At 43.0% G+C, this 279,894-nt stretch overlaps 22 protein-coding genes, 1 long non-coding RNA gene and 1 pseudogene across 61 annotated transcripts; 8 read left to right on the forward strand and 16 right to left on the reverse strand.

Annotated features, from left to right (window-relative positions):
• Nucleotides 1–31,553: 31,553 nt before the first annotated feature.
• LOC131452843 (junctophilin-1-like) lies at nt 31,554–69,921 on the reverse strand. The gene is made up of 7 exons (XM_058622426.1): nt 69,305–69,921; nt 48,647–49,406; nt 43,507–43,625; nt 40,823–41,092; nt 39,450–39,880; nt 33,122–33,218; nt 31,554–32,260 (listed from the first exon to the last, which is right to left on the reverse strand). Exons 1-6 carry the CDS (start codon nt 69,681–69,683, stop codon nt 33,138–33,140), a joined length of 2,040 nt encoding a protein of 679 aa, XP_058478409.1. The 5' UTR covers nt 69,684–69,921; the 3' UTR covers nt 31,554–32,260; nt 33,122–33,137.
• Nucleotides 69,922–72,094: 2,173 nt separating this feature from the next.
• Nucleotides 72,095–85,534, reverse strand: amph (amphiphysin). 2 transcript variants are annotated; one of them, XM_058642324.1, is made up of 21 exons: nt 85,431–85,534; nt 84,095–84,175; nt 83,950–84,004; nt 83,765–83,859; nt 83,302–83,397; nt 83,098–83,205; nt 82,932–83,017; nt 82,458–82,533; nt 82,286–82,368; nt 82,045–82,183; nt 80,529–80,651; nt 80,377–80,460; nt 80,117–80,143; nt 79,998–80,021; nt 78,885–79,091; nt 76,921–76,962; nt 76,585–76,779; nt 76,406–76,450; nt 75,930–76,079; nt 74,678–74,779; nt 72,095–72,702 (listed from the first exon to the last, which is right to left on the reverse strand). In XM_058642324.1, exons 1-21 carry the CDS (start codon nt 85,497–85,499, stop codon nt 72,598–72,600), a joined length of 1,992 nt encoding a protein of 663 aa, XP_058498307.1. In that variant the 5' UTR covers nt 85,500–85,534; the 3' UTR covers nt 72,095–72,597. The 2 variants fall into 2 exon arrangements, with proteins under 2 accessions (XP_058498307.1, XP_058498316.1); XM_058642333.1 differs by having other exon boundaries at nt 72,096–72,702; nt 80,529–80,642.
• A 2,418-nt stretch (nt 85,535–87,952) lies between these two features.
• On the reverse strand, nt 87,953–90,277 carry LOC131459500 (uncharacterized; annotated as a pseudogene).
• A 4,797-nt stretch (nt 90,278–95,074) lies between these two features.
• On the reverse strand, nt 95,075–97,248 carry c1h7orf25 (chromosome 1 C7orf25 homolog). The gene is made up of 2 exons (XM_058634499.1): nt 97,156–97,248; nt 95,075–96,389 (listed from the first exon to the last, which is right to left on the reverse strand). Exon 2 carries the CDS (start codon nt 96,374–96,376, stop codon nt 95,120–95,122), a length of 1,257 nt encoding a protein of 418 aa, XP_058490482.1. The 5' UTR covers nt 96,377–96,389; nt 97,156–97,248; the 3' UTR covers nt 95,075–95,119.
• A 1,188-nt stretch (nt 97,249–98,436) lies between these two features.
• On the reverse strand, nt 98,437–113,051 carry dnajc1 (DnaJ (Hsp40) homolog, subfamily C, member 1). Its single transcript, XM_058629572.1, has 13 exons — nt 111,871–113,051; nt 111,080–111,776; nt 102,906–103,007; nt 102,762–102,808; nt 102,374–102,539; nt 102,234–102,304; nt 102,074–102,167; nt 101,345–101,417; nt 101,072–101,235; nt 100,874–100,993; nt 100,729–100,777; nt 99,863–100,263; nt 98,437–98,807 (listed from the first exon to the last, which is right to left on the reverse strand). Exons 1-13 carry the CDS (start codon nt 113,049–113,051, stop codon nt 98,739–98,741), a joined length of 3,234 nt encoding a protein of 1,077 aa, XP_058485555.1. The 3' UTR covers nt 98,437–98,738.
• Nucleotides 113,052–114,747: 1,696 nt separating this feature from the next.
• Nucleotides 114,748–117,263, reverse strand: mplkip (M-phase specific PLK1 interacting protein). The gene is made up of 2 exons (XM_058636921.1): nt 116,856–117,263; nt 114,748–115,197 (listed from the first exon to the last, which is right to left on the reverse strand). Exons 1-2 carry the CDS (start codon nt 117,180–117,182, stop codon nt 115,057–115,059), a joined length of 468 nt encoding a protein of 155 aa, XP_058492904.1. The 5' UTR covers nt 117,183–117,263; the 3' UTR covers nt 114,748–115,056.
• Nucleotides 117,264–122,910: 5,647 nt separating this feature from the next.
• si:dkey-181m9.8 (E3 ubiquitin-protein ligase RNF31) lies at nt 122,911–139,451 on the forward strand. Of its 14 annotated transcripts, none has more exons than XR_009242545.1 (18): nt 122,911–123,066; nt 123,154–123,244; nt 123,339–123,404; nt 124,231–124,397; nt 124,528–124,673; nt 124,740–124,798; nt 126,024–126,161; nt 126,422–126,609; nt 126,684–126,866; nt 127,791–127,973; nt 128,262–128,360; nt 128,459–128,548; nt 129,134–129,230; nt 129,656–129,774; nt 129,866–129,979; nt 130,425–130,570; nt 130,655–131,143; nt 131,389–135,156. XR_009242545.1 is itself a non-coding variant. In XM_058654133.1 (18 exons), exons 1-18 carry the CDS (start codon nt 123,022–123,024, stop codon nt 139,118–139,120), a joined length of 2,115 nt encoding a protein of 704 aa, XP_058510116.1. In that variant the 5' UTR covers nt 122,911–123,021; the 3' UTR covers nt 139,121–139,451. The 14 variants fall into 14 exon arrangements, 11 of the variants coding, with proteins under 11 accessions (XP_058510116.1, XP_058510034.1, XP_058510258.1 ...); XR_009242543.1 differs by having other exon boundaries at nt 134,940–135,156; XM_058654133.1 differs by lacking the exon at nt 131,389–135,156 and adding an exon at nt 139,114–139,451 and having other exon boundaries at nt 130,655–130,831.
• LOC131477742 (inositol monophosphatase 1-like) lies at nt 139,452–149,868 on the reverse strand. 3 transcript variants are annotated; one of them, XM_058612299.1, is made up of 9 exons: nt 149,851–149,868; nt 146,822–146,916; nt 146,615–146,748; nt 146,369–146,473; nt 140,545–140,590; nt 140,255–140,363; nt 140,065–140,173; nt 139,786–139,937; nt 139,452–139,709 (listed from the first exon to the last, which is right to left on the reverse strand). In XM_058612299.1, the coding sequence occupies exons 2-9, from the start codon at nt 146,882–146,884 to the stop codon at nt 139,582–139,584; spliced, it is 846 nt and encodes a 281-aa protein (XP_058468282.1). In that variant the 5' UTR covers nt 146,885–146,916; nt 149,851–149,868; the 3' UTR covers nt 139,452–139,581. The 3 variants fall into 3 exon arrangements, with proteins under 3 accessions (XP_058468282.1, XP_058468276.1, XP_058510847.1); XM_058612293.1 differs by lacking the exon at nt 149,851–149,868 and adding an exon at nt 149,693–149,844 and having other exon boundaries at nt 146,822–146,912; XM_058654864.1 differs by lacking the exon at nt 149,851–149,868 and adding an exon at nt 149,693–149,844.
• A 5,027-nt stretch (nt 149,869–154,895) lies between these two features.
• LOC131440966 (inositol monophosphatase 1-like) lies at nt 154,896–159,908 on the reverse strand. Of its 3 annotated transcripts, none has more exons than XM_058612326.1 (9): nt 159,822–159,908; nt 158,321–158,665; nt 157,921–158,030; nt 156,108–156,212; nt 155,975–156,020; nt 155,595–155,703; nt 155,394–155,502; nt 155,120–155,271; nt 154,896–155,050 (listed from the first exon to the last, which is right to left on the reverse strand). In XM_058612326.1, exons 2-9 carry the CDS (start codon nt 158,378–158,380, stop codon nt 154,929–154,931), a joined length of 813 nt encoding a protein of 270 aa, XP_058468309.1. In that variant the 5' UTR covers nt 158,381–158,665; nt 159,822–159,908; the 3' UTR covers nt 154,896–154,928. The 3 variants fall into 3 exon arrangements, with proteins under 3 accessions (XP_058468309.1, XP_058468301.1, XP_058468292.1); XM_058612318.1 differs by having other exon boundaries at nt 157,921–158,033; XM_058612309.1 differs by having other exon boundaries at nt 157,921–158,054.
• Nucleotides 159,909–160,418: 510 nt separating this feature from the next.
• riok1 (RIO kinase 1 (yeast)) lies at nt 160,419–169,111 on the reverse strand. Of its 3 annotated transcripts, none has more exons than XM_058654809.1 (17): nt 168,940–169,111; nt 166,964–167,132; nt 166,720–166,804; nt 166,519–166,588; nt 164,859–164,901; nt 164,672–164,764; nt 163,609–163,721; nt 163,444–163,524; nt 162,874–162,960; nt 162,606–162,743; nt 162,308–162,411; nt 162,104–162,210; nt 161,954–162,019; nt 161,748–161,864; nt 161,042–161,095; nt 160,880–160,957; nt 160,419–160,655 (listed from the first exon to the last, which is right to left on the reverse strand). In XM_058654809.1, exons 1-17 carry the CDS (start codon nt 168,990–168,992, stop codon nt 160,545–160,547), a joined length of 1,569 nt encoding a protein of 522 aa, XP_058510792.1. In that variant the 5' UTR covers nt 168,993–169,111; the 3' UTR covers nt 160,419–160,544. The 3 variants fall into 3 exon arrangements, with proteins under 3 accessions (XP_058510792.1, XP_058510784.1, XP_058510802.1); XM_058654801.1 differs by having other exon boundaries at nt 160,835–160,957; XM_058654819.1 differs by lacking the exon at nt 168,940–169,111 and having other exon boundaries at nt 160,835–160,957; nt 167,011–167,136.
• Nucleotides 169,112–169,188: 77 nt separating this feature from the next.
• Nucleotides 169,189–175,268, forward strand: rpp40 (ribonuclease P/MRP 40 subunit). Its single transcript, XM_058654851.1, has 8 exons — nt 169,189–169,554; nt 173,447–173,591; nt 173,661–173,729; nt 173,815–173,904; nt 174,074–174,196; nt 174,271–174,439; nt 174,697–174,831; nt 174,922–175,268. Exons 1-8 carry the CDS (start codon nt 169,438–169,440, stop codon nt 175,118–175,120), a joined length of 1,047 nt encoding a protein of 348 aa, XP_058510834.1. The 5' UTR covers nt 169,189–169,437; the 3' UTR covers nt 175,121–175,268.
• Nucleotides 175,269–175,641: 373 nt separating this feature from the next.
• cdyl (chromodomain protein, Y-like) lies at nt 175,642–181,220 on the reverse strand. The gene is made up of 7 exons (XM_058654789.1): nt 181,004–181,220; nt 179,953–180,655; nt 178,210–178,451; nt 177,960–178,132; nt 177,660–177,870; nt 176,697–176,840; nt 175,642–176,334 (listed from the first exon to the last, which is right to left on the reverse strand). Exons 1-7 carry the CDS (start codon nt 181,025–181,027, stop codon nt 176,170–176,172), a joined length of 1,662 nt encoding a protein of 553 aa, XP_058510772.1. The 5' UTR covers nt 181,028–181,220; the 3' UTR covers nt 175,642–176,169.
• Nucleotides 181,221–181,791: 571 nt separating this feature from the next.
• LOC131477321 (protein disulfide-isomerase TMX3-like) lies at nt 181,792–198,852 on the reverse strand. 2 transcript variants are annotated; one of them, XM_058654831.1, is made up of 17 exons: nt 198,789–198,852; nt 198,072–198,690; nt 190,695–190,746; nt 190,532–190,574; nt 190,300–190,423; nt 190,169–190,214; nt 189,972–190,052; nt 187,652–187,751; nt 187,484–187,561; nt 187,197–187,263; nt 187,014–187,112; nt 186,795–186,852; nt 186,655–186,708; nt 186,361–186,417; nt 182,282–182,411; nt 182,104–182,172; nt 181,792–182,022 (listed from the first exon to the last, which is right to left on the reverse strand). In XM_058654831.1, exons 2-17 carry the CDS (start codon nt 198,100–198,102, stop codon nt 181,855–181,857), a joined length of 1,257 nt encoding a protein of 418 aa, XP_058510814.1. In that variant the 5' UTR covers nt 198,103–198,690; nt 198,789–198,852; the 3' UTR covers nt 181,792–181,854. The 2 variants fall into 2 exon arrangements, with proteins under 2 accessions (XP_058510814.1, XP_058510822.1); XM_058654839.1 differs by lacking the exon at nt 187,484–187,561.
• Nucleotides 198,748–215,885, reverse strand: si:dkey-154p10.3 (zinc finger protein 513). Of its 2 annotated transcripts, none has more exons than XM_058654774.1 (8): nt 215,476–215,885; nt 209,006–209,075; nt 204,034–205,026; nt 203,905–203,968; nt 202,527–202,694; nt 202,309–202,442; nt 200,124–200,247; nt 198,748–199,023 (listed from the first exon to the last, which is right to left on the reverse strand). In XM_058654774.1, the coding sequence occupies exons 1-8, from the start codon at nt 215,566–215,568 to the stop codon at nt 198,879–198,881; spliced, it is 1,791 nt and encodes a 596-aa protein (XP_058510757.1). In that variant the 5' UTR covers nt 215,569–215,885; the 3' UTR covers nt 198,748–198,878. The 2 variants fall into 2 exon arrangements, 1 of the variants encoding a protein (XP_058510757.1); XR_009243108.1 differs by having other exon boundaries at nt 199,013–199,023; nt 202,505–202,694.
• On the forward strand, nt 215,589–217,742 carry LOC131441331 (uncharacterized). The gene is made up of 3 exons (XR_009232048.1): nt 215,589–215,698; nt 216,719–216,774; nt 217,121–217,742. It is a non-coding gene; the product is annotated as an uncharacterized LOC131441331 (long non-coding RNA).
• Nucleotides 217,743–220,108: 2,366 nt separating this feature from the next.
• Nucleotides 220,109–224,071, forward strand: ccr9a (chemokine (C-C motif) receptor 9a). 2 transcript variants are annotated; one of them, XM_058626432.1, is made up of 3 exons: nt 220,109–220,177; nt 221,883–221,957; nt 222,283–224,071. In XM_058626432.1, exons 2-3 carry the CDS (start codon nt 221,919–221,921, stop codon nt 223,360–223,362), a joined length of 1,119 nt encoding a protein of 372 aa, XP_058482415.1. In that variant the 5' UTR covers nt 220,109–220,177; nt 221,883–221,918; the 3' UTR covers nt 223,363–224,071. The 2 variants fall into 2 exon arrangements, with proteins under 2 accessions (XP_058482415.1, XP_058482420.1); XM_058626437.1 differs by having other exon boundaries at nt 220,167–221,957.
• A 444-nt stretch (nt 224,072–224,515) lies between these two features.
• bfsp2 (beaded filament structural protein 2, phakinin) lies at nt 224,516–230,301 on the forward strand. The gene is made up of 6 exons (XM_058630450.1): nt 224,516–224,974; nt 226,162–226,244; nt 226,329–226,485; nt 226,820–226,981; nt 227,051–227,179; nt 227,266–230,301. Exons 1-6 carry the CDS (start codon nt 224,516–224,518, stop codon nt 227,503–227,505), a joined length of 1,230 nt encoding a protein of 409 aa, XP_058486433.1. The 3' UTR covers nt 227,506–230,301.
• Nucleotides 230,302–230,845: 544 nt separating this feature from the next.
• klhl18 (kelch-like family member 18) lies at nt 230,846–236,815 on the reverse strand. The gene is made up of 10 exons (XM_058626417.1): nt 236,667–236,815; nt 236,240–236,370; nt 234,487–234,627; nt 234,198–234,396; nt 233,792–233,952; nt 233,544–233,680; nt 233,249–233,471; nt 233,064–233,168; nt 231,985–232,096; nt 230,846–231,902 (listed from the first exon to the last, which is right to left on the reverse strand). The coding sequence occupies exons 1-10, from the start codon at nt 236,793–236,795 to the stop codon at nt 231,516–231,518; spliced, it is 1,725 nt and encodes a 574-aa protein (XP_058482400.1). The 5' UTR covers nt 236,796–236,815; the 3' UTR covers nt 230,846–231,515.
• Nucleotides 236,816–238,238: 1,423 nt separating this feature from the next.
• Nucleotides 238,239–251,093, reverse strand: puf60a (poly-U binding splicing factor a). 9 transcript variants are annotated; one of them, XM_058632564.1, is made up of 13 exons: nt 250,702–251,093; nt 250,121–250,171; nt 249,945–249,966; nt 249,763–249,858; nt 249,412–249,498; nt 243,517–243,567; nt 243,282–243,443; nt 243,100–243,192; nt 242,544–242,757; nt 241,674–241,840; nt 241,319–241,403; nt 239,985–240,220; nt 238,239–239,397 (listed from the first exon to the last, which is right to left on the reverse strand). In XM_058632564.1, exons 2-13 carry the CDS (start codon nt 250,147–250,149, stop codon nt 239,098–239,100), a joined length of 1,542 nt encoding a protein of 513 aa, XP_058488547.1. In that variant the 5' UTR covers nt 250,150–250,171; nt 250,702–251,093; the 3' UTR covers nt 238,239–239,097. The 9 variants fall into 9 exon arrangements, with proteins under 9 accessions (XP_058488547.1, XP_058488566.1, XP_058488516.1 ...); XM_058632583.1 differs by lacking the exon at nt 250,121–250,171; XM_058632533.1 differs by having other exon boundaries at nt 249,763–249,966.
• A 476-nt stretch (nt 251,094–251,569) lies between these two features.
• Nucleotides 251,570–258,543, reverse strand: afg3l2 (AFG3-like AAA ATPase 2). Of its 2 annotated transcripts, none has more exons than XM_058632476.1 (17): nt 258,348–258,543; nt 258,032–258,131; nt 257,882–257,953; nt 256,704–256,810; nt 256,231–256,383; nt 256,071–256,145; nt 255,867–255,988; nt 255,492–255,765; nt 255,257–255,394; nt 254,960–255,113; nt 254,768–254,875; nt 254,501–254,626; nt 254,261–254,371; nt 253,931–254,046; nt 253,159–253,359; nt 252,880–253,074; nt 251,570–252,312 (listed from the first exon to the last, which is right to left on the reverse strand). In XM_058632476.1, the coding sequence occupies exons 1-17, from the start codon at nt 258,429–258,431 to the stop codon at nt 252,073–252,075; spliced, it is 2,376 nt and encodes a 791-aa protein (XP_058488459.1). In that variant the 5' UTR covers nt 258,432–258,543; the 3' UTR covers nt 251,570–252,072. The 2 variants fall into 2 exon arrangements, with proteins under 2 accessions (XP_058488459.1, XP_058488452.1); XM_058632469.1 differs by having other exon boundaries at nt 256,704–256,816.
• A 275-nt stretch (nt 258,544–258,818) lies between these two features.
• On the forward strand, nt 258,819–268,828 carry fastk (Fas-activated serine/threonine kinase). 3 transcript variants are annotated; one of them, XM_058632439.1, is made up of 11 exons: nt 258,819–258,975; nt 259,590–260,433; nt 260,540–260,846; nt 262,556–262,743; nt 262,829–262,977; nt 263,049–263,265; nt 263,339–263,498; nt 266,314–266,405; nt 266,478–267,156; nt 267,232–267,346; nt 268,136–268,828. In XM_058632439.1, exons 2-11 carry the CDS (start codon nt 259,632–259,634, stop codon nt 268,220–268,222), a joined length of 2,796 nt encoding a protein of 931 aa, XP_058488422.1. In that variant the 5' UTR covers nt 258,819–258,975; nt 259,590–259,631; the 3' UTR covers nt 268,223–268,828. The 3 variants fall into 3 exon arrangements, with proteins under 3 accessions (XP_058488422.1, XP_058488440.1, XP_058488431.1); XM_058632457.1 differs by having other exon boundaries at nt 266,622–267,156; XM_058632448.1 differs by lacking the exon at nt 258,819–258,975 and adding an exon at nt 259,018–259,175.
• An 18-nt stretch (nt 268,829–268,846) lies between these two features.
• Nucleotides 268,847–276,711, reverse strand: ubtfl (upstream binding transcription factor, like). Of its 4 annotated transcripts, none has more exons than XM_058632509.1 (20): nt 276,182–276,711; nt 274,949–275,039; nt 274,647–274,822; nt 273,629–273,712; nt 273,399–273,554; nt 273,120–273,184; nt 272,874–272,994; nt 272,699–272,809; nt 272,486–272,613; nt 272,258–272,399; nt 271,506–271,547; nt 271,306–271,419; nt 270,856–271,020; nt 270,602–270,712; nt 270,303–270,382; nt 270,004–270,193; nt 269,877–269,924; nt 269,641–269,775; nt 269,406–269,501; nt 268,847–269,271 (listed from the first exon to the last, which is right to left on the reverse strand). In XM_058632509.1, the coding sequence occupies exons 2-20, from the start codon at nt 275,010–275,012 to the stop codon at nt 269,212–269,214; spliced, it is 2,088 nt and encodes a 695-aa protein (XP_058488492.1). In that variant the 5' UTR covers nt 275,013–275,039; nt 276,182–276,711; the 3' UTR covers nt 268,847–269,211. The 4 variants fall into 4 exon arrangements, with proteins under 4 accessions (XP_058488492.1, XP_058488483.1, XP_058488475.1 ...); XM_058632500.1 differs by having other exon boundaries at nt 268,847–269,274; nt 276,182–276,710; XM_058632492.1 differs by having other exon boundaries at nt 269,406–269,504; nt 276,182–276,710.
• Nucleotides 276,712–277,087: 376 nt separating this feature from the next.
• On the forward strand, nt 277,088–279,847 carry tmub1 (transmembrane and ubiquitin-like domain containing 1). 2 transcript variants are annotated; one of them, XM_058634647.1, is made up of 3 exons: nt 277,088–277,191; nt 278,621–279,136; nt 279,266–279,847. In XM_058634647.1, exons 2-3 carry the CDS (start codon nt 278,649–278,651, stop codon nt 279,624–279,626), a joined length of 849 nt encoding a protein of 282 aa, XP_058490630.1. In that variant the 5' UTR covers nt 277,088–277,191; nt 278,621–278,648; the 3' UTR covers nt 279,627–279,847. The 2 variants fall into 2 exon arrangements, with proteins under 2 accessions (XP_058490630.1, XP_058490622.1); XM_058634639.1 differs by lacking the exon at nt 277,088–277,191 and adding an exon at nt 277,217–277,418.
• On the forward strand, nt 277,588–278,614 carry LOC131460982 (dynein heavy chain; the record flags this gene model as incomplete). Its single annotated transcript, XM_058631970.1, is given in 2 exon segments — nt 277,588–278,141; nt 278,143–278,614. Coding segments are annotated over 2 exon segments (963 nt in total), but the record flags the coding sequence as incomplete, so codon positions are not given.
• Nucleotides 279,848–279,894: the final 47 nt, after the last annotated feature.

Genomic DNA, 279,894 nt, shown 5'->3' on the forward strand with positions numbered 1-279,894 from the left:
AACTTCATCATCTGACAGGATTTTGCACCCAAGACACACCTCTTTTTATTCAATTTTAATACTTCCCATATTTTTTAATATAAATATTAGCATTTTAGCTCAATAGCTTCCAGATCATGTGACCTAATGACTCCAAATGAGTGCAGGGCCATAGTGCTACACACACACACCTCTTTTTATTTCGTTTTAATACTTTACATGTTTTTTTTTTTTTCTTAATGTAAATTTTGGCATTTAAACGGTAACTTGTTGATGGTCCCTAAATGAAACCGCGGTAGTCAAGAGCGATGGGTCGGACTTTGAACAAGCCGTGATCGTGCAGCTATCCCTGGGTGCACAGGGCTGGAAATGTGGTGCAGGTGCACTATAACCACAAGAGGGCAGCGTTTACCACCGACTGAAGACGTCTTCAGTTTTATGGATGTTTGTTAAAGAAAATACTGGTTCATATTTAAGAGGGTAATTCATTTACCACAATATCGCAATTGCTGTTCCTGTTTTATAAGTAACAAGTGTAATGGTGAGCTCTGAGAGTTTAACTGTATAATTGGTTATATGTATTTAGCAATAACCTTTGTTTCCTTTGAAATGTGTCCAACGTTTAAAGTTACAGTATGTAGTATTTCTGGGGCTATATTAGCAAAAATGGAATTTACTGTCCATACAAAGGACACCTGTGTTGTATAATTGCTGTGTAATAACTATTGTATGAAAGTCCTTCACAATCGCCACACACCAGTGGCAGACTGGCAGATGACCATCGCGTCCCGGTGCTCCCGATGGTCCCGATGTAATAGTTTTTTGAGGTCACATTTTCCACATTCCTGAATAGTTACAGCACGAACATGAAAAAAAACCACAGCACGAAACCAGCTGCGAAAAACCTCCCGCTTACAACGGATAGGGACAACGAGCACGACTATTCAACGCCGATGGAGACAGCTAACGCGAACAGCAATAAACGGGACAGAATGGCGACAACCCCTGCAAATACTCTAAAGCTATCGACTCTCTTGGAAGACGCGTCGACGACCGCATGGAAGAATTAGCAAACAGATGCAACAACACAATACCATGCTAGCTGCTATCGCTAAATCAGTGCAGCTTAATTCAGAGGAGCCGAAAGAGTTTACAACGAAAATAAAACACCTGGAAAAACAGATTGAATCACCTACAAAAGATAATGATGACATCCAAGGTCGTTTATTATTATTGAATCAAGAAAGATACAAACGGCGATGGTGCCTTTGAATTGTTCCCGACCTGAAGACAAAGATGGACGAAGCGGTCGACGTTGTCCACAGAGTGGGGCGAGCGACAGAGAACAAGCATCGACAAATCATCATTCTGTTTGCGAGACGTACAATGAGAGATGACATCTGGAGACAGATGCAGGCTTCTCCTGTCTGTAAAGAAGAAGGGATCCGCTTTGCTGAAGACCTGACCCCAGAGGACTGGAGATCCAGACAGGCTAGGAAGGAAGGCAAGGCAGCGGGCTTCAGGGGCCCATTTGGGTTCATAGAAGGTAAACGTCTTCAGGTATGGGCTGATATCTGAATGTGAAATAGATACACAGTGGAACAGTTCGGAATATGGGACTTTTTCCTCAAGACTTTTCTACTCCACCTCCCTAAACCTCTTCTTTACTTTTGTTCATGTGTTCTGTGTTCCAGTTGAAAACTGACATTTCTTTTTTTCTTTTAATACAAGAGGACTTAAAGACTCAGTTTTTCTGTTCTGCAAGGGGCAACAAGCAAATTGCATCTTTCTCCAGGAAACTCATTCTGATGAGTCTGATGTTAAGTTTTGGTCACAACAATGGGGAGATAAAATCTTCTTCAGTCACAGTACAAACCGTTCGGCTGGAGCAGATGTCCTGGTAAGATTTTGTGTAACAAGGCTGAGAAAGATGTACATTGGTGTTTTGAATATCAACAATTTTCTGATTATTCTGATTAACATTTATGGGTACAACAATGATCAAAAAAATCAAATATCGACAGTTATAAGGGAATTTATTGCAAAATTCCCCACTGATCATATAGTAGTTGGAGGTGATTTCAATGTAACCCCTGATGAGTGGATGAATAGGTGGCCTTCAAAATTTTCAAGGGAATATAGAAATCCAATTATGGAAAATTTCACTAATAATAACAGATTAATAGATATTTGGAGAACCTTGTACAAAGATGTTAAACAATTTACTTGGCACAAACCTAATGGTCAAAGTAGATCACGTATTGATTATTGGTTGGTATCACATTCTATTTCACAATATGTTACAGAAACAACAATCTCTAATGGTCCTTTTAGTGATCATTGTCCGATTAATCTGAGACTAAAAAACAGAGACCAGAATAATACATTTAAAGATTATTGGAAATGTAATTCCCAGTTGCTAAGAAATGTGGAATATTGTAACTCTATTAAAACACTAATTTTGGATATCAAAAATGATGACGCCATTAGAAACTAAACAAGAAAAAGAGAGAAGAAGAAACAAATGTGGTTAAAGAACTTATGAATCGTTATAGCAAGTTGAATTGGACTGAGGAAGAAAAAGTAAGAATTGATAACCTCCAATCCAGACTGGATGTGATGTATTTGTATAAAGCCAAAGGTGCTTATGTGAGGTCCAGAGCCAAGTGGATAGAGGAGGGAGAAAAAAAATACAGCCTATTTTTGCAATTTAGAAAAACGCAGACAAGAATATAACTCAGTATTATCAATTATATAAGTATAATCAACGGTGATGAATGCACAGATTCTAAACGCATTTCAAAGGAAGTCTTTAATTTTTACAGTAACCTTTACAAATCCTCATACTCAAAACAAAATATCACATCCTTCTTTGACAAAAGTAATGGTCTGATTCCAGTAATTGATGATAACTTTAAAGAAATGTGTGATGAAGACTTAACAATGGAGGAGTTTGATTGCTCTATTAAAAACAGGAAATCTGACCGCTCACCTGGGCCAGATGGACTTTCTTTGGAATTTCTATAAACATTTTTGGGAAGATATAAATCCCCTATTGTTCCAAGCATTAATTGAATGTATAAATATTAAAGAGCTCATGGAAACAATGAAACAAGGGGTAATAAAATTGATTCCAAAACCTGGAAAAGATAAGAAACCTCTGAGCAACCTTAGACCTATTACACTTTTAAACACAGACTACAAGTTTTTACAAACGTCTTGGCAGCAAGATTAAAAACAGGCATCTCTGAAATAATTACCCCAACGCAATCAGGATTTCTTAAAGGAAGCTTGACATAATAATATCCGCCTGGTTCTGGATCTTATTGATTATAATCACCTCATTAAAGGCTATGGTTTTATGTTATTTCTGGACTTTTGTAAAGCATTTGATTCTATTGAACACGCTATTATTATTAACACATTTAAACGCTTTGGGTTTGGTAACGCATTTCTTAACAATCATTGCAATGTTATACACTGATATTAATAGTTGTGTTTCCCTCTCAGAAGGCACATGTTCCAGGTTCAGGGTTGAAAGAGGCATCAGGCAGGGTTGCAGCATTTCACCTCTTTTATTTATTGTAGCCACTGAATTGCTAGCTTTAACTGTTACTAACTCTAACATTAACGGTTTAGACATAAACAACCACAAATTAATTATAAGTCAGCTTGCTGATGACACAACAATATTTCTTAAAAATAAAGAACAAATTCCACTGGCCTTAGATGCCATAAAGCCTTTTTCTCAAGCCTCTGGTCTGTACCTGAATCTGGACAAATGTGAAATATAGCACAACTTGCTCTAATGAGGTCTATAAGAAAGTCTCACAGAATATCCCTTTAGTCCAATCGATAAAAAATTATGTTTTGAACACACCAACTCCAAAGTTACACAAAGTGAAGATAGATGATCTGGACCGTGTGAACGAAAAATTTAATAATAAGTTATAAAAGAAGTATAAAGAAGATCATTTTAAAACCATAAACAACATTTATCCATCAAATGAATTTATGAAAAGCAGATTTAAATTTATGGTGGAAAACTCCTATATTTGTAATACGAATTTGGAAACAACAGAGCACATGCTTTATGAATGTGAGACTGTCCAAAATTTGTGGAAATCTCTTCATGACTTAATATCGTCCAGTTCCAGAAACATTGACTTTTGGTCCTATCACAATATTCAAGTAAGAGTAATCCTCAGAAACATAGAAAATGAGATTTTAGTAAATAATCTAATTATCATCACAACATTTTACATACATAAATGTCGGTATGCCACATCCCCCCCTTCTTGGTCTGCTCTTAAGAATTATCTCTCCTTTTTATATAAAACCCTGAAACAAATAAATAGTCCCCTTGCAAAAAAAACTGTAGAAGAATTCAACCTTTCCTAAACCCCTTGTTTGGTTGTTTGTTGTATTATTTTTATTTTCTTTTATTTATTTTTCTATTTTGCACTTCTCATTCTTTCCTTCATTTTAAATGTGTTGTTTGTTTGTTTAAAATTGTGATATATATCATGGTTAGAATTCCTTCTTATTGGTTCTTATAGGAGGTGTGATTGATTTTGAAATGTGGAATGGTTTTGTTTTTTAGGTGAGTTTGTCATCATTCTTATGTTAATAAAGTAATATAATATTTAAATATTTAAATATATTTTTTTAGTGGACCGACTGGAGTTACCGGACGCCCGGGCCAATCAAATCAATGCATCTAGTTACCTGTCGGCGTCACACAACAATCAATTAGCTCCACTGTCTTCACTCTAGTAGTCGAGAGAAATGGAGGGACAGAAGAGAAGGAAAGGTGGAGCAGAGAGAGAGAGGGACAGAAAACGGAAAACCTTTGTTTGTTTGAACCTTTCGTTCAATCACCGTCACCACCGCAGACTGTGTGTCTCACAGAGGGTTAATTCCATCACCTCTTAAGCAACAATAGTGGAAGTCACATGCGCTGCCCCAGCCCCCTCCACACACACACACAGGCACACACACGGCCCGACAATCAATCCAGAATACCTAGAGATGAATGAAAAATATGATTTTGTTGCATAATGTTTGAGCTACTACAGGATAGTTTACACATGCTGAAATAATAAATCATAATTAAATACAGCTAGCTTTGTTGTTCACTCTTAATATATTAGGCTGCAGTTTTCTTTATTGTAATTCTGCACCATAAATGAAAGTTTGACTATCATTATAATATATACAAGCTCCATATAGTACGACTATAAACTTTATAGGCTGTGTTCACAGACACCTGTCTTTCTGGGTTGTTTGTGCAATCATTAATAATATAAAATCAATCAATGAATATAGTATATATGTATACACAGAGAAGTGTGTGTGTGTGTGGTGACCATTGAGCCAAATAATTACACACATTTCTTTTAACTATCAAATAGGGTTAGAATTAGTAAGATTTAACATTTAAATATAACATTTAGATTTAACATTTAGATTTAGATTTAACATTTAGATTTAACATTTAACATTTAGATTTCACATGTAGATGTAACATTTAGATTTAGATTTAACATTTAGATTTAGATTTAGATTTAGATTTAACATTTAGATTTAGATTTAACATTTAAATGTAACATTTAGATTTAGATTTAGATTTAACATTTAGATTTAGATTTAACATTTAGATTCATATTTAACATTTAAATGTAACATTTACATTTACATTTACATTTACATTCACATTCACATTTACATTTAGCATTTAGATTTAGATTTAACATTTAGATTTAGCATTTAGATTTAACGTTTAACATTTAATATTTGGATTTAGCTATTTAAAATATCTCTAAGTTGAAATATTGTTGTAAATGTGCAAAAAAGTGACCTTTAAAAATTCATACCAGTTTTTTAAACATTGTTTGAAGCTAAATGTGACAAAATGTTGCTGTTATTTTCAGCGTGAGCCGCTTTACAAACGGCTCCCCATAGAGCAGACCCTCCTGGCACTTTCAAAACTAGCTCAGAGTTTTGAAATATTCCTATTGTCTCTTACAGCTGTGAAAGAGGTCAAAGAGACACTGTCAAAGAGACAATGTCTTCATGTCCAGCACTGGTGCTTCAAATGGGACGGACAGGTAAGTTACTGGAGTTTTGCAGTTATGTATTATAAGAGAAGAAGCTGATTGTTCACAGGGTTTTATATGAAAGTTAATTGTTGCCTTTGTATTTCCATGTGTCACACACTATACCTTACAGAGATGAGTGTTTAAAGTTCATCAGAGAGGCATTAATGTCACAAGCATGTGTTGAAAGCTGTGTGTCATTTTGTCTTCTGTCCTGTTTACAGAAATGTTTGAAAAGATGACGGTTTACCTCATTTTCAAACCCAGATGATGAGAAGGGTGACAGTTCTGATGAGGACCGTCTTCTCCAGTCACAGTGTGAGGTCTGTAATCAGTCTGACTGTAAACTCTTTACAGTCACAGAGTAAGGTCAGTTATCAGTCAGACTGTAATCTCTTTACAGTCACAGAGTAAGGTCAGTTATCAGTCAGACTGTAATCTCTTTACAGTCACAGTGTAAGGTCAGTTATCAGTCAGACTGTAATCTCTTTACAGTCACATAGTAAAGTCAGTTATCAGTCAGACAGTAATCTCTTTACAGTCACAGTGTAGTGTAAGGTTTGTTATCAGTCGGACGATAATCTCTTTACAGTCACAGAGTAAGGTCGGTTATCAGTCAGACAGTAATCTCTTTACAGTCACAGTGTAGTCTAAGGTCTGTTATCAGTCAGACTGTAATCTCTTTACAGTCACAGAGTAAGGTCTGTTATCAGTCAGACTGTAATCTCTTTACAGTCACAGAGTAAGGTCAGTTATCAGTCAGACTGTAATCTCCTTACAGTCACAGTGTAGTGTAAGGTCAGTTATCAGTCAGACTGTAATCTCTTTACAGTCACAGTGTAAGGTCTGTTATCAGTCAGACTGTAATCTCTTTACAGTCACAGTGTAAGGTCAGTTATCAGTCAGACTGTAATCTCTTTACAGTCACAGAGTAAGGTCTGTTATCAGTCAGACTGTAATCTCTTTACAGTCACAGAGTAGGGTCAGTTATCAGTCAGACTGTAATCTATTTACAGTCACAGTGTAGGGTCAGTTATCAGTCAGACTGTAATCTCTTTACAGTCACAGTGTAAGGTCTGTTATCAGTCAGACTGTAATCTCTTTACAGTCACAGTGTAGGGTCAGTTATCAGTCAGACTGTAATCTCTTTACAGTCACAGTGTAAGGTCAGTTATCAGTCAGACTGTAATCTCTTTACAGTCACAGAGTAAGGTCTGTTATCAGTCAGACTGTAATCTCTTTACAGTCACAGAGTAAGGTCAGTTATCAGTCATACTGTAATCTCTTTACAGTCACATAGTAAAGTCAGTTATCAGTCAGACTGTAATCTCTTTACAGTCACGGTGTAGTGTAAGGTCTGTTATCAGTCAGACTATAATCTCTTTACAGTCACAGAGTAAGGTCTGTTATCAGTCAGACTGTAATCTCTTTACAGTCACAGTGTAGTGTAAGGTCTGTAATCAGTCAGACTGTAATCTCTTTACAGTCACAGAGTAAGGTCTGTTATCAGTCAGACTGTAATCTCTTTACAGTCACAGAGTAAGGTCAGTTATCAGTCAGACTGTAATCTCTTTACAGTCACATAGTAAAGTCAGTTATCAGTCAGACAGTAATCTCTTTACAGTCACAGTGTAGTGTAAGGTATGTTATCAGTCAGACTTTAATCTCTTTACAGTCACAGTGTAAGGTCTGTTATCAGTCAGACTGTAATCTCTTTACAGTCACGGTGTAGTGTAAGGTCAGTTATCAGTCAGACTGTAATCTCTTTACAGTCACAGTGTAAGGTCTGTTATCAGTTAGACTGTAATCTCTTTACAGTCACATAGTAAAGTCAGTTATCAGTCAGACAGTAATCTCTTTACAGTCACAGTGTAGTGTAAGGTCTGTTATCAGTCAGACTATAATCTCTTTACAGTCACAGAGTAAGGTCTGTTATCAGTCAGACTGTAATCTCTTTACAGTCACATAGTAAAGTCAGTTATCAGTCAGACTATAATCTCTTTACAGTCACAGAGTAAGGTCTGTTATCAGTCAGACTGTAATCTCTTTACAGTCACATAGTAAAGTCAGTTATCAGTCAGACAGTAATCTCTTTACAGTCACAGTGTAGTGTAAGGTCTGTTATCAGTCAGACTATAATCTCTTTACAGTCACAGAGTAAGGTCTGTTATCAGTTAGACTGTAATCTCTTTACAGTCACAGAGTAAGGTCTGTTATCAGTCAGACTATAATCTCTTTACAGTCACAGAGTAAGGTCTGTTATCAGTTAGACTGTAATCTCTTTACAGTCACAGTGTAGGGTCAGTTATCAGTCAGACTGTAATCTCTTTACAGTCAGTGTAAGGTCAGTTATCAGTCAGACTGTAATCTCTTTACAGTCACAGTGTAAGGTCTGTTATCAGTTAGACTGTAATCTCTTTACAGTCACATAGTAAAGTCAGTTATCAGTCAGACAGTAATCTATTTACAGTCACAGTGTAGTGTAAGGTATGTTATCAGTCAGACTTTAATCTCTTTACAGTCACAGTGTAAGGTCTGTTATCAGTCAGACTGTAATCTCTTTACAGTCACGGTGTAGTGTAAGGTCTGTTATCAGTCAGACTATAATCTCTTTACAGTCACGGTGTAGTGTAAGGTCTGTTATCAGTCAGACTGTAATCTCTTTACAGTCACAGAGTAAGGTCAGTTATCAGTCAGACTGTAATCTCTTTACAGTCACAGTGTAGTGTAAGGTCTGTTATCAGTCAGACTGTAATCTCTTTACAGTCACAGTGTAGTGTAAGGTCTGTTATCAGTCAGACTGTAATCTCTTTACAGTCACAGAGTAAGGTCTGTTATCAGTCGGACTGTAATCTCTTTACAGTCACAGAGTAAGGTCAGTTATCAGTCAGACTGTAATCTCTTTACAGTCACAGTGTAAGGTCTGTTATCAGTTAGACTGTAATCTCTTTACAGTCACATAGTAAAGTCAGTTATCAGTCAGACAGTAATCTCTTTACAGTCACAGTGTAGTGTAAGGTCTGTTATCAGTCAGACTTTAATCTCTTTACAGTCACAGTGTAAGGTCTGTTATCAGTCAGACTGTAATCTCTTTACAGTCACGGTGTAGTGTAAGGTCTGTTATCAGTCAGACTATAATCTCTTTACAGTCACAGAGTAAGGTCTGTTATCAGTCAGACTGTAATCTCTTTACAGTCACAGAGTAAGGTCAGTTATCAGTCAGACTGTAATCTCTTTACAGTCACAGTGTAGTGTAAGGTCTGCTATCAGTCAGACTGTAATCTCTTTACAGTCACAGTGTAGTGTAAGGTCTGTTATCAGTCAGACTGTAATCTCTTTACAGTCACAGTGTAAGGTCAGTTATCAGTCAGACTGTAATCTCTTTACAGTCACAGTGTAAGGTCTGTTATCAGTTAGACTGTAATCTCTTTACAGTCACATAGTAAAGTCAGTTATCAGTCAGACAGTAATCTCTTTACAGTCACAGTGTAGTGTAAGGTCTGTTATCAGTCAGACTTTAATCTCTTTACAGTCACAGTGTAAGGTCTGTTATCAGTCAGACTGTAATCTCTTTACAGTCACATAGTAAAGTCAGTTATCAGTCAGACTGTAATCTCTTTACAGTCACAGTGTAAGGTCAGTTATCAGTCAGACTGTAATCTCTTTACAGTCACAGTGTAAGGTCTGTTATCAGTTAGACTGTAATCTCTTTACAGTCACATAGTAAAGTCAGTTATCAGTCAGACAGTAATCTCTTTACAGTCACAGTGTAGTGTAAGGTCTGTTATCAGTCAGACTTTAATCTCTTTACAGTCACAGTGTAAGGTCTGTTATCAGTCAGACTGTAATCTCTTTACAGTCACATAGTAAAGTCAGTTATCAGTCAGACAGTAATCTCTTTACAGTCACAGTGTAGTGTAAGGTCTGTTATCAGTCAGACTTTAATCTCTTTACAGTCACAGTGTAAGGTCTGTTATCAGTCAGACTGTAATCTCTTTACAGTCACGGTGTAGTGTAAGGTCTGTTATCAGTCAGACTATAATCTCTTTACAGTCACAGAGTAAGGTCTGTTATCAGTCAGACTGTAATCTCTTTACAGTCACAGAGTAAGGTCAGTTATCAGTCAGACTGTAATCTCTTTACAGTCACAGTGTAGTGTAAGGTCTGTTATCAGTCAGACTGTAATCTCTTTACAGTCACAGTGTAGTGTAAGGTCAGTTATCAGTCAGACTGTAATCTCTTTACAGTCACAGAGTATGGTCAGTTATCAGTTAGACTTTAATCTCTTTACAGTCACAGTGTAAGGTCTGTTATCAGTTAGACTGTAATCTCTTTACAGTCACATAGTAAAGTCAGTTATCAGTCAGACAGAAATCTCTTTACAGTCACAGTGTAGTGTAAGGTCTGTTATCAGTCAGACTTTAATCTCTTTACAGTCACAGTGTAAGGTCTGTTATCAGTCAGACTGTAATCTCTTTACAGTCACAGAGTAAGGTCAGTTATCAGTCAGACTGTAATCTCTTTACAGTCACAGAGTAAGGTCTGTTATCAGTCAGACTGTAATCTCTTTACAGTCACATAGTAAAGTCAGTTATCAGTCAGACAGTAATCTCTTTACAGTCACAGTGTAGTGTAAGGTCTGTTATCAGTCAGACTATAATCTCTTTACAGTCACAGAGTAAGGTCTGTTATCAGTCAGACTGTAATCTCTTTACAGTCACGGTGTAGTGTAAGGTCAGTTATCAGTCAGACTGTAATCTCTTTACAGTCACAGAGTAAGGTCTGTTATCAGTTAGACTGTAATCTCTTTACAGTCACATAGTAAAGTCAGTTATCAGTCAGACAGTAATCTCTTTACAGTCACAGTGTAGTGTAAGGTCTGTTATCAGTCAGACTATAATCTCTTTACAGTCACAGAGTAAGGTCTGTTATCAGTCAGACTGTAATCTCTTTACAGTCACATAGTAAAGTCAGTTATCAGTCAGACTATAATCTCTTTACAGTCACAGAGTAAGGTCTGTTATCAGTCAGACTGTAATCTCTTTACAGTCACATAGTAAAGTCAGTTATCAGTCAGACAGTAATCTCTTTACAGTCACAGTGTAGTGTAAGGTCTGTTATCAGTCAGACTATAATCTCTTTACAGTCACAGAGTAAGGTCTGTTATCAGTTAGACTGTAATCTCTTTACAGTCACAGAGTAAGGTCTGTTATCAGTCAGACTATAATCTCTTTACAGTCACAGAGTAAGGTCTGTTATCAGTTAGACTGTAATCTCTTTACAGTCACAGTGTAGGGTCAGTTATCAGTCAGACTGTAATCTCTTTACAGTCAGTGTAAGGTCAGTTATCAGTCAGACTGTAATCTCTTTACAGTCACAGTGTAAGGTCTGTTATCAGTTAGACTGTAATCTCTTTACAGTCACATAGTAAAGTCAGTTATCAGTCAGACAGTAATCTATTTACAGTCACAGTGTAGTGTAAGGTATGTTATCAGTCAGACTTTAATCTCTTTACAGTCACAGTGTAAGGTCTGTTATCAGTCAGACTGTAATCTCTTTACAGTCACGGTGTAGTGTAAGGTCTGTTATCAGTCAGACTATAATCTCTTTACAGTCACGGTGTAGTGTAAGGTCTGTTATCAGTCAGACTGTAATCTCTTTACAGTCACAGAGTAAGGTCAGTTATCAGTCAGACTGTAATCTCTTTACAGTCACAGTGTAGTGTAAGGTCTGTTATCAGTCAGACTGTAATCTCTTTACAGTCACAGTGTAGTGTAAGGTCTGTTATCAGTCAGACTGTAATCTCTTTACAGTCACAGAGTAAGGTCTGTTATCAGTCGGACTGTAATCTCTTTACAGTCACAGAGTAAGGTCAGTTATCAGTCAGACTGTAATCTCTTTACAGTCACAGTGTAAGGTCTGTTATCAGTTAGACTGTAATCTCTTTACAGTCACATAGTAAAGTCAGTTATCAGTCAGACAGTAATCTCTTTACAGTCACAGTGTAGTGTAAGGTCTGTTATCAGTCAGACTTTAATCTCTTTACAGTCACAGTGTAAGGTCTGTTATCAGTCAGACTGTAATCTCTTTACAGTCACGGTGTAGTGTAAGGTCTGTTATCAGTCAGACTATAATCTCTTTACAGTCACAGAGTAAGGTCTGTTATCAGTCAGACTGTAATCTCTTTACAGTCACAGAGTAAGGTCAGTTATCAGTCAGACTGTAATCTCTTTACAGTCACAGTGTAGTGTAAGGTCTGCTATCAGTCAGACTGTAATCTCTTTACAGTCACAGTGTAGTGTAAGGTCTGTTATCAGTCAGACTGTAATCTCTTTACAGTCACAGTGTAAGGTCAGTTATCAGTCAGACTGTAATCTCTTTACAGTCACAGTGTAAGGTCTGTTATCAGTTAGACTGTAATCTCTTTACAGTCACATAGTAAAGTCAGTTATCAGTCAGACAGTAATCTCTTTACAGTCACAGTGTAGTGTAAGGTCTGTTATCAGTCAGACTTTAATCTCTTTACAGTCACAGTGTAAGGTCTGTTATCAGTCAGACTGTAATCTCTTTACAGTCACATAGTAAAGTCAGTTATCAGTCAGACTGTAATCTCTTTACAGTCACAGTGTAAGGTCAGTTATCAGTCAGACTGTAATCTCTTTACAGTCACAGTGTAAGGTCTGTTATCAGTTAGACTGTAATCTCTTTACAGTCACATAGTAAAGTCAGTTATCAGTCAGACAGTAATCTCTTTACAGTCACAGTGTAGTGTAAGGTCTGTTATCAGTCAGACTTTAATCTCTTTACAGTCACAGTGTAAGGTCTGTTATCAGTCAGACTGTAATCTCTTTACAGTCACATAGTAAAGTCAGTTATCAGTCAGACAGTAATCTCTTTACAGTCACAGTGTAGTGTAAGGTCTGTTATCAGTCAGACTTTAATCTCTTTACAGTCACAGTGTAAGGTCTGTTATCAGTCAGACTGTAATCTCTTTACAGTCACGGTGTAGTGTAAGGTCTGTTATCAGTCAGACTATAATCTCTTTACAGTCACAGAGTAAGGTCTGTTATCAGTCAGACTGTAATCTCTTTACAGTCACAGAGTAAGGTCAGTTATCAGTCAGACTGTAATCTCTTTACAGTCACAGTGTAGTGTAAGGTCTGTTATCAGTCAGACTGTAATCTCTTTACAGTCACAGTGTAGTGTAAGGTCAGTTATCAGTCAGACTGTAATCTCTTTACAGTCACAGAGTATGGTCAGTTATCAGTTAGACTTTAATCTCTTTACAGTCACAGTGTAAGGTCTGTTATCAGTTAGACTGTAATCTCTTTACAGTCACATAGTAAAGTCAGTTATCAGTCAGACAGAAATCTCTTTACAGTCACAGTGTAGTGTAAGGTCTGTTATCAGTCAGACTTTAATCTCTTTACAGTCACAGTGTAAGGTCTGTTATCAGTCAGACTGTAATCTCTTTACAGTCACAGAGTAAGGTCAGTTATCAGTCAGACTGTAATCTCTTTACAGTCACAGAGTAAGGTCTGTTATCAGTCAGACTGTAATCTCTTTACAGTCACATAGTAAAGTCAGTTATCAGTCAGACAGTAATCTCTTTACAGTCACAGTGTAGTGTAAGGTCTGTTATCAGTCAGACTATAATCTCTTTACAGTCACAGAGTAAGGTCTGTTATCAGTTAGACTGTAATCTCTTTACAGTCACAGTGTAGGGTCAGTTATCAGTCAGACTGTAATCTCTTTACAGTCACAGTATAAGGTCAGTTATCAGTCAGACTGTAATCTCTTTACAGTCACAGTGTAAGGTCTGTTATCAGTCAGACTGTAATCTCTTTACAGTCACAGTGTAGTGTAAGGTCTGTTATCAGTCAGACTGTAATCTCTTTACAGTCACAGTGTAGTGTAAGGTCTGTTATCAGTCAGACTGTAATCTCTTTACAGTCACAGAGTAAGGTCTGTTATCAGTCGGACTGTAATCTCTTTACAGTCACAGAGTAAGGTCAGTTATCAGTCAGACTTTAATCTCTTTACAGTCACAGTGTAAGGTCTGTTATCAGTCAGACTGTAATCTCTTTACAGTCACGGTGTAGTGTAAGGTCTGTTATCAGTCAGACTGTAATCTCTTTACAGTCACAGTGTAGTGTAAGGTCTGTTATCAGTCAGACTGTAATCTCTTTACAGTCACAGAGTAAGGTCTGTTATCAGTCGGACTGTAATCTCTTTACAGTCACAGAGTAAGGTCAGTTATCAGTCAGACTGTAATCTCTTTACAGTCACAGTGTAAGGTCTGTTATCAGTCAGACTGTAATCTCTTTACAGTCACAGTGTAGTGTAAGGTCTGTTATCAGTCAGACTGTAATCTCTTTACAGTCACAGTGTAGTGTAAGGTCTGTTATCAGTCAGACTGTAATCTCTTTACAGTCACAGAGTAAGGTCTGTTATCAGTCGGACTGTAATCTCTTTACAGTCACAGAGTAAGGTCAGTTATCAGTCAGACTGTAATCTCTTTACAGTCACAGTGTAAGGTCTGTTATCAGTCAGACTGTAATCTCTTTACAGTCACATAGTAAAGTCAGTTATCAGTCAGACAGTAATCTCTTTACAGTCACAGTGTAGTGTAAGGTCTGTTATCAGTCGGACTTTAATCTCTTTACAGTCACAGTGTAAGGTCTGTTATCAGTCAGACTGTAATCTCTTTACAGTCACGGTGTAGTGTAAGGTCTGTTATCAGTCAGACTATAATCTCTTTACAGTCACAGAGTAAGGTCTGTTATCAGTCAGACTGTAATCTCTTTACAGTCACAGAGTAAGGTCAGTTATCAGTCAGACTGTAATCTCTTTACAGTCACAGAGTATGGTCAGTTATCAGTTAGACTTTAATCTCTTTACAGTCACAGATTAAGGTCAGTTATCAGTCAGACTGTAATCTCTTTACAGTCACAGAGTATGGTCAGTTATCAGTTAGACTTTAATCTCTTTAAAGTCACAGAGTAAGGTCAGTTATCAGTCAGACTGTAATCTCCTTACAGTCACAGTGTAAGGTCAGTTATCAGTCAGACTGTAATCTCTTTACAGCCACAAAGTAAGGTCTGTTATCAGTCAGACTGTAATCTCTTTACAGTCACAGTGTAGTGTAAAGTCTGTTATCAGTCAGACTGTAATCTCTTTACAGTCACAGTGTAAGGTCAGTTATCAGTCAGACTGTAATCTCCTTACAGTCACAGTGTAAGGTCAGTTATCAGTCAGACTGTAATCTCTTTACAGTCACAAAGTAAGGTCTGTTATCAGTCAGACTGTAATCTCTTTACAGTCACAGTGTAGTGTAAAGTCTGTTATCAGTCAGACTGCAATTTCTTTACAGTCACAGTGTAAAGTCAGTTATCAGTCAGACTGTAATCTCTTTACAGTCACAGTGTAAGGTCAGTTATCAGTCAGACTGTAATCTCTTTACAGTCACAGTGTAAGGTCCCTTATCAATCAGACTGTAATCTCTTTACAGTCACAGAGTAAGGTCCTTTATCAGTCAGACTGTAATCTCTTTACAGTCACAGAGTAAGGTCCGTTATCAGTCAGACTGTAATCTATTTACAGTCACAGAGTAAGGTCTGTTATCAGTCAGACTGTAATCTCTTTACAGTCACAGTGTATGGTCAGTTATCAGTCAGACTGTAATCTCTTTACAGTCACAGAGTAAGGTCCGTTATCAGTCAGACTGTAAACTCTTTACAGTCACAGTGTAAGGTCTGTTATTAGTCAGACTGTAATCTCCTTACAGTCACAGTGTAAGGTCAGTTATCAGTCAGACTGTAATCTCTTTACAGTCACAAAGTAAGGTCTGTTATCAGTCAGACTGTAATCTCTTTACAGTCACAGTGTAGTGTAAAGTCAGTTATCAGTCAGACTGTAATCTCTTTACAGTCACAGTGTAGTGTAAGGTATGTTATCAGTCAGACTGTAATCTCTTTACAGTCACAGTGTAAAGTCAGTTATCAGTCAGACTGTAATCTCTTTACAGTCACAGTGTAGTGTAAGGTATGTTATCAGTCAGACTGTAATCTCTTTACAGTCACAAAGTAAGGTCAGTTATCAGTCAGACTGTAATCTCTTTACAGTCACAGTGTAGTGTAAGGTCTGTTATCAGTCAGACTGTAATCTCTTTACAGTCACAGTGTAAGGTCCCTTATCAGTCAGACTGTAATCTCTTTACAGTCACAGAGTAAGGTCCTTTATCAGTCAGACTGTAATCTCTTTACAGTCACAGAGTAAGGTCCGTTATCAGTCAGACTGTAATCTATTTACAGTCACAGAGTAAGGTCTGTTATCAGTCAGACTGTAATCTCTTTACAGTCACAGTGTATGGTCAGTTATCAGTCAGACTGTAATCTCTTTACAGTCACAGAGTAAGGTCCGTTATCAGTCAGACTGTAAACTCTTTACAGTCACAGTGTAAGGTCTGTTATTAGTCAGACTGTAATCTCTTTACAGTCACAGTGTAAGGTCTGTTATTAGTCAGACTGTAATCTCTTTACAGTCACATAGTAAAGTCAGTTATCAGTCAGACAGTAATCTATTTACAGTCACAGTGTAGTGTAAGGTATGTTATCAGTCAGACTTTAATCTCTTTACAGTCACAGTGTAAGGTCTGTTATCAGTCAGACTGTAATCTCTTTACAGTCACGGTGTAGTGTAAGGTCTGTTATCAGTCAGACTGTAATCTCTTTACAGTCACAGTGTAGTGTAAGGTCTGTTATCAGTCAGACTGTAATCTCTTTACAGTCACAGAGTAAGGTCTGTTATCAGTCGGACTGTAATCTCTTTACATTCACAGAGTAAGGTCAGTTATCAGTCAGACTGTAATCTCTTTACAGTCACAGTGTAAGGTCTGTTATCAGTCAGACTGTAATCTCTTTACAGTCACAGTGTAATGTAAGGTCTGTTATCAGTCAGACTGTAATCTCTTTACAGTCACAGTGTAGTGTAAGGTCTGTTATCAGTCAGACTGTAATCTCTTTACAGTCACAGAGTAAGGTCTGTTATCAGTCGGACTGTAATCTCTTTACAGTCACAGAGTAAGGTCAGTTATCAGTCAGACTGTAATCTCTTTACAGTCACAGTGTAAGGTCTGTTATCAGTCAGACTGTAATCTCTTTACAGTCACATAGTAAAGTCAGTTATCAGTCAGACAGTAATCTCTTTACAGTCACAGTGTAGTGTAAGGTCTGTTATCAGTCGGACTTTAATCTCTTTACAGTCACAGAGTAAGGTCTGTTATCAGTCAGACTGTAATCTCTTTACAGTCACAGAGTAAGGTCAGTTATCAGTCAGACTGTAATCTCTTTACAGTCACAGAGTATGGTCAGTTATCAGTTAGACTTTAATCTCTTTACAGTCACAGATTAAGGTCAGTTATCAGTCAGACTGTAATCTCTTTACAGTCACAGAGTATGGTCAGTTATCAGTTAGACTTTAATCTCTTTAAAGTCACAGAGTAAGGTCAGTTATCAGTCAGACTGTAATCTCCTTACAGTCACAGTGTAAGGTCAGTTATCAGTCAGACTGTAATCTCTTTACAGCCACAAAGTAAGGTCTGTTATCAGTCAGACTGTAATCTCTTTACAGTCACAGTGTAGTGTAAAGTCTGTTATCAGTCAGACTGCAATTTCTTTACAGTCACAGTGTAAAGTCAGTTATCAGTCAGACTGTAATCTCTTTACAGTCACAGTGTAAGGTCAGTTATCAGTCAGACTGTAATCTCCTTACAGTCACAGTGTAAGGTCAGTTATCAGTCAGACTGTAATCTCTTTACAGTCACAAAGTAAGGTCTGTTATCAGTCAGACTGTAATCTCTTTACAGTCACAGTGTAGTGTAAAGTCTGTTATCAGTCAGACTGCAATTTCTTTACAGTCACAGTGTAAAGTCAGTTATCAGTCAGACTGTAATCTCTTTACAGTCACAGTGTTTGGTCAGTTATCAGTCAGACTGTAATCTCTTTACAGTCACAGTGTAAGGTCCCTTATCAGTCAGACTGTAATCTCTTTACAGTCACAGAGTAAGGTCCTTTATCAGTCAGACTGTAATCTCTTTACAGTCACAGAGTAAGGTCCGTTATCAGTCAGACTGTAATCTATTTACAGTCACAGAGTAAGGTCTGTTATCAGTCAGACTGTAATCTCTTTACAGTCACAGTGTATGGTCAGTTATCAGTCGGACTGTAATCTCTTTACAGTCACAGAGTAAGGTCCGTTATCAGTCAGACTGTAAACTCTTTACAGTCACAGTGTAAGGTCTGTTATTAGTCAGACTGTAATCTCTTTACAGTCACAGTGTAAGGTCTGTTATTAGTCAGACTGTAATCTCTTTACAGTCACATAGTAAAGTCAGTTATCAGTCAGACAGTAATCTATTTACAGTCACAGTGTAGTGTAAGGTATGTTATCAGTCAGACTTTAATCTCTTTTCAGTCACAGTGTAAGGTCTGTTATCAGTCAGACTGTAATCTCTTTACAGTCACGGTGTAGTGTAAGGTCTGTTATCAGTCAGACTATAATCTCTTTACAGTCACGGTGTAGTGTAAGGTCTGTTATCAGTCAGACTGTAATCTCTTTACAGTCACAGAGTAAGGTCAGTTATCAGTCAGACTGTAATCTCTTTACAGTCACAGTGTAGTGTAAGGTCTGTTATCAGTCAGACTGTAATCTCTTTACAGTCACAGTGTAGTGTAAGGTCTGTTATCAGTCAGACTGTAATCTCTTTACAGTCACAGAGTAAGGTCTGTTATCAGTCGGACTGTAATCTCTTTACAGTCACAGAGTAAGGTCAGTTATCAGTCAGACAGTAATCTCTTTACAGTGTGGGAAATAACTGGTTTTCTTCTTGCGTCCTGTAATGTTCTAAAGACAACAACTAACAGTCAAGCTGTGAATGGAGGCTCGAGAAAGTGTATGATCAGGAAAGGTCAACTTAGGGTTTCAACAAATGGCATCTGTTATTCGTCGTAAACATTAGGTGACATCTCAGGGGGTCATAAACGTTGTTTCTTGTGTCTGTTGTTGTTTTACTTTGATGTTTCTGTATAAGTGGTGAAGCTTTTTGGAGGAAGGGGAGAGACCATTTTAGACCGTCCTTGGTGACAGTGTCTCTCCTCCATGCAAAAATCCATGCATGCAGTAAAGATATGATTTACTCAACACTGATGACTCAAGAATTTCTTTCACAACAGTCACAGTGTAGTGTCAGGTCTCTTATCAGTCAGACTATAATCTCTTTACAGTCACAGAGTAAGGTCAGTTATCAGTCAGACAGTAATCTCTTTACAGTCACAGTGTAGTGTAAGGTCTGTTATCAGTCAGACTGTAATCTCTTTACAGTCACAGTGTAAGGTCTGTTATCAGTTAGACTGTAATCTCTTTACAGTCACAGTGTAAGGTCTGTTATCAGTCAGACTTTAATCTCTTTACAGTCACAGTGTAAGGTCTGTTATCAGTCAGACTGTAATCTCTTTACAGTCACGGTGTAGTGTAAGGTCTGTTATCAGTCAGACTATAATCTCTTTACAGTCACAGAGTAAGGTCTGTTATCAGTCAGACTGTAATCTCTTTACAGTCACAGAGTAAGGTCAGTTATCAGTCAGACTGTAATCTCTTTACAGTCACAGTGTAGTGTAAGGTCTGTTATCAGTCAGACTGTAATCTCTTTACAGTCACAGTGTAGTGTAAGGTCTGTTATCAGTCAGACTGTAATCTCTTTACAGTCACAGAGTAAGGTCTGTTATCAGTCGGACTGTAATCTCTTTACAGTCACAGAGTAAGGTCAGTTATCAGTCAGACTGTAATCTCTTTACAGTCACAGTGTAAGGTCTGTTATCAGTTAGACTGTAATCTCTTTACAGTCACATAGTAAAGTCAGTTATCAGTCAGACAGTAATCTCTTTACAGTCACAGTGTAGTGTCAGGTCTCTTATCAGTCAGACTATAATCTCTTTACAGTCACAGAGTAAGGTCAGTTATCAGTCAGACAGTAATCTCTTTACAGTCACAGTGTAGTGTAAGGTCTGTTATCAGTCAGACTGTAATCTCTTTACAGTCACAGTGTAAGGTCTGTTATCAGTTAGACTGTAATCTCTTTACAGTCACATAGTAAAGTCAGTTATCAGTCAGACAGTAATCTCTTTACAGTCACAGTGTAGTGTAAGGTCTGTTATCAGTCAGACTTTAATCTCTTTACAGTCACAGTGTAAGGTCTGTTATCAGTCAGACTGTAATCTCTTTACAGTCACGGTGTAGTGTAAGGTCTGTTATCAGTCAGACTATAATCTCTTTACAGTCACAGAGTAAGGTCTGTTATCAGTCAGACTGTAATCTCTTTACAGTCACAGAGTAAGGTCAGTTATCAGTCAGACTGTAATCTCTTTACAGTCACAGTGTAGTGTAAGGTCTGTTATCAGTCAGACTGTAATCTCTTTACAGTCACAGTGTAGTGTAAGGTCAGTTATCAGTCAGACTGTAATCTCTTTACAGTCACAGAGTATGGTCAGTTATCAGTTAGACTTTAATCTCTTTACAGTCACAGTGTAAGGTCTGTTATCAGTTAGACTGTTATCTCTTTACAGTCACATAGTAAAGTCAGTTATCAGTCAGACAGAAATCTCTTTACAGTCACAGAGTAAGGTCAGTTATCAGTCAGACTGTAATCTCTTTACAGTCACAGAGTAAGGTCTGTTATCAGTCAGACTGTAATCTCTTTACAGTCACATAGTAAAGTCAGTTATCAGTCAGACAGTAATCTCTTTACAGTCACAGTGTAGTGTAAGGTCTGTTATCAGTCAGACTATAATCTCTTTACAGTCACAGAGTAAGGTCTGTTATCAGTTAGACTGTAATCTCTTTACAGTCACAGTGTAGGGTCAGTTATCAGTCAGACTGTAATCTCTTTACAGTCACAGTGTAAGGTCAGTTATCAGTCAGACTGTAATCTCTTTACAGTCACAGTGTAAGGTCTGTTATCAGTTAGACTGTAATCTCTTTACAGTCACATAGTAAAGTCAGTTATCAGTCAGACAGTAATCTCTTTACAGTCACAGTGTAGTGTAAGGTCTGTTATCAGTCAGACTTTAATCTCTTTACAGTCACAGTGTAAGGTCTGTTATCAGTCAGACTGTAATCTCTTTACAGTCACGGTGTAGTGTAAGGTCTGTTATCAGTCAGACTATAATCTCTTTACAGTCACAGAGTAAGGTCTGTTATCAGTCAGACTGTAATCTCTTTACAGTCACAGAGTAAGGTCAGTTATCAGTCAGACTGTAATCTCTTTACAGTCACAGTGTAGTGTAAGGTCTGTTATCAGTCAGACTGTAATCTCTTTACAGTCACAGTGTAGTGTAAGGTCTGTTATCAGTCAGACTGTAATCTCTTTACAGTCACAGAGTAAGGTCTGTTATCAGTCGGACTGTAATCTCTTTACAGTCACAGAGTAAGGTCAGTTATCAGTCAGACTGTAATCTCTTTACAGTCACAGTGTAAGGTCTGTTATCAGTCAGACTGTAATCTCTTTACAGTCACAGAGTAAGGTCAGTTATCAGTCAGACTGTAATCTCTTTACAGTCACAGTGTAAGGTCTGTTATCAGTCAGACTGTAATCTCTTTACAGTCACATAGTAAAGTCAGTTATCAGTCAGACAGTAATCTCTTTACAGTCACAGTGTAGTGTAAGGTCTGTTATCAGTCGGACTTTAATCTCTTTACAGTCACAGTGTAAGGTCTGTTATCAGTCAGACTGTAATCTCTTTACAGTCACGGTGTAGTGTAAGGTCTGTTATCAGTCAGACTATAATCTCTTTACAGTCACAGAGTAAGGTCTGTTATCAGTCAGACTGTAATCTCTTTACAGTCACAGAGTAAGGTCAGTTATCAGTCAGACTGTAATCTCTTTACAGTCACAGAGTATGGTCAGTTATTAGTTAGACTTTAATCTCTTTACAGTCACAGATTAAGGTCAGTTATCAGTCAGACTGTAATCTCTTTACAGTCACAGAGTATGGTCAGTTATCAGTTAGACTTTAATCTCTTTAAAGTCACAGAGTAAGGTCAGTTATCAGTCAGACTGTAATCTCCTTACAGTCACAGTGTAAGGTCAGTTATCAGTCAGACTGTAATCTCTTTACAGCCACAAAGTAAGGTCTGTTATCAGTCAGACTGTAATCTCTTTACAGTCACAGTGTAGTGTAAAGTCTGTTATCAGTCAGACTGCAATTTCTTTACAGTCACAGTGTAAAGTCAGTTATCAGTCAGACTGTAATCTCTTTACAGTCACAGTGTAAGGTCAGTTATCAGTCAGACTGTAATCTCCTTACAGTCACAGTGTAAGGTCAGTTATCAGTCAGACTGTAATCTCTTTACAGTCACAAAGTAAGGTCTGTTATCAGTCAGACTGTAATCTCTTTACAGTCACAGTGTAGTGTAAAGTCTGTTATCAGTCAGACTGCAATTTCTTTACAGTCACAGTGTAAAGTCAGTTATCAGTCAGACTGTTATCTCTTTACAGTCACAGTGTAAGGTCAGTTATCAGTCAGACTGTAATCTCTTTACAGTCACAGTGTAGTGTAAGGTATGTTATCAGTCAGACTGTAATCTCTTTACAGTCACAAAGTAAGGTCAGTTATCAGTCAGACTGTAATCTCTTTACAGTCACAGTGTAGTGTAAGGTCTGTTATCAGTCAGACTGTAATCTCTTTACAGTCACAGTGTAAGGTCTGTTATCAGCCAGACTGTAATTTCTTTACAGTCACAGTGTATGGTCAGTTATCAGTCAGACTGTAATCTCTTTACAGTCACAGTGTAAGGTCCGTTATCAGTCAGACTGTAATCTCTTTACAGTCACAGAGTAAGGTCCTTTATCAGTCAGACTGTAATCTCTTTACAGTCACAGAGTAAGGTCCGTTATCAGTCAGACTGTAATCTATTTACAGTTTACAGGTGACCACGGAGGGCCTGGTTTAGGTCCAGCCTTTGTCCAGCCCAATAACTAGTAATCCCTCAGTGGCATTTTTTAGCAGGTCTTTTTAAATTGCACAAGCATTAATTTATTATTCCTCTGTTTTGTGTTTTGGGGGTTTGACTTTAGTTGTTAGGATTTCTTTACTTTTGTAAATTAAATTTGTTTTAATTAAACTGAATCCGATATTTTTTTTTTTCATTTTCTGCCTGGTCTTTAACAATTACATGTTTATAGTAGTACACACACACACAAAGGACACACAAACATGTTGCGTGAAATGTAAACCCACATTTTAATTCCTCTCCATAGAAACAACAGTCAAAAACAAAACTGGAAAAAAAAAACCACCATCTTGTAATGAATGATGGCAGCCTGTGAACTGCATCACCAGCAACAGTTTCAGGGGAGTTGTGTTGAGAAATCAAGTCAGAAATTTAAAGCAACGTAAAAGAACAGTTTAAAAAATGAAAAACAATGCAATACACACTGATGTAGATATCGTACACAAAGGAAAAATAATTGTCGCCATCATTTCAGATAGGAGTCATTACAGCCTGAGTCCTGAGGTACATTATTGGCACATTGATTTATTGTTAAGCTCAAACTATGAAAAACGAAGAAAAGTGATGGAACTGATTCATACAGATTAACTATCGTTTATGTGTGTGTGTGTGTGTGTGTTTTGCTGGATGCTGAAACAGTGACCTTTCCACTAAAGACACATGTTGCTGTAACTGCTTAGTAGAACCTTCTCTCTTTGAGCTGCAATGAATCAAAGGCTCCTGTCAGGGGCCAGAGACTGTTTACACAGTTAAGAGGGAGTGCAGGAGTCTATTCTGTGTGTGAATGTAATTATAGGAGTATTGATCAATAACTGATCAATCAATCAATAATTGATCTATAACTGTAACCAATATGTCGCCTACCACAAAAACCACTGTCAACATGTTTTTTTTTTGTTTTTTTTTATCTACAATTACATTTTTGGTTTGTATTTTATACACTAATGCAATTTATTATTATTATTATTGATAATAATAATAACTTTAATGCATTTTAAACACTTTTATGCTTATACTTTTTTTTTTTTTTATGCTTTATACTTTTCTAGTCTTGGTGACCACCCAAACAGCTTTCAGTGGTTCAGTGTTGCCATTCACTCATTCACTCATTCACTTATTCACTCACACTCATACACATTTTTTCTATCACTCATCTTTCATACCCATTCACACTAGTGTCTTGCCTAAGGTCACATGTGGACTAGCAAAGCCGGGAATTGAACCCACAACACTGTACCACTGAGCTGCCGTTGCCCCCACAGCTCACCTCGTCCTCAGGGACGTGTCCTCTGCTTCCAACGTAACACTCCAGCAAAGAAAGTCAAAGTTCATGATAACTGTGAGGAGAGTGTGTGTGCCCACTAAAGGCTCAGCTACAGTGATCAAGGCAAAGGACTGCAGTCGTTCTCATACGTGAGCAGTAGGACTTAAAAAGCTGCTGCAATGGGAGGATCTTACCCAAATGAGATGCCAATGTATTGCTTTGCTTTATTATTTGGATATATTGTGTTTTAAGTCTGAACCATAACAGTTTTTCGGAGTCATTAATCATATTTATAGCACTCAGTTATTCTTTAAAGCTGTTGGGACACGACCTGAAACTCCACGCTCGTGAAGAAACAGCCCATTAAAAATCAACCAGCATATTTTCTGGTGGCAACAGGAAACGTTGTCACTTTGTAAAACAAGTCACTTTGGAGAGCGAGTTGTCGTTTGACTAGAAGGTTCTTGGTTCAAGTCCTGGCTCTACTAGTCTACTTTCCGATGTGTCTTTTGTGGCAAGACACTTAGGCTCACATTGCTCCTGATGACTGTACCAGCAGCGTGTGAATGGGTAAGAAAGCGATGTAATAGATGTGCTGTACTGCAATGGGTGAAAGGCAAAACTAATAAAAAGCTGATTTTAGTGGCTATCAACACTAGAAAGGGGCTATTTGGCTCTAAATATACATTTTGCAGTGTTTAAGTAAAAATAAAATACTTAAATCCCAATAGTCTCATTAAGACCAAAAAGACCCTGGAAATTTGACTGATATTTATTGTAAGTCGCTTTGGATAAAAGCGTCTGCTAAATGACATGTAATGTAATGTAATGTAATGTAATATTTTTTTAAATAAAGTTAAAATCACAAGAATATAGTTAAGAGTAACTGTAACACTACATGTGTTACACCATTCACTATTCAACAATATATTTGTGCCCAACTGGTATTTGACTCTTTTGTTACTTTTATACTAAAAGCAAACACTTAACGAGTGAAAAATATTTTTGGATGATTAGTAGTGCTGGTATTCAAAGGTAAAAAAAAGAAAAAGAAAAAAGAAAAGTAATTCTGAAATTCTTTTTTTTCCCAAAAAATAGAGTTTTTCCTCATTTTAAGACACATTATAGTGACTCATCAGCGGGTCCAGACCCAGTGTTTGGGAACCACTGCTCTAGAGACAAAGAAACAAGTTTCTTTACATGCTGAGCTATTTTTGTTGTATTGTTGTAAAATCCTTTTATGAAACTAAGGTGTTTCAGCACAAATATTATAACATATATTACCCTGGAACCATTAGCTCTGTATGTATGTGAAATATGGTGCACAATTATATATATCAGTTGTACATCTGTAGATAAATTGAAGTATTCTGCAGTAGTTTGTGTTGAATTTGTGCGTCGAATGACCCATTTGAATTTCTTTGCTGTTGTAGTTTAAAGCAGCTTTTCACACGTTTCACACATACACCTCAGCAGGTGAAAAATCAGATTCAATAACATCATGTTGACTCACCTCAGCTCAGCTATACTAGTAATCCAACCAATCACAAACACATCACTGTTCACTCTGCTCATCACTCACTACAGTGACAAGTAACACACCTGAAATGTGTCTGAAAAAGTTCATGTTCTGTAATCACAGAAAACACAAAAGAATAAAAATCAACACAACACCTAGATGTGGAGGGACAGCAATTATCCAGGGGCACTACTATACTCACACACGGAAAATCAGGGACCGGGTCTGGAGTCTCTATCATCTCTGGTGTGAGGAGCGCTAAGTTAGCTGGTGTGCTAACAAAAGACAACACCTGGGTGCAGGACGCCAAGGTGCAAATAAAAATACTCTAAACCGAGTTGCAAATAAAAATTCTCTAAACCGAGTTGCAAATAAAAATACTCCAAACCGAGGTGCAAATAAAACTACTCCAAACTGAGTTGCAAATAAAAGTACTCTAAACCGAGTTGCAAATAAAAATACTCTAAACCGAGTTGCAAATAAAAATACTCCAAACCGAGGTGCAAATAAAACTACTCCAAAGCGAGTTGCAAATAAAAATACTCTAAACCGAGTGGCAAATAAAAATACTCTAAACCGAGGTGCAAATAAAACTACTCCAAACCGAGTTGCAAATAAAAATACCCCAAACCGAAGTGCAAATAAAAATACTCTAAACCGAGTTGCAAATAAAACTACTCCAAACCGAGTTGCAAATAAAACTATTCCAAACCGAGTTGCAAATAAAAATACTCTAAACTAAGTTGCAAATAAAAAATACTCTAAACCGAGTTGCAAATAAAAATACTCTAAACCGAGTTGCAAATAAAAATACTCCAAACTGAGGTGCAAATAAAACTACTCCAAACCGAGGTAGAGTGAGGAGATAACACTGAGTCTGGTCTGGTGTGAGCGGAGAAGCAGAAAACGTTAGCTAACATGTTTATATGATTGTAAATGATGTTTGCTGAAACTCTGTATGCTCACACAGCGAGGACTGATTTGTACTCGTAACGTCACCACCATGACAAACTCGACGGCATTCAGCGTGAGGCTAATGTAACGCTGCACAGTGGAGACGCAGTTTAACGAGAGACTCTAACGTTACCGTGATAAAACAGCAGGACCACACACACACACACACAGTAGCTTGTTGCTGATGCTCAGTCACTCTTTCATGTCTGTCTGACATCACAGTATATTTAGCTCTTGCTACGCTAAAATATTTACTTCTGCAAACCATATTGTTGTTAAATTGTTAAATTGAATAAGACATTTTAGCAAATGCTCGGGAGGGAAAAGCATCATCGTTTCCTTGTCCATAATAGGGCTGCTAATAAATATTTGGTTGATTCGAAACAGTCGATCAGATGCTGTGACTGTTCATCCATCGTCTACCACTTTACCCCCCACGTGAAGTTTACCAGGGTCTGTGAATGCATCTTGTTAGCACAACACACTGTGAACGCTGAGTTTAGAGTGTTTGAATATTCGAATAGATCCCATTTGAATCCCTGACCCTAACACATGTGTTTTGTGCCTACACCCAAACAGAAAGAGTGAACTTACTCTCACAGTGACATGCACGTCTGTAAATGTCTGTGGATTTGTGACCTCACACAAATCTGTTTGAAGAAATGCACAGTGTGTCGACATAAGTCTCTGGAGACTGGGTTAGTCTAAGTCCGTCTAAAAACGTGGTCAGAGTGCAGCTCACTCATTGCTTTCTTTTTAGCATTTACGAAAAAATAAATACATTTACAGGCAAAAAAAATAAGGTTCATGTTAAATATAAACACAAAAGTTTCACACACTGACCGTTTTAACTGTTCAATCAATTCAAAACAGTCAAATTTCACTCTCATATTCAAAGTATCAACTCAAAACCAGCCAGTGTCTGCATGTTTCACGCTATAACACCACAATCACGTCGTCATCATCATCATCATCATTGTCATCGTCATGAAACAACATTACAAATAAGCCAAATCCAGAAACAGAGTTTAAGACCAAACTTTATCTTTTCTTGCTGTAAACGTCGTGACTTCACACTTTTTTACACACCAGCAAATCTGAATACATTCAAAGCATCTGAGATACATCCCTCCAACAAAAATATTAATAAAAGCAGCAAAGCCAGACAAAGTAAGATTTTTTTTTTTTACAGTGTATTTCTCAGATTATACCATTATGTCCTGACAAAGACACCCACAACTCTTTGTAATCCCACTTTAGGGCACTCCTCCTATATGTGTCACCTGGCTACAGAATAAAATCCTAATAATCTGAATTAAAACATATAAATAAATCTCAAAGGTTGAATAATGTATGTTACTGAATCAGCAATGGAAAAACATTTTTTTCATTATATTATTATAATTTATAAATTGTAATTCATTTTTCAAGCAAAAAAAACTATAAATGAAGTGAAAACAAACAAACACAAGGCCACGGTTACACGAAACAAATGAAAGCAATCAATATAATAAAATAAATGTATCTCTGTTAATATGAATCAAAATAAAGACTCAAATAACATGAAAATGCATGTTTCCACATCAAGAAAAAAGGATAAATAAATACCAAATAGGTCCTCTGTGACAACTATTGTATGTTTTCAAGCACTTCAGTTGAGTTGAGGATTGTCTGTGTTTTTAAAAACGACAACACTGTAATACTGCACGGTAACAAATATGAATTATCAGTCCATCAAAGAAAAGAAAACAATTAAAAACCCTTGAGTTCAAGTCAACGCTGAACTTATTTCAGTTGAGTGAAGAGGTCAGTCCTTGGGTTTCATCATCACACACACACACACACACACACACACACATATCAGAGTGTTTGCAGGTGTGGTTGTGAGAGGTTCTGAAACAGAGCTGTGAGCGCCCCCCTGTGGCAAGAACCAGCTGACATGGACCAAAACACATCCAAATCTGCACCTAATGAAGTTTATGATATCTTAATATGTGTCCCACTCAGAGCTGAAACAATTAATCGACAAATCGATTATTAATCGATTACTAGATGAATCGGCAACTATTTTGATAATTGATTTATCAGTTCAAAGCTTTTTTTCATGATTAAAACAAGATTTCTGACTGTTTAAGCTTCTTAAATGTGAGTTTTGTCTTCAATTCTTTGCTCTGGAGAACAAAGAAATCATTAAAAGTGAATCAATTTGGTTTGTGGACGAAACAAAACATTTAAGAACATCCTCATTTCCAGGTTTGACGAACACTGATCAACATTTTTTAAGGTTTTCTGATATTTTATTGACCAAACGATTCATCAATTCATCGAGAAAATAATCAACAGATTAATTGATTATGAAAATCATTGTTAGTTGCAGCTCTAGTGCCACTTTTTTTAAATGTATGTTGCTTTATGATCTTATGCTGGTGACTGTTACATCACAGCACACAGGACATGATCCACTGCTGCCTCCATCTCTGTCCAGCTGTTGGTCATTTGTGAGATTGGCATAAAAATCCTTCATTCAGATTATTGTGAATGACACAAACGAACTAACCAACTTCCACATGGTTTCCAGACACGGCTGCCAGTGAAGCTTGTTAATTAGATTGATTAACATAACCACAATCTTTTCCTCTTCCTCTTCCTATGTCTCTGCCTCTGTCTCTGTCACTGCCTCTTCCTCTGTCTCTGCCTCCGTCTCTTCCTCTTCCTCTGCCTCTGTCTCTGTCTCTGCCTCTTCCTCTGTCTCTTCCTCTGCCTCTGCCTCTGCCTCTTCCTCTGCCTCTGCCTCTGCCTCTGCCTCTTCCTCTGTCTCTTCCTCTGCCTCTGCCTCTGCCTCTGCCTCTGCCTCTGCCTCTTCCTCTTCCTCTTCCTCTGCCTCTGTCTCTGTCTCTGTCTCTTCCTCTGCCTCTGCCTCTGCCTCTTCCTCTTCCTCTGCCTCTGCCTCTGCCTCTGCCTCCCTACCATGATCATGTCCATGATGCTACAGCCGTTTTTTACTGACTTTCTTCATTTCCACATTGTATTTCTGTACAGGTCAGATGTTGGTTGGTGGTCGTCAGGGAAACACCATCAGTTTCTAAATTTGAATGTATCAAACTGGGCTCTCACACACACACACACACACACACACACAGAGCAGCACATACAGCTGTCACACACACACCACTCTGCCATAAACAGGATACATGAGCCAGGGTTATATTAAGCTCAGTGGGAATGAGTAGGACTATAGGAACACCAATGAAAACAGAGAAACGTGGAATCATGGCTGAGTGCAGGCAAACAGAAAACGTGATCATGTTGAAATCCACCTTTGATTCGTTCTGAAGAAGAAATGAAGATTTCTGTGTCACAATTCCGACGTCAAACAACAAAAACACCACGGAAGCTTTAAACCCTGCAAAGCCTTTCGAGTGGTTTTAGAACCAAACGTGTGATTGTCTCACATTCACCTGACGTGATGCAGGAAAGAGACCCAGATACAGACAGGTAAACCACACTCTGTCTGTCTCTCTGTCTGTCTCTCAGGACCCAGCAGAGGGAGAATGAGCCGGAAGCTTCTCGTTCCTGCCTGTAAAAACGGTCGGGCAGCTGTCGGCCTCCGTCAGCGCAGAGCGTCAGCATGTGCAAACATCTCCAGTCACAACACGCGCACATTCAAACAGGTTTGAGTAGATTTTCTTAGAAGTTTCTTTGAGGAACAACACATGTAATCACTCTCCATGTTTGACTGTTTTCTCTCCTTAAAAAAGCCACAATGAACTTTCATTCACAATCATTATCATATGAACATGTGACGCAGCCTGAGGCTGAAGCCAAACAACGAGAAGTCAGCCGTCCTGTTCTTCAACAACACACGCAGCACTGATCCATTCTGAAATACAGGGTTAGTGTGAGTGACCTGGTCAACAGCTGTTCAAGTGCACTACAGTGTGTACACACACACACACACACACACACACACAGTTTGTCATTGTGTTCACACTAACACTGGGTCACAGGAGTTTTTTGAAATCTTCCCAATAGTGAATCTATATTTGTGTGTTTTTCTTTTTAAATGACTGAATGTAAAACAATTAAGTTTTAATCAATTTACCAAACACTTCTTGGAAACGTTCCATTTATCAATTCAAATTGCTCATGTCACAACTTGTATAGTGATTTATAGAGACCAGTGTTTCATGACCGAGTACAAGTACTTAACTTTGAGTACTGCGTACTTAATCCTAGCATTACTGTGAACATCATACACCATTAGATACTGTTGCTGATGTTCAAACATTTACAGGAGCCTTCCTTTCTTTTATTTGCTATTATTTGACATCACATCAGCTTTTATTTCCTGAATGAGCTCAGTTTCTCCTTCTGTGGACAGTCGACTCTGCTTTTGTCCACATTGCTACAGTGTTTACAAACGGCTTACATTACATATTAAAGATACATATGTTGGTATCAGGTGTAGTCATTTTATGAACACTGCAAGTGCACAAGGGCAGCATCGGACTCCACACTGGTGTCGGTACATCCCTCGTCACTATGGTTTGCCCTCTTTGAAAAGATGGACCCCATATAGATAGAAAGTAGAGAATATTGTTTTTTAATAGAATAATAATGTGATTGGAGGTGATGACACTCTCAGCTCCTGTCATTAGAAAACACACAGCTCGACCAGGCACAATCCTTTTTTATTGCAGCATTTCAAAACTTCCAGATTTAGATGGATTTGGATGGAAATGGAGCTTGAGACAGACAAACGCACACATTACTAGAGTTTTAAAGGCAGTGTGGCTGCCGGGCCTCACACTCTCACACTCACACACACTCACACACACACACACACACACTCACACACTCACATACTCACACTCACACACACACTCACACACACACTCTCACACGCACACACTCACATACTCACACACACACACACACTCACACACTCTCACACTCACACACTCACACTCACACACTCACACACTCTCACACGCACACACTCACATACTCACACACACACACACACTCACACACTCACACACTCTCACACTCACACAATCTCACACTCACACACTCACCTTCCTCCAGGCTGAGGAAGGTGAGTGTGGGGCTCGGGGGCCGTTCTCCAACCGGCAGCTGCTTCCTTCAGCTTCACAAATCATCGCCAGTCCACTCAGGTTGGACTCGGGCGCCAAAGAAAGTCATTCAGTCCATCCAGAGAGGGGGGGCTGGGTGAGGTCTCATCTTTCTCTCCATCCTCCTTTTTTTGTTGTTTTTTGGCTCCTCCCTCACTAGTCTATGTTCAGTCCTCTCTTTTTTAAAAAAGGCCTCTTTGGCTGGTGGAGGGTTAGCAGCTCGGCTGACTAGTGTGGACGAGTTCTGTGGGCCAGAACACAGGGACAGAACAGCGTTATCGTTCACGTAAAACAAGAGAAACAACTGCTGAGATTATTGAACTCTTACTCATTTTACTTGCACAGGTAAAGATGGTCACATGCTCTGTTTACATCAGAGGTCTCAATGCTCTCAACTGATTTCATGTAGCCCACCACTTAACAGTTACAATCAGTTATTTCTGTATGTTTTTTTTAAAATGAACATATTCAATTCAAATCAGTTCATTAGTTTTTATTGTGAACTATCGCTGTTTGTCAATTTTTCATCTTATTTTTTTTGTACCTCCCAGCATGCACTGTGTTATGCAGGGGCAAAGTCAATTAAACGTAAAGGTGCAGTGTAGAAATTCTAGGAGTGTTATAACCCTAATAATAATAATAGTACATTCCATTATTAATTCTTTGTCACTGGACATTTCAGCTGTTTTCAGACATGAATTCTAGGAAAACCTGAGATTATTGGGTTTGAACACTACAGTGCCCATGCACACAGAGCTCACACATACTGTACCTGCCGACCGCTACACATTTTAACATTTAACTCGCGATTACAGTAGCTTTCACTTCATCTGTTTACAGGAATCAGTGTAGCTTTAGCAACTTTAGCCGCTGGGAAAAGACGACTTCGACCAATCATTGGGCTCGTTTCCATCCCAGCATCAAACACAAGTGGAGAGCCGGAGAGACGCCGATTTGCAAGTGACGAAATCGATTTTATCCCTCTCCAGTCCATTTTGATAGTCTCTCTAGTTTTCCATGGGAGGAGCGAGTGAGTGAACATGAAGCAGTGCAGACATGTTTTAAGTGAAGACCATCACAAGAAGCAGTTCATGTCAGTTCTTACCTGAGGTGATGTTTGGTCAGGTGAGGAAATGGACAAAAATGATTGCCAGACCAACGTTCAGCAGCATCACAAGGGCCACCAGGATGGAGTTAGGACCCTGTGGAGACAAAGGCTTATATTGTATTATTGTGGAAGAGGGGTGTGATCACACAGCTGGACAGAACCAGGTAATCAGTCTTGTAACCTGGTTCTGTTCTTCTTGTAGTATGCTGGGTCCAGAGAGAGGAGCAGGGACAGGCTGCAGGAACGTGGTTAATTCGACAGCGCGACGGCGGTGCTTGGGTTAGACTTGATTAGTTTAAGCCATGTTTTGACAGTAACTGGATTTCATTATACGATTATACGATATTTATTATATTTACTATATTATATTATGTTTATTATATTATTTTTATTATATTATATTATATTTATTATATTTTTTGTATTATGTTTATTATATTATATTATTTTTATTATATGATGTTATATTATATTATATTATAAGTCCTGTTACATCGGTTTTTACTACACAAGCACAATGCAGTGTGTAATGAAGTAAAAGTAATCATTCTGTACATAGTTGTATAGTATCATGTCCACCAGGGCCAATATGTATATGGGGTTTACATATAAAATGTACTTTTGTCTTTTCCACAGATCTAAAGAATCTTGGTATGCACACTGTGTAGGAATTCGGACAATCGTAGTTCTACAAACAGGGACCTTTTATGGCATTTCCATTTCATTCCATTTGTAGTCGGATCTCAGAATTTCCAAAGTCATGTCTTGCATAGGAGAGCTCCCTGAACTCGGATTTCTAACCTGGAAACTTGGACCAACCTCACCAACTGCACTGTTTGTGTGTTCAACATAGCACATAGAGCACTGTTATTATGAACTGCTATTTCTAACAATGTCCAGCTCGAGATACTTTTGCGTCTGCAGTTTTTCAATTTCTTACTAGAATGTGGTGAACTGGGGGGTGACGTCACTCCCACGGACGACTTCTGAGTTCCAAAGTCAATGGAACGTGGGGTTATTTACATAACCCCGGTTCTTTGAGTAATATGAGTGCGATGTAACATTAGTTTTTTAGATAACTGTCAAACCTTCTGGGGGAAACCTGGTCTCATGAGGAGAGACGGCGTCCATCCCACTTTGGATGGAGCAGCTCTCTTATCTAGCAGCTTAGGACATTTTATTAGAAACCCATGACAATCCAGAGTTGAGACCAGGACACAGAGTTGCAGTCTTTCATGCTTCTCCTGTGCTTCTTTTCGAGCAGTCACCAATTAAAAACCCCATAGAGACTGTGTCTGTCCCTCGACCTACTAAAGTAAAAACTAAAGTAAATAATGTAAATAAATCAATAAGAAAAAAAAGGTGCACAGTTAGACAGTTTCTCCCCTATAGAGCTCCATGAGTTAACATCATTAGTTTCATCATCTAAGCCATCAACCTGTCAGTTAGATCCTATCCCCACCAAACTGTTTACAGATGTGTTTCCTTTAATTAACAGCTCTATATTAAAGAGGCCATAACATGGTCCTATCTCACTTGTATGTGAGATATGGAGGTGTACTTACAAACATGAAGTCGTTTTTATGGTCAAAAACGTCCTTGTCGCTACAAACGAGCCGATGTAAATGTATCATCAATGATGCTCTCGTCAGCCGTGCTGTTTGAGACCAAAACCACACCCACAGAACACGGACTGTCTTGTGATTGGCCAGTTACCTGGAAGTGACGTCATTGGCACGTCAGCTCTCAGATCCGCAGCTCCCCCTCTGGAAAGGCAGATGCACCGCTAGCAATTATCAAAACATTGAGTAGCGCCGTAATCCCTTACGCATTTGATCCGGAGTCTGACCCAGAGTCAGAAGACACTGTGACAAGTGAAAGACTGCTGCAGGACACCTGGAGCTTGGATAACGTTGTGGTTACGGAGATGATAAACACACATGCAAATGAAACACGAGTTTAGCGTGTAGCTTAGCGTGTAGCTTAGCGTGTAGTCGGCTATCGCTAATGCTAAACGACAAAACAAGCACACAAAGACAGTTATATACGTATTGTTGGCACTGCTCCTTCCTTTAGGTGAAGTTTGGTGCTGTGTCCTGCTTTATATTGCTACTTTCAATCGTAGAAGAAGAAGAACTACTCTTGTTGTAGCTGCTGAGCTTATCAGTTGTACGGAGCTCAGCAGCTACAACGATTCGTAGCTGCTCGATACAACGTTCTTCTTCTTCCACGGTTGAAATTACGTCACCGGATGTGCCCGGACTCTAGTGCCCGGAGTGGTGAAATTCGCCAGTAACGTAACTAGTCAACGGAAGTGCCGTTCCCCTTCGTAGAGCTCAAGAAAACAATCAAACCCTGCGCTCTCAGCAGTGGCTGAACTGATTGTTATGGACTTTTAGGGCTTCATAAACGAGGTAATGACGCAGATACACACAAAAATGCAGCGTTAATTGGCACTTCCGGGCTATGGGATCTTTAACTCAAATTAATCCATCCTTATTAACTGGATATGTGCCCCAAATGTTTAAAATACCAGTTATTAAACCCCTTCTTAAGAAAGCGACCCTTGACCCAGATATTTTAGCTGATTACCGACCTATATCTAATCTTCCCTTTGTTTCTAAAATCTTAGAAAAGGCAGTTGCTTATCAATGATGTGAATATTTGTGCATTAATGGCCTGTTTGAAGATTTTCAGTCAGGTTTTAGATTAAACCATAGCACAGAAACAGCCCTAGTTAAAGTTAGTAACTCAGATAATGGTTTAGTCTCTTTACTTGTCCTGTTAGATCTTAGTGCTGCATTTGACACCATTGATCACAGGTGCTGCCCTCTGCTGGTTTTAATCATACTTATCTGATAGATTGCAGTTTGTTCATGTTAATGATAAAGCCTCACTACAAACAAAAGTTAATTGTGGAGTTCCACAAGGCTCAGTGCTTGGGCCTATACTTTTTTACTTTATATATGCTTCCTCTAGGGAACATTATTAGAAAGCACAACATACACTTGCATTGTTATGCAGATGACACACAGCTATATTTATCAATGAGGCCGGATGAAACAAATCAGGTTGTTCAACTCCAGGAATGTCTCAGAGACATTAAGTCCTGGATGACCTGTAACTTTCTACTTTTAAACTCTTTCTGATCACATTGTCACTTTAGATGACATCACCATGGCTTCCAGTTCCACTGTGAGGAACCTTGGAGTTATTTTTGATGAGGAAATGTCATTTGATTCACACATAAAACTCATTTCCAGAACAGCCTTCTTCCACCTGCGGAACATTATGAAAATTAGAAACATTCTGTCTTTACAGGATGCTGAAAAACTAGTTCATGCTTTTGTTACATCTAGATTAGATTACTGTAACTCCTTATTATCAGGATGTTCCAACAAGTCTGTTAGAACCCTTCAGTTAATTCAAAATGCTGCAGCACGAGTTCTGACAGGAACTAGAAAGAGAGACCACATAACTCCAGTGTTAGCTTCTCTACACTGGCTGTTTAGAATTCAATTTAAAATCCTCCTCCTCACGTACAAAGCACTTAATGGTCAGGTCCCTTCATACCTGAAAGACCTAGTCTTACCTTATCACCCTAACAGACCACTTAGGTCCCAAAATACAGGTTTACTTGTGGTTCCCAGAGTCTGTAAGAGCAGAATGGGAGGCAGAGCCTTCAGTTACCAGGTTCCTCTCCTGGAACCAGCTTCCAATGACAGTTCGGGAGGCGGAGCCTCTCTCAGTATATGAAGTTAGACTTAAAACTTTCCTTTTTGATAAAGCTTATAGTTTGAGCTGGTTCAGGGAAACCTGGACCATCTTTTAGTTATGCTGCTATAGACCTAGACTGCTGGTGGATTTTCCTGTGGTGCTGCACATTCACTCTCTCACACTCAGGGTATGAATATGAAATAAAATGAATAAAATTTGTGTCTTTCCTTCCTTCCCTCTCTCTCTCTGTATTCTCGTCTTGCAGGTTGCAGGATCCAGATCCAGTTTTCGAGGTTATCCATATCATACATATCATCACCATTATTATTGTGCTATAATTAAAAGTCGATATCATTGACTGTATAAACTTGTAATTTGATACAGTTGTTGTGTATCTGCTCCTGGTCTCTCTCTCTCTTCTGTCTCTACCTCATCTCCCTCTTGTCCTTTCTCTCCCCCCTTTCTGTCCCCCACCTCTCCTCTGTCCCCCATTTTCCTTTCACCCCAACCGGTCGAGGCAGATGACTGCACATCTCTGAGCCTGGTTCTGTCAGAGATTTCTTCTTCTGTTAAGAGGGAGTTTTTTCTCTCCACTGATGCCTAGTGTTTGCTCATTGTGTGAACTGTTGGGGTTCTCTGCTCTCCTTGATGTTGTCTTTGTACAGAGACCTGAGTTAATGTATTTTATGATTTGGCGCTATACAAATAAAACTGAATTGAATTGAATAGATTTCTCACTATGGGAAGAAAGCCCTGCTGCAACCTCAGAAGCTTTCATCTCATCACACCAATCCTGATTGGCTGGTGAACATGTCCATCCGCTCAGCCACCCGTGGTGCCATCTACTATGAAGAGCGTGTGTGGAGGGCACAAACTCTTCTCACCCACCCATGCAAGGAGGGCTCACTCATGTTACTCAAAGAACTGGGGTTATGTAAATAACCTCAAGTTGTTTCTCATAATATTTGTTTCGATGTCTCACTGTGGGATGTGGTAGCTCCTGAATTGCCAGGCAAGTTCCTCATCCAGCGACCGGGAAAAGAGACAATTACTCTGTTCCGTCATCAGACCCCAGACGCGCATGTGCCACACACAGGGCTGAGACATGACGGACAAACGTGAGAAAGTCGAGTCGAGCACGCACACAGACCCGCAGGAGGCTGCAACCCCTGACTCGTGTATGCCACCCCAACTGCCTCCACTATCTAACGGGTGAGGCACACAGGACATACAGCAACTGCTCGCCGTTCCCAGTGGAGGAGGCAAAAACAGTCGGGTTAATCAGAGAAAAAGAGCCAAGCGCCTGGGACACAAAGGCAGGGTTAGGCTTCAGTGACACCTAACATGTGTCCCCGGGGGCAAACTGAGCGCAAGAGGTTTGGCTGAGGCCAGAGCAACAGGAAAACTGTCTTAAGGGACAGATGCGTCAGGTCTGCTCCCTCCAGTGGTTCAAATAGAGGACCCTTTAATCCCTCCAGGGGCCTGGAGACGGGAAGAAGTCCCTTTGACACTTCCCTCTCCTTTTATAAAGCATCACACCAGCTGATGCTGACATGGCTGAGCATGCAGCATCCGATAAACCTCCGCCAACCAGTGCATCGCAGGCCAATGCGGAGCTATCACTCTGGACAGAGTGAGTGATCTGTAGCTCGTGTGGCCAGGCGTGCGCTAGTGCGTCTATGCCCAGAGGGAGAAAACCCCTGCACACGCTGTTGATTACCAAGACATGGTGACCCGTGAGCGACCGGATCAAATGTTTTAGAAGGAGAAACACAGCTGAGAGCCCCAGAAAGTTTATGTGAGAGCATTGGAGACGCTTTCCCCAGCAGCCCCACACATACCTTTGTGTATCTCCCCATCCAGACAGGCTTGCGTCTGTAGTGACTACTTTGCTGGACAGGACGCCACCTATATATATATATATATGTAAACAGTATATGTATATATGTATGTATGTGTATACAGTATATGTATATATGTATACAGTATATGTATTTATGTATATATGTATGTATGCATATATGTATGTATGTATGTATGTATATATATAAGACAGACAGACGACTTTATTAAACCCTTTGGGAGGTTCCCTCGGGGAAATTAACAGCTCCACCACATCCACACACAGCACTGTTAAAATTAGAGTCACACTTTACAGGAGACTGGAAAGAGAAACACCCCAGGTACCAAACACCATAAAATAAAGAATAAAATATAGAATAGAATAAAATAAGATAAAAATAAAAATATAAAAATGAAAGTGACCTATGCTATTTATATATATGTATGTATACACACATACACACAACACATATATATATATATATATATATACACACATACATATACATATAAATATGCATATACATACATACATACACACATATATACATATTATATACACACATACTGTACATACATACATACATATACATACACACACATAGGTACACACACACACCTACAGTTACCCCATATTGCCCAGGGTTTTATTGCACTATGTGTATATATTAATACATATATATGTATATATATATATATATATATACATATATATACATATATATATATATAGAGTCAAATATGGTAATAATTTAAACAAACTCACCGACTCCTCCTCTACAATTTCAGGAGCTATTTCCATGCTAGCTTTCTTGGTTTCTGCAAGGCTCTTTGGTTTCATTGTTTCCTGTCGTTTTGGTTTGGAAGGTTCCGGGGCTTTGTTGCTCTCTTTGAGGGGAACTGGTGAAGGACTTGGGGTTGACGTGGATTTTATTGCTGGTGTCTGAGACTTTTTGGCAGGTGGCGGCATCCGTGCAAGGCTCGATGGGTGAAAGTCATCCTCTAAGGCGGCTTGATCATCAGGTGGAAGTCTCTTGATGTCTGCTTTGACGTAGTAACCGTGGTACTGGGAGTGAATCTGCCCATTGCTGGGGTAAACACTGGCTGATGTGTCAACAGCTGGTTTGATGACAGCCGGAGCCTCGTTCTGCCTCACTTCCTGTTTGAGAGACACTTTTGATGCTGCTTTTGCTATGCCTGCGGAGTAGAAGAGAGGAAAAGAGGAGGTCGTTAACCAGAGAAGCAGTGCATGTGCTGTTGGGGTGAAGTCAATCCTCAGCGTTAGCTGCTCTCTATAATATATAAAGAGTTAGAAAAGTTAGTAAGTGAGCAAATGCCCAGATTCTCCTCTTCAGACATTATATCGTATGCATGTAGTATGAAAATAATAGCTGAGAACATGTGGAGTAAAGAATTATGAGGTGAGGACTAAAAATAGTTTCTCTCCAGTCTTCTGTTCAGGATTTTTTAAGGTGCATCTAAAAATAGGGCTGGATGACGCACCAGAGCCATAGTAGTATAACTCCTCCTCCTGCTCCTCCACTATGTCCCAATTGATACAAAAACACACACAAAAGCTTTGACACTTGACTCAAAATTCCTAAAGATGAGGAAATGAAGTAGAGAAGAAAAATGGACTCAGTGCCACTGATCGTTATAAGAATGGTACTTTTCATAGTTTTCCAGATTTAGAAGAGGAGTTTGAACTCCCACCTTCTCATCTTAATCTATAGTGTCCAGCGTTTCTTTTTTTACCCCCAGCTCAACCATTGGACAATGTATTTTGCTCCGATTCCACTTGTGTACAGGGTTCATTTTCCAAGGGCCCGTCTGTCACAAATTTATCGCACTGTTGCTGACATATGTGACAAATGTCGTGCTTCTCTCTGCAATCTTTCTGGTACAAGTTGTTCAATACCACCTCAAAAATAACTTAGATAACCTTATTTTGCCATATGTGGGTGTCCAGAGGATTATAATAGATACAACTCTATGCAATTAGATATTATCACTTTCACTGTTGGCAAGGTAACGTCTTGTTTTCCACTGGAAATCTACTACAGCTAGAATATGGTCCTTCTATTGCTCGTTTGTTTCTGATCATGTTCATGAGTATGAGATGAAAGCCAAGCTGTTTACCTGCTGTCAAAGACTCAGAGGTTGGGGTTCTGTTCTCTTTCTCAGCAGGCTTTGCAGCAGTGATGGTGGCTGGAGTTGTCGCGCTCTTATTCACAGCTTCAGGTGAAGGAGTGGGGCTGGGACCTGGGCTCTCAGATGGAGACTGTGTGGGCGTTGTTCCTTTGCGATAGAAGTGTGGGCTCCCAGACGGAGACTTTTCCTTTTGTTCCTCCACAGGAATCTCCTTCACCTCCACGGGCTCGTTGTACTTCTGTCGGATGTAGTCGGGGCCTGGAAGAAAGGCAAATGAAAGGATGAAAGCTGTGTCTGCGGTTCTATCACGGCTCTGAGCAAAAAAAACAAACATTGTAGTCTGCAGTGTGAACAAGGCGACATTGTTAAAGACTGAGATGAAAAAAAGTGTATTTTAAGGGGAAAATGCTTGAAATGTCAATAACAACAATGTGCACTGACACAAGCATTCTCACAAAAGGATCATTTGTATTTTATCAGCTGAGTGTCTGTGCTTGTGGTCGGAACGCTGAATATCTGAGGTCTCTCTGGATTTCCAGCTAAGAAACTCGGAGCAACCTCGAGAGACAGAGAGCCCATGAGAGATGATCGGGTCCAGTGTGTGACTGACATGATGTGTTGGGTTTTTCCACCAATTGAGTGAGACCAAATGAATTTAATAGGCATTTAAAGTCATTAGCCAGTTGGTTAGAGTGATACTGCAGTGACTTCGTTTTACACACACACACACGAGTGTAAATACACCAGACTCCTCTGTTAAATATTGAGATTACATTATGATAAAAAGATTGATTATGAATGACAGTACATTCCAGGATGTTACACCTTTAAAAGATTGTTTTTATTGATAGTTATTTTAGTTTTTTTTAGTTAATGGACTGCTTGAGTATTTTTTGTGCCACACACTGATTTATTGTTTGGCTCATGCTGAAACGTGTATCGATGATTTCACAGTGAAGGCATCTGTGTGACCTCAGTGGGGTTTCCATGACAGCCGGAAGCCTCTGCTTCAGAAACCAGTCAAAAGCTTTCAGGCATTCCCAGCATGCACAAGGTCAGCGGATGAGGCCTTAGAGGAGAACCTCCTCACAGTTAACACCAGCACGAGTGTGGGTTTGTCCACTTCAATCCCGAGCTCGTACGACATGGACATGGGCTAGTGATGCAGGTCCCATATGGTTTCAGTAACATGGGAGCCACGTTGTCAAACATGGATGGAAATCATGGACAAACCTTCTTGGGACCTATAGTGTCATCCCTGAAAATCACATGGACATGCTGACTGGGGACGGCTGGTTTAATATCTCTGTGATACAAGGCAGATGATCAGAGGCAGTGCAACATTTATTCTGAGGATTAATAGTGAGAGACGTGGGCAGCCCATGGCTGAGTGAAAAGGAAACTTGGCTTGTAAATGGAGGGTTGCTGGTTAGAGAAAGAACAATAAACTTTTCTCATAACACTGATAAATAACAAAGACTGTATTTATATGGCACTGTTCCAGTCTTGATGACTCACTCACATGCTGCCAGCACAGTTGCCAGGAGCAACCAGCGTGGGGTCAAGTGTCTTGCCCAAGGACAGATTAGCGGAGCCGGGAATCAAACCCACAACCTTCAAGTTGAAAGCTCCTGAGCGACTGTTTGATATGTTGCTGATTCGTTTCTTTTCTCTCTTTCCCGTGTTGTGTTGCCTCCGTGTTGAGTTCTGTACATTCAAAACACAACGTGTTTGTGGTTTTATGGCATCCATTATATTGCATTTTTTCTTTTTTCTTCACTGTTTTCAGCGTTGTGGGTTTATGGTAAGAATGTACCCAGTGATGACATCACATTTTCAAGAGATCCCAGGGAAAAACAGGCTAAATCACGTCTCTGTCTAAAACTCAATGGATTTGAACAACATTCGGTGTGTATGCAGGATACGTGTAGGGTTGCCAACTTTATCACTATGAGATAAGAGACAAAAGGTGACGAGTAGGGTTTTGTGTGAATACACAGTGTATTGTTTTAAGGCATTTGTCATAATGATAGCAGTTTTGCAGAGGAGTAAAATAGCAGTGACTCAGAATGTGCACCGTCTGTGTGGCCAACTGAAAATTCCCTCCGACATAAAGTGCAGAAGGCTTTTGTTGAGTCACCACTGACGTCTTTTTAACTTCCCATCATTTGTTGTAGCTGCACAGTCTCTTCTTGTTTGCAGGTTTATCCATTGTAGTTTAATTTGGAGGAATTTGTGTGTTTACTTAGAGATATACTGATCATGTGTGACTGATGCGGGACTCATCACACACACGCCTGTCATCATCACACTGTGATCGTCGATGATTCTCAAGTGTCGTAATCAGCACTGCTGCTGCTGCTGCTGCTGCTGCTGCTGCAGTGCTTCAGTGGTTAGATCAGCGTAGCAGTCAATAAACAGGACAAGAGAGGGCACGTATGGGACGTCCCGGCTAATACGGGACAGTTGGCAACCCTAGATACATGTGGGACACTCTCCCACCCAACTAATGCTGAATTTCTATCACGGCACGGTTCGGTTTGGTACAGTACAGTAAAGTCTGTAATGGTAAAGCCCAGTGTCAGGCTTGATGTTTGATGTTGCAGATATCAGTGGTGAATATCGTGTCTAAAGATGAAATGTTAAAAGTGCTTCCACTGCAGCTTCAGTACCTGGCTGATAGAAGCTCGGGGACAGTTCTCTGGCCACAGCTCTGGCGATCTCTGAATCTTGAGCGGCTGAGTGAGCGGCCTGATCTGCAGCCTCTGCTTTGGCCCGAGCATGAGATGTCCTGCACAAACACACACATACAACAATATGCATATGAGTCATCAAGTCAACAACTTATTTCACTATTTCATTGTCATTATTTCACTTCATTATTGATGTAGGGCTGGGGAAATATGCCAATATTATATCAACATCGTGACATGAGTCCAGATATGTCCATAGATTTTAGTTATCGTCATTTTATTGCCCAGCCTTACATAAATATTGATCTGATTTATCACCATATACATCATATTTGATTTGACTACAACCATGTAGAATGTACTTTACTATAACTGTATTTATTCAAATGTTTGTATTTATATAAGAATTTTATAGTGTTGGTGTCCACTCAAAGCACCTTATACCTTATACCTTATACACTCACGCACACATTTAAAACCTGAGTTACCTTCTGAGCCGCAGCCATGTGCTGACAGTGACCTAAACACAGTAACATCTGCAGTGTTAGTTAGAATCAGGTGACCACGTGTTCATAACTCAGTTCAGTGTTCTCCACAACACGAGCAGAACATCAGATCCAATCCACGACCGACTCATTGGCTGACAATCACAAGCACAACTCATTTCTGATTAACAGTTAGATGTGATCTTTGATTATGGTTAAGTGTTAACTGGTTATGATTGTGATTAGTGATAATGTTGGTTATGATTAGACTGTGCAGGTGAATTTAAGTTCATGCAGAGCCCAGGAATGTGTGTGTGTTCCAAGTAACCTGTCTTCCTTGTGGGGACACAAATCAAGTCCCAATAATGTAAATGATGACATTTTGAAGGTGAAGACATGTTGTATGGTTAGGTAATGGTTAGGGTTAGGACGGCAGTCTCCAGGAAATTAATGTAAGTCAATGTAATGTCCTGAAGTCAAGGAAACCAGACTCTGTGTATGTGTATGTGTGTGTGTTAGTGTGTGTTGCTGTGCGTCAGAAGTAAGTGCCTGTCTAAAAAAGGATGCTTATCAACAGCTGACAGGAATACAGTCTGACACACACACACACACACAGAGAGCGAGAGGTAAGACATGCTTGCACTCTCTCTCTCTCTCTCTCTCTCTCTCTCTCTCTCTCCCCCTCTCTCTCTCTCTCTCTCCTCACTTTGATCCCACTCCCTCTCTCCTTCCCTCCCTCACCACTTTGCCCAGTTGACGGGAAAAGTGATGGAAGCTGAAACCCGTCCACACGTTCCTGAGCTGTGACCAGTGTCTCCTGTTTCCTGCATTCTAGCAGCAGCTCTGGACTGTCTGAGCATGCAAACAAGGATAAGCACTGCCTGAGCTTGTGCGTAGTGTGAGAGAGACTGTGAGGGGTGAGCCCAGACGAGTCCATTTTAAAGTTTGCACAACATCTCTTTGGTGTGTTGAAGGTGATTTAGGTTTTCTTATTGGTCTGGTGCTCAGGTATGACGGAGTATTAGCGCCACACTGAAGAAAACCAGCTGCAACCTGTGACATGAGGAGCGTGGAGCATCTTGTGAAGATTTACGTTGGTTTGGTTCTTCATAAATTGTTTGGCACATTAGCATCACTATCTGGACTTTTTGTGAAAGATTGTGTAAGAAACTGCGTCTCCTCTGAAGAAAGAATGACACAGACTTGGGAGAAATGGCTGTTTCTGAACAGTTGAACGTCAATAAATGTTCATCAACTCTACACCTTGCTACTTCACTATATCACTCTCTTTCATTCATACACCTGCTGACCTTCATTCCTCTTCATTCCGACACATGTGTCCATCTCTCCAGCCAAACTCTTAGTTCACATCAGTGTCAGAGTCCATGGTGACTCACGCTCCTCCACTTGGTAACATGCATGCAGGGCTGGACCTCACAATATACTGTTTTACATCATTGACATAAATCAAATCCATATTTCTGTAATTGTTCACCAATGTCTTATGTTAAACAACACCGAAATACTTTTCCTGTGATTGGGTCACAGAGAGCTGTATTCTCATGTGACTGTCACTGATATCACAGTTACTGATAATTAGGTAAGAATGGCTCCACAGGTGGGCTAGGACATGAACTATGGCCATAACAAGCGTCCTGGATGCATGGCCACTTGTGATTGGCTCTCACAACATCTGGGTTGTATGCAAATAAATATGGATGTCATTTGTGTTTGCACAGCCAAAATTAAGTTTTTTACCAAACTGTACTTATGTGCAGTGTAAAATATTTTCAATGAGAGAAAAGAGTGAGAGAGAGAGAGAAAGAGAGAGAAGGAGAGAGAGAGAGAGCGAGAGAGAGGGAGGGAGGGGGAGAGAGAGAGAGTAAGGGAGAGAGAGAGAGGGTGGGAGAGAGAAAGAGAGAGACCACAGCTCTATTACTATTACTATCACTATCACTATTACTATCACTATTACCATTACTCTTACTATCACTATTACTATTACTATCACTATTACTATTAACATTGCCATTGCCATTGCCATTACTATCACTATCACTATCACTATTACCATTACATTTCTATTACCATTACTATTACTATTTTTATTATTATTATTATTATTATTATTATTACTATCACTATCACCATTACTATTACCATTACCATTACATTACTATTACTATTAATGTTCCTATTACTATTGCTATTACGATTACTATTGCTATTACCATTACCATTACCATTACTATTACTATCACTATTAGTATTACCACTACTCTTACTATCACTATCACTATCACTATTACTATTGCCGTTGCCATTACTATCACTATTACCATTTCATTACTATTACCATTACTATTACTATTATTATTATTACTATCACTATCACATTACATTACTATTACTATTACTATTAATGTTCCTATTACTATTACCATTACATTACATTACATTACATTACTGTTACTATTGCCATTACATTACTATTACCATTACTATTACCACTACTGTTAATGTTACTATTACCATTACTATTACTATTGCTATTGCTATTACTAATTACCATTACTATTAATGTTACTATTACTATTACCATTACCATTACTATTACTATTACAATTACTATTACATTACTATTACTATTACTATTAATGTTAATGTTAAAACGAGCCTCATCCTTCCTTCATCTACGGCTTGTACTTTTACACATGAGGAGCTGGAAAAAATCACAGATGGCGTTGGCACTGGGAGGCGTGTCCCACCCTGGACGAGATGATGAAGATGATAGTGTTGATCAATATTGTTATCAGTGATATCATTCTCAAATACAGCTGTCACACAACTGTTTCTTGTCTCTCTCTCTCCTCTATCTTCTCTCCTTCCCTTCCCCCTCCTTCCTCTCCTCTCTCCTACCTCAGCTTGTCAAGGCAGATGGTGGTGCTCTCTTAGTTTGGTTCTGTCAGTGAGTTCTTCCTGTTTTCTCTCCACTGTTGCCCAGGGCTTGCATGGATTGTGTTCCTGTTGTTGTTTTTTCTGTAATAATTGTGAGGCCTTGAGATCATGTATGTTATGCAAATAAGACTGAACTGAATTCAATTCAGAGCAAAAATGATTCTGCGGGATCTCGGATTTCTTCCCACAGTCCAAAATCATGCAGATTTGGTGATTAAGCAAATTGGACACTGTAAATTGAATTGTGTGTGAGTGTGTATGTGTCCCTGTGATGGACTGGTGTCCACGGTGTGACCCCACCTTTCGGCGCATGTCAGCTGGGATTGGCACCAGCACCTCCTCATGTGGAGGATAAAGAGTGAGAGTGAGTGTTTCTCCATCCTAGTGAAGCCTCATCAGTAACAGGTTGGGTAGTTTAAAGGTTTTAAATAGGGCTGAACCATTTTAAAATAATCATCTCATTGTGATTATTTTGACAGGAAGTACGATTGCGATATGATTCGTGATGTCAGAGGGAATGGAAGGATTAGTGTGTCACACGCAGCTCTGTGAGAAACGAAGACGTTCTCTTCAGTCTGCAGAATCAGACGTGTCGTAATCATTCATCTGAAATATGAAAGATATATGAAATATGAAAGATATTCTGACGCACATTTTGCAAATATTGCATCTCCTGCGATTTGACAATCGCAGTAAGCTGTGTTTTGTGTGTTGCGATTTCGATACAATTTGGATGAATTTTTCAGCCCTAGTTTTAAATAATTACAACTTGGGTTTTATTCTCCTAGTTTTGCTGACCACTAGGGCTACCACAAACGATTATTTTGATAGTCGACTAATCACCAATTGCTTTTTTTTTAGTCGATTAGACGACTAATCGGATCATACGTAAATTGAATTTATAACATACATACATTCAACTTTACTACACTGTTATAACGCTACAGAAAACACATGAAATATGTGTGCTAAGGCTAATGAATCAAATCGTCATCGCTAATGTCATATCTCATATCTCATATTGATAGCTGTAACGTTTACAGCTATCAATATGAGTAAGTAGTAAGTTAGCTCTTTGTTTACGCTAATGTTAGTAGCTAACTAGCCAGTTAGCTTAATGAGACGACGGTCCCTCTTCATCGTCGTTGTCAGCCACAACATGCATCCTTATCAGGTGCTCATGCAGCACACTTGTGCTGCCTTGAAAGGCAAGTTCTGTCTTGCAGATATTGCATTGCACACTTTTTTCTTTTGTTTTCTTAAAATGCTCCCACACTTTTGAGCTCCGTTGCCGCCGGGTAGCCATGATACCAGAGAGCCCGTCTGGTATAACTTCCGGTGACATCACGGCTGACCCAGATTACCACTACTGCGCATGTGTGTCAAGGACAGAAAGGCAGACAAGACAGTGGAAGGTGCCGCAGCAGTTTTGAGAGAGAAAACAAAGTTGTTGTTTTTTTAAAATGACGCGTCAACTATCAAATTAGACTAGTCGACTAATCGTGACAGCCCTACGGACCACAGATGTACAAATTATATTTCACAATCCAAAAGGACAAAGAAACATGTCGGACACCTTGGGTAATGTTTAAATCTGACAGTATGGGACATCTGAATGGACACCCAAATATAAAGGTGCACATAACATAGAAACAGTGATTTAGTTGTGGTTTTACCTCGAGATGGCAATCTCCACTTTGGTTCTGGCGATGGCTGCTGCTCTCAGTGCTCCCTCAACGGCTCGATCCACCTTCTGTTTGGTCTTGGTGCTCCTCAGCGGGATGAGGTGCTTCCTGAGACCTCTGGCCAGTGCGTTATTCTTGTACTTCCCTTCTTCTTTGGTGCCATCGGGAAAGATGGTGCAGCCGTAGCCATGGCGCTTATTGTTCAACCACTCGCCTTCGTACTTCATGCCGTTGGATCGCTCGGAGACGCCGAAGCCACTGCGCTTGTCGTTCTTCCACTCACCCATGTAGGACTCCGTGGTGGTGGCGTCCACGTTATCCTCCAGTGTCAGGTAGTCGTCGCTCGGCTCACCGTCTCCAAAGCTGATGGTGGAGTTGGCGTCGCTGGAACTGATGCGGCTCATGGTGGTGTCGCTGTGTGCTGAGCTGCGCTTGCTGGAAATCGAGGAGCGCGAGTCCGATTTGCGCAGTCGCTGGAGGCTGCCGAACAGGGAGCCACGGCGGAAAAGGCTCTTCTTCTTCTCTGAACCCTCTGCGTCTGAGTGGAAGTTGAGGACAAAGCCACCGCGTGTGCCTGCCGGGCCGTCGGACAGGCTGTCCCGCAGGACTGTACCGTTACTCTGCTCACTGCGCAGGGAGGCCAGCGAGGTGCGCAGAGGGGAGCGGATGACAGAGGCCATGCCGTACGGGACACTCTGACGTATGCCATAGCCATGACGCATCCCACCAGTCCACTGACCCTGGTACGTACCTGCAAGAACAGAGGCAGGGAGAGAGAAAGACTTACAGCACCATGTGGGAATACAGTGGTGGAGGCAGTAGACAAAAATTAGTGAGCACGGAGAATAGAAGCATAATTATACAAGAGTCGAGGCTTGTTTTACATACTGGCACCTGAAATGTTTACATTTAGATCCACTGGACCCAGAAGACTTTACCGGCTTATAGCAATGCATGACACAATTCATCCTGATGTGTAAAGATGGTGCTGAGATAGACACATATATTGAACCACGTTAAAGTTCCAAATCCATAATCTGATCTGAATGAGATGATAGTGATGAGCGTCTGATACACACAGCAAAGTTCATTGAAATCTTTGTGAGTTTTGACACACAAGTGCTGTGTGAGCGCACACACACACATACGATCCAACAGTCTTTCACTCGTGTATGAAATCGAAAGATTACTGTTCCAATGATATCTAGTGTCTTCTCACACTGACTTTAGTTACTTTTCATTGACAGTTGTTGGTTAACCTGTCAAAAAATCTCCAATTACAAGACAATGAATGACAGCGCAAGAGAGATCGCCATCGTTAAGTAACATATTAACATAACACAAGTAACATATTCACTGACTATACGGAAATGGGTGTTTGTATGCCTATTCACCTAAATGTGTTTCTGTGTGGACAGCCCCGGAGCCAACCTGACCATGTGGCCCTTTGCTCAAAGACAAAGAGGGCCATAAATCTCAGTCTCTTAAGGTCCCTTATCTTTCACACCTCAGTGGTCACTTTGTGACATGTGACCCCATGTGTCACCAACAATACAAATGCATCCAAGGGCCAGACATCAGCTCTTCAACTGAAGATCCTTCAGTTCGGAGCTAAACAAGGTCACAGCAGCAAGAGAACCCTCTCTGCTGATCTCCAATCAGGCCTGTTACCCTCCCATCAGAGGCAGTGACACCAGAGCCTGCTTAAGGATCAACCAAGGATCCAGAGCCAAGTCAGCTCCAACTAGCTAACCTGAGCAGCAGACACCAGAAACACAGTCTCTGGACCAACAGACACACTTGTTGCATCGTTCAAAGACTTGGTGTCAGGGCTCTTGAGCCTCACGTGTTGAGCACGACAGTCACAGCTTTTTGTTTTTTTGTCACACACTCCCGCCACACATTTGTGTTTTTCTCACACCGAAAAGAAATGATAACATAACTGCTATCGTTATGGAACCTGAGCAGTGCTCACTTTAGCAGATACTCCACCTTGTGGCCAAAATGAGAAAGCACACCTCTCTGTATGTGCGACTTCTCATCACAGAAACTATGTTGTGAGCTAAACTGCTGCACACAACAATACATATATATATATATATGTATATGTATATATATATATATATATATATATATATATATATATATATATATACATATATAATAATACATAAAAAACTGGACATTATAACCTTGTAACATTTGAAATGAAATAACCTGAAATATAGGAAGGGGGGTGTGGCTTATTCTGTCATCATTTCTTACACTCGTGCAGTCATATTTCCATCATCTGTTTTTGTTGTTGTTTCTTTTCTTTTTGAAATAACAGTTTGCAGTTGCAGTAAATACAGTTCCATCGTGGCATCGTTCATTTTAGTCAGGAGGCTACTTTTAGTTGTAATATTTAAATTTTAGATTTTATATCCTGGCCATGCAGACGTTAATCGTTACATTTGTCTGTTTCAAAGACCTCCGTCCTGAAGGCCTCAAAATCTGCCACCAACACAACACAACACACAATCATAGACCATCATCACCTCATCTCATTCCGCTCAGTGACACAGAGAAGGAAATAATCTACCTGGGTCATCATGGGAACCGAACATTGCACATACACGACCCAGAACGGAACTCTTACCTTCTAACACTTTTATTTCATTTTTCATTTTTGGTAACACTTTAGATTAGAGCAGTGGTTCTCAAAGTTTTTTCTGTTGGGCCCCCCTTTGGAGGAAGAAATTTCCCGGGGCGCCCTGACTCTCATGAAATTATAGCAATGTGTCAAGTATAACATTTATTGAATCAATATTAGAAGAAACTTTTCACTTTTCTTTCAATAATCTGTTGTGCAAATAACATTTTTGCTTTAGCAACACAAATAACCTCAATATTGCTTCATGAGAAAGCAATTTTCAAACAAAAATATGAAATGTGCAATTATAACTATAATAGTGTCATTTTTTAAACAATAAATATATTTGGATAACAAAGAATACTTTACCAATATCAATCATTTGCTGTGCAAATAAAAAAAACACAAATGCTGTCCCTGCTAATGTTTTGAGACACAACACACAGAAAGGTCTTTGGTGGCATTTTCTCGTCTTGGGTTTTGGTCGTTGTGAATCATTGTTGCGTTCGGCTGACGTTGGCTTGTTGTTAGTTTAGTTTTCTTTTTGCCCCTGTCAGAAACTTCTCTATTCTCCAAACCTTGTCACCAGTGTAGATGTTGTTGTGGTACGTCACTTTAATGAGTCACAGCGAGACCAAAAGTTCCACCTGCTAAACTTTAGTTAGGACAGAACTTGCGCCCCCCTTGGAAAGTCTCCACGCCCCCCAGGGGGGCCCGCCCCACAATTTGAAAAAGGCTGGAAAAAGTGGAATAACAAAACGACAGCAGCATTCCATAAACAGAAAATGATCCGCGATAATTACACAACACTTTTAAAGGAACTGGAATAGGGCTGAAACAACTGATTGATTATTCAATTATTAATTGATTAATAATTGAATCATTTATTAATCTTCAACTAAAAACAAGCTCCCTGATTCTTAAAGGTGAATATTTTCTGCTTTCTTTTCTCCAGAAAAAAAAAGAAATCATTCAAATATGTGGATAATTCAGTCTACTCTTCTAGTCATTTGTCATGTTGGGGGTCTCCTATAACATCTCAGTCTAAGATTGTCACAGTTATTTGAAAACTGAGACTCCTCCCACAAAACCTAGCTACAGGTCATATGCAGGAATTATGACTCATAAGTAAGTTTTTAAAATAGGCGCCCCTAGTGGTAGCATTTATAACAGCAGCCGGTGCCTTGGGTGAGGTTTCTACCAGCGGTTCACTTAGTGTTTAAAGTTACATTTTTATTAATCCCCTTAGGGAAAGTATTCCTCTGCATTTTGACCCATCCTAGAATTAGGATGGGTGGGCTGCCACACTGAGTAGCGCCCGGGGAGTATTGGGAGTTGGGTACCTTGCTCAGGGGTACCCCAGCCCTTTTTGGCCGGGTGGGGATTTGAACCGGCGACCTTCCGGTTACAAGTCATGATCCCTTTCCACTCCGCCACGGGCCAGGGCGTTGCCCGTTTCAAGTATTGTACTGTACTGTGGTGTGAGTGACGCTGTTCTTCTTCTTCTACTTTTGGCTTCTACCTTGAGGCCACAGCGGATCATCTGCCTGATAGATAATGTTCTTGTATAACAATAAAAATAAAAACTCATGAGAACGTCAAGTAGTGCACCCTGAGAAATGATTATAATAATAATAATAATGAATTGAACAGATAATGGATGGAACAGAATACCACCGTCTTGTGAGAAGTGCCGGTGTTTGAAACAGTCAAATTAAAAAGTCCTGGTACTGTGTCCTGCTCAGTCCAGCCCACTGGTTTATATTGAACTGTAAAGACAGTGATTTTAAAATGTGACACCATTTAAAACAGCACATTTCTAATTTCTGCATGAATTATTCAAGTTATATCAGTAATACAGTGAAAATGAGAGGAAATGTGAGTATTTGCTGTCGTGTGCGCCTCCACGTTTCAGGCTCCACTGTGAGTCTGGAGCGCTGTTGGTGCACACAAACAAACGCTCCCTCAGTCACACACAAATCCTGTTTTATCATTTTTGTTCCTGTTCATGAAGACCAAAGAGAGGCAATCACTAAAAGTTACACACTGCAGTGTTATTGATGCAAATAGAAAAAGTACACAACTATAATTAAAGTCACAAGGAAATGTCTTCTAGTGAAACACATACTGATGAAGCTGTCTTTAGATCTCATTCCCACACTGGCACAAGAATTCAATTCAACTTGACAGCTAGAAAAACCCTCAACAGTTTGTTACTGAGGTGGTGCAAGAGCATTTTTAACATGTAACATGAAGGCACAACCCACTCAGGTTAGGTTTTCTATTTCTGGTGTTACATTAAACTTGTTTCATTTCTGTTGCTTTATTTTACGTCTGTGTGATTTGTCCTCATGGATCTGTAAAGTTGTTTTGTTGTTAATATGGACCATGAACAATCCATTCAGAAATAATGCACCCTCGTTAAAAACTGGAGGGCGCTTCGGCAGCATATCTCTGTTCTGTTTCACAGCAGCCATAGCATCACAGCAGCTAAACTGTAGAGCTGCAACTAATGATTATTTTCATAATCGATGAATCTGGCGATTATTTTCTCAATTAATCGTTTGGTCCATAAAATATCAGAAAACCTTAGAAAATGTTGATCGGCATTCGTCAAACCTGGAAATGATGATGTTCTCAAATATCTTGTTTTGTCCATAAACCAAAATGATTCACTTTTAATGATTTCTTTGTTATCCAGAGCAAAGAAATGAAGACAATACTCACATTTAAGAAGCTTAAACAATCGGAAATCTTGTTTTAATCATTAAAAAAGCTTCAAACCGATTAATGGATTATCAAAATAGTTGTCGATTAATTTAGTAATGGATTAATAATGGATTCATCGATTAATTGTTTCAGCTCTACTAAACTGTATCATTGGTTACAACTAAAATCGTAAAAACATTTGTTGAGGTAAAGTGTTTATTTTTTGAATTCTTAAGCAGGACTTCTAATGTACAAACAACCCTGTTGTCAGACCAGGTACAGTAGCACATGCACAGTTACATGCAGTATTCAAGCTGTAACAAGGCTTTAATCTACCATTTAAATACTTTTTTTTAAATTGTCAGTTTGTTCTTATGAAATTTCGGTGTTTTTCATCTTTTCAATAAAACTGATACTTTTTGAATTTATATTAAATCCATCCTTTCAGAGAGGATGTGGCTGTGTGGGTACAGTGAGTGTGTGTGTGATGTGTGTGATTAAATAACAGCAGCAGCAGTGACTCAGAGGGCCGTGTGCTAAACGTTCAAAAATAAAGCACCTCTGTTCACACGAGAGTTGATCCAGACTTATCGTCGCTCAGTTACGAGCTCGGGATACGCCGAGGTGTATCGGCACCACAGAGGTTCCCAACTACAGAAACAGGAACACAAGCATTGACTTCTGATTGGCTAACACTGTGGCTCTGGCAGCAGCAGCAACACAACAAAAGAACAACAGTACTTTAGTTTGTTTAGCTTGTGTTTTCGACCCAGCTTATACAGTAGAACCAACTTCTCATTGTGTTCACACTTGATTTATGAGCCAAACGACAAGAAGACTCAAAGCTCTCTGCGCTACAGTTGTGCCATTCAGACACATTCACATTCACACACACGCACATTCACACACATTCACATTCACACACATTCACATTCACACCGTGTCTTTTCTATCACACATTATTTGTATTATTACAAATTCTGCATCAGTTCTCAGCAGCAATTCTGGGTTCAGTGTAGCCCTAATATTAAGATGGCCCTCCCTACTTTATTCAGTGCAGACATATGGTATCTCAGGAGATCATATGGCCGTGGATTCATTATTTTCATACCAGTTGCAAAAACAGCGAACAGAGTTGAATGAGACATTATGATCAAAGTGTCTCCTGCACTGTAAAACCAGAATGTCTCCCACTGACTTACAGGAGACCACCTGTCCATCTTGGTCTGACAAGTACGCATTCCAACAGGTTGAACTTAAAACAGTCGTGGTTCTAATAGCATCAGCAGCAGTGAGCGCCTTCCGTGGCCTCGTGTGGAGAGTTCAGGCTTCAGCTGGAGAATGTGAGAATGTGCTATTTTAAATGATGGAAGTAACTGGAGACACTGGGAAGTCTGTTGGGTGGCAGTGGCCAAACATAACTCCAGCCGCTATCTTGCTATGTGGTCTAAGGCTTCTCCACAGTGGCTCAGCTGAGACACGAGCCATGAGTCCACAGAAGACACTTCTTTACTTCTTTACTGTGGAAAACTGATTTCCACTGCTTTGATTTCACACTTTTACACTTTGAGCATTTTGGATCAATTTATGTATTTAGTGGAGTCCACACGGTTGGTGTAGTGGGGGGGGGGGAGTCAGTCCTGCCTTTGCAGCATACACAACCCAGTTGGAACAAGGATGGAGTTTGCATGTTCTCCCCGTGTGGGTGTGTTTTCTCCGGCTTCCTCACGCAGTCCAAAAACATGCAGTATGTGGATGAGGTCAATTGGACACTTTAAATTGACCGTAGGTGTGAGTGTGAGCGTGAACGGTTGTTTGTCTCAACCCTCATGTGGAGGACAAAGCGGTAGAAGACGGATGAGTGTTTGCTATAAATAGTAACATGCTGTCTATGACATGTTATGCCAGTCATCTTACACCTGAGCAGCCACTCAAGCCTCGTTTGAACAAGATTTTTCATGCAGCACCTGAGGTTTTATCCATCCTTGTCCTTGTTTTCTTATCTGTGCACAAGATTGTTGTCGGCCTTGAATATAAATATAAAAATATAATATAAAAATCTTTCTTCACACTTGCTCTCATGTTGCACACCTGTAGTAATTCCTTATGTCACAGACACATTAGAATTTGTCACAGTGGGATTTGTGGACTTTTTTGTCGATGTGCCAATAACTGATACAAACACTTTTTTCCTGAGCCCAACTGGTCAAAGGTCATTTAGTCTCTTTTATATTAAAAACATTTTCAATGCAATTATGCATTTTTTTTAAATGAATTTTAATGAACAATATATGATCTATTTAATATATTTATATATAAATCCTGTATTTAGATTTTTTTTGTTTTGAAAGTAATTTATAACATAAACACATCATAATTGCAACGTAAGACTTATCATACTAATCTACACACACACACACACGACACTAACTCAATATAGCACATTAAACACGACCTGATACATTTAATATTTTCAGCACCACTTCCTGATAAGGATAAGGCACCTTTTAATATGGTCTGTGAGCTTTAATCAATGGCTAACTTAATAATATTTGGGTTGCCTCCTTTCCATAAGAAAGTCCTTAATAAAGGATCACATGTTACACACAGTATGATAAGTGCAGCGCAAAAATGACTCATTGTAATTCTAAACTCACTAGGGTTCAATTTAACCACACTAAACCAGGCTGATGTTAATATACGTATGTCTGTAGAACTTTCGCCCTCGTGACACAGTTCAATTCGGCTTTCGATCAGGTTACTCCGGAGAGGAAATATACTGCCGTGGAGTCAGAAAGAGGCCACAAGAAGACAACTGGATCGAAAAACTTAATAGACTCAGAGAGGCTGTATATGCTTGGAAAGCTATTGGCCATACGTAAAAGAGAAATGGACACTCCTTTTGACATTGGAAGATAAAAAGGAGGTACTGATGGATGAGTGGGCATGCCCCCGGGATAACGAACGGGGAAATGGGCAGATCCGACCAGTAACCCGTGTTAATACCATCCCACCTGTTCACACCCACTCGGCTATTGTTTCTCCGCCTGAGTACTGCATGTGTTACCAGCCATCCTCCGCAGCCTCAACAACCTAACTGTAGACCTAATGTCAGTTTGCTCGACCCCCAACCCTCACTAGTATGCCAGGACTTCACACTACTCCCGTCCACTTCAGCATGGGACGAAGGAGCACTGTGCCCACCAGCAACTTCGGTACAGTCACGGGAGGAGACAGCACTCAGTGGGCCCAACCCAAAGCAAAGGTCACACCGATAAGCTTGCCTAAGTTCTCCGGGAACGAGAGGCTGAGAGTATCCAGGCGCAGGCGGGTCCCACAGAGTCCTTTGAAGTGGAGCAGAAGAAACTGAAGGGTCAAGTGACAGAGTTACAGGAAGTAACGGAAGTCAATGTCAAGAAGGTAGAGGAGCAGAGTAAACTGAGGGCCAAGATGCCTGAGTTCAGCAGGGAGCTGAGCTCTGAAAAGACCAGGAGACCTTGGTGCAAAGTCAGGAGAATCTCACTAAGCTTCAGTCTGACTTCTACCAGAAAGAGTCAGAAGAAGAAGAGTCTACTCTGCATCAAGACCTCAAGGCACCAGATAAAGACTGAGCTTAGCACAGGAGGACTTGGCTACCAACACCAGCCAACTCCTGCTAACCACACCACTGCTAACTCCAAACCAGACATGTTTGGAGGCTCAGACAAAGGAACTGAAGAGAAGCCACAGCTCATTGGAGCCAGAGCTCACTAAACAAGAGCAGAAGCACCTGGTGATACTGTCTTTTGAGAGCAGACTTTCTGAGAAAATGCTAACACAGTGGCTTGCGCATGTGAGCAGCCTCAAAAAATATGCCTTCCCGGGAAACCATTTCGAGAGGCTCTTATTGTTCCTGAAAGGCAGAGTAAAGCTTTTGAAGTTCAGCGAGCCAATCCCCATTTACACTTCTGAGAGACCCAGCTGCCATGAGAAGCCGGTCGATTGGAGGAGGATCCTAGAGGGAGTGGAGAAGATCCTGAAAGCAAGGGGCTTCTACCTCAAGCCCTGGGTCCGGTCTGGTCAAAGTGGGAGGAAGGACGAGGCAAAGCCTGACCAAATGACTCTCCTTACTGAAGGAGAAGTGGATGTAAAAGCACCAAACCCATTAACTCGTCGCGTCCTACTGAGCCAGAACACTGGATTGTACGACCCCATCGATCTAACAAAACATGTGAAGCAAAAAGGTGTGATTCTTGTGAGGAAGGCCTCCCAAGAAGCTGGCAAGCTCACTAAGGACACTTGGGATAAATCCCTCTCCGACGAGCTCCGAGGGAAAGCAATTGAGCTGTGGCAAAAGGGTCCCGAGTTCCTGTCTAGTCCAGTCGAAGATTGGCCAATGAAGTCTGCCACAAAAGTGGCAGCTGATGCTACAGAGACAGTGAGTAAACTCTAGAAGAAAGACTTTACAGCAGTTCTCACCAGAACCCAAGCACAGACGTTGTTAAATTCCGGTAGTGAAGGCCGGAATTTCACAGATAGGGTTAGCAGGTCTCTAGCAGGGCTCCAGTCGGCAGGATATGAGACAAAATCGATCCCTGTTGAGACCAAGAAAGATGAGACACTGTGGGGAGCCGCACTCATAGTCCAAGGGCGTCTGAAAAGGTACAGCCCTCTAGCTAAGCTCTGTGGAGGGGTCAGTTATGCCCGAAAGGCTGTAAAGAAGTGGTTTGCTCGTATAGGGAGAGCCCCTATTCCAGCAAAGTGGGAGGTAGTACTGACAGTGACCGAACTTGAAACTGCATTCCAAGATCCCCCTACGTCATCCCGCTACGTCATCAGAGACACTGTGAGATGAGGAATAAAGATGAAAGTCTGGGGCGTGGTGTTCAGTTGCATGGCTTCGAGAGCAAAGCATGCTGACATTGTGGAAGATCTGTCGACGGATGGATTCCTAAAGGCGTACCAGCGCTTCACAGCTCTCAGGGGTCACCCAAGAAAACTTTGGTCGGATCAAGGGACCAACTTCGTGGGCGCCAAGCCAGTTTTAAAGGAACTCTAGAATTCCTAAACAACATCAACAAGGATCAAGTCCAGAAGAAAGCAACCGCCGCTGGGACTGACTGGTCATGGGTGTTTCACCCAGCAGACTCTCCCCACCAAAACGGAGCAGCTGAAGCGGCGGTCCGTACACTCAAGAGAACATTGAGCAACATTGGGGTGGAAGGTAACCTGACAGCACTGGAGTTCCAGATTCTCCTCTGCCTGGCAGCTTATCTGTCAAACGAGAGACCAATCGGCGCGCGAGTCCAGGTACAAGACGAGACCATGGAGTCATCACTCCCAACTCACTTCTGCTTGGCCGTGCTGGACCTAGCGGGGACACTTGAGGGTTCGAGCACCTGACTTACCCCGTTGCGCGCCTGAGAGTGGTCCAGATCGAGGTCGACAAGTTCTGGAAGCGGTGGAGCCAGCTGGCGGGCCCGGGCCTCTTCGTTCGACAGAAGTGGCATGCACCCGTAAGGAATGTCGCAGTGGGAGACTTAGTGTGGTTGGCTGACCAGAATGCACTGAGAGGCCAGTTTAGGCTTGGTGGAGTTGTGGAGGCCCATCCTGATGTGAAAGGCGTAGTACGAGACGTGAAAGTGAGGACGTGCCAAAGTTGTCTAGTTTTCGGCGGACAGAGTAGGAAAGGCAAAGAGATGGAGAACTGCCCCTCCACCATCCTTCACAGAGATGTTAGGAGGCTGGTGGTTCTGTTACCAGTGGAGGAACAGAAATAGATTCCCCACCACATGATGGTTTCTGGATCCGTCCAGAAATCCCCATCACGTGGTGTGTTTCGGAAAAGGATCAAGACCCCCCCCTCCACCATCCTCCCTGAGTACGTCTGGAGGTTGGTGGTGTTTTGGTAAAGGATGCCACTGTGTTATCAAGGACAATGTGTTAATGGACAGTGAAACCTTTATTTGTCATTTTGTGTGTAACACGTTCGTACCCAGCGATGTAGCTTTATGTACCCATTTTGAAAGGTAACATTCTTAGTTGTTGTGGCCTAGGCCAAGTGGGAGGTGTAGAACTTTCTAGCAGGCAAAGCTGTTTATCTTTCATTCTATTTATCTGTTTATTGTTGTAATTGATATCAAAGCACCGTAGCCTTTAAAGTGCCTTAAAGGTGCATTGTCAAAGCCATTTTTTGTTATATATTAACCTTCGTATGTGCCTTTGTAAGTGGCTTTGTGAATCTATCTATCATCAGAACCTGTACGACTTATCGGTTTTACAACCTAATTAACTCTAGTTAGTAGCTAACTACTAACTGTCTAAACTAACTACTAACTGACTGCTGTCTAACTGCTATTTAACTGTGTATGTGGAATAAACCTTCAGAAAGACAGTCGAGTTGTGCCCGCCATACTTGTTCTGGTTACCCTTTCCAGAAGGGAGTATTGAGCTGAAAGGATCAGCCAGCAGAAATCTGGACAATGTCCCAGACAAAATAACAGCGATTAAAATGCTGTTTTACATGATCAGTGCAGTCTCACAAAGCCAAATAGATACAATTCTGATACACACACCCTGAAAACATCGCCACAAAGTAAGATGGATCAACTCCTGCCACAATAATGTGCAGAGGAGAGCTAAAGATAGAGTGAGTGGGAGACACAGTGAGGCAGAGAGAGAGCTCCACAAACCATTTAGATGGAAGAATATTACTGTCATATAGAGTATGATCAAACAGCTGAGGAACAATTATCAAGTTATCAAACATGTCATGTTGATAAATGCAAAAACGTTGTCTTGTAATTACACCAATTTGTTCTGCGCTGTATTTTATTTTATAGAATTAACAAATACAATGAAACGTATCATAAAAAAGTGCATTGTCTTTTATAAGAATAATGACTGCAAGCTATTTTTATCGCCAAGCTGTTACCACAAACAGTTCTGCTCAGAAAAGGTTTATAAGAGGCTCTTATTTTAAAAAATGCTTTCTGCAGGGATCCTCGGGGTACGCTAGCTTATACTACACAAACCAAGGATAACACAAAACAGTCATTTTATTAGGGATGCATGATGTTATCAGCATCACGTAAGCATCGTGCAAGTGGAGAGGGAACTTGGCTCGTAACTGGAGGGTTACAGGTTTGAGTCCCCACCAGGTCTGAAGGCTGGGGTAGGCTCCCTCAGCAAGGTGTCCAAAAAAAAACATTTGCTACCCGGGCGCTGCTCAGTGGCTGCTGCCCCCTGCTCCTAATTCTAGGAGGGATTCTAGTAGAGGATGGGTTAAATGCAGAGAAGGAATTTCCATAAGGGGACAAATAAAGTACAAATTATATACAAAGTATTGGCTTTAAAACCTGCCTAGATCTGCTGATATGACTAATAACTAAAATAGTAGGCTGAATAAGCTTCTACCTCCTTGACCTCTATGCCAGTGCCCCAGTTATCAGTTATAAAGTTATAAAGTTTTAAAGTTCAGTTATCAGTTATAAAGTTATAAAGTTCAGTTATCAGTTATAAAGTTCAGTTATCAGTTATCAGTTATCAGTTATAAAGTTATAAAGTTCAGTTATCAGTTATAAAGTTATAAAGTTATAAAGTTCAGTTATCAGTTATCAGTTATCAGTTATAAAGTTATAAAGTTATAAAGTTATAAAGTTATAAAGTTCAGTTATCAGTTATAAAGTTATAAAGTTCAGTTATCAGTTATCAGTTATCAGTTATCAGTTATAAAGTTATAAAGTTCAGTTATCAGTTATAAATTATAAAGTTCAGTTATCAGTTATAAAGTTATAAAGTTCAGTTATCAGTTACAAAGTTATAAAGTTCAGTTATCAGTTACAAAGTTATAAAGTTCAGTTATCAGTTATAAAGTTATAAAGTTTTAAAGTTCAGTTATCAGTTATAAAGTTATAAAGTTTTAAAGTTCAGTTATAAAGTTCAGTTATCAGTTATCAGTTATCAGTTATAAAGTTATAAAGTTCAGTTATCAGTTATAAAGTTCAGTTATCAGTTATAAAGTTATAAAGTTATAAAGTTCAGTTATCAGTTATCAGTTATCAGTTATCAGTTATAAAGTTATAAAGTTATAAAGTTATAAAGTACAGTTATCAGTTATAAAGTTATAAAGTTCAGTTATCAGTTATCAGTTATCAGTTATAAAGTTATAAAGTTCAGTTATCAGTTATCAGTTATCAGTTATAAAGTTATAAAGTTCAGTTATCAGTTATAAAGTTATAAAGTTCAGTTATCAGTTACAAAGTTATAAAGTTCAGTTATCAGTTACAAAGTTATAAAGTTTAGTTATCAGTTATCAGTTATCAGTTATAAAGTTATAAAGTTCAGTTATCAGTTATAAAGTTATAAAGTTATAAAGTTCAGTTATCAGTTATAAAGTTATAAAGTTCAGTTATCAGTTATAAAGTTATAAAGTTATAAAGTTCAGTTATCAGTTATAAAGTTCAGTTATCAGTTATAAAGTTATAAAGTTCAGTTATCAGTTATCAGTTATCAGTTATAAAGTTATAAAGTTATAAAGTTATAAAGTTATAAAGTTCAGTTATCAGTTATAAAGTTATAAAGTTATAAAGTTCAGTTATTAGTTATCAGTTATCAGTTATCAGTTATAAAGTTATAAAGTTCAGTTATCAGTTATAAAGTTATAAAGTTCAGTTATCAGTTATAAAGGTATAAAGTTCAGTTATCAGTTATAAAGTTATAAAGTTATAAAGTTATAAAGTTCAGTTATCAGTTATAAAGTTATAAAGTTATAAAGTTATAAAGTTCAGTTTTCAGTTATAAAGTTCAGTTATCAGTTATAAAGTTATAAAGTTATAAAGTTATAAAGTTCAGTTTTCAGTTATAAAGTTATAAAGTTCAGTTATCAGTTATAAAGTTATAAAGTTAAGTTATCAGTTATCAGTAATAAAGTTATAAAGTTCAGTTATAAAGTTATCAGTTATAAAGTTCAGTTATAAAGTTATCAGTTATAATGTTATAAAGTTCACGTATAAAGTTATAAAGTTCAGTTATAAAGTTATCAGTTATAATGTTATCAGTTATAATGTTCAGTTATAAAGTTATCAGTTATAATGTTATCAGTTATAATGTTCAGATATAAAGTTATCAGTTATAAAGTTATGAAGTTCAGTGCTTGATTCTACACTTCCCATGATGCAACTGGGTTGCATAATTTACCGGACCCTGGTCAAATCCTTGCTTAAATGTCAATGTGTGTCCATGTCGGTGTCACCTGCTCCTGAATATAATGGAATCTTGAGCTACATCTCAGTATGGAGTATAACTAAGCCATCACCACAACAACTGGGCAGACTGTGAAAGTGAAAACGAACATGTCAGATTATCTTTCTACTTGAGGTTGTGCACAGTGGAAATACTGTATCATTAAATGATAAATGCTATTTCTCACCACACATTGAAATCACAGGGTACCACACGATGTGATGTGATACACGATACATAGTCCACGATACCAATAATATCATGATACAGCGATTCTCTGATAATCAATATAATGCAAGACAATCATATAGTGATACACTGCGATATCTGTCTAACATCTGTTATTTATCACGATAAATTCATTTGTTATTTATTTGTAATGGATTGACAGCCCTAGTTTTTACACTTCTTACTGATTAAAAGTGCATGTTTGTAATTTGAGTTTTATTTTGAGACACAATGACGTCAATAAAATCACGATTGTTCTAACTTTAGTTAGGTATTAGGGATGGGTCAAAATATCGATTTGGTGACATATCATTGTCCTTCCTCGTGCAATACAGTAAGTGAAAGGCCAGGGCAAACATCATTATATCACTGACACAGAGGTTGATCATAATTCTCACGCCACACAGTCAATAACCACAGTGTCGCCGGGAAGCTGGGATGATCCTGCCGGTGTCGCGCCTCTCTGGGAGAACTATCGGTGGCAAATCTCAGAAGGCCGGCCTCGTGGGAACCAAACACAAATGTGCCAAAAAGTCAAGTGCAAGTGCTGAATGAGATCATATAATATTTATAACATTTGTAACATTTATAACAGCGTTTTTATAATTATTGTTTATTGAATTCTTGTACTGTCCTGTTTTTGACCTCTGACCTTTTAATTTCGGGGCAATAAAGTTTTAATTTATTAATTAGTTTAGAATTACAATGAACTTTCTATAATGTCTTCACATTTCACTCAGGAGCTGAAATCAACGTAAACCTAATCGTGACATTTTAAGCCATGTATTAACGAGCCATATGTTTAGTTATTATCACGGTGTCTTTCAACAAGAGAAAATAAAATAAAGAGCCGAGTTCAGAAACGTCTTCAGGGTAGAGTCGGTGATATTACCACAGCTTCTTATTTAGGCGTAAATGTGATGACAAAGCAGTGGTGACTAAACGGGTAAACTGAGCCTCCTCTGCTTCTAGAACATGGCCGAGCACCTGCTGCTGTCTGTCATCGCCACTTTAAAGCAACACTACGTGCCTTTCTGGACATTTAAAGCTCAAACAGACAAATGTGAGCGTCTTCAACTCCCAACAAGCTCAACAGTAATGCTGTTGTCCAGCAAAACTACATTAGGGCTACAACTGACTATTATATTAATAATCCATTATTTGTCAGAAAATATTGATCTGTGCTTTGCCAAACCTTGAAATGATGACCTTCTCAAAAGTCTTGTTTTGTCCACATAGCAAAAATATTCACTTTTAATGGTTTCTTTGTCAGATTGAGCAAAGAAAGCCACATATATACTATACATTTAAAACGTTATTAAATTATTACAAAACACTCAAACCGATTAACTGATTATCAAAACAGTTGCTCATTAATTTAGTAATTGATTAATAACCTATTAGTTGTTGCAATCAATGCCATTACAGTAGCCTGGCTAACGCTAGGCTGCAAATGAGATTGAGTCTGAAAAGGGTGTCGTCACCTCCTACCTCCAAGAGGCGTGGCCGCTGGATGGAGATAAGAAATGTCTGTGTATGCGACTCGATAAACTGACAACCAGTCAGACCAATCATCACGATGACGTATGCAGAGAGATAAAAAATCTGTCAACAAATGTGCTTGTTATAGTTTTTTAGTAATGGCGTCTAACGACTTCGAGCAAGTCACATAAAAGTCCCAAAATACATTAGTGATAGGTTCCCTTTTTTTCAGAGATTGTGGAGTTGGTTAAAATGGCGTCCACTGACCGAAACCACATTGCTGGCAGATTCAGTGATCGTACCAGTAAATGAAATGTCTGTAAAGCTTATCTGTAACATGAAACGCTCTGCTTCCTCTAAAACAGTGGTTCTCACACTTTAAGACCAAGAACCAGCTAAGAAAATATTGAACTCTCAAATGTATCATTATTATCATTATTGTTATTATTATTACTATTATCATTTTTATTGTTATTATTATTATTATTATTATCATTATTATTGTTTTGTTATTATTATCATTATTATTATTGTTATTATTATTATTATTATTATTATCATTATTATTCTTACTATTATCATTATTATTATTGTTATTATTCTTATTAATATTATCATTGTTATATTTGTTATTCTTATTATTATTATCATTATTATCATTATTATTACTATTATTACTATTATTATTATCATTATTATTACTATTAATATTAGCAAAGTCAGCTATGGACTTTTCCCAGGAGGCAGATTTTTCGCTCTGTCATCATCCTCCACTTCCTCACTCATGCTACACACTGGTATAATGAAATTAGATTAAGATGGAGCAACAGAAAGGTTTTAATTTATATAGATAATTGATTATTATTTTGTTATTTGTTTTTGTTTCTGTGCTCAGTCAAATCTCCTCAGCTCCACTCAACTGTATTTCTGATTTTCCTCCAAGTACTACCAAAGGAAGATGGTGTACCACTTGCCACAGTTTGAGAACCATAGCTCTAAAATGTCATAAGATAAATGGTCAGACATCTATTGTTGTATTTGCATTTCATTACTAAAAGTGATCATGTGACTAGTTTCAGAATCAGCTGTTTATCAGAGATCATGTGACGGGCATGAGAACCAGTGCAGGCTCAGCTTTAACTGATCTGTGAGACAGTTGCTGCAGGCAACGAGATTTTCTTGAGCTGTGAACTTTCTGGAAGACGTTTCATTCAAGAGGATTGAAGAAGCCTTTTGGATGACATGCACGAGGGCTGTAAAACCAAACCTAACATTGGTCTATAGATAGATGATGCATTGATTGGCTTGTGCCTGCACATAATGTCAATCTGTTAATGTCACTGTACGAATGACACGTCACACAAGTGGAGCTGCAACTAACGATTATTTTCATAATCAATGAATCTGTCGATTATTTTCTCGATGAATCGCTTGGTCCATAAAATCTCAGAAAAATTTAAAAAATGTTGATCAGTGTTCGTCAAACCTGGAAATGATGATGTTCTCAAATGTCTTGTTTTGTCCACAAACCAAAATGATTCACTTTTAATGATTTCTTTGTTCTCCAGAGCAAAGAAATGAAGAAAATATTCACATTTAAGAAGCTTAAACAATCAGAAATCTTGTTTTAATCATGAAAAAAGCTCCAACCGATGAATCAAAATAGTTGTTGATTAATTTAGTAATGGATTAATAAGCGATTCATTGTTTCATCTCTACACACAAGTGAAGGAAACAAAATGGATGAATGAATGAAAGTACAGCATGGATGTTTCGGCAGAGAATGGTGAATGGATGAGAAAATAAAATGTTGTCTGCTCACGGTAACACATGAATGCCCGTTTACGGCGACATTATTATCATTTATTTTTGTCAGCTGTATTGGATTCAAGGTTTTCAAGGTAACATATTAACAATCACACAGTGAAAATGAATCACAGTAACACAGACAGAAGATATTAGGGCCCAAACAACTCATTGATTATGAATATGAATTACAAAATAAATCTGCAACTACTTTGATAATCTTTTTTTAAATAACTATAACAAGTTCTCTGATTTTTCCGATTCTTAAATGTGAATATTTTCTGGTTTCTTTGCTCCATGTAACAAAGAATACGACTACAATCAGTGCTCATTGAAGCCATATATTGCTGGTTTTTGGCCCGTATGCTTACTGCTCCATCTGCTCGGAATCAGATACAAAAACACCTAAATCTCAATGAATCATTTGAAGTGAAGTGTGACCAGCCTGCAGGTCGCTGAATCTGTCTGTCTACACAACACACTCTCCAATTTGATCCCTGAATGCTGATCATGTATGACGTATAAGATTCTGTTTTTTATTTCAGAAATATTCATGAATTTTAGAGTTATTTGTGTTAAGTCTTGTGGTAAGTCTTTACAATGTGATTTACTGGATTTGTGTGTGTGTGAGTGTACTTGTATTTGTCACCTCTTTAGGACATTTTCTAGCATAAACACTGACCTTCTCAGGACCAGTAGTCACCGTGGTCCTAATGAGGCCTCATTTCTAAGGAACTGGTTAAGTTTGGGGATAAGCAGTGCTTTAAGTGTGCTGGCACTTCTTGTTTTAAGCCTCAGGCGTACCGGGACTTTTTCTCATGAGCTCATAGAACCCTGGCCTGTTCTCTTTATCTCTTTGCGATTGGTGATGCTAAAACTACATTACCCAGTGTGCACTGGTGGCGTGTGTCCGGTACCAGTTACCTTGTTTGTCAACCTCCTTTCCAGGATTAGTTTGCATTTGTGTAAGTATATGAAGATCTTATTCATCAATAATATCGATGTCGTTGGTCCTCCTAAACATGGTAATGAGTTACACTTCAGTCATTGTCTGCTGTTTTGTTATGACAGAAACAAACACACGAGTCATTTCATTCATTCTCAAGTGAACAAACATCATTTGTCTGGAAAGTTGAAAGTTAATTAAAAATCAGCGTCAAGTTCTAGCATTTGATATATCACTTAATGATCTGCTGGTACTGACCGCCCACCGCCTAATTTACCTGGCAACAGTTGAATAAGGGAAGTACCGGCACTTGGGGGTAACAAGTGTCGGTACTTCCTTAACCTTGACCTAGGTTAAGGTCGTGGTTAGGCATTAACTGGTTATGGTTAAGGTTAGGGACAATGTTTTATGTCAGCTGTCTGAGTGAGAAAACAGGTCAGTGCAGTGTCCTTATAAGAGTAGCTGTACAAACCTGTGTGCGTGTGTGTGTGTGTGTATGTTTATCTCCGTTGTGAAGCAGCTCTCGTTTGTGTTAGCGCGTATTCAAATGTGATCCAAAAGTAATTTTAGTAATGTTCCACAGCAGCTGTTTCCTGGTGTCTCAGCAGGATCAGAAATAAACGGGGACCATATGACAATACGTGTCTTACCTGTTAAGCCTTCATAGCGGGTGCACACTAACAATATTTGGCAATAATTATGTCAATGTATTATTCCTGCACACCTGAGAAGCAGATCCACTTTGGGTTGTACTGTATTTTAGACAAATGGCTCTCAGAGAAAACCATTGAAAGTATTCAAAATAGAGCAATCGATTAGTTTTGCCTGTTAATCTGCCGTTAATGAGGCGGGGCTTCTGCTGGCAGCACACTGATCTGCCTATAATAATATATATATTATATTATAATAATATAACACACTGATTTTGCCTTATACCATAAATACATCCCAGAGTTTCCCCAACAATGAAGCAGCCTGTGAACACTCGTCACTTACACAAGTGAGCAGTAAAAACAAAAAAAAATGCTTTAGACGTATTTTGACCTATCATATCCTCATGGACGGAACATGAAATAAACAACTTGTCAGTGGTGGGGGCACATGACAGTGTTCCAGGACACTCCTGGGACACTCCACTGATATTCAGTGCTGTACAGAAACTGATGCTGAATTTGGCTCAGACCCTCTGCGTCTGCCCCTGTGGGTGCCCGTTCAATGTTTGCCCCTGCCCTTCCAGATGTCTGTGCATGCCACTGGTGGGCGGGTCCACGGGGGTTCCAGAGCACACGACCATTAGGGGTTTTCAGGTTAATCCATAAAAATTAAGTATAATTCATTATTTTATAATCTATACAAATACAGTCAGTTTATTCTGAGGGACTAACCAGAGGTAGTAAAGACCCGTGAAGTGCCCCCCCACCCCCACCCCTGACGCCTTCATGCATGTGTCTCTGATGTCTTCTACCACTGCTGTCCCCCTCTCCTGATGTCCTCAAGTTACTTCCTTCAATGTCCCCCTGATGTCTCCTCTTGCAATGTCCCTTCCCCAATGACCCCCCTACTGTACTGCCCCACTGATGTCCCTGTCCCCTGGTGTCTCCCCCTGATGTCCCCCAGCTCTCACCTCCATCCCCGTACGTCTCCACGCCGTATCCGTCCTGCAGTCCGTTACTCCAGGTGCCCTCGTACCTGGCCGGTGTGTTCAGACTCTGTCGGACTCCGTACCGGCCCTTGAACCCGTGTGTCCACTCTCCGCGGTAAATCCACCTGCCTTTGGTTTCCACGCCGAGTCCGTGACGTTTGCCCTGCGTCCAGTATCCCTGGTATATGTTCCCGCTGGGCCAGGTGTACACGCCCACCACCTCGAACCCGCTAGACCAAGAGCCCGCGTACTCGCCCTGGCTCTTGGGTCCCGTGCACACGCCGTGGCCGTGGGCTTTCCCGTCCTCCCAGCCTCCGCAGTAAGTGCCGCCATCGTCAAAGTCAAAGCGACCGCCCGTCATTCAGAACCGGAGGGTTGAGGTTCAGTTCCTGAGGTGTACTTGTTGTCAAGTCCAGAGTTTTTCGGGTGCAGGTTCGAGCTCTCGGCTCGGCTGGGAAGGAGCGCGCTGTGATGGCCGCGGCTGCGCGCATCGGCAGCGCGCGGTGTCGGTTCCTTGAAGCGGGACGTGGGAGGTGAGGCGCGGCCGCCGCGGCTGCCACGGTCGCTCCGCTGCTGAGTGTCGCTCCACTCTCACACTGCTGTCAGTCAAGTGAGCTCGCGACAAGTCGCACGATGTCAAACAACACCGAGCTTCCTGTTTGGGCTTTTCAAAATACAAGTCACACTTAAAACTGTAAAACTTCAATTGGTTCACTGGTTTCTTCCAGTGCCGGCCCAAGTTTTTATGAGGCCCTAAACAGAATTTGATTTGGCCACCCCTTCCCACCACCTCCAAGTCTCTTGTGTGCAACGACTATTGACAAACTTTACACTATAAATTGCATGAATTACAGCGTTATCTTCACCACCAGTCGTTTTTTTTTCCTTAAAGGAAAGAGAAAAATCCCAGATGTGCCCTCAGGTGCAGTGATACTGAACTTGAATTAAACCAGTTTAATGGCGTACAAAACTTTATATGTGACACGAGACCCCACCCCTGAACACGTGTACGAATGCGAACTTGACCCCAACGCGATGTCGGCCATTTTGAATTATGCGTTCGCCGCTAAACAGGAAGTGCCCTGTAACTCGCCCACACATTGACCAATTGGCTCAAAACTTGATATGTGAGACCATGGGCCCGCCCTGAACACATCTGCAAGACATCACCTGCACACAGGAGGTAGAGCGTCTGAAACAGGAAGTGCACTTTAACTTCACCAAACATTGACCATTGACCCGAAACTTGATATGTGAGACCAAGGGCTCGCCCTGAACACGTCTGCAAGCCATGACCTACACACAGGAAGTAGTTCACCCGAAACAGGAAGTGCCCTGTCACTTGCCTGATATTGACCAATCGGCTCCAAAATTGATATGTGGTACCAAGGGCCTGCCCTGAACACATCTGCAAGACATGACCTGCACACAGGAAGTAGGTCGACTGAAACAGGAAGTGCCCTTTAATTAGGGTTCAAGCAAGAAGGTTGCAAGAACCCTCTTGAAACTGGAAGGATTATTAGGGGTGTTGGGTTTGGAGTGGCTCTGGCAATGGTCACAAGTTCGACTCCACCCCGAGCAACAAGGTTGCAAGAACCCTATTGTAATCGTAAAGATTATTAGGGTTCGAGCAACAAGGTTGCAAGAACCCTTTTGAAACTGGAAGGATTATTAGGGTTCGAGCAACAAGGTTGCAAGAACCCTATTGTAATCGTAAGAATTATGAGGGTTCGAGCAACAAGGTTGCAAGAACCCTATTGTAATCGTAAAGATTATTAGGGTTCGAGCAACAAAGGTTGCAAGAACCCTATTGAAACTGGAAGGATTATTATTAGGGTTCGAGCAACAAGGTTGCAAGAACCCTATTGAAATTGCGAAAATTATTAGGGTTCGAGCAACGAGGTTGCAAGAACCGCGCGCGGCGACGTGGGCACACAGAGACTCGCGAGCCCTCGAGCTCCAACCCGTTCTTTATTAATATATATTATAATAATAATAATAATGTTATTATAATAATAATATATTATGATTATTGTTATATATTGTCATATATTATTATTAGTGTTATTATTATTAGTATTAGTATTATTATTATAATATAGTGTATACGTATATATGTGTATACATATATGTATATATATATACATATATGTATACATAAGTGTATATGTATACATATATGTGTATATGTATACATATACACATATATGTGTATATGTATATATGTGTATATGACTGATGATATACGTGTCAATCATCAATCATATATATGTATGTCATACAGGTTAAATCCACCTTGGATCCTAATTCTGTCCATTTTTTGGACACCACCACATTTAAGGGGCCCACGTTTAATCAAACTAAAGTTTTTTTTCAAAGAGACGGATACACATGCACCATTGCATAAGACCAGCTTCTCATTAAATCACAATTGTTACGCTTCCACAGGATCTGCCCACAGAAGGAAGATTTTCATCAGTCCTGTAGGGTGCTCTTCTCTGCTTTGGCCAGCAGGGGGTACTCTAGGACATTTCTTAGAAATCGTTACAAGAGGTTCCTCCAAATCAAACCTCAAATTGTGTCCTCTGTGGTGCGTTTCATCACCCCGGTGAAGCTGGTCAGAGAAATTATTCCTTTAAAGAAAGGGGAATTTTATTTCATCATAGGATCATTGCTGTATTCAGAAACGCGGCCCAGAGATGGATATTCACACTTTAATCGCATGTGGTCTGAATCAGGGATGATTCAAAACTAATGCTAATGCTAACACCATCTCTTTAATCTCACAGTTGTACATAAATAATAATGTCTTTTTGTTCCACGTTCTTTATTTGTTACTTACACTTAGACATAATATAACCTTTTTTTCTACTGTGATATTTCTCTGTTTATTGCATTACTTTAATAAAAGAATTGACATTTTCATGCTGGTTTGGTCAGTAATCAACAATAAATTCAGTTCTCTCAAAACTTTCTCATAAATAAACTCACAAACACACACACACAACCATGTTACAATAATACAATAACTGTGATTTAACAGCAATGACGTGTTACTTTACACTGAATACATTTGAATAAATCACAACACTTAGGTTTCCAGTTTGTTTTTGGAGGCAATTCAAAATATCAAATGAGACATTTCGTATTTTTATTATCACACCATGCTTTCATTTTGATATCATTTACTTTGACTTTAATCTACCGGACAAATTCTACTGTAGGAGGACATTAATGTTTTAGAACAACAAAACAAGGGCTTCATGTTTTTGTTTTCACTCCAAACGCTGAGTAAAGTTTTCTGGGAAAAGTCCTTTATGAGCAGCAGCTCCGACAGTTAACCACTCACTTTCTTTGATGCCTGTGAGCCAACCAGCATCCTGCAACAACAACAACAACAACATCAACACTGTTCTTTACTTTGTTTACAGAAAATATTCAAGAAACACCTGGGGGGTATTCCAGAAAGCAGGTTCAACAAACTCTGAGTCTATCCCTGAACTCTGAGTTGACTTACTCTGAGTCGGGAAACTCTGAATATCCGGTTCCAGAACAGCTGATCTGAGTTAGTTCAATCAACTCTGAGTATGTTAAGCTCGAGGTACGCGCATGCACAACCACTATAAAAAGCCATCATCAATGGAGCCCCGATACCACGAGTCACCATGACAACCGAGAAAAAAAAAAGATCAACTTATTTCAGTGCGAAGGAGTTGGAGATCCTTTTGCTGGCCTACGGAGAATATGAGCACATATTTCGCCGCGAATGCAACACAGCTGCAGCAGCGAAGGAGAGAGAGACCGCATGGGAGAAAATTGCTGCCCGAGTCAACGCGTAAGGTTGAATGTACTATTCCATTGACGTAACATTTAACCGTAAGAACACTTTGATTTTTTTTTTGATTTTTAATTGACTTAGGCTATTAAACGTAACGTAAATATCAATTCAGATTGGAAACATTGAGTTCTGCTCAGCCAACAGAAAGAAGGCAGAGGCCCGAAAAACGGGTGGAGGGCCACCTCCACCACCTCTGACAGAGGCTGAGGAGCTGGCTCTCAGCCAAAACAGGGGTCGCCCTATGGCTGAAGACATCCCTGGGGGAAGCTCATCTGAGCCTGTCACCCCCCAGGACACAAGTGCCTACATCAGATGCAAGTATACACTTATGTCTTTTTAAAAAAACTTAAAACTTATATATATATATATAGCCTACTTTTTAACAAATATATATCCACTCACTCAACAGTTGTGGATGGTGTCATCTGCCTGGTTCAGCCTCCGACTGAAACAATTGTTAACCCTGCAGCTGTAAGTATTCCATACTCAGATCCCGCCTCAGATGGTAGTTCAAAGTATTCTGAAACAGTATCTTTTCCTGCATCACAGGAGGAGGAGGATGATGATGATGAGGAAACGCTGTCTGCTGCCACACGGAGAGATCCGGAGGGGCCTACTGAAGTGTGTCTTAATATTATGTATAGCTACTGGCACTGCTCTACCCATTCATATTCATTTACATTCTTGAGTGGAATTTGGAGTTTGACATGTACACTGAAGTGATGAGCATAGATAATGGACAAACTAGCACATCCTTGTCCTTCAACAGAACATGGCTGGGCATCACCAAGAAGAGGGTCCATCAACTTCTAGAGCACAGCTTGACACAGTGAGATTTTCGGTCAATACCATGTTAAATCTGTATGTAGAACTGCAGGAATTAAATGTCGTCCATATGTTTCCGAGTTGCCGGTAAAAGAGTTGTACAGGGTGCACCTAATGAAAACCATTAAAAAAACCGAGAAAGAAAGGGTGTACCTGGACCGGCAAATCAGAAAAACAGACTTGGAAATTCTATTACTTGAACGCCAGTTGAGGTGGGTGCATTGTCATGGTGAAACACGTGAATATGTGAAATATGTTAATAGTTGGAACTATATTACAAATCCTGACTGTTGCTTTTGTACTTTTAGGGAATAAAGAAGAACCAAATCACATGTGAATTTGTCTTTTATTTTTAATCAAAACGTCTAATCTGGGTCGGAAGATTCTCTCACGACGTAATGCATTTCTAATCAATACGGCTTCGATGTCGATTGGATTTCTAATGAATGGGCAATCCATGTCTAACTGCTTTCTTCGTGTGGGAGGAGACAGGTAGAAACTCTGGGTTTCTTATAGTAAACCTGCCAGCGAGCAGGTTATGTTCACAGAGTAAGTTACTGCAGTAACAGACCCAGAGTTTAAGTTACCTCTCTTTCTGGAACGGATAACTCAGAGTTTCCTTCATCTCAGGGTTAACAAACTCAGAGTTCTCACATAACCCGCTTTCTGGAATACCCCTCTGCTGCTCTCACCTGATCCTCCACCGACGCTGTAGTAACCACGAGAACTACGTCACCTCTCTTCAACTCAAGCTCGTCTGGATTTGCTGCTTCAAAGTCGTGCAGTGTCTCTACCTGCAACACAACAAACACACAAACAAACAACACTGTTACACTGATGTCAACAACACTGTTACACTAATGTCAACAACATTACACTGATGTCAACAACAACACTGATGGCAACAACAACACTGTTACACTGATGTCAAAAACACTGTTACACGGATGTCAACAACAACACTGTTGTCAACAACCATGTTACACTGTTGTCAACAACACTGTTACACTTATGTCAAAAACACTGTTACACTGATGTCAACAACAACACTGTTATACTAATGTCAACAACGACACTGTTACAATGATGTCAACAACCACTTTGTTACACTGATGTCAACAACACTGTTACACTGATGTCAACAACAACACTGTTACACTTATGTCAACAACACTGTTACACTAATGTCAACAACAACACTGTTACTCTGATGTCAACACCAACACGGTTACACTGATGTCAACAACAACACTGTTACACTGATGTCAACAACAACATTGTTACACTGCTGTCAACAACAACAACACTGTTACACTGATGTCAACAACACTGTTACACTGATGTCAACAACAACACTGTTACGCTGATATCAACAACACTGTTACTCTGATGTCAACACCAACACGGTTACACTGATGTCAACACCAACACTGTTACACTGCTGTCAACAACACTGTTACACTGATGTCAACAACACTGTTACACGGATGTCAATAACAACACTGTTACACTGATGTCAACAACAACACTGTTACTCTGATGTCAACACCAACACGGTTACACTGATGTCAACAACAACACTGTTACACTGATGTCAACAACAACACTGTTAGGCGGATGTCAACAACACTGTTACACTGATGTCAACAACAACACTGTTACACTGATGTCAACTACAACAACAGTGTTACCCTGCTATCAACACTGTTACACTGATGTCAACAACAACATTGTTACAATGCTGTCAACAACAACAACACTGTTACACTGCTGTTAACCACACTGTTACACTGATGTTTTTTATGTACACCATCCATCAAGGTTCAAGAGGGAGACAAGGTCAGAGCTCCTGTCAGGACCAATGTGGGGTTAATATTTGCCCAAGGAAACATCGACATACAGAAGAGCTGAGCTGGGATTCAAACCCACAACCTTAAATGTTACCTTGTAGAGAAAGTCTGATGGACTCATGTGTTTGATGTTGTCATGGTGATCACTGGTGACGGTGGGAGAGATGATGTCAGCGTCACGATCATCATCACCTTCATTACTGGATGCAGGTTCAATCACCACAGAGGGGATGGACATGTTCTCCTACACAAAACATGTAAACAATGTTCATTTACTCAGTAAACATGAACATTCTGCTGTGAATCATCTGCAGTAAACGTGAACGTTCCGCTGTGAAACATCTGCAGTAAACGTGAACGTTCCGCTGTGAAACATCTGCAGTAAACGTGAACATTCCGCTGTGAAACATCTGCAGTAAACGTGAACGTTCCGCTGTGAAACATCTGCAGTAAACATGAACATTCTGCTGTGAAACATCTGCATCTATGATACAAACAGATTATTGGTTTGTGAGTCGTAACATTCATTTGTATCTGAACTTTTTATCAATTCAAACAAAACAAACTAACCTGCACAGAATCCACTGTTTCAGAAGCTGGAGATTCATCTATGGACTTTAAAAACATCAACAATAAAATCACAGTGGTTCTTATTTGTCCACATTAGAAAACAAAAAAAGATATGAATGATATTTAAATATTTATTACAACAGAAAGTAACGTAACTGTGTTTATAAAAGTCAACTCACAGCAGGTTTTTCATCCCTTGGACTCTGAACATGTTCTGGTACGTTCTCGGCACAAGGAAGAGCAGGTTCCTCCGCCTCACCAGCAAGGGGCGCTGCATGTTGTTCTCCAGCAGTTACCGTTGGAGGTTCGTCTAACTCCTGTGTCGTGGCAGCAGATGTTTCTTCTGCAGCCTCAGTTGATTCAGCATCTTCATTCTGTCAGATCAGTTGGTTGATATTTTATATGAAGCTTCTTCCATGTGTGTTTTTATCGCTATCATTTATCACACACACGTTTCAAAGTAACACGTAGATTCTATACAACTCTATATGATGGGATGTATGTTTATGTCTTACCTTCTCATCAAAGGCAGCATGCAATTCTGGAGCAGGTGATTCCTTCAGAGAAAGAAGATTAAAGACAAGAGATATTTAAGGACATGTAAGGACGATGGGACTCAGTTTAAAACGCTGCTGCCATAGAACTGTCCAATCATCTCAGAAACATTGAAACCTGATTAAAAACAACAGAAACTTTGTCAAAATCATGTCAGTGTTTCTTCTTTTTGTTTGCAGTGAAATCAGCTGCAGCTTGTTTGTCCTTCACGAGAACCTTGTCTGTCACTCAGTGTCTGTCTCCACATAAAACAAGTCACTTCCTGTGTGCAGCACCACAGTTCAGTCAAGTGACAACAGATGGAAACAGTGTTACAGTGAGACAGGACTTTGTATTAAAGACAAAAGACGCAGCAGGAAGACATCAGGTCCAGGTTTTCAGGACAACTATGTTCTGTTGGTGGGGGAGGAGCAGGGGGCGGGGTTTAACTACTGTCTAATATGTGCTAATCTACTACACTGAAGAACATGTCATGTACCTCGTCTTTCTCTCGCTCTAGCTCTTGGTACAATTTTCCAAATCTCCGGTTTGCAGCTTCGTCTTCAGACATGTCTGAGTTTTCTGGTTCTTTGTGAATTCTGATCACGTTTACGTCTTTATTTCCTTCTGGTGCTCCACATGTGGACAAGGGGGCGGGGCCACCAATCCCTGAAGAGGGGGTGTGGAAGCTGCGAGCAGAAGAATCTGAATCCCACCCTCTCCTGTGTCCTGTGACCATGACGCCACCTGCCCAAGACTTCTCACCAAATGGATCACATTCAAATCCATTGCCTTTGGTTCCAGACAGTGTTTTATTAAAGGGACTGACATCAAACGCACCCTCTCCCTGTGTTTCAGCAAAAGGATCTGAATCAAACGCACCCTCTCCCTGTGTTTCAGCAAAAGGATGTGAATCAAACGCACCCTCTCCCTGTGTTTCAGCAAAAGGATGTGAATCAAACGCATCCTCTCCCTGTGTTTCAGCAAAAGGATGTGAATCAAACTCACCCTCTCCCTGTGTTTCAGCAAAAGGATGTGAATCAAACGCACCCTCTCCCTGTGTTTCAGCAAAAGGATGTGAATCAAACGCACCCTCTCCCTGTGTTTCAGCAAAAGGATCTGAATCAAACGCACCCATGCCCTGTGTTTCAGCAACAGGATGTGAATCAAACGCACCCTCTCCCAGTGTTTCAGCAAAAGGATCTGAATCAAACGCACCCTCTCCCTGTGTTTCAGCAAAAGGATCTGAATCAAACGCACCCTCTCCCTGTGTTTCAGCAAAAGGATCTGAATGAAACGCACCCTCGCCCTGTGTTTCAGCAAAAGGATGTGAATCAAACGCACCCTCTCCCAGTGTTTCAGCAAAAGGATCTGAATCAAACGCACCCTCTCCCTGTGTTTCAGCAAAAGGATCTGAATCAAACGCACCCTCTCCCTGTGTTACAGCAAAGGGATGTGAATCAAACGCACCCACTCCCTGTGTTTCAGCAAAAGGATCTGAATCAAAAGCACCCTCTCCCTGTGTTTCAGCAAAAGGATGTGAATCAAACGCACCTCCTGTCTGTATCTGTTGTTCAGTTAAATCATTTCTGTTTGTCGTCTCCTGTGAAACGTGTTGAACTCCTCCCACCCACCTGTCACATGACAGTTCATCATCAGCGCTCACACAGCCTCCCCCATGACCACCACCTCCCTCCTGGTCTCCCCACTCCTCAGCAGTCTCATATTCAGACCCAGAACCATCTGGAGACCTGAACCACTTCTCTGTTGTGTCCTCTGAACTTTGCACCGTCTGTTCACCAAATTCATTAGTGAATATGAATCCTGGTGTGGACGTCCTGCACTCGTCCAGTCCTGTCTCTGTCTCTGTCTCTGTCTCTGTCCCTGTCCCTGTCCATGTCCATGTCCCAGCTGCAGGTGGATGAAGGTTGGAGTGAGTGCTGACCTGGTTTTCTGCTGTGGTCACTTCACTGTCCTGAGGAGATAAAGCGGTGTCTCCACCCGGCTGAAACCAGTCTGCCTGTGCCCCGCCCTGTGTGTCCGCTGGTCCTTCAGCGGGGACAACAGGAGCTTCAGCTGTCCAAGTGTCTCCATTTGTTGACATTGAACCAAAGTCTGCAGACCAGTCAGCAACGAAACCAGCGTTGGCAGACTTTTAAAGACAAACAAGAAAACACAAGAATTTTCAGGCCATGAGGGCGGAGCCTGGACCCAGTAACAGCAGGTCAGTGGTCAGTGGTCAGTGGTCAGTAGTCAGTAATCAGCGGTCAGTAGTCAGCGGTCAGTGGTCAGTAGTCAGCGGTCACTAGTCACTAGTCAGTGGACAGTTGTCAGCGGTCAGTGGTCAGTAGTCAGTAGTAGTCAGTAGTCAGTGGTCAGTAGTCTGTAGTCAGTAGTCAGTTGTCAGCGGTCAGCGGTCAGTGGTCAGTGGTCAGTGGTCAGCAGTCAGTAGTCAGCGGTCAGTGGTCAGTGGTCAGTGGTTAGTAGTTAGTAGTCTGTAGTCTGTAGTTAGTAGTTAGTAGTTAGTAGTTAGTAGTCAGCGGTCAGTAGTCAGTGGTCAATGGTCTGTAGTCAGTGGTTAGTTGTCAGTAGTTAGTAGTCAGCGGTCAGTAGTCTGTAGTCAGTAGTCAGTAGTCAGTTGTCAGTTGTCAGTAGTCAGCGGTCAGTGGTCAGCAGTCAGTAGTCAGTGGTCAGTGGTCAGTAGTCAGTGGTCAGTGGTCAGTGGTTAGTAGTTAGTAGTCAGTAGTCTGTAGTCTGTAGTCTGTAGTTAGTAGTTAGTAGTTAGTAGTTAGTAGTTAGTAGTCAGCGGTCAGTAGTCAGTGGTCAGTGGTCTGTAGTCAGTGGTTAGTTGTCAGCGGTCAGTGGTCAGTAGTCAGTGGTCAGTAGTCAGCGGTAAGTAGTCAGTAGTCAGTAGTCAGCAGTCAGCAGTCAGCAGTCAGTAGTCAGTGGTCAGTAGTCAGTAGTCAGTGGTCAGTGCTACATAAACTATGTCAAAGGTCAAAGTGACCATGTGGAAATAAAACATAAACAAACATCAGTTATTTCAGTAAATACTTACAGGCTGAGCTGTTTGAGAGTTTGCCTGGAAAAACAAACACATGAATGAATGAATGAATGAATGGGTTAATCTGCAGATAATGTGGAATTATTTAGATTGAATGTGTGTGAGTGACTCACCGTCCACATGTCCCAGGGAACGTCAGTCTGAAACAATGACACAAACACTGTTATTAATCTCACTTCACAACAGGAAGTGAGTGTTTGTTTGTTCAATACTTTAAGAAAGGATTTCTCTCACTTTAGAGATGTGACATTAACCTTCTTCTTTGATTCATGGTTAGGGGTTCATTGTGAGGGTGTCAGTTTTCATGTTTTCATTTCATTTAAGTGAACACTTTAATGTGCTGCAGGTCAATGAATGAGTTAATGACGAGAACCTGAGGTATCGGAGAAACACTTTCATCCGGCTGAAAAGCATCAAAGTCCAAGTCCAGAAGAGATTCTCCAGGTCTTTCGTTGGGCTGTCAACAAAACAAAGAAATCAATTTGTTTGTTTGTTTACTTCATAAACACAGTGACTGTGACTCACCTGAGACGCTGAAGGTGCAGCGAAAAACTCTCCTCCAAACAGATCGATGATCTGCTCCTCGGCTACTTCCTTGGTGGGCGTGGCCTTTGGAGGAGGAGGCGGCACCGGTGGTCCCTTTTTAAACTGTTGACATGACGACAAGAGGGTGGAGTCGCATGATTTCAAGAGGGTGGAGTCACATGAGTTAGAGAGGGTGGAGTCACATGAGTTAGAGAGGGTGGAGTCACATGAGTTCAAGAGGGTGGAGTCACAACAGTACAAGAGGGTGGGGTCACAAGAGGGTGGAGTCACATGAGTATACAAAGATACAAAAAGTAAACACACAGTAAAATACAAAATACACTTATTTTCATACATTTATTAGTTTGGTATTTTATTGTAAAATACATTTAGATGTATTTTTATGCGTCAGATCACATGACCTGAAGCATCAGTAACAAGATTGTTTTCACTACATCACACACACACGCACACACACACTCTCTCTCTCACACACACACACACACACACACACACACACACACACACTCTCACTCACTCACTCACTCACTCACTCACATTCATTCACTCACTCACTCACTCACTCACTCACTCACTCACTCACACTCATTCACTCACTCACTCACTCACTCGTTCACACACACACTCTCACTCACTCACACTCATTCACTCACTCACTCATTCACTAACTCACCCTCTCTCTCTCTCACTCACTCACTCACTCACCCTCTCACTCACTCACAGTAAAGTAACTTGTTCACTCACCAAAGACAAAAGTCAGAAAGTTTGAAAAACAAAAAACACTCATTAGTTTTTATTAATCACATCATTAACATGAACTACAGTAACATGTGGGACACTTAGGGTCCAAAGTTAGATGTGGGTTAGTTAGGGTCAGGTGTGGGTTAGTTAGGGTCAGGTGCGGGTTAGTTAGGGTCAGATATGGGTTAGTTAGGGTCAGGTGTGGGTTAGTTAGGGTCAGATATGGGTTAGTTAGGGTCAGTATGGGATGGTTAGGGTCAGTGGGGGTTAGTTAGGGTCCGATGTGGGCTAGTTAGGGTATACTGTGGGTTAGTTAGGGTCAACTATGGGTTAGTTAGGGTCAGGTATGGGTTAGTTAGGGTCATATGTGGGTTAGTTAGGCTCAGATGTGGGTTAGTTATGACAGGTACAGGTTAGTTAGGGTCAAATATGGGTTAGTTAGGGTCAGTCGTGGGTTAGTTTGGGTCTGTTGTGGGTTAGTTAGGGTCAGATGTGTGTTAGTTAGGGTCAGTTGTGGGTTAGTTAGGGTCAGGTGTGGGTTAGTTAGGGTCAGGTGTGGGTTATTAGGGTCAGATGTGCGTTAGTTAGGTTCAGTTGTGGGTTAGTTTGGGTCAGTTGTGGGTTAGTTCGGGTCAGGTGTGGGTCAGTTAGGGTCAGGTGTGGGTTAGTTAGGGTCAGGTGTGGTTAGTTAGGGTCAGGTGTGGGTTAGTTAGGGTCTGATGTGGGTTAGTTAGGGTTAGGGTCTTGGGTCTACCTGTGTGGGGGACTTGGGTCTTGGTGGTCCAGGTGAGACAGGACGCAGCATGTGATTGGAGGGCACATCAGGACTCTCCAGTGAAGACTCATCTTCTGGTGGCGATGGAGTTCTTTCAAGTCTTAACGGCCCTGAATCACTGACCAATGCGACAGAAACACATGTTCACTGATGACTGGATGAATTGTTTCACATGGTATAAAGTGTGTGTGACTGAAGGTCAAAGGTCACCCGGACTGACCTCGGTGCTCCTTGGATGGTGAACATTTTGTCCGAGTGCTGCTCTGCCAGTTTAGTCATGACCTCGTACAGCTGCCTGCACACCTGCACAGGGACCCGCCCACAACACGTGATGTCACCACATGTTTGAACATGATTGCTCACAGATGAAGTGGACACTTTGAAAAACTTACCAGAGAAATCTCTCTGTGAAACTTTGCCTCCAGACTTGTGACACTTTTAAAGGTGCCGATGTAGAATCCAACACGACTGCAGACAAACACACAAACAGATTCATATTATACACACACAGAAATAACCTCACGGCAATACAGGGGAAAAGCATCATTATACAAAACATTTACAGTCTTTTATATAAAATATTGTTTTTTAAAAATGTTTTAAAGCCAAAGGCAAATTTTCTATTTATGTGTAAAATTAAGATTATTATTACTCACAGTATATTCTCATAATATTACTAATACTAAACATTTAAAGTATCGGCTTTATTTGGTTTGAAACGAAGTGTCTTCTCAGTGAGTGTCCACAGAGTTCTTTGTCTGTCTTTGCACATGGACCTCACCTGAAACCTGGACTCACCTGGACCCACATAGTTCAGCCGGACCGCCACAGTTCACATGGACTCACATGGACTGACATGAACTCACCTGTCCCAGAGTGTTGGCAGCTCGTCCTGCAGACCCACGTTCAGTTCATCAAACACTTTCTGAGCCTTTTTCAGTTCTTCTTCTGCCTAAAAAACAAAGTGTGTTAAACTTCCTGTAACCTTTGACCTGTGAAGCCTCCATGTTTCAAAGAGAAGTGGACAGACACCTTAATCATCTTCCTGTCATTCTTCATCCCAGACACCTGAAGAGTTTCCATATGATGGCGAGCACTGTCGTAATCGATGAGTTTACGACTTCTCTTTGAAACTCGAGTCTAAAACACCAAACTTTGATTTTTCACACTTCCAAACAACGGCATTTAATCATAAACATGTTAGTTAGTTAGTTAGTTAGTTAGTTTGTTTGTTACCTTTAGGTCGGGGAAAAACTGCAGGTACTCGTCCAAGTTCAGCAGTGTCGAGTCCACAAGTTTGTTATGGAAGTCTTCCCACAAAGCATCACAGTCCTGCATGAGACACACATCACATGATGCAGGGATCACCTGACCTTTAGGTGACTGTTGACCTTTTACCTTTACCTGACACTGGTGTGTGTCTCACATTGACTTCTGTCTCACATGTGTGTCTCACTAACTTCTGTCTCACAATAATTTCTGTCTGACACGTGTGTCTCACTAACTACTGTCTCACACGTGTGTGTCTCACTAACTTCTGTCTCATGTGTGTGTCTCACTAACTTCTGTCTCACACGTGTGTCTCACAATAATTTCTGTCTCACTAATGTGTCTCACTAACTACTGTCTCACTAACTTCTGTCTCACATGTGTCTCACTAACTTCTGTTTCACACATGTGTGTCTCACAAACTTCTGACCTTCCCGATGGACATGACGTCGTCTTTTCCGTGCCAGTCTGGTTCGTAGACTTCGTGCAGGGACTTGGTCAGGTTGATGGACGCCTGTTGCATTCCTACACAAACATTAATCTACATGTTTAAATCCTCGTCCATCATTGTCCATCATTGTCCTCATTGTCCCAACAGGATTCATGTCTCTTTACCTTTTATAGCAGACATGTAGGACTTCATCTCCCTCTGCAGGCGAGACCCTTCAGTCTAAAACACACACACACGCACAGGTTAATGTTGTCGTGGTTGTTTTGTTAGTGGAGGCGGAGCCAGTGAAGTGATGACATCATCTCTCACCTCCTGTCTCCTGAAGTTAACGACCACCTGCTCAAACTGCTCATCTTTAGTCTCGTCTGCTTTTCCCAGTTTCTGCAGAACCTGGAAAGAAACGTTTAACACGTTCATCACTGATGACATCACTGATGACATCATTGATGACATGTCATCAGTGATGTCATCGATGATGTCATCAATGATGAGTCCAGTGACCAATCACAGGAGATTTGTGAGATGAATGATTCTTGAAGTGACTTGTGTGTTGTAGCGGTAGGTTTATGACCAGTAGGGATGAAAGATGGATGAATGGGTGAAAGATGAGTGAATGGGTAAAGGATGAGTGAATGGATGAATGATGAGTGAATGGGTAAGAGATGAGTGAATGGATGAATGACGAGTGAATGAATGAAAGATGAGTGAATGGGTAAAAGATGAGTGAATGGATGAATGGAGGAAAGATGAGTGAATGGATGAAAGATGCGTGAATGGGTGAAAGATGAGTGAATGGATGAAAGATGAGTGAATGGATGAATGGGTAAAAGACGAGTGAATAGATGAAAGATGAGTGAATGGATGAATGGGTAAAAGATGAGTCAATGGATGAAAGATGAGTGAATGGATGAAAGATGAGTAAATGGGTGAAAGATGAGTGAATGGGTGAAAGATGAGTAAATGGGTGAATGGCAAAACTGTCATCAAGACTAGAAAAGTGCTTTATAAATACAGACCATAAAAAGATCAGAATAAATATGATATATATAATATATATCAATATAATATCTATCATATTTTAATGCAGGTAAATAACATAAAAATCCTGTTGTTTATTCTGGCCTGGACCAGGATAATAAATCACCATGGTAACAAAACCTGAGTTTAATAAATAAATAATAATCTACTTTAAATAAAGCTTCACGAATATTCCCGGTGCATTATGGGACAGCTTCTCATTTCAGCACCACGGACAGCGGCCACATTTCAACCAAGAAAGTTACATAATCACAACAATAATAATAACAGTATTTAAACAGTGATAATATCATTATTATTCGAATTATTATTATTATTATTATTATTATTATTAATCTGATTCACGTGTGACGTCATCGTTAAACCGCCGTAAGCTTCAGTTTATCGCTACAATCTCTGTCCGTTTCTATTTTTTCATCATCATCGAACAGATCAGTAAACACAAAGTAACACAAATATCACAGATGATAAACGAGGCCTGCGGATTTTCCGCTCCGTGTAACCTTCCTCCTCTCCTTTCCTCCTCTCCTCACCTCCTCTTCTCACCTCACCTCACCACACTACACCTCCTCTCCTCTTTATCTTCACCCTCCTCTTCGTCTCTTACCTTTTCCTGCGCGCGGTTCAGACGTTTCTGGACGTTTTTAGCGAAAATTCCCGTTTTGATTTCCGCCATGTTTGACTGCAGAGAGACAGAGAGAGAGAGAGAGAGGGGGGGGGGGGGGGGGGGGGGGATTAACAGAGCGAGAGAGAGAACGGCTGTGTTTGTGTGTGCGTGTGTGCGCGCGTAAGGGCGGGGCTTACAGGGTCAGCTGACTGGCTCGTTTTAACTTGTGTTTTTTTTTCATTCGTCACGTTTGACCAGGACCTCCTGTAGGGGGCGCCACGAGAATGACATTAATATTTAATTAGTGCCTGCTGCTGCAAGGCATACTAGTGAGAACCTAGAGTTCTCACTAGTATCATAATATTAATCTCTAAAAAAAATCTCTAAACAAACTCTTCTCCTGCCCACAATTTCTGACCTACACAGACAAGGGTAATTTTAAAACTGTAATTTTCTCTCTCAATTCACACCCGTTTCTCTCAAATTCTAACAAAAGCCTCCTGACGCTCACAAACCAAAAATGTTATCTCTATCATCAACCGTTCTTGAAATATGACAACTTTAAAACATGCTGTTTCCTCTGTTTCTCAGAGGTTTGGGAGAAGCACACTAAACTGTGACATTTTTGTCGACATTTTGGACGACATACTAAACTATGAAATTTTTGTCACATTTTGGACGACATACTAAACTGTGACATTTTTGTCACATTTTGGACGACATACTAAACTGACATTTTTGTCACATTTTGGACGACACACTAAACTGTGACATTTTTGAGTGATTTTGGACGACATACTAAACTATGACAACATACTATAATTTGACATTTTTGTCAAATTTTGGACATCCAAATGTCATCCACATTTTGGATGACATACTAAACTGTGACATTTTTGTCACATTTTGGATGACATACTAAACTATGACATTTTACTGTAAGACTGGAATTTTCTAGTTGTCTTTATCATTTTCTGCTTATGTCAATAAGCAGAAGCAGAAGAATCTTACATGTGGAACATGGGCGCCCTCTGTGGGTATATATATATTTTATTTAATATATTTATATATTTTTTTATTTTATGTTTTATATTATATATGTTTTATTTTATATTTTATATTATATATGTTTTATTTTATATATGTTTATTTCTTATATTTTGTTTTATATGTTTTATTTTATATATGTTTTGTTTTATAAACGTTTCATTTTATATTTTATGTTTTATTTTATATATGTTTTGTTTTATGTTTCATTTTATATTTAATGTTTTATTTCATATATGTTTTGTTTTACAAATGTTTCATTTTATATATTATGTTATTTCATATGTCAGTCATCATCTACCGCTTTATCCTCCACCAGAGGGTCGCGGGGGATGCTGTGCCAATCTCAGCTACATCGGGCGATAGGCGGGGTACACCCTGGACAGTTCGCCAGTCCATCGCAGGGTCACATACAGAGACAGACAAACAACCATTCACTCTCACACTCACTCCTATGGTCAATTTGGAGTGTCCAATTTACCTATCCCCACATTGCATGTTTTTGGACTGTGGGAGGAAGCCGGAGTACCCGGAGAGAACCCACGCACACACGGGGAAACTCCATGCAGAAAGGCCCTTGTTCCAACCGGGGCTCGAACCCGGGTCTTCTCGCTGCAAGGCGAGAGTGCTAACCACTACACCACCGTGTGGCCCGTTATTTCATATGTTGTATTTATATTTGATGTTATTTCACATATGTTTTATTTATATTTTATTTATTTTCATATATGTTTTATTTTTATATGTTTTATTTATATTTTATCTTATTTCACATTTTTATTGATATTTTATTTATTTTCATATATGTTTTATTTATATTTAATGTTATTTCATATATGTTTTATTTATATTTTATGTTATTTAACATTTTTTATTGATATTTTATTTATTTTCATACATGTTTTATTTATATTTTATGTTTATTACATATGAAGTTGTTCTTATTCTAATTAAATAATTTTTATTATTATTATTTTCCACTAAAATAAGTGAAAAAGTTTCATAATTAACAAAAAGCAGAGTGAAAATAAATCATCGTCTCTTTTTATGAACAGACATAAATACATATGGTCATCACCCTCCTTATGAATAAATGAATGAATGAATGAATATTCAAGTTTTATAGTTCAGGTTTTAGGTGATACATAACTGCCACCACCAGAGGGTGTGTGTGTGTCTCTGTATGCGTGTGCGTGTGTCTGCATGTGTGTGTCTGCGTGTGTGTCTGTGTGTGTGTGACTCACAGGGAAATACCTCTGACAGTGGGAGGAGTAAAACAGAGAGAGATCCACTCAGACACCAGAGACTAGATCCCTTCCAACAAGGACGATATCATTGAGACCAGGACCAGATCCACAGGTGAGACCTCTGAAGACTCTGAACTGATGTTCTACAAAAGCTTCTACTTGACACTGAAAACCAGACTGAGTTCATGATGTCTCCTCTGGTCCTGGACTTGATGTCTGTCATCCTTCTCATCGGTGCCTCACCAACGTGCTCGTCCGTGGTGTTATCGTCTGACTGTCTGTCCTGTGCTCACTGATCTTCATCAGGACAGGTGGACATGGTGGACACGGTGAAGCGTCACATTCTTCCTCGCACTGCTTCCTCGCACTGCGCTGCTCAATGCCATCCAGAAGCTGAACGTGGGTCACGTGACTGAAGATGGACGCGTGGAGATCCAGGAGGAACCCAAGGACATCTCTGCTCCACCTGGACCTCCGTCTGAGGTCTCTGAGGTCATCGTATTTGCTGAACCAGACAACCCACACATGTCTTTGTAAAACACATTCATTTACTATTAAACAAATGCTACTCTTATTGGTTTGTTTCTGCTTTGTGGAGGCGGAGCCTGTGCTGTCACTCTTTCTGTGACACAGTGAACTGGTGAGTTGGGAGGACTGTGGTTGTGGTTGTGGTTGTGGAGCGGTTGTGGAGACGAGGACTGTGGTTGTGGTTGTGGTTGTGGAGACGAGGACTGTGGTTGTGGAGACAAGGACTGTGGTTGTGGAGACAAGGACTGTGGTTGTGGAGACGTGGATTGTGGAATGTGGTTGTGGCTGTGGAGACGAGGACTGTGGTTGTGGCTGTGGAGACGAGGACTGTGGTTGTGGTTGTGGAGACGTGGATTGTGGAATGTGGTTGTGGTTGTGGAGACGTGGATTGTGGAATGTGGTTGTGGTTGTGGAGACGAGCACTGTGGTTGTGGTTGTGGAGACGTGGATTGTGGAATGTGGTTGTGGTTGTGGAGACGAGGACTGTGGTTGTGGTTGTGGAGACGAGCACTGTGGTTGTAGTTTTGGAGATGAGGACTGTGGTTGTGGTTGTGGTTGTGGTTGTGGAGACGAGGATTGTGGTTGTGGTTGTGGAGACGAGGACTGTGGTTGTGGTTGTGGAGACGAGCACTGTGGTTGTGGTTGTGGAGACCAGGACTGTGGTTGTGGTTGTGGTTATGGAGACAAGGACTGTGGTTGTGGTTGTGGAGACCAGGCCTGGGGTTGTGGTTGTGGAGACCAGGACTGTGGTTGTAGTTGTGGAGACGAGGACTGTGGTTGTGGTTGTGGTTGTGGTTGTGGTTGTGGTTGCGGTTGTGGAGACGTGGTTGTGGTTGTGGTTGTGGTTGTGGTTGTGGTTATGGTTGTGGTTGTGGTTGTGGTTGTGGAGATGTGGACTGTGGTTGTAGAGACGAGGACTGTGGTTGTGGTTGTGGAGACGAGGACTGTGGTTGTGGAGACGAGGACTGTGGTTGTGGAGACGAAGACTGTGGCTGTGGCTGTGGCTGTGGCTGTGGCTGTGGTTGTGGTTGTGGAGACGAGGACTGTCGTTGTGGTTGTGGAGACAAGGACTGTGGTTGTGGTTGTGGAGACGAGCACTGTGGTTGTGGTTGTGGAGACAAGGACTGTGGTTGTGGAGACGTGGATTGTGGAATGTGGTTGTGGTTGTGGTGACGAGGATCATGGTTTTGGTTGTGGTTGTGGTTGTGGAAAAGTGGACTGTGGTTGTGGTTGTGGAGACGAGGACTGTCGTTGTGGTTGTGGAGACATGGACTGTGGTTGTGGTTGTGGAGACGAGGACTGGGGTTGTGGTTGTGGTTGTGGAGACCAGGACTGTGGTTGTGGTTGTGGTTGTGGAGACAAGGACTGTGGTTGTGGTTGTGGAGACCAGGACTGGGGTTGTGGTTGTGGAGACCAGGACTGTGGTTGTGGTTGTGGAGACGAGGACTGTGGTTGTGGTTGTGGAGACGAGGACTGTGGTTGTGGTTGTGGAGACGAGGACTGTGGTTGTGGTTGTGGAGACTAAGACTGTGGTTGTGGTTGTGGTTGTGGAGACGAGGACTGTGGTTGTGGTTGTGGTTGTGGAGACGAGGACTGTGGTTGTGGTTGTGGTTGTGGAGACGAGCACTGTGGTTGTGGTTGTGGAGACGTGGAATGTGGTTGTGGTTGTGGAGACGAGGACTGTGGTTGTGGTTGTGGAGACGAGCACTGTGGTTGTGGTTGTGGAGACAAGGACTGTGGTTGTGGAGACGTGGATTGTGGTTGTGGTTGTGGAGAAGAGGACTGTGGTTGTGGTCGTGGAGACGAGGACTGTGGTTGTGGTTGTGGAGACGAGGACTGTGGTTGTGGTTGTGGAAACGAGGACTGTGGTTGTGGTTGTGGAGACATGGACTGTGGTTGTGGTTGTGGAGACGAGGACTGGGGTTGTGGTTGTGGCTGTGGAGACCAGGACTGTGGTTGTGGTTGTGGTTGTGGAGACAAGGACTGTGGTTGTGGTTGTGGAGACCAGGACTGTGGTTGTGGTTGTGGTTATGGAGACAAGGACTGTGGTTGTGGTTGTGGAGACCAGGCCTGGGGTTGTGGTTGTGGAGACCAGGACTGTGGTTGTAGTTGTGGAGACGAGGACTGTGGTTGTGTTTGTGGTTGTGGTTGTGGTTGCGGTTGTGGAGACGTGGTTGTGGTTGTGGTTGTGGTTGTGGTTGTGGTTGTGGTTGTGGTTGTGGTTGTGGTTGTGGTTATGGTTGTGGTTGTGGTTGTGGTTGTGGAGATGTGGACTGTGGTTGTAGAGACGAGGACTGTGGTTGTGGTTGTGGAGACGAGGACTGTGGTTGTGGAGACGAGGACTGTGGTTGTGGAGACGAAGACTGTGGCTGTGGCTGTGGCTGTGGTTGTGGTTGTGGAGACGAGGACTGTCGTTGTGGTTGTGGAGACAAGGACTGTGGTTGTGGTTGTGGAGACGAGCACTGTGGTTGTGGTTGTGGAGACAAGGACTGTGGTTGTGGAGACGTGGATTGTGGAATGTGGTTGTGGTTGTGGTGACGAGGATCGTGGTTTTGGTTGTGGTTGTGGTTGTGGAAAAGTGGACTGTGGTTGTGGTTGTGGAGACGAGGACTGTCGTTGTGGTTGTGGAGACATGGACTGTGGTTGTGGTTGTGGAGACGAGGACTGGGGTTGTGGTTGTGGTTGTGGAGACCAGGACTGTGGTTGTGGTTGTGGTTGTGGAGACAAGGACTGTGGTTGTGGTTGTGGAGACCAGGACTGGGGTTGTGGTTGTGGAGACCAGGACTGTGGTTGTGGTTGTGGAGACGAGGACTGTGGTTGTGGTTGTGGAGACGAGGACTGTGGTTGTGGTTGTGGAGACGAGGACTGTGGTTGTGGTTGTGGAGACTAAGACTGTGGTTGTGGTTGTGGTTGTGGAGACGAGGACTGTGGTTGTGGTTGTGGTTGTGGAGACGAGGACTGTGGTTGTGGTTGTGGTTGTGGAGACGAGCACTGTGGTTGTGGTTGTGGAGACGTGGAATGTGGTTGTGGTTGTGGAGACGAGGACTGTGGTTGTGGTTGTGGAGACGAGCACTGTGGTTGTGGTTGTGGAGACAAGGACTGTGGTTGTGGAGACGTGGATTGTGGTTGTGGTTGTGGAGAAGAGGACTGTGGTTGTGGTCGTGGAGACGAGGACTGTGGTTGTGGTTGTGGAGACGAGCACTGTGGTTGTGGAGACGAGGACTGTGGTTGTGGTTGTGGAGACGAGGACTGTGGTTGTGGTTGTGGAAACGAGGACTGTGGTTGTGGTTGTGGAGACATGGACTGTGGTTGTGGTTGTGGAGACGAGGACTGGGGTTGTGGTTGTGGTTGTGGAGACCAGGACTGTGGTTGTGGTTGTGGTTGTGGTTGTGGAGACAAGGACTGTGGTTGTGGTTGTGGAGACCAGGACTGGGGTTGTGGTTGTGGAGACCAGGACTGTGGTTGTGGTTGTGGAGACGAGGACTGTGGTTGTGGTTGTGGAGACGAGGACTGTGGTTGTGGTTGTGGAGACGAGGACTGTGGTTGTGGTTGTGGAGACTAAGACTGTGGTTGTGGTTGTGGTTGTGGAGACGAGGACTGTGGTTGTGGTTGTGGTTGTGGAGACGAGGACTGTGGTTGTGGTTGTGGTTGTGGAGACGAGCACTGTGGTTGTGGTTGTGGAGACGTGGAATGTGGTTGTGGTTGTGGAGACGAGGACTGTGGTTGTGGTAGTGGAGACAATGACTGTGGTTGTGGTTGTGGAAACGAGGACTGTGGTTGTGGAGACGTGGACTGTGGTTGTGGTTGTGGAGACAAGGACTGTGGTTGTGGTTGCGGTTGTCGAGACGTGGACTGTGGTTGTGGTTGTGGTTGTGGTTATGGTGACTCACTCTCTCACAGACAGTTCAGAGCAGCTGTTTTCTGAGTGAGATTTGATCATGTGAAGATTTTTTCTTTTTTAAAACTTTTATAAACATTTCATTTTCATTGTCAAAATGTTTATTTATTTTTATAATCTTTTTTATTTATTTATCTATTTTCACATGGAAATGTAACCAAATCTAAGCTGCGCAACACAACAGCTACAGTTTCCTCCTGTGTTGTGTTACTCGGTCAGGTGTGTTCTTGTAGTTGTAGTGTTCCACCCAGTGTGTTGTGTGTTGCTCAGATGTGTTGTGTTACTCAGGTGTGTTGTGTCGCTCAGGTGTGTTGTGTTACTCAGGTGTGTTGTGTTGTGTCGCTCAGGTGTGTTGTGTGTCACTCTGGTGTGTTGTGTCGCTCAGGTGTGTTGTGTTGCTCAGGTGTGTTGTGTGTTGCTCAGGTGTGTTGTGTTACTCAGGGGTGTTGTCGGTCAGGTGTGTTGTTGTAGTTGTAGTGTTCCACCCAGTGTGTTGTGTGTTCCTCAGGTGTGTTGTGTCGCTTAGGTGTGTTGTGTGGCTCAGGTGTATTGTGTCGCTCAGGTGTGTTGTGTTGTGTTACTCAGGTGTTTTGTGTTGTGTCGCTCAGGTGTGTTGTGACGCTCAGGTGTGTTGTGTGTCACTCAGGTGGGTTGTGTTGTGTTACTCAGGTGTGTTGTCTTGTGTTACTCAGGTGTGTTGTGTCGCTCAGGTGTGTTGTGTTGCTCAGGTATGTTGTGTTGCTCAGGTGTGTTGTGTGTTGCGTGTTGCTCAGGTGTGTTGTGTTACTCAGGTGTGTTGTGTTGCTCAGGTGTGTTGTGTCGCTCAGGTGTGTTGTGTTACTCAGGTGTGTTGTGCTCACTCTCACATTAGAGACAGGTTTTTCATGTGTGAGTGAAACACAAGAGAGAACACGGGAAATCAATGAGAGCTTTTGTCCAAACGTTGGTCAGAGCCAGTCCAGAAAGAAACGCTGGTGTCTAACAGGTCGACCAAAGAAACATGAGAAATGAGAGCTGTAAACAACCTCCAGAGGGCAGCAGTGAAGCCATCACAGAAGACAAGATGCTCACCACTCATTAGCAGAAGAACAGGAAGCAGAACGTTTCATGGACTGAGAGACAAAGATGAACTTTGACCAAAGTGATGGAGAAAGAAATGATCAAACATGTCATGGCTCCTTCATTTTTAGTGATGATGTCACATAGATGGCACGTCTACAGAAAAATTTAAAGATGATCAGGAGATGAAGAGCATGAGGCCGATCACAAGGTTTGAGACTGGACACTTAAACCCTATAGAGCACGACTTTGACCTGCTAAACCTGAGGAAGATCATCACAGCAGAACAAGGAACAGGCTTCATCACACAACATGAACCTTTATTCACTCATCTTCTGCTGTTGATCAGATCGGATGTAAAAGCTGAAATGTTCATGTTTTCATGTCTAACACAAATGTTTTCAGTCTGTGGCTCACTGTTGTGTGTCTGTGTCACAGGTGGTTTCAAACCCGAGACTCTGCTCAAAGCTCAAAGCCCAAAGCTAACTCATGAACAGCTAAGCTAACGTGGTGAAACATGAAGGACATAAATAAATAAAACTTCTTGTCGTTTGGATACCGCAGGAGACAGACACACACACTGGCCGTTTCTCAATACTCAAGTAAGCAAGTATGTACTTGCTTACTTGGGAAGTATATACTTGAGAAGTACGCTGGGAGTATATACTTGCCAAGTACGGGAGTACACAAGTATGTGGTTGTTTCTCAATACTCAAGTATGCAAGTATGTATGTATTGTTCTGCTGTTTGAATGGTGGCTGGCGCCAAGTGCTGCAGCCTCATTACCGCCACCTACGGTGTTGATAAATGAACATATGAAATACTTTTAATAAATGCATATATATATATGGTGTAATTATTTTTACATTTCAAATATTTAACTTCATTTATTAATTTATTTCTATTAAAATATACAATACAAATAATACAATGTGGAAAATAGATATATTACAGCATTGTAGAGTAGTATATATATATATATATATATATATACACATATACATATATATGTATGACATATATGTACGTTTACAAATATATACTTATATATATATATAATATATAATTGAATTGAATTGAATTGAATACTACTCTACATACTATACTATACATATCTACATATTATATTTAAATACAGATACAATGACCGTGCGACTTTAATATAAATCTAAAATTCAAAGTTAAAATAAATAAAACATTAATAATATACAAACCTTCAAACTGTCAGGTCAAAACGTTTCCATTAAAAACAAAATAACACGTCAACAACAAATCTATGGATCACACCGAGCATCTAATGACAGCGACGTCTGAGCCAGCGGATCATTTCATCAGGACAGGCCGAGGTAACGCTGCTCTGTGCCGGGCACAGTGAGCGCCGGGCCTCCGCAGAGGCGGAGCTGATCACCTCCGACAAGCGTCGCTGCCAAACTATAAATACGTCAGATCTTCATACACAAACCACATGTTTGAATTCTAAATGACTCATTTCTCGCCTCAAATGATGTTAAAACTTTGTTCCGGGACACAGAAAAATATTTATTTCAGATTTATATTTCTATTATTTGCTGCTATGCTCCGCCGAAATGTATTCTGGGATACATGGCCATCGCAAGTACGCTTAAGTCACCTCCGATGCATACTTGGTAAAAATGGGCGGAGCGAGAACACTTCCGGGTTTGAGAACCGTCCTCGCTGTTCGCTTACTTGAGAATTGGAACAGCACTTGGACTGAGGCTGATGACGTTTTCACAAGTACGGGAGTACGCAAGTACGCACAAGTATGGATATTGGGAAACGGCCACTGACCTGTGTGTAGCCCCGCCCACTGATGTGACACTGTAACAAATGACAGGAACAGGAAGTGACTCAAACTCTTTATTTACATGTGCACAGGAAGTCTGCTGGACTCAGGTGGGCATGGCCCTCCACTCCTTGCCCTCGGTCAAAGCACGAGGTTGGTGGATGAACACACTGTATCGGACGCCCTGATTGGCTGCTGCCCGAACAAAGCGGCTGTTTGCCGTCATAGTGACGGCTTTGAGTGAGTCTCCTGTACCGAAGATGGCGAGCGAGCGCTTGTTGATCTTGGCGCTGGGCGTGAGACGCACAGTGCGCTCTGAAACTTGGTCTTCCACAATGTGGAGGCGGGACAGCAGCTTCTGAGCACGCTCCTTCTCTCCCGGCCCGCCCAGCGTGTCCAGGATCAGCTGGAAGTCAGTGGTGGCGGCGCGACAGACAAACAGCTCCTTCCCCGCCATGAAAGCGCGGAGCTGCGGCAGCACCTGCAGACGGCGCTCCTGAGCGGCCTGCTCCGTCAGCACCGCCTCCTTGAAGGTGAAGTGACAGCGACCGTGACTGAGCGACGACACGTACGTGATGAGTGTGGTGATGTCGAGGTTCACCCGCCGACACTCCTCCACCTGCACCTGGACAGGAAACTGCAGACTGGCCACCACTGTGCTGCGGTCCACGTGCGTCGGCTCAGACGCCGCCGTCTGCGGGTCGTCGCCATCTTCCACGGCCTCCTCCCTGTCCTCCTCCTGCTCCTCCTCCTCGCTGTCACCACCGTGTGACTCCGCCTCCACCGTGTTGACAGCTACGATGTCCCCGCGCACAGACACGCCCATGTCTTTGAGGCAGTCGGCCATGGAGCAGGAAACGCCGTTGTAGAAGGCGAAGACAACCTGCGGGTGGCGGTAATGAAGCGGGTGCTGGCGGCTAGCAAGCAGGAAGTCCTCCGCCTGCGTGATGATGCTCTTGTCTCCATACTGGCCCCGCCCCTGCCAGATGTTGTGCAGAGCCTCCGCCTTCCTCCCCACCGCCTTCACCCATGTGTTTCCGTTGTTAGCCACCACATCCACCACCAGCGTGTGGCGGCTGCCGCCGGCGTCCTGGTACGTAAAGACGTGCAGCAGAGCGACGACGTCGTCCACGCTAGCCACCGACTCCACAATGGCGCTCAGGTGAGTCAGGTTGGTGCTGTGGAGGTGAGACTCCTTCACCTGCAGTTCTCCCGCCTCCACCCTCCTTAGGAAACGCAGCTCAGCGCGAACTTTAGCACAAAGCTTCTGATGACCCTCCACACCCGGACACAGAAGCTCCGCCCTCTTCAGTAACACCTGAGCGGTGATGATCCTCTGCTGCAGTGTCACCTGTATGGACATGATGACATCACACCTGAGGAGGACACACAGAGTATGTCAGGCCGAGGTACAGCTGCCCTCTGCTGGACACTGTTAGCACAGAGCGTCCACAGAGGCGGAGCCTAACTATAAATATCTTAAAACACATGTTTGAATGTTTGAATGTTTGAAGGAGCTTAAAAGTAAATGTATTATTATTATTATTATTATTATTATTACTACTATTATTATTCTTATGACCTGTGATGGACGGATGACCTTTCACCCTACGTAAGGAGTACACGGAAGTACAGAGAAGTACACAGACGTACAGAGAAGTACACAGAAGTACACAGACGTACAGAGAAGTACACAGACGTACAGAGAAGTACACAGAAGTACAGAGAAGTACACAGAAGTACAGAGAAGTACAGTGAAATACACAGAATTACAGAGAAGTACACAGACATACACAGAAGTACAGAGAAGTAGACAGACATCCACAGAAGTACAGAGAAGTACACAGAAGTAAAGAGAATTACACAGACATACACAGTACACAGACGTACACAGAAGTATGTATATTAAGAAACGGCCACGATGAGCATGTGAATAGCTGGTTTGATGAGTCACTCAATCAGCAGTTACAGGAACAAACACGTAATGACGTCATGGCTCTCCTCAGCTGTTAGCTTGTAGCTCAGATGCTAAATGTTTGACACATGATTACATCAGTTTGACGTCATCACTGAAGAAAGAGACAATGTTTCCAAACATTCAACATGTTTTCAAACATTCAAGAAACCGTTACAAATACTTACGACAGCAAAGACGTGTTTCAGCCGACGACTATTGCTAAAAGGCAGCTTATGCTAACTGACGCGACTTGATCGTCTGCTCAGCTGGAGACTTCTGGTAGATTTTCAAAATAAAAGCGTCGCTTCCTGTGACGATTAAGCCTATGTTACTTTTTCGAATTAAAAATTACAAAAAGACAAGTGAACAAACAAGTTAATTGTTCAGTTGAGCCTAAACCGTCACATTTAATCATGAAAAATCTGATAATTAAATATAATATACTGTTTAATGATCATTATTATTATCAATAACACAGATAATTAAACATAATATACTGTTTAATTATCTGTATTATTATCAACAGATTCAGACCAAATACAACAACATATGCAACATTTCTGGACCTAATAAAACCTATAACACCAGTTTATGTTTGCATTACATTAACATGTGCGGATGATACTGTTGATACTGTAATTCTACATTTGATTCATTGGGTACTTGCTCGAACATAAATATAAAACTTGTCATTAATGAGTTTCAGAACGTCAAATATAAATGATTATTATTATAATGATTATACTTTCACATTGAACTGACTGAGTAAAAGTGTGGAGAATAAAAATCAAAACACTTTAAACAAACTCTTTATTCATCAAACCAAAAACAAAGATTGTAAAGAGTCCAAAATAAAGCAATCTGTTCAAGAATCTATACACACATACACATATATACACACACACACTACACATATACAGTATATATACACACATACACATATATATACATACACACACATACATATACACATACACACAAAAATATACTCATATACGCACACACACATATACACACACACACACATATATACACACACATACACATATATACACACACACACACATATATACACACACACACACATATATGTGTACTCTATGTATATAGATTCTGTGCACTAGTCGCTCACTTCTCATGCAGTTTCCCTGGTTAGTATGAAAGACCGTCCCTGAGGGTCCAGCTTGATCACATCCTAACAGGGAATCAAACCCAGTCCAGATGAGCTGGTCAGGTTCAACTACTATTACCTACTGAACTATGGTCTGTCCCCGAAACTGAGACAGATTCTACAAACTACATCTGAGAAGTTTGTTCAGAAGAACAGAACCCTCAGGCTCCCAGGACTCTGGACAAGGAGACACAGGACTTTGGACAAGGAGACATAGGACCCATCAGTGTTGTAGTGGCATCACACGTCGGTGTAGTGACATCTAACGTCAGTGCAGTGACATCAGACAAACACATGAAAACAAAGTGCAGATTTATTGAATAAACATCAGGTCATGAGTCAAATGTGATCATCCAATTAGAGCACAGATGTTACTTCAGTTCACATTCATTGGACGCAGACTTTAAGTGAAACAGCTGACAGTAAAAATAATAAATACTGTTTATTGATCAATGAACAGAAGGTGATTGACAGGATAAGGCACATGAAGCTGAGAGGTCAGAGGTCAACCTGAGCAGGTGAGACACCACATCACACTTAAAGTTCATCCAATCAGAGCGCTCACTGTAAGGTCACATGGAGAGCGGTCAAAGGTCATCAGCTCTTGGCTTGTTTCCTCTTCTGAACGAGCTCGGCTAACATCTTGTAACGAATCATACACTCCTCCTGAAAAACAAACACAACCTTTACGTGTGTGTCACGCCATCTAGTGGAGGCAGATGACAGTGACTTCAGTGTGAGGAGGCAGTGGCCCCGCCCCCTTTACTGACAGAAGTCAGGTCATGATCATAATTGAATTCCAACAGTCATAATAGTCATAAACTGATATCATCTCTCTTAAAAGGAACAATTGTGATGACATGAGAGTGGCTAGCATTGTTGCCTCACAGGAACAAGGTCCCCAGTTAATTTCCCGCTTCTATGTGGAATTTGTATGTTGTCCCCGTGTGTGCGTGTTTTCAGTCTAAAATCATAAACCTCAGGTTTACCTCAGTGATGTCTGCCAGCAGAGAAACAATCATTTTATCCACTTAACTAAACCCTCAGTGAATAAAAACTAAGTCACTTTAAGTCGACCATATCTACGTCTTTATCTCCCTGAGACTGATGTTTGTAAACCACTCACTCTCCCACACACACACACACTGCTGCCTCCATCACTAAGTTCAAATGCCTCATTTAGTCTCTTCAGTGTTCGAAATCCAACGTTCAGATTGACCTCAGTGACACAGAGTGACCACACGAGGCAGCAGAGGACCAGCAGCTCCTGTGATTTTCTCTCTGGACTTTGGTGTGTGGGAGAGTGAGTGGTTTACAAACTTCAGTTTCTTCTTAAAGCTACAATCATAAATCAAATCATCTCCAATCAGTTGATAAACAAATTAAATCGCCAATTACTTTGGTGAGCGATTTAACAGTTTGATTGTTTTTTGTTCTCAGAAGCCTCTTATGGACCCGTCACTAATATACTATACAATCTTTGTGTCATGAACATGTTATTTTTTACCATCACTGGTCACCAGCATCGTCCAGACCTTCTACAGCAGACTGGAGGTACTGGACCTCAATTTTATCTAATTCCTGACATTTGTAACTTCACAGTAAATGTTTTGCTCTAAAATAAATCGTTCTTGTGAATGTCTGTGGTGAGTTCAAACAAAAGACCTGAAACCTGATTTGATTTGAGAGTTGCTGCCCCCTACAGTCCTCTCAGTCCTCACCTTGCTTTTCCCAGGAACCACCTTAGCGATGCGGTCCCACCGTTCTGCAGTTCCACGAGGAAACTGTTGCAGAGCGAGTTCCAGCAGTTTCTGTTGGTTCTGAGTCCAGGCGGCAGGATCCGCCTTCTCCCTGTTCTCCTGAGGCTCCGCCTCCTCCTCCTCCTCCTCCTCCTCCTCCTCCTCCACAGCTGCAGGATCAAAGTCTCTCTGCCGACGACCTCTGACCTTTACCTCCCCCCCATCTGCTGTCTTCCTGTTTCTCCGGCGCATGGCTGGAGCATCCTCCCCTTCTTCCTGCACCTCTTCACAGGCCCCACCCACCTGCTGAGTCATCAAAGAGTCAGCAACAGGAAGTGACCTCACAGGAAGAGAGCTCTTCAGCTCTGACAGCTTCACCAAACCTGAAACACAGAAAACCCCAAATTCTACATTAGAACCCCAAGCTGAACCTGACAGTAGAACCTGAAGCTGACAGCAGTAGAACCTTAAGCCGACGGCAGTAGAACCTGAACCTGATGGCAGTACAACCTGAAGCTGACAGCAGTAGAACCTGAAGCTGACTGCAGTAGTACCTGATGCTCACAGCAGTAGAACCTGAAGCTGACAGCAGTACAACCTGAAGCTCACAGCAGTAGAAACAGAAGCTGACAGCAGTAGAACCTGACGCTGACTGTAGTAGAACCTGACGCTGACGGCAGTAGAACCTGAACCTGACAGCAGTAGAACCTGAAGCTGACGGCAGTAGAACCTGAACCTGATGGCAGTAGAACCTGAAGCTGACAGCAGTAGAACCTGAAGCTGACAGCAGTAGAACCTGAACCTGACGGCAGTAGAACCTGAAGCTGACAGCAGTAGGAACCTTTTACCTGGGGTGTGGCTCACGTTGTCTTTCACCTGTTTAACTTTTGTTGTCACCTGTTGAAAACCAACAGAAACAAATTTAAGGAAGAGTTAAGTTACACTTAAAGGAGGATTTCCTCTTAAAGAGTCAGGAAGTTTCCGAAATCTTACATCAGACACTGATCGTCCCAGTTCATGAGCAATCTTTTCCCATCGACCAGGAGTTCCTCCTGGAAATTTAACCATCAACCTGCTGAGGAGGCTGAGCTCGTCCTCCGACCAGTTAGCAGCCTGAGAACACAGAGACACACGTCATCCAGAGGAAATCTGGACCCTGAAGGTTTCTATCCCAGTCTGGTTTGTGGTCACCTTCCTTCTGGGCGCTCTGCGCTCCTGGAGCCAGTCATCCATCTGGTCTTCAATCTCTTCGATGCATGAGGTCTGGTCATAGCCTCGGTAGTTCAGGTTCTCGGGCGATGCCTCAAAAACTGGAAACTCCGCCTTTGGCTTTTTGACCTTTGGTCTTTTCTCTCCTGAGAGGACAAACACTCATCGTGTCTCACATTTGATCAAATAAAACCATGTTGATTTCGTATCAGATATTGATATTAAAGGCAGAAGAAGAAGATCTAAGATGTTTACTGGTCACAGGTTCCTGTTCTGCTTCAGCTTCTTCTTTCAGCCGCTGGTGGTCTTCATAGAACTGCTTCACCTCCTGAAAAACAGAGACCAGGAATGAGACCAAAACCAGGAGCAGAGGATAGGTCTGAACTGAGATCAGGAACAATACTGAGGCCAGGACCAGGACTAGTTTCCACCGGCTCTACCCGCCTCACCACGGCACGGTTTAAGTAGTGTTTCCACTAGTATAGTACCTGGTACCAGGTACTAGTTTTCAGAATCAGAATCAGAATCAGAAGAGCTTTATTGCCAAGTATGATTTGCACATACAAGGAATTTGTAGGTAACTATGTGATGATTGGTCAGACTGCCATCACAGGAAGAGACGTCCCACACACAAATCAAGCCGAACTGTAGATCACTTAAAACTACTTAACAATCCTAAAAACGTGGGTTAATCTCCAACAACTACAGGAGTCTGGTAGGAGTCTGGTCCTAAGTCACTAGTCACTTTGTGTGTGTGTGTGTGTGTGTGTGTGTAAAACAAAGTCACCGCAGTTTCACTCAGCTGTGCAGTGATGACTCCGTCAACGTTAAGTAGGTACTTTTTTGAAGTAGAGATGCGACCTAATCGTGCCGAGGTGAGGCGAGTAGAGCCGTTGGAAATACGCCATAAGAGTAGGATCAGAACTGAGACCAGGACCATACCCAGACCCAGAGGTCTGAACTGAGACCATCCCAAGCTCGTACCTGGATGGTCTGGGGCAGGTTTTTGATGGACAGGTAGATCCAGATGCTGAGTTTCAGAGGGAGGATGTCGTGCCAGTGAGGTCGGTCATGAACCCTGAAAAGACAAAAACATGAAAAACAAAGCCGTGGTCACATGTCATTGTGGTCCTGGATGACTCACCTGAGTTCCTCTGCAGGTTTAGAGCTCTGCTTCTTCTTCTTGTCTTTCTTCTTTTTACTGAGCAGCTCATCCTGGAAACAAGGACATGTCATCAGGTCTCATGTGATATGATTCTATCTGACTGAGTCTCTGAGTCTCACCAGCTGCTTCTCCAGGTAGATGGACCAAAGGACAGCATAGTGTCCCACAGTCAGGATGAGGAAGAGCAGGAACCCCAGCTCAGAGTTACTCATCTTCCTCACGCGTCTGTAGTAGAAGACGGGCTGTCTCCAGTCAGGAAGTCCATTCACCAGGATGTCATCGTACCTGCGTAGGTGTGAGGACAGACACAGGTGTGAGGACAGACACAGGTGGGAGGACAAAGACAGGTGTGAGGACAGAGACAGGTATGAGGACAGAGACAGGTGTGAGGACAGAGACATGTATGAGGACAGAGACAGGTGTGAAGCAAGGTATGAGGACAGAGACAGGTGTGAGGACCGGAGTGAGAACAGAGACAGGTGTGAAGACAGCGATCATGTGACTCACTTGCGTCGTCTCTCCTCATCTTTCAGGACTTCATAAATGGCAACGAGCTGAAAGGAAAAGGAGGAGGAGCATAGACTGTGATTGGTCAGCAGCTGTGCGTGGTGGACTGTGATTGGTCAGCAGCTGTGCTGGTTTTTGTCTCACCTGTCTGAACTGAGTCTCAGCATCTTCGTCTTTATTCTTGTCAGGATGCAGGGTGAGAGACATTCGACGATAAGCCTTCTTTATCTCTGCTGCAGACGCGTCCTGAGACACATAATACAAGGGTGATGAGACACATGAGACAAGGGTGATGGGACACGGGTGATTCCCCTTGCAGCCTTTCCAAATAAAATCACTTGGACTGTGTCGATATCATTTCTCTTTTTTTTCTACGTCCTCCTCAGTACCAATGAGTCAGCTGATCACTGATCGATTTAACCACAACACCAACAGTGACGTCACAACCGCAGGTAAACCTCTGCTGTACGTCACAGCTGTTAGCATCAGCAAGTTACACATGATTCAAGTGTAACCAACTCAGCTCCCGATGCTAATTTAGCCTCGTTGTCAGCAACATCATCAAGCTACCTGCCGCGACATCGTTGCCATGGAGATACTTAGCGATCAGACATTAGCACAGACCTGGTCCAGGGACAGAAACTGGTAAAAGGTCTGCGGGATTTCCTCCACCAGGTCCAGCAGCTCCAGATCTTCCCACGCGGTCACAGGTGGAAGTGTAGCCAGCAACAGCGTGAGGCAGAGCCGCAGAGACCCGCAGCGAACCGCACACGCCCGCATCACTGACACTCTGCTCCCGCACAGATCGACACCGACAATCCGCTCCGCGAGCCAACTCACACATCAGTCACCCGGAAACACAGCCGCTAACACTCCTACTCACTTCCGGGTCACGTTCTCTTCTTCTTTTCTGAGGTTTAATGGCGGTTGGCAAACAACGATTTGGTGCATTACCGCCACCATCTGGTATGGAGTGTGGTTCGAAATGTTAATCCAGCTGAACTTTTTCTTGAAAAAATAATAATAAAAAATAAATAATAAATAATATTATACATATATATATATACTAATAATAATTATATCCATATCTATATATATATATTGCTATATATACAGATATACACACTACAAAACACATAAAAACAACCACCTATTTACATATAAATACACCTATTCATACACACACTCACACATCCTATATCCTCCCAATCAACCTTGTAGTCTTAAGAAACTGCATTAATATTTTGTAGCACTCACTCCGGTACTTGCTCAATACCTCTACCAACTCCCATTCCTCATCAATGTCTCTCAGCTTTCTAACCATCACTTCTCTCACCCTTTGATATTTCTGACATTGTGTAATAACATGATGAATGGATTCCTCCTGCCCACAGTGATCACATCTGTCTGTGTTGTGTATATTGATAAGAAACAATGTGTTGTTTAATCCCGTATGGCCAAATCTGATCCTCGATATTATTTTTTCCTCTTTCCTGCATCTTTCTGTGCGCCTAGCCACTCCCACTTTTCTTTGGATACTGTAAAACCATCTTTCTTTCCTCTCCTCCTCCCATTGTTTTTGCCATCTTTCCTTTAGTTTTTGTTTAATGATGCTGTGTATTTCTGTTTTGCTTAATTTTATTGCTAGATCTATATTATTATGTCCCGTTGCTGCTTTTGCCACCCTGTCTGCTATTTCGTTCCATTTAACCCCAATGTGTGCTGGTATCCATAAACATATTACTGTGAGTCCCATCATCTGAATTCTATATAATGTTTGTTGTATTTCTATAATGAGGTCTTGTCTGCTTTCAGAATGGCTGGATTGTAAACTTATGAGTGACGAACTTGAGTCTGAACAGATGATTGTTTTCAGTGGTTGTATTTCTTCCACCCACTGGACTGCTAATAGAATAGCAGTGAGTTCTCCTGTGTACACTGGTACATTATCGCTTAATCGTTTCTGTTGTTTGATTTGAAATTCTGGTATGAAGACTCCTATTCCTGTTTTTTGGGATAGGTTTTTTGATGCATCTGTGTATACTTGGATGTATCCATGATAACTGTCTATATAATCTTGTATTACCTGTGGGTTCTGGCTCTGCCTATCTTTGTTTTCCTTCTCTAACCATGTGAGATCTATGGTGGCATCTGGAAGAATCCATGGTGCTATTGTCGACAGCGGTACTGTTGGGCTAACGCTGTATTGGTCTGCTGCCATCTGATTTATTGTCCATCCAAAGCTTTTTTGTTTCCTTTCTCCTTTTCCCAACATGGTTTTAATGTGTCTTGTGTTGGATGATTTTGATTATGACCCTGTAGTCTGGTCCAGTAGTTCAATGAGTTCTGTATCCTTCTTAATTCTAGTGGCATTTCCCCCATTTCTACTTGGAGCGCTGATGTCGGGGTTGTTTTAAAAGCTCCTGTGCATAACCTTAGTGCCTGATACTGTAGTGTATCCAGTTTTTTGAGATGTGTGCTTGCTGCGGATCCATACACCACACAGCCATAATCTAGCACTGATCTTAGTAACCCATTATATATAACCCTTAAAGCATTCCTATCTGCTCCCCATTCCCTACCAACTAAACATCTCATTATATTCAATATTTTCTTACATTTGTCCATTAATTTTTGAATGTGTAACTTCCATGTAACTTTCTCATCAAACCATATCCCTAATAGTTTAAAGAATTTCACTCTCTCCAACTCCTGATTGTATAATTTCAGTTTTACTCTATTTTCTATTCTTTTATTTGTAAATATCATAGTCTTTGTTTTATTAACTGAGAATTTGAATCCCCATTTATATGCCCATTCTTCTATTTTCGTAGTCAGAATCAGAATCAGAAGAGCTTTATTGCCAAGTATGATTTGCACATAAAAGGAATTTGTTCTGGTGTCATTGGTGCATAACAAGCATACAAAATTAAAAAAAAAAAGTTAAGTGAAACAGTATACGTATATATACACAGTATATAAATGTTTTTTGGTTTTTTTTAAAAAAAAGATGAAAAAGAGCACTACAGAAGACCAGTAAATAGCAGTACAGCTGGGCAGTAAGTGAGTAACAGTGAAATATTCACCAGGTGCAAAAGTTCACAGTAATGACGGTAATGTAACGCATAAAAAGGATGTAATGATAATGTGACATGTAGAGGCAGAGGAGGAGTGTGAGGAGTCAGAGTGTCGGGGGGGGGGCTCCGGGCCTTGTTGATAAGGTTAGTAGCAGACGGGAAAAAACTGTTCTTGTGGCGTGAGGTTCTGGTCCTGATGGACCCTAGCCTCCTGCCAGAGGGGAGTGACTCAAAATTATCTGTCCGGGGTGGGAGGGATCAGCCATAATCTTTCCTGCACGCCTCAGAGTTCTGGAGGCGAACAGGTCCTGGAGAGATGGAAGATTGCAGCCAATCACCTTCTCTGCAGACCGAATGACACGCTGCAGTCTGCCCTTGTCCTTGGCCGTGGCAGCAGCGTACCAGATGGTGATGGAGGAGGTGAGGATGGACTCAATGATGGAGGAGTAGAAGTGCACCATCATTGTCTTTGGCAGGTTGAATTTCTTCAGCTGCCGCAGGAAGTACATCCTCTGCTGGGCTTTTTTGATGAGAGAGCTGATGTTCAGCTCCCACAGTGTCAATTGTGGAGTCACAGAGGTTGATGGGTGCAGGTGAGGCTGAGTTCTTCCTGAAGTCCACAACCATCTCCACTGTCTTGTTTCGGTTGCACCAAGTGACCAGCTGGTCAACCTCCCACCTGTAGGCGGACTCGTCGCCATCAGAGATGAGTCCGATGAGAGTGGTGTCGTCCGCGAACTTCAGGAGCTTGACGGACTGGTGACTGGAGGTGCAGCTGTTTGTGTACAGGGAGAAGAGCAGAGGAGAAAGAACGCAGCCCTGGGGGGATCCGGTGCTGATGACCTGTGAGTCGGAGACATGTTTTCCCAGCTTCACATGCTGCTTCCTGTCAGACAGGAAGTCAGTGATCCACCTGCAGATGGAGTCAGGCATGCTCAGCTGGGAAAGCTTCTCCTGGAGCAGAGCCGGGATGATGGTGTTGAAGGCAGAGCTGAAATCCACAAACAGGATCCTGGCGTAGGTTCCTGCAGAGTCCAGGTGCTGGAGGATGTGGTGGAGGGCCAGATTAATTGCATCGTCTACAGACCTGTTGGCTCTGTAGGCAAACTGCAGTGGGTCCAGGAGTGGGTTGGGGATGGCTTTCAGGTGTGAAAGCACAAGACGCTCAAAGGACTTCATAACCACAGAGGTCAGGGCGACGGGTCTGTAGTCATTAAGTCCTGTGGTCCTTGGCTTTTTGGGAACAGGGATTATTGTCGAGGTCTTGAAGCAGGCTGGCACGTGACATGTCTCCAATGAGGTGTTGAAAATGTTTGTGAACACTGGAGACAGCTGATCAGCGCAGTGCTTCAAGCTGGATGGGGAGACAGAATCCGGACCAGCTGCTTTCCTGGGATTCTGTTTCCTGAAGAGTTTGTTGACGTCCCTCTCGTGGATGGAAAGAGTCAACACTGAGGTGGGTGGGGAGGTGGAGGGGGGGACCTTTAAGGTGGGCATTGGTGGAGATGCCCAGGCCCCTGCTGAGGTGGGGGAGGTGGAGGTGAAACACTGGAGCACTGGAGCTGGGGGTGTTGGGAGGTGTTGTGGGGGATGGTTGCAGGACTGTCCCTCTGTCTTTCAAAGCGGCAGTAGAACTCGTTCAGGTCGTTGGCTAGGCGTTGGTCGTTAAAGGAGTGGGGGGCTTTAGGCTTGTAGTTGGTGATCTGCCTAAGCCCTTTCCAGACAGACGCAGAGTCGTTGGCTGAGAATTGGTGTGTCTGATGGCGGCGCGCACTGGTGCAGCGGCTCTTAGCTCTCCGACTTGGTGCGCCCTTTTATTACTTTTCTTATGTTTATTTTTTGAATTATGTTGGGCTAAAGTTACATTTAGTCGCCAGAAACTTATCGACCTCGGCCTGAGGTACAACTTGGCTGTTACCGACGAATATCGGCAGACACACAACATCCCGGAGGATATAGTGAGATCGCCGGGATCCCCGTGGATGGTCAGCCTGCCTAGCAAGCGGAGGAGGCGGCGGAGAGAGAGGAAACAGAAGCGGGGATGCCGGTCGGGCTCGGATGCTAAGCTACGTAAACAACCACACAGGCCAGCATTACCGAGCCTTTTCCTCTCAAACGCCAGATCCATAACCCACAAAATGGACGAGTTGGAACTACAGACAGCCACGACGAGCTTTGTACGGAACTGCAGTGTTATTTTCATCACGGAGACGTGGCTTCACCCGCTGATCCCCGACGCTGCAGTCCAGCTAGCGGACCGCACGCTACATCGGCAGGACAGGAACGAAGACTCGGGTAAGAGCAGAGGAGGGGGGCTGTGTGTTTATGTGCATAACGAGTGGTGTGGCAGCAGCAGGATCATTGACACACACTGTTCTCCTGATATAGAGGTTCTGGCAGTCTCGTGCAGACCTTTTTATCTCCCGAGGGAGTTCACTGTGGTCATTGTGGTAGCTGTTTACATCCCACCAGATGCTAACGTTAGCACAGTCCTCAGCCTTCTGCTTGCCATCATCAACAAACAGCAGCTTGCACACCCTGATGGAGTCTTTGTTGTTGCTGGTGATTTCAACAAAGCATCTTTAAAGACTGTGTTACCCAAATTCGTTCAGTTTGTGAAGTTTGCCACCAGAGGGGATAGTACGTTGGACCATGTTTACTCCAACATAAAACATGCATACAAAGCTACTCCCCTCCCCCACCTGGCTGGATCTGACCACCTCTGCATGTCCCTCACCCCCACTTACACCCCCCTGTTGAGGAAGACAAAGCCTCAAACAAAGACAATAAAAACTTGGCCAGAGGGAGCCCTCTCTCAACTACAGGACTTCTGTACCTGCTTCTCCACCACTCTATGGGATTTATTCTCAAGCCACAACCTCCAGGAGTACACAGACACTGTGTTACACTGGCTACATAAAAAACTGTATTGACACTGTCACCGTCAACAAAAGGGTCAGGGTTTTTCCAAATCAAAAACCCTGGATGAACAGCAAAGTGCAGTCCCTCTTAAAAAGCCGAAACGCCGCCTTCAAGTCAGGGGACAGGGCCCTGTACAGCGTTGCCAGGTCAGACCTGAAGAGAGGAATCAGGGAGGCCAAGGCGGCATATAAGAGGAAAATTGAGGACCATTTCGCTGTGAAGGATCCCAGAAGAATGTGGCAGGGAATAAATCACATAACAAACTATAGAAGCAGTAACCAGGCGACTGCTAGGACTGATGCCTCGCTGGCAGAGGAACTAAACAGCTTCTTTGCCCGCTTTGAGACAGACAGGCCCTCAGCAGCCACAGCACTCCCACCCCTCCCCAGCACTGGCATGATGACACTTCAGGAGCATGAAGTGAGACATGTGCTGAGGACTGTGAACCCCAGGAAGGCGGCTGGCCCCGATGGAATACCCGGCACGGTACTCAAAGCTTGTGCCGACCAACTGACTGGAGTCTTCACAAACATATTCAACCTGTCCCTGGCGCAGGCCATCATCCCACCCTGCCTCAAAACTTCCACATTAATTCCCGTTCCCAAGAAGACAGCAGCGCACAGCCTCAACGACTACAGACCTGTTGCACTTACGCCTGTAGTCATGAAGTGCTTTGAGAGGCTGGTCTCCCAGCACATCAGGGCCTGTCTGTCTCCCACACTAGACCCACACCAGTTTGCCTACAGGGCAAACCGATCCACGGAGGACGCTATCACTATAGCGCTCCACGGCGCGCTGAGTCCCCTGGAGCACCGGGGGAGCTATGTCAGAATGCTTTTCCTGGACTTCAGCTCAGCCTTCAACCACATCCTACCGGAGATCCTGGTGCAGAAGCTCTCACACCTGGGTCTCTCCAACCAAACCTGCCTTTGGATTAAGGACTTCCTGTCAGATCGTCCTCAGTCAGTCAGACTTGGTCCACACCTCTCCAGCACCATCACACTCAGCACCGGCTCCCCACAAGGATGTGTATTGAGCCCCCTCCTCTTCACTCTCTACACACACGACTGCTCCCCGACCCATCTCTCAAACAGCATTATAAAGTTTGCGGATGATACCACCGTAGTCGGGCTCATTTCAGATGGTGACGAGTCTGACTACAGAGATGAGGTCAACAGACTAACAGCGTGGTGTTCAGTTAATAACCTCAAACTGAACACCACTAAAACAAAAGAAATAATACTGGACTTCAGAAAGGGCAGAGCGGCCCCGACCCCACTGCACATAAATGGGGACTTAGTGGAAAGAGTCCACTCCATCAGGTTTCTGGGCGTGCAGATATCTGACGACCTCTCCTGGACTGTCAACACCACGGCGGTGGTGAAGAAGGCCCAGCAGCGTCTCCACTTCCTGAGAGTGCTCAGGAGAAACAACCTGGAGGAGAGGCTGCTTGTAACCTTCTACAACGCCACCATTGAGAGCATCCTGACGTACTGCATTACAGCGTGGTTCGCAGGGTGCTCTGCAGCAGACAGGAGAGTGCTACAGAGGATTATAAACACAGCCCAGAGGATCACGGGGTGCTCTCTGCCTAACCTGGAGACTATTGGCAGCTCTCGCTACCGAAGCAGAGCTGGAAACATCATCAAGGACTCCTTCCACCCAGCTAACCACCTGTTCCACCTGTTACCCTCGGGCAGGCGGTACAGATCCCACAGAACCAGGACTAACAGGCTCAGGGATAGCTTCTTTCCCAGAGCCATCACAGAACTAAATAAATAAACGAAAGCAAAAACATTCATAGGGAAACACCACTGGAAAGTGCAATAATCTGATGCTTCAGTCACTTGTTTACACAAATACAGGACAATCACTTCTCTCTTTTAAAGTGCCTTCTTTTTTCTGTTTTTACACCGGTCTTGCTGCTATATTTTGTTATCTTATGTTAATTTATACATAGTCAAAGTTTCTGAAAAAAATGTAAACAACATTTCTTATTCTTATTTTATTGTTAATATTTCTATTTTCTCTTTTAAAATTGTTATTTATATATTTGTATTTTGCACCAAGGGAGTGGCACCCAAATTTCGTTGTCCACAAAATAACGACAATAAAGGCTATTCTGATTCTGATTCTGATTCTGATTCTGTGTTGGAGCTTCTCAGAGTACAGTCGTTTAGCCTCTTTCACCGCCTTGCCAAACTTGTACTTTGCCTCTTTAAATCTGTCTTTGTCTCCACTCCTGAAGGCCTCTTCCTTATCCAACCTTAACCTTCTGAGCTTGGCTGTGAACCAGGGTTTTTCATTGTTGTAACTCACCCTAGTGCATGATGGAACACAGCAGTCCTCACAGAAGCTGATGTATGATGTCACAGCCTCTGTGTACTCATCCAGACTGTTGGTAGCAGTCCAGGTTCCTGCAGAGTCCAGGTGCTGGAGGATGTGGTGGAGGGCCAGATTAATTGCATCGTCTACAGACCTGTTGGCTCTGTAGGCAAACTGCAGTGGGTCCAGGAGTGGGTTGGGGATGGCATTCAGGTGTGAAAGCACAAGACGCTCAAAGGACCTCATAACCACAGAGGCCAGGGCGACGGGTCTGTAGTCATTAAGTCCTGTGGTCCTTGGCTTTTTGGGAACAGGGATTATTGTCGAGGTCTTGAAGCAGGCTGGCACGTGACATGTCTCCAATGAGGTGTTGAAAATGTCTGTGAACACTGGAGACAGCTGATCAGCGCAGTGCTTCAAGCTGGATGGGGAGACACAATCCGGACCAGCTGCTTTCCTGGGATTCTGTTTCCTGAAGAGTTTGTTGACGTCCCTCTCGTGGATGGAAAGAGTCAACACTGAGGTGGGTGGGGAGGTGGAGGGGGGGACCTTTAAGGTGGGCATTGGTGGAGATGCCCAGGCCCCTGCTGAGGTGGGGGAGGTGGAGGTGAAACACTGGAGCACTGGAGCTGGGGGTGTTGTGGGGGATGGTTGCAGGACTGTCCCTCTGTCTTTCAAAGCGGCAGTAGAACTCGTTCAGGTCGTTGGCTAGGCGTTGGTCGTTAAAGGAGTGGGGGGCTTTAGGCTTGTAGTTGGTGATCTGCCTAAGCCCTTTCCAGACAGACGCAGAGTCGTTGGCTGAGAATTGGTGTTTGAGCTTCTCAGAGTACAGTCGTTTAGCCTCTTTCACCGCCTTGCCAAACTTGTACTTTGCCTCTTTAAATCTGTCTTTGTCTCCACTCCTGAAGGCCTCTTCCTTATCCAACCTTAACCTTCTGAGCTTGGCTGTGAACCAGGGTTTGTCATTGTTGTAACTCACCCTAGTGCATGATGGAACACAGCAGTCCTCACAGAAGCTGATGTATGACGTCACAGCCTCTGTGTACTCATCCAGACTGTTGGTAGCAGTCCTGAATACATCCCAGTCAGTAGAGTCCAAACACGCCTGTAGATCCTCCACAGCCTCACTGGTCCACTTCTTTGATGTCCTCACTACAGGTTTGCAGAGCTTTAGTTTCTGCCTGTAAGCAGGAATCAGGTGGACCATGACGTGGTCAGAGAGTCCCAGTGCAGCACGGGGGACGGCGTGATAAGCATCCCTGACTGTGGTGTAACAGTGATCCAGAATGTTCTCCTCTCTGGTCGGGCATTTAATAAACTGTCTGTACTTGGGGAGTTCGCAAGTGAGGTTTCCTTTGTTAAAGTCACCTAGGACAATAACTAAAGAGTCCGGATTGATCCGCTCCACACACAGTATCTGATCGGCGAGCATGCGCTGTGCGTCCTGCACGCTGGCGTGCGGTGGGATGTAAACACCGACCAGAATGAATGAAGCAAACTCACGGGGTGAATAAAAAGGCTTGCCGTTTATGATGAAAGGTTCAAGGTCAGGAGAACAGTGCTGCTGGATCACTGTCACATCGTTGCACCAGCCACTGTTGATGTAAAAACCGATTCCTCCACCTTTGGTTTTGCCGGAAAGTTCCGTGTCTCTGTCCGCTCTGTAGAGTTGGAAGCCTGCCAGCTGCAGTGCAGAGTCCGGTATTAATCCACACAGCCACGTCTCCGTGAAGCACAAAACAGCCGATGAGGAGAAGTCCCTGTTTTCCCCCAACAGCAGTTGTAATTCCTCCAGTTTATTGGCCAGTGAACGCACTATGGAAAGAAATATTCCCGGTAGCGGTGTGCGTAATCCGCGCTGGCGAAGACGCACGAGCGCACCGGCCCATTTCCCTCTCCTCCGGCGTTTCACTGCGTGAGCAAAGGTGAGCACACCTTTGACTTTTCTTCTCCCCACACTGGACATTTTGGTAATATCCCCTTGTACCTTTTTTTACAATGAAATCTACGTTTCTTCCCCTCTTCCAAATTGCCCCATCATCTGCAAATAAGGAACATCCAGAATCCTTTTCTATTTCATTATAGATGTCATTTATCATGATGGAGAACAATAACGGACTTAGCACACCCTGAGGTGTTCCGTTCTCTAACACATACTTCCTTGAAAGTTTTTCCCCTACTCTAACCTGTATTGTTGTTCCACCACAGTTACAACATTTCTCTTGTACATTTTCTCCGCATTCTTCGATTCTATGTTCACCTCCACATTTGGGACACCTCTGCTTTCCTTTACACACCGCTGCAATGTGACCATATCTCTGACATCTGTAACAACGAAGTGGGGGAGGAATATAGAGTCTGACCGGAAAACTCATGCATCCGATTCGGACTTTATCAGGAAGTGTGGACTCCTGAAACTCTAATAGCACAGACATGCTGTTAATCCGCTCTCCATTGACGTTTCTAAGCAATCTTTTAATCTTGCCTATCTCAACTCCATTAATGCTCCGTTTGAGTTTTTCTAAGTCTTCGTCTACAGGAATGCCCGTTATAACTCCCCGTGACACCCGGTTCTCTCCGAGTACCCTTCTTTCATTATCCTTTTTTTGCAAATATTTTCAATATGTAATATTGCTTTGCTTTGCTATATGCTTTATTTTTTTGCTCTTCTGTTTTACAGATTACAAACAATCGCCATTTCTCCTTCCCCTACCTTCTTTTTTAATTCCCGTGACAGCAAGATTGGGCTTAAACTGATGTGCTCATCTTCCTTTTTAAATTTTAGAATCAGTTTGAGTTCTTCCCTTGCTACTTTTTTAAGGTTAAATCGTCGCTCTTCATCTGAACTGTCTTCTCTCCACCCTCTTTTATTTCCTTGATTTATTTCCTCCCGTTTGTTTTGACCCTGTCCTCGTTCTCTCCTGCTAGATACTGGTGTCCAGCCACCACACTCCATTTCATCCTCATCGTCATCCCCCTGGCTTGCCATCTCGATCCAGTCACACACCAGTTTATGCCAACCGCCAGAAAACACTCAGATACCGCGGAAACAAACTAACAGACAAAATAAGAGAAAAACAGAACAAAACCGTGTAGCTCCTTCAATTTTCCCTCCAACTCAGTCCGTCTCATCCACCGACTTCTGCTTCAGTCACCATGCACATCAAAAACGCGGCTGTGTCCCTGGTTCGGGTCACGTTCTCTCTAGTGGGAATTCATGACGTTGCGTCAATGCCCCCTACAGGTTTCACGAGGCACAGAAAGTGACTTTTTCATCACTTAAATTTTTACTCGTTTATTTTTAAACATCATAAAAAACTGATAAAGAATTAGGGAAACACATTACGTGAAAACTGAACTTTAATAAACACACACGAACCCTAACACACACACACACACTAACCCTAACATACCCACACACGTTTGCCTCTCTGTTCAGAGTGTGACTCTGCCCATCGCCCTGTCAACTGAGATTGGCACAGCGCCCCCTGTGGCCCTCATGTGGAGGATAAAGCAGTAGAAGATGAATGGATAAATTATACTCTGAATACTATAAATTTAGTTTCATCTGCATTTAAAATTGTTAAAAAGTTATAAATCTATCAAAGACATTCACAGGAAACGACAAATTATCCTTTCAAAATAAAACAGGAGAAAATGAATTTCAATTTAAAAGATTTATTTAAAAACATGTTTAAAAATGTTTGTTAAAAACATTTACAAATCAAGGGATTTACCCCTGACCTCTGACCCTCAGAGTCTTTAGACGTCTTTATAAAGATGTCTGTTCTTCATCTTATGTGTTATGTGTTGTTAATGTTATGTGTCTGTTGTTAATGTTGTGTGTCTGTTGTCCATTTTATGTGTGTTAATGCTGTGTGTCTGTGTGTGTGTTGTTAATGTTGTGTGTCTGTTGTCCAATCTTGTGTGTTGTTAATGTTGTGTGTCTGTTTTCCATCTTGTTTGTGTTGTTAATGTTGTGTGTCTGTTGTCCATCTTGTGCGTCTTCCTGTGGCAGCGTCCGTGTTTGTCAGTGGCTTTAGCTCCGCCCACGGATCCTTCAGCATGGATGGACTGAAATATTTGTCGACTGCAGCGTCTGACGATCGCGACTGAAAACAACAAAGTTTTTATGAGGAAACATGATGTTGATAATAAAAATAATAATAATAATAACAATAACAATAATGATTAATCTATTATTCAAAACACATCAACAATTGTTCCACCACAAACTGTTAAACTGAATTGACAACAGTTTAATCCTGAAAGATTTTGATTCTCAGATTATTATGCTATTTATCCAGGTTATTACATGTCATTAATCCAGATTATTACATGTTATTAAAACAGATTAGTATGCTATTTATCCAGGTTATTACATGTTATTTGTCCATATTATTGAATGTTATTAATCCAGATTATTACATGTTATTAATCCAAATTATAAATGTTATTTATCCAGATTATTACATGTTATTAATCCAGATTATTGTATGTTTTTAATCCATATAATTTAATGTTATTAATCGAGATTATCACGTTATTTATCCAGATCATAACATGTTATTAATCCAGATTATTGTGGTTTTATTCTAATTCTCTCCCTCTCATTGTTGTTATAATATAAGTAAAGTTGCTATCAGCAGGGTTTTTTTTCTAAACCAGGGAACAAGGGCGCAGCGCCCCCATGTAATCGGGTGGCAAAAAAAAACCTGGCACCTTGTCCAGGTGCCAATTGGGAAATTGACATTATTACAGCAGCAAATACGGTAATGATAAAGATAATAAATAATAAAAAAAGTCCTCATAAAAAAGTACAATATATAAAGATATTGACACAAAGACTATAAAAAAGTTCAAGTAGAATGTAGACAGTATATAAACATTATAATTTGTCGTCACTGATTCACAACTACTCTGTGGTGGCCTCTGCCATCCACTATGCTGTGGTTTGCTGGGGAGCGGGCAGCACGGACCGGGACAGGAAGAAACTGAACAGGCTGGTCAGGAGGGCCGGCTCTGTCCTGGGCTGCTCGCTGGAATCGGTGGAGGAGGTGGGACAGAGGAGGACGTTATCCAGACTGTCCTCCATCATGGAGAACACACTCCACCCACTGCACCTGACTGTGGAGGGGCTTGGCAGCTCCTTCAGCGGCAGGCTCCGGCACCCTCAGTGTAGGACAGAGTGCTACCGAAAGTCCTTCATCCCCACTGCTGTTCGGATATTTAACTCCTCGTAAATGTCCACTCACTTTCCCTGATAATACTCTATTAGTTAGTTAGTTATTAGAGTGTAATTTTATCTTTTTTACTTTTTATCTTTTGGTAATTGTCTTACTATTGTATTGTATTGTATTGTATTTTATCTTATTTTTATTTTTATTCTATATTTTTATTCTTATTTTTACTTTTATTCTATTCTCACCTTTCCTAACTGAGCTGTTGTGAATGTGTGTTTCCCCCCTGGGGGAGGAATAAAGTAATTCAAATTCAAACTGTCTATATTTCTGCTCCTTTCTCTGTCCTCTGTGACTCTAACCCCCATCGGTCGAGGCAGATGCTGCACATATTCTGGTTCTGTCAGACTTTTCTCTCTATTGACCCCTAGGGTTTATTCACTGTTGTTTCTCTTCTCTATAATATTGTAAAATATTTAGGTCTTATTATCTACAGAGACCTGAGATCATGTATGAATTTACTTCAGTGCGCTCACGTGACTCAGTGCCTCCATATTTAAACCAACGTTCCATAAACGTAACTTTCTTACCTGTAACTTAGAAGCTGAGCCGGGACTGAAGGACCGAGGTCCACGGAAACCGTCCCCCCTGCACCGCGGCGATCCTCCGAAGCCTCGGTATCCGCTGCCGAACCGGCCCGGAGAACGGTCCCAGTGTCCTCGACTGGAGTGTGAAGAAAAGACCGGGGAATCCGGACTGTGAGCGGCGCAGCCGCGCGGAGACTGTCCGCGATATCCAGAGCCTCCGTACGGGGAGCGAGGTCCGGGGAAACCCCAGCAAGAGGCCGGGGACGGAAACCTTCCAGGCGGCCGCGGAGCTCCGGGACTCCGCGGAGGTTTTAGCGGAGCTCGGTTCATGCGAGCGTGTAAAAAATCGAAAGAGAAGCACGGTTCATAAAAACAAACAGAAAAAAGAGAGACCGGAACCGGATATGTGTTTCTGCTCGCCCCACAGACTACAGCGATACCTCGCGGCCAGAGGCGGGGCTTGTATTCACTGATTCAGTACATTGATAATTTCTGATTTCTGAAGTGTATTTATTATTATTAATGATGATTAAAATGTATTATTATTATTAATTATTATTATTATTATTATTAATATTGATGATTATTGTGTGTGTGTCTGTGTGTCAAATTAAACCTCATAATAAAACATAGATACAGATTTATATACTTAATTTGTCAATTATTGGTGTCCAGAAAACAACATTGGGTTTTTAGATAACTGGCAAACCTGGTCTCATGAGGAGAGACAGCGTCCATCCCACTTTGGATGGAGCAGCTCTCTTATCTAGCAGCTTAGGACATTTTATTAGAAACCCATGACAATCCAGAGTTGAGACCAGGACACAGAGTTGCAGTCTTTCATGCTTCTCTGTGCTTCTTTTCGAGCAGTCACCAATTAAAAAGCCCATAGAGACTATGTCTGTCCCTCGACCTACTAAAGATAAAATTAAAGTAAATAAATCAATAAGAAACAGAAGAGGAGTTAGACATTCTAACTTAATAAAGATTAATACCAACAATAAAATAGAGCCAAATAATACCAATTTTAAATGTGGACTATTAAATATAAGGTCTCTCTCCTCAAAATCTGTTTTAATAAATGATCTAATTTCTGACAATTGTATTGATTTATTCTGTGTAACTGAAACTTGGTTACATGAAGAAGATTACGTTAGTCTAAATGAGTCAACTCCACCCACTCATGCTAATACCCATACTCCTAGAAGCTCAGGCCCAGGAGGAGGTGTAGCAGCCATTTTTAATACTAGATTATTAATCAATCCCAAGCCCAAACCAGGATATTCATCGTTTGAAAGCCTTATTCTTAATCTATCTCATCCTAGTTGGAAATCACAGAAACCAATTATGAAAGTCACAGTTTATCGTCCACCTGCACCTTATTCAGAGTTCCTATCAGAGTTCTCTGAGTTCTTATCTGAGTTAGGGCATAAGACAGATAAAATCATAATTGTAGGGGATTTCAACATCCATGTAGATGTTGACCGTGATAGTCTTAGCTGCGCATTTAACTCGCTGTTGGAATCAATTGGTTTTATTCAACACGTTAATAAACCAACTCATTGCCTTAGTCACACCCTTGATCTTGTTTTAACTTATGGTATTGATATTGATAACATAAACATGGTTCCTCAAAACCCTCTTCTTACTGATCATTATTTACTCACATTTAATTGTACAATAATGAACTACAATAACATAAATAAGAAATACTGTCTGATAATAATATTAATACATTCAAAGAGACAGTGCAACCTTTATTTAACTTGGTGCCATATGTCAGTACATCTGAAGGTACCTTTTGTGATTGTACTCCCGCCCTCATAGATAACCTTGTTGATAGTACAGCGGCCTCAATGCGTACTACATTAGATTGCGTTGCCCCTCTGAAAAAGAAAGTGGTGAATCAGATGAGACGTGCACCATGGTTTAACTCTGATACTCGTGCTCTTAAACAGACGTTACGTAGATTAGAAAGAAAATGGCGTTCCAATAACCTAGAGGAATTTTATATAGCCTGGAAAGATGGTTTTGTAGCTTACAAAAAAGCCCTACACAAAGCTAGAGCTGCCTATTATTCTTCTTTAATTGAAGAAAATAAGAATAATCATAGGTTTCTTTTCAGCACTGTAGCCAGGCTGACACAGAGCCACAGCTCCACTGAACCATCTATTCCTTTAACACTGAGCAGTGATGACTTTATGAACTTTTTTGTGAATAAAATAACATCAATTAGAGAAAAAATGGATCATCTCCTCCCTCATATTGGGACTGACTCATCTTTTAGCACAAGAGCTTTAGAAGCACCAGGTGCACATTTAGATAGTTTCTCCCCTATAGATCTCCCTGAATTAACATCATTAGTTTCATCATCTAAGCCATCAACCTGTCAGTTAGATCCTATCCCCACCAAACAGTTTAAAGATGTGTTTCCTTCAATTAACAGCTCTATATTAACTCAAATTAATCTATCCTTATTAACTGGATATGTGCCCCAAACTATAAATTAAAATAGCAGTTATTAAACCCCTTCTTAAGAAAGCGACCCTTGACCCAGATATTTTAGCTAATTACGACCTATATCTAATCTTCCCTTTGTTTCTAAAATCTTAGAAAAAGTAGTTGCTAATCAATTATGTGAATATTTGCGCATTAATGGCCTGTTTGAAGATTTTCAGTCAGGTTTTAGATTAAACCATAGCACAGAAACAGCACTAGTTAAAGTTAGTAACTCAGATAATGGTTTAGTCTCTTTACTTGTCCTGTTAGATCTTAGTGCTGCATTTGACACCATTGATCATAATATTCTACTGCAGAGATTGGAGCAGACTCTTGGGATCACAGGTGCTGCCCTCTGCTGGTTTAAATCATACTTATCTGATAGATTACAGTTTGTTCATGTTAATGATAAAGCCTCACTACAAACAAAAGTTAATTGTGGAGTTCCACAAGGCTCAGTGCTTGGGCCTATACTTTTTACCTTATATATGCTTCCTCTAGGGAACATTATTAGAAAGCACAACATACACTTTCATTATTATGCAGATGACACACAGCTTTATTTATCAATGAGGCCGGATGAAATAAATCAGGTTGTTCAACTCCAGGAATGTCTCAGAGACATTAAGTCCTGGATGACCTGTAACTTTCTACTTTTAAACTCTTTCTGATCACATTGTCACTTTATATGACATCACCATGGCTTCCAGTTCCACTGTGAGGAACCTTGGAGTTATTTTTGACCAGGAAATGCCATTTGATTCACACATAAAACTAATTTCCAGAACAGCCTTCTTCCACCTGCAGAACATTATTAAAATTAGAAACATTCTGTCTTTACAGGATGCTGAAACACTAGTTCATGCTTTTGTTACATCTAGATTAGATTACTGTAACTCCTTATTATCAGGATGTTCCAACAAGTCTGTTAGAACCCTTCAGTTCATTCAAAATGCTGCAGCACGAGTTCTGACAGGAACTAGAAATAGAGACCACATAACTCCAGTGTTAGCTTCTCTACACTGGCTCCACCCACAGTTTAGAATTCAATTTAAAATCCTCCTTGTTGGGGATCAGCTCATTCAAGATGGAGTCACATGCATCTTGGATGGAGAACACATGGCCCCTTGCTCAAAGACAAAGAGTGTCATAAAACTCAGTCAATAAAGACCCCTTATCTTCCACACATCAGTGGGAAACCCACCTCAGTGGTCACTTTGTGACATGTGACCCCATGTAACAGGCAATACAAAAGCCAGGTTTTCCCTCCTCTCTTCTCTTCGCTCTTCTCTTCTCACCGGAGGACACATGCTCCTCTCCTCTCCCCTGCCCTTCTGGGTGCAGGAAGGACACAGAAGTCAGCTCTTCGACTGAAGACCCTTCAGCACAGAGCTTAACAAGCTTCCAGCAGCAAGAGAACCCTCACTGCTGATCTTCGAGCAGGCCCGCTCACAGCAGCCTGCTATCCTCCCATCAGAGGCAGCGACACCAGAGCCTGCCTAAGGATCAACCAAGGGTCCAGAGCCAGGTTAGCTCCAAGTAGCTAACTTTGTAAGGAGGAACCTGAGCCACAGACACCAGAAACACAGTCAACCATCTACTGTTCCTGGACCAACAGACAGCACCTCAAAAGGACACTTTTACATCTTTTAAGGACTTGGTAACGTAACTGGGCCTAGCATAGCATCACACTACTTGGCTAAGCATAGATGAAATGTTGTACTGAGCTTACTTGCTCACATAAAGTGTTGTTGTAATGTCTAGATTTAGGTTAATGTGACGTTAGTAATGTCCATGCTTCTTAGTTCTCAGCTCTAGATGTGCATGCTTCTAACCTGACATCTCACTTTACAAAAGTAGTTAACAAAGAAACACAGCAGCCATGCGGTCAAGAAGCCATCTTTGATTCCGCCATCTTGTTGTAGTTTCTTTGTCAACCGCCATCTTGATTTGTAGTCTACCTCTGTCTGACTTGACCATTTGACCTGTACACACACAGACTCCCTCTTTCTCTCTCTTTCACACACATACACTGTATATAGTTACATTTAGTAGATATTCTTGTTTATATATTTGATGTCTTTTTAATAAATGTTTTTTAAAATATACAGTCTGGTCTGATTTAATATTGCACAAGTGTGTGTATATTGCCAACCTCTTCCCTGTAGAACTCCAATCCTTCAATTCACCTAACTATTGATGTAGTATTGTGATTGATCAATTATTAAGTTAATTATTAATCATAATCCAAATTGGTAGTCGGCTTAATTTATGAGACTGTTTTTGGAGGTTATGAATTAATGGTTCATTCAGAACCGATTGTTCTCCTCTGTTTGAGAGGAGTGGTGCCCCGATTTGAGTTTGACTCAACTTTTTATAAGAAATTAATTATTCCATAATTCATTAATTATTAATATTCTAAATTCATAACCAATCACGATCCTAATCCCAACACTCCTCCTCACGTACCAAGCACTTAATGTTCAGGCCCCTTCATACCTGAAAGACCTAGTCTTACCTTATCACCCTAACAGACCACTTAGGTCCCAAAATACAGGTTTACTTGTGAAGAGCAGAATGGGAGGCAGAGCCTTCAGTTACCAGGCTCCTCCTCTCCTGTGGAACCAGCTTCCAATGACAGTTCGGGAGGCGGAGCCTCTCTCTGTATTCAAAGTTAGACTTAAAACTTTCCTTTTTGATAAAGCTTATAGTTCGAGCTGGTTCAGGGAAACCTGGACCATCTCTTAGTTATGCTGCTATAGACCTAGACTGCTGGGGGATTTTCCTGTGGTGCACGCACATTCACTCTCTCACACTCAGGGTATGAATATGACTTTTTATATGTCATTAACCTTGTCTCTTTCTCTCCCTAGTTTGTGTCTTTCCTTCCTTCCCTCACTCTCTCTCTCTTCTTTTTGAGGCTATCCATATCATACATATCATCACAATTATTATTGTGCTATAATTAAAAGTCGATATCATTGACTGTATAAACTTGTGTCTTGATACAGTTGTTGTGTATCTGCTCCTGGTCTCTCTCTCTCTTCTGTCTCTACCTCATCTCCCTCTTGTCCTTTCTCGTCCCCTTTCTGTCCCCCACCTCTCCGCTGTCCCCCATTTTCCTTTCACCCCAATCGGTTGAGTCAGATGACTGCACATCTCTGAGCCTGGTTCAGTCAGAGATTTTTCTCTCCACTGATGCCTAGTGTTTGCTCATTGTGTGAACTGTTGGGGTTCTCTGCTCTCCTTGATGTTGTCTATGTACAGACCTGAGATGATGTATGTTATGATTTGGCGCTATACAAATAAAATTGAATTGAATTGAATTATTGTTGTTGTTATAAATAAGAGTTTATTTTAGAAGTGTTTTAGTGAAAAAAATTAAAAAAACGTCATTACAAAATAAAAGTGCAGCTAAATCATAATGTGTAACTGTGCAAAGTTAATATAATAATATTTGATGTGATTAGTGAGATATTGAAGTTTTATTTTGAAAAAAAATAAACACTGATGATGATGAACATTCCTCAGGTGACACTGCGAACGGACGTGACAGCTTTTAATTTGAAAGGCTGGAAGCGGAAATGGTGTTCAGATGCGCGTAGCAGCTGTAAACCATTAGCCTGTGAACAGGTGCGCGTGCAGGTTCGTGGGCGGAGTTGTGTTTGAAATGCCGCGTATTTCCGCTGGTGAGGAGCTGCGGACTCTGGCGGAGGTGAGTTCACGTGTTCAAATCAAACTTCATTAGTCAGGTTAGGATTTGGCACAGGTTAGCATGCTAACACCTCACCCTCTCTCTCAGTGTCGCTACATGTTTCCCGCGGAAACTCTTCGTGATCTTCAGAGAGTTGGTGCTCTTTACTTTGACCTCCGTCTCTACGTGGATTTTTATTGTACGTTTCTACTTCCGCTCAGAGTTTCACAATAAAAGCACGTGATCTCGATCAGTCAGTATTGATGAATCATCAAAAATGTTCATCTCCACAGGTTTTCCAAACAAAGAAAAGAAGAAGCTGGTCTATTTAGCCGGAACACTTCCTGTTCTTTATGAAGGTGAGAACTCCAGACCAAAGACGGACCCGAGTCCAGACCGAAGACTGACCCTAGTCTAGACCAAAGACTGACCCAGAGTTCAGACCAAAGACTGACCCCAAGTCCAGAACAGTCTCTAGGTCGATCCAGAACAGAGTCCAGTTGAGGAATGAACGACAAACGATCTTTGTGAGCATGTCTTGCTCTGGATTATAAAAAACATGACTGACCCAGGTGATCCAGGTGAAACACTGCCCTCTACAGTTTAAATCCTGAATCACAGTTCTTCTGATTTAAACCTTAATCCTCCAAATCTGACACATTTTAACTCTTATTATTATGAATTATTCACAGCGGATTGCTTAGATTTGACCAGGTCAAAGGTCAAATAAACCTGCTTAAACTCTTTAATCCACAAATGTAAATTCTGTTTAAATAAATACAATTATCCAGACTCTTCCCTCGTCCCTCTTCTGGGATGTCCTCGTCTGAGAAGGAGACACTGATGTGTCCTTCATAAACAGGCAAACTTCAGACTGTTGGGACATTTGGACTATGAATTGACAGTTGGACGATGAGTTGCCAGTTGGACGATGAGTTGCCAGTTGGACGATGAGTTGACAGTTGGACGATGAATTGACAGTTGGACGATGAATTGACAGTTGGACGATGCAGACCCTGGACTGAGACTCAGAGTCATGAAAACATGAAATCACAGCAGACCCAGGGAAAGAACACAAAATGGTAGAAATGTGATTTTATTTATTTTAGTTTGGTGGGACGAGGCTTTAGATCCGTCCTCTACTGTCTGTTATTGTTGACTTTTTGCTGCCACCTGTCTTTACAGGAAGTAAGTACAATATTCCAGTGTGCGTCTGGCTTCATGAGACTCATCCCATGTCCCGCCCTCGTTGTTATGTCTGTCCATCTGTCTCCATGGTGATTAACCCGTCTTGTCCCTGTGTGGATCGCTCTGGAAACATCAGTCTGAAAGGACTGAAGAACTGGACTCATGTAAGTCCATCATGTCTTTGACGCTCCTCCCATTTAAAAAAAAAAACAAACAAACACCAGAAAACTCAAGTTCAAAACTTTATTGAACAGGTCACAAATAACAAACAATGATGATGTCACTGCCTGTCAGGGTGTATCCAACCTCTCACTGCTTGTGTCAGAGATGAGGCGGGCCTTCCAGGTGGACACACCCCTTTATGCCAGATGTCTTGTACAAGCCCCACCCCCTGCAGATGTGGAGGCGTCACATCCATCATCAAGAGTAAAGTCAGACAGGTAAACGTGACTGATGATGATGATTGTTATATGTGATGATCATATTTCTGGCTCCTCCTCTTGCAGACACCACCGTCCGTCCATCTCCTCCTCTTCTTCTTCCTCATGTCCATCTACACAGACAGGTAAACCCTGGCCGTTTCTCAATACTCAAGTAAGCAAGTATGTACTTGCTTACTTGGGAAGTATATACTTGAGAAGTAAGCTGGGAGTATATACTTGCCAAGTACGGGAGTACACAAGTATGTGGTTGTTTCTCAATACTCAAGTATGCAAGTATGTATGTATTGTTCTGCTGTTTGAATGGTGGCTGGCGCCAAGTGCTGCAGCCTCATTACCGCATTTGATAAATGAACATATGAAATACTTTTAATAAATGCATATATATGTTGTTATTATTTATACATTTTAAATATTTAACTTCATTTATTAATTTATTTCTATTAAAATATACAATACAAATAATACAATGTGGAAAATAGATATATTACAGCATTGTAGAGTAGTGTGTGTGTATATATATATATATATATATATGTATGACATATATGTATGTGTACAAATATATACTACTCTACATACTATACTATACATATCTAATATTTACATATTATATTTAAATACAGATACAATGACCGTGCGACTTTAATATAAATCCAACATTCAAAGTTAAAATAAATAAAACATTAACAATATACAAACCTTCAAACTGTCAGGTCAAAACGTTTCCATTAAAAACAAAATAACACGTCAACAACAAATCTATGGATCACACCGAGCATCTAATGACAGCGACGTCTGAGCCAGCAGATCATTTCATCAGGACAGGCCGAGGTAACGCTGCTCTGTGCCGGGCACAGTGAGCGCCGAGCGTCCGCAGAGGCGGAGCTGATCACCTCCGACAAACGTCGCTGCCAAACTATAAATACGTCATATCTTCATACACAAACCACATGTTTGAATTCTAAATGACAAATTTCTCGCCTCAAATGATGTTAAAACTTTGTTCCGGGACACAGAAAAATATTTATTTCAGATTTATATTTCTATTATTTGCTGCTATGCGCCGCCGAAATGTATTCTGGGATACATGGCCATCGCAAGTACGCTTAAGTCACCTCCGATGCATACTTGGTAAAAATAGGCGGAGCGAGAACACTTCCGGGTTTGAGAACCGTCCTTGCTGTTCGCTTACTTGAGAATTGGAACAGCACTTGGACTGAGGCTGATGAAGTTTTAACAAGTACGGGAGTACGCAAGTACGCACAAGTATGGATATTGAGAAACGGCCCCTGACCCTGACCTAGCTAACTGTTATCAGATGTTTTCCTGATGAAGCTCTGTTTGCAGCCAGCCAATGGGAGCAGAGTGGGGAGGTGAGGGTGAGGAGTTCATACACTGAGGAACTGCTGGGGATCGACTTCAGTGCTCCTTCTCCGTCCTCCTCCAACCACAGCAACCCCTTCCTGAGCAGCTCCTCCTCCTCAGGTGAGACCACATAGGTGAGCTCAGGTGAACAAGCTCCTCCTCCTCAGGTGAGACCACATAGGTGAGCTCAGGTGAACAAGCACCTCCTACCTCAAGTGAATACAGTAAATACAAACCATTTTTAGTCTTATTTCAGTAAATTGTCTTATTATTGTTTGTTTTTATTGTTATTAAGTTCAGATGCAAAGTATGGGTGTGTATGTATGTGTATATATATGTGTGTGTGTGTTTTTTACTCCACCTGGTTCTGGTCCTTGCAGGTCTCCCTCCAGACCTCCTAAGCAACAAGATGGGGGCTCTAACACTGAAGCCAGGTAACTCACCTGCACAGATCAACCAATCAGGAGTAGACAGACGTAGGTTAAGTTCTGGACCAGAACCTCAACTACATCAGAACAAGGGTTTTAAGAGTTTAAAACCAGAACCAGCTGGACCAGGCTACATGGAGGTGAGGGGGTACTACAGCTGGTCTCTGTCCATCTTTGCTGGCATGAGGTCTCAGTTCTCCTCTGTCCCCCTCAGATAGCAGCTCATCTCCCTCCAGACCAGGCATCCATCTTCCTGTCCTTGATGGAGATGGATGGTCGGAACTTCAGCCCCATTGATGTCATGGAGGCGGTCCAACTCAACAAAGATCTGCAGTCCGCCCTCAGGTTCTTGACTCACTGTTGCCCTATCTGTCAAGACCAGGTGACCTTCAGCAAGGTGAGTCAGCCGAACTGACTGGACTCTAAAATTTGGAATAATAGACATCGTAGACCTGACCACTCGTAGACCTGACCACTCGTAGACCTGAACACTCGTAGACCTGACCCTGAGGACTCGTAGACCTGAGGACTGGTACCCTTATGTTGCACACTTGAGCAAAAAAGGAATACTCTCAGGCGTGCATGAGTTTCAAATCCTTTACTGTAAAACACAGAAACACAAGCACATCAGCACGATCACATCGCGACATGCAGGCTGGCTGGGGGGTCCTCAAATTGATTAATTAATTCAACTAACCAGTCCCGTTTCCTGCCAACTAACACTAAGCAGATCATGAGCTTGTGCTCACACACTTAGCTAAAACATTGGTAACATTTGGAACACTCACACGACTCATATGTCAGTAGGTTATGCTTATGATATTGTGATCCGCGATTAACTCCTGTCAGGTGACACACGTTTTCACCGGACTTCTACTTACTTACAAAATGCTGAAGATAAAAAACACTCGCATCACAGTCACATTACTACACACTCTGTATGCTCATGTCATCACTTTATATTCAACATATTCCCAAACTTTTAGCTCACCTGTAAAACACAAGCACATCAGCTCGATCACATCGCGACATGCAGGCTGGCTGGGGGGTCCTCAAATTGATAAGCACTACGTTGCACTTCACTTAAAGGACCCCTCAGCTGCCTTAGAGTGCCTGTGAGAGTTTCACTCATTATATCCACATTTTAACCTACTGCAAATATTAGCTTGTCTTGTGCACAAATGTCCATAAATAAAAATAATGACAACAAAGAAATTAGAATATAGTACACACTTAAGAAGAACTAAGAATGGGGGGGTGTCCGCTTATATTGCCCACATTATTATGAGTCCCACACTTACCTCCTGTCCTCTCTCCTCAGATCATCACCATGACTCACTGCTCCTGTTTCCTGTGTCAGACGTGCTTTAAGTCATTTTTCTCGGCGGCCATTAAAGAGCGAAGTGTTGATCAGCTGGTTTGTCCTCAGTGTGGCAGACCAGAGGTCAGAGGTCATGGGAAGCTAGAGGAGGCCATGGACTACTTCAACCTCCTGGATACTCAGGTGAGGGAGGGGCTTTGTAACACTCACACACAGTCACACACTCACTCATACATACAGTCACACACACACTCACAGTCTCACACATACACAGTCGCACACACACAGTCAGTTAGTCACACACACACACACACAGTCACTCACTCACACATAGTCACGCACACAGTCTCACACACACACACACAGTTTCACAGACTATTTTTGATCTGAAGAGACACAAAAATATTTTATGTTTTAAATCTAATGAAGATCAAACGGACACCAGGTCTCTGTCTCTGTCCCCATCTGTAGATCCGTCACTTCCTGTCTCCTCAGGACCATGAACTCTTCCAGAAGAAGCTGAGAGATCGAGCTCTTCAGGAAATGTCCAACTTCTGCTGGTGTGCTCATGTAAGACTTTAATTCATGAATATCATCGTCACATGTTTACCTGGAATATAGTGATGGAGTGTGTGTCTCACGTGTGTGTGTGTGTCTGTCTCTCTTAGTGTTCCTTCGGGATGCTTCATGAAGGAGGCCAGTTGAGGATGGACTGTGTGAGCTGTAAGAAGAGCACCTGCAGTCAGTGTGGATCAGCTGTAAGACACACACACACACACTGTGATGTCTCTGTGATGACACTGTTGTCTCTGTGATGACACTGATGTCTCTGTGATGTCTCTGTGATGACACTGATGTCTCTGTGATGACACTGATGTCTCTGTGATGTCTCTGTGTTGTCACTGTGATGACACTGATGTCTGTGTGATACTGATGTCTCTGTGATGTCACTGTGATGACACTGATGTCTGTGATGTCACTGTGATGACACTGATGTCTCTGTGACGTCTCTGTGATGTCTCTGTGATGACACTGATGTCTCTGTGATGACGCTGATGTCTCTGTGATGTCACTGTGATGACACTGATGTCTCTGTGATGACACTGATGTCTCTGTGATGACACTGATGTCTCTGTGATGATACTGATGTCTCTGTGCTGACACTGATGTCTCTGTGCTGACACTGATGTCTGGGATGTCACTGTGATGACACTGATGTCACTGTGATGACACTGTCTCTATGACGTCTCTGTGACGTGATGACACTGTGATGTCTCTGTGACGTCTCTGTGATGACACTGTGATGTCTCTGTGATGACACTGTGATGTCTCTGTTTCCTCAGTGGTCTCCTCAACACCAGGGTTTGTCCTGTGACCAATTCAGACTGTTGCAGCAGCAAAACCAGCTTGACTCCGCCTCCTTCAGTGACACCAGCATCGGTAATAACATTGTCACCTGACACCGACTGACTGTGCCTGTCAAATACCTGAGACCATGACTCACATTTTTGAGGCCTCTATGACTTTAAAGGGATAGTTCATGGTGTTTGAAGTGTGGTTATATTAGTTAGTGACTGTGCTGTGAGCAGCTGTAGACACAGAGGTTCACTCAGAGACAACATGTCTGTCAGCAGAGACACAGATTTTTATCCACTTAATAAAATCTATGTCAGTTTAAGTTCTTTATCTCACTGTTGGACAGACTTTTTCAACAGGAAACTTTGTAAATCACTCACTCTACCAAACACTGACATTTAGTGGAGTGTTTCTCAATGAAACTGTGGCTCACAGTAGACTGACAGCTCAGTGGTTCTGTGGACAGAAGACACTTTTCAAGTTCTACTGTGTTTCAACTGTGCCCTCAGAGTGTCCACAGTGTAAATGCGTCTTCAGTCTGTCCAGAGGAGGATGTCTTCACTTCACTTGCAGTCAGTGTCAACATCAGTTCTGTGGAGGCTGCACTGGGACCTTCTCTGTGGGAGCAGTGAGTTCCTATTGTCTTCTGTCTTTCATTCATTTGTTTTTGTTTAGGTTACTTCAGGAGAAGGTGTCACTGTTTTCTTTTACGTCCTCAGGTCTGTGGTTTTTCCCTAGACTGTGCAACCAAAGGTCTTCACGCCCACCACCCTCGAGACTGTCTGTACCACCTGAGAGACTGGACCGTGACCCGACTGCACCTGTTGCTTCAGGTAAGAAACACCCGAGACCGTGACCCGACTGCACCCAACACTACAGGTGAGAAACACCCGAGACTGTGACCCGACTGCACCCGACACTACAGGTGAGAAACACCCGAGACTGTGACCCGACTGCACTCCAAGCTACAGGTGAGAAACACCCGAGACTGTGACCCGACTGCATCCGACGCTACAGGTGAGGAAACACCCGAGACCGTGACCCGACTGTACCCGACGCTACAGGTGAGAAAGACCCGAGATCGTGACCCGACTGCACTCGACACTACAGGTGAGAAACACCCGAGACCGTGACCCGACTGCACCCGACACTACAGGTGAGAAACACCCAAGAATGTGACCAGACTGCACCCGACGCTACAGGTGAGAAACACCTGAGACCGTAAGTGGGCGTGTCCTGTGTGCAGATGATCAGCTGATCCTTGTTGTCGTCCTTCAGTATTACCGAGTCTCTCCTTCATGGTTGGAACCAGCCCACAGCGGCTCAGATGTATGTTTGGTTCTGGAGCTGAAAGACGACAGCAGCGACCGGGGGGAGGAGCCATGTGGGAAACTTGCGCCACCTGAACACAGAGGATACTGCCAGTACGACAGTTCAAGGGGCGTGGTCATAGTTCATCTGTATCAGTGTCATCACAGTTGAGTAAACGCTCTCTCTCTCTTGCTCAGGTCACATTATAAGGAGCGTCTGGTGGAGCTGATCAACTGTAACCATGCAGACCCGGCCGTCCTCTTTAGTGTGGACGAGATGATGTCAGAGCTGCAGCGTTGGTGCGTCGCCGTGCCAACCAGGAAACCAGATGAACCGGAGCAGCTGTACGTCCAACGCCTACGTCGAGTGAGTGAGTGAGTGAGTGAGGGAGTGAGGGAGGGTGTAAACACACCAACCCCCGTGAGCGATCACTCGGCGAACTACAGACATGTAAATGACTCAGGTTGTTTTTCTATGGTGCTACATGTACCGGGATGTGCAGTAAAAACAAGGAAAGGACAAGCAGTAAGTTCCCATCATTTGCCGGTCAGAGTTTCAGAGCTGTGCAAGCCTGAAGGCTAAGCTAAGCTAGTATGGAGTTTTGGAGAAGACACTGAAGACATGGAAAAGCTGGAAACTCAGAGTGTTCACGGTCTCCATTTCCAACACAAAGACGTCACTGAGAGGTAAGACTGACTCTATTTCTGCTCACATTGTTTACGATGTCATATAGTTAGATTATTCACTCGTTCATTCATTCATCCACACATTTGTATAATCAGAGAGAGAGGCTAGAGAGAGGACGCTGGCGTTTGTCTTTTCGCCGCTTCTCCAAACTGTTTAAACACTTCTCCTTCGTTTAAACAAAAATGTTTTAAAATTATTTGTTTTAATTACGGCGCCTTGGGATTCCAACTTCGTCGGATCTCAGGGTCACTGCCGACCGATGGTGTACCTACCTGGTGCTGACGACCTCGTCCTGGGTGAGCTCCGCGCCCGGGAACCACTTATCGCACCATCACAGGCGGATAGCCTCTTCCCCTGCCCATCTGCTCTCCATCTCTGGGACCCCTGTCTGAGTCCACCTGCAAATCGACTCTAGCAGGCAGGTGGCTAGTGCTGGCGTTGCTGTGACTAGCGGCTAGTGAGGCTAGACAACATCTTCCTTTGGACAGCATGACACTGACTTATTCCACCGCCCGACGCCTCCAAATCAAATCCACAATCCCCCCTGGATATGAAATCTCCCTCGTCATCAAAGAACTCAGATATAGCCCCGCTATATCCACAGAAGCTGTCGGAAAAAGTTTGTTTACCACCGGTGGCATGATCGGTGCATTCCTTCCATCTGGACGTCTGACGCATATCTACAACGTCATCAGAGCGCTGCCGTCTCCGGCTGTAGTCCGTGCCGTAGTCTCGCTGGAAACACCGCGAGACTGTCACAAACCAAGCAGGACAAAAAACGGGGAGCTGATTCCAGCCTACTCCGCCCTCTTCAGCGTCACACCACTTCAACAGATGTCAAAATTGAACTTTTAAACACTCAATCCCTGAACAATAAATCCTCCTTTATTCAGGACCACATTGCTGACAAACAGATTGACTTCATGTGCCTTACAGAGACATGGCAACAACCTGAGGTCTATTCTGCCTTGAATGAAGCCTGTCCTCCTGGCTATAGCTACCTGGAAAAAGCCTGCTGCACTGGCCGTGGTGGTGGCTTAGCTGTGGTATACCGAAGCAATTTTAATTTGTCTCCCCTACCGCTGCCTGCATCTTTGTCATTTGAATGCCTTGCATTTAAATGCAAACCCCCTTACTCATTTACAATACTCTTGGTCTACAGGCCCCCCAAACCTAACTCGGCCTTAATGCCAGAGATACATGACCTCCTCACCACTCTCTGCACAACCTCAGCTAATATTATAATACTTGGCGATTTTAACATCAATGTTGACACTCCCTCCTGCCACCTTGCTGCTGAGTTTTTGCATCTCCTTGACTGCCTCAACCTGACAAAAAATGTTGCTGTCCCAACACACACACTCTAATCAGCAACCTTTTGGTGTTTGAACTGGGTGTGTCTGACCACAAGGCCATTTCAATGGAGCTGCCAAACCTGTATCCCCTTGAAAAACTCAAACGCCAGATCAGCTTCAGGAATTTAAAAAATATCAACCCAAACTCCCTAACTTTTGACCTACAGCATCTCGCTTCTGTTCATTTTCAAACCGTCACTGACTCTGTAAATTTCTATAATGCATCACTGAGAAGCCTCCTGGACCTCCACGCCCCTGTCAAAAACAACAGTTACATTCACCCATTCAGCCCCCTGGCACACCAGCGAGCTGCGGGAAATGAAGAAAGCAGGACGTGTCCTCGAAAGGCGTTTCAAGGTTTCAGGTCTCACAGTGCACAAACTTGCGGGAACATCAGAAGACCTACTCAAAATCCCTCAGTGATGCACGGTCTTGTTTCTTCTCTGGTCTCATCAACAATAGCCCTGGAAACTCAAAAAGACTTTTTTCCACTGTCAATAACCTTCTCAAACCTCAAACCCCCCTGAAATTGGACACCACACAGGAGCAGTGCAACAACTTCATCTCTTTCTTCAGGACAAAGGTAGATAACATCCGTGCCATCCTCTCCCCCTCCAATCCCAACTGTCAGCCCTCAGCCTGGGATGGTCCAGCCTCTCTGCTGTTTCATGGACATCACACAGCATGAGGTTGAGGAAACCATGAGGAAGATGAAACCCTCTACCGGTGCCCTGGACCCTTTTCCCTCAGCTTTGATAAAAACTCACTCCTCTGAAGGGAGCAGTTTGTGATTTTGGTAATCGTAGGACTTATGGCAGACTGGCCAAATCCCATCTGCCCTCAAAATTGCTGTCATCAAGCCACTCCTTAAAAAACCCAGCCTTGACCCGGAAGTACTTGCCAACTACAGACCCATTTCAAATCTTCCGTTCCTCTCAAAAGTGCTGGAAAAGGTAGCTGCTGCCCAACTGCATCACCTTAAATCAAACAACATGTTTGAAAAGTTTCAGTCCGGCTTCCGCCCTGGCCATAGCACGGAAACTGCCCTGGCCAGGGTCACTAATGATCTGATGATGTCAGCTGATGCTGGCTCACCATCCCTGCTCATTCTCCTCGATCTCACTGCAGCTTTTGATACGGTTGACCACCACATTCTTCTTCATCGCCTACACTCCATCATCGGACTCTCTGACTCAACTCTTAACTGGTTCACCTCCTACCTCACCAACAGAATGGAATCCCTGGGAGAAGCCAAGTCTGACACGCTACCTATCTCCTGTGGTGTCCCCCAAGGGTCAGTCCTTCGCCCCACCCTTTTCACTGTGTACATGCTTCCCCTTGGCCGTGTCATCAGCCGGCATGGAATATCTTTCCATTGCTATGCTGATGACACTCACTTGACCTTTGGACTTCACAACAGCTTTGCAAAAACTCTTTTTACCACCTAAAAAATATTGCAAAACTCCGCCCCTCTCTCTCACTTCCAGATGCAGAGAAACTTATCCACGCCTTTATCTCCACCAGGCTGGACTACTGTAATGCTCTTCTTGTCGAGATCACAAACAAAAACATTCAGAAGCTTCAACAGATATAAAACTGTGCTGCCCTGATCCTCACAAAGACTCGAAAATTTGACCATATCACACCAATTCTCAAATCCCTTCATTGGCTCCCAGTCTCATGCAGGATTGAATACAAAATATCACTACTAACCCACCAGTGCCTCTATGGTAATGCTCCAACCTACTTGAAGGAGCTAATCACCCCTCAACCCACTCCACGACACCTCCGCTCCGGCCAGGCAAACGTCCTGCAAATCCCAAGGACCAAGCTCCGAACGATGGGAGACGGAGCCTTCTGCCACGCCGCTCCCAGTCTTTGGAACGCTCTCCCTGACGACCTGAGAGCACCACTGACCCTAGACACTTTTAAAAAAGGCCTAAAAACCCACCTTTTTAAGAAAGCTTTTTATGTTTAATTGGAGACGTTCTCTCTCCAATTATTATTATTTTTTTTTATTATTATTTTTTTTTTACGTAGCACTTTGAGATTGTTTGTTCAATATAAAGTGCATTACAAATAAAATTCATTATTATTATTATTATTATTATTATTAGTTGTCGGCAGTAAAGCAACAACGTTGTCAAAGTAACGTTTGATAGACAATTATCTGATAGCAAAGCAAAGCCACCTTGCTTTCGCTTGAGAATAATGTAATTAAATGTTTTAATGTTATTCATATTTGTTGAAGTCGCAATGTTTTCACACCACGGTCATTTTCAGTGTGTACTAACATCTAATGTTATTCATAGCCTATATAGACAAAATTATAATGTTCACAGCTAATTCAGTTGGCATATTTTGCTGAAAGATTTGTTTCCTGGAAAAAAGTCAAATTTTCATTCATATTTAATGTGTAATTGTATTCTTTGTCCTTTAGGAGCATGATTGAAACAAGTCTTCGAGATAATCTTCACACCACACACCATCCAGTGTCTGCTCCTCTTCCAGATTCCTCCAGCTGTGTCACATCAGATTCTGTCGCCACTGTACATGTTTCATAATTTATTTTTTGTTTGCATATTGTGTTAGACATTCTTTTAGATTTGTCTTCTTGTTTATTTTATATTAAAACATTTTCCTTTGTGAATAATAGAGCTATATTTTGTTTTATTACCTTGCATTCATGTGTACACCACAGTTCAACAGTAAAGACTCGTGGAAGGAGGCCGAATAGTTACTGATTTTGTTGTTATATTACTTACTATACAACACAAGTTAGATTTACACAATAAAAATGATGCAGTTGTCATCAGTAAACAATGTAGCTCTCATTCTGAAGTGTTTATCAACCGTTTCCTCCATAAGAAATCACTTTTCATCTAATAATACTCTAATGGCTAGAAAAGAAACCATAACCAATATGAATTTATTTTACAATAATAATGATAAAATTATAATAATGATAAAAAAAATAACTAGTACCGCAAGCGGTTCTAAATGGGTTTGAGCTCGAGGGCTTGCGAGTCTCCGTGTGCCCATGTCGCCGTGCGAGTCCTCTAGCTCATCTCCCGTTCATTCACCGCTTGCGGTACTAGTTATTTTCAGTGGCGTCCCTGCGCAAAGTTAGAGGGCACTTCCTGTTTAAAATGGCCGACTTCCAGTTTGGTCAAAGGCGTGTCCGTAAACGTGTTTAGGGAAGGTCCCTTAACTCGCATATAAGGTTTTGTGTAGATCGGACAACGTATGGCAAAGTTAGAGGGCACTTCCCGTTTAAAATGGCCGTCTTCCTGTTCGGTCAACGGCGTCTCCGTAAACGTGTTCAGGGAAGGTCCCTTAACTCCCATATAAAGTTTTGTGCAGATTGGACAACGTATGGCAAAGTTAGAGGGCACTTCCTGTTTAAAATGGCCAACTTCCTGTTCGGTCAACGGCATCTCCGTAAACGTGTTCAGGGAAGGTCCCGTAACTCACATATCTAGTTTCGTGTCAATCGGACAATGTTAGACGTTACTTGACCTTTTACAGACATGTTCAGGACGGGTCTGGGGTCCCACATACCAAGTTTTAGTTGGATACAACAATCCCTGTTACAGCAGCATCAAAAACTATAAATGTAATTCTGTCTGCTGTCACCAGGGGGCGCTGTATTTGAAAATGAATATGTTCATATAGACGTGTTAAGGGCAGGAATATCATCAATCCTAGCAAGTTTGGTTCAGATCAGACCAGGATTGGCAAAGTTATAACAGTTTGTTTTTTTAGTATTTTCTGCCACCACCAGGAGGCGCTGTTTTCAAAATGTACCATTTCAGCAACTACCTATCATCAATCATAGCAAGTTTAGTTGGGATTGGACCTTCCATTTTAAAATTATACAAGTTTTGTTGTCTGTTGTGAAAAATCGGAATTATCTGCAACTTTGGCGCCCCCTATCTCATTTAAAAAAACTTTCAATAACTTTAGATCCTCAACTTGTCCACAGTGACCTCACCAAGTTTGAAGGTCGTCGCACAAAAGCTCTAGGATGAGTTAATTGAAATACCGGCCGTCATTTGTCATTGTCTGCTGTCACCAGGGGGTGCTGTTTTCGAAATTGAATATTTTCATATAGACGTCTTCAGGGCCGGACTATCATCAATCCTAGAAAGTTTGGTTCAGATTGGACCAGGATTCGCGAAGTTGTAGCAGTTTGCTTTTTTGTCGCAAAAATCTAAATTTGCATAGTTGCCATGGCAACACCGTTAAACGTTGTGCCATCATATTCAGCACACACCATCTACCATGTGTTTTGAGTGTTTTCAGCGATTTTGAAGCAGATACGATAATCTCTGTAAAAGTTATTCCCGAAATTGTAAAGGAGTTTTTTGGTGTATTTTCTGCCACCACCAGGAGGCGCTGTTTACAAAATGTACTGTTTTTGCTTAGACGTCTTCAGCCATGGTCCATCATCAACCATAGCACGTTTTGTTCAGATCGGACCTTCCATTACGAAGTTTTAAGACTTTCGTTCTCTGCTGCGAAAAATCGCAATTTTCACCAACATTGCCACCTCGTGCGCCATGTGACATTTTAAAAACCTTTGATAACTTAAGATGCTCAACTTGTCCACAGTGACCTCACCAAGTTTAAAGGTGATCAGACAAAAGCTCTAGGACAAGTTTGTTCAAATACCATTGTTGCAAAATGGTCAAAAGCGCCTCGTTTTGGCCTGCAATCCAAGATGGGGCCTTCCCGTAGGATTCACAGGGAAGTCGTCATCAACTTTTTTGACCATCCCCACCTAATGAACATGTGTACCAAGTTTCATTCATGTACGTTAAACCCAATGACAAGAGAGCCACGGGTTTTAGAATTAAAAGACGCTGATGCTGCCACATAATATAGTCTATTAGCAAATCGCTGTACATCAGTTGATTTAAGATGGGACTCCTGGATAAATGTGATATCAATGTGGTTCCAACTAGCAAACTGTAAAGTTGTCATGGTTCAGTTGTAGGGCTTGAATGGGCTAAGCAATGTGCAGTGTATTAAGCAATTGAGTCCAAACATGTAGGCCTGCACTATCGACACAAATAGAGATTGTGATAGCTGTGTTACAATAAAGATAAGAAGATCTAGCTCCCCCCAATACCCTGTCGCCCACTACCCCCAAACTCACACGAAGACCAGGTGCGTTAAGAACTAAAAAAAAACACAAAAGAAAAACATCTCTCCCAAAAAACATCAGGTACTTTGCGCTGAGAGAGCAGGCAACTGCCTGTCGAATCCGCCTGTCCCCCCTTAAAGAAAATAGCTGTCAGAAACTGACAAATTAACTACCTTGAATTGCAAAAGCTATAAAAGCCATAGAAGTTGTACACAGTTGGCGATTCAATTCAATTTTATTTGTATAGCGCCAAATCATAACATACATTATCTCAAGGCACTGTACATAGACAACATCAAGGAGAGCAGAGAACCCCAACAGTTCACACAATGAGCAAGCACTATGCATCAGTGGAGAGAAAAAACTCCCTCTTGACAGAAGAAGAAATCTCTGACAGAACCAGGCTCAGAGGTGTGCAGTCATCTGCCTCGACCGGTTGGGGTGACAGGAAAATGGGGGACAGAGGAGAGGTGGGGGACAGAAAGGGGGGAGAGAAAGGACAAGAGGGAGATGAGGTAGAGACAGAAGAGAGAGAGAGAGAAAGACCAGGAGCAGATACACAACAACTGTATCAAGTTACAAGTTTATACAGTCAATGATATCGACTTTTAATTATAGCACAATAATAATGGTGATAGTGATAATGATGGATAGCCTCGAAAACTGGATCAGGATCCTGCAACCTGCAAGATGAGAATACAGAGAGAGGGGGAAGGAAGGAAAGACACAAACTAGGGAGAGAAAGAGACAAGGTTAATGACATAAAAAGTCATATTCATACCGTGAGTGTGAGAGAGTGAATGTGCGTGCAGTATAACTGGTCCAGGTTTCCCTGAACCAGCTCTAACTATAAGCTTTATCAAAAAGGAAAGTTTTAAGTCTAACTTTAAATACAGAGAGAGGCTCCACCTCCCGATGGCAATGAACTCTGGCAGTGAACTTAGTTACAATAATTAGCTTCATCTTCAAAGTTAAGTTGCATAAAGGTGTTAGATATACATACTGTAAGTCAACATTCTGCATGCACTGTAGACTGGCAGTGAACAGGAAGGCTAGGCCACTAAAAGGACAACAACAAACTACAGAGCGATGGTTATGTCAAGTAACATATGTAAGCGTTCATGGACTTACTGTACACTCTGATAGATGGCCTAGTTAAAATTTAACAGGTGGGATCTGCCGTCAGTCCTGGGCATGTTCATCCAGTTCCTTTATTTCCATTCGCCCATTTCATATTGAGAAAATCCTCGGCTTCGGTGCTTGAGTTAAAGATGTGTTGATCCTGCCCGTGGATAAGCTTCAAACTGGCCGGGTAGAGTAGGAAGGCTTGAAGACTTTGCAATATTCAAGCAATACAAAGCCACATGCAAATGGTGGAGTATTCCTTTAAGGGGAAAGTCACAAAGCCCCTAAATATGTTTCTCTTCTCAACCAATCACTGCCCTCAACTCTGTTTCCTCCTCAGACTCTGACCAATCAACTTCCTCTCAAGCAGCATTGAAGACCTTGGCTCCACCCACTCTTCTGATGTCAGTCGCCATGGTCACCACAGACTTGAACTGGCAGGAGAGTGTGATATCATCACCAATCTACTTCCACTGTTAAAAGCAGCCAATCAGAGTAGGATGTGAACACGCTAACAATGCTAACAGTGATCAGTGTTAATTTTTCAAAAAAGAGGGAATGAATGAAGCAGCTGTTAACACTGGTTCATTCACATGAACACGTTTAATTCACTTCTTTACATTTAAATAATCCAAAGTTATTAGCATGTGCGAACAATAAAGGAATTAGAACAATGGGGTTTTTTGTACTGTAACTTTATTTTAATAAACACAATTGATGTTTTGACAGTATTTTCTGTTTCCATGGCAACCACAGATAAACATAATAACAACCGAAAACTGACTTTTCACCCACGATGCACTGCTCTTCACTCATGTGAAGGCAGGGTGTCGTCTCTGGGCGGAGAGAAAACGTTGAGCTGCCGGATAATCTGCCCGGCGACTGCTCTGTTGTTAGCAGCGACGATTCTGCGAGACATGAGGTCCACGTCTCCGCCTGCACACACACATCACTGATGTGACCAACTGTCTCCATGACAACAGACACTGAGCTGCTGTGACATCACACTCACCCTCCACATCCAGCAAGACTCCGCCCGCCTCCGTCACCATCAGCGAGCCAGCGGCAACGTCCCACACATGGATCCCAATCTCATAATAAGCCTCAACAGAACCGGACGCAACCAGACACAGGTTGATGGCAGCGGTTCCTGCGCTGCGCACACTGTGGACACGCAACACACGCTAATGACACGCAACACACTTATGATATGGTTGTCATAGTTCAGGTGTGTGATGTCATAGTTCGGGTGTGTGATGTCATAGTTCGGGTGTGTGATGTCATAGTTCACCCGTGCACAGGGAGACAGACGATCTTCCTCAGACTGGAGAAGATTCTGTCGACAGCGTCCGGGTCTCGATTTGATCCAAACTCTGTGACAACAATTGAGCGCTTGATGTCTGAAGGACACACAGGTCAAAGGTCAGAGCAGCGTTACTAAAGGACAATGATGTCATCATTATTGATTATTGTTCACAAACCTTCCTGATCAGAAACCTTCAGAGGTTCTCCGTTACAGAACGCTCCTCTGCCGCGACGCGCCACAAACATTTTATCTTCAAGACAACTGTAAACAACGCCAAACTCCACCTGAGACAGACAAGGGACAAGGTGTAGTTTATTATTGTACCGGTGTAGTTTATTATTGTACCGGTGTAGTTTATTATTGTACCAATGTAGTTTATTATTATTATACTGGTGTAGTGTATTATTATACTCGTGTCGTTTATCATTGTAATGTGACAGCAAATGAGGGGGCGTGGCCTCTCACCTTCTTATCAACACAGAAGCCGATGGAAACAGCAACAAAAGGAAATCTGTAACAAACACAGAGGTCACTAAAGGTCTTCATCAGAGGTCACTGGAGAAGCACACACAGAAGTATTTTAATTTGAAGTCGGGTCATATATATATATATATATATATATATACACACACACACATATACACATACATATACACACACACGTATATATGTATATATATACATACATATATACACACACACACATATATACACACATACACACATATACACACACATACTGTATATACATATATTCTCATACAAATATACACATACATATAAACACACACATATACATACATACACATAGTTCCAGATCATTTGATGTTTAAGGTAAAAACCTGATTTATTATTTATTTTCTTTGTCTTTTAACAAGGTAACAATGGTTACAGTGTGTGTTTTAGTTCGTAATTGAAGAGGTTTATTAGATTTATAGCATTATGACCTGTAGGTGGCGACAGACAGTTTCTGACTCATGGGCCGTGTTTCAATATCCATACTTGTGCGTACTTGCGAAAACGTCATCAGCCTCAGTCCAAGTGCTGTTCCAATTCTCAAGTAAGCGAACAGCGAGGACAGTTCTCAAACCCTTAAGTGTTCTCGCTCCGCCCATTTTTACCAAGTATGCATCGGAGGTGACTTAAGTGTACTTGTGATGGCCATGTATCCCAGAATACATTTTGGCGGAGCATAGCAGCAAATAATAGAAATATTAATCTATAATAAATATTTTTCTATGTCCCGGAACAAAGTTTTAACATCATTTGAGGCGAGAAATTAGTCATTTAGAATTCATGTGGTTTGTGTATGAAGATATGACGTATTTATAGTTTGGCAGCGACGTTTGTCGGAGGTGATCAGCTCCGCCTCTGCGGACGCTCGGCACTCACTGTGCCCGGCACAGAGCAGCGTTACCTCGGCCTGTCCTGATGAAATGATCCGCTGGCTCAGACGTCGCCGTCATTAGATGCTCGGTGTGATCCATAGATTTGTTGTTGACGTGTTATTTTGTTTTTAATGGAAACGTTTTGACCTGACAGTTTGAAAGTTTGTATATTGTTAATGTTTTATTTATTTTAACTTTGAATGTTAGATTTATATTAAAGTCGCACGGTCATTGTATCTGTATTTAAATATAATATGTAAATATTAGATATGTATAGTATAGTATGTAGAGTAGTATATATTTGTACATGTACATATATACATATATATATATATACATATACATATATATATATATACACACATACTACTCTACAATGCTGTAATATATCTTTTTTCCACATTGTATTATTTGGATTGTATATTTAATAAATTAATAAATGAAGTTAAATATTTAAATTGTAAAAATAATAACATATATGCATTTATTAAAAGTATTTCATGCTCTTGCGGGGACTCAAGATGGCGGCGTAGAGAGTGGTCGACTTTTTCTGGGCTCCGCACCACAGCACTGATATTTCCTACATAACTCCGCCCAATTCGATATTCGCGACAATTTTCACATTGTGTTCTTGTTCTAAGGTGGATATTAATGTTATTCATGTGGTGTTATTTGAGCTTGGAGCTGTAGGAGAAGTTCATCGGGTTAGGAGAAAGTTTTGGTAATCCCCTGGTTACTGGTGGGGAAGGTTCCTCCCACAGTGCTGTAAGCACGTCTGTTTTTTTGGATTCTATGTTGTCTGTTTTTTTTTGTTTGTTTTTTTGTGTTTGTCAGCTGGGTTACAATCAGGTACAAAATTTGCATGGAGATCATAATACATCTGGGAGCTTAAATCTTTTCAGTAAAAAATGTTATGACATGTGACACATTGAGGCTGTGCACTTGGAATATTAAGGGAAGTCACTCACCCATCAAATGAAAAAAAATATTGCTATCTTTAAAAAAGGAGAAAATTGATATTGCCATGTTGCAAGAAACACACTTGAATGATGAGGAGCATTTAAAGCTGCAACAGTGCGGCTTTGATCAGGTCTATTTCTCATCTTTCACGACCAAAAGCAGAGGGGTGGCTATACTCATTAGGAAAAATGTACCTGTTAAAGTATCAAAATGCATTAAAGATAAACATGGACGGTTTGTACTTATTTCAGCCTCCTTATTTGGGGAGGAGTTTGCTCTCTTAAATGTCTACTGTCCTCCATGTCATCCCCTTAATTTTTTGGTGGAGGCATTTGCCAAATTATCTGATCTTGCGGTGGACAGTACTATTGTAGGAGGTGACTTTAATTGCCTTGTGAATCCTTTGATGGACAGGTTTCCTTTAGGTGCTTCATCTCTATCAAAACAGTCCAAACATATCATTGGTCTCTGTGAGGACTTTGGATATGTGGACGTTTGGAGGACACTTCATCCTGCAGATAAAGAATTCACCTTTTTTTCTAATCCTCACAGTTGTTACACAAGACTTGATTACTTTTTTGCCCCTAAAACAGCTTATAGAATCGGTTGTCTCCTGCTCAATTGGAAACATTATAATATCAGACCATGCAGCAGTATATATGAATGTTAAATTTAAAAAGCTTTCCAAGAAACCCATGAGTTGGAGAATTCTAAAAGATCATAAATTCATATCATATTTCACTACAGAATTTAGGCATTTCCTCGCCATTAACTCCCCCTCTGTTAATAATTCATCTCTGCTCTGGGAGACCTCCAAGGCCTATGCCAGGGGGTTGATTATATCCTATACTGCTACCAAAAGACGTAAAAATATGGAACAAGCTTTATTAGAAAAAAGGTTAAGTATATCGGAGAGGGAATATGTCAAGAAACCTACAGCAGCTAAATTGAAGGCTATTCGCTCCACATTAGACTCTTTGCTAACAAAAAAGGCAGGGGTAAAATTAGGTTATGCAAAACAAAGACTATTTGAACATGGGGACAAACCGGGAAGATATCTAGCCAATTTAACAAAAAGGCGAAGGGCCTCTCAAATTATTGAGTCAATTTTGGATGTGTCTGGGACTTGCTCATCTGATTCTAGGGTAATTGGGGACACCTTTAGAAATTTCTATACAAAATTATATCAGTCAGAACAAGCTGACAATGCTGAAACATTGATGGACGCTTTTTTCTCTGAACTTGATCTTCCCACTATATCGCAAGATCAGAAATCTAAATTAAATGCCCCGATCTCAGCGGCTGAGCTGCATGAGGCCATTCAACTCCTTCAAACAGGCAAAGCTCCAGGCAGTGATGGTCTCGGTAGCGAGTTTTATAAGGAATTTCAGAGTCTTTTATTAGAGCCTATGTTGAAAATGTTTAACCACTCTTTTGAATGTGGCACCCTTCCACCATCATTAAGGGAAGCCAATATTTCACCGATTCTGAAAAAGGGGAAATGCCCTGAGGATTATGCCTCGTATAGGCCGATCTCGCTGTTGAATGTGGATTTGAAAATTCTTTCCAAGGTATTAGCAAGACGTTTAGAAGGTCTTTTGCCAATCATAGTGAAGGAAGATCAAACTGGCTTCATTAAGGGCCGTAATTCCTATAACAACATTAGAAGATTGCTAAATATTATCCAGCTAACTGAACAGCAGGAAATAGATGGTCTTGTGATTTCCCTAGATGCAATCAGGTGTTTCAAGCCAACTTTAACCAACTATTTGATAAAATCAAACAAGACTCGGAGAGATGGAATAATCTTCCTATATCATGGTTGGGCCGAATTTCACTTCTGAAAATGAATGTTCTTCAACGTCTGCTTTATCCGATTCAAATGATTCCCATCTTATTCAATCATAAAATTGTGAAAAAACTGAATGGTTGGTTTACTTCAATATCTGGTGTAAACGTAGACCACGGATCAAGATGTCAGTGTTGCAGTTACCAAGTGCTATGGGTGGGCTGGATCTTCCAGATATTAAGAGGTATCAATTGAGTGCCCATCTAAGATAAAAAGCTGATTGGATAAAAGATAGTGCTTCGTCTATCTGGCTTGATATCGAGAAGTCCCTTTCCAATTGTCATCTAAAACATCTACTTTTTATTGATAAACTGAAATGTATTAAGACGCTTTGCAACAACCCAGTTACAATTAATACCGTTAGAGCATGGAGGTCTACCCAGCATTTGGAAGGCAGAGCAGGGCTTATGTCGGTTTTCACCCCGATCACTGATAACCCTGACTTTCTCCCAGGGACCTTGGACAGGGCTTTCAAATGCTGGACAGCTAAGGGAATCTCTTCCCTGGGTGATCTTTTTGTGGGTCCTACCCTCATGACTTTTAATCAAGTTATGGAGAGGTATGGCATATCAAGAAATGATCGTTATTTTCAGGTCAGAGATTTTATTATAAAAGATACATCTTTGCTTGCTGATACGAATGTTACACGGATAGAGAAACAAGTACTTCTTTCTCAGGGAAATGCTTCCATTAGAGCCTTTTATGCTAGTCTGAGGGATTGCTCAAATTTCTGTGCTCGGACGCTGGGAGTGATCTGGGAGAGGGAGCTGGGTGTTGGGATAACTGAGGAGATGTGGGAGGACATCTGGGATAATGCAAGGAAAATAAATGTTTGTAACCGGACAAGAGCGATGCAACTTAAAATACTGCATAGGGCGCATGTTGCTCCAAACCGTCTCTCTAAATACAGAAGGGATGTTTCTCCATTTTGTCTTAAATGTAAGACGGAAATTGGTGATCTTACTCACAGTTTCTGGTCTTGTGTGAAAATACAAAAATATTGGAGCGATGTCTTGTTTGAAATACGAAAGGTTCTGAAGAAGGAGCTTGAACTCAACCCAGTCTTCCTCCTTCTGGGTCTTCCCAGTGATCGTGTAACTGATATATATCAGAAAAAACTGTATAATGTTATGACATTTTGTGCTCGAAAAAATATTCTTCAGCACTGGATCTTAGATAAGGCTCCCTCAGTGGTGGGATGGCATAGGACAATAATGGAGTACATTCCTCTGGACTTTCTCACCTGTCTTCTGCACTCTAAAACTGATACCTTTGAGAGAATTTGGAAACCATTTCTTGACTATATTAATGTAAATATTTCTGCTATACTGACAAGAGCATTTGTATAAAAAAACGGTATTATTTATTTCTGTTTTCCTTTTTTATTCAGCTCCCACTGTATTTCACTCTGTATTGCATAATGTACCTGTCACATCTGCCTGGAACTGATCACCCTGTTTGGGTTTTTGGTTTTTGTGTTGTTATTCCCAGCTTGTTGTTTTGTTGTTGTTTTGTTTGGTCCTGTCCTCTGTATGTTTGTTTGTTTATGAGAAAAATTAATAAACACATTTGAAAAAAAAAAAAAAAAAAGTATTTAATATGTTCATTTATCAACACCGTAGGTGGCGGTAATGAGGCTGCAGCACTTGGCGCCAGCCACCATTCAAACAGCAGAACAATACATACATACTTGCATACTTGAGTATTGAGAAACAACCACATACTTGTGTACTCCTGTACTTGGCAAGTATATACTCCCAGCGTACTTCTCAAGTATATACTTCCCAAGTAAGCAAGTACATACTTGCTTACTTGAGTATTGAGAAACGGCCATGATCAAGTTCGACACAAAATGGTGGACTACGACTCGTCCTGGTTTACAAAGACCCAGTCATGAAAACCTGTTACTTGTTAACCCGTTAACTAGTAACAGGTTAACTGTGGAAGCTTCAGTTACCTTCAAAGTTCTACTTCCTGTCTCTGTCGTTCAGGTGAAAATATCTAAAATGTTTACGTTAAGTGATAGTTTGGTAATGTTTCCATGGAAACCATGACTCACAAGGCCCCCTGGTGTCCAGAAGAAAGAACTCACGCGTGAACAAAGTTGGTGGTTCCATCAATGGGGTCGATGATCCAGGTGGGCTGGTCTGTGAGGTCACATGGTTCACCTGCCGCCACTGACTCCTCCCCTATGAATCTGACACACACACACACACGAGTCTTCAGAGATCCTCTGGAGAGCAGATTTATCACACTGTTGCACAGAAAGTGGAACATCACCATCATGATGATAATCTGTGAAACCGATAACACGCACACAGGGGGCGGGGCTTCCTACCTATGTGCAGGAAATCTCTCCTTCACTGATTGGATGATGAGCTGCTCCACCTTCTGGTCAGTTTGTGTCACCAAGTCAATCGATGAACTCTTTGTCATGACCTTCCTGTCGCCACGCAGAGCCTCACGCACCACCTGATCAATACATCACACCAGATCAATACATCACACCTGATCAATACATCACACCTGATCAATATCCATGTACCTCTCCAGCTTTTCGTGCGATGGCGACCGCGTGGTCCATGGCGTTCTGCCACTGGTCGGCCATGTTGTGGGAGGAGCTTCTTCTAGAAACACTTCCTGATCAGAAATCAATATTTATTCATTTTGAAATAAATAAATAAATAATCTGAACAGTTTTATGATTAAGATCAATTTGTTGACAAACTATTACATTAACTTTCAATTTTAAAAAAGGTTTTTCCCATTTTTACGAGATGTTGTGTCCTGGATTAGGGGTTAGGGTCCTGGGGTATTGCACAAAACTAGAATAAAGAAATCCAGGATAATTGAGCAAGCACGGCTTTAACTAGTCTGCTCGGCGCATCCTGGCTTAATTGGGTTTGGGGCTGGTAAGTGACTTTAAAGTAGATAACAGTGAACAAATGAGGTGAATAGTTTAGGTGTCTGCTGATATGTTGAATGTCTGTATGATTGTAGCAGTCAAAAAAAAAAGCCCATAGAACTGGCTAGGGCTGAACGATATGGACAAAATTTCATATCTCGATATTCATGCCAGATATCTTGATAGCGATATGATACGATATGACTACGGGTTCGGTGAAAACCAAGCATTTTTCAGAAAAATAAAAACATCATAATACAAAAGACTGTGGAAACTTTCCACATGGAAAGTGCAGTTTTATTGATGAGAACTCACTGTGAGACTGTGTACACGGGTACCATGTCTTTTGCAATGTGGTATGTTATAGCGTCTGTAACGCCTTTATGTTCGGTGGACGTCGACTCATACGGTGTAACGCTACTGAACGCATCAGTAAACACACTTTGCTTGGGCTTCTTTTGGGATCACTGAGAAGTCCCATGTGTTTCTCTCATTGTAATACACTCTTCGTGCAGCACGCGATGTTTGTTGTGCTACCTTGCTTCGTCGCAATTTTTGCCAAGCACGACCTGCACAACACCTCGCTCTGGTTGACATCATCCTTTTTAAATCCAAAATACGATGATTTATGTTTTGGCACAAAATCGCCACCGGCCGCATTATCTACCGCGCTCATGTCACTTTCTTTCCCGCTGTGTATGTCGTGTGTGTGTGTGCGCGTATCAGTGTCCGTCTCCCTCCCGCCCTCCTATGTTTGTCATTGGTTGGCTTCAGCTGTCGATCCACAGCAAGCATGAAATAAGGTTTGTGGTTGGCTGGCCGCAGTGGTGCATTCAAGGGCAATCGTAAAAATGAAGTTTATTGTGCCAGAAATGTACATGTAGGGCGAGCGCGGGAGAAAATCTATATTGTTTATATCGTTGCTTTTGCGATATGAATACCTTGAATGTTCATATCTAGATATCGATAAGATAACGATATATCGTTCAAAAAAAACTAACTTCAGCCCTAGAACTGGCACAGGGGATGGCCCACCAAGCCAGGATATGACCCCAGCGGAGGAACTGGCACTCTATTTAAATAAAGGGAGGCCAGTGATGGAGGGGATTCAGGGAGGGACAGTAACAGACTCTGTCCCACCCACAGAAACTGTCCGCTTCATACAAGGTACATATTGCAGTACTACTGCACATGGAACACAATCAAATAAATATATTATACTGTCTGACTTTGGATTTCCTTGCAGTGTCTGGGAACACACTTACACGTCCTGTTACATGTGTAACAGGACCCAGATGCTGCACAGTCTCCTCAGCAGCCTGGTAACATTGTGAGTATTGGCCAAAGTAAATCTACATTATGCACAAATCCTGCTGTGCTAATTGACATTTCTTTTACAGACGTCACAAACTGTCAGAACACTATATGTAAAGCACCTGGAGAGACAGATAGAGCTGGCAGATGTTAAAATCACACTCAAGAAGAGAAAGCTCCAAGAAATGGAGCTGGATATTGAGATTAAACGCCAGACACTCAGGAAACCGGACCTGGAAATCCAGAAACTAGAAAGAGAAGTGAGTATTTCAGTGCACTCAGTAACCATAACGGCTATACAGTGTTTTAGTCTTTGTTGCTTTTGCTCTCTCCATACCAGGGTCCAAGCAACCAAGACAAATGAGGACAGCCAAATAAAAAAAATTCAACTAGAAAACATTGTGGTGTCCTCCCTTTTTCATGAATGTAAAAGAGAAGACGCTTTCATGCCCATACACACATACATATATATACACATATACATACATACATATATACATATATATATATATATATATATATATATATATATATATATATATATTGCCCTCGTCACAGATTTCATTGAAAACACAACTTCATCAGCTGTGTTTTTAGTCTCAATTACTGCAATAAAACACATATTTATGAAACCTCTGATGGCAATTTGACAAGCAGCCTTCATTAGCATAGCAATATAACACTTGGCCGGAGTGATAATACAACCACTTGAATCAATATAAAAAGACTGTTGCAATTACAAACAGCCAACAGATTTAAATGAAATGAGAAATGACTATATATATATGTAATATTTTAATACAGGATAATTAAAACTATGCAACATACCTAGAAAGACCATGGACATGCTGTAAAACACATTAATTCCACACGGGATTGAAGGTGGAAATACAGGTGAATCACTCGGATTAATCTTAGCCTGTCTGTTAGCCTGGTCTGGAGCAGGCTAGCTGCAGAGAATAAATCACCATAGTAACTTGGCCGGGTTAAGTTTGAGCTGCTTTCATGCAACCGACTTGAGGCTAAATTCAGCCAGGATAACCAACTTATCCCGGCTTAATCCCTTATCTTAGTTTTGCGCAATACCCCTCTGGAACACAACGGCACAGAAGAATAAGCTTCCGTAGAAACAGGTGAGTTTATTGTTGTGCAGTTTTAAAGTCACGTCAGAGAAATAACAACAAAGTATCAACTCACGGACTGAAGACGAAGCTCTGACGTCACACGAGAAAAAAAAACTATACACTCACTCACTCACTCATCTTCCACAGCTTTAAATCGTCAACGTTAATAATTAAATGAAAATGTCAAATATGGAACGAGTTCCACTCGCGAGGAACGACGGCTTCACTCACTTCCGGGTTCTTCGTCTTCTTCTGTCACTTAATGAGTAGATGATTTCACGTCTTTATCGCTGCCTACTGTACACACACAGTACTACACACACACACACACACATACTACTACACACAGACACACACACTACTACACGCACACACAAACACACACACACACACACACTCTGCACTGCCCCCTAGTGTTTGTTTCTCTGCTCTCAGTGATGTTGTTCACAGACGTGAGATCATGTTTGTGATTCTATACAAACCTACATATATATGTAGGTCTAGGTCTAGTTCTATAGCAGCATAACTAAGAGATGGTCCAGGTTTCCCTGAACCAGCTCGAACTATAAGCATTATCAAAAAGGAAAGTTTTAAGTCTAACTTTAAATGCAGAGAAAGGCTCCGCCTCCCAAACTGTCATTGGAAGCTGGTTCCACAGGAGAGGAGGAGCCTGGTAACTGAAGGCTCTGCCTCCCATTCTGCTCTTTCAGACTCTGGGAACCACAAGTAAACCTGTATTTTGTGACCTAAGTGGTCTGTTAGGGTGATAAGGTAAGACTAGGTCTTTCAGGTATGAAGGGGCCTGACCATTAAGTGCTTTGTACATGAGGAGGAGGATTTTAAATTGAATTCTAAACTGTACGGGGAGCCAGTGTAGAGAAGCTAACACTGGAGTTATATGGTCTCTCTTTCTAGTTTCTCGTACTGCAGCATTTTGAATTAAAGGGGACATATTATGCAAAATCAACTTTTTAACCATTTCAATACTTATATTTGGGACTCTGGAGGCCCTACCAGTCGCCAAAGTGTGGAAAAAGAATACTCAGTCATATTTTCATGGTCCCCCTTAGTGTAAGTATAGACGATAAAACACGAGATGTTGAATTCCCTGCGCATTATGATGGCAACATGCACATTTCACTGCGCATGTTACCACCCCACCAGTAAGTTTCCCATGAGAGCTCCACCTTAGCTCCACCTTGTCCCTATAAAATGCGAGAGTGCAGGCGAGGGAGGAAGAGCGGTATTATGTCAACGCGGAGGGACAAGTGTGCTGTTGGTGGCTGCACAGTGGAGCACAGTGTTTTACACAAACTTCCAGCCTCAGAGGATTTTATATAATGTGCCGGATAAAGTCAGCAAACGTGTGTTCGTGTGTTCGCACCACTTCGCATCAGACTGCGGCCAGTGGTCACTGTATTTAGTCAGCGACCGTATTTCACCGACGTACAAACACACACATTTTTAAGAAAAGGTCAAATAGAGCTCATAACTGACCATTCTGACACGTCCTAATTAAAAATATTTGTTCAGTACGTCCTCCATGACCGGAGCACAGACTCAGTCTGATATAGTCTGAAGGGTTCTAACAGACGTGTTGGAACATCCTGATAATAAGGAGTTACAGTAATCTAATCTAGATGTAACAAAAGCATGAACTAGTTTTTCAGCGTCCTGTAAGGACAGAATGTTTCTAATTTTCAGAATGTTCTGCAGGTGATAAACATATAAATGTTATATATATGTATATTATAACAATATATAATGTATATATATATATATACATATGTAACATATTTAACATACAATATACATATATACGTATGTTATATATGTATATTGTATATATAACATATATATATATATATATATACATATATATGTTAAATATCTTATATATACATACACTGCTTGGCCCAAAAAAAAGTCATGTTTCTTCTCATAGATATTACAAACCTCCGTATAAGATAAACTATATGATCTCTATATATTAGTATTTATCTGTTTTTTAATCTTTAAATGACTCTGAGAAGTTGCACACAGCTTTGCTCATTTGAAAACTTGTGACCTCAGTTCTACAATTGTTAAGATAAAAGATTTGATGATGAATAATATTTTTCATGTTTAGAAATTACAAGTTCTGTTGAATCACGGTCAACAGTGTCATTTGATTTGATTTGATTTCAGTTTGCCTGCATATATTTTAGGACGGGGAAAGTCTTACAGGCAAATGCAGTCCAGTTCATTACTACTTGATTCTGGATTAAAAATGTTCCCATGTTTAAAATACAAAATACAATTTTATTTTACATTTTCTCTTATAGAGCAACACTACGTTCATTGAAGGAGCAGATCCTGAGCTGAGAAGATGCGACTTGGACACTGATCTGCACAAAAAAGGGGAGCTATGCAAAGCTTGTGGCTCATCTGCAGGGACACCAAAGGTCAATGGTGGAGTACGGTGGTAAGTCCTAAATTATCAAATATTTTTTCATTTCAACACTGAAAGACTTTAATTTCCCCATGAGCCTTATGTATTATTAAATGTGATGTTATTTCTGTTTGTCCTGACCATGGATAACTGTGACCATCAAACTATTCAACTCATCCATTTGAGTATCAGAAACTCAAAAAAGATAAAGTAAAGTAAACTAATGCTGGAGCCATTTCATCTATGTGTACTGTACTTCATGTGTGTAGAATCTTAAGTCAATGTGTATTTTATTTTCACTCTTGTTGAGAATTTAGATATTGAGAAAAAGTTTCAAGATTCCTGCATTTTTATAGATGCCCCTGATAATAATGATTGTTCTCAGAAGTAATGTAACAATTTGCAACTCCACCATCCACAGTGACCCCAGCAGCCACAGTGACCCCAGCAGCCCCAGCAGCAGCCCATCGAAAAAAAATATTGTTGGCAAAGCACTCTAAAACAACATGCGGTTTTTGTAGCAAAACAGTGCTTAGAAAAAACCTCAAAACACACATTGAAAGGCAACACAAGGTGAAATCATTGGACATAACAGCAGATCACCACCTTAACTATGTGTGTTGACAGGAGAATTGGAATTTTTGCAGTGTCAAGATCTTTTAAGGGTACTGCACACTACATCCATGCCCAAAAATGTACCTGGGGTAGTAACCCTAGTAGGCCTATACTAAACACACCTTTTTGTAACAGACAGGTTGCCATGATGTTGAAAGTTTGCATAAACAAATGAAATTATTCAAAACGTTACATTGTACAGAAGTGTGTTCACAGTGGAATTTGTGATACTATATTGTATAAACGTGATAATTATATTGTATAAACGTGATAATTATATTGTATAAACGTGATAATTATATCACAAAAACTTAATACTATATTGTATAAACGTGATAATTACATCACAAACGTGATATAATATTGTATAAACGTGATAATTATATCACATAAACGTGATATTATATTGTATAAACGTGATAATTATATCACATAAACGTGATCCTATATTGTATAAACGTGATAATTATATCACAAACGTGATATTATATTGTATAAACGTGATAATTATATCACATAACGTGATACTATATTGTATTGACGTGATAATTATATCACATAAACGTGATATTATATTGTATAAACGTGATAATTATATCACATAAACGTGATATTATATTGTATAAACGTGATAATTATATCACATAAACGTGATACTATATTGTATTGACGTGATAATTATATCACATAATCGTGATAATTATATCACAAAAACGTGATACTATATTGTGTAAACGTGATGTTCAAAGAACTTTTCCAATCGGCATTTATATATTTTAGCAGTTTGGCTATAACATTTCATACTTTACAAAGTGACATTAATTATTCACAAATTTCACAGAAAGTACATTTCTGTGTTCATAAAAGTCAACACAAGTATTTATTCTTCTCTATTCCTGTCGCACACCGGGATAAAAGTCAACAAGTGTCTGTGAAATACGCGTGTGTAAATAAAGTTTCAATAAAAGAAGACGTTATCACGTTAGTAAACGTCATCACGTTTCAGACGCAGTCTCTTGAGACCCAATCAGAGTGTCGTGTAGTGTGAGGAGGTGTGTCGTTGAGTGTGAGGGGGTGTTTCGTTGAGTAAAGGGGTGTTTCGTTGAGTGGAGGGGTGTGTCGTTGAGTGGTCTGCGGGTCTGCAGCTGGACCTACTTGCTGAGACTTGGATAACACCCTCCAACACACCCCTGTGGCTCTCTCCTCCGCCCACTCCTTCTCCCACACACCCAGATCCACTGGAAGAGGTGGCGGGACAGGTCTGCTCATCAATCCCAACTGGACTTTCACTCTTTACCCACTGCCACACTTCTCTTCACAGTCATTTTAATTTCATGCTGTAACTGTAACTCACCCAGTAAAACTAATCATTGTTGTCATCTACCGTCCACCAGGCCCATTGGGACACTTCTTGGAGGAACTAGATGTCCTCCTTTCAAACATCTCAGAAAATGGCCCACCACTTGTTCTTCTTGGTGACTTCAACATCCAGTCAGAGAAGTCATCCAATCTACTTCTTTTACTTTCCTCTCTTTCTCTCTCACTTGCTTCTTCTCCACCAACTCACAAAGCTGGCAACCACCTTGACCTCATCTTCACCTGCTCCACCTCCGACCTCAAGGTAACTCCACTTCATGTCTCTGATCATTTCTTCATATCCTACTCTCTCCCACTCTGATGATCTCATCTCATCAGATATTCCACTTGTCCGTCGTAACATTCGCTCTCTCTCTCCCTCCTCTCCTCTCTACCTCGACTAAGACGCCAAAAAAAAAAAAAAAAAAATCACTTGCTTATACATCACACTTATGACTAGCACTTTATGGTTTGGCTAACTTGAAGCTCTTACTTACTTCTAGCTCTTGTTTGTACCCAAATGTTTAAATGCACTTATTGTAAGTCGCTTTGGATAAAAGCGTCTGTTAAATGACATGTAATGTAACTAAGCAAATAGGTAAGGGGTTGCTGCAGTTGGTCATATATAACATATAATATACATATATGTATATACTGTATGTTATATATATATATATATATATATATATATATATATACACATCTATACATTATATATTGTTATATATAATATACATATATGTATATACATATATTTTATATATCATATATATATATGTAACACATATATGTTATATATATAAACTTGGTAAAAAAAAATGATGCTAAGCTAAATGCTACATGACAAAGACACAGTGAAGACGAGACACTGGTTTTATTATCATCACAAACGTCAGTCATTCGTCATTCACACCGGCTGCTCGTCGTCACGGCGACAAGGAAATGCCTGGATCATGTCTGCGACGCGACCAGCTACAACCAAGGAGCTCGCGGCGATGACTCTCCTGGACATCATGTCAAACTGTGAGCCTGGAGACACAGAGAGACCGATTAGAGGACACGGCCCTAAAGGTATGACATCACATGTTAGACACACACCATCCGTATCCATGACAACACCACCGGCCTCCTGGACAATGATGGCGGACGCTGCGATGTCCCAGCAGTGCATCCCGATGTGATAGTAAACATCTGCTCCACCGGTGGCCACCTGACACATGTCCACCGCCGCTGTCCCCAACGCACGAACACTGGACAAAACATAATCGTCACATATTCACTCGTTCATCCTCAACATTATGTCAGACGTTTGCGAAGGATTACCGAGATCCAGTGGGGGTGGGGCATGTAGAGGGGGTGGGGCTGTTCTTACCCATGTACAGGAAGTGTGAGCAGTCTGAAGATGTTGGAGGTCATGATGGACAGGGCCAGGTCATCACGCTCCGCCCCAATCTCCGTCACCACTAAACACCTGCTGATATCTGATTGGATGACACAGAACAGGGAAAAATCAGAACGACAACAAGCGGACGATTGTAACGTTGTAACGTTGATTACACGTGTGTGATGTCACCTTCCTGTCCAGACACGTGCAGCGGTTCTCCGTTCAGAAAGGCTCCTCCCCCTCTCTGAGCGCAGAACAGTTTGTCCTCCACACAACTGTACACAATCCCAAACTCTGTCTGACCCCGACAACAACAACAACATTAACAACAACATCAACAACAACAACATTAACAACAACAACAGCATCAACAACATTAACAACAATATTAGCGACAACAACAACATTAACAACAACGACAACATTAACAACAACAACAACAACAACATTAGCAACAACAACAACATTAACAACAACGACAACATTAACAACAACAGCATTAACAACAATATTAACAACAACGTGGGACATCATGTGATCATCTTTAGAACCAAACGCTCACAGTTTACCTGCTTGTTGACCGTGAAGGCGATGGAAATCGCCACAAACGGAAACCTGGTGATACACAAAAACACCTGTGAGAGTGTGACACTACAGTGTGGGTGGAGCCTCTGACATCACAATATAGGTGGAGCCAATCACCTGTGGACAAAGTTAACCGTCCCATCAATAGGATCGATGATCCAAGTGGGCGTGTCTGTCAGTTCCAGGTGCTCACCTGCAGCAACAGACTCCTCCCCTATAAACCTAGGGTCAAAGGGCAAACAGAGTATGAACTAAAATGGAGAACATCTAACACTGAACATCGTAGAACAGTTTAGAACAGTGGTCCCCAACCTTCTATGCGCCATGGACTGGTTTAATGTCAGACAATATTTTCACGGACTGGCCTTTAAGGTGTGACGGATAAATACACCAGAATAAAAGATGCGAGCGGCATTAAAACTGCTGTTTTCTTACTATAATAATAAACATGAATCCACTGTGCAGGCAACTTTATTAGAACTGAAGAGTTTAGAACGTATAACCGAAGAGTTTAGAATGTAGAACACAACACAGAAGAGTTTAGAACGTAGAACACAACATAGAAGAGTTTAGAACGTAGAACACAACATAGAAAAATTAGAATGTAGAACACAACACAGAAGAGTTTAGAACGTAGACCACAACTTAGAACACAACATAGAAGAGTTTAGAACATAGAACACAACTTAGAACATGACGTAGAACACAGCATAGAAGAGTTTAAAACGTAGAACACAACATAGAACACAATGTAGAACACAATGTAGAAGAGTTTAGAACGTAGAACACAACTTAAAACACAATGTAGAGCACAACATAGAAGAGTTTAGAACGTAGAACACAACAGAAGAATTTAGAACATAGAACACAACATAGAAGAGATTAGAATGTAGAACACAACTTAGAACACAACATAGAAGAGTTTAGAATGTAGAACACAACTAAGAACAGTTTAGAATGTAGAACACAATGTAGAAGAGTTTAGAACAGAACACAACTTAGAACATAATGTAGAACACAACATAGAATAGTTTAAAACGTAGAACACAACATAGAACACAATGTAGAAGAGTTTAGATGTAGAACACAACTTAGAACACAATGTAGAACACAACATAGAAGAGTTTAAAACGTAGAATACAGCGTAGAACTCAACATAGAAGTGTTTAGAACGTAGAACACAACGTCAAACACAACATAGAAGAGTTTAGAATGTAGAACCGAAGAGTTTAGAAAGTAGAACCGAAGAGTTTAGAACGTAGAACACAACACAGAAGAGTTTAGAACATAGAACACACCATAGAAGAGTTTAGAACGTAGAACACACCATAGAAGAGTTTAGAACGTAGAACACACCATAGAAGAATTTAGAACGTAGAACACAACATAGAAGAGTTTCGAACGTAGAACACAACACAGAAGAGTTTAGAACATAGTACACAATGTAGAACACAACGTAGAAGAGTTTAGAACGTAGAACACAACATAGAAGAATTTAGAACGTAGAACACAACACAGAAGAGTTTAGAACATAGAACACAACATAGAAGAGTTTAGAACGTAGAACACAACACAGAAGAGTTTAGAACGTAGAACACAACATAGAAGAGTTTAGAACGTAGAACACAACATAGAAGAATTTAGAACGTAGAACACAACACATTAGAGTTTAGAACATAGAACACCACATAGAACACAACGTAAAAGAGTTTAGAAAGTAGAACACAACATAGAAGAGTTTAGAATGTAGAACACAACATAGAAGAGTTTAGAATGTAGAACACAACGTAGAAGAGTTTAGAACGTAGAACACAACGTAGAAGAGTTTAGAACGTAGAACACAACTTAGAACACAACGTAGGACACAACATAGAAGAGTTTCGAACGTAGAACACAACATAGACAAGTTTAGAACGTAGAACAGAAGAACCTGTGCAGTGGATATCGGTTCCTGATGGCACTGATCAGCAGGTTCTCCACTCTCTCATCAGTCTCTGTCACCAGATCAGCTGATGAACTCTTCACTCTCACGTCTTTGTGCTGCTGAAACATCGTCATGACGATCTAAGAACAACATAAACACAAATGCAACCGAACATTCTGTTTTCTCACATGATCACAGAACTCTGTGTGTGTGTGTGTGTGCGTGTGTGTGTTGTGTGTGCGTGTGTCTTTGTGTGTGTGTGTGTGTGCGTATGTTTGTGTATGTCTCTGCGTGCGTGTGTGTGTGTGCGTGTGTGTCTGTGTATGTCTCTGCATGCGTGTGTGTGTGTGTCTGTGTGTGTGTATGTCTCTGCGTGCATGTGTATGTGTGTGTGTGTGTGTGTTACCTCACTGGCCTGTTTGGTGATGGAGATGCCAAAGTTGAAACAGTCGCACCAGTCAGACATAATGTCAGACAGACACAGAGAGAGACAATAGGGAAAAAGTCAAAACAAATGAGTAAAACAACTAAAAAGGACCAAACTAAAATAATAAAGTAACAAACTTGAGCGTCTGAACAAAGTAAACTTTTCCCTGTTCATTTATACTTTATACAGCCAATCAGAATGATGCTTCTCCAGGCTCCTCCCCCTCACATCTTCTCCTGACTGATGCCTCTACCATTTTAAAGGTCACGGGTCATGAGGAAGTGGCAGCACATGTCTTCAGTCAGCTGACTGTCAACAAACATCCTGTTAAAGACAGACAGACAGACAGACAGTAATCCATATGGTAGTGAAATATGAGGTCCATTAACAAACCAGGACTTTTCTAATTGGGACAAACATCAAATTGAAACCTTCCACACTGAATTCTGTAAATACATTCTTAGAGTCCAGAGAAAAACACCAAATAATTCACACAGAGCTGAACTGGACCAGGTCCCACTCCTAATCCACATCCAGAGAAGAGCCAGGCCAACACAGACAGACCCGGCAACCAATAGAGGACAGACAGTGCTCAGGTGGAGACAGACATGCACATCTTACTGCACTGCCAAACAGACAAAGACCTGAGAGACTTGGTTTTCCCCAAAATCTGCCAACAATACAATGCAATGCAGCTAACCTACCGACCAGCAGCTAACCTGCCGACCAGCAGCTAACCTACCGACCAGCAGCTAACCTGCCGACCAGCAGCTAACCTACCCACCAGCAGCTAACCTGCCGACCAGCAGCTAACCTACCCACCAGCAGCTAACCTACCGACCAGCAGCTTACCTACCGACCAGCAGCTAACCTATCAACCGGCAGCTAACCTGCCGACCAGCTACCCTCTGTTTTTACTACTCATAGTATGTGTGTTTATACAGATATTGTACAAGAGAGAGACAGATTGTGTGTTTTCTGTTGTTACGACCCGGCCCGTTATGGAGAGCAGTAACAAGTGATTGGGAATTAGAAATGAGGTGGAAAGGGACAACTGGACTGGTTGAGGGTAAAGTCAGGCATTTAATTAAATAAGGAGGGTGCACATGCACAAGAAAACACAACAGAAGGAGGCTGTACAGGTGCTGACAAATAACTAAAACACAAAGTAACATCAACCACTATTTGGTTCTTGAAAAAAAAAGAAGAACACCAAATAACTAAAGGAGGTCAGCACCCATAAGCTTTACAAACATAATAGCACAAAACAAACAAGCAGCTATTCAGCAAAAGAACTCAACAAAAAAGGAGAGACCATCAAGGTACTCTCTGAACTAGTTAAACGTACAAATATTTAGCACACTGGCTAAAACAACTCAAATAGTTTCCAGCCAGGCAAAACTAAACAAACACTCTATTTCAATAGGCTTTAACACAACAGTATGTAACCAACAGCCAGGGGAACTGATCACTGACTCACAGCCACCAGCCGGGGTTGATTGCAGAGTCTCGATTGGTAGATTCGGTAGACACACAGCCACACCAATCACAGACGCAGGTGGACAGGATGCAGGAAGTACACCGCCTCTGCTTCAGCCGGACCAATCCTCATCGGGGAATCACACAGCTTGCTTTGCATGCCTGGCAGAATCACTCATGGGAACACACAATGAACATACACTAAACGGCAGCCAGCAGCGGCAGTAACACTGTCATAAACACTGACCTTGTCAGGACCACTCGTCCTCATGGAGACCAAAACCTGGTCCTAATGAGGCAGAAGCTCATTTCTGAGGAACTGGTTATGTTTAGGACGAAGATTTGAATTGTGGTTATGGATAAGATTGTTGTGTGTTAGTCATTAACCGGTTATGGTTAAGGTTAGTGTTAATCATTAACTGCTTATGGTTAAGGTCAGTGTTAGTCATTAACTGGTTATGGTTAAGGTGACACACACACACACACACAGGTCCATGTCAGCACAGAAGAAGTCATAGTAACCCTGATGTTGTCTCTTGGTGAAGGAATGAATATTTCCTCATCAGTTCACACATTCATCCTCTCATGTACACACATATATTTGTATTTGTTTCCATTCAGTTTTTTAATGATGATACAAAGTTGTTACAAAGTTTGTTACATGTGATCAAACATTACAATAAATGTAACTTGATGAACAAACATTGTGATGTTGATGATGTCATCATCGACCCTTCTTCATCTTAGCCACCTTCTCCTTCCTCTTCTTCACATGTTTGGGAACTTTTGTTCTTCTCTTTTCTCTCTGAGCTTCTTTCATCAGCTTCTTCTTCTCCTGGAACAAACATGGACAGAGTGACGACACTTCAAAGACACAAAGATGCAAGGACACAAGGCCACAAAGACACAAAGACACAAGGACATAGAGATGCACAGAGATGTAAAGACATAAAGATGCAAGGACACAAAGATACAAGGACAAAAAGACACAAAGATGCAGTGACAGACACTGACCTTTTTGTCCAATGATGTGTCCTCACTCTGCTGCTGTTGACCCACCTCCTGATCATCCTCTTCCTCTGATGGTGACGATGATGATGATGACGAGGAACCTTCATCCTCCAGGAGAGCAGGAACCTGAGAACACACAAGCAGACACACGGTCAGACTCCGCTAATCTAAACTAATCTAATCTAAGAGACAGGATGTGACATCACGTACCGTCTGAACTCCTGACAGATTCTTCTTCAGTCCAGTGAGCGTCTGATACAAGATCTGAACAAGAGAGAGAGACATCATCATCATCAGCAGCGTCAGTGAAATAATAATCATCATCATCATCATCAGTGACATCTTCATCATCTTCATCAGTGACATCATCTTCATCATTATCATCATCAGTGACATCATCTTCATCTTCATCAGTGACATCATCTTCATCATCATCAGTGACATAATCATCATCTTCATCAGTGACATAATCATCATCTTCATCAGTGACATCATCATCATCATCAGTGACATTATCATCATCCTCATCAGTGACATCATCTTCAGTTAAATTGTTTAAGTTAATTTCATCAAACAGAAAAAAATATTCTGAATTAAACAAATGTTGAGATTGAACAGTTTTGACATTAAATCATCTGAGATAAAGGGTTTGTTCACCCAAAAAAACAACAAATTAACTAACCAAGCAACCTACCAACTAATTAACCAACCAACCAACCAATTAATTAATTAATTAATTAATTAACCAACCAACCTATCAACTAACCATCAACCAACAAATTAACCAACTAACCAACCAACCTATCAACTAACCCACAAATTAACCAACAACTAACCCTCTATGTTCTGAGCTTGACAGATGATCTGGCCACACCCACATGAAGACAACAAATCAATCACGATTGTCGTGTCTTACGTTGTCATCACTTCCTGTCATGGCTAACTCCTCCTCCTTGTCCCTCATCAGGTCCACATCTCTCTCGTAGTGACTGACCTCCGTCAGAGTTCGGGGAATGAAGGCCTTTTTAAACACCTGGAGGGCATGTGTGAGGTCAAAGGTCAGAGGTCAGAGGCCAGACATACTCATCATCACATTTTTTTTGACTGCTCAGTGCAGTTCACCTCCTCGTCCACTTGGTCCTGATCTGATCGCTGCTCCAACGTCCGCTCGGAGGAAATCACCATGGCCTGGACGACCAATCACAGCGCAGTAAACATGTCAAAATGTGATGCTGCTTTTGTCAATAAAGTTACATTTGAAATGTGTTCTACCTTCTCCAGGTATTGATCCATGTTGTGGCAGGTGATTGACAGGTCAGTGATGAAGTCAAAGAGTTCTCGGACCGTCATCACGGCCACGCCTCTCTTTGCAAAGAACTCTGGGAAACACAGGAAGGAAGGAAGACGCTTGTCAGCTGTGTGTCTGAGTGAGTGTGTGTGTGTGTGTGTGTGTGTGTGTGAGAGAGAGTGTGTCACCATTGACGTTGCTGCAGTCCTTCCTGAGGAACTCCAGAGCGTGAGGATGATCATGTTCCACGGACTGAGACACATCAATGATGTAAGCGTCTCCGTCATGATACCTGAGAACAGACGAGAAAAAGACTGTACTTTTGCTTCTTCGTGTGTTGTCATGGTAACAGAGAAGTCACATGACTTTCAGTAAACAAATGACACAGCAGTTTTTTTTTTTAAATCAAGCTAAATCAAGCTAAGGAACACATTGATAGAAACAGGAAATTTTATTTTGAAAGAACCGGTGGGTGCAGTCTCTTACAGCATGTTGAATTCGCTGAGGTCAGCGTGGACGAGTCGAGCATCCTGGAACATCTTCCTCATGTTCTGTAGAACCTGCAGGTAAAGTTCTCGAGCCTTTGACTCCGTCAGCGACGCGTTCTTCAGCAGAGGAGCCGGTCTGATGGATCAGCAGATCAATAAAATCAATACCTGTCACCGTGAGTCTGATCAATACCTTGTCTGAACAATAACTCGTCTGATCATCTGATCAATAACTCGTCTGATCAATAACTCTGATCGTTTCTTACATGTTGTCTTTTCCAATGAAGCTCATCAGCAGAACATGACTCCTCAGCAACAACGGTTCTGGACTCAGGATTCCAGCCGTCTGCAACCTGGAAAACACACATCAGGTTCTCTCTAACAATAAAATGTGGTTCTGATTGGTTCTGTGTAACAGTAGAATGTGGTTTTGTTGGGTTCTCTCTAAAAGTAGAATATGGTTCTGTTGGGTTCTGTCTAAAAGTGGAATGAGGTTCCGTTGGGTTATCTCTAACAGTAGAATGTTGTTCTGTTGGGTTCTCTCTAAAAGTAGAACATGGTTCTGTTGGGTTCTCTCTAAAAGTAGAATGTGGTTATGATAGGTTCTCTCTAAAAATAGAATGTGGTTTTGTTGGGTTCTGTCTAAAAGTAGAATATGGTTCTGTTGGGTTTTCTGACAGTAGAATGTGGTTTTGTTCGGTTCTCACTAAAAAGAAAATGTGGTTCTGTTGGGTTCTCTGACATTAGAATGTGGTTCTGTTGGGTTCTCTCTGACAGTATAAAGCGATTCTGTTGGGTTCTCTTTGACAGTAGAATAGATTCTACTAGGTTCTGACCTGATGAGGTTCCTCATCTCCTTCTCGGCCCAGGTTCTCACCATCTTTCTGGGGTTCCCTTTACAGTAACCATGACGGAACCTGCAGAACAACACAGATGTTCCAGAACATGACAAAGATCAGTTCCTTAAGAGGAACAGGAAGGGTCTTCTGTGAGGGACTCACCTGAACTCTCCGCTGACGTATTTGTCTCGATCTTTAAACTGTAGGATGGACGTCTTGTAGATCTTGATGGCTCTGCTGTCCCCTGCTGGTGAGCTTGCATGATAGACATTTGCCTGAAATGAATTCACCCGTTTGTTAGTTGACATGAATTCACCCGTTTGTTGTCTTCTCATTTTAGCCCTGCTCCTTTCATCATATGAACACATAAACATAAACCATGTTTGAGTGTCCACAGGACACCTGGAGACATGGACACAGGACACCAGTTAACGTAAATAAACCAGGACATAAACCCGGGAGTCATAGCAGCTTCATAGGAATGAACGGAGGCAAAGGGGCGGAGCTCTGTCCACTTCTTATAATACATAACATGAACTAAACGCTAACATAAACATGCTAGGTGAGTGGTTTGTTATTATGGGATGTTCTGTGATGTACTGTCAGTTTACTGTTGTTTGTTATTATGGGATGTTCAGTGATGTACTGACGGTTTACTGTCGTTTGTTATTATGGGATGTTCAGTGATGTACTGTCGGTTTACTGTCGTTTGTTATTATGGGATATTCTGTGATGTACTGTCGGTTTACTGTACTGTTGTTTGTTATTATGGGATGTTCAGTGATGTACTGACGGTTTACTGTCGTTTGTTATTATGGGATGTTCAGTGATGTACTGACAGTTTACTGTCGTTTGTTATTATGGGATGTTCAGTGATGTACTGTCGGTTTACTGTCGTTTGTTATTATGGGATGTTCTGTGATGTACTGTCGGTTTACTGTACTGTTGTTTGTTATTATGGGATGTTCAGTGATGTACTGTCGGTTTACTGTCATTTTTATACGGGATGTTCAGTGATGTACTGTCGGTTTACTGTCATTTGTTATTATGGGATGTTCAGTACTGTCACAGTATGTAGCGATCATCATCTCTTTTAAAAACTGACCTGTGAGTTTGTTGATCTGCATTTTCTGGATGAGATGTTATTTTATGTCTTTTATGTTTTTATTTATTTATTTCATTGTTATTTAAATGTGCTTGATAGATAAACTGGGTTGGATCCTACCTCCTTCCCTGTGCTGATGCAGCCATTGATTTCACTGATCACTCCTCGACTCAGCATCTTAAATAGAATCATCCGAGTCCGAGGATCTAAGACCTAGAGCACAGGAAATAATAATAATCAATTATCAGTCAATTGTACACTTTTTATCAAACTATTGTCAGGCCTTTTCTAAATAAAAGCATCTCACCTGTTCCACTGTGGCTCGATCAGACTTGTCCTTTACTCTGTACCTGCAGAACCAACCAATCAGAGAGTAGATGACAGTTAGATCACAGTAAGATCAGTTAGATGACAGTTAGATCACAATTAAATGACAGTTAGATGACAGTTAGATCACAGTTAGAGGACAGTTAGATCCCAATTAGATGACAGTTAGATCACAGTAAGATCACAGTTGAATGATAGTTGTATCACAGTTAGATGACAGTAAGATGACAGTTAGATCACAGTAAGATGACAGTTAGATGACAGTTAGAAGACAGTTAGATGAAAGTTGGATGACAGTTGGATGACAGTAAGATCACAGTTAGATGACAGTTAGATCACTATTAGATCACAATTAGATGAGAGTTAGATCACAGTAAGATCACAGTTAGATGACAGTTAGATGACAGTAAGATCACAGTTAGATGACAGTTAGATGACAGTTAGATCACAGTTGGATGACAGTAAGATCACAGTAAGATCACAGTTGGATGACATAGATGACAGTTAGATGACAGTTAGATCACAATTAGATGACAGTTAGATCACAATTAGGACAGTTAGATCACAATTAGATGACAGTTAGATCAGTTAGATGACAGTTAGATCACAGATAGATGATAGTTAAATCACAGTAAGATCACAGTTAGATCACAGTTAGATGACAGTTAGATCACAGTAAGATCACAGTTAGATGACAATTAGATGACAGTAAGATCACAGTTAGATGACAGTTAGATCACAGTTAGATGACAGTTAGATCACAGTTAGATCACAGTAAGATCACAGTAAGATCACAGTTAGATGACAGTAAGATCACAGTTAGATCACAGTTATATCCCAGTTAGATGACAGTTAGATGACAGTTAGATCACAGTAAGATCACAGTTGGATGACATAGATGACAGTTAGATGACAGTTAGATGACAATTAGATGACAGTTAGATCACAATTAGATGACAGTTAGATCAGTTAGATGACAGTTAGATCACAGTTAGATGACAGTTAGATCACAGTTAGATGACAGTTAGATCACAGATAGATGACAGTTAAATCACAGTAAGATCACAGTTAGATGACAGTTAGATGACAGTTAGATCAGAGTTAGATCACAATTAGATGACAGTTAGATCACAGTTAGATGACAGATAGAGGACAGTTAGATGACAGTTAGATCACAGTAAGATCACAGTTGGATGACAGTGTGATCATAGTTAGATCACAATTAGATGACTGTTAGATCACAGTAAGATCACAGGTAGATGACAGTTAGATCACAATTAGATGACAGTTAGATGACAGTTAGATCACAGATAGATGACAATTAGATCACAGTAAGATCACAGTTGGATGACTGTTAGATGACAGTTAGATCACAGATAGATGACAGTTAGATCACAGATAGATGACAGTTAGATGACAGTTAGATCACAGTTGGATGACAGTTAGAGGACAATTAGATCACAGATAGATCACAGTTAGATCACAGATAGATGACAGATAGATCACAGATGGATGACAGTTAGATCACAGTTAGATCACAGATAGATGACAGATAGATGACAGATAGATGACAGTTAGACCATCACAGTTAGATCATCACAGTTAGATCATCACAGTTAGATCACAGTTAGATGACGTACGTTTCAGCGTCTTTCTGCTTCTGCATCGTCGTGACTTTATTGATCACTGAATGGTCAAAGTCTAGTTTATCTGAAATAAAAACAAAGTCATCTTTACTTAAAACATAAAACAAACAATTATAATTCCGTGTGTCATCATAAAAGTTATTTTTGATAATTTTGTTCTCTTGATGAATGAATAATGAGGGGGCGTGTCCTCACCCAGATTGATTTTATGTTCATATTTCCTCAAAGCTTTGTCCGACAGTGTTGATGATGTTTTATTGGCTGGATTCTGTTTGTTAGACTGAAAACAAACAAACTGTTAGACTGAAAACAAACAAACAAACAAACTGTTAGACTGAAAACGAACAAACAAACAAACTGTTGGACTGAAAACAAACAAACAAACTGTTAGACTGAAAACAAACAAACAAACAGATGAAACTCATCGCATAGGTCAGACCTGACAGTTGAGTGAAGTTCTGTTGTATCTCTTGGTCAGGTCTCTACCTGCTGAGTGCCATGTCCACTCATCATCATCATCATCATCATCATCCTCCTCTTCCTCCTCCTCATGCTGCAGAGTGACATCACTGATGTTACTCAGAACAGCGGCCTCCTGTTTCTGTTCCCTGCACAAACAAAGAGGAGCAGCTTTACTTTGTGATGAGATCAAATGATGTTTTCACATTTTAATCACTTCTAACTCCACTCAGGGTTTTTCTTCTTCTCCATCAGTGATAGAACCTGGTACTTGCTGTTTTTCTTCTTCTCCATCAGTGATAGAACCTGATACCTGCTGTTTTTCTTCTTCGCCATCAGTGATAGAACCTGGTACTTGCTATTTATCATCTTCTCAATCGGTGATAGAACCTGGTACCTGCTGTTTTTTTGTTCTCCATCAGTGATAGAATCTGGTACTTGCTGTTTTCTTCTTCTCCATCAGTGATAGAACCTGGTACTTGCTGTTTTCTTCTTCTCTATCAGTGATAGAACCTGGTACCTGCTGTTTTCTTCTCCATCAGTGATAGAACCTGATAAACTGCTGTTTTTCTTCTTCGCCATCAGTGATAGAACCTGGTACTTGCTGTTTTTCATCTTCTCAATCAGTGATAGAACCTGGTACCTGCTGTTGTTCTTCTTCTCCATCAGTGAAAGAACCTGGTACCTGCTGTTTTTCTTCTTCTCCATCAGTGATAGAACCTGATACCTGCTGTTTTTCTTCTTCGCCATCAGTGATAGAACCTGGTACTTGCTATTTATCATCTTCTCAATCGGTGATAGAACCTGGTACCTGCTGTTTTTTTGTTCTCCATCAGTGATAGAATCTGGTACTTGCTGTTTTCTTCTTCTCCATCAGTGATAGAACCTGGTACTTGCTGTTTTCTTCTTCTCTATCAGTGATAGAACCTGGTACCTGCTGTTTTCTTCTCCATCAGTGATAGAACCTGATAAACTGCTGTTTTTCTTCTTCGCCATCAGTGATAGAACCTGGTACTTGCTGTTTTTCATCTTCTCAATCAGTGATAGAACCTGGTACCTGCTGTTGTTCTTCTTCTCCATCAGTGAAAGAACCTGGTACCTGCTGTTTTTCTTCTTCTCAATCGGTGATAGAACCTGGTACCTGCTGTTTTTCTTCTTCTCCATCAGTGATAGAACCTGGTACCTGCTGTTTTTCTTCTTCTCCATCAGTGATAGAACCTGGTACCTGCTGTTTTTCTTCTTCTCCATCAGTGATAGAACCTGGTACCTGCTGTTTTTCTTCTTCTCCATCAGTGATAGAACCTGGTACCTGCTGTTTTTCTTCTTCTCCATCAGTGATAGAACCTGGTACCTGCTGTTTTTCTTCTTCTCAGTTGATGAAAATGTGACTTCATCAGACTGCCGGCCTCTGATTGGTCAGAGAGTGACATCACTGAAGAGTCATGAGCACGAATTCGACACAAGAATCAAAGCCAACAATGTCCACTGTAGATCAAAGTAAAAAATACTTAAAAATCCTGGAAACATTAAAGTTCATCTGCAACATTTAGCAAAACAAATGTGTTGAACAGAGGAGTCTGATGGATTTAGAGACAGCACGATCGTCACCACGTTCACTGGGATTTCAATTCAGTGACTCAAGGACTGGACCATTCTGTCAACAAATCTGAACTAATGATTCACTTTCACCCAAAACAACTGCTTTACAAGTCACTAGTTTGGGTTTTTGTCGCCACAGTGATGTGATGACTCCGCCCACGTTGAGGAGGAGGAGCAATAGTCATGGAAACAACGTGACTGAGTTTGTAACTACAACAAAACATGTGATTCTTTTTTATGTTCTTCAAAGAACAGTAACATATTTTTTTGTACGTTAGGTTTCATGAAATCAGCCATTTTCTTTGCTGCTCTGTGATTATCGATTATTGATGTCTGTGAAATCACGTGTTTGTTTACCTGTCCTCCTCTGCGTCATCAAACTGTCCAGGTACACACCCAACCACCGACATGACGTCACAATCCTCCGATTAAAACTCACTCCGGGATCTTAGATCGGGTCCAAACTGATTCGGACTTCAATGCAGCGTGTTCTGCTCAGCACTTCCGGTTTTCGTCACGTGACTACGGCGAGAGAGAGAGAGAGAGAGAGAGAGAGAGAGAGAGAGAGAGAGAGAGAAAACGTCCACCGACAGGCTGACGTCTCTTCTCACGTGACTGCGAGTCTTTCCTCAAAGTCGTTTATAAAGTTGAAGGTGAAACAAAAAATAACAAAAGAGTTAAAATTAATTTTTTGATTTTCGTATTTTTTTTTTCAAATCTGCAGCGTTTAATTTGAAAGGTGTTCACAGGAAGTGCCTGTTAGAAGCGTTAGCCGTTAGCTCTGAGTTCGTAACTGTTGGCCGCACTTAGCCGAGGTCCGGTCCAGGTTCGGACCAGGTTCCACCGGGTTCGGACATGTCAGTGGACGTGGCTCAGGCTCCGCCCTCTCTGCTCGTGTGTGAACGGTCCAGTTTCGTGGAGCAGAACAACAGAGTGGGTTCTCACGTGGAACAACTACACTTCAACTACAAGGTAACCGCGTTAGCATGCTAACAGGGCTGGTTAGGCTTTCAAAATAAAATCCTGTGGTCTGTGACCAACACTGATTTAATAGTTTCATATTCTGATAGTTAATGTTTTCATAACGTGATTAATAATCACTGAGTCATCGCAGTTCCACTAAACACCTGCAGCTGTCCACATACGTCTGAAGGACACATGTCCCACAGGTGTCCACACATGTCTGAAGGACAGGCAAAGTGAGACAAATAACAAACATGATGAAATGTAAATAAATAATAAAATGTGTTTGTTGCATTATATGTGTACAGCATGTTGACCTGATGACAAATTAGCATAATTTAGACAACAGCGCTTCATATGACAACCCAGATAAGTGATTAATGTTATTAATGTTCTATACTTTAAATATATTATAAAGATGAAACTGTTCAAAAGTGAGTCTAACTTGGTCTAACCGTTTCAAAATCTCACATAAACTAATAAAGATTGCAGGTTTGAGGTCATATTTGTAAAAACGATCTCATGTTTGAGACTAATGGTTAGGCTACATCTGACTTAATTATTATAATAATAATAATAATAATAATAATAATACATTTAATTTAAAAGCACCTTTCAGGTGACTCAAGGACGTACGGAGCCCCTAAAGGGACAAAGAAAAAAAAAGAAAAAAGTAAACGTTTCTGGTACGCACGAGAAAGTATCTCGTGCTCACGAGAAAGTATCTCGTGCTCACGAGAAAGTATTGTATGCGTGCATGATGTCCGCGAACGCAGTTTAAATATCATTTGAGGCGTGAAATTAATCATTTACAATTCAAAAATGTGGTTTGTGTATTAAGATACGACGTATTTATAGTTTGGCAGCGACGGTATCGGAGGTGATCAGCCCCGCCTCAGCGGACACTCGCTGCGTACAGTGCGTGGGGCAGAGCAACGTTACCTCGGCCTGTACTGATGAAATGATCCGCTGACATCGCTGTCATTAGATGGTGATCGATAGATTTGTTGTTGACCCGTTATTTTGTTTTTAATGTAAATGTTTCGACCTGACGAAAAAAACCAAAACTAAACGTTTCTGGTATACTTACTTACTCGTGCACCAGAAACGTTTAGTTTAGTTTTTTTTCGATGTCCCTTTAGGGGCTCCGTAAGGACGCTTTACAAACAAATGAATTAAAATCACACAGTTACATAAAAACCAAAATAAACACATAAAATCAACACAATACATTTGGGGAAGTGACAGTAAAAGCAGGGAGGTTAGAGGGAGTAGGCGGTCCGGAACAGGTGAGTTTTGAGTCTTGATTTGAAAGGTGGGGAGAGTCACAGTTACGGAGGTCAGGTGGTAGTGGGTTCCAGAGCTGAGGAGCAGAGTGGCTAAAGGCTCTGCCCCCCATAGTGCTGAGGCGGGCAGGGGGCACAGAGAGGTCGATGGAGGAGAAGGATCTGAGGGAACGAGTGGGGGTGATGACGTGCAGGAGGTCAGACAGGTAGGGAGGGGCAAGGTTGTGGATGGCCATGTATGTGTACAGGAGGAGTTGGTAGTTGATGCAGTGTTTTACAAGGAGCCAGTGGAGGTGCTGGAGGACGGTGGTGGTGTGAGGGGGTCTTTGTGATGATACGGGCGGCTGAGTTTTGGACCAGTTGCAGTTTATGGAGAGACTTTTGAGGGAGGCCGAAGAGGAGAGAATTGCAGTAGTCAAGACGGGAGGTGACGAGGCTGTGAACAAGGACGGCGGGTGAGTGGGGGGTGAGGGTGTGGCAGAGTCTGTTGATGTTACGGAGACGAAAATAAGCAGTGCGGGTAGTGATGTTGATGTGTGAGTGAACAGAGAGCGTGCTGTCGAGGATGACACCCAGACTCTTTACCTGAGGGGAGGGGGAAACTGAGGAGCTGTCAATGATTAGAGAGAAGCTGTTAGCTTTAGAGAGGGTGGATTTAGTGCCAAGGAGGATTTCAGTTTTATTGCAGTTTAATTTAAAGTTTGAGGTGAACCAGGTTTTTAACTCGGAGAGACAAGAGGTGAGGGAGGGGGTGGTAGTGTGGAATTTGGTTTACAAGAAAGGTAGAGCTAGGTGTCATCCGCGAAGCAGTGGAACTGGATATTGAATTTACAGAGGATGTGGCCAAGGGGGAGGAGATAGATGATGAAGAGAAGGGGCCCCAGGACAGATCCCTTTGGCACACCTGTAGTCACTGGGGAGGGTTTTGAAGTGAACGATTTGAGCTGTACAAACTGAGTGCGGCCTGTGAGGTAAGAGTGGAACCAGCTGAGGGGAGTGTGGGAGAGGCCAATGGAGGAGAGTCTACTGAGGAGGATGGGGTGTGAGATGGTGTCGAAGAGTGACGGGAGCAGAAACCAGACTGGAAGGGCTCATAGAGTGAGTGGAGGGATAGGTGAGAGTGAAGTTGGGTGGCAACAGTTTTTTTTCTAGGATTTTGTAAATGAAAGGTAAGTTAGAAATGGGGCGGAGGTTATCGTAATTGTTGGGGTCTGAACCGGGTTTCTTTAATATGGGGGTGACAGCGGCAGTTTTGAAAAGTGAAGGGACTATTCCGGATGAAAGTGAGGAGTGGATAATAGCAGATATGAGGGGGAGCAGGGAGGAGGAGCAGGATTTGACTAGGGTTGTGGGGAGGGGATCAAGCTGACATGAGGTGGGCTTTGTTTGTGTATGAGGTTGGAGATTTCGGAGGTAGTGGGAAGAAGAATGAATGTTATGGATTTTCTGGTTGAAATAGTCCATTATGGAGTTGCAGGTTTCTGTGGAATACAGATGGAAGGGTAGAGAATTGGGTGGGTGGAGGATTTTGTTCGTAACAGAGAAGAGGGTTTTTGAGTTTCCTTCGTTGGAGAGGATGAGGCCGGAGTAGTAACTGGTTTTGGTTTGTGAGATTAGGTCCTTATATTGTGTGATATGGGTGGTGTACATGTCCTTGTGGATGGTGAGACCAGTTATTTTGTGTAGTCGCGCAAGCTGTCGGTTTTTAGATTTCATGGATCTAAGCTCCGGGGTAAACCAGGGGGCAGATGCAGAAAAGGACACAGACCGGGTTTTCAGGGGGGTGAAAGAGGTGAGAGTGTTGGTGAGGCAGGTGTTATAAAGAGCGACCAGTTCATCGGACGTGGAGAGAGAGTCCGGGATCTGAAAACTGTCAATTCATTGTTCACTGTTGTTGCATCAGAAATTATATGAAACTAAAGCTTTGTTTTCATCATTGAACCTGCGAGGCATGAAAACACTTCCCCATGTTATTGTCTGAGTGCTTGCTGTTACAGCTGTAGGCCAGTAGGCGACGTAGCTTTAGATGAGTCCTCAGGTTCCACGTCGACAAATACTCTTCACATTGTACTCTTCTGTCTGTGTGAAGTGTTTTTTTATTTATAACCCAGGAACGTCTGTGCCTCTGACATTGTTGCTGTTGAGTCAGAGAGCAGCAGAATGTCACATGACCAGAGAGAGCCAATCACAAGTGTCGGCTTCAGAATGAGGAAGTTGATGCGAAAAAAAAACTTTAATAAATCTGAGCTTTTGTGGCGATTTTTTAAAATGTAACTAAAATTGTAATCATGGAAATTTCCAAAAGCAAAACTGTACATGACATATTTTCTCCCAGTAATGTAACAGATTACAATTACGTAACATTGTTACGTGTCATTCGTTACTCCCCAACACTGGACCGTGTCCACATACGTCTGAAGGACAGGTGTCCCACAGGTGTCCACATACAGCTAAAGGACACTGTTTTGATGTTGACCATTCTCTGACCAGGGAAGAGAAGAAAATGAGAACATAACCTAAACCTTCATCAATATCCTGATCCATTACAGGGCGGAGCCTTAAGAAATGTAAGCAATTGCATTAAATAAACTTGTCTTCCTGTCTCACCTGTACAGGTGTCTTTGCTGCTGCCTGAATGTAGCTCTGCCCCCTCTCACCTGGACTCTGTGTTAAAAAGTTTCAGCAGTTTCTACCTGATCAGGAAGCTGCCCATCTATGAACTTCTGAATAAAGACTTCCTGGAGTCGGCCGTGTACCATGGTAACACCTGACACACACCTGTGTCACCTGACACCACACCTGACACACCTGTGTCCTCTGTTTTCACAGGAAGTGTGTACGGTCTCTCGTACAAGACCAGGATTGATGAAGACACCTGTGTTGCTTTGATGCCAAACGGTAAAAATGTTACTACTCTGACATCACTTCCTGTTTTCTGTTTACAGATACTATATTCCTGTCTCACCTGTCTCTCTGTGTGTAGGTCGTCTGTGTCTGTCCCTGGACAAACACTCGTTCCAGCTGTTGGGCTTTGAAGGGACTTGGTCCAGGTTTAGGCCAAAGGACAGACACAGTGAGGACACACACCTGTTAAAGACACGCTCACCCGTGACTCACCCGTGACTCACCCGTGACTCACCCGTGACTCACCCGTGACTCACCCGTGACTCACCCGTGACTCACCCGTGACTCACCCGTGACTCACCCGTGACTCACGGTCTGTTTTTGTGTCTGTTGTTCAGTCGTGTCTGTGGATCTGACCGACAGCAGCATGGCTCCTGGTGGGCGGGGCTACCTCAGACTCCTCACTGGTCTAATGTCACGACTTCCTCTGTCCATGGACTTCCTGCTGTCTCATCACCCAGGTGAGAGTTGCATCATCAATCAGGTGACATGCTGCTGTCACGTGCTACCCATAACAGCTCACTGTTTCCTGCAGGGGGCGGAGCTTACTTGCAGCCCCTCCTCTCTCGCTATGATTGGTCGGAGCACAGACCTGAGATGATAAGTCAGGTTCTGCCTCACCTGTCTTGTCCATCTGACCCAAAGTCATGTGACGTGCAAAGCTTCCTGGAGTGGCTCGGAGCCGTGGACGCTGACATCAGCAGGTGAGGAGTGTTTTTTTGTCCCCTGCTGCAGGAACACGCCTGTCCAACAGAAACACACCTGTCCAACAGGAACACACCTGTCCAACATGAAAACATCTGTCCAACAGAAACACACCTGTCCAACAGGAACACACCTGTCCAACATGAAAACATCTGTCAAGCAGAAACACATCTGTCCAACAGGAACACGCCTGTCCAACATGAACACGCCTGTCCAACCGAAACACCTGTCCAAACTTAAAAAACCTCGTTTTCAGTGAGAATTCGTCCAGCAGCTTCCTGTCGTCCTTTGTGTGTCCTGAACCGAAGACGGTGCTGAGTCGAGCTCTGAGCGTGTCCATCTGTGGACTGTTGCCTCCTCCCGACGTCCACCGCCTAATCCAGGAAGTCAGGTGACGTCCCACCTGAGCAGTGTCCCGAATGTGCCATTACATTGTAATGTTTCCTGATGTTTCCATGTCATTTCCTCAACTGTCCTGCAGGCGGTACCTGGAACAGACACGGCTTGAGACCTGGGCGTCGCTGACCGTACATGGTTTTGCAGACAGTCCCGTGTCGTGGCGGGACAACGAGCATGGACACCTGCGAGGAGGAGAGAACTTCTATACCCTGCTGATGTTCCAGGACCACGCCTACCACCTGTACCTCGCTACAGGTGCACATGACACCTGTCCTCCATGATGATGTCATCAGCAGGTGTGGTTCTGTGGATGATAAATCGTCAGAAAATAATCTGACGTTTTTGTACCAAATAAAAGTGAATCCTTGTAGATTTGCGTGCTTTTATTTTGAAGGTCAAAGAAACATTAAAGGTCTTTATTTACATTTACTTTGGTTCTTGTTGTAAATGTTTTCTATGTGTCTGTGCTCTCTCCACATGTATAATTATATACATAGCCTTTATGCTAAGCTAGTTGTCTCTTTTAAGTATCGAGGGAAATCAGACGTTAGCTTCAGAGGTTAGCTTGACGCTAACTCCAACACAAACTAGAGAGAAATTTACTGGAGCCAGGAAAAATAATCTAATTTACATAATCTAACCAGACCAAATATTAATTATCATACTTTATACTATCTTAAACTCCTGTGTTGATGACGTGTGTGTCTGTGCACACACACACACACACAGAAGAAAATGTGTTTTTGTCAGCTGCAGTTTGGGCACTGCTGCAGGAAACACAAGGAAAGTTTAAAAAAAAAAGTCTTTCTTCACAAGTTTATTCCACAGTCATAGAAATTCATCAGAAGGAATTCCGGGAAAACGTAAGAGGCAACAGTTTGACCTAATGGAGGCGCTGTCTGTCATTATGAAGGACACTTAGATTGGCCTGCCGAGCCTAGCATAACCTAGCATTAAGACTAGAAGAAGTGGGAAAGTGTTAGCTGCTAGCTGGTACCTCGTAACCAGAGAAACCACGTGGTTTCTCTGCTTCTGATATGTTTGACAGGAAGGGAGTAAACAAATGTGTTTTTAAAGGTCCAGTGTGTAAAATGTTACAGAATGAGCCTTTAATATTTAAATCAGGGTCAATGTTTTTACAAATTTTATGTACTGTACCTTTAAAATGTCCTTAATGTGTCAATCAAGACACTGGTGACACAGTGACCTCTGGTTGTGAAAGTATAGATTACACGTTTCCCTCTGTTTCCAGTCTCTCTGCTAAGATAAGCTAACTCACTGTGATGAGAACAGGAAGGACTTATAACTTATAACAAAACAATCTGCTGAGTCAGAAGTGCTGAGTCATGGTTCCTCTGTGCAGGTGTTGTAAAATGGCATCTGTTCCCTGTGAAGAACCCCACACTCTCTTCAAAGCCTCACACTCACGCTCATTAGCTTGTTCCAGAGCGCCGCGGCTCATGTTCCTCATCAATGCTTTCGACTCACGTAGAACCTGCACACAGGAAGTCACATGACAGGAAGTCACACACAAACGGTCAAAGGTCTCATATGTTTGTGACGAGCAGCTGTGGTGATTTGCAAAACTTTATTGTTCTGCGAGGGTCGTACGTGACCAAAACTTTTGACCATCACACGTGGATAAGCAGAGGAGAGAGGGCGGGGCTTGAGTAGCCATGTTTTAACACGTGTATTCAAAAAAATCAGAAAAATCCATTTTTATACTTTTTTTAGCCATTTTAGCCAGTGTGTGTTTGTGCATGTCTGTCTCTGTGTGTGTGTGTGTGTGTGCGTGTCTCTGTGTGTGCGTGTCTATCTCTGTGTGTGTGCATGTGTCTGTGAGCGTGTGTGACGTACCACTGAGTCCACCATCACCAGCTCTTTGATTCTCAGCATCACTTCCTGTGTGAAGGTTCCAGGCCACAGAACCTGAGACACCAAACCTTTAGAACACGCCTCTTGAGCCGTCAACTTCCTGCCGCTCAGCAGCAGCTCGTTAGCCTATGACACAAACCACGCCCACTTTGACATGGCACACCCATAATGACAGGATAGGCCCACATATATATGACACGCCTGCATTATGATGACACGCCCACCTTAGGTGGATGAAGTGGTGAGGTCAGTGAAGTGGTGATGTAGATGAAGGTGAAGTTAGTGAAGTGGTGGTGTAGATGAAGGTGAAGTTAGTGAAGTGGTGATGTAGATGAAGTGGTGAGGTTAGTGAATTAGTGATGTAGATGAAGTGGTGAGGTTAGTGAAGTGGTGATATAGATGAAGTGGTGAGGTTGGTGAGGTTAGTGAAGTGGTGAGGTTAGTGAAGTGGTGATGTAGATGAAGTGGTGAGGTTAGTGAAGTGGTGATGTAGATGAAGTGGTGAGGTTAGGGAAGTGAAGTTAGTGAAGTGGTGATGTAGATGAAGTGGTGGTGTAGATGAAGTGGTGAGGTTAGTGAAGTGGTGCTGTAGATGAAAAGGTGAGGTTAGTGAAGTGGTGATGTAGATGAAGTGGTAAGGTTAGTGAAGTGCATTGTGGGTCTTTTGTTGCATGAGTAAACAGTGAACCATCAGCCTCCAGCACCAAGAACAAGTTCATGTAACTCATTAGGGTTAGGGATGTTACGATTATTACGATTATTTTGCGTGAATAATTTTCAAGTATAAAATCACACAAACATGATTTATTGCTGCCTTTTAAACACAATAAGACGTAATAATTAAAGTATTACTAAATCGCCACGTGTATTTTTACGCCACAGTTAACCGTGACATCCCTACAACACATACGTGTAAATCCAGCATGAGTGAAGTGGTGAACTTACCGATGCCAGGCCCATGACACGGGGGAAGGTGAAGGAGGAGCAAGCGTCCGGCGTCTGGCCATAGGACGTGTACGGCGTCTGAAACCACGCCTTCTCATTGGCCCAAACCACGTCACAGAGCGGCAGGAGGGACGCGCCAAGGCCCAGAGCTGGTCCGTTCACTGCTGCCACTATCGGCTTCCTGAACTGGATGAAGGTGTTGACGAACGTCCTAGTGTAGATAAAACACAGAGGTCAGAACATGTTCACCCGACGGGGGGGGGGGGGGGGGGGGGGGGGGGCAACAACAGCGGGTTTCACCTGATGGTTTCAGCCATCTTAATGCTCTCCTTCTTCCTGTCATCCGTCAGGCGTCTGATGAAATACAGGAAGTCCAGACCGCAGCAGAAGACGCTGCCGACGGCACCAAGTAACACCAGCTTACTGTCGTCTGACGCTGCCGTTGCCATGGCGCTCTGGATCTCCTTCATCACCTGGGGACGAGAAGGAGGGTCAACATGGCTGCTGAGGTCAGCGACCATGACACGGCAGAGGGAGGGTGTGGTCTCACCTCAGGGTTGAGCGTGTTGTTTTCTGAGCTCTTGGTGGAAAGCAGAATGTGGGTGAAACCATCTTGTTTCTTCACCACGATGTCGCGGTAACGATAAGCGCTCTCCGTCTGTCGGACGCTGAAGCGCAGCCGCTTGTCAAAAGCACAGCGTTCCTCCAGGCGGCGTTTCCCCACGGCAACAGCGGCGCTCTTCACACCTGACATCCCATTGGCTGAAACAGCCTCCATTAACACAGAGTTACCTGCAGAGAAGAAACAGAGTGCCCGTCTGATGACCTCTGACCTCTGTCACACGGATCCTCGTATCATTGTATCTATGGTTTTTGTTTTCAGTGATGGAGGTGAATGAATGAATGAATGAATGAATTAATGAATTAATGAATTAATGAAAGTTTGTCCTGTGCAGGGGGGGAGCTAATGGTCCTCACACAGACAAAGAGACACTGAGACAGACATTGAGACAAAGGCACTGAGACAAAGGCATGGAGACACAGACACGGAGACACTGAGACAAAGGCATGGAGACACAGACACTGAGACTGTGACACACAGACACTGACACAGAGAAACAGATACAGAGACAAAGACAAAGACAAAGACACAGACACTGAGACAATAAGACAGAGACACTGAGACACATACACTAAGAGACAGATACTGAGAAACAGACACAGAGACAAAGACTGACACACAGACACAGCCAGGCACTGACACAGAGACAGAGATACACAGACACACACAGACACAGAGACACACAGAAACTGACACAGACACAGAGACATCCACACAGAAACTGACACAGAGAAACATATACAGACACACACACAGACACTGACACATAGAGACACAGACACAGGCACAGACACTGACACAGATACAGACACACACAGACAGACACAGAGAAACAGATACAGACACAACGACACTGACAATGACAAACACAGAGACACTGACACATACACTAACACAGAGAGACACAGACACTGACACAGAGAAACAGACACTGACAGAAACAGAAACAGATACAGATACAGATACAGACACAGACACATACATAGAGGCATAGACACAGGCACAGGCACTGAGAGACAGAGACGCTGAGACAAAGACATGGAGACACAGACACTGACACATAAACAGATACACACACAGACAGACACAGACATTGACACTGACACACAGATACAGACACAGAGAAACAGATACAGACAGACACAGACACAAGACAGACACAGACACAGAGACAGACACACTGACACAGACACAGACACAGAGACAGACACACTGACACAGACAAACAGACACAGAGACAGACACAGGCACTGACAGAGACACAGAGACAAACAGACACACAGAGACTGACAGAGACATAGACACAGACACTGAGACACCCAGACACTGACACAGAGACACAGAGATACTGGCACACTGACACAGACAAACAGACAGGGACACTGACACTGACACAGACAGACACACAGACACACAGACACAAAGACAGATGCTGATACAGAGAAACAGACACAGACACTGATACAGAGAAACAGACACAGACACTGACACAGAGAAACAGATAAAGAAACAAACAGACACAGAGAAACAGATACAGACACAAACAGACACAGAGAAACAGATACAGACAGACACTAACACACAGACACAGAGACACAGAGACAGACACACTGACACTGACACACAGACACAGAGAAACAGATACAGACACACAGACACTGATACACAGACCTGTGCTGATGAGCGACTGCATGGTTGCAGGTGAGACAGGAAGTCGTGGCAGGGGCAGAGGGTTCTGACTGCGAGGCCGGGTTCCCATGCGTGCCCTCTCCTCTCCAGGCCCAAGCTGCACCCCTGCAGGTTTCTCCAGCAGGGCGACCTCTGGTGGAACCAGGTGAGCCTCCTGAGCGCCAGCCTCGCTCGGACACTCCTCTGAGTCCAGGCAGCTGTTGATGGGACTCTTGGGAACTAGGATTTTAATGCCAGTCTTAGACAAGTCCACGCTGCGGCGGGCGGAGCCGGCCGGAGACGCCAACATCAGGCCGCGGCTGAACTTGTCGGCCGGCTGCTGAGAGCCGACGGCTGCTGCACGGGTAAGTCCAGCGAGTGGCGGGTAAGTGAGGCTGACGGCAGGTTTGACCTGCTTTACACCGGCACTAATGTCACTGTGGGTTGTGAGGGTGGGGGGAGACCTGAAGGCTGATCTCTGGGTGGAACTGCAGAGGAGACTTGGCGAGCTGCGGGTGGATCTCAGTAACATGTCGTCTCTCTGTCGCTCAGCGTACTGACGGTCAAACTCGTGGACGTAAATCATACAGGTGGACAGGTGACTCTCGGGTTCCCAGGTGTCCTCCTCTGAACCATAACCTCTCCACCTGACCAGGTATTCCAGGTTGCCCTTCTTATTCCGCCTCTTCTCAATGATGCGCTCCACCTGCAGGGGGCACAGCAGAGTTTGGTATCTATGGGAAGCAGACACGTGGACCTCCACTGTGGACCTCCACTGTGGACCTCCACTGTGGACCTCCACTGTGGACCTCCACTGTGGACCTCCACTGTGGACCTCCACTGTGGACCTCCACTGTGGAGTAACTTTAGCAGACAGTTAACAAAGTTAACTTTAACAGACAGTTAACAGAGCTTACAAAGAGACAGTTAAGTAGCAAAGTTACGTGACTTTCAGGGATCAATGTGACGCTAACTAACGAAACTAAATAACCAGTTCATTTAACTTCAGCTCTGCCTTTAGCTACATTAGCATTTTCGCATTAGCTCGCGTCACCTCATAGAAGTCCTCGGTCGCCATGGAGACAGTGCGCGTGCATGAGCACCGTCCAGAAGCTCGTTCAGGTGAGCAGCAGCATGAGAAGAAGGTGAGTGCGAGTCTGCTCTGAGTCCCACCGCTGCCCTTTAGCAATGTTTACTAGCTTCCAGTCGTTAGCTTTTAGCACAGCAACAGCTCTACTCACACATCCGGTCTGACTGTGACCTTCAAAATAAAAGAGAGAGCGTATAAACTGTCCCAGGACAATCAACACGTGACGTCATCACGGGCTTATAAAAATGATTTAAAGTTCAAAAAGTAACAAGATAACGATTTCTATTTTCATGAAACTGTTAACTTAGTGAAGACTTAGTAACTTAGTTAACAAATCTTTGATTTGATCAATGAAAATTAAGAAATGTGATGATGAGACACAGGAGGGACAGAGACACAGGAGAGTCAGAGACACGGGAGAGACAGAGACACAGGAGAGACAGGGACACAGAAGAGACAGAGACACAGGAGGGACAGAGACACAGGAGAGACAGAGACACAGGAGGGACAGAGACACAGGAGGGACAGAGACAGTGTGACTCTGTGTGTGAGTGTACGTGCGAGAGTGTGTGTGCGTGTGTGGGTGTGTCCTCTTATAAAGAAGTGACTCTCCTGTCAAAGATGAAACATCGTCTCCTTCATCACTTCATTTCAAGGTGAGTGAAAATATGAACGTTTGAAGTGAAGAGCAGCAGTGAGATAACCACCAGGGGACGACTCTGTGTGTGTGTGAGTGAGTGAACAGGCAGAAGAACAGTGTTAAACTATTTTATTTCATCCACAGACTCAGGTCACGTGACACTGTAACAAATATTTCACTCCGTCTTCTTGTTCTTGGCCATGTTTTTGACCGCTGCCACGTCACTGTCGTCATCGCTTGTGGGGGGGCGGGGCTTACAGCACAGGTAAAAGAAGGCTGCAGCAATGGCGAGCGTGAAACTGAGCAGGAAGAAGCTGAGCAGAGGCACCTGTGTGAAGAGGAGCTGAATACACAACAGAGGTTAAAGGTCAGAGGTCAAACATCAGACAGACAGACAGAGAAGTGGATAGGGAACAGCACTTACTGTTAGCATAGCTTTAGCTTCATAAATGAGGCGTTTGATTCGCTGGACGACATTGTTTCCTCCCTGACACTGAAACAAACAAACAAACAAATAAACTAATAAATAAAGAAACCAACAAATACATAAATAAAGAAACAAATAATCATGTGCACCGTCCTCTGAGTGTGTCCACACTCACCTGCAAGCCACCGTCCACCACACCATCCAGGAAGTCCAGCAGCTGACGCTCTGTCTTCACAGGGACATGAGGCAGGAAGTAGCCGTCATTGGACAAATTAACCACAACAAATGACGGCTCGATGACATCACTGATGACAAAACAACAAAACAAAGATAACATCACTGATGGGTTGAGCTGCTCTTATCTAAACTAGCTGCTCATATATAAACTAGTTGTCTGATATAAACTAGCTGCTCTTATATAAAGTAGCTGCTCTAAACTAGCTGCTCTTATATAAAGTAGCTGCTCTAAACTAGCTGCTCTTATATAAAGTAGCTGCTCTAAACTAGCTGCTCTTATATAAAGTAGCTGCTCTAAACTAGCTGCTCTTATATAAAGTAGTTGCTCGTATACAAACTAGCTGCTCGTATACAAACTAGCTGCTCCTATATAAACTAACTGCTCTAAACTAGCTGCTCTTATATAAAGTAGCTGCTCTAAACTAGCTGCTCTTATATAAAGTAGTTGCTCGTATACAAACTAGCTGCTAGTATACAAACTAGCTGCTCCTATATAAACTAACTGCTCTAAACTAGCTGCTCTTATATAAACTAGCTGCTATGAACTAGCTGCTCTTATGTAAACCAGCTGCTCATATATAAACTGGCTGCTCTTATATAAACTAGCTGCTCTTATGTTAACTAGCTGCTCTTATATAAACTAGCTGCTCTTATATAAACTAGCTGCTCTAAACTAGCTGCTCTTATATAAACTAGCTGCTCTAAACTAGCTGCTCTTATATAAACTAGCTGCTTTTATATAAACTAGCTTCTCTTATATAAACTAGCTTCTCTGAACTAGCTGCTCATATATAAATTAGCTGCTCTTATATAAACTGGCTGCTCATATATAAACTAGCTGCTCTTATGTAAACTGGCTGCTCTTATATAAACTAGCTGCTCTTATATAAACTAGCTGCTCTGAACTAGCTGCTCTTATATAAACTAGCTGCTCATATATAAACTAGCTGCACTTATATAAACTAGCTGCTCTTATATAAACTAGCTGTTCATATATAAACTAGCTGCTCTTATATAAAGTAGCTGCTTTAAAGTAGCTGCTCTAAACTAGCTGCTCTTATATAAAGAAGCTGCTCTAAACTAGCTGCTCTTATATAAACTAGTTGCTCATATATAAAGTAGCTGCTTGTATACAAACTTGCTGCTCATATGCAAACTAGCTGCTCGTATACAAACTAGCTGCTCATATATAAACTAGCTGCTCTAAACTAGCTGCTCTTATATAAACTAGCTGCTCTAATCTAGCTGCGCTTATATAAACTAGCTGCTTTTATATAAACTAACTGCTCTAAACTAGCTGCTCTTATATAAACTAGCTGCTCTTATATAAACTAGCCGATCTTATATAAACTAGCTGCTCGTATATAAACTAGCTGCTCTTATATAAAGTAGCTGCTATAAAGTAGCTGCTCTAAACTAGCTGCTCTTATATAAAGTAGCTGCTCTAAACTAGCTGCTCTTATATAAAGCAGCTGCTCTTATATAAACTAGTTGCTCGTATATAAATTAGCTGCTCGTATACAAACTAGCTGCTCGTATACAAACTAGCTGCTCATATATAAACTAGCTGCTCTAAACTAGCTGCTCTTATGTAAACTAGCTGCTCTTATGTAAACTAGCTGCTCTTATGTAAACTAGCTGCTCTTATATAAACTGGCTGCTCTTATATAAACCAGCTGCTCTTATATAAACTAGCTGCTCTAAACTAGCTGCTTTTATATAAACTAGCTGCTCTAAACAAGCTGCTCTTATATGAACTAGCTGCTTTTATATAAACTAGCAGCTCTAATATAAACTAGCTGCTCTGAACTAGCTGCTCATATATAAATTGGCTGCTCTTATATAAACTAGCTGCTCATATACAAACTAGCTGCTCTTATGTAAACTAGCTGCTAATATATAAACTGGCTGCTCTTATATAAACTAGCTGCTCTTATATAAAGTAGCTGCTCTAAACTAGCTGCTCTTATATAAACTAGCTGCTCTTATGTAAACTAGCTGCTCTTATGTAAACTAGCTGCTCTTATATAAACTGGCTGCTCTTATATAAACTAGCTGCTCATATATAAACTAGCTGCTCTTATGTAAACTAGCTGCTCTTATATAAACTAGCTGCTCTTATATAAACTAGCTGCTCTGAACTAGCTGCTCATATATAAATTGGCTGTTCTTATATAAACTAGCTGCTCATATATAAACTAGCTGCTCTTATGTAAACTAGCTGCTCATATATAAACTGGCTGCTCTTATATAAACTAGCTGCTCTAAACTAGCTGCTCTTATATAAACTAGCTGCTCAAAACTAGCTGCTCTTATATAAACTAGCTGCTCATATATAAACTAGCTGCTCTTATATAACCTAGCTGCTCTTATATAAAGTAGCTGCTATAAAGTAGCTGCTCTAAACTAGCTGCTCTTATATAAAGTAGCTGCTCTAAACTAGCTGCTCTTATATAAAGTAGCTGCTCTTATATAAAGTAGCTGCTCTTATATAAACTAGTTGCTCGTATATAAATTAGCTGCTCGTATACAAACTTGCTGCTCGTATACAAACTAGCTGCTCGTATACAAACTAGCTGCTCATATATAAACTAGCTGCTCTAAACTAGCTGCTCTTATATAAACTAGCTGCTCTAAACTAGCTGCGCTTATATAAACTAGCTGCTCTAAACTAGCTGCTCTTATATAAACTAGCTGCTCTAAACTAGCTGATCTTATATAAACTAGCTGCTCTTATGTAAACTAGCTGCTCGTATATAAACTAGCTGCTCGTATATAAACTAGCTGCTCATATATAAACTAGCTGCTTTTGTATAAACTAGCTGCTCTTATATAAACTAGCTGCTCTTATATAAACTAGCTGCTTTTATATAAACTAGCTGCTCATCTATAAACTAGCTGCTCTTATATAAACTAGCCGATCTTATATAAACTAGCCGCTCGTATATAAACTAGCTGCTCATATATAAACTAGCTGCTCTTATGTAAACTAGCTGCTCATATATAAACTGGCTGCTCTTATATAAACTAGCTGCTCTTATATAAACTAGCGGTTCATATTTAAACTAGCTGCTCTTATATAAACTAGCTGCTTTAAACTAGCTGCTCTTATATAAAGTAGCTGCTCTAAACTAGCTGCTCTTATATAAACTAGTTGCTCGTATATAAAGTAGCTGCTCATATACAAACTTGCTGCTCGTATACAAACTAGCTGCTCGTATATAAACTAGCTGCTCTTAACTAGCTGCTCTTATATAAACTAGCTGCTCTAAACTAGCTGCGCTTATATAAACTAGCTGCTCTAAACTACCTGCTCTTATATAAACTAGCTGCTCTAAACTAGCTGATCTTATATAAACTAGCTGCTCGTATATAAACTAGCTGCTCATATATAAACTAGCTGCTTTTGTATAAACTAGCTGCTCTTATATAAACTAGCTGCTCTTATATAAACTAGTTGCTTTTATATAAACTAGCTGCTCATCTATAAACTAGCTGCTCTTATATAAACTAGCCGATCTTATATAAACTAGCCACTCGTATATAAACTAGCTGCTTTTATATAAACTAGCTGCTCTTATATAAACTAACTGCTTTTATATAAACTAGCTGCTCTTATATAAACTAGCCGATCTTATATAAACTAGCTGCTCTTATATAAACTAGCTGCTCTTATATAAACTAGCCGATCTTATATAAACTAGCTGCTCTTATATAAACTAGCTGCTCATATATAAACTAGCTGCTTTCATATAAACTAGCTGCTCTAAACTAGCTGCTCTAAACTAGCTGCTCTAAACTAGCTGCTCTAAACTAGCTGCTCTAAACTAGCTGCTCTAAACTAGCTGCTCTTATATAAACTAGCCGATCTTATATAAACTAGCTGCTTTTATATAAACTAGCTGCTCTAAACTAGCTGCTCTTATATAAACTAGCTGCTCTTATATAAACTAGCCGATCTTATATAAACTAGCTGCTCGTACATAAACTAGCTGCTCACCTCATGTTTGAACTCACCTCATTATTAGACCTTTGATGTAGTCATTTCCTGTCATGAAGCCAAAGTAGAAATGTCTGGAACACACACACACACACACACAATAGAGTGTTTTTCAGAATAAAAGCCTCAGCTGTACCTGCTGTATACACACACACAGTGGAGTGTTTTTCAGAATAAAAGCCTCAGCTGTACCTGCTGTAAACGTACACACACACACACACAGTGGAGTGTTTTTCGGAATAAAAGCCTCAGCTGTACACACACACACACACACAGTGGAGTGTTTTTCAGAATAAAAGCCTCAGCTGTACCTGCTGTACACGTGTCTCTGTTCTGACGTCACTTTTCTCAGCAGATCTTTTAACCTGAGCAGGAAACTGAAGGTCATTAAAGGTCACTGAAGGTCACTTGACACAGAACATGATGTCACACTCTTTGTTTGTTTGTTTACCTCTCACTCTCCTCACACAGGCTACTCTCCTCCAGCAGTACTAACGCCACCAGTTTACCTGCAGGACAGAGGAGGAGGAGTCATTTTACCTGGACCAATCAGCAGCCTGCACTTCCTCTCACGTCCAGAAGCTGCTGAAACACATTCACCCATTCCCCTATTCACTCACTCATTCATACAGCACATGCACACAGGGTCAGGGTCAGGGGTCAGTGTTACCTGACTCTCCCATGGCATACAGCGTGAAGCTGTCGATTTTGGAGAAGTAAGGGAAGCGTTCTCTGTTGACCCATGACCTCAGATCTCCATCATTCTCCTCTGAAACACCAGGACGCTGTGGTTACCATGGTAACAACCAACCACAAAACAGCTGAGAGCAGCAGCTATTCTTTTACATCTCACCTGTGTAGGTGTGAAACGTTGTGTCTTTGAAAAGCAGGACAGTTGGAAGAGAGGACAGAGACACGTCCTAAAGACACACACACAGGTTAGTGTCTCTACTGTGTCTCTACAGTATCCCTACAGTGTCTCTACTGTGTCTCTACAGTGTCCCTACAGTGTCTCTACTGTGTCTTTACAGTGTTTCTACAGTGTCTCTACAGTGTCTCTACTGTGTCTCTACAGTGTCCCTACAGTGTCTCTACTGTGTCTCTAAAGTGTCTCTACTGTGTCTCTACAGTGTCTCTGACCTTGGGCAGGACATCTCTGGCAGCAGAGAAGAAGTGTGTGTGGACGATCAACTCCTCTGCAACAGACGTGAAGTTTCCCTGGAAATATTTGACAGTTAGTGTGTGTGCGTGTGGGTGTTTGTGTGTGTGTGTGTGTGTGTGTGTGTGCATGCGCGTGTGTGTGTGTACCTTCAGAGGTGATGTTGCACCAACATATACAAACATGATATCATGGCGGTTTATGGCGTGCTGGAAAATCTGCAGACTGTTCAGGGATCGAACCACTGGCCTGTGCACACACACACACACACATATAACACACACACACATGGATATACATAAGAACACACACATATGTAACACACACACACACGGATATACATAAAAACACACACATATAAAACACACACACACGGATATAAATAAGAACACACAGATATATAACACACACACACACGGATATATATAAGAACACACACATACAGTCATGGCTGAAAGTGTTGGCAACCCTGGATTTTTTCCAGAAAATGCACCATTTTTCTCAGAAAATGAATGCCATTCACACATTTTGTTGTACACATGTTTATTTCCTTTGTGTGCATTGGATTAACACAAAAAGAGAGGGGGAAAAAAACCAAAATGAATATAATTACAAGCAAAACTCAAAAAATTGGCCGGACAAAATTGTTGGCACCCTTAATTTAATATTTGGTTGCACACCTTTTGGAAAAAATAACTGAAATCACTCTCTCCCTATAACCATCAACAAGCTTCTTGCACCTCTCAACTGGAATTTTGGACCACTCTTCTTTTGCAAACTGCTCCAGTTCTCTCATATTTGAAGGATGCCTTCTCCCAACAGCAATTTTAAGTTCCCTCCACATATTTTCAATGGGATTAAGATCTGGACTCATTGCTGTCCACTTTAGAACCCTCCAGCGCTTTGTTTTCATCCATTTCTGTGTGCTTTTAGAGGTATGTTTGGGGTCATTGTCCTGCTGGAAGACCCATGACCTAGGACGCAAACTCAGCTTTCTGACACTGGGCCCTAGGTTGCGACCCAAAATCCCTTGGTAATCTTCAGATTTCATGATGCCTTGCAAACAGTCAAGGCACCCAGTCCCAGAGGCAGCAAAACAACCCCAAAGCATCTTTGATCCTCCACCATATTTGACTGTAGGTATAGTGTTCTTTTCTTTGTAAGCCTCATTCCGTTTTCGGTAAACAATAGAATGATGTGTTTTATCAAAAAGATCTACCTTGGTCTCATCTGTCCACAAAACATTTTCCCAGAAGGATTTTGGCTTACTCACATACATTTTGGCAAACTGCAGTCTAGCTTGTTTGTGTCTCTGTGTCAGCAATGGGGTCCTCCTAGGCCTCCTTCCATAATGTTTCATTTCATTCAAACAACGACGGATAGTTCGCGCTGACACTGATACACCCTGAGCTTCCAGGACAGCTCCAATATGTTTGGAAGTTGATCGGCTGCTTATCCACCATTCGGACTATCCTGCGTTGCAACCTTACATCAATTTTTCTCTTTCGTCCACGTCCAGGGAGATTTGCTACAGTGCCATGGGTTTTAAACTTCTTGATTATGTTGCGCACCGTGGACAAAGGAACACCAAGATCTCTTGAAATGGCCTTGTAACTGTGAGATTGTTGATATTTCTCCAAAATTCTGGTTCTCAAGTCCTCAGACAGCTCTCTTCTCCTCTTTCTGTTCTCCATGTTTAGTGTGGCACACACAGACACACAATGCAAAGATTGACTCAATGTCTCTCCTTTTCATCTGGTTTCAGGTGTGATTTTTATATTGCCTACACCTGTTACTTGCCACAGGTGAGGTTAAACGAGGATCACATGCTTGAAACAAAGTTTTTACCCACAATTTTGAAAAGGTGCCAATAATTTTGTCCGGCCCATTTTTGGAGTTTTGTGTGGAATTATGTCAAATTCATATATTTTTCTCTGCTTTTTTGTATTTCTTCAATACAGACAAAGGAAATAAACATGTGTATAACAAAACATGCGTAATTGCAATAATTTTCTGGGAGAATACTTTTAGCCATGACTGTATAACACACACACGGATATACATAAGAACACACACATATATATAACACACATGCACACATGGATATACATAAGAACACACACACACATACAGATATACATAAGAACACACACACACGGATATACATAAGAACACATACATATATAACACACATACACACACAGATATACATAAGAACACACACATATATAACACACACACACACACACGGATATACATAAGAACACACACACACGGTTATACATAAGAAGACACACATAACACACACGGTTATACATAAGAACACACACATAACACACACAGATATACATAAGAACACACACATATAACACACATACACACACGGATATACATAAGAACACACACATACTGTATATAACACACACATATACAGTATAACACACACATATATAACACACACACACTGACCCAGCCACTCGGTGTGTAAAGTCCAGAATTGCGTCTCTGGTTCTTGGTCCTGAATAATTATATTTCAAATGTTTCTTCCACCTGAAAACAGACAACTGTCAATCAGTCAATAATCAATCAATAATCAATCAGTTGATTGATCATGAATGCTCTGCTGTGATTGGCTAAATAACTGTGATGTCACTGGCAAGACTTACATGAGGATGGCTGGATAACCTTTGACCCTGAACTCTTTGGCCAAACCTACAGAGAAACACATGACGAGAGCATTGGCTGTGACCTCTGACCTGTGTTTGATGAGTGCTTTCTTTTTGAAAAGGTGACTGACCGATGTTAGCAGTGGCGTCACATTTGCCGATGTTGACCGGAGAACCGAGACTTTTGAGTTCTGAGCCGATCTGATGCCAAACAGGATCCAGCTGTTTACAGAGTGAACACCAGGGGGCGTAGAACTGCACACACACACACACACGTTAGACACAAGGTTAACCCTTAACCTTCGTCATGTATGAGCACACACACACACAAACACACACACGTTAACATAAACACGTTTGTACTTTAATGATCCAAATGTCGTCGACTGTTCTCGTCGTCAAGAAGCTGTAAAAAAATATCAAAGAGAAGGTTTCAGGTTTCTTCATCATCAACACCACCATCATCTTCATCACCATCACCACAATCATCACCATCATGACAATCATCATCATCATCTGAACTCACGAGTCATCGAGTTCTTCAACAAACGCTGACGTCAGCGTCGCTAACAGCACGGCTGTAAACAAACAAACAAACAAACATTAAAGTTGTTGGTACTGCACCAGCAGGTGGAGCTGTGTGATGTAGTTCAATTCAATTTTATTTGTATAGCGCCAAATCATAACATACATTATCTCAGGTCTGTACATAGACAACATCAAGGAGAGCAGAGAACCCCAACAGTTCACACAATGAGCAAACACTAGGCATCAGTGGAGAGAAAAAACTCTGACAGAACCAGACTCAGAGATGTGCAGTCATCTGACTCAACCGGTTGGGGTGAAAGGAAAATGGGGGACAGCGGAGAGGTGGGGGACAGAAAGGGGAGGGGGGAGAAAGGACAAGAGGGAGATGAGGTAGAGACAGAAGAGAGAGAGAGACCAGGAGCAGATACACAACAACTGTATCAAGTTACACGTTTATACAGTCAATGATATCGACTTTTAATTATAGCACAATAATAATGGTGATGATATGTATGATATGGATAGCCTCGAAAACTGGATCTGGATCCTGCAACCTGCAAGATGAGAATACAGAGAGAGAGAGGGGGAAGGAAGGAAAGACACAAACTAGGGAGAGAAAGAGACAAAGTTAATGACATATAAAAAGTCATATTCATACCCTGAGTGTGAGAGAGTGAATGTGCGGCACCACAGGAAAATCCCCCAGCAGTCTAGGTCTATAGCAGCATAACTAAGAGATGGTCCAGGTTTCCCTGAACCAACTCGAACTATAAGCTTTATCAAAAAGGAAAGTATTAAGTCTAACTATAAATACAGAGAGAGGCTCCGCCTCCCGAACTGTCATTGGAAGCTGGTTCCACAGGAGAGGAGGAGCCTGGTAACTGAAGGCTCTGTCTCCCATTCTGCTCTTACAGACTCTGGGAACCACAAGTAAACCTGTATTTTGGGACCTAAGTGGTCTGTTAGGGTGATAAGGTAAGACTAGGTCTTTCATGTATGAAGGGGCCTGACCATTAAGTGCTTTGTCCGTGAGGAGGAGGATTTTAAATTGAATTCTAAACTGTGGGTGGAGCCAGTGTAGAGAAGCTAACACTGGAGTTATATGGTGTCTCTTTCTAGTTCCTGTCAGAACTCGTGCTGCAGCATTTTGAATTAACTGAAGGGTTCTACCAGACTTGTTGGAACATCCTGATAATAAGGAGTTACAGTAATCTAATCTAGATGTAACAAAAGCATGAACTAGTGTTTCAGTATCCTGTAAATCCTGACAGAATGTTTCTAATTTTCATAATGTTCCACAGGTGGAAGAAGGCTGTTCTGGAAATTAGTTCTACGTGTGAATCAAATGACATTTCCCGGTCAAAAGTAACTCCAAGGTTCCTCACAGTGGAACTGGAAGCCAGGGTGATGTCATCTAAAGTGACAATGTGATCAGAAGGTTTTTCTCTGAGGTGTTTAGGGCCGAGTATAATGACCTCAGTTTTTTCTGAGTTTAAAAGTAGAAAGTTACAGGTCATCCAGGACTTAATGTCTCTGAGACATTCCTGGAGTTGAACAACCTGATTTATTTCATCCGGCCTCCTTGATCAATATAGCTGGGTGTCATCTGCATAACAATGAAAGTGTATATTGTGTTTCCTAATAATGTTCCCTAGAGGAAGCATATATATGGTAAAAAGTATAGGCCCAAGCACTGAGCCTTGTGGAACTCCACAATTAACTTTTGTTTGTTTTGTAGTGAGGCTTTATCAGGGAAGATTAGATATAGGTCGGTAATTAGCTAAAATATCTGGGTCAAGGGTCGCTTTTTTGAGAAGGGGTTTAATAACTGCTATTTTAAACGTATGGGCCACATATCCAGTTAATAAGGATAGATTAATTTGAGTTAATATAGAGCTGTTAATTAAAGGAAACACATCTTTAAACAGTTTGGTGGGGATAGGATCTAACTGACAGGTTGATGGCTTAGATGATGAAACTAATGATGTTAACTCAGGGAGATCTATAGGGGAGAAACTGTCTAACTGTGCACCTGGTGCTTCTAAAGCTCTTGTGCTAAAAGATGAGTCAGTCCCAATATGAGGGAGGAGATGATCCATTTTTTCTCTAATTGATGTAATTTTATTCACAAAAAAGTTCATAAAGTCATCACTGCTCAGTGTTAAAGGAATAGATGGTTCAGTGGAGCTGTGGCTCTGTGTCAGCCTGGCTACAGTGCTGAAAAGAAACCTATGATTATTCTTATTTTCTTCAATTAAAGAAGAATAATAGGCAGCTCTAGCTTCGTGTAGGGCTTTTTTGTAAACTACAAAACCATCTTTCCAGGCTATGTAAAATTCCTCTAGATTACTGGAACACCATTTTCTTTCTAATCTACGTAACGTCTGTTTAAGAGCGCAAGTATCAGAGTTAACCATGGTGCACGTCTCATCTGATTCACCACTTTCTTTTTCAGAGGGGCAACACAATCTAATGTAGTACGCAGTGAGGCTGCTGTACTATCAACAAGGTTATCTATGAGGGCGGGAGTACAATCACAAAAGGTACCTTCAGATGTACTGACATATGGCACCGAGTTAAATAAAGGTTGCACTGTCTCTTTGAATGTATTAATATTATTATCAGACAGTATTTCTTATTTATGTTATTGTAGTTCATTATTGTACAATTAAATGTGAGTAAATAATGATCAGTAAGGAGAGGGTTTTGAGGAACTATGTTTAAGTTATCAATATCAATACCATAAGTTAAAACAAGATCAAGGGTGTGACTAAGGCAATGAGTTGGTTTATTAACGTGTTGAATAAAACCAATTGATTCCAACAGCGAGTTAAATGCGAAGCTAAGACTATCACGGTCAACATCTACATGGATGTTGAAATCCCCTACAATTATGATTTTATCTGTCTTATGCCCTAACTCAGATAAGAACTCAGAGAACTCTGATAGGAACTCTGAATAAGGTGCAGGTGGACGATAAACTGTGACTATCATAATTGGTTTCTGTGATTTCCAACTAGGATGAGATAGATTAAGAATAAGGCTTTCAAACGATGAATATCCTGGTTTGGGTTTGGGATTGATTAATAATCTAGTATTAAAAATGGCTGCTACACCTCCTCCTCGGCCTGAGCTTCTCGGAATATGGGTATTAGCATGAGTGGGTGGAGTTGACTCATTTAGACTAACGTAATCTTCTTCATGTAACCAAGTTTCAGTTACACAGAATAAATCAATACAATTGTCAGAAATTAGATCATTTATTTAAACAGATTTTGAGGAGAGAGACCTTATATTTAATAGTCCACATTTAAAAGTGGTATTATTTGACTCTATTTTATTGTTGGTATTAATCTTTATTAAGTTAGAATGTCTAACTCCTCTTCTGTTTCTTATTGATTTATTTACATTATTTACTTTAGTTTTTACTTTAGTAGGTCGAGGGACAGACACAGTCTCTATGGGGTTTTTAATTGGTGACTGCTCGAAAAGAAGCACAGGAGAAGCATGAAAGACTGCAACTCTGTGTCCTGGTCTCAACTCTGGATTGTCATGGGTTTCTAATAAAATGTCCTAAGCTGCTAGATAAGAGAGCTGCTCCATCCAAAGTGGGATGGACGCCGTCTCTCCTCATGAGACCAGGTTTCCCCCAGAAGGTTTGACAGTTATCTAAAAACCCAATGTTGTTTTCTGGACACCACCTCGACAGCCAGCGATTGAATGATGACATGCGGCTATACATGTCATCACTGGTCACATTGGGCAAAGGACCAGAGAAGATTACGTTGTCAGACATAGATTGTGCGTACCTACACACAGACTTGTGCGCCGTTGCGCTGTAGGAGACGGCAGCATTTCCAGTCGCTCCGCAGCACTTTCTTCGTTTCAAAACTTTTTCCTCTTTTCTAGTTTCTTAAATTCTTTGGTACTTCTTTGTGAAGGATTTAACATGTATCCCATGGATACACTGTACTTTAAAACACACACAGGAGCCAGCTCTCTCACTTATTCTCGAGAGAAGTTACTGGCTCTCAGGAGGACAACACACGGACTGAGGCACAACATCCCAGCGGAGCTGCGGAGGAGCTACCGGGACTGTAAGGCTGGGGCCAAGCTAAAGGCTAGGCTAGCGGAGAACCGGAGGCACTTCAAACCATCGCTTCCCTCCGTGATTATGGGGAACGTCAATTCGCTGCCGTATAAGATGGACGAGCTGGGCGCTTTGGAGAACCAGCGGATCTACCGGGAGTGCAGCTTGTTCATCCTGACGGAGACATGGTCTAACCAACAGCATATTGGATGCTAACGTGGACCTGCGGGAATTTACTGCGGTGAGAGCCGACAGGAACGCGGAGGAATGCGGCAAATGCAGAGGTGGGGGGCTCATCATTTATGTCAACAACCGTTGGTGTAACCCCGGCCATGTCACCGTGAAGGCAGCTTTGTGTGACCCGAATCTGGAGCTGCTTGCCGTTAGCCTGCGGCCATACAATCTGCCGAGGGAGTTCAGTCACGTGATTGCCCTGTGCGTTTACATTCCTCCAGAGGTCAAGGCGCAGGCTAAAGCAGACGCTGCTTGTGAGGAGATCCTAAAAGTCACAGCATGGCTGCAGAGGCAACATCCTGAAGCCTTCATAATTATTTCTGGAGACTTCAATAATGTCACCCTGGACTCTACCCTGGCTGCTTTTCACCAGGTTGTCAACTGCCCCACCAGGAAGAATAGGATGATTGACATACCAACGTTAAGGAAGCATACAGAGTCACCGCCCTACCCCCACTGGGAAAGTCAGACCACAACCTGGTGTACATACAGCCCCAATACACCCCCCTGGTCAAAAGGCAGGCTGTCACCACTCGCTCCATCAGGAGATGGACTCCTGAAGCTGAGGAGGCCCTGAGAGACTGTTTCGATACCACGGACTGGGATGTGTTGCTGGGTGAGCATGTTGAGGACATTGTCATCACTGTCTGACAGACTATCTGTGCAACTTCTGTGCAGACGTGGTCGCCCCCACCAAGACTGTTCGGTGTTATCCTAATAACAAACCATGGATAACACAGGAAGTCAAGGCCGTCCTCAACAAGAAGAAGAAGGAGATGAAAACAGCACAGCGTGAGGTGAAACTCTGCCTGAGGGAGGCAAAGGATTCCTACAGGAGGAAAGTGGAGCAGAAACTGAGGGATAACAACATGAGGGAGGTCTGGGAAGGTGTCAGCCACTCCACCCCACCTCCCACCCTCACTGCGGCCTGCTCCCCTCCCCCTCCCAGCACATCCCCACCCAGGCAGCACAGTGGAACCTTCCCCTCCTCCTCCCCTCCTGCGACCACAGACACCCCCCAACCTGCCCTCCCACTTCTCTCTGACACCAGCCATCCTCCGCCCCTTCCCTCCTCTCAGCCACCTCCCTGCTTCACAGCTGATTAGGTGAGGGGAGAACTGAGGAAGCTCCGGCCCCGGAAAGCAGCAGGACCAGACCAGGTGTGTCCACGGCTCCTCAAGACCTGTGCTGCGGAACTAGGGGAGCCACTCCAACGGGTCTTCAACCTGAGCCTACAACTCGGGAGAGTGCCCACTCTCTCGAAGACATCAGGCATCGTTCCAGTTCCAAAGAAGAACCGGCCCAGCGAGCTGAATGACTTCAGACCGGTGGCCCTTATTTCACATCTGATGAAGACTCTGGAGCGGCTCTTCCTCAACCTCCTCAGGCCTCAGGTACAGCACGCTGAGGACACCCTACAGTTTGCCTCTGCCATCGGGCAGAGGTCAGTGTAGAGGATGCCATTCTATACCTCCTACACCGAGCCCACTCGCATCTGGACAAGGGAAGTGGCACAGTCAGGATCCTCTTTTTGGACTTTTCGAGTGCCTTCAACACCATCCAGCCCCTTGTACTCAAAGAAAAACTCACCAGAATGCGAGTGGACCCCTGCCTGGTTGCTTGGATTTCCAGCTACCTCACAGACAGACCACAGTATGTCAGGCTGAAGGACATCACGTCTGACACTGTGGTCAGCAACATCGGAGCTCCTCAGGGGACTGTGCTGTCTCCCATCCTCTTCACTCTGTACACTGCGGACTTCTGCTACAACTCTGAAACGTGTCACATCCAGAAGTTCGCAGACGACACGGCCATCATGGGGTGTATCAGAGACAATGAAGAGGAAGAGGAATATAGGAGCCTGGTGAGGAACTTTGTTGTCTGGTGCCACATTAATAACTAGCAGCTCAACACCTCAAAGACCAAGGAACTGGTCATCGACTTCAGGAGGGACAGACCCAGTTCGAGACCAGTTCTAATAGGAGCAGAGGAGGTGGAGGTCGTTCAGACCTACAAATATCTTGGGCTGTGGCTGAACAACAAGCTGGACTGGACAAGCAACACAAGGCATCTGTACAAGAAGGCCCAGAGCCGGTTGTACTTCCTGAGGAGGCTACGATCTTTAACATCTGCAAGAAGCTCCTGTGGATGTTCTACCAGTCTGTGGTTGCCAGTGTTCTCTCCTACGCTGTGGTGTGCTGGGGCGGGAGCACAACTAAGGCAGACTTCCACAGACTGGAAAAACTCATCAGGCGGGCCAGCTCGGTGGTAGGAATGAGGCTGGACCCTCTGGTGACAGTGGCAGAGAGAAAAACTCTGGACAAACTGCTAAGCATCCTGGACAATGCCAGCCACCCTCGGCACACTGTCATCAGCAGCCAGAGGAGCCAAAGAAGCCTCAGCAACAGGCTGCTCCTCCCAAAGTACAGGACCAACAGGCTGGGGGACTCGTTTGTCCCCCAGTCCATCAAACTGTACAACTCCTCACTGGGGGGGAGGAGGGCAAACAAAACAAACAGTACGAACTAAACAAACAACTGTCCATAATCACAACTCACTGAAATGTGCAATAACCACAACAAAACTCATAATAACATGTGCAATAAAACCATAAAGACATGTTCAATATGTATAATGTATATATGTATATATATATATATATATATATATATGTGTTGTGTGTATGTATGTATACATACATATATATATATATATAGCGTAGGTCATTTTCATTTTTATCTTATTTTATTCTATTCTATATTTTATGGTGTTTGGTACCTGGGGTGTTTCTATTTCCAGTCTCCTGTAAAGTGTGACTCTAATTTTAACAGTGTTGTGTGTGGATGTTGGAGCTGTTAATAACGTGAATAATAACTTTACTGAATTTACGATTATCTGTAGTTGTGGAGGTCAGAGGTGAATCCTCTGACTGAGGTCTCACTCTGATCATTTGATCTGCTCCATTAAAGGAGTCACGTGACCTCACGTGACCTGTGATCATGTGACCTGTGTACAACAACAGTGTAAAGGTGAGTGTGATGGACGACGTACCTGAGAATATGAGCGTCCTCCTCGTGTCCATTTTCTCCACTGAGCAGATTAACAGCAAACTGCTAACGTCGCTAATCTGACAGATTAACAGTCAACCCTCTTAAACGTTATTGGCAGAGCTGTGCAATGTCAGCAGACAACAGCAAGGAAGGAAGGAGGCAAGGAACCACAAAGAAAGAAAAGATAGGTAGGTGATAAAGAAGACAGAAGGTAAGGAATGAAACAAGGTGACAAAGGAGGATGGAAGAAGGAAAAAAGAAGGAAGCATGTATAAAGAAGGAAAGAAAGAAGGAAGCATGTATAAAGAAGGAAAGGAAGAAGGAAGCACAAAGGAAAGGAAGAAGTATAAAGAAGAAAAGTAAGTATAAAGTAGGAAAGAAGGAAGCATGAATAAAGAAGTATAGAAAAAAGGAAGTATAAAGGAGGAAGAAGGAAGCACAAAGAAGGAAAGGAAGAAGTATAAAGAAGGAAGTATAAAGGAGGAAGAAGGAAAGGAAGAATAAAGAAGGAAAGGAAGAAGGAAGCGCGTATAAAGAAGGAAATAAACCTGATTGGTTATTGATCAGTTTGTTTCACAGGATGATGTCAGGTGGCTCCGCCCCCACAGAAGTAGAATTTCCTGTAAATGGATTTGTATTTGTGTGCATAGTTATGTATAAATAACGTTTTGTATAACAAATGTTACCATGTAATTTATTCTAAAAACAATAAAGTTACATTTGAAAGACAGACAGTAAATAACGCTGTAGTCTCCACCCACACGACAATTGTCCAATCAGAGGCCAGCACCAGCTGTGATGTCACAGATCACGACTGTGAGGAGGCGTGGTGTCGTTGAATGTGTCTGAGCAGCAGCTGTCGATCAGGACTGGAGTAGTCACACAGTCGGCATGGAAACGCCTCACCTGTGTGATGACGGCGAGCGTGAAGGTCCAAACTCTTCTTCTGGATACTGAGAGAGAAGAAGAGCTGTTACTATGGCAACCACAGCAATAGTGTATGTGTATGTGTGTGCATGTGTGTGTGTGTGTGTATGTGTGAATGTGTGTGCGTGTTATCAAGGGCATTTAATGCCAGCACACTATAGTAAAAAATGCGTGTACAGTGTCTATGTGATGACATCAAACCTCTAACGTGTAAATTCATTCACTTTCAATGGACAGACGGGCGTCATGTAGGCGTCACACAGACGCTGCACACACGTTGTTGCACAAACGCCTACGTGATGGATGCGTGTCGGGAAAACTACGCCTCAAATACGTGACATGAAGACCCAGGTGACTGTTAATGAGCGTACAGACACACACTGCACACACTGTGTAGTGTTTGTGGAAATCAAACAGCGAGGGGTCATTCGTGCCACGTGTGAATGCAGCGTACGCCTGTGTGCAAGCTCGTCTCAATGTACAAATAATGATCTACTTTATGATGACGACTTTTGAGTTTAACAGCTGCTTCACTTCACAATTCAAGCAGTCCATGTCAGACCCGTCGCAGACCTCAGTTTTGACAGGGGCATACGAAATGCATGGGGGGGCACAATTATTAGCCTACAGTACTGATATTCTTTATCGTCCTTTACTCTATTCACACAGCATTTAATCATCACGTTAAACATAACCAACAGCAATATGACCAGGTATAGCAACAACCAGCGCATCATTTGTAAATCATAAGGTGCCGGAACACAAAGTATTATATATATATAACGTGTGCATGTGTGACTGAAATAGCCTAAACTGTCACGTCGGTCTCTCTTGGTAAGACGTGGACTGCTTAAATTGTGAAGTGAAGCAGCTGTTAAACTCAAAATTCATCATTATTTGTACACTGAGACGAGCGTGCACACAGGTATCCACTGCGTTAGCACGTTGCATGACACTTATCACCCGGCACCCTTCATTATTTGGTGTACTCGCAATATTCGTGTCTGTACACACGTGTATCGCACACAGGTTTTTCAGTCTTTATGCAGCGTAGGCGACGTGGTTAAGGCAATTTGATATGTGCTGGCATAAAATGTCCCTGATAGTGTGTGTGTGTGTGCGTTACCTGCTGTAGTGACACAGCTCACACCTGTACGGTTTCTCTTTACTGTGAGTTCTCTGGTGTCTGAGCAGAGAACTGAGGTCGATGGAGGCGTAAGAACAGACAGTGCATTTGTATGGTTTCTCACCTATACACACAGACACACACACACAAATAAAACATTTAGAATACACAAACCTTCAAACTTTCAGGTCAAAACATTTACATTAAAAACAAAATAACGCGTCAACAACAAATCTATGGATCACACCAAGCATCTAATGACAGAGACGTCATGACTTCATCAGGACAGGTCGAGGTAACGCTGCCCTCTGCTGGACACTGCAGAGGCGGAGCTTATCACCTCTGACTATAAACTATAAATACGTCAGATCTTAAAGGGGACATATTATGCAAAATCTACTTTTTAACCATTTCAATACTTATATTTGGGACTCTGGAGGCCCTACCAGTCGCCAAAGTGTGGAAAAAGAATATTCAGTCATGTTTTCGTGGTTCCCCTTAGTGTAAGTATAGGCGATAAAACACTCGATGTTGAATTCCCTGCGCTTATGACGGCAACATGCGCATTTCACCGCGAATGTTACCACCCCACCAGTAAGTTTACTTGGAGAGCTCCACCTTAGCTCCACCTTGTCCCTATAAAATGCCAGAGTGCAGGCGAGGGCGGAAGAGCGGTATTATGTCAACGCGGAGGGACAAGTGTGCTGTTGGTGGCTGCACAGTGGAGCACAGTGTTTTACACAAACTTCCAGCCTCAGAGGATTTTATATATGAAGCTAATGTGCCGGATAAAGTCACCAAACGTGTGTTCATGTGTTCGTATCACTTCACATCCGACTGCGGCCAGCGGTCGCCGTATTTATACAGTCAGCGACTGTATTTCACCGACATACAACACACACATTTTTAAGAAAGGTCACATAGAGCTCATAACTGACCATTCTGACACGTCCTAATTAAAAATATTTGTTCAGTACGTCCTCCATGACCGGAGCACAGACTCAGTCTGATACAGTCAAATGCAGCAGCTGGCGATCAGCGGTGTCGATCAGCGGTGCTGCACTCTCTGTGCAGCGGTGCTGCACTCTCTGTGAAAATCAGTCAAAAAGACATAGGGACAGCACTGACTGTGCTCCGGAGACCTCGCCACCGCTGATCACCAGCGGCGAGCGGCGATCTGCCTAAACTGCCGCTGTATGTGTGCTGGCGATTAGCGGTGGCGAGGTCTCCGGAGCACCGTCACCGGTCTGATACAGTCACATACAGCGGCAGTTTATTCAGCTCGCCGCGCGCCGCTGGCGATCAGCGGTGCTGTCTCTAAGTGTTTTTAACTGATTTACAGTTGGGCAGTGTTCGGCTCGATCCTTATGTAGGACGTCTCTTCCTGTGACGGCACTCTCGCTGTTTTCTGAGCACGCTGCCATGTTGATATTGTCAGAGAACTAGTGGAGGGAGGGGGAGACGAATAGAGCTGTAAAGCGCTGTAAAGAGGACAAATCAGAAACCCCCTGGAAGAAGTGGGTGTGTGTTTGCCTGTGTCCCATTTGCATATAAAGGGACCATGCACAAAACCGAGCGTTCTGAAAGGGGCGGGTTTAGCAGGGTTATTGAACTGCTATGGTGCTTCATCCTCATGGTATTTTGACCAAGGCATGTCACTGACATGTTCATTAGGACACCAGGGAACTTTTTTATGGGGGAAATAGGGTATAATATGTCCCCTTTAATACACAAACCACATGTTTGAATTCTGAATGACTCAAATGATCTTAAAACTTTGTTCCAGGACACAGAGAAATATTTATGTGAGGTTTATATTTCTTTTCTCTGCTGCAATGTTCCAGCCAAATGCATTCTGCCAAGTACGCTCAAGTTACCACCCGATGCATGCTGGGTAAAACGGGCGGAGCTAGAACACTTCCCAGTGTGAGAACTTTACTCGCTGCTCATGTACATGAGAATTAGAACAGAACTTGGACTGACGCTGATGACGTTTCACAAGTACAGATAAGTACAAGAGTACCGACAAGTACAAACAAGTATGGATATTGAGAACAGGCCAAAGACAACTTTGCTCCCTGGGATCAGGTGTGTGCTGCCCCCTGCTGCTGGTTTGTTTGTTCACTACCTTTGTAAGTGTATTTAGATACTAGTTACCTGTGTGCGTGCTACGTGTGTGTGTTACCTGTGTGTGTCCTCAGGTGTTGCCGCAGCGACGCCTTCAGTCTACTGCTGTATGAACAGTGCGGACAGATGAAGGGTTTTTCACCGCTGTGGACGCCCATGTGACGCCTCAGAGTCAGCTGAGACGAGAACTTCCTGTTGAGAACAAAAATGTTACAGTCACGTAACAGGAAGCTCACCTGGATGAACAGCGTTACCTGAGGAATTGTGGGTAATGACCTCTGACACAGTGTGCAGCAGAAACCCAACCGCTCCACCTTTTCTTCCTCTTTATTCATGTTCTTCCCCCTCCTCGTCTTGTGGGCGTGGCTCTGCAGTAAAGTGTGCTGAGGTCCGCTGCCCGCAAGAACGTTGGCATCTGATTGGCTGTCGGGTGTTTGTCTGTGTCTCACACACAAACACAAAGCTGTGTCCATCATGTTTTTGTCCGTTGTCTTTTTCAAGTTTTTATTTCATATTCTTCCGTAAAGAACTGACTGCTCATTTGCACAACTGCTCATTGTTTAAAATACTTTTTTGTATTGTATTGCTGCTATGTTAAAACAATTTCCCCTCGGGGATGAATAAAGTATTTCTATTCTATTCTATTCTATTCTAATCCGTGCTGTCAATAAAGTTCTTTTGTCATCTGCGTCCTGTCAATAAAGTAACTTTGTCATCTGTGTGCTGTCAAAGTTCTTTTGTCATCTGTGTGCTGTCAATAAAGTCATTTTGTCATCTGTGTGCTGTCAATAAAGTCATTTTGTCATCTGTGTACTATCAATAACGTTTTTGTCATTTGTGTGCTGTCAATAAAGTTCTTTTGTCATCTGTGTGCTGTCAATAACGTTCTTTTGTCATCTGTGTGCTGTCAATAAAGTTCTTATTTCATCCGCATGCTGTCAATAAAGTAATTTTGTCATCTGTGCGCTGTCAATAAAGTTCTTTTGTCATTTGTGTGCTGTCAATAAAGTTCTAATTTAATCTGTGTGCTGTAAATAAATTCATTTTGTCATCTGTGTGCTGTCAATAAAGTCATTTTGTCATCTGTGTACTGTCAATAAAGTACTTTTGTCATCTGTGTGCTGTCAATAAAGTTCTTATTTCATCTGTGTGCTGTCAATAAAGTTTTTTTGAGTGTGTTGAGTAACAACATCATCAGAAAGCAGGTACAACAAACTCTGAGTTCAAACTCCAGAACAGCTGGATCAGCATTAGTTCAGTCAGCTGTGTGTGTGTGTTACTACGATTCACCATGGCAACGGGTAAACAAAGAGCACAGCCTCCATTTAAATCAAATTAAGCAGAAATATGAACGTATGATATTTATGTGGATAAATGAACATGTAATTCACTCGTTCATATTAAAGTCACATAGTTACTTTGACAGGTGACTGCACTCTGATACGACTGTGCTGCTTCAGGCTCAGCAGGAGGTTCACTGAGTCTGTTGCCATGGTAACTGACTCAGGGTTCAACTGAACTCATCTCAGGATTAACCAACTCAGAGTCTGTTGCCACAGTAACTGACTCAGGGTTAAGCTGAACTCATCTCAGGATTAATTAAATCAGAGTTTTCACTAAAGCTGCTTTCTCAAACAGGCCCTGGTGTCTCTACCTGAATGTTTGCTCCGCCTCCTTCCCTTCAGCTCTTCCAATCAGCAGGCCCCTTCCTCTGTCTGCTGGAATCAAACATCATCACTATGGTTACTGATTGTTGATTGTTGATCAGGTGACCTGCCCTCACCTGCTGTGACCAAGCAGCTCGCTCTTGTTGGTCCCTCGCTCCGCCCCCTCTTCCTGCTCCTCCCCCTCCTCCTGCAGTGGCTCCTCCAGTGTGGCTCTAGCTCCGCCCAGCTGTGGGCGGTCCAGCTGCAGCAGACGCAGCCAAATCCGCCCGTCGCTCGGTGCGAACGCGTGTGAATGTCCAGCAGGTGGCGCGACGCCAGTGTCGCAGGACACAGGCGGCACGGCAGCCGATGCCTGCCAGAAGACCATGCCCTCCTCTGTGTCTGGGGCAGGTGGGTGGAGTCTTCAGGGGGCTCGGCGGGGCTAGAGGAGGAGAGATGAGGCGGAGGAGGAGGTGGGGGCGGCGGCCTGGTGGAGGAGATGCGACACAGTCCTAGAGTCATGAGGTGGGCGGACTGAGCCATCTCCTCCTGTGTGGAGGCAGAGTCAATTGGACAGGACAGGTCCATGGACGTCCCCTTCAGACAGAAGATGGACTCTTCCCCCTCAAACAGCGTGCTGACCTCACAGGTATGAGCCACCTGCAGCCCCGCCTCCGTGCTGATGTCACAGGTGGGCGGGCTCATGTTGTCTAACATGTTGTAGAGCAGGAAGTCCTCATCGTCGCTGGGCTTTGGCTCACCTTTCAGATCCAGCTGATATGACGACGCCCCCTGCTGGACCCTCATCTCAGCTCCACTGTCCGGCCCCTCTACATCATTGGCTCCGCCCACATAGGTGAGGGCGGGGGGGCGGTGTGTGAGCAGCAGGTGGCTGTGGATTGCGCTCTTGAGGCCGCAGGTGAACTGACAGAGTTTACAGCGGAACAGCTCCACCAGGAAGGACTCCACCAGAGGCCCCGCCCCCTCCGCCAAACCCTCCACCTCCTCACAATAAAGACTGGAGCTCACAGCCCCGCCCACCAGCTGCAGCGTCACAGGGCTAATGTCATGGTAGCACTGCAGCAACGATGACATCAGCGCAGAGAGATCTGATGACGTCATAGAAACAGCTGTGAAACAAACAACAGAGACAAACTGTGTGTGATTAAAGGCTTAACCAGCAGAGGTCACTGTAACTGAAGCGAACATTAACAATTAAAAACTTCATCTGTCAAACAATAACGTTACCATGGTGATACACACACACACACACACACACTCAGATGCTAGCAAGTTAGCACAATGAGGGAGAGACAGAGAAGCCGTGAAGCATGTGACATAGGCCGTTTCTCAATATCCATACTTGTAGAATAGAATAGAATAGAATAGAAATACTTTATTTATCCCCAAGGGGAAATTGTTTTAACATAGCAGCAATACAATACAAAAAAAAATATTATAAACATAAAATGTAATGTAAACATAAAATGCAAAATGTGCAACAGTGGGAAAAAAATGTTGCAATAATAAAGGAATGGCATAGAAGAGTGCAATGGCATACCGGATCTCATGGAGAGACAATGTGCATTTGTGCAAATGAGCAGTCAGTTTTTTTTTGTTTGTTTTTTACAGAGAGATATTGTAAGTCCTGATGGCTGATGGCAGGAATGACTTCCTGAATCTGTCCTTGTGACAGCGGAGCTGTCTGAATCTCTTGGAGAATGTGCTCTCCTGGGCCTGGAGGATGTGGTGGAGAGGATGATCTGGGTTATCCATGATAGAAAAAAGTTTATTTAGCATCCTCCTCTCCACCACTGTTTCCACGGTGTCCTGTTTGCAGCCGATGATGGAGCCGGCCTTCTTTATCAGTTTGTTGAGTTTGTTAGTTTCACCGGCTCCAATGCTAATCCCCCAGCACACCACAGCAAAGAACAGTGTGCTGGCCACAACAGACTGGTAAAATAACTCCAACATCTCGCTGCATACATCAAAGGATCGTAGCCTCCTCAGAAAGAAGAGCCTGCTCATCCCCTTCCTGTACACAGCACTGGTGTTACCCTTCCAGTCCAGTCTGTTGTTCAGCCTCACACCTAGGAATTTGTATTCCTCCACCATCTCAATGACCTCCCCCAGTACCCTCAAAGGTTGTGGAGCTGTCCTCTTCCTCCTGAAGTCCACCACCATCTCCTTGGTCTTGGTCACATTCAGAATCAGGCGGTTCTCACTGGCCTACTTCACAAAGTCAGCTACCACTGTCCTGTACTCCCCCTCCTGTCCATCCCTTATACACCCCACCACCGCAGAGTCATCGGAGAACTTCTGCAAGTGGCATGACACAGAGTCATATTTAAAGTCTGAGGTGTATATGGTGAACAGGAACGGGGGACAGCACAGTTCCCCGTGGGGCTCCTACATCACTAACCACCACATCAGACAAACCACAACCCAGTCGGACAAACTGTGGTCTGCCTGTCAGGTAGTCAGTTATCCAGGAGATGGTGGGCGTGTCCACCCCCACCACCCGCAACTTCTCTCCCAGTAACAGTGGCTGGATGGTGTTAAAAGCACTGGAGAAATCAAAGAAAGTGATTCTCACAGTGCCTCCAGCACCGTCCAGGTGAGACTGAGCTTGATGCAGCAGATAGATGAGGGCGTCATCCAGCCCCAGATTGGGCTGATAAGCAAATTGAAGCGGGTCCAGTGAGGACTTTACCTGCGGTCTGAGGTGGGCCAAGACCAGCCGCCCTAGCACCTTCATCACATGGGTGTCTTTGCTCTTCCTCAGCTTCTCCTTAAGGTCACGCTGTACCTTCCTCAGCTCCTCCTGGTCCCCATGTCTGAAGGCCTCTTTCTTTTTGTTGAGGACAGTCTTCAGATCTCTGGTAATCCAAGGTTTGTTGTTGGGAAAGCAATGGACAGTCCGGGCAGGGAGAACCGTGTGTTCACAGAACCTGATGTTATCTGAGATGCAGTCTGTCATGGAGTTGATGTCCTCCCCGTGTGGCAAGCAGAGCGCATCCCAATCAGTAGACAGTCCTGCAGAGCCATGTCAGCCTCCTGTGTACTCCTTCTCACTGAGCGGGTGGCAACATGAAGCCTCTTCACTACAGGGACATACCTGAAAGTCAGCTAGACCAGGTTGTGATCAGACAAGCCAAGGGGGGAAAGGGCAGTGGCTGTGTATGCATCCCTAGCATTTGCATACAAAAGTCAATTGTTTTATTGTCTCTGGTGGGGCAGCCGACATATTGGTGGAAGGTTGGTAAAACAGAGTCCAGGTTGGTGTGGTTAAAATCCCCAGTGATAGTGATAAATGCAGTGGGATGCTGTGTCTGTAATCTGGACACATCGGAGTGGGCACCGTCTACTGCTGCTGCTGCATCAGCTGAGGGAGGGAAGTAGACAGCCACAACAATCACGGAGGTGTATTCCCTGGGGAGGTAGTATGGGCGCATTCCCTCAGCCAAAAGTTTGATGTCCGGACTACACAGACGCTCCTTCTCACAAACATGTCCGGGGTGACATCACTTCTCATTCACGTATACAGCAACGCCACCCCCTTTCTTCTTGCCACTCAACGCAGCATCTCTGTCCGCCTGCACAGTCTTAAAGCCTGGTACTGCCACGCTGTGCTCGGTGAAGTGTGAGTGCAGCCATGTCTCGGTGAAACACATGAGGTGCTCTCCCTGAACACCCAGCGGATCCTCACAAGCGTACAGAGCTTGTCCATTTTATTTCCCAGAGATCTCACATTCCCCGTGATTATTGCAGGTACGGCTGGTTTGTACCTCCTCGCTTTGGCCCTCGCTTTGGCTCTCACTTTGGCTCCAGCTCTGCAGCCCCGACACTTCCGCTTCAGTTCCTTCGGAAGTTCGGGCCGTGTTGTGATCAGCACGATCAGCTGGTCGCATGTGTAAACAATGCCCCTCCCCCTGCCACCAAAAAGTAAAAAAAAGTAACAGAAGAGCCACAGGAACCGCACAAAAGTAGCGGAGTACATGGCGCAACTGTTCCGGAAAGTGTCACTCCAGATGCGAAAATAGTAAGTTAGAAAAAAGTACTTAAATTAAAAGAAAACACTAATACCCTAAGGGAGCTGCTGTGTCAAGCTGCCGCTAGCACAGCACCTATCGGACCAATGACAGGCGTACGGAAGTGTTCTCGCTCCGCCCATTTTTACCAAGTATGCATCGGAGGGGACTTAAGCGTACTTGGGATGTCTATGTATCCCAGAATACATTCCGGCAGAACATAGAAGCAGATAATAGAAATATAAATCTGAAATAAATATTTTTCTGTGTCCCGGAACAAAGTTTTAACATCATTTGAGGCGAGAAATTAGTCATTTAGAATTCAAACATGTGGTTTGTGTATGAAGATATGACGTATTTATAGTTTGGCAGCGACGTTTGTCAGAGGTGATCAGCTCCGCCTCTGCGGACGCTCTGCGCTCACTGTGCCGGGACAGAGCAGCGTTACCTCGGCCTGTCCTGATGAAATGATCCGCTGGCTCAGACGTCGCTGTCATTAGATGCTTGGTGTGATCCATAGATTTATTGTTGACGTGCTATTTTGTTTTTAATGGAAATGTTTTGAACTGACAGTTTGAAAGTTTGTTTATTGTTAATGTTTTATTTATATTTATATTATAAATAGTTATGATTTATATTAAAGTCGCACGGTCATTGTATCTGTATTTAAATAAAATAAAATATGTAAATATTAGATATGTAGAGTAGAGTAGTAGTTGTGTTGTGGTTGACCTGAAGAGAGTCATAGAGGAAGTAAACTAGTTAATGCAACCCAGAGTATACTTTATTACATGGTGTCAGAAGTCTAAAAAATGAAACAACTGAAGCTTCCGAACAGTCTGTGCTTCGAGGGAAATCTGGATTCAAAGCGAACGTGGATTCAAAAGTTTGAATTCTATCTCATCGCAACAGGCATCGAAGAGAAGAGTGAGAAGGTTAAATGTGCGACATTCCTTCATGTTGCTGGAGATGAAGCGATAAAGGTATTTAATACCATGGACTTTGATGAAGATGTGGATGGTATTAACAAACTTAAGGATATGTTTAGAGACTACTGTGAGCCACGGAAGAACATTACCTATCTGAGACACGTGTTCTTTACCCGAGTCCAAGGGCCGAATGAGACGATTGATGCCTACGTGATGGACCTAAAGAACAAGGGAAAGGATTGTGAATTTGCACAGCTGACAGATGAACTGATAAAAGGCAGCGTAGTCTGTGGCATAAACAATAACACTGTGAGAGCTAGGCTGCTCAGAGAGATGTTTAAAACTGACAAAGGCTGTGGATATCTGTCGAGCAAGCGAGGTAACGCTAAGTCACATGAAAGCACTGCACGACGAAGCAGACGTAGCCGTGAATAAGATAAAAGTTACCAAAATGAAGAAAGCCAGTAGGAAGGGAGAATGCAAAAGGTGTGGCTACTACGAGCCAAAGAAGTGTCCAGCATATGGGAAAATATGCAACCTGTGTAAATTAAAGAACCACTTCAGTCGTGTGTGCAGGTCACAAAAACAACAGTTTAAACCAAGGAAAACTGAGAAAAAAGTACATGAGATCAATCAAGAAGAAGATGATGTCATGTTTATGGGATGTATAGAGATCAGACCAAGTGAGCAAACAGATGCAACGTTTCAGCTGGAAACAGTCTCAACAGAGAACAACAACAGTAAGAAATGGACTCAAAAGCTCAAATTAAACAACAGTGTGCTAACTGTAAAGCTTGACGTGCTGTCAGTGAGAGACTTTGAGAGAATCACACACAAGGATGCTGTACTACAGAAGTCAGGATGTAAGCTTGTTACTTACTCTGGCCACATGATAGCAACAAAGGGCAGGGCAAAGCTCAAGTGTGATTTCAAAGACAAGGAATATGAGCTGGAATTCCAGATTATAGAGAGAGACTCACTTGCCATCCTTGGAAGAGAATCCTGCACAAAACTGAATTGAGTTCCAAGTTATGTACATTCAACACCCCGTATGAATGTAACCGCTTCCTACGACTTCCCTTCGGAGTGTCGTTAGTTTCAGAGGTGTTTCAGAAGTGCATTGCACAGAGACTGGAAGGCTTGGAGGGAGTTGTGAACATAGTGGATGATATCTTAGTGTGGGGTGAAGACAAGGAACAGCATGACAGGAGACTGAGAGAGCTGATGGACAGGATCAGGAGTATCAACCTGAAGTTAAACAAAGACAAATGTAAGATCAGAAGGACAGAGATCACATACGTCGGCCACATTCTGTCTGCGGAGGGAGTGAAACCAGACCAGGACAAGGTCAGAGCTATACAGGACATGCCTGAACCAGAAGACAAGGCAGGTCTACTGAGGTTTTTAGGGATGCTTCAGTATCTGGCAAAGTTTGTGCCGAACCTCTCGACGAGAGTGCGCCGCTCCGGAAACTCCTGGAGGGTGACGTAGCTTGGCATTGGGAGGCTGAACAGCAGAAAAGATTTGAAAAGCTGAAGATCCTTGTGAGCAAAGCCCCAGTGCTAAGGTATTTTGATGTGAGAAAGGATATAACATTGTCTGTCGACGCAAGCTCTGAAGGTCTGGGAGCAGTGTTAATTCAGGATGGACAGCCAGTGGCCTATGGCTCAAGAGCGCTGACTGACTGTCAGAAGAGGTACGCTCAAATTGAAAAAGAACTTTTGGCGATTCTTTATGGGTGTGAGAAGTTCAAGCAATATGTTTATGGCAAGACAGTGCATGTGGAAACAGAACACAAACCATAAGAGACTGTGTTTAAGAAATCACTCCAGAAGGCTCCACCGAGACTCCATAGGATGCTGATGAGCCTCCAACCCTATGATTTGAGGGTCAGCTACAAGCCTGGAAAGGAGCTCTACATCGCAGACACACTGAGTCGAGCTTACCTGAAAGAAAAACCAGAGCAATTCCTAGAGGATGAACTACAGATCCATTTAATAACATCTCAACTACCAATCACAGAAGAGAAACTGAACACATTCAGAACTTCAAGGTATGTGTTGAGTTTGTTAAACTGTGAAATGTTAAAGTGGACATATTATACCCCATTTCCCCCATTAAAATAGTTCCCTGGTGTCCTAATGAACATGTGAGTGACATGCCTTGGTCAAAATACCATAAGGATGAAGCACAATAGCAGTTCAATAACCCTGCTAAACCCGCCCCTTTCAGAACGCTCGGTTTTCGTGCATGGTCCCTTTATATGCAAATGAGACACAGGCAAACACACACCCACTTCTTCCAGGGCGTTTCTGATTTGTCCTCTTTACAGTGCTTTACAGCTCTATTCGTCTCCCCCTCCCTCCACTAGTTCTCTGACAATATCAACATGGCAGCGTGCGCAGAAAACAGCAAGAGTGCCGTCACAGGAAGAGACGTCCTACATAAGGATCGAGCCGAACAGTGTCGAACTGTAAATCAGTTAAAAACACTTGGGGACAGCACCGCTGTGGAGCTCTCCAAGTAAACTTACTGGTGGGTGGTAACATTCGCGGTGAAAATACACATGCTGCCATCATAAGCGCAGGGAATTCAACATCGAGTGTTTTATCGCCTATACTTACACTAAGGGGAACCACGAAAACATGACTGAATATTCTTTTTCCACACTTTGGCGACTGGTAGGGCCTCCAGAGTCCCAAATATAAGTATTGAAATGGTTAAAAAGTTGATTTTGCAGAATATGTCCCCTTTAAGTCAATGATTAGAAAATAATGAGTAAATTGAGTGTGGAGAATATGTTAAAGGTGACATATTATACAATAATAATTGTTAACGACCACATCAAGAGAGTATGTCCGGGCTTACAACAGTTATATCAGTTAAGTTTCATTTATCGTAGCGTGTTAGTGTGTGTGTGTGATCGCGCATATCAGTGTATATGTGCAGGGGTTGTGTGATTGGAATCTGGGTGGGGGACCGTGCCAATGTTCGGCCAGTCCCCAGCGACGGGCCGAAAATCATCCAGGCGCCTAGGGCGCCCAGTAGCCGTACAGGGCAGGAGAGGCCCACAGCCACCACCCCCAGGATAGCAACGCATCCATCCCGCAGGGGGCCAGTCGGAGGAGTGTGGGGGGGAAGCCCACCCACCCAGGGCCGACCTGAGGGAGCCGGCGGCGACAAGACCACGGACAGAGGCCGAGCCACCCCACACCCAGGCAGGCTGCAGAGGCCCAGGGTCCCCGTACCCAGAGCCCACCAGCGCCCGAGGTCAGGGCCAGCCCACCACCGGGGGGAGTAGAGCCCCCCCCAGACTTTCCACCGGGGAGGCACGGCCAGATACCCACCACAGTCACCCCCACCGCCCCCCAGAAGCCGACCGCACGCCCCCAGCCCAGGGAGGGATAGGCGGAGGCCCACGTAGACACACCACCAGGCCACCACGGCATTTCCAACGGCAGCAATCCCCAGACCCCGGCCCCACCCACAGCCCAGGGACAGTCCAGACCAGGCCCACGCCTTGATTGTGAGAACCCCATTCTGAACATCCTTTTTCCTGTGTAGTGTGTTCTGTGTAAGATTTTGTATTGTATTAGTTGTAGGTCTGGATTTTTTATCATTTTGAATGTGTTAGATGATATCTGTAACCAGAAATGTTCATCTAGGCTGATGGATAGGTCTTCCTCCCATTTTGTGGTTGGTAAAGAGATTGTACAATCGTTTTTAGTTAATAGTGCGTGTGTTTTAGACACCATTTTGGGAGACATAAGGTTTAAAAATTGTTTGATCATTGGAGGTAGTTCTAGATCCAATTTACTGGTTTTAAACCTCGTCTGGATTACAGATTGTATTTGTAGATCAAAATCAAAGAGATCAAATCAAATGACATGTTGCTGTTAATGCCATATTGTTCCACTAAGTTCTGAACTGGAATGAATTTGTTATCTTGGATAATTTGTTTTAGGTGCCTTATACCTTTTTCTTGCCATGATTTGAGTTTTAGTGTTGTTTTATTCCACCAGGCTGACAGGGAGGCGTTTATATTTATGCTTTTAAAGCACTGATGCCGTTTGATGGTTTTGCTTATAAATGGCAGATCGGAGATTTAAATTTCTTTACAGAGTGTTTGTTCAATGTCTAGCCACAGACTGTCCAGTGGTTTGGGTTGAAACCATTTTTGGACATAGTGAAGCTTATTTGCAAGAAAGTAGTTGTGGAAGTTTGGAAGTTCCAGGCCACCATAGGCTTTTGCTTTTTGGAGTGTTTTTAAACTGATGCGTGCTGGTTTGGTTTTCCAGAGGAATTTTATGGTGGCAGAGTCTAATGATTTAAACCAGATTGGTGAGGGTTTAGTTGGGATTATTTAGAAGAGGTAATTGATTTTTGGTAACATCATCATTTTCATGGTGTTAACTCTTCCCATAAGTGATATAGGTAAGGAAGTCCATTGCATGAGGTCATCCTCTATTGATTTAAGTAGTGGAGTATAGTTTAATTGTGCTAGATCTGACAGCCTGGAGGAAAAATTTACACCCAAATATCTAATGTTTCCAGATTTCAGAGGACAGGATGGTGATTTGAAGTCATGGTTGATTGGTAGGATGATCGATTTTGACCAGTTTATCGAGTAATCTGATATGGCTGAGAATTTATTAAGAAGTGCAATAGTCTTGGAAAGAGAGCTTTGTGAGTCTTGGAGGAAAAGTAATACATCATCAGCATAGAGGCTTATTTTGTGATGTAGTTTTGTTGTTTGAATACCTTGATATTTTTGTTTGTGCGAATAGCCGCTGCGAGTGGTTCAATAAAGATGGCAAATAGTGATGGAGAGAGTGGACAGCCTTGTCTGGTGCCTCTCTGGAGAGTGAAGCTTGGAGAAGTTTGATCATTTGTTCTGACAGAGGCACTGGGTGAACTGTATAAAATTTTGATCCAGGAGATGAATTGTTCTCCGAATCCAAATGTTTCCATTGTGGCAAGTAGGAATTTCCAGTTTACTCTATCAAATGCTTTTTCTGCATCTAGTGAAACCACTGCTGCTCTAAATGTATTGATTGTGCAGTAGTCTATTATATTTACTAATCTGCGTGTATTATTAGTTGAATGTCTATCCTTAATGAATCCTGTCTGATCTGGGTGAATTATGAAGGGGGTCATTTTTTCCAGTCTCCTTGCTAAGGCTTTGCAGATGATTTTAAGATCTGCGTTTATGAGTGAGATGGGGCGATAGCTGGATGGGAGTGACGGGTCTTTTTTTAGGTTTGAGGTGAAGACAGATATGTGCTGTATTTATGTGTGTGGGGAGAGTGTTACTTTCCTTGATTTTTATTATCATTTTATAGAATGTTGGTGCTAGTATGGACCAGAATGTTTTGTAGAATTCCACTGGGAATCCGTCTGGTCCTGGGGCTTTCCTGTTTGGCATATGGTGTAGGGCCTCATTTAGTTCAGCTATTGTGATATGGGACTCCATAGACTTAACCTGTTCATTATTAAGTTTTGGTAGATCTATGGAGTTTAAAAATGTGTTTATGTCTGTACTTGATGAGTTATTGTTTGATGAGTATAAGTTTTTATAGAAATCTCTAAAAATGTTGTTTATTTCTTCCGGTGCATGGGTTAGTTTACCGTCTGAGTCTTTTATTATTTATTGAACTGCTATGGTGCTTCATCCTTATGGTATTTTGACCAAAGCATGTCACTGACATGTTCATTAGGACACCAGGGAACTAGTTTAACTTGGAGAAATAGGGTAGAATATGTCTCCTTTAGGCCACACGGTGGTGTAGTGGTTAGCACTCTCGCCTTGCAGCGAGAAGACCCGGGTTCGAGCCCCGGTTGGAACAAGGGCCTTTCTGCATGGAGTTTGCATGTTCTCCCCGTGTGTGCGTGGGTTCTCTCCGGGTACTCCGGCTTCCTCCCACAGTCCAAAAACATGCAATGTGGGGATAGGTAAATTGGACACTCCAAATTGACCATAGGAGTGAGTGTGAGAGTGAATGGTTGTTTGTCTCTATCTGTGTGTGGCCCTGCGATGGACTGGCGAACTGTCCAGGGTGTACCCCGCCTATCGCCCGATGTAGCTGAGATTGGCACAGCACCCCCCGCGACCCTCTGGCAGAGGATAAAGCGGTAGATGATGACTGACTGACTGATGTCTCCTTTAAAGGGGAAGATGTGATGTATGTGCATATATGACTCCTACCACTAGGTGGAGTATGTTGTGTTTTGTTGTGGTTGACCTGAAGAGAGTCATAGAGGAAGTAAACTAGTTAATGCAACCCAGACGTGTCACCGTGTGATTTCATATATAAGTAAGATTATACTTTATTACATATACTACTCTACAATACTGTAATATATCTATTTTCCACATTGGATTGCATATTTTAATAGAAATAAATTAATAAATTCAGTAATAATTACAATAATAACAATATATATATGCATTTATTCAAAGTATTTCATATGTTAATTTATCAACACTGTAGGTGGCGCTCATGAGGCTGCAGCACTTGGCGCCAGCCACCATTCAAACAGCACAACAATACATACATACTTGTTTACTTGAGTTTTGAGAAACGGCCACAGTCTCACGCGCGCACACGGACGGACATACCTGCTGTTTATGCTCGTCTTCGTCTTCTTCTTCTTCAGTGTGAGCGGATGCACAGCTGCCCTCCATTGTCACCTGTCGGCGTCTTGTGTACATTGCATGACAACATGATGAGTTTAAAGTCGTATTCACGGCAGTTCTTCTCAATCCAATCCTCGTTCGTTCGTGAACGCAACTTCCCTACAAGCGAACCAAATGCAGGAAGCGGACTAGAACGCAAGGCATTGTGAGTAAACATACGCGCGCGTACAAAGAAGCCGGGAGAAACGGCGCTGGCCCTTTCTCAGTGCTCAAGTAAACAAGCATGTACTTGTATACTTTAGTACTACTGTAGTACGTACTCCCAGAGTACAGAGTACACAGGTACGATGTCTGCAGCACGAACAGCGGCTACTTCTTTGTTCTACTGTTTGAAAGGCGGGTGGTGCCAAGTGCTTAAGCCTCATTACCGCCACCTAATGTTGATAAGTGAACATACCCCCATTAAATGCAGATATATTGTTTTTATTCTCAATTTTTTTAATATTTAACTTAATGTATTAATTATTTTTTATTAACATATACAGTACCATGTGGAAAATATAATAAAGCAGTATAGGGTATAAAATATAGATATTTTGTTTATGTATTTAATTATAAATATATTTATATATTAATATAAATATACACAGGATATATATACCAATATATAACTACTGTATAGATACATATTATATGTAAATACATGACCGTGTGACTTATAAATAATATAAATCTAAAATTCAAAGTTAAAATAAATTTAACATTAATAATCAGTGGTGGGCTGACAATATCAAAAATATTTTATTATTATTATTATTATCTTTAATAATCAAATGAATGTGTGTCTGAACGTGTCTGAATTCAATTACCTTTTCAGTATGTTATGATTATATTTCCAGAAAGAATATGGTTATTTTTTGTGAAGCTGAGCTGGATTTTCCTGGATGTCATTAAACGCATCATAGCTCTGTGGACCTGCTCTAGTAGTATTGCTGGCCTTTCGTTGAAGCTGCCATTTCCTATTTAGTTATAACCTTGACTGACGTGTTTCGTCAGCCAATCAAAATTTGATGCATAGTGACAGAATCGCCCCAGGCCCAGCGATGTGTCTGGCGCTAGCCCCCGCTGTTTGAACCTGTGGCGGGTTTTGAAGTAAGCTATGGCCACTGCATTAACACCACCGATCCATCATGTTTCTGATCTCCTTCGTGTGCACTTTTCACAGCGATCGTTTGGAGAAAAGAAGGAAATTATTTCAAGAGGAAGACCTACACCAAAGAGGTACGTCATTTACGGTAGTTCGAGTGTTAATGATACATTTATAAACATTTTAGAAGTGGTGAGGACAAAACTGTTGATCATAAATAGTGCCGTGGACATGTTCCCCGCATAGCTGACGCCTATGCTTATGTGGAAGCTTGTTTTTGTGTCATATGGTGGCTTGTGAAATTGCGGTTGCTGAGTGACATAACGGAAGATGTGGTGGTAATGATGCTGTAGCCTATAGACGCGCAGTGGTGTGCGTGTGCGCTATGGTTGTTGCAGATCAACTGTCTCGTGAATATAGCGCATAATAGTGTGTTTTGTATGTGGTTGTGTTTGTGCATGTTTTTTTTTTTTTTTATAGAAGGCCCTGACTGAAACCCCACGGTACGCTACTGTTAATAATAAACAAACTTTCAAACTTTCAGGTAAAAACATTTACATTAAAAACAAAATAAATAATAATAAATGACTCAAATGATTTTAAAACTTTGTTCCAGGACACAGAGAAATATTTATATCAGGTTTATATTTCTTTCTCTGCTGCTATGTTCCGGCCAAATGCATTCTGCCAAGTAAGTCACCACTCGATGCATGCTGGGTAAAACGGGCGGAGCCAGAACACTTCTGGGTGCAAGAACTGTACTCGCTGCTCGTGTACATGAGTATTGCAACAGAAGTTGGACTGAGGCTGATGACGTTTCACAAGTACGCACAAGTATGAGAGTACAAGAGTACAGACAAGTACAGACAAGTACGAAAGTACAGACAAGAACGCACAAGTGAGAACAGCGGAGAAGATCATTGGGACACCACTCCCACCCATCAAAGACATTGCACACAGGCGCTGTCTAACCAGGGCTCACCAGATCCTCACTGACCACACCCACCCCCACCATGGACTGTTCTCCCTGCTGGCGTCTGGCAGGAGGTTCCGCAGCATCCGCTGCAGAACAAACCGACTCAAGAACAGCTACTTTCCACTGGCCATCAGACTGCTAAATTCCAAATAACAATTTAGAGAGTACGAGAGTACAGACAAGAATGCACAAGTACGGATAAGTACGGTACAGACAAGTACGAGAGTACAGACAAGTACGAGAGTGTAGACAAGAGTGCACAAGTATGAGAGTACGAGAGTACAGACAAGTACGAGAGTACAGACAAGAATGCACAAGTACGGATAAGTACAGTACAGACAAGTACGAGAGTACGGACAAGAATGCACAAGTACGAGAGTACAGACAAGTACGCACAAGTACGGACAAGTACAGACAAGTACGAACAAGGACAAGTACAGACAAGTACGCACAAGTACAGACAAGTAAGCAGAAGGACTGACAAGAACGAGATTACGGACAAGTACGCACAAGGACTGACAATTACCGACAAGTATGTACAAGTACGGACAAGTACAGACAAGTACAAAAGTACGGACAAGCAGGCACAAGTACCGACAAGTATGTACAAGTACAGACAAGTACTGACAAGTACAGACAAGTATTGACAAGTACGGACAAGTACGAGAGTACAGACAAGTATGGACAAGTACTGACATGTATTGACAAGTACGCACATGTACGAGAGTACGGACCAGGATGGAAGTAGAGATATTGAGAAAGGGCCAGTGTTTCTGTGTTGTGCTCTGATCTCTGATATGGAGGCGTTTTCTTCTTCATTGTTATTAAAAGGTTTGTTTCACCCCTTATTGTAAATCGCTTTGGATAAAAGCGTCTGCTAAATGACATGTAATAATGTAATGTAATAACTAAAGGGAGAAAGTCCATGCTAAGTCATACCGACTTACTTTGTTTATGTTGTCACAGCCCGGCTCTTAGGCTGCAACAAAAATAGAGAGAGAAGACGAGGACTAATGCAAAACAATGATTTATTTACTTAAGAATAAATATTAGTGTCTGTGATCAGTAGATGTGTCCAGGTGGAGCTCATCCCTGTGATGATGACTCCGCCTCCTGGCCTGAAACATACCTGGTGGAGTGGCTCAGTGGTTAAGACCGGTACCCTGTGTATGAAAGACATCATGGTCGCAATGGTCGCAAGTTTGACTCCACCTCTGGCTGATTGTACTTAATTCCATTATTAGTTGCTTTGGATAAAAGCGTCTGCTAAATGACATGTAATGTAAAAACAAATCATCGAAGGCCAGCAACACTCCCACAAACAAGGGGTCGTCACAATGTGTCAGAGTCTGGGGTTTGACACACACCCATTCATCTCATGTTATTTGATTTTTTCATGTGTTACATTTAAATGTTACCATTTATAATAATTGTGACCTTTGACCCCAGAAATCTTCACATTATCAAATCTGACAAAAAAAAATTAAAGTTCATTATTACAAACATCAACACTAGAGGGCAGAACTGTAACCATGGTAACCAGCATGAAGAGAAGTCAGGTCACATGACCAGGCAGTTTTCTTACTTTTCTGTCAAAACAGGAAGTGTGTGTGTGTGTGTGTGTGTGTGCGTGTGTGTGGTCACAGCTTGTCATGCAACATTGAAGAGTGTGAACACATCGTCTCAAAAAAGTGTCTGCTTCCTGTTTCAATGACGTCTGTTCTCTCTCTTTCTCTCACACACACACACACACACACACACACAGTTTCCTGTACACTTTCATATAAAGGGAGAAATTGTCAATAATCACAGATCAATACTGAATCTGTCAAATATCTCAGTAATCAATCATAAAATAAGATTTATTGTCAGTGACAGAAGTTCCAAAGAACAACAATGTGAAGGTTATTTATTACAGAGTGAATCATGTTGTCACAGGCCAGGATAACCAAGTGATTTTACTGATTAATGAGCTAAACCAGGACTAAATGTGTCTGCTGACATTGAACATCCTAATACATTGAACTTATTTGATAATAATCAAATAAGTTAATATGTTAATATGAAGTGATGAATGTGAAGTGATGAATGTGAAGTGATGAATATGAAGTGATGAATGTGAAGTAGTGAATATGAGGTGATGAATGTGAAGTGATGAATATGAGGTGATGAATGTCACTCTGTCTCATGTCTTCATGCAGTGGTGGACTGCGTGTCCTCAGGTCATGTGACAGGGAGAGCACACTATGACCTGTGATTCAAGTTTGACACAAAATGGTGGACGACAACTTGTCCTAGTTTACAAAGACCTAGTCATGAAAGTTAACCAGATAACCTGTTACCAGTTAACCTGGTAACTGGGGAGCCTTCAGAACTCAGTTACCTGTAAAACATTTCTGTTTTTTAAATATAAATATTAGTAAAAGTAAAGTTTGTGACAGATTTTAGTGATTTGTATTTTCACAGTAAAGCAGTTTAGGCTCCACCTCCTCCTCATGTGCTTCATCTTCGTCTGTTTGTGGTTTACCAGGCACAAGCGTCAAAGTGAAAGGCGGCTGACGGTGAGTCCAACTGTCTCTGTCTGACTAGTATTTATTAGTTTAGGTTAGTTTCAGCATTGATGTTTTATGTTTATTAAATTCTGTGATCATTTAAATTATAAAGTTATTGTCTGTGAGTTTCACTTATACGTGTGTGTGACTTATAAAGTGACGTAACAGTCCTTTATCACAGCAGTAACATTATTACTAACTATTACCAAATAAACTAACTATAAACTAACAGTCCTTTATCACAGCAGTAACATTATACCAAGTACAACTTACAATTAACTAACTCTAACGATAAACTAACTAGCAGTCACAGCAGTTACATTATTACTAACTAAAACTTACTATAAACTAACTTTAACAATAAACTATCTAACAGTCCTTTATCCCAGCAGTTACATTCTTACTAACTATTAACTAACTAAACTAACTATAAACTAACAGTCTTTTATCACAGCAGTAACATTATTATTAACTATTAACTAACTAGACTAACTATTGGCTAACAGTCGTTTATCACAGCAGTTACATTATTACCAACTAAAACGTACTATTAACTAACTAAACTAACTAGCAGTCCTTTATCACAGCAGTTACATTATTACTAACTTAAACTTACCATAAACGAACTTTAACGATAAACTAACTAGCAGTCCTTTATCACAGCAGTTACATTCTTACTATTAACCAACTAAACTAACTATAAACTAACAGTCCTTTATCACAGCAGTATTATTACTAACTATTAACTAACTAAACTAACTATAAACTAACAGTCCTTTATCACAGCAGTACCTATATCACTAACTATTAACCAACTAAACTAGCAGTCCTTTATCACAGATCACCTAAATAAAGTAACTGCAACCTAACTAAAGTAACTAAACTAACTGTAACCTAACTAAAGTAACTTAAGTAACTAAACTAACTGCAACCTAACTAAAGTAACTAAACTAACTGTAACCTAACTTAAGTAAACAAACTAACTGCAACCTAACTAAAGTAACTAAACTAACTGTAACCTTACATAAGTAACTAAACTAACTGCAACCTTACTAAACTGTAACCTAAATAAAGTAACTAAACTAACTGCAACCTAACTAAAGTAACTAAACTAACTGTAACCTAACTTAGGTAACTAAACTAATTGTAACCTAACCAAAGTAACTAAGCTAACTGCAACCTTACTAAAGTAACTTAACTGATACCTAAATAAAGTAACTAAAATAACTGTAACCTAACTAAAGTAACTAACTGTGACCTTACTAAAATAACTTAAGTAACTAAACTAAACTGTAACCTAAATAAAGTAACTAAACTAATTGCAACCTAACTAAACTAGCTGTAACCTAACTTAAGTAACTAAACTAATTGTAACCTAACCAAAGTAACTAAGCTAACTGCAACCTTACTAAAGTAACTAAACTGATACCTAAATAAACTAAAATAACTGTAACCTAACTAAAGTAACTAACTGTGATCTTACTAAAATAACTTAAGTAATTAAACTAAACTGTAACCTAACTAAAGTAACTAAACTAACTGTGACCTTACTAAAGTAATTTAAGTAACTAAACTAAACTGTAGCCTAACTAAAGTAACTAAATTAACTGTAACCTAACCAAAGTAACTTAAGTAACTAAACTAACTGTGACCTTACTAAAGAAACTTAAGTAACTAAACTAACTGTGACCTAACTAAATTAATTGATTGACAGTGAAAGTCAGTGAATCATCGACATCAACAAGAATCTATGGATGACATCATGAACATCACAACATTCACCACTGAGGTAACAATAATCACTTATTGATCGATCAGCTTGTTTCATTATTATGTATAGAACTGATTCATTGATCACACACCTGTGTTCAGGTGTGTGGTCAGGTGTGTGTTCAGGTGTGAGTCAGGCGTGTGTTCAGGTGTGAGTCTGGTGTGTGTTCAGGTGTGAGTCAGGTTTGAGTCAGGTGTGTGTTCAGGTGTGTGGTCAGGTGTGTGTTCAGGTGTGAGTTCAGGTGTGTGTTCAGGTGTAAGTCAGGTGTGTGTTCAAGTGTGTGTTCAGGTGTGAGTCAGGTGTGAGTTCGGATGAGTTCAAATATGTTGCGTCTCCTTGTCAGGATCCGTTCTATGCGAGCATGTCACCGACGACAGATGACGATGACTACGACTACCAGGACCTGATGTGTGACCGTGAGTCTGTGCGGGCCTTTAGGGGTTGGTTCGAACCACCACTCTTCTGGATCATCACGTTGGTGGGCGGAGCTGGAAACATGGCAGTGGTCTGGATCTACCTGAACTTCCGAGGGCGACTGAAGACCATGTCAGACGTGTTCCTGCTAAACCTGGCAGTCGCTGACCTGCTCTTCCTGGTCAGTCTGCCGATGTGGGCGGAGGAGGCGCTGCATGGCTGGAACTTTGGCGTCATCCTCTGCAAGTTAAACTTTGCCTTCTACAAAGTGAACCTGTTCAGCAGCATGATGCTGCTCACCTGCATCAGCATCGACCGCTATGTCGTCATCGTACAGACCACCAAGGCACAAAACTCACAGCTGGAGCGCCGCCGCTGCAGCCGTGTGGTGTGTGCGGGGGTGTGGCTGCTGGCCCTGGCGCTCGCCATACCTGAGCTGGTGTTTGCCACCACCAAAGATGTGGACTCACAGCAGTACTGCACGCTGGTGTTCCCCCATCATGAGGGCAACCTCACCAAGATCCTGGTGCTGTCTCTGCAGGTGAGCATGGGCTTCTGCATCCCCTTCATCATCATGGTCTTCTGCTACAGCGTCATCGTAACAAAGCTGCTCAGAACCCGAAACTTCCAGAAGCACAAGGCCATGCGCGTCATCCTGGTGGTGGTGATGGTGTTCATCGTGTCACAGCTGCCCTACAATGTCGTGCTGGTGATGAAGGCGACACAGGCCTCCAACATGACAATGACAGACTGCAAAGAAATGAAGCGCTTCGACGTGGTGGGACAGGTGTTGAAGAGCGTGGCGTACACGCACGCCTGCCTCAACCCCTTCCTCTACGCTTTTGTTGGCGTGCGTTTCCGCCGCGATGTTCTGCAGCTGCTACGCTGCTGCTGCCGGCCACCGCTGGTCAGCAAGAGTCCACTGAGTAAGACCAGCAGGAGTCCACTGAACTCCACCCGCGCCTCGGTGATGTCAGACAGTGACACTTCCCAGGCCATGTCCCTGTGAGGACACACTGCGAGGACATCTCATCATTGTCTCTCTTCACTTTAGATTCAAGCTGCTTCAAACTCCTTGAATGTTCACTCTAGAATGTCAAATATTCCCTTTGCTTTATCAGGACTTTGTCAGGACTTGTCAGGACTTTGTATTTTCATTTAGCTAAACTAACACATGTAACCGAACATCATCACCATGGAGCTGCACAAAGGTGTTCACCCACATGGTCAGAAACCTCCTGAACGAGGCTTTGAAGCACGTTGCAGTGATGATGTGATCCTGAAGATGAAGGAACAGTTGAGATGTTTACGACATTCATGGCAGACGTCTCGACGTTCTCAGACTTTTCCCAAACGTTCACGTGGTAGATGTGAAGTTCTTCATATGTAGCTGCTAAAATTGGATGGTGTTGGTCATGTGACTGGTTTTTGTGTCACATGTTGAACTTGAACTGCCACGTTAATCATCTTGACTGTGAAAGAACAACAGCTGCTAATAAATGCTAATGCTTACGGCTGTTAATAGATGCTAACATGAAAACATGTAAATAGTTTTGTGGTTGTTAGTGTAACAGTGTGTAACAGTGTGAGCGTGACAAACAAGAGGAAGTGGATCAAACACAGTCACACTTGTTTTTTCTCACTTCCTGTTGTTTTCACTCCGTCAAACTTTTTCACCTTCATTTGAAATTTATAAACAAATAAAGATTCTGATGAAATATTGTAATCAAGTACTGCTATACACACACACAAAAACATACACACTCACACAAAACACACACTCTCGCTCTCTCTCTCTCATACACACACACACACACACTCACACACACTGTGAGACAGTCACATCTTATAATTTTCTATTACCTTAAACTGTAAGTTTAAGAGAGAGAGACAAACACAGCCCTGTGACCTCTGTGTGTGTGTCTCTGTATTATGTGTATTGTGTGTGTATTGCGTGTGTGTGTGTGTGTGTGTGCGAGTATTGTGTGTGTGTGTGTATTTCAGGAATCTTCACGCTGACTCAGCTAAATTCACTCTCTTTTGTGTGTCATGTTAAAAACAAAGCCCCGCCCCCTCTGCTCAAACACAAAGGTGGTTATGGTTCTAGAATCCCTCGGCTCCATAAATCCGGCTCCACGCGGCTCTGGCGCTCCAGCGTCATCATGTCTCTCTCTCGTCACCGCTCGTCCTCTCTGAGACAGTCGTCCACTGAGCATACGCCCACAGCCTCTGGGGGGAGGTTCGGTTCTGCTGCTACCACTGGTAGCGTAGGTACCGCCTCCACCCGCGGTGTGTTTGTGGCTTCAGGCCTGCCGGTGGGTGGAGTCTCCAGTCTGGGCACACGGGTCTCCCGGCGTGCTCTGGGCATCAGCAGCGTGTTCCTGCAGGGAACGCGCAGCAGCACCACCCCGGTTCTGACCCGGATCAGAGACCAGGCTGTGGGTCATGGAACTGCCGTCGGACTGAACAGCTGCCTGATGGAGTACAGCGACAAAGTGAGGGCACTAGAGAGTCTGAACCAAGAGCTGCAGGACCAGATCCGACTGAGTCTGGATCACAAGACTGACAGAGCTACAACCTGGGGACAAATGAGGACAGAGTGGAAAGACATCTACCGACAGGTAAGACATGCAGGCAGATATCTGACCCACATCTGATCCACATCTGACCCTGATCTGACCCACATCTGATCCACATCTGACCCTGATCTGACCCACATCTGACCTGTTTCTGATCCACATCTGATCCACATCTGACCTGTTTCTGATCCACATCTGACCCTGTTCTGACTCACATCTGATCCACATCTGACCCGTATCTGACCCACATCTGACCTGTTTCTGATCCACATCTGACCCACATCTGACCTGTTTCTGATCCACATCTGACCTGTTTCTGATCCACATCTGACCCTGTTCTGACTCACATCTGACCCACATCTGATCCGTATCTGACCTGTTTCTGATCCACATCTGACCCACATCTGACCTGTTTCTGATCCACATCTGACCTGTTATTGATCCACATCTGACCCTGTTCTGACCCACATCTGACCTGTTTCTGATCCACATCTGACCTGTTTCTGATCCACATCTGACCCCGTTCTGACCTGTTTCTGATCCACATCTGACCCTGTTCTGACCCACATCTGATCCACATCTGACCCACATCTGACCTTGTTATGACCCACATCTGACCCGTATCTGACCCACATCTGATCCACATCTGACCCACATCTGACCTGTTTCTGACCCACATCTGACCTGTTTCTTACCCACATCTGACGTGTTTCGGACCCATATCTGACCTGTTTCTGACCCACAACTGATCCATATCTGATCAACACCTGACCTGTAACTGATCCACATCTGATCAACACCTGACCTGTAACTGATCCACATCTGATCCATATCTGATCCACATGTGACCTGTTTCTGATCCACAACTGATCAACATCTGATCAACACCTGACCCACAACTGATCCACATCTGATCAACACCTGACCCACAACTGATCCACATCGGATCCATATCTGATCCACATGTGATCTGTTTCTGACCCACATCTGACCTGTATCTGACCCACATCCAACCCATATCTGACCCCCATCTGATCAACACTTGACCTGTTTCTGATCCACATCTGACCTGTATCTGACCCACATCTGATGTGTTGTTGTTTACTTCTTGTTTACTTTGATTCCCTCAAACATATTTACTCTTTTACTTATTTCCAAAAGTTGTAAAAATAAAACAGTACTTTTGCTGCCCCCTGCTGGCTGCAGCTCACATCTCTAATTTCCTGCAGGTCAGTGAAGCCATCCTGAAGAACGCCCATCTGATGATGCAGTCAGAGAACGTCCAGGCCACTGCCGAGGACTTTAAAGAGAGGTCAGAGGTCACACACACACACACACACACACACACACACACACATACACACACCCCGGGGGTCACATGTTCTTGGTCGTGCAGGTACGAGAACGAACAGCCGTTCAGGAAGGAGGTGGAGGAGGAGATTAGCTCTCTGTACAAGGTCATTGATGACGCCAACCTGATGAAGGAGGAGCTCCAGGAGCAGATGGAGAACATGAGGGAGGAGCTACGCCAACAGGAGCAAAACCACGAGCAGGTGACACACACACCCACACAAAGTTCTTTTTATATCTTAGTGAGGACACATTATAGACATAATTCACTCACATTAACCTTAACCATCATTACTAACTGACTAACTCCAACCTAATCCTAACCCTAAAACCAGGTCTAAACCCTGAACTTTACCTTACACAGGACTTTTTTACTCTGCATGTTTAATGTTAGCTTGTATTCATCATGTTTGTCCTGTCCATGCGGTGAAATGACAATAAAGTTGACTTTGACTTTTAAAAAAAAACAAAAACTCACAAAGATATGAACATGTGAGCTGCACCGTACGTACCACCACTTCCTGTCTGTGTGTCCAGGATGTTCGTGTCCTCTACAGTCAGATGTCGGGACATGAGGTGGACCAACCTGACGCTCTCATCACGACCAGTCTGGACCAGATCCTGGTTCACATCCGGAACCACTGGGAGAAGATGACAGAACGTCAGCGAACCGAGACCAGAGACTACCAGCTGTGTCAGGTGAGGTGGCATGTCCTTGTCCAGGTGTCTGTACAGCATCTTCAGGCATCCTGACGTGTGTGTATGTAGGAGGCGGAGTCAGTGAGCAGCAGACTCAGTCCTGTGGAGCAGCAGCTGGAGACGTTGAAGGCTGAATGTCATGACACTGGCTGTAAGATCCAGAGTCTGCAGGCGGAGACTGAGTCCGTCAGAGCGCTGGTGAGACCCAAACATAATCACATGATCACATGATCACACAATCAACTGACTTCCTCTGGAGACACTTAACGTCTGTCTACCTGCAGAAACGTGGCCTGGAGAACTCGCTCAGTGACGCTCGCCACTGGCACGATATGGAGCTGCAGAACCTGGGCTCAGTGGTGGCCAAGCTGGAGGTGGAGCTTGCTGACGTGCACGGAGAGATCGAACAGCAGCGCCGCGACTATGACACGTTGCTAAACAACAAGCAACATCTGGAGCAAGCCATCGGGATTTACCACAACATAATGGATGGGGAGGAGAACCGCTTCCATGAGGCGCCGTGAGTTACTGCAGGAGAACGCTACAGACTGCGCTTAAGACGTCAACAACACTACACACAATGCTACAGACGTCAACAATGCTACAGACCACGCTACAGACGTCAACAATGCTACAGACCACGCTACATATGTCAACAATGCTACAGACCACGCTACAGATGTCAACAACGCTACAGACCACACTACAGACGTCAACAGCGCTACACACCGCGCTACAGACCACGCTGCAGACATCAAAAACGCTACAGATGTCAACAGCGCTACACACCGCGCTACAGACCACGCTGCAGACATCAAAAACGCTACAGATGTCAACAGCGCTACACACCGCGCTACAGACTACGTTACAGATGTCAACAACGCTACACACCGAGCTACAGGCGTCAACAATGCTACAGACCCTGCTACAGACCCTGCTACAGACGTCAACAACGCTACACACCACGCCACATAAGTCAACAACGCTACAGACCACGCTACATATGTCAACAACGCTACAGACCACCCTACAGACTGCGCTACAGACGTCAACAATGCTACAGACGTCAACAGCGCTACAGACCGCGCTACAGACGTCAACAACACTACACACCACGCTACAGACGTCAACAACGCTGCAGACCGCACTACAGACGTCAACAACACTACACACCACGCTACAGACGTCAACAACACTACACACCACGCTACAGACGTCAACAACGCTACAGACATCAACAACGCTACAAACCACGCTACAGACGTCAACAACGCTATAGACGTCAACACCGCTACAGACCGCGCTACAGACGTCAACAACACTACACACCACGCTACAGACGTCAACAACGCTACAAACATCAACAACGCTACAAACCACGCTACAGACGTCAACAACGCTATAGACGTCAACACCGCTACAGACCGCGCTACAGACGTCAACAACACTACACACCACGCTACAGACGTGAACAACGCTGCAGACCGCACTACAGACGTCAACAACACTACACACCACGCTACAGACGTCAACAACGCTACAAACATCAACAACGCTACAAACCACGCTACAGACGTCAACAACGCTACAGACCATGCTACAGACGTCAACAACGCTATAGACGTCAACAACGGTACAGACCATGCTACAGACGTCAACAATGTTAAAGATGACGCTTCATACCATGCTACGGACATCAACAACGCTACAGACCCTGCTACAGACAACGCTGCAGACTTCAACAACGCTACAGACCACGCTACAGACGTCAACAACACTACACACCACGCTACAGACGTCAACAACGCTACACACCGCGCTACAGACGTCAACAACGCTACAGACGTCAACAATGCTGCAGACCATGCTACAGACGTCAACAACGCTATAGACCACGCCACATAAGTCAACAACGCTACAGACCACGCTACATATGTCAACAACGCTACAGACCACCCTACAGACTGCGCTACAGACGTCAACAATGCTACAGACGTCAACAGCGCTACAGACCGCGCTACAGACGTCAACAACACTACACACCACGCTACAGACGTCAACAACGCTGCAGACCGCACTACAGACGTCAACAACACTACACACCACGCTACAGACGTCAACAACACTACACACCACGCTACAGACGTCAACAACGCTACAGACATCAACAACGCTACAAACCACGCTACAGACGTCAACAACGCTATAGACGTCAACACCGCTACAGACCGCGCTACAGACGTCAACAACACTACACACCACGCTACAGACGTCAACAACGCTGCAGACCGCACTACAGACGTCAACAACACTACACACCACGCTACAGACGTCAACAACGCTACAAACATCAACAACGCTACAAACCACGCTACAGACGTCAACAACGCTACACACCGCGCTACAGACGTCAACAACACTACACACCACGCTACAGACGTCAACAACGCTGCAGACCGCACTACAGACGTCAACAACGCTACAAACATCAACAACGCTACAAACCACGCTACAGACGTCAACAACGCTACAAACCACGCTACAGACGTCAACAACGCTACAGACGTCAACAACGCTACACACCGCGCTACAGACGTCAACAACACTACACACCACGCTACAGACGTCAACAACGCTGCAGACCGCACTACAGACGTCAACAACGCTACAGACCATGCTACAGACGTCAACAACGCTATAGACGTCAACAACGGTACAGACCATGCTACAGACGTCAACAATGTTAAAGATGACGCTTCATACCATGCTACGGACATCAACAACGCTACAGACCCTGCTACAGACAACGCTGCAGACTTCAACAACGCTACAGACGTCAACAACACTACACACCACGCTACAGACGTCAACAACGCTACACACCGCGCTACAGACGTCAACAACGCTACAGACGTCAACAATGCTGCAGACCACGCTACAGACGTCAACAACACTACAGACGTCAACAATGCTACAGACCATGCTACAGATGTCAACAACACTACACACCACGCTACAGACGTCAACAACGCTACACACCGCGCTACAGACGTCAACAACGCTACACACCGCGCTACAGACGTCAACAACGCTACAGACCACTCTACAGATGTCAACGCTACAGACTGTGCTACAGATGTCAACAGTGCTACAGACCACGCTACAGATGTCAACAACGCTACAGACCGCGCTACAGATGTCAAAAACGCTACACACCGCGCTACAGACGCCAACAACGCTACAGACCACAGTACAGGCAACGCTTTAGACCATGCTACAAACGTCAACAACAGTACAGACCACGCTACAAACGTCAACAACACTACAGACCATGCTACTGACATCAACAATGCTAAAGATGACGCTACAGACAATGCTACAGATGTCAACGGCGCTACAGACGTCAACAGCGCTACAGATAATGCTTCAGACGACACTAGACATCAGCGATGCTACAGACAACGCTGCAGACGTCAACAACGCTACAGACAATGCTACAGACGTCGACATGAAAGACTGACATCACAGTGTTTTTACCTGTACAGGTGTTCATGACGATGAAGTGGCTCCAGACTTTAGGACTGATGCTTCACCTGAGGTGGTCACATGACTGTGATTGTGTTGCTGCTGTTTAAATATTCAATAAAGTTAACGGTGCACTGCAAACTGAGTCTTGTATAAATAAAGTTTAACACATGGTCAAAGTGTCACTGATGTGACCTGATGACCTCACTGTGACCTCTGATGACCTCACTGTGACCTCTGATGACCTCACTGTGACCTGATGAACTCACTGTGACCTCTGATGACCTCACTGTGACCTCTGATGACCTCCCTAATGTGTATTTTAGTTCCAGACTTAAGTTGAATGTTTCATGTTAAATCTTTATTTATGTTGTTATGAAATAAATAATCTTGGGGTTTTACATCATCACAGCAGCTGAATTCACTGGCATCACTTCCTGTCTAGAGAGGTTACCATGGTAACTGTCTCTGTGTCTCTGAATGAATCGTAAAAACAGAAACTTTCTCTATGACGAACAACTCACATGTGATGTCATTGTCCCCCCCAGTGTCTCCTGCAGCACCATCATCAGGACACGTTAGGCTGTGATAAGCTCTGCAGCCTGCTGGGGGCGCTGACAGGACCAGATGTCACAAATGTCCGTTAATCAATCACTCAATCGATCACACTCTTTGATTACAGATTAGAAACAAAAGTCCAGTGAACGTGGTCCCAGAAAAAGGATGTGAGTCGTCATCCTGTTCAGTAAGCAGCTTTGTTTGCAGAGGAACTAACTCCCTATTGGTCGTTTCAATCAAGTATAAAATTAACATAAATGCTAGAAGCACAATGCTAACAGCAGCTAGCCTTTTATGGCTAAGCCTACATTTTTTACCCATAATCCCACAGGCCTGACATCAGCATGTGAGCCTGAGTCGGACCACCGTACCGAATAAGCTCAGTGAGCACCACCAGAGGGTGCTGCCTCCCCACACATGGTGCAACCAATGGGTCCTCTGATTGAATGGTTTATGCGGGCTGCAGCGGGATGCAGCCAACCCCGACTCCGCCCTCATGGCTGACCATGGGAGCCATGAACGTCCATCTGTTGGTGTCGGTGTTGTACATTTCCACGGAGCTGAGATTGGACTGTCCATCGTATCCGCCCACTGCATAAAGACGACCCGATGTGGACACCAGCGACACCCTGCTGCGCCGCGTGTTCATGGCCACCAGGAGGCTCCACTGCCCCGAGGCTGAGCTGAACACCTCGGCACCGCTCAGGAAGCCGGACCCGTCATAACCTCCCGCCACGTACATGTGACTGCCAAGAAACGCGGCACCATGACGACAGCGCTTGTTCAGCATCGCTGCCGCGGGGTGCCAACGGTTGGTGTGATGGTTGTAGTACTCCACCTGTCCAGAGGGGGTGGTGTGATTAGTCACAGTGATCAGTCAATGTGTTGAATATGATTTACTGATACAAGATCAAACCGACCGTGTTGAAGATCTGTAAACCATCATGGCCGCCCGACACAAAGATGCGTCCATCAAACACCGTCACACCTGCGGCGCTGCGGCTCGCACTCATCTCTGTCACCACTGTCCACCTGTAAGCAATCACATGTCCACCTGTAATCAATCACATGTCCACCTGTGAGCAATCACATTTCCACACCTGTACGCAATCACATGTCCACACCTGTAAACAATCACATGTCCACCTGTAAGCAATGACATGTTGACCTGTAAACAATCACATTTCCACACCTGTAAGCAATCACATGTCCACCTGTAAACAATCGCATTGCCACACCTGTAAGCAATCACATGTCCACACCTGTAAACACTCGTGTCCACACCTGTAAACAATCACATGTCCACACCTGTAAACAATCACATGTCCACCTGTAAGCAATCACATGTCCACCTGCAAACAATCACATGTCCACACCTGTAAACAATCACATGTCCACCTGTAAACAATCACGTGTCCACCTGTAAACAATCACATGTCCACCTGTAATCAATCACGTGTCCACCTGTAATCAATCACGTGTCCACCTGTAAGCAATCACATGTCCACACCTGTAAACAATCACATGTCCACACCTGTAAGCAATCACATGTCCACCTGTAAACGATCACATGTCCACCTGTAAACAATCACGTGTCCACCTGTAAACAATCACGTGTCCACCTGTAAACAATCACATGTCTACCTGTAATCAATAACATGTCCACCTGCAAGCAATCACATGTCCACACCTGTAAACAATCACATGTCCACACCTGTAAACAATCACATGTCCACCTGTAAGCAATCACATGTCCACCTGCAAACAATCACATGTCCACACCTGTAAACAATCACATGTCCACCTGTAAACAATCACGTGTCCACCTGTAAACAATCACATGTCCACCTGTAATCAATCACGTGTCCACCTGTAAGCAATCACATGTCCACACCTGTAAACAATCACATGTCCACACCTGTAAGCAATCACATGTCCACCTGTAAACGATCACATGTCCACCTGTAAACAATCACATGTCCACACACAGATGTCTCACCTGTCACTCTCTGGAGAATAACACTCCACTGAGTTCAGAGAGGACTTCCCATCGTAGCCGCCACAGACGTAGATATGTCCATCAACAACGACAGTTCCCATGGCGCTGTGGATGACATCATATGAATATTTGTTTTACATTGATCAGTGTTATTGATCAGTGTTATCGATGAGCTTCAATCTTACCTGCGTTGGCTGTTCATACTTGATACCCGCGTCCAGCTGTCTGTCTCTGGATTGTAGACCTCCACTGTGCTCAAACGTGACTGGCCGTCATACCCACCAATAGCGTACAGCAGCCCATTAACTACAGCCACGCCCACTCTGCTGCGAGCTGTCCTCATTGGCTGACAGCGTTCCCAAATGTTCCCAATTGGATCCAACACTTCGACCACATTTAACGAGTCACCTGTAGAAGAAAAAACACTGTCACGCTCTGTGATGTCACCACTGTGTTGCACAGGTAAGCGCTGCAGCGTACCTGAGCTGTTGAGTCCGCCCACCGCGTAGATGAGTCCAGAGATGGATGTGCAGCACCTCTGTCTGGTTTTGAAGGTGGGCAGGTGAGGACGGCGCTCTGGCATCAGGTGGAAGTCTTTGGCTTCGTCCACTAGATCTCTGATTGGTCGAAGGACGTGAGACTTAATTAGCATAAACACACAAACAACAACCATATATCCTCACTCGCCACCAAAGGTCCGCCAAGGTCACGCTGACGGACAGGGTCACCTGCATCTGTGGCAGCAGCGCACAAGTTCGTCCTGCTGGACGCGATCTGACAGGAACTGAGGACGACACAGAGGGAGGCGGATCTTTGACAGAAGCTCCGGCAGCAGAGACTCACGCCGCACGCGCTCATGATGTACCCACGCCAGCACCGCCTCAAACACCTGCACAGGTAACATGTGTTAGGCCCCACCCCTTCAACACCTGCACAGGTAACACCGGTTAGACCCCGTCCCTTCAACACCTGCAAAGGTAACATCGGTTAGACCCCGCCCCTTCAACACCTACACAGGTGACATGTGTAAGGCCCCGCCCCTTTAACACCGGCACAGATTACACAGGTTAGGCCACACCCCTTCAACAACTGTTGTAATGTGCTAGGCCCCTCCTCTCTAGGGAGTGGTCTAACCTGTTCCTCAGTTTCCACGTTAAGCTCGTCGCAGCCGACCAGCTCCAGAACTTCCTCCGTCCTCAGACCCAGAAATTCTTCAGAGAGAGAAACATCGACAAAGTGCTGGTGCAGGAAGGTGCTCGCAGAGTCGTAGAGCGTCGTACACATCATGGTCTCTGCGAACTGACGCACGCCGAGACAGTTCTTGGGATGTAACCTGATAGCAGACGGGTCACACACGAAAATCAAGTCACATGTCATGATCGGAGTGTGTGTGTGAGTGGAGGGGTGGAGCTCAGGGACTCACCTGTCCTGCAGGAAGGAGCAGCAGGCGTCTTTAACATTCTGTAGCTGCAGGAAACTCGAGCCAATCAGAAGAGACTGAACGTTCTGCTGGTCGATGGCAACATGGCCGCTGTACGCAAAGTTTATCAGAGCCTCCAGGGCACTGTGGGCGGAGACATGTGACCTTTACTGGTTGTACTGGTGTCATCTAACTGGTTAGACTGTGTTATACTGTGTTAAACTGGTGTTAAACTGTGTTATACTGGTGTTAAACTGTGTTATACTGGTGTTAAACTGTGTTATACTGGTGTTAAACTGTGTTAAACTGTGATATACTGGTGTTAAACTGTGATATACTATGTTATACTGTGTTATACTGGTGTTAAACTGTGATATACTATGTTATACTGTGTTATTCTGGTGTTAAACTGTTATACTGGTGTTAAACTGTGTTATACTGTGTTATACTGGTGTTAAACTGTGATATACTATGTTATACTGTGTTATACTGGTGTTAAACTGTGATATACTATGTTATACTGTGTTATACTGGTGTTAAACTGTGATATACTATGTTATACTGTGATATACTATGTTATACTGGTGTTAAACTGTTATACTGGTGTTAAACTGTGTTATACTGTGTTATACTGGTGTTAAACTGTGATATACTATGTTATACTGTGATATAATATGTTATACTGTGTTATACTGGTGTTAAACTGTGTTATACTGTGTTATACTGGTGTTAAACTGTGATATACTATGTTATACTGTGTTATACTGGTGTTGAACTGTGATATACTATGTTATACTGTGTTATTCTGGTGTTAAACTGTGTTATTCTGGTGTTAAACTGTGTTATACTGGTGTTAAACTGTGTTATACTGGTGTTAAACTGTGTTAAACTGTGTTATACTGGTGTTAAACTGTGTTATACTGGTGTTAAACTGTGTTATACTGTGTTATACTGGTGTTATACTGTGTTATTCTGGTGTTAAACTGTGTTATACTGTGTTATACTGGTGTTAAACTGTGTTATACTATGTTATACTGTGTTATTCTGGTGTTAAACTGTTATACTGGTGTTAAACTGTGTTATACTGGTGTTAAACTGTGTTATACTGGTGTTAAACTGTGTTAAACTGTGTTATTCTGGTGTTAAACTGTGTTATACTGTGTTATACTGGTGTTAAACTGTGTTATACTGTGTTATTCTGGTGTTAAACTGTGTTATACGGGTGTTAAACTGTGTTATACTGTGTTATATTGTGTTATTCTGGTGTTAAACTGTGTTATACTGGTGTTATACTGTGTTATTCTGGTGTTAAACAGTGTTAACCTGTGTTATACTGGTGTTAAACTGTGTTATACTGGTGTTAAACTGTGTTATACTGGTATCATCTAACTGGTTAGACTGTGTTATACTGGTGTCATCTAACTGGTTAGACTGTGTTATACTGTGTTAAACTGTGTTATACTGGTGTTAAACTGTGTTATACTGGTGTTAAACTGGTGTTAAACTGTGTTATACTGGTGTTTAACTGTTATACTGGTGTTAAACTGTGTTATACAGTGTTAAACTGTGTTATACTGTGTTATACTGGTGTTAAACTGTGTTATACTGGTGTTTAACTGTTATACTGGAGTTATACTGTGTTATACTGTGCTCTCTGATTGGTTACCTGGGGTTAGGGTTATATCATGTGTGCTGCTCTCTAATTAGTTACCTGGGGTTAGGGTTATGTCATGTGTGCTGCTCTCTGATTGGTTACCTGGGGTCCATCCCCTGCATCAGGATCTCATCTTGTTTACACTCCACCATGTCATTGGTAAACATGGCGTGAAAGTACGGGATGGAGGCGGCAAGCACGATGCGGTGAGCGCTGAACTTGTGATCACCGACCTGCAGAGGGCGTCGACATGTTAGTAACCACCTGTGAATGTGACGTCACATTCGTCACCTGTCACCCGTTAATCCTGGGTTGTTAAGAGGTTGAAATAGAGTGACACCAGACAGACAATCAGCTGATTGTTCTCGTGCAGGTCAAAGGAAACTAACCGCCTTTCACGTCACCAGGTGCTCAGATTGTTGTTAGCCTCGTTAGCTCCTCTTGACTGGTTGTTACAGGTTGTTAGCCGTTAGCCAGCGGCTAACGGCTAACAACCTATAAACATCACCATCAACACCGCTTCTCTTACCTTAAGTGTGACGTCACAAAGCTTCCCCTGACGTCGGATCTCCTCCATGACGACATAGCCTCGTGCCGGCAGGTCGTGCACTGAGAAATGAACCAAATCCTCGAGCTCTTCGCAGAGAACGTCTCCCATCGTCAGCACGAGCGGCGGAGTTCAGCCGTGACGTCACAGCCGCCGGCGGAAGCGCGGGCGGTCTCGGGATTTCAGAATAAAATAGTTGGACTGTTGTCGTTTATTATTTGTGTTGCTGTTGTGTAACATGCGTAACACGTGGAGGTGCGGGGCGACCATCATAAACCTTCACAATAAAAGTCTTTTACATGAACCTGTCATTGATCTGATGTCCTCATGACCGACATGACGTCAGACAAAACAATGTTAAACATGAATCATTGTTCATGTTTTTATGTTAATGATCATTAGTGCTATGTTGAGGTTTATTAAATGATTCATTGGACAGAAATAAATAAGAGAATAAATAAGTGTCACGTTTATTAAGTTTGTGTGAAGATTTCTTTAAAGGGGACATATTACGCAAAATCAACTTTTTAACCATTTTAATACTTATATTTGGGACTCTGGAGGCCCTACCAGTCGCCAAAGTGTGGAAAAAGAATACTCAGTCATGTTTTCATGGTTCCCCTTAGTGTAAGTATAGGCGATAAAACACTCGATGTTGAATTCCCTGCGCTTATGACGTCATAATGCGCATTTCACCGCGAATGTTACCGCCCCACCAGTAAGTTTACTTCGAGAGCTCCACCTTAGCTCCACCTTGTCCCTGCGAGAGTGCAGGCGAGGGAGGAAGAGCGGTATTATGTCAACGCGGAGGGACAAGTGTGCTGTTGGTGGCTGCACAGTGGAGCACAGTGTTTTACACAAACTTCCACAGAGGATTTTATATATGAAGCTAATGTGCCGGATAAAGTCAGCAAACGTGTGTTCGTGTGTTCGCACTAGACTGCGGCCAGCGGTCGCCGTATTTAGTCAGGGGACGTATTTCACCGACGTACAAACACACACACGTTGTTAAGAAAAGGTCACATAGATCTCATAACTGACCATTCTGACACGTCCTAATTAAACATATTTGTTCAGTACGTCCTCCATGACCGGAGCACAGACTCAGTCTGATACAATCACATATACAGCGGCCGCTCGCCACTGGCGAACAGCGGTGCTGCACTCTCTGTGCAGAGGTGCTGCACTCTCTGTGAAAATCAGCTGATCGCCACCGCTGATCGCCAGCGGCGAGCCGCCTAAACGGCCGCTGTATGCGACTGATCGCCAGCTCCGGTGCAGACCGGTGACTATGCTCCGGAGACCTCGCCACCGCGGCACCGCTGATCGCCACCGCGGCACCGCTGATCGCCAGCTGTAAAGCGCTGTAACGAGGACAAATCAGAAACCCCCTGGAAGAAGTGGGTGTGTGTTTGCCTGTGTCTCATTTGCATATAAAGGGACCATGCACGAAAACCGAGCGTTCTGAAAGGGGCGGGCTTAGCAGGGTTATTGAACTGCTATGATGCTTCATCCTTATGGTATTTTGACCAAGGCATGTCACTGACATGTTCATTAGGACACCAGGGAACTATTTTAATGGGGGAAATAGGGTATAATATGTCCCCTTTAAACATTTTGATCATTTACAAACATTCAATATTTAAGTCTCACCATCACCACCATCACCATCATCATCATCATCACCATCATCAACATCATCATCATCACCATCGTCACCATCACATCTCCATCATCATCCATCATCATCGCCACCATCACCATCACCATCATCAACATCATCATCATCATCACCTTCATCATTACCATCACCATCATCATTACCATCGCCTTCATCATCATCACATCACCATCATTACCATCACCTTCATCATCATCATCATTACCATCACCTTCATCATCATCATCAATACCATCACCTTCATCATCATCATTACCATCACCTTCATCATCATCATCACATCACCATCATCATCATCATCATCATCACCATCATCAGATGTCGTCTGTGCTGAATAAAAAACTGACGCACTCGTTCATTTTAGTATGAAGACAAAAAGCTCTTTAATTTCTTTGTAAACAAAGAGAGAGAGAAAAAAAGTTGTATTTACATGTTTTGGTCGTTGACATTCACCTGAACACACCACCGACCTCTGACCTCATGTTCATGTTTGTTTCTGAAAGCAGCAGCAGAAGGAATTACAAAACCTTGCTTTAGTCTGAAACAGATTCAAATGTCACATGACATCAATCATATCAAACATGAAAACACAGTGATGTCATCTGTTTGACCTGTGCACCTGAGGTCGGAGGTCATCATACCATCACAGTAACGTAGATGTGGCTCTGCCTCCCTCTCTACATCCGGATGAAGTTTAGTTTGACCTGAATCGTAAATGTTCCACGTGGGATTCTACGCCGACAGGTCGCTGTTCTCAAACCGCTCCTGATCGTAAACCTCCGCCGCCACCTTGCGTCCGGCGAACCAGCGGCGGTTGAGCGCCCTAATGGCTTGGTCCATCTCAGCCGCGTCCGAAAACTCTACGAAGATCTTAACGATGACGTCGGCGGCGGCCTCCTCGCCCTGACGCTCCTGGTAGATGATGACACGTTTCACCTGACCGAACTTCCCACACTCCTCCGTGACCTCGCCCTCCAGGTCGTCATCGATGTCGTCAGGTCCCACCATGTTCCTCAGAACCATCACCGTAGACTGAAAGGAGAAACAACAAGAGTCAAGACCAGAGTCCAGACCGGAGTCCAGACCGGAGTCCAGACCGGAGTCCAGACCGGAGCCCAGACCAGAGCCAAGACCAGAGTCCAGACCAGAGTCCAGAGCAGAGACCAGAGCAGAGACCAGACCAGAGCCCAGACCAGAGTCCAGAGCAGAGACCAGACCAGTGTCAAGACTGAAGAAACCATCATTACCATCATCACCACCACCATCATCATCACCATCATCATCATCATCATAATCATCATCATCACCATCACCACCATCACCACCATCATCATTACCATCATCATCATCATCATCATCATCATCACCATCACCATCACCATCAGAGCCACAACCAGAGCCAAGACCAGAGCCAAGACCAGAGTCAAGACCAGAGTTCAGACCAGAGTCCAGATCTTGTCAGTCGGGATCTTGTCAGTCAGGATCTTGGATCAGGTGAGAATTTTTTTATCATAAAAAGTAGCAACGTCCTATATTGTCCAGCCCCTAGTGGGCGGGGCTTGTACATGCAGGTGACGATGAGGTTGTATGTTTTGGTGGTGAGTGGGTGGAGCTTGTACCTCCTGCTTGCGGAGCAGCTTCCTCATCACCATGTGTCGGGCGTTGCTGCCGCTGATGCTCAGATGTTCCTGCTCGCTGAGCGGGTCCATGGCACCCTCCTGCTGCACATCCTGCTGATGCTCCTCCTCCGTCCTTTTCAAATCACAACCAAAAGCCACAGCTGGGTCGGGAGGCGTGGCCAGCACCGGGTTAACCAGAGCCACCTGAGGCAGGCCGGGTCGAGTTGGTGTCACGCCTGAAACAGACAGGAAGCAGGAAGGACAGGTGGTCAGACGGGTGGAGACAGTCTGGCCACAGGTTCCACCCACTGGACTGTGACTGACCTGCGGCCTCTTCTACCAACCAGAATCTACTCTGGGTGTACTGGTTTACCGTACCTGTGCCGCCCTGTTTGGGGGGGTGGGTGGAGTTAAAAAAAGTGGTTTAAACTCCACCCACCTGTGACACATCACCACCTAACAAGTAGCTGTAAACGAGTGAACCCAGACTCCACCTTCTTCCTCTTTCCTCTGTGATACTTACAGTTAGAGGCTGATCTGACCACGCCCACCCGCCCGCTCACCTGTGTGTGTGTGTGTGTGTGTGGGTGTATGTACAACATGACAGAATCTCCACAAATCACACAGGAGCTGAAACTCACTGGCCAATAGGAATGAGGAACTATGTTTAAAGGGAGGGGCTACAAACAGTCCTCTTCACTTGGTTGGTCAGTGTGCAGCAAAGGGGAGGGGCTAAGAGGTCACTGTCGGTGCAAATGTTGGGGGTCAAAAGAGGGGGAAGAGAAGAAACAGAGAGAGAGAAGAAAGAGAGAAAAGACAATAAAAGAGAAAAATCTATTAGTGGAACAAAAAACAAACAAGTGGAACAAAGTGTGTGAGTGGTGGACGTGACCTCTGACCTTCAACACAAATCTTTTTATGAGGTTCTGACAAATGCCTGAACTGTCCCTTTAATATCTTATATACTGATCAAACATGTGGAACTGCTCCTTTTTTTCCAGCTTGTTGTTCATAAATAAACAGGAGAAAAGAAACAAGGTAACAGGTGCAGGTGACAGGAAGTTCACCTGTAACCAGGCTCCTATTTGCTGACAGCAGCTGTCAATCACACTCATGTGTGTCCTCATGTTCTATTGAAGTTCATTACCAATAGACTTCCAGCTAGTTCGCCCCCTAGTGGCAGTACAATATATATTCTTATTCCTGAACACTGAGCGCAACGCTGCAGCTTCACAGCCGTTGGCTCCACAGTGACACTGTGCTGTGATGTGATTGGACAGTAGGAGATCCTGGTGAGATGCGGGTGGAGTTTATTTGAGTGTTGGTGTTCTCACCTGTGATGACACCTGGAGCCTGGGCGGCCATGACAGCCTGAGGGATTCCAGCCAGAGCTCCGAGCACCGAGGCACCCAGAGTGTCCTGAACACACCACACAGTATATACATGTATGTATATATGTATATATGTACATACAGTATATATATATATATGTACATATATATAAATATATTTATATATACCCATCATCAACTATCAGGTCTGAGGAAAGACCAGGGGAAGACCTTATTCTAGTGCAGTCACCTCTGACCTCTGTCAGCTGCATCACACTGGAGACCTTTGACCCACTGAGACACTCTCTGTCGAAATGCAGGTGATCTTAGGACCAGGACAAAAGGAGGTGGGGCTTACCTGAGCAGTGATTTTAGTCGAAGCAGTTGGGAGTCCTACAGGGGGCGTCGGTGTTAAGAGAGGAATGGGTGGAGTCACGGCCTTCCCGACCCTTAGATACTGACCTCCGAGGTCAAACAAGTTCATGGAGGCGATGGCATCCTGAGACGACTGAGGCCTTTCATACTCTGAGAAGAACAACAGCTGAGTCATCCTGAGCCAGCAGATGTCATCACGAGTCATCAAGTGTCATCATTATTCAGCAGGTGTCATCATGAGTCAGCAGGTGTCATCACGAGTCAGCAGGTGTCAACAGGAGTCAGCAGGTGTCATCACGATTCAGCAGGTGTCATCACGAGTCAGCAGGTGTCATCATGAGTCAGCATCATCATGAGTCAGCAGGTGTCATCACGAGTCAGCAGGTGTCATCACGATTCAGCAGGTGTCATCACGAGTCAGCAGGTGTGATCATGAGTCAGCAGGTGTCATCACGAGTCAGCAAGTGTCATCCTGAGTCATCAAGTGTCATCATGAGTCAGTAGGTGTCATCATGAGTCAGCAGGTGTCATCACGAGTCAGCAAGTGTCATCCTGAGTCATCATGAGTCAGCAAGTGTCATCATGAGTCAGTAGGTGTCATCATGAGTCAGTAGGTGTCATCACAAGTCAGCGTCAGCAGGTGTCATCATGAGTCAGCAGGAGTCATCACGAGTCAGCAGGTGTCATCACGAGTCAGCAAGTGTCATCCTGAGTCATCATGAGTCAGCAAGTGTCATCATGAGTCAGTAAGTGTCATCATGAGTCAGCAGGTGTCATCATGAGTCATCATGACACATCATTCATGTCATATTTCATCATATTTATGTCACATGACTTCCCTGTCGTGACCCACCAATGAAGCCATAGCCTTTGTGTCGTCCTGTCATTTGTTCTCGGGCCAAAACACACGACTTAATTTTCCCGAAAGCCTCGAAAACACTCTTGATGTCGTCGTCTGAGAGGTCGGAGTGAAGTGACGCAATATAGATTCTGTTGAAGGCGCGAGCTTCTTCTGCCAGCTGGTCAATGATTGGCTGAGCCTGTCCAATGTTACTGGGCCTTCCAACCTACAGACACAGAGACACAGAGACACAGTCAGTACAGATCAGTACTGTCAGTACTGATCTGTACTGTCTGTACTGATCTGTACTGAGCTGTACTGATCTGTACTGAGCTGTACTGATCTGTACTGAGCTGTACTGTCTGTACTGTCTGTACTGACCTGTACTGTCCTGATCTGTACCTGTCTGTACTGATCTGTACTGTCTGTCCTGATCTGTACTCTCTGTACTGATCTGTACCTGCCTGAACTGATCTGTACTGTCTATACTGATCTGTACCTGTCTGTACTGATCTGGACTGAACTGTCAGTGCTGGTCTGTATAGGTCTGGACTGGTCTATATTGTACCTTGATGTTTCTCCCTCCGAGGACGACAGAGTTCATCTGTTCCAGAGCGAGTTGAGCAGCTTCAGGAACCTCGTACTCCACGAAAGCAAAACCCTAAGGAGACAAACACATGAGGACAGAACAACCACACACACACACACACACACACACATGCAAACACACATGCGTGCACACACACACACCTTGTGTTTCATGGTCACTGAGTCAAAGGACATGTCAATGCTTCTGATTGGTCCAAACGGAGCGAAAGCCTGTCTGATGGTTTCCTCCCCGAGCTCGTAGTAGATGGAGCCGACGTAAACTCGACACATGATGGCCAGAGCTCTCTGACGCTGCGCTGCCACCTAAACACACACCAAGTCACAGGTCAAAGGTCAGCTGATCTAAAGCTTGCTCCAATAGAAAAAAAACACTCACTGACTGCAGCGGCGACAGAGCGTCTCCAAGACCCATTGACAAGGACGCCATCTGAGACAGAGAGGACAAGTTACTTAAACTCTAAAAACAACAGTTCAACCAGAGTTAGACCCGAGATTAACCAGAGTTAAACTAGAGTTAGACCTGAGACTTACTAGAGTTAAACTAGAGTTAGACCTGAGATTAACCAGAGCTAAACCAGTTAGACCTGAGACTAACCAAAGGTAAACTAGAGTTAGACCTGAGACTAACCAGGGTTAAACTAGAGTTAGACCTGAGACTAACCAGAGTTAAACTAGAGTTAGACCTGAGACTAACCAGAGTTAAACTAGAGTTAGACCTGAGATTAACCAGAGCTAAACCAGTTAGACCTGAGACTAACCAGAGGTAAACTAGAGTTAGACCTGAGACTAACCAGAGTTAAACCTGAGTGTTAGACCTGAGACTAACCAGAGTTAAACCTGAGACTAAAACCAGAGACTAACCAGAGTTAAACCTGAGACTAAAACCAGAGTTAAACCAGAGTTAGACCTGAGACTAACCAGAGTTAAACCTGTGACTAACCGGATATAGACCTGAGTTAAACCGGAGACTAACCAGAGTTAAACCAGAGTTAAACCTGAGACTATCCAGAGTTAATCCAGAGTCTAAAACCAGAGACTAACCAGAGTTAAACTAGAGTTAGACCTGAGATTAACCAGAGCTAAACCAGTTAGACCTGAGACTAACCAGAGTTAAACTGGATTTAGACCTGAGACTAACCAGAGTTAAACCTGAGACTAAAACCAGAGACTAAAACCAGAGTTAAACCTGAGTGTTAGACCTGAGACTAACCAGAGTTAAACTAGAGTTAAACCTGAGATTAACCAGAGCTAAACCAGTTAGACCTGAGACTAACCAGAGGTAAACTAGAGTTAGACCTGAGACTAACCAGAGTTAAACCTGAGTGTTAGACCTGAGACTAACCAGAGTTAAACTAGCGTTAGACCTGAGATTAACCAGAGCTAAACCAGTTAGACCTGAGACTAACCAGAGTTAAACTGGATTTAGACCTGAGACTAACCAGAGTTAAACCTGAGTGTAAGACCTGAGACTAACCAGAGTTAAACTAGAGTTAGACCTGAGATTAACCAGAGCTAAACCAGTTAGACCTGAGACTAAACAGAGGTAAACTAGAGTTAGACCTGAGACTAACCAGAGTTAAACCTGAGTGTTAGACCTGAGACTAACCAGAGTTAAACCTGAGACTAAAACCAGAGACTAACCAGAGTTAAACCTGAGACTAAAACCAGAGTTGAACCAGAGTTAGAACTGAGACTAACCAGAGTTAAACCTGTGACTAACCGGATATAGATCTGAGTTAAACCGGAGACTAACCAGAGTTAAACTAGAGTTAAACCTGAGACTATCCAGAGTTAAACCTGAGTGTTAGACCTGAGACTAACCAGAGTTAAACCTGAGACTAAAACCAGAGACTAACCAGAGTTAAACCTGAGACTAAAACCAGAGTTAAACCAGAGTTAGACCTGAGACTAACCAGAGTTAAACCTGTGACTAACCGGATATAGACCTGAGTTAAACCGGAGACTAACCAGAGTTAAACCACAGTTAAACCTGAGACTATCCAGAGTTAATCCAGAGTCTAAAACCAGAGACTAACCAGAGTTAAACTAGAGTTAAACCTGAGATTAACCAGAGCTAAACCAGTTAGACCTGAGACTAACCAGAGGTAAACTAGAGTTAGACCTGAGACTAACCAGAGTTAAACCTGAGTGTTAGACCTGAGACTAACCAGAGTTAAACTAGAGTTAGACCTGAGATTAACCAGAGCTAAACCAGTTAGACCTGAGACTAACCAGAGTTAAACTGGATTTAGACCTGAGACTAACCAGAGTTACACCTGAGACTAAAACCAGAGACTAACCAGAGTTAAACCTGAGTGTTAGACCTGAGACTAACCAGAGTTAAACTAGAGTTAAACCTGAGATTAACCAGAGCTAAACCAGTTAGACCTGAGACTAACCAGAGGTAAACTAGAGTTAGACCTGAGACTAACCAGAGTTAAACCTGAGTGTTAGACCTGAGACTAACCAGAGTTAAACTAGAGTTAGACCTGAGATTAACCAGAGCTAAACCAGTTAGACCTGAGAATAACCAGAGTTAAACTGGATTTAGACCTGAGACTAACCAGAGTTAAACCTGAGTGTAAGACCTGAGACTAACCAGAGTTAAACTAGAGTTAGACCTGAGATTAACCAGAGCTAAACCAGTTAGACCTGAGACTAACCAGAGGTAAACTAGAGTTAGACCTGAGACTAACCAGAGTTAAACCTGAGTGTTAGACCTGAGACTAACCAGAGTTAAACCTGAGACTAAAACCAGAGACTAACCAGAGTTAAACCTGAGACTAAAACCAGAGTTAAACCAGAGTTAGAACTGAGACTAACCAGAGTTTAACTAGAGTTAGACCTGAGATTAACCAGAGCTAAACCAGTTAGACCTGAGACTAACCAGAGTTAAACTGGATTTAGACCTGAGACTAACCAGAGTTAAACCTGAGCGTTAGACCTGAGACTAACCAGAGTTAAACCTGAGACTAAAACCAGAGACTAACCAGAGTTAAACCTGAGACTAAAACCAGAGTTAAACCAGAGTTAGACCTGAGACTAACCAGAGTTAAACCTGTGACTAACCAGAGTTAAACCTGTGACTAACCGGATATAGACAAGAGTTATACCTGAGACTATCCAGAGTAAATCCAGAGTCTAAAACCAGAGTTAAACCAGAGGTAGACCCGAGTTAAACCTGAGACTAACCAGAGTTAAACTAGAGTTAGACCTGAGACTTACCATAGATAAACCAGATTTAGACCTAAGACTAACCAGAGTTAAACTAGAGGTAGATCTGAGACTGACCGGAGCTAAACAAGAGTTGCACCTGACACTAACCAGAGCTAAACTAGAGTTAGACCTGAGACTAACCAGAGCTAAACTAGAGTTAGACCTGAGACTAACCAGAGTTAAACCGAAGACTAACCAGAGTTAAACCTGAGACTAACCAGAGTTAAACCGAAGTTAGACCTAAGACTAACCAGAGTTAAACTAGAGTTAGACCTGAGACTAACCAGAGATAAACCAGATTTAGACCTAAGACTAACCAGAGTTAAACTAGAGGTAGATTTGAGACTAACCGGAGCTAAACATGAGTTGCACCTGACACTAACCAGAGCTAAACTAGAGTTAGACCTGAGACTAACCAGAGCTAAACTAGAATTAGACCTGAGACTAACCAGACTTAAACCTGAGACTAAAACCAGAGACTAACCAGAGTTAAACCTGTGACTAACCAGAGTTAAACCTGAGACTAACCAGAGTTAAACCTGTGACTAGCCGGATATAGACCTGAGTTAAACCGGAGACTAACCAGAGTTAAATCAGAGTTAAACCTGTGACTATCCAGAGTTAATCCAGAGTCTAAAACCAGAGACTAACCAGAGTTAAACTAGAGTTAGACCTGAGACTCACCAGAGTTAAACTAGAGTTAGACCTGAGATTAACCAGAGCTAAACCAGTTAGACCTGAGACTAACCAGAGTTAAACTAGAGTTAGACCTGAGACTAACCAGAGTTAAACTAGAGTTAGACCTGAGACTAACCAGTGTTAAACCTGAGTGTTAGACCTGAGACTAACCAGAGTTAAACCTGAGACTAAAACCAGAGACTAACCAGAGTTAAACCTGAGACTAAAACCAGAGTTAAACCAGAGTTAGACCTGAGACTAACCAGAGTTAAACCTGAGACTAACCAGAGTTAAACCTGTGACTAACCGGATATAGACAAGAGTTATACCTGCGACTATCCAGAGTAAATCCAGAGTCTAAAACCAGAGTTAAATCAGAGGTAGACCCGAGTTAAACCTGAGACTAACCAGAGTTAAACCTGTGACTAACCGGATATAGACAAGAGTTATACCTGAGACTATCCAGAGTTAAACCGAAGTTAGACCTAAGACTAACCAGAGTTAAACTAGAGTTAGACCTGAGACTAACCAGAGATAAACCAGATTTAGACCTAAGACTAACCAGAGTTAAACTAGAGTTAGACCTGAGACTAACCAGAGATAAACCAGATTTAGACCTAAGACTAACCAGAGTTAAACTAGAGGTAGATCTGAGACTAACCGGAGCTAAACATGAGTTGCACCTGACACTAACCAGAGCTAAACTAGAGTTAGACCTGAGACTAACCAGAGCTAAACTAGAATTAGACCTGAGACTAACCAGACTTAAACCTGAGACTAAAACCAGAGACTAACCAGAGTTAAACCTGTGACTAACCAGAGTTAAACCTGAGACTAACCAGAGTTAAACCTGTGACTAGCCGGATATAGACCTGAGTTAAACCGGAGACTAACCAGAGTTAAATCAGAGTTAAACCTGAGACTATCCAGAGTTAATCCAGAGTCTAAAACCAGAGACTAACCAGAGTTAAACTAGAGTTAGACCTGAGACTAACCAGAGTTAAACTAGAGTTAGACCTGAGATTAACCAGTGTTAAACCTGAGTGTTAGACCTGAGACTAACCAGTTAAACCTGAGACTAAAACCAGAGACTAACCAGAGTTAAACCTGAGACTAAAACCAGAGTTAAACCAGAGTTAGACCTGAGACTAACCAGAGTTAAACCTGAGACTAACCAGAGTTAAACCTGTGACTAACCGGATATAGACAAGAGTTATACCTGCGACTATCCAGAGTAAATCCAGAGTCTAAAACCAGAGTTAAATCAGAGGTAGACCCGAGTTGAACCTGAGACTAACCAGAGTTAAACCTGTGACTAACCGGATATAGACAAGAGTTATACCTGAGACTATCCAGAGTAAATCCAGAGTCTAAAACCAGAGTTAAATCAGAGTTAAACCAGAGGTAGACCCGAGTTAAACCTGAGACTAACCAGAGTTAAACCAGAATTAAACCAGAGTTAAACCTGAGACTAACCAGAGTTAAACCAGAGTTAGACCTAAGACTAACCAGAGTTAAACTAGAGTTAGACCTGAGACTAACCAGAGATAAACCAGATTTAGACCTAAGACTAACCAGAGTTAAACTAGAGGTAGATCTGAGACTAACCGGAGCTAAACAAGAGTTGCACCTGAGACTAACCAGAGCTAAACTAGAGTTAGACCTGAGACTAACCAGAGCTAAACTAGAGTTAGACCTGAGACTAACCAGAGTTAAACCTGAGACTAAAACCAGAGACTAACCAGAGTTAAACTACAGTTAAACCTGAGACTAACCAGAGTTAAACCTGTGACTACCAGATATAGACCTGAGTTAGACCTGAGTTAAACCTGTGACTAACCAGTTATACCTGAGACTAACCAGAGTTAAACCTGAGACTATCCAGAGTTAATCCAGAGTCTAAAACCAGAGTTAAACCAGAGTTAGACCTGAGTAAAACCTGAGACTAACCAGAGTTAAACCAGAATTAAACCAGAGTTGAACGTGAGACTAATCAGAGTTTAACCAGAGTTAAACCAGAGTCTAAAACCAGAGTTAAAACTGAGACTAACCAGAGTTAGACCAGAGTCTAAAATCAGAGTTAAACCTGAGACTAACCAGTTTAACCTGAGACGAACCACAGTCTAAAATCAGAGTTAAACCTGAGACTAACCAGAGTTAAACCTGAGACTAACCAGAGTTAGACCAGAGTCTAAAATCAAGAGTTAAACCTGCGACTAACCAGAGTTAGACCAGAGTCTAAAATCAAAGTTAAACCAGTGACTAACCAGAGTCAAACCTGAGATTAACCAGTCTAAAATCAGAGTTAAACCTGAGACTAACCAGAGTTAGACCAGAGTCTAAAGTTAAACCAGATTAAACCTGGGCTCAGGCTTACCTGCAGGCTGTTAAGCTGCTGCTGTTGAGCCAGCGTCTGTTTGACCAGGACGCTCCTTATGCTCTGCTCCATGGCATACTTCTTCGCCTGCACAAAGGAAACAGCCAATCACAGCTCAGAGTAGACCCAGGTTCAGACCAATGACTGATGAGGGCCCGCCCACACAACCTGCTGACCAATCACTGTTCATCAGTTACAGTTGTCAATCATCAATAACTGATCAAAGCAAACAAATCACAAGCCTCCTGTGTCAACACTTGCGTGGCTTAAGACCTATAATAATGCAGCAGCCACCAGGGGGCAATGCATCTTTATTTAGGTCAGATTTCATGTGAACTGAGCATCAGTGACCTTCTGCAGCGCCTCCTGTTGGCCGTGGGTGAGTGGTGGCAGGCCCAGCTTGCTGGTGGTGCTCTGTCCATTCTCCATGATGAGAGTCGACACAACCTGTGAAAAAAACAAACGCACCATGTGAACAAAAGAAACGCACCCTGTGAACAAAACAGATGCACCCTGTGAACAGACAAACTCACCCTGTGAAAAAACAAATGCACCCTGTGAACAAAACAAACGCACCATGTGAACAAAACAAATGCATCATGTGAACAAACAAACTCATCCTGTGAACAAAACAAACTCACCCTGTGAACAAAACAAACGCACCGTGTGAACAAAACGAACGCACCCTGCATTATATGAACAAACTCACCGTGTGAATAAAACGAACGCACCCTGCATTATATGAACAAACAAACTCACCCTGTGAACAAAACAAACACAAAAAAACCTGTGAAAAAAGCATGAACAAAACAAATGCAACCTATATATGTACACATATATACACACATATATATGTGTGTATGTAAACACACACATATATACACATATATAATATATATACACACATATATACACATATATGTGTGTATATATATTATATACACACATGTGTATGTATACATAGACATATTATATATGTGTGTATATAATATATATACACAAATATATATCTATGTATACATTCACATATATGTGTATACGTATGTGTATACATACATATATGTTAGTAAAAATCACTTCACTGTGACAAAAACTTTCTAAATATAATCTCATTAAATTTGATGAGATTTATAATTCTAATTTCACACACACAGTTTTATCGTAGCTCCTCCCCTCGTATCGACGAGCTTTGATCAGCTGATCATTTGGATCGATGCTTAGCATTAGCTCAACACATTAGCTTAGCACGTTAGTACAGCATGCGAACAGCTGCTGAGTTTTCGATCTTACCGCAGAAACCGTCACCTCCATTCAGCTGATCATCCTCGATACTAATCAATAATCGATTGTTTTGGACGTTTGAGTCGCTGTGAGCAGCGGAAACAGCGTCACCACCTACGTCACTTCCTCTAGGAGCAGGTTTCAAAGTAAAAGACCCGGGCCATTTCTGAAGTATGCAAGGGTGTACTTTAGGACTTAAGAAGTAAATACTCATCAAGTACAGACAAGGACCGTCCAGATGTGTCACAGCGCGATGATGTGGGCATGTCCCAATAATCAGGTGAAAAGTCTAAAATAACTATAATTAGAGATAACATAGTTACTTAATATTAACAGAGACTAAGTAAGTAAACAGGTTTGTTTGACCTTTTGTTCTAATATGTAATAATAATGACAGGGTTTATATTTGTTATATTTGTAAATCTCTGTGAGAGACACACATCACACACCAGAGTCCTCGACATTTACTCCAGTATTATATCAAACATTTAAATAATAACAATAATAATAACTGGATCAAAACTAATAAATAATCATAAAACTACTGGTACAAAAAAAGAACTGACTGAAATTTAAATATATCTGATGTTTTTGCTGATGAAGAGTAAAATCAACAGTCAGAGGTGTGATTCATGACTTGAACTGTAGAGGGCGATGTTTAGCCTGTCCCTGTAGAAGACTTCTGTCTCCAAGTGTCCAGGGGAGAGACAGAGACACTTGGACCTGACAGCCTTGAGCCACAAATGGTTTGTTTTGGTTTGTAGCTCCGCCCACCGCCACCAGCCAATCACAGAGGATCTGGATCACCTCAGAGAAACCAGAACCAGTAGAGAAGATGAAGGTTTGTTTGCAAGTGGTTTATAAATAAAGACGTTGCTGTTTTTCAGACTTTATTAAAACAAACATTTACACAAATAATCCAGAAGTGATCGATCAGTCCTCTCACCATCAATATTCAATATTTTCTGGATCAATCATTCAGGCCAGTTCTTCCATGAGCTGAAGGTTCTTCTGAGCAGAGCTGAGGTCAATGACGGACACGGAACCAGAACTACAAGTTCTACCGAGTCCCTGAGACCGGTTCTACTCTGAGAACAGTTCTCCAGCTCAGAGCAGTTCTGCAACATAGAACCCAGTCCTGTTCAGAGAAGCACCAGAACATGCACAGAACAACAGTGTCTTGGTTTGACTCGGAGTCGGATAGCGAGGAACTGTGAGACACAGTTCTGTGGGTGGAGCTTCGATGTTTGGTGTTAGAGGAGGAGGTTCTACGCCTCACTGATGGGAATGAGGTGGCTCAGAATCCAGATGTCCGAAGTTCCTTGGGTGAAGGTTTGATGCAGAACTCTTACTCTGGAGATGCAGATGATAAAGAAGCTTCTAGAAGGGCATTCCTCCAGAGATCTGACGAGCCACCTGTTCATCCTGGCTCTCCCCCTTGTCTTTCCTCTCCTGGTTCCAGTCTTTCAGACCGTCTGGCAGGGTGGTGTCCTCATCCTCGCCTCCAGTTCCCTCCACAAACTCCTCATAAGTCGACTTCTCAGCAAACGGACGTTTCCCCAGCAGCTCCACCATGTCGTTCTTATCCAGAACCTCCTTATCAAGGAGCCGCAGCGCCACCTGGACAACAGCACGGGAACACAGACCATAATTGTGACTTAACCATGGATCACAGGAGACTTTAAAGGTTTAAGAGGTTTACTCACGTCAGAGCTGGTTCTAGATTAAAGCAAAGACTTTTTAACTGTAAATCCTGGTTCTAAAGTTCTGCTCTAGACCTGAACTGGGTTCTAAGTGAAACAACAGTGAAGACATACAGAGATGAGCAGGAAGAACAGAAACAGTCTATTATCTTCATTACTTTTATAACTATATCATACAAAGTTATAGAATAGTAAATTAGAATAGTAATAGTAATTTGGGCTGGGTACCGAACTTCGGTTCTTTTATGGTAGCGACCGAAATGCTTCGATACTACCTGGTATCGAAAATCTTTGACTGATACTCTGCCCTAACAGTAATAGTAAATTAGACTTGACGTGATGATGTTTGGGTCCTTGTCAATGGTTCTCAGCGTTTCACATTGAGATGCTTGTAAAAATAGACGATCAGAAACAGGTTCTACAGAAGTTCAGAACACGCTTCCCTGCTTGTCCAGCAGAGGGCGTGCAGAGTAAGCGTTGATACCTTCTCGACGTCGTCCTTCCTGTCATTCAGCAGTCGTCGGGTTCTCTGGTACGCCGCGCCGATGAGGGTTCTGACCTCAGTGTCGATGAGACGAGCCGTAGCTTCACTGTACGGTTTCTCCAGAACCATCTCGCCCTGACGGGGAAGGTCAAAGGACACCTGACCGACCTTCGCGTTCATCCCGAACTGCACAATCTGCAGCAGAAACACAGGAGGTCAGGACAGGAACCTTGGCACAGAAGACAATGTGGACAAACTCTGACGCCTGTGACCTCTGACCTGAGCGTAGGCACTCTGGGTGACCTTTCGGAGGTCATCCTGAGCTCCAGTGGTGATCCTTCCAAAGAAGATCTCCTCAGAGACACGTCCTCCCAGAGTCATGCACATGCGGTCAAGCAGCTGCTCTTTTGTGTACAGGTACTGCTCTTTGGGCAGGTACTGAGCGTAACCCAGACCTTTCCCTCTGGGAATGATGGACACCTGAGCCAGAGGAGGAAGTCGTCAAGACCATGTTTATGAGACCAAGACCAAGACATGTCTAACATATACAGAAAGGCCCCGCCTTGGTCATGATATGCGAGTCCCTAAAGGTCTCAGGAATCCTTTGGTCTTGGTCTTGTTGGTGTCAAAGGTTTCACAGAATATCGTGCAGATTATGGACAAAAGAGAACAAATCAATCACACAATCACATCTTCCTAGTTTAAGGTTCTGTGATCATCAGTGCTCAGACCACAGTCATGGACTAGTCCTAACTCTACTGGGTTTTCTTTCCTCTCCATCAGTGACAGAACCTGGTAGCTGCTGTTTGACTTCCACCTTTAGCCGTTAATAAACTGTGACGTCATCAGACTGCTGGCCTCTCATTGGTCAGAGAGCGCCGTCACTGAAGAGTCACGACAAAAGAATCAAAGCCACCATTTTTAAAAACTGGCAACAGTGTTACAGCAAAAAAAAAACGGCTGCTGTGCATCCGCAGACCGAACAGCAGGTCGTGTTTGTGTCGAGAGCTAGACCTAGAATTGCATAACGGACAAGAGTCATGAGTGTGACCTTCAGCAGAGGGTCAGCGTGCTCCAGAAACCATCCAGCCACAGCATGACCGGCTTCATGGTACGCCACAGTCTTCTTCTCCTCCGGCTGCAGGACCTGGGTCTTCTTCTCCAGACCTCAAACATGAACACACATGACCAAATCAGAGCTCAGACCAAGGTATTTACAGTAAAACCTAAAAACCAAGGTCTAACCCCAGATCCACATTATCACTGTCTTTACTGTGTCTCAGTCTGGATTGGTTCTGGTCTGGTTGTGGTCATAGTCTGTCTCTGTCTGGTCTCAATCTAAACTGATGTCTGGTTCTGTTTCCTCTCTCTGTGGACTCACCTCCTATGACCCTTTCGATGGCCTGTTCAAAGTGTTTCTGGTCGATTGCATCTGAAAGGTGACGAGCAGCGATCAGAGCCGCCTCGTTACAGACATTAGCGATGTCGGCTCCTGGTGGATACAAAGCAGGTGAGGAGGATGATGAGGAGGAGAAGGTGGAGGGGGAGGATGATGAGGAGGAGAAGGGGGAGGGGGAGGATGATGAGGAGGAGGGGGAGGAGGAGGAGGACCTGGGTTTACCTGAGAATCCAGGCGTGAGGGCAGCCATCTTCTTGGCTAGATTGTCTTTTTCCAAGTTGACGTCCATCTTCAGAGGACGCAGGTGGACTTTAAAGATGGATGCCCGACCTTTGATGTCAGGAGGACCTGAGACACAAAGTCATGTGACAGTAAAGGAAAAACACGTTGTGATCATTTAAACAACTGCTCTCCAGATCCAACTTCATGATGGTGATACTGTCCGGTCAGGTACGTCCCCTGACCTTTGACCTCTGTGCACTCTCTCACCGATGTAGATCTGCCTGTCAAAGCGCCCGGGTCTCATCAGAGCTGGGTCCAGAATGTCAGGTCTGTTGGTTCCCGCCAGAACCACCACGTTGGTCGCTGTGTTGAAGCCTAAAGAGCAGAGAGGTGTGAGACCTTGTCAATCATCCTTCACACGTGTCATTCTGGAGGCGTGGCTTTGATGTGTCCGCCCACCGTCCATCTCCACCAGCAGCTGGTTCAGCGTGTTCTCCTGCTCGCTCTGTCCTCCAAAGTTCCCTCGACCGCGTTTCCGCCCAACGGCGTCGATCTCGTCGATGAAGAGGATGCAGGGGGCGTTCTTCCTCGCCATGACAAAAAGATCTCTCACCTGCAGTGGAAGTTACATCAGGGACAGAGACACAGTGAGAGTGGGAGGAGTAACAATGGGGGGGGGGGGGGGGTTCGGGGTCCCCCGTCCATTAGTCCCCGTCCACTAATGAATCTAACATGTGTCAAAGTTCACTCTCTCACCCTGGCTGGGCCGACACCCACAAACATCTCCAGGAACTCGGAGCCGTTGACTGTGATGAACGGGACGTTCGCTTCGCCCGCCGTCGCTTTCGCCAGAAGAGTCTTTCCTGTTCCTGGAGGACCGGTCAAGATGGCACCCTGCAAACAGAGGACACACTCAGGTCACAGCAACGCCCACAACGCCAGAGCAATGTCTGGAAAGTGGGAGGAACGTGGGGAGCGTGACCTGCCTCACCTTGGGAATCTTGGCGCCCAGGTCCTGGTATTGTTTGGGATTCTTCAGGAAGTTGACAAACTCCATGATCTCCAGTTTGGCCTCCTCGCAGCCCGCCACGTCCTTAAACTTCACATCAATCTCGTCTTTCAGGATCTTTGCCGTTGTCTCACTGACGCTGAAGAGTCCACCCATTCCCCGGCCGGGACGCCCCGCCCCCGCCGGCCCCCGCCGCAGCATGAACAGCAGGAAGCCAATGATGAGCACTGTGGGGAGCATGCTCAGTAGGAATGTTCTGGAAAGATGAAGAATATCAGTCACACTCTCACTCCCTCACACTCTCACACACTCACACACACACACACACACACAGTGAGCGATGATGTCATCACCCACCCATCACTCTCCGTGGAATAAACCACTGGCAGCCGGTTCTCGCCCTCAACACCGAGCTCGTACTGCGCCGTCTCCAGGTTTCTCTCAAATGTGTCCACGCTGCCTATGTTGAACCAGATGTACTGGAGAGAGAGAGCGAGATCACATGACCAACACAGACACCACGGTGACATCACAGAGGGGGAGAAGTCTGTTCTAACTTACCCCGTCCACTGGCGTCTTCCCTGCAGAGAAAATCACTTTGACATAACGCTTGTTGACAACTTCCAGTCGATCCACCTAAGGGACGCACAGAGACACGGGTTCTGATTGGTCGGCAGTGATGATGTCACAGTATGACATCAGAGCTCAGATCTGTCCTCACCACTCCTTTGGACAGGTAGTTGTTGACAAAGTCTTTCCAGGTGACCTCTCGACCTCCATCCCTCAAGAATAAGAAATACAAAACAGTGGTCCAAAATGCGGCTCCTCCCAGGAGGTACATCCGGAATTCTTTATCGTCCCAGGGAACGTCGCCCTGGAAACAAATCAAAGGTCACACCCACACTCACATACCTGCCACACCCACACACCTGCCACACCCACACACTTGCCACACCCACACACTTGCCACACCCACATACAGACCTGTCACGCCCACACACCTGCCACACCCACATACAGACCTGCCACGCCCACACACCTGCCACACCCACATACATACCTGTCACACCCACACACCTGCCACACCCACATACAGACCTGCCACGCCCACACACAGACCTGCCACGCCCACACACACAGACCTGCCACGCCCACACACACACAGAGCTGTCACGCCCACAGACAACCACTGACCTTCTGCATGCGGCTGTACCAGTTAGACTCCTCCTTACGTCCCCCTCGTTTTCCTCCTCCTGATGCTCCTCCCCCTGACTTTCCAGCACTTTTCTGAGTGTCAGCTGCTTTAGCTCCAGAAAGGACAAGATAGGCGTCAGTAGAGATGTCAGTAGGTATCAGTAGAGGTCAGTGGGTGTCAGTAGCGGTCAGTAGAGGTGTCAGTAGGTGTAAGTAGAGGTCAGTAGGGGTCAGTAGGGGTCAGTAGGTGTAAGTAGGTGTCAGTTGGTGTCAGTTGGTGTAAATAGAGGTCAGTAGATAAGATAAGATAAGATAAGATAGCTTTATTTATCTCACAGTGCAGAGAAAACGACGTTTTGGTGTAAGTAGGGGTCAGTAGAGGTCAGTAGGTGTCAGTAGCAGTCAGCAGAGGTCAGTAGGTGTCAGTAGCGGTCAGCAGAGGTCAGTAGGTATCAGTAGCGGTCAGAAGAGGTCAGTAGAGGTCAGTAGGTGTCAGTTGGTGTAAGTAGAGGTCAGTAGGTGTAAGTAGGGGTCAGTAGAGGACAGTATGTGTCAGTAGCGGTCAGTAGAGGACAGTAGGTGTCAGTAGCGGTGAGCAGAGGTCAGTAGCGGTCAGCAGAGGTCAGTAGGGGTCAGTTGGTGTCAGTTGGTGTAAGTAGAGGTCAGTAGGTGTAATGGAGGTCAGTAGAGGTTAGTAGGGGTCAGTAGAGGTCAGTAGGTGTCAGTAGGTGTCAGCAGAGGTCAGTAGGTGTCAGTAGGTTTCAGTAGGTGTAAGTAGAGGTCAGTAGGGGTCAGTAGGTGTAAGTAGGTTTCAGTTGGTGTAAGTAGAGGTCAGTAGGTGTAAGTAGGGGTCAGTAGCGGTCAGCAGAGGTCAGTAGGTGTCAGTAGCAGTCAGCAGAGATCAGTTGAGGTCAGTAGGTGTCAGTAGGGGTCAGTAGAGGTGTCAGTAGGTGTAAGTAGAGGTCAGTAGGTGTAAGTAGAGGTCAGTCGAGGTTAGTAGAGGTCAGTAGGGATCAGTAGGTGTTAGTAGGGGTCAGTAGGTGTAAGTAGAGGTCAGTAGGTGTCAGTAGCGGTCAGTAGGTGTCAGTAGGTGTACGTAGGGGTCAGTAGGTGTTAGTAGGGGTCAGTAGGTGTTAGTAGGGGTCAGTAGAGGTTAGTAGGGGTCAGTAGTTGTGTACCTTTCGTTGCAGCTGCGTCAGTCTCAGAGTTATTCCCAGGTTTTTGAGCATCAGGGAAATATTTTTCGAATCCTGCAGAATAAACACACGTCAGCGAGGGTTAGGGTTAATCACGTGACTTCATCATTAACTACAAAGACGTCTTCGTACCTTTTGGGGGTTTAGAGCTCAGTGTGCGACTCACTCGCAGCAGGTCGCTCAATAGGCTCCTCCCACCTCCTACCTGTCCAGTCATGGTCGAGAACATCACCTGACCAACACATGTGCAACATGGCTGACGTCAGAGAACAACACAGAGGGCAGATGTGTGTGACGTCACAGTCCACTGCGTCAGTGACATAGGTCACACAGGTAAATGTACCTGACACACGTTACTGTGCCGCTCAGCGTGATCTCCGTCCAGGCCACTTGTGACCGCTGTTGTCCCAGTTAGCACAGTAAGCATGTTAAAACATTGTCCACCTACCATTCTGGCGGAAGCATTGAAGGACAGCAGCGGGCGGAACATGTTCCTACAGCCCGCGGACATCCGCAAGAAGCGGTGCGCCATCGTGACAGTGTCCGGCAGAGAAACGCCTCCAACGGCCTTTAAACACAACTCTACCACAGTGTTTGTGTCCGTGCCGCCATCTTTACTGTCCTCTGCTTCTTCACCTCTTTACTGTCGTCTGCTTCAGAACCCTAAGGAGGCGACGGCGCCCCCTGCTGTCCCAGCGGTGTGTGAGCAACAATCCTTCAATTCTCCTCCAGGAAATTACCTCACACGTATATTTTTGGACCATGAACAAAGTGAAACAACTCTTCAAAACTTCACTGACATTTATGGAGATTAATTATTAGCGGATTATCCATCCACTGACCATCAATAAACACATTATCACAGCCCATCGACTCTTTCAGTTGTTACCACCGGCAGGCGCCAGGTGTCGCTGCCCCCTCTCCTGCTCCTGTTGCATGCCGGGTAGCGGAGGATGGCTGCGGGCTGTGCAGAGGAATGAAGCCGCTGAGCGCTGCCTGTGTCCCTGCTGAAGCTCGCAGTTTGCGGCCTCACGAGTTTCGTCAGAGCGAAGCTGCGGGTTTTTCTGAGCGATGAGGTAAACGACGCTTCACTGCTAACACGGCTAACACAGCTAACAGTTGGGGAAAGGACAGACGAACTATAACATGCTAACAGGACTTAGCTTCACTATTTATTGACAGTTCCACGAGCCCTGTTAGCTGGGATGCTAACTGAAAGCCGGACAGCATTGGCGTTTCAACTTTGCCCCAACTACACGGAGGGACTTCGACAACAGTATGACGTCACCATACCACTCTGTGACATTATGACGTGGTAGACGTAGATTGTGTGTGTGTGATGATGACAGTGGGTGACATGTCAGCTAGATGCTAATGCTAGCATTTGGGCCTAGGTCAGCTGGCAGGTCGTCAGGTGAGGGTGGGAGGCGGGGCCTAAAGATAGGAAGTGTGTGGATGTGACGTCACCTCTGAATCACAGCACTTTATTACATAATATTTTTGATGTCAATGATGTTTGTGTGACTGGTTTAGACCAGTTTCTCAGTACATTCACACCAATGTACTTAAACACTCATGTCACGGAATGTTGTGATGTCATGTAACGTAACGACATTAATCTAGAGATACGTAGCTCACCCATGCTAACACCACGTCCTCCTCTTTGTCTCTGTTTTTGTCTTCGATGTAGGAACGCTACAGTGTTACCCTCAAGCGCCCTGGTTCTTGGATTATGCTGTGTTTCTCCACTGGGTGGCGCCTCCTGAGCCAAGCTCACCACCACCCTCCCTGTCGCCCCAAGACTGCAGCTTGGTCCATCACCATGTATGCTACCCGCCTCTACAGCACAACTGGTGCAGCCGGAGTGGGAGGGACAGGAGGTGGGGCCAAACAGGGGAGACGGTCGGGACTGGCTATGATGGAGGCGCCCCACCCCCCTCACTCCCACCACCCACACCTGGCCCCGCCTCCCACAGCCTACCATCTTTACCAGGGACGACCCGATGTCCACCGAGGAGCACACTTCCACCATCACTACCACGCCCACACGCAACCTGCCCACCTGCCTTTGCCCCCTTTAACCCCTCATTACCAGCACCACACCCACTTCCACATGTATGGAGGCGGGGCTCCGGGGGCCGGGGTCACTGCCCCTGGCAGCAAGAAGAAGACGTGGAACTTTATCCACGAGAAGATGAGCTACGACACGTTCTTCACCATGAAGCGACTGATAGAGCGTTCGCGGCGTCCTGACGAGGTGCTGCGCTGGGTCACCCAGAACCCAGCCAAGATCTCCCACAACCACTACCCTGTCGCCCTGCAGAAGATCGGACAGCTGCTGCAAGCCCCGCCATCGCCACCCAATGGAGGGGACGACCCTGAGGCTTCAAGAGGAGGCAGAGCTGAGGGCGGTGACGACCGGCAGATTCTAGAGCATCAGGACTTTCAGACACTCTGCGACGCCATCATCAACGACTGCGCCAAATTTGACAACTTCAGCATCGTCAACTGTCTGTACGCCGTGGCAGCGCTCGGTGAGTGGATGAGTCATCAGGGCGTCTCATTTACACCAGTCCACCTGTCCCATCTGTCCTCTGATTCTTCCTTTCCTCACCTCCGTCATGTCGTCTGTGTCCTCAGGTCTCCCCAGTGACTCTCAGGTGGTCCAGGTGTTGGAGGCGGAGTCTCAGTCCAGACTGAACCAGTTTAACCAGAAGGATGTGTCCATGGTGTTCAGCTCCAGTATGAAGCTCCACCCTGGCAGTCAGCACCCACTGACCGAAGCCTGTCTCGCCGGCCTGGAGAAGAACCTGGAGAGAGAACGCCACCCGCAGACGCTCTTCCTGCTGCTCTCATATTACAGACTCAAGTGGCGTTTGCTGCAGCAGCAGGAAGTGGCCGTTAATAACAGCACACCTCCAAACCCCGAACAGCTGCTCGCCAACAGGTAACAGACTTTCGGTGGTGGGTGTGGCTAATGTCATCTTTCAGAAGTTCACAGTTGTGTCAATCATAGTCAACTTTGTCACAAGAGTTGCTGATGTCGTTGATGTTGTTGATGTTAATGTGGCCATGGTGTTTCAGCTTCACTGTGATTTGATTGGCTGCCTCTCACACTGCTCACACATGGTCTCACCCATGGACACTGTATGACAGTCGCTCGTGTAGGGCTGTAAAGTCCCGGTCGACTGGTCAATTTATGAATCGATGCGTTCTGCTTCGACTCAAATTCTGATTGGTCGACTTTCTGCCGGGTTTCATACAGTCTGTGGTTAATTTGATTTCATCTGGAAGAATGTACCAAGTGCTAGTGGGGGTGTTTTTAGAGCACCTCTGTTTCACAGGTAACAGCGTGTCTTCAGAGAACACCCCCCTTGTTTTCACTATTTTGGATTAGTCCATCCCACAAGAGACAGGTAGATTAAAGGCGACATAGAATGCTTGTATCACACATATATGTTAGTTATGGAGGTCTACTTACATATATTAACTTGTTTTCATGGTTAAAAACCTCCTAATCGCTGCAAACGAGCCGATCAAAATATCTCCTCACTGACGCTCTCGTCAGCCGCGCTGTTTCAGACCAAAACCACACCCCCAGAACCAGGACTGTGTTGTGATTGGCCAGCCAACGAGAGCTTTCCTACTGTACTGTGATTGGCCAGGTACCTGGAAGTGACGTAATAGATAGGCCAGCTCTCAGATACACAGCTCCCCCTCTGGCACGGTGGATGCTCTGCATCTCAGCAGCTACAACGAGAGTAGTTCTTCTTCTTCTGCGGTTGAATGTACGCAACCGGATGTGCCCGGACTAGTGCCCGCACCGGGAGGTGCTACGGTGGTGAGAGTAATGGTGAGGATTTTTGATGACGACATCAAACTACGGAAGTGCCGATCCGCTTCGCAGAGCCCAGGAAAACAATACAACACTATTTTCTCAGCAGTGGCTGAACTGTTTGTTCTGAAGCTTTAGGGTTTCATAAACGAGGTAATGATGCAGATACACACACAAACGCAGCGTTAATTGGAGCTTCCGGTCTATGTGGGCTTTAAAGATTCTTTTTCGTCCTCTAACATCCATTTCAAAGACATCACAGTGTGGCAGCATTTTACAAAAACAGTTCAATGCAAAGTTTGTCAGCAACAGTTTTCATATCACAGCTCAACTACAAACATGTCATATAAAAACGCTAAGATAACTTGTCTGCGTCCGTTTTGAGCATATTATCATATCGTAATTGGAATATTTCAATGTTTTAGTCTAATAATCGTTGATTCGTTTTATAACTGCAGGCACACTCACCCACAACAACAGCAGCAGTCTGTGTCTGAAGCTGAGCTCCTGTGTTCAGTGTCGCTCTGTGCGAGGACATGTCATCCAAATCACAAATCATCTAAATATTCCTCAACAGTTCTTGTGCTGATATCACTAGTTGACATAGTACATTTTCAGAAATCATGGGCTATGACATTGCGCAGATGCACGTGATGAGAAACGCTTTCAAAACGTCAGGGCTTCAGTCGACCAAGAGTTTCTTTGGTTGATCACAGCCCTACGCTCGCATGTTCAGTGGTGTTTTAGGACCTCAGAGACTGTGACAGTTTGCTGATAAACGTGAGTGCAGTGTAACCATCTGCGTCCTGTGTCTTGTACAGGAAGATCCTGCGTCTTGTTAAACACACTCTGGCGAGTGTCAGCGGTGTCCGTGACCAGGAGATGGCGCTGCTGGATGAGATGTTGGCAGCATGTGCTCGAGAGGCGAGCAACAAAAGTTTGGAGCTGATCTTCAGCTCTCACCTGTTTTACCAGAACCGACAGGAGAAGTTCATCAGCAGCCTGGCAGGTAAGGTTCCACCCACTAAACACAATGCTCTCCAGTGGCATCACAGGTGAACAACTTGACCATGTGACCTGCTGCTGTCTGTCAGAGGAGCTGCCAAAGAAGGTGGACAGCATCACTCCATACACAATGGCGCTGATCGCCAAATACATCGCTCGCCATCGGCTGAGAGAAACACAGCTGCTGGACACCATCGCAGACTTCCTGGTGAAGAAGGCAGAGTATCTGGATAGTAAGGTGAGGACAGGACAGGTGTTTTGGGATTTTGGTTTTGGTGGACAGGACTCAGACTGACTTTCTGTCCTCAGGTGATCCAGAAGCTGGTGTTTCCGTTCAGCAGGATGAGCTACCGTCCATCTAACGAGCAGCAGTTTTTCTCGCGACTGGAGGAGGCGGTGGAGCTAAAGGCTCTCAGCTCGCCTCTCGCCACCGTCAACATCCTCATGTCCCTCTTCCAGCTTGGTCACTTTCCTGGCCCAGTGCTGCACCGCGTCTTCTCCTCCACCTTTATCAGCAATGTTACCAGTCAGTACCACAACAGATGCTACAGAACCACAGCGCCACCTTCAGGCAGTAACCAGTATCTCTGTGTCCACAGACAGTCCCTACGCTCTGATCGTCCGGAGGTATCTGTCTCTGCTGGACGCTGCTGTGGAGCTCGAGTACCACGAATACACAGGGCCACGCCTTCAGGACGCCCACAAGGTCCTGATGTTTGACCACGCCCTCACTGCTGATGAGGTCAACCGCAAGTACAGGTAACTGTACACACCTGTAATACACCTGTAATTAGGCATGGGCAGGTTACCGGTTTCAAGGTATAACACGGTATGAAAAAGTCACGGTTTCAAAACCACTAAAAAAAATTGTCATACCGTTACTGCGGTATGAGTGTATTTGTTTTTGGGGTTTTCTAATGTGACGTGACGTCTCGTCAGAGAGAAAGTAGAGGTCCTTCACGCCGTGTGCAGCTGCAGTGTAAAGTGCCCCTCCCCCCGCTCTTGGTTGCTGTGAGTGACAAACAGGCAGCATGATGGCTGAAGGAGGCGAGCCCCCCGAACTTTTCCCCCCATCTAAAAGGACCAAGTCGGCCGTATGGGAGTACTTCGGCTACAGTAAAAAGCCAGACGGCCACGGCTTGGAGGAAGAGGGTCGCCTGACGTGCAAAACATGTTTGAGGATAGTGGCAGCCCAAGGAGGCAATACTTCAAACATGATAGCACATCTACGGGAGCACCACCCATCGCTGTATGCGAAATTCAAGGTAATGTTAAGGTTGTCTTGAAATGAACAAGCGTATTAGCGTCTCACATTAGTCAAATGAGCTTGTTACTGAGGCAGATGGTAGTTACCATATCTTATCTTTTCTTTATCTCTATGATAGTAACTTTTTTTTTTTTTTACTGGGGCAGATATGGTAAATAGCATATACATATACATATTTTCAAATATCCATGTTCTATATATTGTTTAAAAATAAAAGACTGTAATCATAATACCGTGAAACCGTGATATTTTTGCCTAAGGTTATCATACCGTCAAAATCTCATACAGGCCCATGCCTACCTGTAATACACACCTGTAATACACCTGTAACACACACCTGTTATACACCTATAATACACACCTGTAACACACACCTGTACCACACATCTGTACCACACACCTGTAATACACACCTGTAACACACACCTGTAACACATACCTGTAATTCACACCTGTAACCAGTGCATCTTACTTTAAAAGAATAATTAGTTATAGTTACAAATTACTTCTCCCAAAAAGTAATTGAGTTGGTAACTCAGTTACCACATTGTAAAAGTAATTGGTTACTCAGCAAAGTAACTGACATTATTTTTTATGTTCTATAAAAAACGCCATTACATTCTTTAACATCCTATATGTCAAAGATGTTTATAATAGAAGAATGAAGAATAAAACCCCTATGTACAGTATTTTAGAGCATTTGGTATTTATTTGAACTTAGAATTGAAGGGCACAACTGACACACAAATGTTAACTTGGTTAAAGAGAAACAAAGGAAACATGTGGCCTTTCACTAGTGCAAATCTCTGTATCTGTATACCATTGCACAATAAACAGTAGGGGTGCAACGGATCAAAAAACTCACGGATCGGATCGTTCCGCGGATCAGACTCACGGATCGGATCGTTCCGCGGATCAGACTCACGGATCGGATCATTTTTCGGATCAGCAAAAAAAGTCTGGCACAATCTTTTCACTGACGTGGGTGTGCGACGGCGCACCGTCGTAAGGTGGCTCAAGCACTTTCAGCATGTGTTTAAAGCCCTCGTTTTGCACAAGCGAATATGGCCTCATGTCTGCACCTATGAACACAATGATAGCGTTTGTGATGGCTTTAGCCCGGTCTGATTGTGCAACAAGGGGCTAAATGCCGCGGTGATAAGCGGTTGTTGAGCAGCCTTCGTTTTCACTCCTGTCAGTGAAACACAGGGGTGATGTTGCTTCAAATGCGTGGCCATGCTTGATGCGTTTTCCCTGTAATATGGCTTTCTTGTGCCACAGTGCCGACACACCGTCACCGTTTTATCCACTAACCTCTTTCCTTCATCATTATATTTGACAGGGAAGCCAAAATGCTCCCATAAAAGGGATTTAAATAACGTGGGGCGTTCAAGCTCCTCCGTTCCTCTGTTCCTCCGCTCGCCATGACCAAGCTGTGTGTGCGCGAACTTTTTTTTTTTCATAAATCAATCCGCGGATCACGTGTGTGCCGAACCGAAGATATTGATCCGAACGGATCACGGATCAATGATGATCCGTTGCACCACTAATAAACAGAGCACTACCCAACTCTTAAATATTCAGTGAAGTCAGTCATCATCATCTACCGCTTTATCCTCCACCAGAGGGTTGCGGTATTCAGTAAAGTAACAAAATTAAATATTGAAAATAAACAATATTCACACACTTTGCGTTCAAGTACTAAACCAATACACACAAATGCTTCATTAAGTTAGAGTTGCTCGTCGCCATTGTCTTAGAGCGTACAGTGAGACAGCGTGAGCAGGACACCCGTCCACCTAGCCTATCATCATCGCATTTGCAACGGTGTCGTCATCAATCACCTCCACCCCTGCTCTCTCCCGGCAGCTGATGTGTGGCTGTCAGACTGCCCGACACCGCTGCTCTTCATTCAACCGAATTGTAACACAAGTAATGCGGCACTTTACATTCTCAGTCACAGTAACGGCGTTGCAACGATAGGAAAAGTAATTAATTAAATTACTCCGTTACTGAAAAAATAACGCCGTTAGTAACGCCGTTATGCTTAAAAGCCGTTACTCCCAACACTGACTGTAACACACACCTGTAACTCACACCTGTAACACACACCTGTAACTCACACCTGTAAAACACACCTGTAACACACACCTGTAGTTCACACCTGTAACTCACACTTGTAATACACATCTTTAACTCACACCTGTAGTAAACACCTGTGACACACACCTGTAATACACACCTGTAACACACACCTGTAGTCCATTTCAGTGTGGTTGAGGTGGTGATCCAGTAGTTGTCTCTCAGTTATAAAGGTCTGGTCGCTGAAGCTCTGCGGCAGCTGGTTGGAGAACAAAACTACAAACAAGATGAAGTTCTTGCTCCAGGATACTACACAGGTATGACACACTGAGTACTTCCTGGTACTACGGAGTAGTGTAGTTCTAATAGTTTCCATCTGTTGTGTCCAGACTTTGTGTTGTGGTTGGATGGTTCTGGTCAGGTTCTACCCATCAGACCTGGATCTTTGAGCTGTGTTACCGTGGCGTCCAAACCTGCTGTTGATGGAGTTACGGTGGTGACTTCAGAGTTTCAGAGGTTTTCTCCATTCACAGCCTTGGAGGATGGCAGTGAGCAGCCACGGCATTTGGATGAGGTGATGGGTGGAGCCATGGAGTCCAGGTCCTTCTTGCCCCACCATATCCGCAGCCAAGTGGGGGCCCCGGCATCCTCAGGAGCCCCCCAGCCTGGGACTAATGGCAACCCCCTGGACTACAGTCCATACTACGTACCTGCAGCTGAGTACTACTCCAGTTTGGCAAAGGAGCATTCACTGGAGAGCCAGGACAGTTCTACACTCAGCAGCTCGCCCACTGATGGCCTAGTTCCACTTGGGGCTCAGGGACCCGTTGGCCCCACCGCACCGGACTCTTTGTTCCAGTTTTCCATTGGGAAGATCCTGGAGGACGAGAGGGGAGCGGGAGCGCAAGGGGGTCAGGAGACGGACTGTGAGCTGCCTGGTTTTTATGAGGGTGTTGCATATCCTGAGGGGTCAGGGGTCGACAGAGGGACCACGTCACCGCCACAACTCCAACCACTCGACAGGCCAGACCCCGACAGCCCATCGCTTGACCAGAGACCAATCAGGAGGTGAGGCCTTCTCAGGGTCAGAGGTCACTTCATTGTCGGGTTACATGTAGTTCATTAACCATCCACTGTCTGCAGGGTCATTATGTCCGTTAACGATAAGTGGCATTACTGCCATAACTCGGACGTTCTGGTCGGGTCTCGAGCCATGAGAGACCGTCACCTGAGGCTGCTGGGATACGTCATCGTCCAGGTCAGTTTCTGAGCTGCTGGACATCTGCGCTAATGCTACACTCATAATCCCAACACTAACATGAGTAACGCATGTATTCCCAACGAGTAACGAATGTAATCCCAGAGTAACATGGGTAATCCCAACAAGTAACACAGGTAATCCCACCGAGTAACACATGTAATCCCACCGAGTAACACATGTAATCCCACCGAGTAACACATGTAATCCCAACGAGTAACACAGGTAATCCCAACGAGTAATACATGTAATGCCAACGAGAAACGAATGTAATCCCAATGAGTAACATAGGTAATCCCAACAAGTAACACAGGTAATTCCAACGAGTAACACAGGTAATCCCACCGAGTAACACATGTAATCCCAACGAGTAACACAGGTAATCCCAACGAGTAACACACGTAATCCTCTCTCACATGTCCTCTCTCTCACGTGTCCTTTCTATCATGTGTCCTCTCTCACGTGTCCTTTCTCTCATGTGTCCTTTCACTATCCTTTCTCTCACGTGTCCTCTCTCTCACGTCCTCTCTCATGTGTCCTCTCACATGTCCTCTCTCTAACGTGTCCTCTCTCTCACATGTCCTCATACGTGTCCCACTTCATTGTCCATCTCCTGAAGAAGAGTTGAAACAAGGGCTTGACTTCCTTCACTCCTGATGTTAAAGATGAGCAGCAGTGGCCCCCTGGTGGCTAACTACTACTTCTGTACCATTTCAAAACAAATGTCCAGTTTAATGTACGGCTGCTAAGCTAAGCTAAGCTAAGCTAACTGCCGCTGTTCATTTGCAGCTTCCGTATCACGAGCTGGAAAAACTGAACGGCATCGACGAGGTGAAGCAGTACCTGCACAAGAAGCTGCTGGACGTGTCGCTATGACGACCTGCACACCGCTCTGTGTGTGTAAGAGAGTGAGTGAAGCATCCACCAGAGGGCGCTCTGATGTCGGACTGTGAAACACCATGATGAGAATCAGGAGTTCTAGCTGCACAGTTAAAGGACCATGTCGCTGTTTCCACTGTTGTTCCAGATCAGTGGTTTAAAAGTGATTCAATGATTCAGTGATCAATCAGCTGTGGATCTGATGATATCATCATGGCGAGTGATGATGTCATTGTGGCAAGCGATGATCGTGAAAACAGTAGACTGCTCCTTTTAGTGTCATGTGCTCTGATTGGTCGCTGTGTGGATAATCTGTTTATGTTTTTTTTCAGGGTGGGTGGGGTCAGTGTTGGGTAACCATGGTAACAATGATGATGCATGTATGGGATGGAGCTGGGAGTTGATGCTTCTTATGGGAACTGTAGTGTTACTATGGTAACACATGCCAAAGGCCTGAAGGTCGGTGTGGTGTCAGGGGTCAAAGTTCAGATTATTTATTTGTGTTGGAGGGAAAGAAGATTGTTTATATAAATGTCTATAAATACTGAAAAATTTGTTTTTATTCATGTGATGATGTCACATTGGCTCTGCCCACTGGACAGTTGAATCAGACAACACACATGAGAAAAGTGCATTTATTTGTTAATCATTTTCTCTGCAGGCGTCTGATTGGAGGCTGAACACTGATTCCTCCCTCAGTGGTAACAAATGACAACTAGGCTCCACCCCCTTCCCTTCTGCCTGCCACACTGTACAAACTCCCAACATGTCACTGAGTCTCCGCCTGTCTAAAACGTCCATCAGATAAAAACCAACAAACACTTGATAAAAAACATACAGGTAACAAAACACTCCGTCAGGCTCCGCCCCTCCTGGGATAGCGCTGCGACATCGCTAATCTCTCATTGGTCCGCCAGGATCAGTTGGCATATTAGGAGGCGTGGCCTGCACAGCCTGTCCTCTCCAATGAGGTTGAATGGGTGGAGCTAATCCGAGTCTGAGTCACTGGATTCCTCGGAGGACGATTGATCTTCGTCCTCGTCGTCCTTCTAAACAAAGTGTATATGTTAGCTTGATGTTGCTATGGAGATATTGTTAAAATCTATTGATTTATCCTTTAATTTGTGAGTGTGTCGCAACTTAAAAATTTGACCAATCAGAGTCTGTGTCCCGCACTCACCTCGTCTTCATCGCTGTCGCTCGTTCCCGACGTCTCCTCGTCGTCGTTGGAGTCAGACGAGTCGCTCTTGTCTTCTTCGTCTGTGTCCAACATGTCCTGCTGGAAGACGGAGACAGAGAGACACTAACCCAATGAGAGAGAGCGAGGGACTCAACGACAACAACGGTTTCATAAAAATCGATTTAATTCTTTTCATTTTCCTTTAGATTCTGTCAGTGTGTTGTTGTTGTGTTACCTTGGCTCTGTAGGCCATGGCCCTCTTTCCCACAGCGACCCCTGCTGTTGCAGCTCTGGAAGTTCCTGCCTTTGCCTTCACTGTCACGTGGACTTTAGCTGCAGGACTGCGAGCTTTAGCTGTGCTACGACGTTTCTGAGCGACAAAAAAACATGCTAATGTCACGTTAGCTCGTCTCCAAACATGCTAATGTGGATTAAAAAAACAAAACACTGAGTCATCAGAGGAAAACTCACAGTGGAAGAAAACTCTTTGTAGACAGCTCGATCCTGAGGAGATAGAGACTGGAGGAGGACAACAGAGATAATGTGATGATGGAAGTCAGATGTGTGGAGTCATGTGATGTGATGCCCCGCCCCTCACCTTCACCCAGCTCTCCAGCTCCGCCTTGTACTCCGCCTGCTGCTCGTCTACCTGTCTCTTGTACTTGTCTTTGTGGGCGGGGCTGAGCTTGTGCCAGCGTTTTCCGATCTCCACCATGCGCTCCTTCAGACTGAAGTGGTTCAGCTCGCCGCTCGTCAGCAGCTCCTGAGAGAACATCTGATAACCGCTCCTATTGGACCACACAGCAGGGGGAGGGGCTTACTGCACATGCTAATAAACATGATGTAAATATAACAAATATACAGGAAACTCTGTGTGTGTGTGTGCATCACACTCACACTGGAGGTTTCTTTGGTTCTCCGTCAAACTTGGGTTTCCTCTGATTTGGACCTAAAGCTCTCATCTCCAACAGCTCCCTCTACAGGACACCGACAGTCACAACAACAAGTCAGCGTCTTTGTCAAACCTGTCTCCACTTTGTCCAGTGGAAGTGGGTTCAAACTCCTCCCATAGTCATCAGATGCTGCCGTAGTCGCCGTGGCAACGTCATGAAAACTCTTTGCAAACATACAAACTTCTGTAGTTACACAAACAAAATAAGTAAAACAGGAGTGTCAGGGGGGCGTGGCTCACTGACCTCGTAACGTTTCTGGTCCTCTGCCGCTTTCTTGATCCAGAGAATCTTCTCCTTCTTCTCCATCGACTTCCACGCCACCTCCATCGCCACCTGCGCCTTCCTGCGGTCACTCTGCAGGACAATCACATGACCAGAAGGGGGCGGAGACACTCAATAACGTTTACCCACTGACCAATCCTGGAGCTGCTTTCCCATCCTGTCGGACTCTCAGATTCAATTCTAAATCTAACGTTTTGTTATTGTGTGTTTCTCACTCTGTATTTGGCCAGATAGTCCCCGATCACGCTGTGCTGCCACATCTCCTCCGCTGTCTTCGGCGTCTCTGGAAGCTTCACCGTCTTCTTCCCATCCCGTCTCTCTTTCTGAGGTCCAGCCGGGAGCCATGACTCTGGCTCCGCCTCACGGCCCCGCTCCCCTCCCTAAAAACATGGGGGCTAAGTCTTGTTAGCTCATGTTTGAACCGTGCTGAGTCATGTTAGCTCGTGTTTGAACTGTGTTGAGTCATGTTAGCTCATGTTTGAACCATGCTGAATCATGTTAGCTCCTGTTTGAACCGTGCTGAGTTATGTTAGCTCATGTTTGAACCGTGCTGAGTCATGTTAGCGCATGTGTGAACTGTGTTGAGTCATGTTAGCTCATGTTTGTACCATATGGAGTCATGTGAGCTCATGCCAGTGTCTTGATAAAGGAGAAGAATATTTGACCTTGACAGAAGGAGATTTGGCCCTGTGAGGACTAGAGGTCACGCCCACACCAAGTTTAGCCCCGCCCAGTTTTTCCTCAGTCATGACGCGGTCTCGTTCTTCTTCTGGGAGACTCTGAAACAGTGTGGATGAGATTTCATTACCATCTGGCAAATGACTTTTAATCCAGATGAAGACGATCAGGTGACAATTTTATTTACCTCCAGGAATCTCTGCAAGTCGATGTCGTACTGCTTCTTTTTCTGCTCACACACACAGAAAACACGTTAGCCTTATGTTAGCTATAATTAGTGTGTTGTCCTGACATTAGCCTGGTGTTAGCAGTAGTTAGTATGTTGTCCTGACATTAGTCTGGTGTTAGCATTAGCCTGGTGTTGTCATGACCTGCTCACAGTGTCTCTGAAACATGTCCTTCTCATTCTGACGGTAGCCTGATGTTAGCATCAGTTAGCCTGGTGTTGTCCTGACATTGTCATGTTGTCCTGACATTAGCCTGGTGTTAGCATTAGCCTGGTGTTGTCCTGACCTGCTCACAGTGTCTCTGGAACATGTCCTTCTCTTTCTGACATTAGCCTGATGTTAGCATTAGTTAGCCTGGTGTTAGCATTAGTTAGCCTGGTGTCCTGACATTAGCCTGGTGTTGTCCTGCCATTAGCCTGGTGTTAGCATTAGTTAGCCTGGTGTTGTCCTGACCTGCTCACAGTGTCTGTGAGCATGTCCGTCTCTTTCTGACGTTAGCATTAGTTAGCCTGGTGTTGTCCAGACATTAGCCTGGTGTCCTGACATCAGCCTGGTGTTAGCATTAGTTAGCCTGGTGTTGTCCTGACCTGCTCACAGCGTCTCTGGAACGTGTCCTTCTCTTTCTGACATTAGCCTGATGTTAGCATTAGTTAGCCTGGTGTTGTCCTGACATTAGCCTGGTGTCCTGACATTAGCCTGGTGTTGTCCTGACCTGCTCACAGCGTCTCTGGAACATGTCCTTCTCTTTCTGCGTCATCATCTTCCACTGTTTACTGCACAGAACCATGCGCTCGGTGCTCGGGACGTCCTTCATGTTCACCATCAGTTCAGCGCAGTACAGAGAGTAGCCATTACTAACAAACACACACACACAACCATTAACCATTTGTCCTGAGTTAACTGGTTAGCATGTGGGTCAGGTTATTAACCAGTGACTCACGGAGGAGGTTTAGTCGGTCGCCCGTCAAACTTGTCCTTTAACTGTCTCTCTGCTTTAGTGAGGACTGAGCGAACGTGATCATCTGAGTTCACGTCTGGATGAGCTTCATGGTACACTCTCATGCTGTCCTACACAGAGCGACACACAGACACATTAATACACACACTCTGTGGTGTGTTCGGGTGTGTGGTGTGTTCAGGGACTCTTTGGTACCTCGTAGTCCTTCTGCAGTTCCAGTGCTTTGCTGATCCACTTGAGTCTCCTCTTGTCAGAAAGCTGAGACCATTGTCTCCTCAGAGCGTCTTTGAGTTCCTTCTGACTCACCTGTAACACAACAACACACAGATCAGTGTGTGTCTCTGACGGTCTGTCTGTCTCTGTGTCTCACCTCTGGATGGACCTTCATGTACGTCTTCTTCTCATGGTTGTACCACAGCTGTTGTGGAGTCTTTGGTTTTTCGGGCAGATCAGATTTTTTTCTCTCCTCCATCAGCTCTGGATGCTCCTCCCTGTTAGCCCACAGTTAGCTCACAGTTAGCCTCAATAAAGCGAACACACAACACAATTAAATAATGTTAGCTCACAGATAGAGCTTTGTTAGCATTAGCATGCTGTTAGCATTAGCTGAACTCACTTAAATCGTGTCATGTTTTTCTCAAACTCTTCTTTCTCTCGTTGAAACTCAGTGATGTATTTTTGCTGCAGGGAAATAAACATTTAGGGGTCAGTATGAGGTAAGTGTGACAGTGTGAGGTCAGAGGTCAGCGTGAGGTCAGTGTGACAGTGTGAGGTCAGAGGTCAGGTCAGTGAGAGGTCAGTTTGACAGTGTGAAGTCAGTTTGACAGTGTGAGGTCAGAGGTCAGGTCAGTGAGAGGTCAGTGTGAGCTCAAGTCAGTGTGAGGTCAGAGGTCACCTTCTTTTTGTCCGGCAGCTCTTTGTATTTCTTGGAAAGGATCTTGGTCAGGTCCAGGTTGCTCATCTCTGGGTGGATCTTGGCGTATTTGGCTCGTTTCTCCATGAAGAAGCGAAAGTATGGAGTCAGCGGTTTCTTGGGAAAGTCTGGGTGAGTCTGAGAGAAGGAGACACACGTGGTTCAGGATCGGTGGGTTCTGGTTCGGTCCGGTCTGACTCTGTTCATCTCACCTTCAGCTTCTTTCCTTTGTACGGGTTCTTAACAAACTCGATGGCATCTGCGATGAGTTCAGTCATTGTTCTGTACTTACGAACCTGCAAAATATCATTCATTCATTCATTGATCAACTTATCTTCAAAAAACACACATTAAAAGGGACAGTTTTTCAAAGTGTGGTTGTATGAGGTACTGACAAGTAGAGCTGACTGTGCTGTGAGCGCCCCCTACTGCTGAGAACCAGCCTGACACACAGAGGCTCAGTCTCACCAAACCTCAGAGAGAAAAACAGGAGCTGCTGCTCCTCTGCTGCCTCGTGTGGTCACTTTGTGTCACTGAGGTCAATCTGAACATTGGATTTCAAACACTGAAGTGACAAAATAAGACATTTGAACGCGCTCATGTGACATAGATAAAGATGCGATCATGTGACGCAGATAAAGACGCAATCATGTGACGCAGATAAAGACTCGATCATGTGATGCAGATAAAGACACGATCATGTGACGCAGATAAAGACGCGATCATGTGACGTAGAAAGACACGCTCATGCGACGTAGATAAAGACGCGATCATGTGTGATCGCGTCTTTATCTGCGTAGATTAAGACGCGATCATGTGACGTAGATAAAGACGCGATCATGTGACGTAGATAAAGACGCGATCATGTGACGCAGATAAAGACGCAATCATGTGACGCAGATAAAGACTCGATCATGTGACGTAGATAAAGACGCGATCATGTGACGTAGATAAAGACGCGCCCATGCGACGTAGATAGACACGCTCATGCGACGTAGATAAAGACGCGATCATGTGTGACGTAGATTAAGACGCGATCATGTGACGTAGATAAAGACGCGATCATGTGACGCAGATAAAGACGCGATCATGTGACGTAGATATCTGAGACTTAAACTGAGAGAGTCTCTGTGTGTCAGGCTGGTTCTCAGCAGCAGGGGGTGCTCACAGCACAGTCAGTCCTCTTTAATGGCATCCACGTTGTTTGGCGTGCGCAGCGAGAAGTTGTACCTCCGTCGACACTCTCTGCCACTTCTGACGACACATGTCTCCAGTGAAGCTGCCGAAACAAACTTTGTTCCAGTCAAAGTGAGATTCTGTGGTTTTATACTTCATGGCGTCTGCATCTGGTAGAGAAGTGCGGATCTTCTCCAGGAGAGTGAGACAGTCCTCTTTACTCCAGTCATCTACACACACACACACACACACACACACACACAGATGTGATTGTGTTATCACAGGAAGTACATGAAGCTGCAGATTAAATGAAAGAATCACATGTTATCATGGTTACCATGGTAACAAAACTTAACCTTGTTGCTTTTGTTCTTTTTTGAGCCTGGAATTCTGAGAAGTGGAGACGCTGCTGCCGTTCATCCTGCAGCAGATAGACCCCACCCACCTCTGCACACACACACACACACACACACACACACACAGAGTTAGCACACCTGTAGGGGGCGTGTCACAGACTGCTAGCACACCTGTAGGGGGCGTGTCACAGACTGACAGTCATGATTTCATCAGGTTTAAATGAATCATCAGTTCATGTGAGTGTGTTACTTCACCACCAGAGGGCACTGACGTCACTAATGCTAATGATGACTCAGCCATTATTTACCTTCTTCAAAGTGATGCAAACATTAGCACGTTTAATCATAATGACCGTTAGCTTTGTTACCTTCAGTGCAGTTAGCAGCAGCAGAAATGTTAGCTTAGTTTAGCTCTGTGTCAGGACGTTAAATGTGTACTCACAAACGTGATCAAATTCTCTGCTTTTAAACAACATTGACGTGAGTTTCTCCGTTGAGACAGAATCAGAGTTATTATTACTGTTAGTATTATAATACAAATTATGATGATAATTATAACAATTATCAGATAGATAGATAGATACTTTATTCATCTCACAGAGAATTTCACCTGTGAGATGATAATAATCATCAGAATGATTATTATGATGATAAATCAGTATAATACTTATATCTATTATTATAATCATTATTATTATAATTGTGATGATAATATTGATTATATGATGATAATAGTAAGGCAGTGTTGTCTCAGGCCTCCAGGCTGCAGCTGTCCCGGTAATGGCGTGTGTTCTCCGGCAGGAGTCAGCAGCACACACTGAGCCGCCGACACGAGCTGACGTGACGGTTTAACGTCAAAATGAATCAAAATGGAGTCAAAATGATCGAATATGAAACGTTTTGACGTGAAATCGCTTCAAACAGAGACGAGGAGTTCACTTTGATTCGCGCCGCTGTTGATTTGAAGAAAAACTGAAAACGAGAAAAATGTGTTTGTGGGGAAAATCATTCAAATGTTTCGTGTAATGTTGTTGTTGTTATTATTGTTATTGTGGGGGGGGGTTTTTTACATTAAAGCGCAGAAACCGCGGTGTTTCGGGGCTGAGCGAGCCCTCGCTCTGGCTGCTGCCCCACAAGCCTTCACTGCGAAGCCGCCATGAATGTTGTGAAGACTCGGGGACAAACGAGCAGAAAACCGCGGAAATCTGCGGGAAATCAGCGGTTATTACTCACCAGCTGGTTCACACACACTGTCCGGTAATCACCGCACACAACCGTGTCGTCCGCGTGCCTCCAGGACCTCCAAAGCCTGCGTTTTTCAGTCGTAAACCCCGGGGAGTCAAGTCGAATCGAATCCGACAAAAGGAGCGTCTAGTCCGGTATGAAACTCCGCCCAGCGCCGCAGGGGGAGGAACTCCGGGGGAAAACATGAGGACGAAGGCGGAGGATGAAACCAGAGACAACGGCGGAGACAGCGGCCAAAAGCCCCGGACAACCCGGCTTTTACTACAGCGAGTGTGATACTTTGAGTCCGCCACACTCACACCCGCCTGACCTGAGCCTGAGCCGGGGCCCGGAATCCGGAGAAACCGATTCACCGGGGTCCGAGGAGAAGAGCAGAGCGGCCTACTCTGCTCCACACACCGACACACGGGACCACAGTCCGCCGCTCCGGTCTGTTCTCCTGTCATCATCGGCCCAGAGGAGGCGTAGGAGCGCAGCCCTCCGCCGACAACAACCTTACAACCGGCTGTGATGTCCTCGATTCACCGATGCTGTCCTCCACTGATCAAACGATCAAAGTGATTGATACACCTGCACGTCTTTGTTAATTACACAAATTAAAATTTATTTCTATGAACTTTGTTTTGTTTGTTCTTTCTCTCCCTGTGTGTGTGTGTTTGTGTGTGAGTGAGTGAGAGAAAGTATCAGGATTGAAATATAATCCCACAATAAAAATGAATTATAATCTAATAATTGATCATTTCAGATCTTTTGATCATAAATGTTGTGAATGTGAACATTTACAGTACACTGATGACGTCATCACCATGATTGATTAAATATAGATCATATCTGTGTTGCATCTTGATGAACCGTCACACACCAGCAGGGAGCAGTGTTATTTTATTTTATTATTTTATTTTGAAATGACAGCAGAAGAAGCGGAAGCAGGAAGTGTGTGAGCGGAGATTAGCATGTTAGCTGCAGGCTAACGCGCCGTGATGTTTCTCTTCTGAACCGTGAGTTTGTTTGTTTGTTTGTATGTTTGTTTTTCTTTGATCTGCTTCTGACTCAGCTGTTAGCATGTAGCCGCGCCGACGTCCGGTTTGTGTCCGACTTTGAACGCCGTTGGCAGTTAGCTGTTAGCACTTAGCTCCGTTTGTTCGATCATTAGATCGATATAGATTAACGGGACACGCGAGCCAAACTAGACACGGATTTACCCCGGGATAAAGACGGGGTAAAGGTGAGCTGCGTCACGGAAGAACACGTTCACATCAGTGTAAAAAAAACATGAAACAATAAAGTTTAAAACAAGACTGTTAGTTAGCACTGCTTATACTACAGTGTTACGGCAATACTACACAGGATTACTGCAGTACTACAGTTATACTGCAGTGTTACTGTAATAATACACAGTTATACTACAGTATTGCTGCATTACTACACAAATATACTACAGTGTTACTGCAATACTACAGTACAGTATTGTAGTATTACAGTACAGTATTGCAGTATTACACTACTGTATTACAGTACAGTATTTGAGTATTACAGTACTGTATTACAGTACAGTGTTGCAGTATTACTGCATTACTACACAGATATACTACAGTATTACTACAATACTACACAGTTATATTACAGTGTTACTGCAATACTACACAGTTGTACTACAGTATTACTGCAATACTACAGTACTTTATTGCAGTATTACAGTACTGTATTACAGTACAGTGTTGCAGTATTACAGTTTACGCTACAGTTTACAGTACAGTATTATAGTATTACAGTGCAGTATTACAGTATTACAGTGCAGTATTGCAGTATTACAGTGCAGTATTATAGTATTACAGTACAGTATTGCAGTATTACAGTACAGTATTGCAGTATTACAGTACAGTATTATAGTTTTACAGTACAGTATTGCAGTTTTACAATACAGTATTGCAGTATTACAGTATAGTATTACAGTACAGTGTTGCAGTATTACAGTACAGTGTTGCAGTATTACAGTACAGTATTATAGTGTTTCAGTACAGAATTATAGTATTACAATACAGTGTTGCAGTATTACAGTTCAGTATTATAGTATTACAGTACAGTATTGCAATATTACAGTACAGTATTATAATATTACAGTATAGTATTATTGTATTTCAGTACAGTATTATTGTATTTCAGTACAGTGTTGCAGTATTACAGTACAGTATTATTGTATTTCAGTACAGTATTATAGTATTACAGTACAGTGTTGCTGTATTACAGTACAGTATTATAGTATTACAGTACACTATTGCAGTATTGAAGACAAAAGTAATTTTCCCACTGTTCAGACTCCACCCACTTTCCCATCACAATGTAAATAATGTATATTAGTGATGTCATCAGTGATGATAGTAAATGTGGTGTTTACATGTCTGTGCCACCTCCTGGTGTGGCGTGCAGGTGTGTGTGACGTGCGTTGCCGGGGGCGATGGCTCTGATTGAAGGCGTCGGTGACGAGGTGACGCTGCTCTTTGGCACTCTGCTGCTCCTCGTGGTGTTGCTGCTCGCCTGGATCTCCACGCGCACCTCAGAGCCTCCAGAACACCTGTTCTCTGCTGCTGCTGCTGCTACAGGCCCCTCCCCCCCACAGAGGACCGGTCCCACCCACCAGGACACACCCCCTACCTCCATAAACACGGCTGACACTTCTCCTTCGCCACCACACAGTACTGTGGCCCACACCCATGCTGACTCCGCCTCCGAGGAGAAGTCTGAGGATGGAGGAGGGAGGGGGGACAGAGGGGAGATAGGAGAGGACGGGGTGAGGAACAGAGGAGGGGGAGGGGCCGGTGGAGGAGCAAGAGGTGGAGAGTCTTCATCTTCTCAGAGGAACATGGTGGTCAGACTGAAGTTTCTCAACGACACTGAAAGAACAGCTCAGGTCCAACCACAGGACACTGTGGGATACATCAAACGGTAAACAAGTACTACTACTACTACAGTACTGCAGTATTACTACATATGTATATATGACTAATACTACAGTAGTACTGCAGTACTACTACAGCTACTACATATATGTTGATTGACCTGTTGACCTTTCAGGACCTACTTTGCGGGTCAGGAGCAGCAGGTGCGGTTGATCTATCAAGGTCAGCTGCTGCAGGACGACGCTCAGACGCTGGCGTCGTTGAATCTCGCCCACAACTGCGTCCTGCACTGTCACATCTCGCAGCACGCCGGGCGCGGTGGCGGCGGAACGGGGGCGGGGCCTCAGCCTGGCGACCAGGTGCAGGTTGCTCTGAATGTGGGCAGTCTGATGGTCCCACTGCTGGTCCTAATGCTGTCGGTGCTGTGGTACTGTCAGATCCAGTACCGACAGTTCTTCACGGCGCCGGCCACTGCCTCTCTGGTGGGCGTCACCATCTTCATCAGCCTGGTGGCGTTCGGAGTGTACCGCCGCTAGCTGCTCTCTGATTGGCCAAGTGGGAAATGGACGCTGACGGAGCTGATGTGTGTTTGTGTTGCCATGGAGACAGAGTGTAAACAAGGACTTTTATTTTTTCAGATCATGTAGAGTCATCATCTTCATCATTATTCATCATCATTGTGCCTCTTTACTGACACATGTCTGTCTGTATGTCTGTTTCTTTGAAGACAAAAATCTATTAAATTGTTTATTTATCATTTTGTTTTTCTTTATTAAAACTGTAGATATGAGTGAGTGAGAGTGA

The sequence above is a fragment of the Solea solea genome, chromosome 1 (genome assembly GCF_958295425.1).
Source record: "Solea solea chromosome 1, fSolSol10.1, whole genome shotgun sequence".
In the NCBI taxonomy this organism is placed as follows: Eukaryota; Metazoa; Chordata; class Actinopteri; order Pleuronectiformes; family Soleidae; genus Solea; species Solea solea.

Coding starts and splice junctions, on each gene's coding strand:
- LOC131452843 (XM_058622426.1), bottom strand. CDS start 69,683: ATGACGGGCGGTCGCTTTGACTTTGACGATGGCGGCACTTACTGCGGA. Junction 49,407..69,304: donor GGAGACGTACGGGGATGGAG/GTGAGAGCTGGG, acceptor CTGTTCTTGCAG/GTACGTACCAGGGTCAGTGG. Junction 39,881..40,822: donor CTCTGAGTCTTTGACAGCAG/GTAAACAGCTTG, acceptor TCTACTCCGCAG/GCATAGCAAAAGCAGCATCA.
- amph (XM_058642324.1), bottom strand. CDS start 85,499: ATGGCGGAAATCAAAACGGGAATTTTCGCTAAAAACGTCCAGAAACGT. Junction 83,398..83,764: donor ACGTCATGTCCATCGGGAAG/GTCAGAAGTTTG, acceptor TGTCTCATGCAG/GACTGTGATGCTTTGTGGGA. Junction 76,080..76,405: donor AAACAGTGGATTCTGTGCAG/GTTAGTTTGTTT, acceptor TGTTTTGTGTAG/GAGAACATGTCCATCCCCTC.
- c1h7orf25 (XM_058634499.1), bottom strand. CDS start 96,376: ATGTCCATACAGGTGACACTGCAGCAGAGGATCATCACCGCTCAGGTG.
- dnajc1 (XM_058629572.1), bottom strand. CDS start 113,051: ATGTCCAGTGTGGGGAGAAGAAAAGTCAAAGGTGTGCTCACCTTTGCT. Junction 100,994..101,071: donor GCAGAGCGCCCAGAAGGAAG/GTGACCACAAAC, acceptor CTGTGTTCTCAG/GCTGCTAACTGGTCGGAGGA. Junction 100,778..100,873: donor TGGGACGATCAGTGTCTGAT/GTAAGATTTCGG, acceptor GGTTTTCAACAG/GTGACAACAAAAGTTAAACA.
- mplkip (XM_058636921.1), bottom strand. CDS start 117,182: ATGAACCGAGCTCCGCTAAAACCTCCGCGGAGTCCCGGAGCTCCGCGG. Junction 115,198..116,855: donor GCTCAGCTTCTAAGTTACAG/GTAAGAAAGTTA, acceptor TGTTGTTTTCAG/TCGCGATCGTCAGACGCTGC.
- si:dkey-181m9.8 (XM_058654051.1), top strand. CDS start 123,022: ATGCCGCGTATTTCCGCTGGTGAGGAGCTGCGGACTCTGGCGGAG. Junction 127,974..128,261: donor TCAACCTCCTGGATACTCAG/GTGAGGGAGGGG, acceptor CCCCATCTGTAG/ATCCGTCACTTCCTGTCTCC. Junction 128,549..129,133: donor GCAGTCAGTGTGGATCAGCT/GTAAGACACACA, acceptor CTGTTTCCTCAG/TGGTCTCCTCAACACCAGGG.
- LOC131477742 (XM_058612299.1), bottom strand. CDS start 146,884: ATGGCCGACCAGTGGCAGAACGCCATGGACCACGCGGTCGCCATCGCA. Junction 146,749..146,821: donor TCGCACGAAAAGCTGGAGAG/GTACATGGATAT, acceptor TGTATTGATCAG/GTGGTGCGTGAGGCTCTGCG. Junction 146,474..146,614: donor GAGAGATTTCCTGCACATAG/GTAGGAAGCCCC, acceptor TGTGTGTGTCAG/ATTCATAGGGGAGGAGTCAG.
- LOC131440966 (XM_058612309.1), bottom strand. CDS start 158,380: ATGTCTGACTGGTGCGACTGTTTCAACTTTGGCATCTCCATCACCAAA. Junction 158,055..158,320: donor TCACCAAACAGGCCAGTGAG/GTAACACACACA, acceptor TGTTGTTCTTAG/ATCGTCATGACGATGTTTCA. Junction 155,051..155,119: donor TGTTGTCATGGATACGGATG/GTGTGTGTCTAA, acceptor CTGTGTCTCCAG/GCTCACAGTTTGACATGATG.
- riok1 (XM_058654801.1), bottom strand. CDS start 168,992: ATGTCGGTGGTTGGGTGTGTACCTGGACAGTTTGATGACGCAGAGGAG. Junction 166,589..166,719: donor TGAACATAAAATCAATCTGG/GTGAGGACACGC, acceptor TTTTTATTTCAG/ATAAACTAGACTTTGACCAT. Junction 160,656..160,834: donor ACACATCATTGGACAAAAAG/GTCAGTGTCTGT, acceptor TGTTTGTTCCAG/GAGAAGAAGAAGCTGATGAA.
- rpp40 (XM_058654851.1), top strand. CDS start 169,438: ATGTCAGTGGACGTGGCTCAGGCTCCGCCCTCTCTGCTCGTGTGTGAA. Junction 173,592..173,660: donor GGAGTCGGCCGTGTACCATG/GTAACACCTGAC, acceptor CTGTTTTCACAG/GAAGTGTGTACGGTCTCTCG. Junction 174,197..174,270: donor CCTGCTGTCTCATCACCCAG/GTGAGAGTTGCA, acceptor TGTTTCCTGCAG/GGGGCGGAGCTTACTTGCAG.
- cdyl (XM_058654789.1), bottom strand. CDS start 181,027: ATGGCGACCGAGGACTTCTATGAG. Junction 180,656..181,003: donor CGACCGAGGACTTCTATGAG/GTGACGCGAGCT, acceptor TGCCCCCTGCAG/GTGGAGCGCATCATTGAGAA. Junction 176,841..177,659: donor GTGTCATGGGCCTGGCATCG/GTAAGTTCACCA, acceptor TTTGTGTCATAG/GCTAACGAGCTGCTGCTGAG.
- LOC131477321 (XM_058654831.1), bottom strand. CDS start 198,102: ATGGACACGAGGAGGACGCTCATATTCTCAG. Junction 190,747..198,071: donor GAGGACGCTCATATTCTCAG/GTACGTCGTCCA, acceptor GTTTGTTTACAG/CCGTGCTGTTAGCGACGCTG. Junction 190,575..190,694: donor GTTGAAGAACTCGATGACTC/GTGAGTTCAGAT, acceptor ATTTTTTTACAG/CTTCTTGACGACGAGAACAG.
- si:dkey-154p10.3 (XM_058654774.1), bottom strand. CDS start 215,568: ATGTACACAAGACGCCGACAGGTGACAATGGAGGGCAGCTGTGCATCC. Junction 205,027..209,005: donor AGAACACGTGTCTCAGATAG/GTAATGTTCTTC, acceptor TTTGTTTCACAG/CTGTTTCTATGACGTCATCA. Junction 202,695..203,904: donor GAGGCGGAGCAAACATTCAG/GTAGAGACACCA, acceptor TTTGTGTGTGAG/ACACAGACAAACACCCGACA.
- ccr9a (XM_058626432.1), top strand. CDS start 221,919: ATGGATGACATCATGAACATCACAACATTCACCACTGAG. Junction 221,958..222,282: donor TCACAACATTCACCACTGAG/GTAACAATAATC, acceptor TCTCCTTGTCAG/GATCCGTTCTATGCGAGCAT.
- bfsp2 (XM_058630450.1), top strand. CDS start 224,516: ATGTCTCTCTCTCGTCACCGCTCGTCCTCTCTGAGACAGTCGTCCACT. Junction 226,486..226,819: donor AGGAGCAAAACCACGAGCAG/GTGACACACACA, acceptor CTGTGTGTCCAG/GATGTTCGTGTCCTCTACAG. Junction 227,180..227,265: donor CTGAGTCCGTCAGAGCGCTG/GTGAGACCCAAA, acceptor GTCTACCTGCAG/AAACGTGGCCTGGAGAACTC.
- klhl18 (XM_058626417.1), bottom strand. CDS start 236,795: ATGGGAGACGTTCTCTGCGAAGAGCTCGAGGATTTGGTTCATTTCTCA. Junction 236,371..236,666: donor TTTGTGACGTCACACTTAAG/GTAAGAGAAGCG, acceptor CGCCCTCTGCAG/GTCGGTGATCACAAGTTCAG. Junction 234,628..236,239: donor ATGCAGGGGATGGACCCCAG/GTAACCAATCAG, acceptor CTCCGCCCACAG/TGCCCTGGAGGCTCTGATAA.
- puf60a (XM_058632533.1), bottom strand. CDS start 250,722: ATGGAGGTGACGGTTTCTGCG. Junction 243,193..243,281: donor CAGTGACCATGAAACACAAG/GTGTGTGTGTGT, acceptor TTGTCTCCTTAG/GGTTTTGCTTTCGTGGAGTA. Junction 239,398..239,984: donor AGCTGCTCCGCAAGCAGGAG/GTACAAGCTCCA, acceptor TTCTCCTTTCAG/TCTACGGTGATGGTTCTGAG.
- afg3l2 (XM_058632469.1), bottom strand. CDS start 258,431: ATGGCGCACCGCTTCTTGCGGATGTCCGCGGGCTGTAGGAACATGTTC. Junction 258,132..258,347: donor TCAATGCTTCCGCCAGAATG/GTAGGTGGACAA, acceptor TGTGTTGGTCAG/GTGATGTTCTCGACCATGAC. Junction 254,627..254,767: donor TGACAGGCAGATCTACATCG/GTGAGAGAGTGC, acceptor TTTGTGTCTCAG/GTCCTCCTGACATCAAAGGT.
- fastk (XM_058632439.1), top strand. CDS start 259,632: ATGCTGTGTTTCTCCACTGGGTGGCGCCTCCTGAGCCAAGCTCACCAC. Junction 262,978..263,048: donor CAGAGTATCTGGATAGTAAG/GTGAGGACAGGA, acceptor TTCTGTCCTCAG/GTGATCCAGAAGCTGGTGTT. Junction 266,406..266,477: donor TGCTCCAGGATACTACACAG/GTATGACACACT, acceptor TGTTGTGTCCAG/ACTTTGTGTTGTGGTTGGAT.
- ubtfl (XM_058632484.1), bottom strand. CDS start 275,012: ATGAACGGCAGCAGCGTCTCCACTTCTCAGAATTCCAGGCTCAAAAAA. Junction 274,823..274,948: donor AAAAGAACAAAAGCAACAAG/GTTAAGTTTTGT, acceptor GTGTGTGTGTAG/ATGACTGGAGTAAAGAGGAC. Junction 272,995..273,119: donor AAAAACATGACACGATTTAA/GTGAGTTCAGCT, acceptor GTGGGCTAACAG/GGAGGAGCATCCAGAGCTGA.
- tmub1 (XM_058634647.1), top strand. CDS start 278,649: ATGGCTCTGATTGAAGGCGTCGGTGACGAGGTGACGCTGCTCTTTGGC. Junction 279,137..279,265: donor ACTGTGGGATACATCAAACG/GTAAACAAGTAC, acceptor TTGACCTTTCAG/GACCTACTTTGCGGGTCAGG.